This window comes from Diabrotica undecimpunctata, chromosome 6, assembly GCF_040954645.1.
Source record: "Diabrotica undecimpunctata isolate CICGRU chromosome 6, icDiaUnde3, whole genome shotgun sequence".
Taxonomy (NCBI): Eukaryota; Metazoa; Arthropoda; class Insecta; order Coleoptera; family Chrysomelidae; genus Diabrotica; species Diabrotica undecimpunctata.
This window is the reverse complement of record NC_092808.1, coordinates 49166042-49431404: the sequence shown is the minus strand read 5'-3', so window position 1 is coordinate 49431404 and position 265363 is coordinate 49166042. Positions and strand designations below refer to the sequence as shown.

Here is a 265363-nt window from a genome sequence, read left to right as displayed (position 1 = left end):
GACGAAGTACTTCGGCTATTCTGCACTTTGCGATAACCAACTGTCTTCTCTTCTCTGAACCGTCATCATTTTCCTGTACTCGTTTGAGCAAGCTATCTTCCATGATAAATGAGTCCCACTGGGCCCAATATGTCTTAACTACTAAGCATAGGTTTGATATTTCTTGCCAAGGTGGTCGACGGTTTTCCTCTTTCCATTTTTGAATTTTCTGTATAACTGGATCTCTCTCTTGCTCTTCCCCTATCTTAGTAGGCGTCCAGTCGTCGTTGACCATCGTTGTCTTTAGCACTGCTGCTTCCTTGGATTCCGTTGATTCCTCTGGATTCTTAAACTGCATCAACCACTTAATGGCGGCATGGTCGGTTCAGATTAAAAACTTCCTTCCATAGAGGTATTGATAGAAGTGCTCTACTGATTTCACTACTGCTAGAAGTTCTCTTCTCGTGACGCAATAATTCCGCTTAGGTTTTGAAAGAACTTTACTAAAATATCCAAGAACTCGTTCCTGTCCTCCTTGAATCTGAGATAGCACTCCTCCAATTCCCAGATTACTTGCATTTCTATCTAAGATGGACTCTCCTTCTGCCAGTGGATACCCTAAAATTGGTGCTGTGATTAAATGCTTTTTCAAGGTCTCAAAGGCATTTTGGCAGTCTGTATCCCAGCGATAATCTCTTGCTTCCTCAGTAAGTCGCGCTAATAGCTTAGCGATATCTGCAAACTTCTTAATAAACCTCCGGTAGTAAGTACATAGTCCAAGAAAACTTCTCACTTGATGTTTGTCAGTTGGTTCTGGCCATTCCTTAATGGAATCGATTTTTTCCTTATCTACGGCCACTCCTCCTTTACTGACGATATGACGCAGATAATTGACTTTACCTTGAAATAGCTGCCACTTCTTGGGGTTTAACATCAATTGGGCAGCTTTAAGTCGATTAAAAACGTTTTCTAAATTCTTCAAATGGTCTTCAAATGTCTCCCCCAAGACGATTATGTCATCTAGATAAACCAGGCATGTTTTCCAAGATAATCCTCTCAACACATTTTCCATAAGACTCTTAAATGTCGCAGGAGCGATACAGAGTCCAAATGGCATAACGTTGCATTGCCACAATCCAGATCCTGTGGTAAAGGCCGTCTTCTCTTTATCTACTTGGTCCATTTCTACCTGCCAGTATCTAGACTTCAAATCCAAAGTAGAAAACAATTTACTTCCAGCCAATGTGTCCAATGTGTCGTCGATCCGAGGCAAAGGAAAACTATCTTTCTTGGTAATGTTGTTCAGTAAACGGTAATCCACTCAGAACCTCGTCGTTCCGTCTTTCTTCTTAACCAGGACCACCGGAGAGACCCATGGGCTCGTAGAAGGTTCTATCACCCCGTCTTTCTTCATTTCCTGAACAATCGTTACAGTTTCCTTTCTTTTCGTCTGTGGTAATCGTCGAGCTGTTTGACGAATTGGCTTAGCACTGCCAGTATCAATTTTATGCTTAAAAACGGTAGTTCCTCCCGTCTTTCCTCCTCTCGGTACGAAAATATCATGATACTGCCGAAGAAATTCCCTTAATTTCCTTTTCTCCATCTGATTTAGAGACTGTCCAGCAACTGCAACCATTTGGAATTTGTCGTTGGAATTATCGGATGTTGTCGTCTGACGGATTATAGATGTCACAGGTACACAAGTTCCTACTTTTGACTCTTTCTTGATGGTCACTGGGTAGTCATTGACATTGATATGTCTCAGGTATTTCTTTAGCCGAAGTCACCAATTGATTTCCAATTATGATTCTTTGGCCAACCTCGTCGTCATGGTTCCAAGACTCCATCATAACAGGTGTCCCCTTTATCCACAATTCCCTGTAATCGCGCTACTATGATCTTTTCACTTCTCGCAGGTATGACTGTATCTTTCTTTAACGGCTGCTTGCACAGTGTTGTCATCATGTGGATGAAGAAATATCTCCTCGTTACCAACTTTGATTACCTTATTCTTAAAATCGAATTGGAATCCATGCATATGGATTTTCTGCTCCAATTGCTAATTCTACCTGGATCTCTCCATGAATGTTGGCATTTTCACCTGTAGCGGTCCGAAGTCTCAACCTCGTTGGTAACAGTTTCTTACGGCTGTTTATAACTGTTGGGCGTATAATAGTTCTGGTCGCTCCGGTATCCACCAACAACGTATGCCTTTTACCATTTATTTCTCCATCTACATATTCGGTATACTGCGAAAACCAGGTAAATGACAAATTTTAAAATATTAAGTTAAGTATACCAAACTTCTCAGCTTTTTACGCTCTACATACAGGTAAAACCCAATAAATGTTACGACCTACCATTCAGCAGATAATTTGTGCAATAAACAAATAAGTTACACCTAACCAACTTTTCATTTTCAAGTAAAACAATATATCGCTACTTACTTCCATAAAAGTAAAGTTCTGTTGCATGTAAAACAAAGTAAGCTAACATATATTATTATGCCGGACTAGTATATTTCTACTACTGCATACCAAATTCAGTAAAAAGGTGATAAGTGTCTTTAATACATTTTACGTATATAATTTATTAAAATTCCTTTTTCATATCGACTAGTATATTTCATTCTACCTGAAAACGGGTTGAGTTAAAATTTAGAAATGATACTAAGCTAAAACCATAAATGATCTTAATGGTGTTTATGATAAAATTTATCTGCTAATATCTGCTGTGCAGATTTATTTTAAGATTCAGCAAATACGTATAATATGGACAGATGTTTTAGAACATAATAGAAATTAGTTTATATAAAGTGTAGTCTGTCTGAATCTGTTCTGATTTTTTGTTAATAAAAATTATAAAACAAACAATGAATTCAAGGGCTAAACGAATTTTATCCATGGTGACCAAAAAATCTGAAAATGCTGTTAATGGTAAGTATTTATACAATTTTATTATAAAAGTTATAATAATAATACGGTGTTTCACAAAGTCGAATTGATTTTGTTGGCATTTTGCTTGTCGGGGGTAAATAACACAAATTTAAAATTTTTGTTTCTTACCTATTTGTAGGAATTTTGGAAATAAATTTGACCATTATATTCTTGTTACTTACATGTAAATATTTGTACTTAATAATTGCTTGTTTTTATAAATGAATTGAAGTTGTTATTAAATATATGATGACAATTTGGTTGGGCCTGTCGAAAATAAGCAATGTTTACTTTAATATTTAAAAATCATCAGTTTCGTTCGTCCACGTTATCAAATAAATCAACCTAACCATCTTTTGTTGATTGATCATGACTGCTTTAGTTCATGAAAAAATCGCCATAATGCACTGCCACATCTAATGTTGTAGAGTTGTAACTCCAAATCTAGATACTGTTAAATTTCTCGTAAGAGACGTTTTGTATTCACAAATACATAATCTTAACAATACCTAATCATACTCTCAATACATAAAAATCAATAGAGAAAAATAGTCATGGGTATTCACATGTTCATATTAGGGAAAAAGTTAAAAGAATATGCTAAAATTAAGCAGACTATTAAATAAAATTGCTTATCTTCTATATTTGTGACTAGGAAGAAAGTTTTGAAATACTTTTTTAATAGGTATTAATTAGTTACTTATTGTGCAATATCTTGTGTTTTTTAGATTCCTTTGAAACTGAAGAGAGCAGTTCAAGTCTTGATGATTCTCAGAACAATATAGTCTTAATGATGGAATCCATTTTTGATAGTGACTTTTCAGATGTAGACTCCACATATCAGCCAAGTGAAGAGAAGCTTCTCTCTTTAAGAAGTCTATAATAAATTACAAACAGCTGACCTTGATAGCCTAGATGATGAGAAAGAAAATACTGAAATAGGTGCAACCACGAACAATTTAGTGTCAACTGAAATAGCTAGTTGGATCTTAGGGAGAGCGCCCACCAAACTGGCATGGCAAGTGGCAAGTAGCAAGTAGCGCGTCTAGCATGTTAGTTAAAATGTAACCAATGCAAACGAATGATTCAGCGCATACAAAAATGACATGACAGTGGCGTTATGCAGCTTGCTACGCCACGTCGTTAAAAATAGAGCTTGTTCTACTTTTTGCCACGTGCTACTTGCATTTTGCATGTGTGTTGGTAAAAAGCTTAAATATGGAAGACAGTCCAAGTATTTAATGTCTCATTAATTGAGAAATTTTCAGGTATCTATGACAACACAAGTCCGGAATTTTTAATTCTTTAATACATTGTACTGACTTAATGGTCTTGGTTAAAGAACCTCAGAATCTGGTTCAATACAACATCTGTGCAGCTTTTCCGCGCTGGAGCAGATAAGATAAAGATTGCCATGATGATCGCCAACATTCGTAACGGATAGGCACATCAAGAAGAAGAAATACATTAAATCTACTATGCCCCTGCATCTCTTTCCAATAAGGGTGTACCCAAAACTGACGTTGCGGACGAGTTTTGTTCATACTGTTGACATTTAAAAGCGTTAGCATAACTTCATCCTCAGAAGGCGATATTTTGAATTTATCTAGCCTTTTTAATGTCATGCTACTTTGGTGTGCGCTACCTGCCACGCCAGTGCCATGTCCGTACTATGCCACTGCCATGTTACATGTCACGCCAGTTTGGTGAACGCCAGTTTGAAATCTTTGGGATAAACTTCATCGTAAGGTTAGAAGTCAAACAGGCCAGCCAGAAAGAAGAAGATGCTTCGTGAAACAGCATATTTTTATTTAAAATGTGTTCCTTTTTCTCCTAAATAGTATGCAAACGGTTATTGATGTTTTAGGGCATAATACCCGATATAAGACAATGTTGTTCAAGTTTACCCTTAATTTTTGTTATTTGTAATTCGTTTCGATGTTACACTATTTTCGTTTATAGTCTTCTAATTAAATAAATTATGCTAAAGAATCAAGCAGTCATGACCATTTAAAAAGATGTTGAGTATACAATATAAAACAGTGCATAAAACTTCTCATGAATTTTTATTTTTGGAAATTTAGAGGGTGGCCACTTTTTTGTCGGTCAGTGTAGTTTCAGAACCTTGATTTACATTTATATTTATACAGTAGTATACAGTATTTACAAAAAACTTAATGTCTTAATGTTATTGCAGTCTAGTAGCTCCTTCTACAGAAGCTTAATAAATTAAAAGTCTATTAAGATACTATAAGAGAAGGTAATTTCAAAACTATAGTGGATTTGCAAAAAATGCCAACTTACGCCAAAAATCAATTTCCGACTACATTTTCAGAATACAAAAATCAAAACTGATAGTTTCAAATCACCACACAGCTGTACACTAAAACGTGGTACTAATTGTGGATTTTATCACGACTTATTGAATTAAAAGTATGAACACTTCTTCTTAAAGTGCCTATCCGTTCCGGACGTTGGCGATCATCACGGCTATCTTCACTTTGCTTATTGCAGCGCGGAACAGTTCAGTGGTAGTCGTGTTATACCACTTTCGCAAATTTTGAAGCCAGGAAATGCGTCTTCTTCCCGGTCCTCTCTTACCATTTACTTTCCCTTGGAGAATCAGCTGGAGAAGGCCGTAACGTTCTTGATTTCTCATTGCATGACCTAGATATTCCAACTTTTTAGTTTTGACGGTCATGAGAATTTCACATTCTTTCCCTATTCTACGCAGGACCTCCACATTAGTAACTCTGTCAACCCAGGATATACGTAAGATGCGCCTATAACACCACATTTCAAAAGCTTCGAGCCGATTCATAGATGCAACAGTCAGTGTCCATGCTTCCATTCCGTAGAGCAGAACTGTGAATATGTAGCAGTTCAATAGACGGCATTTTGTTTTTAATGATATGTCTCGACTGTTGAAAATAGTTCTCATTCTAACGAATGCTGCTTTTGCTTTTATTATTCGCTGTTTAATTTCTGTTGAGTGGTCCCATTGGCTATTTAAATTGGTGCCTAGATATGTATATTGCTCGACTCTTTCGATATTCTGTTGGTTGATTGTAAGTTGAGCGTTTAGTATTGGTTTTTTACTAATTGTCATAAATTTGGTTTTCTTTATGTTAAGAGCTAGTCCGTATCTGTTGCTGACTTCTGTTATGCGATTTGTTAATATCTGTAAGTCATTCAGATTATCGGCAAAAACTATAGTGTCATCTGCATATCTAATGTTATTCAACCATTCACCGTTTATTAGTATTCCTTTCGCACAACCGTCTAAAGCTTCCTTAAATACCCATTCAGAATAAATATTGAACAACAATGGAGACAAAATACAGCCCTGTCGTACTCCACGTTCTATTGCAATTTTATCAGTTAACTGGTCTTCTATTTTGATTTTGGCCGTTTGATTGTAGTAAATGTTTCTGATAATTCTAAGATCTTTGTTGTCAATTCCAATTTCTTGCATTAGAGTCATTAATTTGTCATGTTTTACTCTGTCAAATGCCTTCTGGTAATCTATAAAGCATACGTATATATCACAATTCACATCCCTGCATCTCTGAAATAGCACCTGTACAGCAAAAAGGGCCTCCCGTGTTCCCAGAGCATCACAAAATCCGAATTGTGTTCTTGTTAGTTGTTCCTCACATTTTGTATATATTCTTTTGTGGATGACCTTTAGAAATGTTTTAAGTAAATGGCTCATAAGGCTTATAATTCTATAGTCTTCGCACTTTCTCGCATTGGGTTTTTTTGGAAGATTTATAAAAGTTGACACTAACCACTCTTGGGGAACCACGCCCGTATCATATATACTGTTAAATATATTTGTCAACCATTTTATGCCATCATAGTCCATAAGTTTTAAGAATTCTGAGTGAAAATTATCAGGACCTACTGCTTTATCATCTTTGGTGCTTTTGATGGCATATTTTACTTCTTCGACTGTAAATGGTGGTCCAGATTCGCAGTTGGTGTTTGTTGTAATACCAGTGTTACTTCGTATATCTTCAAAAGTTTTTTCCGCGTATTTGATCCAAATATCTCTTTTATGCTCTATTTCCAGTACTATGTTTCCCTGATTATCTGTCAGGAATCCAGTGTTCTTGTGTTTATATAAGCCTGCCGCTTCTTTAATCTTTTTATGGAGGTTAAATGAATCATGTTTTTGTTGTAATGACTCTATCTCTGTACACTTCGAGCTAAACCAATTTTCTTTTGCTATTTTAATAGCCCTTTTTATTTCGTTATTTATGTTGTTGTAGTAATTCTTATTATCTTTAGCGTTTCTTCTGTCTTCCATCATACATAGAATCTCCTCCGTCATCCATTCCTTTTTATTTGTTCTTTCAGGTTTTAACTATTTTTCTGTTATTTCTTGACTTACTTTGTGCAAATTTTCTAGTTCTACATCTGTGTTATCTGTTTCTGTACGGGCCCATGGTTTTTCTGTACGAGCCCACGTTTTTTCTTTTAGGCGTTTTTGTACCTTTTCCTTTACTGTTTTATTTTTCAGTTGGTTAATATCGTACTTCATAATTTTTGGTCTTTGAACTTTCTTTAAACTAAGTTTCATTTTGGCGATAAGTGGATTGTGGTCACAGCAGTGTATGAACACTGCTTATATAAATACTATAGAAGAATGTTTAATTGTTTTGGTTTGGGATTATTATATGGGACTTAACCACAATTGATGGTAATGAGAAATAAATTTTACATATTTATAATCCACAAGGAATATACGTTCCTGTATTTGGCTGTATACCATATATTAAAAAATTAATTAAAATCCTTTGTAAAAGGTATAAATTATAATATATACCTTTTACAACGGATTTTAATTAATTTTTTACATATTTATGTTTTGAGCTTTCTATTTTGATCGTTTTTACTTTTTTTAATTCATTCCTCGACTTTACTGTAAAAATTTTTGAATTTCTAATTACAATTTCTAGAAATTCCTAATTTTTCATTGGTTTGACTAGAAGTTTCATAAATTTTACGGGACATTTCCCTGATTATTTTCATAAGTACTCATCTGCTGACGGGAATCTGACTGTAGTTATGTTGTTTCCATTCTCGATTAGATACAACATAACAACCTCTTCACTATAAAATGTCTTAGCAACATCGTTGATCTGAGAGTCGCAAATTCTTAAAATAAGTCATAAATAGTCTGTACCAAAAACCAAAAAAAAAATATTTTCTCAAAAAAGACAAGGTTTTTTTAACTTGGCTAAAGTGCTAACCTGACCCAAGAACCTTCCTCCTTTTTCCGGGCTTAGGACCGGCAACAAGATCATTGAGGTAGTATGTCAATGATCCTGTAGGCGGAGTTAAAAAACCTGGACTTACAGAGATACAAAACTACTTCGCTAAAATTAAAATTTTTAACAAAAAAAAATAATGCCTTAAAAAATTAACTGAAAAATTACAAAGTTTTATAAACCTGACTATATGTTTAATTTATTAATAGAACTATTTAATTGGTATCACTTGAAAGATATCATTCATATCTATGTTTCATGGACCTTACAAAGGCATTTGACCAGGTCAAATTAAAGACGTTATCCACTTACTATATGCAAGGGATATACCTCTAGGAATAATCAAATCGATCGAAAATATCTACCAAAACAACACAATATAATTAAAAGTAGAAGAAGAACTAAACTACCCTATTGAAACTGGCAAATGGTGCAAGACAGGGACATTCGCTAAGTCCTCTATTAACTGTTTAATCTGATCATAAATGAAATAATAATAAAAGTAAGAACTAAAAAAGATAAAAATTGAGAGAAAAACATCTTAAAATAATCTGCTATGCAGTCGACGCAATAGTGAACCTGACCCAAAGAGGACAAAAAGGATGTTAGAAACAGCAGAGATAAAATCACAGAAAAATTGATGGTAATATACTATGCTACAGAGCTATAAGTACAGATATACGACGTAAAAGCAAAACCAAAACAACAAAATAAAAAAAAAGTAGAAGAAGAACTAACCGACCCTATTGAAACTGGCAAATAAAGTAAGACAGGGACATTCCCTAAGTCTATATTAATTGTTCAACCTAATTATAAATGAAATATAAACGACAGAACATTTAACATGTTAATTTCAAAAAAAAACAAAGTGCATGGTTACAACAGCAATGTAAATGTTAAGATGTAAATTGGAGCGGGAAGATCAAATAATAGAACAAGTGATGGACCTTTTCTCGAAAATGAAAAAGACACTACACAAAGAGCCTAGATAACTGATATTCCAAAAGAAATATTCAGTGAATTTATCAGTCTTAGGTTTCTACTGAAACATTTAGGCATCGAATGTCGCTGTGGACCGAGCGCCGGCGACTGGCATATCACTGAAAGTTTTTTCTAGAATACCATTTATTAGCTGTCTGTGAGCATTTATAGGGACATATTTTTAATTTAGGAAGAAGGACAAATTGAAACTTGTTTTGTTCAATATTATTAATGAGGAAGTAATAAGAAAATGCCAAAAATCAGGTGATACAAAATCAAAGAAGTATGTTTCAGAAACAAGCAACAATATTGTTATGCACTAGTTTCAACTCTACTTCCAGTAAACAACAAAATACTTTATCACAATAATCTCTAATACACCAACATAACATACCACAAAAATAAAAAATGACCAAGAAAGGACAGAATACCGAACGAACTTCTAAAGTACGGAGGACCAGATCTTCTGACCAAACAACTATAAAACTAATCTAAAAAATAATAGAACAAGACAGAAATCCTCAAGAATGGAGATCAAGAATCCGAATACCTCTCTTCAAAAAGGGAGAAAAATCGGACAAGGAATATTACAGAGGAATTAATTTATTAAACACAACAATAAAATTAAGAACTAAAGTGATGACAAATAAATTTAATGAAATTATAACACTAGCAGAAGAACAAGGTTTTAGGTCGGGAAGATCTTGCAACAACGCTCAATTTATAATAAGGCAAATGCAAGAAAAATCACTTGAATACAACAAATCGGAATATCAACGATTCATGGACCTTACAAAGGCATTTGACTAAGTCAACTTAAAAGACGTTATCCAGTTACTGTGTACAAGAGATATAACTCTAGGGATAATCGAAACAATCAAAAATATCTACCAAACAACACAATAAAAATAAAAGTAGAAGAAGAACTAAAGGACCCTAGTGAAACTGGCAAATGAAGTAAGACAGGGACATTCCCTAAGTCTATATTAATTGTTCAACCTGATTATAAATGAAATAATGAAAAAAGTAAGAATTAAAAAAATAACAAATTAGAGAAAAACATCTTAAAATCATCTGTTATGCAGATGACGCAATACTACTCTCTCAAATTGAACTTGATTTACAACGTATGCTGCACCAATTTAATATAACTGACAAAAAATTTAACATGCTAATGGCAAAGACACTACACAAAGAACGTAGATAACTGATATTCCAAAAGAAAGATTCAGTGAATTCATCAGTCTTAGGTTTCTACTGAAACATTTAGGCGTCGAATGTCGCTGTGGACCGAGCGCCGGCGACTGGCTTATCACTGAAGGTTTTTTCTAGAATACCATTTATTAGCTGTCTGTGAGCATCTATAGGGACAGATTTTTAATCTAGGAAGAAGGACAAATTGAAACTTGTTTTGTTCAATATTATTAATGAGGAAGTAATAAGAAAATGCCAAAAATCAGGTGATACAAAATCAAAGAAGTATGTTTCAGAAACAAGCAACAATATTGTTATGCACTAGTTTCAACTCTATTTCCAGTAAACCACAAAATACTTCATCACAATAATCTCTAATACACCAACATAACATACCACAAAAATAAAAAATGACCAAGAAAGGACAGAATACCGAAAGGACAGAATACCGAACGAACTCCTAAAGTACGGAGGACCAGATCTTCTGACCAAACAACTATAAAACTAATCTAAAAAATAATAGAACAAAACAGAATTCCTCAAGAATGGAGATCAAGAATCCGAATACCTCTCTTCAAAAAGGGAGAAAAATCGGACAAGGAAAATAACCGAGGAATTAATTTATTAAACACAACAATAAAATTAAGAACTAAAGTGATAACAAATAAATTGAATGAAATTATAACACTAGCAGAAGAACAACAAGGTTTTAGGTCGGGAAGATCATGCAACGACGATCAATTTATAATAAGGCAAATGCAAGAGAAATCAATTGAATACAACAAATCGGAATATCAACGATTCATTGACCTTACAAAGGCATTTGACTAGATCAACTTAAAAGACGTTATCTACTTACTGTGTGCAAGAGATATAACTCTAGTGATAATCAAAACAATCAAAAATATCTACCAAAACAACACAATAAAAATAAAAGTAGAAGAAGAACTAACCGACTTTCTTGAAACTGGCAAATGAAGTAAGACAGGGACATTTCCTAAGTCTATATTAATTGTTCGACCTAATTATAAATGAAATAATGAAAAAAGTAAGAACTAAAAAAGATAAAAAATGAGAGAAAAACATCTTAAAATCATCTGTTATGCAGATGACGCAATAGTACTCTCTCAAAGTGAAGTTGATTTACAACGTATGCTGCACCAATTTAATATAACTGACAGACAATTTAACATGGTAATGGAAAAGACACTACACAAAGAACGTAGATAACTGATATATCATATCACTGAAGGTTTTTTCTAAAATACTATTTATTAGCTGTCTGTTAGCATCTATAAGGACAGATTTTTAATCCAGGAAGAAGGACAAATTGAAACTTGTTTTGTTCAATATTATTAATGAGGAAATAATAAGAAAATGCCAAAAATCAGGTGATACAAAATCAAAGAAGTATGTTTTAGAAACAAGCAACAATATTGTTATGCACTAGTTCTAACTCTACTTCCAGTAAACCACAAAATACTTCATCACACTAATCTCTAATACACCAGTATAGCATACCACAAAAATAAAAAATGACCAAGAAAGGACAGAATACCGAACGAACTCCTAAAGTACGGAGGACCAGATCTTCTGACCAAACAACTATAAAACTAATCTAAAAAATAATAGAACAAGACAGAATTCCTCAAGAATGGAGATCAAGTATCCGAATACCTCTCTTCAAAAAGAAAGAAAAATCGGACAAGGAAAATTACAGAGGAATTAATTTATTAAACAAAACAATAAAATTAAGAACTAAAGTGATAACAAATAAATTGAATGAAATTATAACACTAGCAGAAGAACAACAAGGTTTTAGGTCGGGAAGATCATGCAACGACGCTCAATTTATAATAAGGCAAATGCAAGAGAAATCACTTAAATACAACAAATCGGAATATCAACGATTCATGGAGCTTACAAAGGCATTTGACTAGGTCAACTTAAAAGACGGTATCCACTTACTGTGTGCAAGAGATATAACTCTAGGAATAATCGAAACAATCAAAAATATCTACCAAACAACACAATAAAAATAAAAGTAGAAGAAGAACTAAAGGACCCTAGGGAAACTGGCAAATTAAGTAAGACAGGGACATTCCCTAAGTCTATATTAATTGTTCAACCTGATTATAAATGAAATAATGAAAAAAGTAGGAACTAAAAAAATAACAAATGAGAGAAAAACATCTTAAAATCATCTGTTATGCAGATGACGCAATACCACTCTCTCAAATTGAAGTTGATTTACAACGTATGCTGCACCAATTTAATATAACTGACAGAAAATTTAACATGTTAATGGAAAAGACACTATACAAAGAACGTAGATAACTGATATTCCAAAAAAAAGATTCAGTGAATTCATCAGTCTTAGGTTTCTACTGAAACATTTAGGCGTCGAATGTCGCTGTGGACCGAGCGCCGGCGACTGGCTTATCACTGAAGGTTTTTTCTAGAACACCATTTATTAGCTGTCTGTGAGCATCTGTAGGGACAGATTTTTAATCCAGGAAGAAGGACAAATTGAAACTTGTTTTGTTCAATATTATTAATGAGGAAGTAATAAGAAAATGCCAAAAATCAGGTGATACAAAATCAAAGAAGTATGTTTCAGAAACAAGCAACAATATTGTTATGCACTAGTTTCAACTCTACTTCCAGTAAACCACAAAATACTTTATCACAATAATCTCTAATACACCAACATTACATACTAGAAAAATAAAAAATGACCAAGAAAGGACAGAATACCGAACGAACTCCTAAAGTACGGAGGACCAGATCTTCTGACCAAACAACTATAAAACTAATCTAAAAAATAATAGAACAAGACAGAATTCCTCAAAAATGGAGATCAAGAATCCAAATACCTCTCTTCAAAAAGGGAGAAAAGTCGGACAAGGAAAATTACAAAGGAATTAATTTATTAAACACAACAATAAAATTAAGAACTAAAGTGATAACAAATAAATTGAATGAAATTATAACACTTGCAGAAGAACAACAAGATTTTAGGTCGGGAAGATCATGCAACGTCGCACAATTTATAATAAGGCAAATGCAAGAGAAATCACTTGAATACAACAAATCGGAATATCAACGATTCATTGACCTTACAAAGGCATTTGACTAGGTCAACTTAAAAGACGTTATCTACTTACTGTGTGCAAGAGATATAACTCTAGTGATAATCAAAACAATCAAAAATATCTACCAAACAACACAATAAAAATAAAAGTAGAAGAAGAACTAAAGGACCCTATTGAAACTGGCAAATGAAGTAAGACAGGGACATTCCCTAAGTCTATATTAATTGTTCAACCTGATTATAAATGAAATAATGAAAAAAGTAAGAATTAAAAAAATAACAAATGAGAGAAAAACATCTTAAAATCATCTGTTATGCAGATGACGCAATACTACTCTCTCAAATTGAAGCTGATTTACAACGTATGCTGCACCAATTTAATATAACTGACAGACAATTTAACATGTTAATGGAAAAGACACTACACAAAGAACGTAGATAACTGATATTCCAAAAGAAAGATTTAGTGAATTCATCAGTCTTAGGTTTCTACTGAAACATTTAGGCGTCGAATGTCGCTGTGGACCGAGCGCCGGCGACTGGCTTATCACTGAAGGTTTTTTCTAGAATACCATTTATTAGCTGTCTGTGAGCATCTATAGGGACAGATTTTTAATCTAGGAAGAAGGACAAATTGAAACTTGTTTTGTTCAATATTATTAATGAGGAAGTAATAAGAAAATGCCAAAAATCAGGTGATACAAAATCAAAGAAGTATGTTTCAGAAACAAGCAACAATATTGTTATGCACTAGTTTCAACTCTACTTCCAGTAAACCACAAAATACTTTATCACAATAATCTCTAATACACCAACATTACATACTACAAAAATAAAAAATGACCAAGAAAGGACAGAATACCGAACGAACTCCTAAAGTACGGAGGACCAGATCTTCTGACCAAACAACTGAAAAACTAATCTAAAAAATAATAGAACAAGACAGAATTCCTCAAGAATGGAGATCAAGAATCCAAATACCTCTCTTCAAAAAGGGAGAAAAATCGGACAAGGAAAATTACAGAGGAATTAATTTATTAAACACAACAATAAAATTAAGAACTAAAGTGATAACAAATAAATTGAATGAAATTATAACACTAGCAGAAGAACAACAAGATTTTAGGTCGGGAAGATCATGCAACGTCGCACAATTTATAATAAGGCAAATGCAAGAGAAATCACTTGAATACAACAAATCGGAATATCAACGATTCATTGACCTCACAAAGACATTTGACTAGGTCAACTTAAAAGACGTTATCTACTTACTGTGTGCAAGAGATATAACTCTAGTGATAATCAAAACAATCAAAAATATCTACCAAACAACACAATAAAACTAAAAGTAGAAGAAGAACTAAAGGACCCTATTGAAACTGGCAAATGAAGTAAGACAGGGACATTTTCTAAGTCTATATTAATTGTTCAACCTGATTATAAATGAAATATTGAAAAAAGTAAGAATTAAAAAAATAACAAATGAGAGAAAAACATCTTAAAATCATCTGTTATGCAGATGACGCAATACTACTCTCTCAAATTGAAGTTGATTTACAACGTATGCTGCACCAATTTAATATAACTGACACAAAAATTTAACATGTTAATGGAAAAGACACTACACAAAGAACGTAGATAACTGATATTCCAAAAGAAAGATTCAGTAAATTCATCAGTCTTAGGTTTCTTCTGAAACATTTAGGCGTCGAATGTCGCTGTGGACCGAGCGCCGGCGACTGGCTTATCACTGAAGGTTTTTTCTAGAATACCATTTATTAGCTGTCTGTGAGCATCTATAGGGAAAGATTTTTAATCTAGGAAGAAGGACAAATTGAAACTTGTTTTGTTCAATAAGATTAATGAGGAAAAAATTAGAAAATGCCAAAAATCAGGTGATACAAAATTAAAGAAGTATGTTTCAGAAACAATCAACAATATTGTTATGCACTAGTTTCAACTCTACTTCCAGTAAACCACAAAATACTTTATCACAATAATCTCTAATACACCAACATTACATACTACAAAAATAAAAAATCACCAAGAAAGGACAGAATACTGAACGAACTCCTAAAGTACGGAGGACCAGATCTTCTGATCAAACAACTATTAAAACTAATCCAAAAAATAATAGAACAAGACAGAATTCCTCAAGAATGGAGATCAAGAATCCGAACACCTCTCTTCAAAAAGGGAAAAAATCTGACAAGAAAAATTACAGACGAAATAATTTATTAAACACAACAATAAAATTAAGAACTAAAGTGATAACAAATAAATTGAATGAAATTATAACACTAGCAGAAGAACAACAAGCTTTTAGGTCGGGAAGATCATGCGACGACGCTCAATTGATAATAAGGCAAATGCAAGAGAAATCACTTAAATGCAACAAATCGGAATATCAACGATTCATGGAGCTAACAAAGGCATTTGACTAAGTCAACTTAAAAGACGGTATCCACTTACTGTGTGCAAGAGATATAACTCTAGGAATAATCGAAACAATCAAAAATATCTACCAAACAACACAATAAAAATAAAAGTAGAAGAAGAACTAAAGGACCCTAGTGAAACTGGCAAATGAAGTAAGACAGGGACATTCCCTAAGTCTATATTAATTGTTCAACCTGTTTATAAATGAAATAATGAAAAAAGTAAGAATTAAAAAAATAACAAATGAGAGAAAAACATCTTAAAATCATCTGTTATGCAGATGACGCAATACTACTCTCTCAAATTGAAGTTGATTTACAACGTATGCTGCACCAATTTAATATAACTGACAGAAAATTTAACATGTTAATGGAAAAGACACCACACAAAGAACGTAGATAACTGATATTCCAAAAGAAAGATTCAGTGAATTCATCAGTCTTAGGTTTCTACTGAAACATTTAGGCGTCGAATGTCGCTGTGGACCGAGCGCCGGCGACTGGCTTATCACTGAAGGTTTTTTCTAGAATACCATTTATTAGCTGTCTGTGAGCATCTATAGGGAAAGATTTTTAATCTAGGAAGAAGGACAAATTGAAACTTGTTTTGTTCAATATTATTGAGGAAAAAATTAGAAAATGCCAAAAATCAGGTGATACAAAATCAAAGAAGTATGTTTCAGAAACAATCAACAATATTGTTATGCACTAGTTTCAACTATACTTCCAGTAAACCACAAAAAACTTTATCACAATAATCTCTAATACACCAACATTACATACTACAAAAATAAAAAATGACCAAGAAAGGACAGAATACTGAACGAACTCCTAAAGTACGGAGGACCAGATCTTCTGACCAAACAACTATAAAACTAATCTAAAAAATAATAGAACAAGACAGAATTCCTCAAGAATGGAGATCAAGAATCCGAATACCTCTCTTCAAAAAGGGAGAAAAATCTGACAAGAAAAATTACAGACGAAATAATTCATTAAACACAACAATAAAATTAAGAACTGAAGTGATAACAAATAAATTAAATGAAATTATAACACTAGCAGAAGAACAACAAGGTTTTAGGTCGGGAAGATCATGCAACGACGCTCAATTTATAATAAGGCAAATGCAAGAGAAATCACTTGAATATAACAAATAGGAATATCAACGATTCATGGACCTTACAAAGGCATTTGACTAGGTCAACTTAAAAGACGTTATCCACTTACTGTGTGCAAGGGATATAACTCTAGTGATAATCGAAACAATCAAAAATATCTACCAAAACAACACAATAAAAATAAAAGTAGAAGAAGAACTAACCGACCCTATTGAAACTGGCAAATGAAGTAAGACAGGGACTTTCCCTAACTCTATATTAATTAAAAAATATAAGGTTGAATGCTCGAATAAATGAACTTTGATCAGATAAAAGGCATATATCGAGCACAGTTTAATTAAATCTTGCCCAAGTACTTTCGATCCCTAGATCATCTTCAGGGGCATCTGAAATAAGCCAAGAAACGTTTTTTTATAACCAAAGAAATTGAATAACTTCGATAAAAACTCGAAGTTTTATGGTTGAAAAAAGGTTTTTTATATGATTAACGTTTATAGACTTACTTCGTCAATTGTGGCCTATCCGGCAAGAATTATTTTTTTATCTTTCTTTATAAAAAGAAAGATTTTATGTTTATGACATCTTGTTCTTGCCGGATAGGCCACAATTGACGAAGTAAGTCTATAAACGTTAATCATATAAAAAACCTTTTTTCAACCATAAAACTTCGAGTTTTTATCGAAGTTATTCAATTTCTTTGGTTATAAAAAACGTTTCTTGGCTTATTTCAGATGCCCCTGAAGATGATCTAGGGATCGAAAGTACTTGGGCAAGATTTAATTAAACTGTGCTCGATATATGCCTTTTATCTGATCAAAGTTCTATATTAATTGTTCAACCTGATTATAAATGAAATAATGAAAAAAGTAAGAACTAAAAAAGATAACAAATGAGAGAAAAACATCTTAAAATCATCTGTTATGCAGATGACGCAATACTACTCTCTCAAAGTGAAGTTGATTTACAACGTATGCTGCACCAATTTAATATAACTGACAGACAATTTAACATGTTAATGGAAAAGACACTACACAAAGAACGTAGATAACTGATATTCCAAAAAAAAGATTCGGTGAATTCATCAGTCTTAGGTTTCTACTGAAACATTTAGGCGTCGAATGTCGCTGTGGACCGAGCGCCGGCGACTGGCTTATCACTGAAGGTTTTTTCTAGAATACCATTTATTAGCTGTCTGTGAGCATCTATAGGGAAAGATTTTTAATCTAGGAAGAAGGACAAATTGAAACTTGTTTTGTTCAATATTATTAATGAGGAAGTAATAAGAAAATGCCAAAAATCAGGTGATACAAAATCAAAGAAGTATTTTTCAGAAACAAGCAACAATATTGTTATGCACTAGTTTCAACTCTACTTCCAGTAAACCACAAAATACTTTATCACAATAATCTCTAATACACCAACATTACATACTACAAAAATAAAAAATGACCAAGAAAGGACAGAATACCGAACGAACTCCTAAAGTACGGAGGACCAGATCTTCTGACCAAACAACTATAAAACTAATCTAAAAAATAATAGAACAAGACAGAATTCCTCAAGAATGGAGGAAATTATAATACTAGCAGAAGAACAAGGTTTTAGGTCCGGAAGATCATGCAACGACGCTCAATTTATAATAAGGCAAATGCAAGAGAAATCACTTGAATATAACAAATAGGAATATCAACGATTCATGGACCTTACAAAGGCATTTGACTAGGTCAACTTAAAAGACTTTATCCACTTACTGTGTGCAAGGGATATAACTCTAGTGATAGTCGAAACAATCAAAAATATCTACCAAAACAACACAATAAAAATAAAAGTAGAAGAAGAACTAACCGACCCTATTGAAACTGGCAAATGAAGTAAGACAGGGACATTCCCTAACTCTATATTAATTGTTCAACCTGATTATAAATGAAATAATGAAAAAAGTAAGAACTAAAAAAGATAACAAATGAGAGAAAAACATCTTAAAATCATCTGTTATGCAGATGACGCAATACTACTCGCTCAAAGTGAAGTTGATTTACAACGTATGCTGCACCAATTTAATATAACTGACAGACAATTTAACATGTTAATGGAAAAGACACTACACAAAGAACGTAGATAACTGATATTCCAAAAGAAAGATTCAGTGAATTCATCAGTCTTAGGTTTCTACTGAAACATTTAGGCGTCGAATGTCGCTGTGGACCGAGCGCCGGCGACTGGCTTATCACTGAAGGTTTTTTCTAGAATACCATTTATTAGCTGTCTGTGAGCATCTATAGGGAAAGATTTTTAATCTAGGAAGAAGGACAAATTGAAACTTGTTTTGTTCAATATTATTAATGAGGAAAAAATAAGAAAATGCCAAAAACCAGGTGATACAAAATCAAAGAAGTATGTTTCAGAAACAAGCAACAATATTGTTATGCACTAGTTTCAACTCTACTTCCAGTAAACCACAAAATACTTTATCACAATAATCTCTAATACACCAACATTATATACTACAAAAATAAAAAATGACCAAGAAAGGACAGAATACTGAACGAACTCCTAAAGTACGGAGGACCAAATCTTCTGACCAAACAACTATAAAACTAATCTAAAAAATAATAGAAAAAGACAGAATTCCTCAAGAATGGAGATCAAGAATCCGAATACCTCTCTTCAAAAAGGGAGAAAAATCTGACAAGAAAAATTACAGACGAAATAATTTATTAAACACAACAATAAAATTAAGAACTGAAGTGATAAAAAATAAATTAAATGAAATTATAACACTAGCAGAAGAACAACAAGGTTTTAGGTCGGGAAGATCATGCGACGACGCTCAATTTATAATAAGGCAAATGCAAGAGAAATCACTTGAATATAACAAATAGGAATATCAACGATTCATGGACCTTACAAAGGCATTTGACTAGGTCAACTTAAAAGACGTTATCCACTTACTGTGTACAAGGGATATAACTCTAGTCATAATCGAAACAATCAAAAATATCTACCAAAACAACACAATAAAAATAAAAGTAGAAGAAGAACTAACCGACCCCCTATTGAAACTGGCAAATGAAGTAAGACAGGGACATTCCCTAACTCTATATTAATTGTTTAACCTGATTATAAATGAAATAATGAAAAAAGTAAGAACTAAAAAAGATAACAAATGAGAGAAAAACATCTTAAAATCATCTGTTATGCAGATGACGCAATACTACTCTCTCAAAGTGAAGTTGATTTACAACGTATGCTGCACCAATGTAATATAACTGACGGACAATTTAACATGTTAATGGAAAAGACACTACACAAAGAACGTAGATAACTGATATTCCAAAAGAAAGATTCAGTGAATTCATCAGTCTTAGGTTTCTACTGAAACATTTAGGCGTCGAATGTCGCTGTGGAGCGAGCGCCGGCGACTGGCTTATCACTGAAGGTTTTTTCTAGAATACCATTTATTAGCTGTCTGTGAGCATCTATAGGGACAGATTTTTAATCTAGGAAGAAGGACAAATTGAAACTTGTTTTGTTCAATATTATTAATGAGGAAGTAATAAGAAAATGCCAAAAATCAGGTGATACAAAATCAAAGAAGTATGTTTCAGAAACAAGCAACAATATTGTTATGCACTAGTTCTAACTCTACTTTCAGTAAACCACAAAATACTTCATCACAATAATCTCTAATACACCAACATAACATACCACAAAAATAAAAAATGACCAAGAAAGGACAGAATACCGAACGAACTCCTAAAGTACGGAGGACCAGATCTTCTGACCAAACAACTATTAAAACTAATCTAAAAAATAATAGAAAAAGACAGAATTCCTCAAGAATGGAGATCAAGAATCCGAATACCTCTCTTCAAAAAGGGAGAAAAATCTGACAAGAAAAATTACAGACGAAATAATTTATTAAACACAACAATAAAATTAAGAACTGAAGTGATAAAAAATAAATTAAATGAAATTATAACACTAGCAGAAGAACAACAAGGTTTTAGGTCGGGAAGATCATGCGACGACGCTCAATTTATAATAAGGCAAATGCAAGAGGAATCACTTGAATGCAACAAATCGGAATATCAACGATTCATGGAGCTAACAAAGGCATTTGACTAAGTCAACTTAAAAGATGGACTTACTGTGTGCAAGAGATATAACTCTAGGAATAATCGAAACAATCAAAAATATCTACCAAACAACACAATAAAAATAAAAGTAGAAGAAGAACTAAAGGACCCTAGTGAAACTGGCAAATGAAGTAAGACAGGGACATTCCCTAACTCTATATTAATTATTTAACCTGATTATAAATGAAATAATGAAAAAAGTAAGAATTAAAAAAATAACAAATGAGAGAAAAACATCTTAAAATCATCTGTTATGCAGATGACGCAATACTACTCTCTCAAATTGAAGTTGATTTACAACGTATGCTGCACCAATTTAATATAACTGACAGAAAATTTAACATGGTAATGGAAAAGACACCACACAAAGAACGTAGATAACTGATATTCCAAAAGAAAGATTCAGTGAATTCATCAGTCTTAGGTTTCTACTGAAACATTTAGGCGTCGAATGTCGCTGTGGACCGAGCGCCGGCGACTGGCTTATCACTGAAGGTTTTTTCTAGAATACCATTTATTAGCTGTCTGTGAGCATCTATAGGGAAAGATTTTTAATCTAGGAAGAAGGACAAATTGAAACTTGTTTTGTTCAATATTATTAATGAGGAAAAAATTAGAAAATGCTAAAAATCAGGTGATACAAAATCAAAGAAGTATGTTTCAGAAACAATCAACAATATTGTTATGCACTAGTTTCAACTATACTTCCAGTAAACCACAAAAAACTTTATCACAATAATCTCTAATACACCAACATTACATACTACAAAAATAAAAAATGACCAAGAAAGGACAGAATACTGAACGAACTCCTAAAGTACGGAGGACCAGATCTTCTGACCAAACAACTATAAAACTAATCTAAAAAATAATAGAACAAGACAGAATTCCTCAAGAATGGAGATCAAGAATCCGAATACCTCTCTTCAAAAAGGGAGAAAAATCTGACCAGAAAAATTACAGACGAAATAATTCATTAAACACAACAATAAAATTAAGAACTGAAGTGATAACAAATAAATTAAATGAAATTATAACACTAGCAGAAGAACAACAAGGTTTTAGGTCGGGAAGATCATGCAACGACGCTCAATTTATAATAAGGCAAATGCAAGAGAAATCACTTGAATATAACAAATAGGAATATCAACGATTCATGGACCTTACAAAGGCATTTGACTAGGTCAACTTAAAAGACGTTATCCACTTACTGTGTGCAAGGGATATAACTCTAGTGATAATCGAAACAATCAAAAATATCTACCAAAACAACACAATAAAAATAAAAGTAGAAGAAGAACTAACCGACCCTATTGAAACTGGCAAATGAAGTAAGACAGGGACTTTCCCTAACTCTATATTAATTGTTCAACCTGATTATAAATGAAATAATGAAAAAAGTAAGAACTAAAAAAGATAACAAATGAGAGAAAAACATCTTAACATCATCTGTTATGCAGATGACGCAATACTACTCTCTCAAAGTGAAGTTGATTTACAACGTATGCTGCACCAATTTAATATAACTGACAGACAATTTAACATGTTAATGGAAAAGACGCTACACAAAGAACGTAGATAACTGATATTCCAAAAGAAAGATTCAGTGAATTCATCAGTCTTAGGTTTCTACTGAAACATTTAGGCGTCGAATGTCGCTGTGGACCGAGCGCCGGCGACTGGCTTATCACTGAAGGTTTTTTCTAGAATACCATTTATTAGCTGTCTGTGAGCATCTATAGGGAAAGATTTTTAATCTAGGAAGAAGGACAAATTGAAACTTGTTTTGTTCAATATTATTAATGAGGAAGTAATAAGAAAATGCCAAAAATCAGGTGATACAAAATCAAAGAAGTATTTTTCAGAAACAAGCAACAATATTGTTATGCACTAGTTTCAACTCTACTTCCAGTAAACCACAAAATACTTTATCACAATAATCTCTAATACACCAACATTACATACTACAAAAATAAAAAATGACCAAGAAAGGACAGAATACCGAACGAACTCCTAAAGTACGGAGGACCAGATCTTCTGACCAAACAACTATAAAACTAATCTAAAAAATAATAGAACAAGACAGAATTCCTCAAGAATGGAGGAAATTATAATACTAGCAGAAGAACAACAAGGTTTTAGGTCCGGAAGATCATGCAACGACACTCAATTTATAATAAGGCAAATGCAAGAGAAATCACTTGAATATAACAAATAGGAATATCAGCGATTCATGGACCTTACAAAGGCATTTGACTAGGTCAACTTAAAAGACTTTATCCACTTACTGTGTGCAAGGGATATAACTCTAGTGATAGTCGAAACAATCAAAAATATCTACCAAAACAACACAATAAAAATAAAAGTAGAAGAAGAACTAACCGACCCTATTGAAACTGGCAAATGAAGTAAGACAGGGACATTCCCTAACTCTATATTAATTGTTCAACCTGATTATAAATGAAATAATGAAAAAAGTAAGAACTAAAAAAGATAACAAATGAGAGAAAAACATCTTAAAATCATCTGTTATGCAGATGACGCAATACTACTCTCTCAAAGTGAAGTTGATTTTCAACGTATGCTGCACCAATTTAATATAACTGACAGACAATTTAACATGTTAATGGAAAAGACGCTACACAAAGAACGTAGATAACTGATATTCCAAAAGAAAGATTCAGTGAATTCATCAGTCTTAGGTTTCTACTGAAACATTTAGGCGTCGAATGTCGCTGTGGACCGAGCGCCGGCGACTGGCTTATCACTGAAGGTTTTTTCTAGAATACCATTTATTAGCTGTCTGTGAGCATCTATAGGGAAAGATTTTTAATCTAGGAAGAAGGACAAATTGAAACTTGTTTTGTTCAATATTATTAATGAGGAAAAAATTAGAAAATGCCAAAAATCAGGTGATACAAAATCAAAGAAGTATGTTTCAGAAACAATCAACAATATTGTTATGCACTAGTTTCAACTATACTTCCAGTAAACCACAAAAAACTTTATCACAATAATATCTAATACACCAACATTACATACTACAAAAATAAAAAATGACCAAGAAAGGACAGAATACTGAACGAACTCCTAAAGTACGGAGGACCAGATCTTCTGACCAAACAACTATAAAACTAATCTAAAAAATAATAGAACAAGACAGAATTCCTCAAGAATGGAGATCAAGAATCCGAATACCTCTCTTCAAAAAGGGAGAAAAATCTGACAAGAAAAATTACAGACGAAATAATTCATTAAACACAACAATAAAATTAAGAACTGAAGTGATAACAAATAAATTAAATGAAATTATAACACTAGCAGAAGAACAACAAGGTTTTAGGTCGGGAAGATCATGCAACGACGCTCAATTTATAATAAGGCAAATGCAAGAGAAATCACTTGAATATAACAAATAGGAATATCAACGATTCATGGACCTTACAAAGGCATTTGACTAGGTCAACTTAAAAGACGTTATCCACTTACTGTGTGCAAGGGATATAACTCTAGTGATAATCGAAACAATCAAAAATATCTACCAAAACAACACAATAAAAATAAAAGTAGAAGAAGAACTAACCGACCCTATTGAAACTGGCAAATGAAGTAAGACAGGGACTTTCCCTAACTCTATATTAATTGTTCAACCTGATTATAAATGAAATAATAAATAAAATATAATATATAATAAATATAAATATAAATAAAATATAATATATAATAATAAATAAAAAAGTAAGAACTAAAAAAGATAACAAATGAGAGAAAAACATCTTAAAATCATCTGTTATGCAGATGACGCAATACTACTCTCTCAAAGTGAAGTTGATTTACAACGTATGCTGCACCAATTTAATATAACTGACAGACAATTTAACATGTTAATGGAAAAGACACTACACAAAGAACGTAGATAACTGATATTCCAAAAGAAAGATTCAGTGAATTCATCAGTCTTAGGTTTCTACTGAAACATTTAGGCGTCGAATGTCGCTGTGGACCGAGCGCCGGCGACTGGCTTATCACTGAAGGTTTTTTCTAGAATACCATTTATTAGCTGTCTGTGAGCATCTATAGGGAAAGATTTTTAATCTAGTAAGAAGGACAAATTGAAACTTGTTTTGTTCAATATTATTAATGAGGAAAAAATAAGAAAATGCCAAAAATCAGGTGATACAAAATCAAAGAAGTATGTTTCAGAAACAAGCAACAATATTGTTATGCACGAGTTTCAACTCTACTTCCAGTAAACCAAAAAATACTTTATCACAATAATCTCTAATACACCAACATTACATACTACAAAAATAAAAAATGACCAAGAAAGGAAAGAATACCGAACGAACTCCTAAAGTACGGAGGATCAGATTTTCTGACCAAACAACTATAAAACTAATCTAAAAAATAATAGAACAAGACAGAATTCCTCAAGAATGGAGATCAAGAATCCGAATACCTCTCTTCAAAAAGGGAGAAAAATCGGACAAGAAAAATTACAGACGAAATAATTTATTAAACACAACAATAAAATTAAGAACTGAAGTGATAACAAATAAATTAAATGAAATTATAACACTAGCAGAAGAACAACAAGCTTTTAGGTCGGGAAGATCATGCGACGACGCTCAATTTATAATAAGGCAAATGCAAGAGAAATCACTTGAATGCAATAAATCGGAATATCAACGATTCATGGAGCTAACAAAGGCATTTGACTAAGTCAACTTAAAAGACGGTATCCACTTACTGTGTGCAAGAGATATAACTCTAGGAATAATCGAAACAATCAAAAATATCTACCAAACAACACAATAAAAATAAAAGTAGAAGAAGAACTAAAGGACCCTAGTGAAACTGGCAAATGAAGTAAGACAGGGACATTCCCTAACTCTATATTAATTGTTTAACCTGATTATAAATGAAATAATGAAAAAAGTAAGAATTAAAAAAATAACAAATGAGAGAAAGACATCTTAAAATCATCTGTTATGCAGATGACGCAATACTACTCTCTCAAATTGAAGTTGATTTACAACGTATGCTGCACCAATTTAATATAACTGACAGAAAATTTAACATGTTAATGGAAAAGACACTACACAAAGAACGTAGATAACTGATATTCCAAAAGAAAGATTCAGTGAATTCATCAGTCTTAGGTTTCTACTGAAACATTTAGGCGTCGAATGTCTCTGTGGACCGAGCGCCGGCGACTGGCTTATCACTGAAGGTTTTTTCTAGAATACCATTTATTAGCTGTCTGTGAGCATCTATAGGGACAGATTTTTAATCTAGGAAGAAGGACAAATTGAAACTTGTTTTGTTCAATATTATTAATGAGGAAGTAATAAGAAAATGCCAAAAATCAGGTGATACAAAATAAAAGAAGTATGTTTCAGAAACAAGCAACAATATTGTTATGCACTAGTTCTAACTCTACTTTCAGTAAACCACAAAATACTTCATCACAATAATCTCTAATACACCAACATAACATACCACAAAAATAAAAAATGACCAAGAAAGGACAGAATACCGAACGAACTCCTAAAGTACGGAGGACCAGATCTTCTGACCAAACAACTATTAAAACTAATCCAAAAAATAATAGAACAAGACAGAATTCCTCAAGAATGGAGATCAAGTATTCGAATACCTCTCGAAAGAAAAATCGGACAAGGAAAATTACAGAGGAATTAATTTATTAAACACAACAATAAAATTAAGAACTAAAGTGATAACAAATAAATTGAATGAAATTATAACACTAGCAGAAGAACAACAAGCTTTTAGGTCGGGAAGATCATGCGACGACTCTCAATTTATAATAAGGCAAATGCAAGAGAAATCACTTGAATGCAACAAATCGGAATATCAACAATTCTTTTAGCTAACAAAGGCATTTGACTAAGTCAACTTAAAAGACGGTATCCACTTACTGTGTGCAAGAGATATAACTCTAGGAATAATCGAAACAATCAAAAATATCTACCAAACAACACAATAAAAATAAAAGTAGAAGAAGAACTAAAGGTCCCTAGTGAAACTGGCAAATGAAGTAAGACAGGGACATTCACTAAGTCTATATTAATTGTTTAACCTGATTATAAATGAAATAATAAAAAAAGTAAGAATTAAAAAAATAACAAATGAGAGAAAAACGTCTTAAAATCATCTGTTATGCAGATGACGCAATACTACTCTCTCAAATTGAAGTTGATTTACAAGGTATGTTGCACCAATTTAATATAACTGACAGACAATTTAACATGTTAATGGAAAAGACACTACACAAAGAACGTAGATAACTGATATTCCAAAAGAAAGATTCAGTGAATTCATCAGTCTTAGATTTCTACTGAAACATTTAGGCGTCGAATGTCGCTGTGGACCGAGCGCCGGCGACTGGCTTATCACTGAAGGTTTTTTCTAGAATACCATTTATTAGCTGTCTGTGAGCATCTATAGGGAAAGATTTTTAATCTAGGAAGAAGGACAAATTGAAACTTGTTTTGTTCAATATTATTAATAAGGAAGTAATAAGAAAATGCCAAAAATCAGGTGATACAAAATCAAAGAAGTATGTTTCAGAAACAAGCAACAATATTGTTATGCACTAGTTTCAACTCTACTTCCAGTAAACCACAAAATACTTTATCACAATAATCTCTAATACACCAACGTTACATACTACAAAAATAAAAAATGACCAAGAAAGGACAGAATACCGAACGAACACCTAAAGTACGGAGGACCAGATCTTCTGACCAAACAACTATAAAACTAATCTAAAAAATAATAGAACAAGACAGAATTCCTCAAGAATGGAGATCAAGAATCCGAATACCTCTCTTCAAAAAGGGAGAAAAATCGGACAAGAAAAATTACAGACGAAATAATTTATTAAACACAACAATAAAATTAAGAACTGAAGTGATAACAAATAAATTAAATGAAATTATAACACTAGCAGAAGAACAACAAGGTTTTAGGTCGGGAAGATCATGCAACGACGATCAATTTATAATAAGGCAAATGCAAGAGAAATCACTTGAATATAACAAATCGGAATATCAACGATTCATGGAGCTTACAAAGGCATTTGACTAGGTCAACTTAAAAGACGATGTCCACTTACTGTGTGCAAGAGATATAACTCTAGGGATAATCGAAACAATCAAAAATATCTACCAAACAACACAATAAAAATAAAAATAGAAGAAGAACTAACCGACCCTATTGAAACTGGCAAATGAAGTAAGACAGGGACATTCCCTAAGTCTATATTATTTGTTCAAGCTGAATATAAATGAAATAATGAAAAAATTAAGAACTAAAAAAGATAACAAATAAGAGAAAAACATCTTATATCATCTGTTATGCAGATGACGCCATACTACTCTCTCAAATTGAAGTTGAATTACAACGTATGCTGCACCAATTTAATATAAGTGACAGACAATTTAACATGTTAATGGAAAAGACACTACACAAAGAACGTAGATAACTGATATTCCAAAAGAAAGATTCAGTGAATTCATCAGTCTTAGGTTTCTACTGAAACATTTAGGCGTCGAATGTCTCTGTGGACCGAGCGCCGGCGACTGGCTTATCACTGAAGGTTTTTTTCTAGAATACCATTTATTAGCTGTCTGTGAGCATCTATAGAGACAGATTTTTAATCTAGGAAGAAGGACAAATTAGCTGTCTGTGAGCATCTATAGGGATAGATTTTTAATCTAGGAAGAAGGACAAATTGAAACTTGTTTTGTTCAATATTATTAATGAGGAAGTAATAAGAAAATGCCAAAAATCAGGTGATACAAAATCAAAGAAGTATGTTTCAGAAACAAGCAACAATATTGTTATGCACTAGTTTTAACTCTACTTCCAGTAAACCACAAAATACTTCATCACAATAATCTCTAATACACCAACATGACATACTACAAAAATAAAAAATGACCAAGAAAGGACAGAATACCGAACGAACTCCTAAAGTACGGAGGACCAGATCTGCTGACCAAACAACTATAAAACTAATCTAAAAAATAATAGAACAAGATAGAATTCCTCAAGAATGGAGATCAAGAATCAGAATACCTCTCTTCAAAAAGGGAGAAAAATCGGACAAGGAAAATTACAGAGGAATTAATTTATTAAACACAACAATAAAATTAAGAACTAAAGTGATAACAAATAAATTGAATGAAATTATAACACTAGCAGAAGAACAACAAGCTTTTAGGTCGGGAAGATCATGCGACGACGCTCAATTTATAATAAGGCAAATGCAAGAGAAATCACTTGAATGCAACAAATCGGAATATCAACGATTCATGGAGCTAACAAAGGCATTTGACTAAGTCAACTTAAAAGACGGTATCCACTTACTGTGTGCAAGAGATATAACTCTAGGAATAATCGAAACAATCAAAAATATCTACCAAACAACACAATAAAAATAAAAGTAGAAGAAGAACTAAAGGACCCTAGTGAAACTGGCAAATGAAGTAAGACAGGGACATTCCCTAACTCTATATTAATTGTTTAACCTGATTATAAATGAAATAATGAAAAAAGTAAGAATTAAAAAAATAACAAATGAGAGAAAAACATCTTAAAATCATCTGTTATGCAGATGACGCAATACTACTCTCTTAAATTAAAATTGATTTACAACGTATGCTGCACCAATTTAATATAACTGACAGAAAATTTAACATGTTAATGGAAAAGACACTACACAAAGAACGTAGATAACTGATATTCCAAAAGAAAGATTCAGTGAATTCATCAGTCTTAGGTTTCTACTGAAACATTTAGGCGTCGAATGTCTCTGTGGACCGAGCGCCGGCGACTGTCTTATCACTGAAGGTTTTTTCTAGAATACCATTTATTAGCTGTCTGTGAGCATCTATAGGGACAGATTTTTAATCTAGGAAGAAGGACAAATTGAAACTTGTTTTGTTCAATATTATTAATGAGGAAGTAATAAGAAAATGCCAAAAATCGGGTGATACAAAATCAAAGAAGTATGTTTCAGAAACAAGCAACAATATTGTAATGCACTAGTTTCAACTCTACTTCCAGTAAACCACAAAATACTTCATCACAATAATCTCTAATACACCAACATAACATACCACAAAAATAAAAAATGACCAAGAAAGGAGAGAATACCGAACGAAATCCTAAAGTACGGAGGACCAGATATTCTGACCAAACAACTATAAAACTAATCTAAAAAATAATAGAACAATACAGAATTCCTCAAGAATGGAGATCAAGAATCCGAATACCTCTCTTCAAAAAGGGAGAAAAATCGGACAAGGAAAATTACAGAGGAATTAATTTATTAAACACAACAATAAAATTAAGAACTAAAGTGATAACAAATAAATTGAATGAAATTATAACACTAGCAGAAGAACAACAAGCTTTTAGGTCGGGAAGATCATGCGACGACGCTCAATTTATAATAAGGCAAATGCAAGAGAAATCACTTGAATGCAACAAATCGGAATATCAACGATTCATGGAGCTAACAAAGGCATTTGACTAAGTCAACTTAAAAGACGGTATCCACTTACTGTGTGCAAGAGATATAACTCTAGGAATAATCGAAACAATCAAAAATATCTACCAAACAACACAATAAAAATAAAAGTAGAAGAAGAACTAAACGACCCTAGTGAAACTGGCAAATGAAGTAAGACAGGGACATTCCCTAACTCTATATTAATTGTTTAACCTGATTATAAATGAAATAATGAAAAAAGTAAGAATTAAAAAAATAACAAATGAGAGAAAAACATCTTAAAATCATCTGTTATGCAGATGACGCAATACTACTCTCTCAAATTGAAGTTGATCTACAACGTATGCTGCACCAATTTAATATAACTGACAGAAAATTTAACATGTTAATGGAAAAGACACCACACAAAGAACGTAGATAACTGATATTCCAAAAGAAAGATTCAGTGAATTCATCAGTCTTAGGTTTCTACTGAAACATTTAGGCGTCGAATGTCGCTGTGGACCGAGCGCCGGCGACTGGCTTATCACTGAAGGTTTTTTCTAGAATACCATTTATTAGCTGTCTGTGAGCATCTATAGGGAAAGATTTTTAATCTAGGAAGAAGAACAAATTGAAACTTGTTTTGTTCAATATTATTAATGAGGAAAAAATAAGAAAATGCCAAAAATCAGGTGATACAAAATCAAAGAAGTATGTTTCAGAAACAAGCAACAATATTGTTATGCACTAGTTTTAACTCTACTTCCAGTAAACCACAAAATACTTTATCACAATAATCTCTAATACACCAACATTATATACTACAAAAATAAAAAATGACCAAGAAAGGACAGAATACTGAACGAACTCCTAAAGTACGGAGGACCAAATCTTCTGACCAAACAACTATAAAACTAATCTAAAAAATAATAGAAAAAGACAGAATTCCTCAAGAATGGAGATTAAGAATCCGAATACCTCTCTTCAAAAAGGGAGAAAAATCTGACAAGAAAAATTACAGACGAAATAATTTATTAAACACAACAATAAAATTAAGAACTGAAGTGATAACAAATAAATTAAATGAAATTATAACACTAGCAGAAGAACAACAAGGTTTTAGGTCGGGAAGATCATGCAACGACGCTCAATTTATAATAAGGCAAATGCAAGAGAAATCACTTGAATATAACAAATAGGAATATCAACGATTCATGGACCTTACAAAGGCATTTGACTAGGTCAACTTAAAAGACGTTATCCACTTACTGTGTACAAGGGATATAACTCTAGTGATAATCGAAACAATCAAAAATATCTACCAAAACAACACAATAAAAATAAAAGTAGAAGAAGAACTAACCGACCCCCTATTGAAACTGGCAAATGAAGTAAGACAGGGACATTCCCTAACTCTATATTAATTGTTTAACCTGATTATAAATGAAATAATGAAAAAAGTAAGAACTAAAAAAGATAACAAATGAGAGAAAAACATCTTAAAATCATCTGTTATGCAGATGACGCAATACTACTCTCTCAAAGTGAAGTTGATTTACAACGTATGCTGCACCAATGTAATATAACTGACGGACAATTTAACATGTTAATGGAAAAGACACTACACAAAGAACGTAGATAACTGATATTCCAAAAGAAAGATTCAGTGAATTCATCAGTCTTAGGTTTCTACTGAAACATTTAGGCGTCGAATGTCGCTGTGGACCGAGCGCCGGCGGCTGGCTTATCACTGAAGGTTTTTTCTAGAATACCATTTATTAGCTGTCTGTGAGCATCTATAGGGACAGATTTTTAATCTAGGAAGAAGGACAAATTGAAACTTGTTTTGTTCAATATTATTAATGAGGAAGTAATAAGAAAATGCCAAAAATCAGGTGATACAAAATCAAAGAAGTATGTTTCAGAAACAAGCAACAATATTGTTATGCACTAGTTCTAACTCTACTTTCAGTAAACCACAAAATACTTCATCACAATAATCTCTAATACACCAACATAACATACCACAAAAATAAAAAATGACCAAGAAAGGACAGAATACCGAACGAACTCCTAAAGTACGGAGGACCAGATCTTCTGACCAAACAACTATTAAAACTAATCCAAAAAATAATAGAACAAGACAGAATTCCTCAAGAATGGAGATCAAGTATTCGAATACCTCTCTTCAAAAAGAAAGAAAAATCGGACAAGGAAAATTACAGAGGAATTAATTTATTAAACACAACAATAAAATTAAGAACTAAAGTGATAACAAATAAATTGAATGAAATTATAACACTTGCAGAAAAACAACAAGCTTTTAGGTCGGGAAGATCATGCGACGACGCTCAATTTATAATAAGGCAAATGCAAGAGGAATCACTTGAATGCAACAAATCGGAATATCAACGATTCATGGAGCTAACAAAGGCATTTGACTAAGTCAACTTAAAAGATGGACTTACTGTGTGCAAGAGATATAACTCTAGGAATAATCGAAACAATCAAAAATATCTACCAAACAACACAATAAAAATAAAAGTAGAAGAAGAACTAAAGGACCCTAGTGAAACTGGCAAATGAAGTAAGACAGGGACATTCCCTAACTCTATATTAATTATTTAACCTGATTATAAATGAAATAATGAAAAAAGTAAGAATTAAAAAAATAACAAATGAGAGAAAAACATCTTAAAATCATCTGTTATGCAGATGACGCAATACTACTCTCTCAAATTGAAGTTGATTTACAACGTATGCTGCACCAATTTAATATAACTGACAGAAAATTTAACATGTTAATGGAAAAGACACCACACAAAGAACGTAGATAACTGATATTCCAAAAGAAAGATTCAGTGAATTCATCAGTCTTAGGTTTCTACTGAAACATTTAGGCGTCGAATGTCGCTGTGGACCGAGCGCCGGCGACTGGCTTATCACTGAAGGTTTTTTCTAGAATACCATTTATTAGCTGTCTGTGAGCATCTATAGGGAAAGATTTTTAATCTAGGAAGAAGGACAAATTGAAACTTGTTTTGTTCAATATTATTAATGAGGAAAAAATTAGAAAATGCTAAAAATCAGGTGATACAAAATCAAAGAAGTATGTTTCAGAAACAATCAACAATATTGTTATGCACTAGTTTCAACTATACTTCCAGTAAACCACAAAAAACTTTATCACAATAATCTCTAATACACCAACATTACATACTACAAAAATAAAAAATGACCAAGAAAGGACAGAATACTGAACGAACTCCTAAAGTACGGAGGACCAGATCTTCTGACCAAACAACTATAAAACTAATCTAAAAAATAATAGAACAAGAGAGAATTCCTCAAGAATGGAGATCAAGAATCCGAATACCTCTCTTCAAAAAGGGAGAAAAATCTGACAAGAAAAATTACAGACGAAATAATTCATTAAACACAACAATAAAATTAAGAACTGAAGTGATAACAAATAAATTAAATGAAATTATAACACTAGCAGAAGAACAACAAGGTTTTAGGTCGGGAAGATCATGCAACGACGCTCAATTTATAATAAGGCAAATGCAAGAGAAATCACTTGAATATAACAAATAGGAATATCAACGATTCATGGACCTTACAAAGGCATTTGACTAGGTCAACTTAAAAGACGTTATCCACTTACTGTGTGCAAGAGATATAACTCTAGTGATAATCGAAACAATCAAAAATATCTACCAAAACAACACAATAAAAATAAAAGTAGAAGAAGAACTAACCGACCCTATTGAAACTGGCAAATGAAGTAAGACAGGGACTTTCCCTAACTCTATATTAATTGTTCAACCTGATTATAAATGAAATAATGAAAAAAGTAAGAACTAAAAAAGATAACAAATGAGAGAAAAACATCTTAAAATCATCTGTTATGCAGATGACGCAATACTACTCTCTCAAAGTGAAGTTGATTTACAACGTATGCTGCACCAATTTAATATAACTGACAGACAATTTAACATGTTAATGGAAAAGACACTACACAAAGAACGTAGATAACTGATATTCCAAAAGAAAGATTCAGTGAATTCATCAGTCTTAGGTTTCTACTGAAACATTTAGGCGTCGAATGTCGCTGTGGACCGAGCGCCGGCGACTGGCTTATCACTGAAGGTTTTTTCTAGAATACCATTTATTAGCTGTCTGTGAGCATCTATAGGGAAAGATTTTTAATCTAGGAAGAAGGACAAATTGAAACTTGTTTTGTTCAATATTATTAATGAGGAAGTAATAAGAAAATGCCAAAAATCAGGTGATACAGAATCAAAGAAGTATTTTTCAGAAACAAGCAACAATATTGTTATGCACTAGTTTCAACTCTACTTCCAGTAAACCACAAAATACTTTATCACAATAATCTCTAATACACCAACATTACATACTACAAAAATAAAAAATGACCAAGAAAGGACAGAATACCGAACGAACTCCTAAAGTACGGAGGACCAGATCTTCTGACCAAACAACTATAAAACTAATCTAAAAAATAATAGAACAAGACAGAATTCCTCAAGAATGGAGGAAATTATAATACTAGCAGAAGAACAACAAGGTTTTAGGTCCGGAAGATCATGCAACGACACTCAATTTATAATAAGGCAAATGCAAGAGAAATCACTTGAATATAACAAATAGGAATATCAGCGATTCATGGACCTTACAAAGGCATTTGACTAGGTTAACTTAAAAGACTTTATCCACTTACTGTGTGCAAGGGATATAACTCTAGTGATAGTCGAAACAATCAAAAATATCTACCAAAACAACACAATAAAAATAAAAGTAAAAGAAGAACTAACCGACCCTATTAAAACTGGCAAATGAAGTAAGACAGGGACATTCCCTAACTCTATATTAATTGTTCAACCTGATTATAAATGAAATAATGAAAAAAGTAAGAACTAAAAAAGATAACAAATGAGAGAAAAACATCTTAAAATCATCTGTTATGCAGATGACGCAATACTACTCTCTCAAAGTGAAGTTGATTTTCAACGTATGCTGCACCAATTTAATATAACTGACAGACAATTTAACATGTTAATGGAAAAGAAACTACACAAAGAACGTAGATAACTGATATTCCAAAAGAAAGATTCAGTGAATTCATCAGTCTTAGGTTTCTACTGAAACATTTAGGCGTCGAATGTCGCTGTGGACCGAGCGCCGGCGACTGGCTTATCACTGAAGGTTTTTTCTAGAATACCATTTATTAGCTGTCTGTGAGCATCTATAGGGAAAGATTTTTAATCTAGGAAGAAGGACAAATTGAAACTTGTTTTGTTCAATATTATTAATGAGGAAAAAATTAGAAAATGCCAAAAATCAGGTGATACAAAATCAAAGAAGTATGTTTCAGAAACAATCAACAATATTGTTATGCACTAGTTTCAACTATACTTCCAGTAAACCACAAAAAACTTTATCACAATAATCTCTAATACACCAACATTACATACTACAAAAATAAAAAATGACCAAGAAAGGACAGAATACTGAACGAACTCCTAAAGTACGGAGGACCAGATCTTCTGACCAAACAACTATAAAACTAATCTAAAAAATAATAGAACAAGACAGAATTCCTCAAGAATGGAGATCAAGAATCCGAATACCTCTCTTCAAAAAGGGAGAAAAATCTGACAAGAAAAATTACAGACGAAATAATTCATTAAACACAACAATAAAATTAAGAACTGAAGTGATAACAAATAAATTAAATGAAATTATAACACTAGCAGAAGAACAACAAGGTTTTAGGTCGGGAAGATCATGCAACGACGCTCAATTTATAATAAGGCAAATGCAAGAGAAATCACTTGAATATAACAAATAGGAATATCAACGATTCATGGACCTTACAAAGGCATTTGACTAGGTCAACTTAAAAGAGGTTATCCACTTACTGTGTGCAAGGGATATAACTCTAGTGATAATCGAAACAATCAAAAATATCTACCAAAACAACACAATAAAAATAAAAGTAGAAGAAGAACTAACCGACCCTATTGAAACTGGCAAATGAAGTAAGACAGGGACTTTCCCTAACTCTATATTAATTGTTCAACCTGATTATAAATGAAATAATGAAAATAGTAAGAACTAAAAAAGATAACAAATGAGAGAAAAACATCTTAAAATCATCTGTTATGCAGATGACGCAATACTACTCTCTCAAAGTGAAGTTGATTTACAACGTATGCTGCACCAATTTAATATAACTGACAGACAATTTAACATGTTAATGGAAAAGACACTACACAAAGAACGTAGATAACTGATATTCCAAAAGAAAGATTCAGTGAATTCATCAGTCTTAGGTTTCTACTGAAACATTTAGGCGTCGAATGTCGCTGTGGACCGAGCGCCGGCGACTGGCTTATCACTGAAGGTTTTTTCTAGAATACCATTTATTAGCTGTCTGTAAGCATCTATAGGGAAAGATTTTTAATCTAGGAAGAAGGACAAATTGAAACTTGTTTTGTTCAATATTATTAATGAGGAAAAAATAAGAAAATGCCAAAAATCAGGTGATACAAAATCAAAGAAGTATGTTTCAGAAACAAGCAACAATATTGTTATGCACGAGTTTCAACTCTACTTCCAGTAAACCAAAAAATACTTTATCACAATAATCTCTAATACACCAACATTACATACTACAAAAATAAAAAATGACCAAGAAAGGAAAGAATACCGAACGAACTCCTAAAGTACGGAGGATCAGATTTTCTGACCAAACAACTATAAAACTAATCTAAAAAATAATAGAACAAGACAGAATTCCTCAAGAATGGAGATCAAGAATCCGAATACCTCTCTTCAAAAAGGGAGAAAAATCGGACAAGAAAAATTACAGACGAAATAATTTATTAAACACAACAATAAAATTAAGAACTGAAGTGATAACAAATAAATTAAATGAAATTATAACACTAGCAGAAGAACAACAAGCTTTTAGGTCGGGAAGATCATGCGACGACGCTCAATTTATAATAAGGCAAATGCAAGAGAAATCACTTGAATGCAACAAATCGGAACATCAACGATTCATGGAGCTAACAAAGGCATTTGACTAAGTCAACTTAAAAGACGGTATCCACTTACTGTGTGCAAGAGATATAACTCTAGGAATAATCGAAACAATCAAAAATATCTACCAAACAACACAATAAAAATAAAAGTAGAAGAAGAACTAACCGACCCTATTGAAACTGGCAATTGAAGTAAGACAGGAACATTCCCTAACTCTATATTAATTGATCAACCTGATTATAAATGAAATAATGAAAAAAGTAAGAACTAAAAAAGATAACAAATGGGAGAAAAACATCTTAAAATCATCTGTTATGCAGATGACGCAATACTACTCTCTCAAAGTGAAGTTCATTTACAACGTATGCTGCACCAATTTAAAATAACTGACAGACAATTTAACATGTTAATGGAAAAGACACTACACAAAGAACGTAGATAACTGATATTCCAAAAGAAAGATTCAGTGAATTCATCAGTCTTAGATTTCTACTGAAACATTTAGGCGTCGAATGTCGCTGTGGACCGAGCGCCGGCGACTGGCTTATCACTGAAGGTTTTTTCTAGAATACCATTTATTAGCTGTCTGTGAGCATCTATAGGGAAAGATTTTTAATCTAGGAAGAAGGACAAATTGAAACTTGTTTTGTTCAATATTATTAATAAGGAAGTAATAAGAAAATGCCAAAAATCAGGTGATACAAAATCAAAGAAGTATGTTTCAGAAACAAGCAACAATATTGTTATGCACTAGTTTTAACTCTACTTCCAGTAAACCACAAAATACTTTATCACAATAATCTCTAATACACCAACATTACATACTACAAAAATAAAAAATGACCAAGAAAGGACAGAATACCGAACGAACTCCTAAAGTACGGAGGACCAGATCTTCTGACCAAACAACTATAAAACTAATCTAAAAAATAATAGAACAAGACAGAATTCCTCAAGAATGGAGATCAAGAATCCGAATACCTCTCTTCAAAAAGGGAGAAAAATCGGACAAGAAAAATTACAGACGAAATAATTTATTAAACACAACAATAAAATTAAGAACTGAAGTGATAACAAATAAATTAAATGAAATTATAACACTAGCAGAAGAACAACAAGGTTTTAGGTCGGGAAGATCATGCAACGACGATCAATTTATAATAAGGCAAATGCAAGAGAAATCACTTGAATATAACAAATCGGAATATCAACGATTCATGGAGCTTACAAAGGCATTTGACTAGGTCAACTTAAAAGACGATGTCCACTTACTGTGTGCAAGAGATATAACTCTAGGGATAATCGAAACAATCAAAAATATCTACCAAACAACACAATAAAAATAAAAATAGAAGAAGAACTAATCGACCCTATTGAAACTGGCAAATGAAGTAAGACAGGGACATTCCCTAAGTCTATATTATTTGTTCAAGCTGATTATAAATGAAATAATGAAAAAATTAAGAACTAAAAAAGATAACAAATAAGAGAAAAACATCTTATATCATCTGTTATGCAGATGACGCCATACTACTCTCTCAAATTGAAGTTGAATTACAACGTATGCTGCACCAATTTAATATAGGTGACAGACAATTTAACATGTTAATGGAAAAGACACTACACAAAGAACGTAGATAACTGATATTCCAAAAGAAAGATTCAGTGAATTCATCAGTCTTAGGTTTCTACTGAAACATTTAGGCGTCGAATGTCGCTGTGGACCGAGCGCCGGCGACTGGCTTATCACTGAAGGTTTTTTTCTAGAATACCATTTATTAGCTGTCTGTGAGCATCTATAGAGACAGATTTTTAATCTAGGAAGAAGGACAAATTAGCTGTCTGTGAGCATCTATAGGGATAGATTTTTAATCTAGGAAGAAGGACAAATTGAAACTTGTTTTGTTCAATATTATTAATGAGGAAGTAATAAGAAAATGCCAAAAATCAGGTGATACAAAATCAAAGAAGTATGTTTCAGAAACAAGCAACAATATTGTTATGCACTAGTTTTAACTCTACTTCCAGTAAACCACAAAATACTTCATCACAATAATCTCTAATACACCAACATAACATACTACAAAAATAAAAAATGACCAAGAAAGGACAGAATACCGAACGAACTCCTAAAGTACGGAGGACCAGATCTGCTGACCAAACAACTATAAAACTAATCTAAAAAATAATAGAACAAGATAGAATTCCTCAAGAATGGAGATCAAGAATCAGAATACCTCTCTTCAAAAAGGGAGAAAAATCGGACAAGGAAAATTACAGAGGAATTAATTTATTAAACACAACAATAAAATTAAGAACTAAAGTGATAACAAATAAATTGAATGAAATTATAACACTAGCAGAAGAACAACAAGCTTTTAGGTCGGGAAGATCATGCGACGACGCTCAATTTATAATAAGGCAAATGCAAGAGAAATCACTTGAATGCAACAAATCGGAATATCAACGATTCATGGAGCTACAAAGGCATTTGACTAAGTCAACTTAAAAGACGGTATCCACTTACTGTGTGCAAGAGATATAACTCTAGGAATAATCGAAACAATCAAAAATATCTACCAAACAACACAATAAAAATAAAAGTAGAAGAAGAACTAAAGGACCCTAGTGAAACTGGCAAATGAAGTAAGACAGGGACATTCCCTAACTCTATATTAATTGTTTAACCTGATTATAAATGAAATAATGAAAAAAGTAAGAATTAAAAAAATAACAAATGAGAGAAAAACATCTTAAAATCATCTGTTATGCAGATGACGCAATACTACTCTCTCAAATTGAAGTTGATTTACAAGGTATGCTGCACCAATTTAATATAACTGACAGAAAATTTAACATGTTAATGGAAAAGACACTACACAAAGAACGTAGATAACTGATATTCCAAAAGAAAGATTCAGTGAATTCATCAGTCTTAGGTTTCTACTGAAACATTTAGGCGTCGAATGTCTCTGTGGACCGAGCGCCGGCGACTGTCTTATCACTGAAGGTTTTTTCTAGAATACCATTTATTAGCTGTCTGTGAGCATCTATAGGGACAGATTTTTAATCTAGGAAGAAGGACAAATTGAAACTTGTTTTGTTCAATATTATTAATGAGGAAGTAATAAGAAAATGCCAAAAATCGGGTGATACAAAATCAAAGAAGTATGTTTCAGAAACAAGCAACAATATTGTAATGCACTAGTTTCAACTCTACTTCCAGTAAACCACAAAATACTTCATCACAATAATCTCTAATACACCAACATAACATACCACAAAAATAAAAAATGACCAAGAAAGGAGAGAATACCGAACGAAATCCTAAAGTACGGAGGACCAGATATTCTGACCAAACAACTATAAAACTAATCTAAAAAATAATAGAACAATACAGAATTCCTCAAGAATGGAGATCAAGAATCCGAATACCTCTCTTCAAAAAGGGAGAAAAATCGGACAAGGAAAATTACAGAGGAATTAATTTATTAAACACAACAATAAAATTAAGAACTAAAGTGATAACAAATAAATTGAATGAAATTATAACACTAGCAGAAGAACAACAAGCTTTTAGGTCGGGAAGATCATGCGACGACGCTCAATTTATAATAAGGCAAATGCAAGAGAAATCACTAGAATGCAACAAATCGGAATATCAACAATTCATGGAGCTAACAAAGGCATTTGACTAAGTCAACTTAAAAGACGTTATCCACTTACTGTGTGCAAGAGATATAACTCTAGGAATAATCGAAACAATCAAAAATATCTACCAAACAACACAATAAAAATAAAAGTAGAAGAAGAACTAAAGGACCCTAGTGAAACTGGCAAATAAAGTAAGACAGGGACATTCCCTAAGTCTATATTAATTGTTTAACCTGATTATAAATGAAATAATAAAAAAAGTAAGAATTAAAAAAATAACAAATGAGAGAAAAACATCTTAAAATCATCTGTTATGCAGATGACGCAATACTACTCTCTCAAATTGAAGTTGATTTACAAGGTATGCTGCACCAATTTAATATAACTGACAGAAAATTTAACATTTTAATGGAAAAGACACTACACAAAGAACGTAGATAACTGATATTCCAAAAGAAAGATTCAGTGAATTCATCAGTCTTAGGTTTCTACTGAAACATTTAGGCGTCGAATGTCGCTGTGGACCGAGCGCCGGCGACTGGCTTATCACTAAAGGTTTTTTCTAGAATACCATTTATTAGCTGTCTGTGAGCATCTATAGAGACAGATTTTTAATCTAGGAAGAAGGACAAACTGAAACTTGTTTTGTTCAATATTATTAATGAGGAAGTAATAAGAAAATGCCAAAAATCGGGTGATACAAAATCAAAGAAGTATGTTTCAGAAACAAGCAACAATATTGTTATGCACTAGTTTCAACTCTACTTCCAGTAAACCACAAAATACTTCATCACAATAATCTCTAATACACCAACATAACATACCACAAAAATAAAAAATGACCAAGAAAGGAGAGAATACCGAACGAACTCCTAAAGTACGGAGGACCAGATATTCTGACCAAACAACTATAAAACTAATCTAAAAAATAATAGAACAATACAGAATTCCTCAAGAATGGAGATCAAGAATCCGAATACCTCTCTTCAAAAAGGGAGAAAAATCGGACAAGGAAAATTACAGAGGAATTAATTTATTAAACACAACAATAAAATTAAGAACTAAAGTGATAACAAATAAATTGAATAAAATTGTAACACTAGCAGAAGAACAACAAGGTTTTAGCTCGGGAAGATCATGCAACGACGCTCAATTTATAATAAGGCAAATTCAAGAGAAATCACTTGAATACAACAAGTCGGAATATCAACGATTCATGGAGCTTACAAAGGCATTTGACTAGGTCAACTTAAAAGACGTTATCCACTTACGGTGTGCAAGAGATATAACTTTAGTGATAATCGAAACAATCAAAAATATCTACCTAAACAACACAATAAAAATAAAAGTAGAAGAAGAACTAACCGACCCTATTGAAACTGGCAAATGAAGCAAGACAGGGACATTCCCTAACTCTATATTAATTGTTCAACCTGATTATAAATGAAATAATGAAAAAAGTAAGAACTAAAAAAGATAACAAATGAGAGAAAAACATCTTATATCATCTGTTATGCAGATGATGCCATACTACTCTCTCAAATTGAAGTTGATTTACAAAGTATGCTGCACCAATTTAATATAACTGACAGACAATTTAACATTTTAATGGAAAAGACACTACACAAAGAACGTAGATAACTGATATTCCAAAAGAAAGATTCAGTGAATTCATCAGTCTTAGGTTTCTACTGAAACATTTAGGCGTCGAATGTCGCTGTGGACCGAGCGCCGGCGACTGGCTTATCACTAAAGGTTTTTTCTAGAATACCATTAAATTAGCTGTCTGTGAGCATCTATAGGGATAGATTTTTAATCTAGGAAGAAGGACAAATTGAAACTTGTTTTGTTCAATATTATTAATGAGGAAGTAATAAGAAAATGCCAAAAATCAGGTGATACAAAATCAAAGAAGTATGTTTCAGAAACAAGCAACAATATTGTTATGCACTAGTTTCAACTCTACTTCCAGTAAACCACAAAATACTTCATCACAATAATCTCTAATACACCAACATAACATACCACAAAAATAAAAAATGACCAAGAAAGGACAGAATACCGAACGAACTCCTAAAGTACGGAGGACCAGATCTTCTGACCAAACAACTATAAAACCAATCTAAAAAATAATAGAACAAGACAGAACTCCTCAAGAATGAAGATCAAGAATCCGAATACCTCTCTTCAAAAAGGGAGAAAAATCGGACAAGGAAAATTACAGAGGAATTAATTTATTAAACACAACAATAAAATTAAGAACTAAAGTGATAACAAATAAATTGAATGAAATTATAACACTAGCAGAAGAACAACAAGGTTTTAGGTCGGGAAGATCATGCAACGACGATCAATTTATAATAAGGCAAATGCAAGAGAAATTACTTGAATATAACAAATCGGAATATCAACGATTCATGGACCTTACAAAGGCATTTGACTAGGTCAACTTAAAAGACGTTATCCACTTACTGTGTGCAAGGGATATAACTCTAGTGATAATCGAAACAATCAAAAATATCTACCAAAACAACACAATAAAAATAAAAGTAGAAGAAGAACCAACCGACCCTATTGAAACTGGCAAATGAAGTAAGACAGGGACATTCCCTAACTCTATATTAATTGTTCAACCTGATTATAAATGAAATAATGAAAAAAGTAAGAACTAAAAAAGATAACAAATGAGAGAAAAACATCTTAAAATCATCTGTTATGCAGATGACGCAATACTACTCTCTCAAAGTGAAGTTGATTTACAACGTATGCTGCACCAATTTAATATAACTGACAGACAATTTAACATGTTAATGGAAAAGACACTACACAAAGAACGTAGATAACTGATATTCCAAAAGAAAGATTCAGTGAATTCATCAGTCTTAGGTTTCTACTGAAACATTTAGGCGTCGAATGTCGCTGTGGACCGAGCGCCGTCGACTGGCTTATCACTGAAGGTTTTTTCTAGAATACCATTTATTAGCTGTCTGTGAGCATCTATAGGGAAAGATTTTAAATCTAGGAAGAAGGACAAATTGAAACTTCTTTTGTTCAATATTATTAATGAGGAAATAATAAGAAAATGCCAAAAATCAGGTGATACAAAATCAAAGAAGTATGTTTTAGAAACAAGCAACAATACTGTTATGCACTAGTTTCAACTCTACTTCCAGTAAACCACAAAATACTTCATGACAATAATCTCTAATACACCAACATAACATACTACAAAAATAAAAAATGACCAAGAAAGGACAGAATACCGAACGAACTCCTAAAGTACGGAGGACCAGATCTGCTGACCAAACAACTATAAAACTAATCAAAAAAATAATAGAACAAGATAGAATTCCTCAAGAATGGAGATCAAGAATCAGAATACCTCTCTTCAAAAAGGGAGAAAAATCGGACAAGGAAAATTACAGAGGAATTAATTTATTAAACACAACAATAAAATTAAGAACTAAAGTGATATCAAATAAATTGAATGAAATTATAACACTAGCAGAAGAACAACAAGGTTTTAGGTCGGGATCATGCAACGACGATCAATTTATAATAAGGCAAATGCAAGAGAAATCACTTGAATATAACAAATTGGAATATCAACGATTCATGGACCTTACAAAGTCATTTGACTAGGTTAACTTAAAAGGCGTTATCCACTTACTGTGTGCAAGAGATATAACTCTAACAATAACAAAACAACACAATAAAAATAAAAGTAGAAGAAGAACTAACCGACCCTCTTAAAACTGGCAAATGAAGTAAGAGAGGGACATTCCCTAAGTCTATATTAATTGTTCAACCTGATTATAAATGAAATAATGCAAAAAGTAAGAACTAAAAAAGATAACAAATGAGAGAAAAACATCTTAATATCATCTGTTATGCAGATGACGCAATACCACTCTCTCAAAGTGAAGTTGATTTACAACGTATGCTGCACCAATTTAATATAACTGACAGACAATTTAACATGTTAATGGAAAAGACTCTACACAAAGAGCGTAGATAACTGATATTCCAAAAGAAAGATTCAGTGAATTCATCAGTCTTAGGTTTCTACTGAAACATTTAGGCGTCGAATGTCGCTGTGGACCGAGCGCCGGCGACTGGCTTATCACTGAAGGTTTTATCTAGAATACCATTTACCAGCTGTCTGTGAGCATCTATAGGGCCAGATTTTTAATTTAGGAAGAAGCACAAATTGACTCTTGTTTTATTCATAATTATTAATAACGAAATAATAAGAAAATGCCTAAAATAAGGTTATACAAAATCAGAGAAGTATGTTTTAGAAACAAGCAACAATATTGTTAAGCACTAGTTCTAACTCTACTTTAAGTAAACTACAAAATACTTCATTATAATAGTTTCTCATATACAAACAGAACAAAACACAAAAAATAAAAAATCACCAAGAGAGGATAGAATACCGAACGAACTCCTAAAGTACGGAGGACCAGATCTGACAAAACAACTATTAAAACTAATCCAAAACATAATAGAACAAGATAGAATTCCTTAAGAATGGAGATCAAGTATCCTAATACCTCTCTATAAAAATGAAGAAAAATCGGACGAAGAAAATTACAGAGGAATTAATTTATTAAACAAAAAATTAAAATTAAGAACTAAAGTGATAACAAATAAATTGAATGAAATTATAACGCTAGCAGAAGAACAACAAGGTTTTAGGTCGAGAAGATCATGCAACGACGCTAAATTTAGAATGCGGCAAGTGCAAGAGGAATCATTTGAATACATCAAACCGAAATATACATCAATAAGAAACCTATGTTTCGTGGACCTTACAAAGGCATTTGACCACGTCAAATTAAAGACGTTATCCACTTACTGTAGGCAAGAGATATACCCCTAGGAATAATCAAAACGATGAAAAATATCTACCAAAACAACAAAATGCGAATAAAAGTAGAAGAAGAACTAACCTACCCTATTGAAACTGGCAAATGGGGTAAGACAGGGACATTCCCTAAGTCCTCTATTAATTGTTTAATCCGATTATAAATGAAATAATAATAAAAGTAAGAACTAAAAAAGATAAAAAATGAGAGAAAAACATCGTAAAATAATCTGCTATGCAGTCGACGCAATAGTGAACCTGACCCAAAGAGGACAAAAAGGATGTTAGAAACAGCAGAGATGAAATCACATAGAAAAATTGATGGTAATATACTATGCTACAGAGCTATAAGTACAGATATACGACGTAAAAGCAAGGTGGAAAACATCACAAACTGGGTACGAAAGAGAAGAGTAGAATGAAACGGTCATATAACTCAAATGACAACAAATAGAGAAATAAAGACTGCAAGAGACGGTGCCAAAATAGAAAGACGATCAGTAGGAAGACCACGTAAACGATGGAATGACAACTTACTGGAGGTACTGAACAACAGATAGAGTCATGTCTATATATAAACAAGAAGAAGAAGAGAAGAGAACAAAACACAAAACCTTTTATTTTCCATGTATTATTTTCAACTTTATCTTGAGATAGAAGATTTTATTTTTCTCGAAAATGAAAAAGACGCTACATAAAGAGCCTAGATAACTGATATTCCAAAAGAAAGATTCAGTGAATTTATCAGTCTTAGGTTTCTACTGAAACATTTAGGCGTCGAATGTCGCTGTGGACCGAGCGCCGGCGACTGGCTTATCACTGAAGGTTTTTTCTAGAATACCATTTACCAGCTGTCTGTGAGCATCTATAGGACCAGATTTTTAATCTAGGAAGGAGGACAAATTGAAGCTTGTTTTATTCAATATTATTAATGACGAAATAAAAAGAAAGTGCCTTAAATAAGGTATAAATTTTCAATTATTAAACATAATAAAACACAAAACTTTTCCATGTATTATGTCCAACGTGACAACGTGATAATGCAACAAAAATAATACCAAAGATATACATAAAAGATTTAAGGTAAAAGTAGAGCTGAAAATTAACAAAGAAGAAAAGAAATTCAATAATATAGAAGACTCAGTTATATAGAGGAAATCATTTACACAAAATTTCTTGATCTTATTACTGAAACGTTTTGCTAGAATACCATTTACCAGCTGTGTGTGAGTATCTATAGGGGCAGAGTTTTAATCTAGGAAGAAAGAAAAATTAGAATTTGTGTTATAATTTCCAAAATAAGGTAATACAAAATCAGAGAGGTGTGTACTAATAATAAGCAACGAAAACTATATGCAATAACTCTTAAACCACTTCATCAAAACCAACAAGTACTTTAAGATAATAATTTCCAATAATCAAACATAATAGAAAAAAAATCTTTTAACTTCTCTATATTTATATATTCAACGTGATAACGTAATTAAAACACAACGAATGACACTAGAAATTATATATCAAAGATATAAGTTAAAAGTAGATCTGAGAAATAACGAACAAGGAAAGACATTCTAATATTACAAGCATTATATTCGATATATTTAAAATGATTTCTTTATCGTTTTTGTAATGTGTTAAATGTTGCTATGGACCGAGCACTGCTGACTGATTTTTATTCCAGAATAAGTACTATTTACCAAAGCCGTAAGTGAACATGTATGTATTTAGGGAGACATCTATATTTTAATTTGGCAAAGGAAGATAAGTTAAACCTTATTATAGGGAATATATTAACAGGAAATAATCCGTAAAAAGAAGGATATGCAATAGAAAGATGGACAATAATAGAAATTTGTTGTAAATACGTATTTCTGACTCATTGGTCGTCATCAGTACGGTGTAGCCAACTAATAATAGCTGAGACAAGGTAATAAAAAGGGTGAATGATTAAGTATATAGTTTTAAAAAATAAAAAAGATTTAATGGCAAAACTTGTTCAAAAAGTAATTATAAAATGTATTATAAAGATGCTAGGCAACCGCAAATACGTATTTAGTACGATTATGCAGGTTTTATGCAGTTGTTTTTCAGCTAGGTCTTCATTATTCATGTTCATTGGTCCTTTTTAACTAAACTGTGAAATAATTTTTTCCGTTGCTGTACAGGTTTTGCAAGTGCTGTACAAGTGTTGATTCCACAGTCAATAAGGACCCTTATCTTACAATCAATGGAACCTATCTATAAAGTTTTAAGATTAGAGGATATTGTTTGAAAAAAAAATTAGTAAAAATACGAGTGAGAACGAAGAAGAAGAAGACATGACGATACCAAAATCAATAGGGTTCTTTCGTACTCCAAACAGAACCTATATGATAAGTTTTAAAAAAGATTTAAAAATACGTCAGAGAATGAGGGAAAAGAAAAAGAAGACAAGTAGATCCCAAAATCAAAGCATCATTCTTACACCATGGAAAACTTATGTGCCAAGTTTTAGAATTCCAGAAGTTTGCTTTCGACAAAATTAATAGGCCTTAGAAAATTAAAAAGAGAAAAAAAACATGTTAAACCAAAATTAACAAAAAGACTTTAAGAAGAAATTGCCACCAAATTTGCTAGGGTTCCCATATGCTTATACCAATAGAAACGCACATACCAAGTTTTAAATACCTAGGATTTTAGTACAATACAAAAAACAATCTGAGAAGAAGAAGAAAATAAAACAGTTTATTTGTAATATATTATTTATACTACATTACAATAATTCAACTAACTTTCTTTTCAATATTTAGTTTAATACACAAACTGACCTATAAACTATAATAATATTAAAGTTTTTAAAAACTCACCTGAAAAAAATTTCTGGAAAAATCTCCACTGGAATTCCTTACCTGCCAGCGAATGGCCACTAACTGAGGGGCTCCTGGAAGGTGCGCTGTTTATATTCATGATTTACATGCTGGATTCGTACCGGTTGGTTCTGGTTCGGTATTGGATTTTTTTCTGTGAAAGATATGGTTAATGGAGGTGATTAGAATGGGCATAGGAGCGGGTATAGAAATAATTCATGAAGGTTTGGGGATGGGAATAAGAAATGATAAACGAAATAGTGTGATTGACTTAAAGGTGGCATGGGATTTGACTGTCATTAACGTTTTTTATCACGTTCTTTATGAAGACCGAAGACCAATATGTTACCTATAGTGGCGGGGGAGGAAAAGTGAAATAGATTTTCTGCTTTGTAGAGGAAGTCAGATAAAAGACGTTACCAACTGTAAAGACATAAGGGTGAGTGTGTAGCTAGTCAACAACGACTGTTGATAGTGAATGCGGAGATAAAGGTAAGGCGGACAGGAAAGCAAGTGGGATACCAGAAAGTAAAGTGGTGGAAGTTAAAAGATAAGAGTTGAGTCTTTAAGAGTAAAGTGCTGAAAGAGTTTGAGGAAAAAAGTGAATGACTGGTAAGAAGCCAAAGGTAAAGTCGTGGTACGATAGAAAGAGGAAGTACTAGATTAAATATCTGGTAAAGGGGCTCCTAGAGACAAATAAACTTGGTGGTAAACAGTGCAACAGAAGGTTATAGAGAAAGAAGAAGCTAGAAAGGGGTATGCCAGATCTAAAAGAAATGAAGATAAGGATATATATATATATATATATATATATATATATATATATATATATATATATATATATATATATATTGTTATGATATGTAAAATCGAGAAAAATATTGGTTTGTTTAAAAATATTTCAAAGTTCAAAAACATTAAAATAATTCAGATAAGTAGGATAATATCCAACAAACATTTCGGAGAAGGAAAGTTATTAAATCCTTGAATTACCTGTACCAAACAAAATGTAAGCTTTACATCAATCATTTCTTTGTTAAACTTGAGTGACCCGCATAAGTTTAAGTGAAACAAAAGACAAATTGAAACGGGTTTTTACAAATGCATTAGTGCAGTGATTAAAGACAATAGAAGATATTTTAGAAAGAGGTTTTTGTTAGTTTTAAGATTTATAGAAAAATATTATTTGTAAATAAGTTTTAGGAAATTTATAATTATAGGTAAAAATTTGTTTGTTATCGAAATGAAGAAATGGGGGAATTGTGACGAGTTGTGATTGGCGGAGATTGAAAAAGGTGGGATAAGTGTGTGGGAGAAAGTTTAGCGAGATTGAGGAGAGAGAAAAGATAGCGGGCAGTTGGTTTCCAAGTCTTTGAGAAGAACATTTTTTGTTCTCTGGCGATTCCGAAGAAGTAGCAAGCAGTAGTGTTGAATGTTAGTGAGTTTTTGTGGAGTTAGTGTATCTGACAGAAGCTATAGCAGCCAAATATTGTAAGTCATTTTTTTCTACTTATATTCCAAGAGTCACTGTTCAGGCCAACGAGAGATTCAGTTTATCGTAAAGAGAAGATATTCCAAGAGTCATTTTATCACTCGGGCCAACGAGAGATTCAGTTTATCGAGAGGAGAAAGGCTATTATAATTTGAATGATTTGTGCTTTTGAAGGAGATCATTAAGGACGATATACTTGCAACAATCTGTTGTAAGATTGCTGATTACATAGGGAGCAGTTGAGAGGAGATAATACAGTCAACAAGGAACAAGGATTTGGACCACTCATCATCAGAGAGAGATATTTTTGTTTTCTGCAGTTTTTTCTTTTATTGATAACACAATTTTTACACGTAATTTAGAAAGGATATAAATATTTGGATTAGGAGAGTTAGAATAGTTTGGGATTTTGAGATTTCAATTAATATTGTTTGTACCATTAATTTTTGATTGTTCACGTACGGAGAACAAAATTTTGAGAATCCTTATATGAGATTTGTTTATTGAAAACTTTTGAGTGTGAATTATTTCATTATTTTTATTTCAATATATAGTGTTAGATCATATGTGTTTTTTATTATTCCGGTATTCTCTGGACCTTACCTTTCACATGTAATAGCATAGATATTGAAGCACGAATTTAACCCTGAGATAAAAGAATTAAAAATTGTGATAGAGTCATAATCATATCATTTAAATAATTTTAATTAATCAAAAAAATTAATTAGCTAATTATAGCTTGGCGCACCAAGACTTTAAATATCACAATAATATATATATATATATATATATATATATATATATATATATATATATATATATATATATATATATCCTTATATCCTGTATTAGGAGTTTGAGACACCCGAGGGAATTGCTAAAACAAGGGACAAGTCATCAAAGGACTTAACCATTGAGGCAGATTAAGAGTGCAGATGGAAGAGTGTTAAGAACCGATGTTGAAATAAAGCAAATCCGGTATGAGATATATATATATATATATATATATATATATATATATATATATATATATATATATATATATATATATATATATATATATATATATATATATAGGTAGCAAAGCACGCTATAGCTACTACTAAGGACTATCTAGCTCTGCACAGCTGTAGTAGGAGTTTGACACACCCGAGGGAATTGCTAAAACAAGGGACAAGTCATCAAAGGACTTAACCCGTGAGGCAAATTAAGAGTGCAGATGGAAGAGTGTTAAGAACCGATGTTAAAATAAAGCAAATCCGGTATGAGTACTTTAGAAAGTTGCTTAATGAAGAACACCAGAGACGAGACGGAGGATGCGGTTTCCCAAATGTGGATATAATACCAGGAATAGCGAGACATGAAGTTGTTGAGAGGTTAAATAGGATGAAAAATGATAAGGCAGTGCGACCTGATGAAATACTTGTGGAGGTTTGAAAGGCTCTTATAGAGAAAGGGGTTAATATTTTGTAGCAAATGATGAGGGATATATGAAGAAGAAAGGATGCTCAATGCATGTAGAGAGGGAGTGATGTTATCATTGTATAAAGATAAAGGAAACATTTAAGACTGTAAGAACTATAGAGGGACAAAGTAAATGTCGCATACAATGAAAATCTGGAAGAACACTGTAAAGTGAAGATTAGGCAGAGAGACATCCATAGGAGAAAAACAGTTTGGGTCTGTGACAGGAAGGAGGACAACGGGTGCCTTGTTTGCTTTGAGAAAGTTGATAGAGAAATACGGCGAGAAGAAAAGAGAGCTATATTGGGTATTTATAGATCTTGGGAAGGAGTACAATACAGTTCTTAGACAAGAGCTATGGAGATGTATGGGAGAGGAATCGGTTCCCGAGAAGTACGTAAGTCTCGTGAACGAAATGTATGAAGGAGCATAAACCAAAGTAAGGACTTGTGCGAATTGACGACTGAAATTTTACCAGTCACGGTTGGTTTGCATCTCTACTAAGTCCTACCTGTTTAATCTTTTTATGGATGTACTAACAGAAAAAGTAGGGGAGAGAGCTCCTTGATCAATGCGCTTTGCTGATAATATCGTGTTAGTAGAGGAGAACAAAGAAATGGTAAAGGGGAAGTTGGGGTGTTAGACAAGGGTTATTGAAGAGGGAGAAGTACGGGCTAGTTGGTTTAACTGGAAGCGAATGAGCGAGGTACTTTGTGATATAAAAATCGGGGAAGATCTGAAAGGAAATGTATACAAGAGTGTGGTGGGACCTACGTTGGTCTTCGTATGAGGAAATTTGTCTAGGGTAGTGACTGTATGTGTGTGTTTCTATGTTGTGGGAGCACTTTTTCTGGCGGGAGATTTTGTGAATATGCCGAGTATGTGCCACAATAGTTTGAAACGAATGGTGCATCTGCCATTTATATGATTTGTGATTTTGTTTGCAGTTTGGAGAGATAGTGGCTCTTTGTTGGTATTCTGTGTTGTGACGTTCCCTTTGGCAGCATCTAGAACAATATTTTAAGCGCAGGGGGATGACGTTATTTGATCCAGGGATCTCACAACGTATAATGTTCGGTGTTTCAGTGCTTCTGAGAATTTTGGTTCTGAGTTCTCGAAGACTTGAACAAAGTGTATAGGGATGTTATTTTAGCGGACAATTATTCTGACAATTTAAATGTTAGGGAAGTGGTCTTATGATTGATGGTCTTCAATGTTCTTTTGTGAAAAATTTCTGTTAATGATTGGTTTAATTGGACTTTAGTTGTGACTTTTGTTGAGTGTTATTGAAATATATAGGGCCAATAGTGATTATCACGATATTGTTTCTTAGTTTTGTCTGGAATTCGTAGATATTTAGAGGTTTAGGTTTATGTGTTAAGGGCTGCTGTTTTGTCTAATGAATAGACTTTTAAGTGGGCTATGAAGAATTTCGTTTGATTTTAAAATATTGTTGAGAAATGTTTTGTTGGCAAATGTTTGGTGGGATGTGTTTTATAAGGTATTTGCTTGGGTTGTGGTGGGGATGGTTCGGATCGATTATTTGAGTTTATTGTTGTGTAGATTGAGTTGTATGTGTTTCGTTTTGTGTTTTTTGATTGTAAGGTTGGGGGTAAAGGTTCAATAGGTATTGTTTCTGTCGCAGGTTCATGTTGTGTGTAACTGTAATATTAATGTACTGTAATATGGGATATAAGATATAAGGGGTGATGTGTTGATTTTGGAATTGGTTGTAGGTGTGTTAGATTTGTTAAAGGAGAGTTGACTGTAAGTGACTTGAATTTTGATAGATGGGTAGATTTTGAGTTTTCAATAAATAATTGGTTGAATCTGTATTGATTGAGGAATTATTAAGGAATGCATGCGTCTAGATTTGTTTATGTGATGTTTTCTGAGAGTGGACGGCGGGGTGCGATGAGTGTTTTTTGATTGGATCTGTTTGTGATGGTTGGGTATTTGGCTCCGGGTAAACCTTTAAGTTTCTTCTGCAGAGGTTTGGCATTAATGGGGTTCGTTGTGTAAAGGTAGGCTATCTTATTCAACTTGTTCACGTAGACTGCAAATAAATTTTTTTCGTCTTCTAACATATCCGGAACGATTAGGATTAGTGGGGTTTGACTGCAGAATTTGGTTAGAGATGTGGTTTATCGTGTATTCTGTATCGTGTAAGTATGCTACATCGAGTGATATAATCGACTCTTAGTTCTAGTAATCGTAATAGTTCCGTATACTCACCGCTGCTTCCCCGAGTTCTTAAGTTTTTAAATCGGGCGTCCATATATATTAATGGACACTCGGAAAATCCGGAATGAGCGTAAGCATACCGATTGGTTATTCATCTCCTCTAACAGGAGATTAATACTCGACTATTAATAACTCGACTACTGTATTTGTATGAGTTCTAAGTTGAGCTTTTTGAGGGTTTTGTGACATAAAGTTGTTTGTGTATTGTGTAATTTGTTTAATGTCATATTTTAAAGAGCTGCGTGAGTTTAAGGTGTCTAAGAAAATTTGGCTTATTATAGGATGGAAAATAGAAGGCAGACGCGGCCAGGGTAGACGACAAATGACCTGGTTGCGCAACATCAAAGATTGGACAGTATAAGACTTTCAAAGTTTAATAAGGAAAGCCCAAAATAGGGAAGACTTTGCAGAGGTCATCGCCAACCTTCGCTAACAAGACGGCACCTAAAGAAGAAGAAGAAAATTTGTAGTTGTTTGTAATACTCTGTAATTTATATAGTGACTATGAATAATGAGTTTGAATATGTATTTTAATGTGTGTAGTGTCTTTGTTGTGTGTAGTTAGGAATTTGTGTGTTGTATGTCGTATCAATGTTTTGAGTGTCAGTTGATGTGTAACTTTTTTGAATGTCAGATCTAAAATAGTCCAGACCATAACCTGGAGGATGGTAATGGTTGTGTTGTGTGTTTGTGGTTGCGTGATATGTAGACGGAGATACCTCGAATTGTGAGGCATATTTTGGCTAGATGAAGTTTTTTATTGGCTATTGATGATGAAGATGGCTATTTTTAAGTAAAAACTTCTTTAGCAATGTTAAACACTTTTTTGATGAAAAACAAATCATTAAATACGCGACAGATTTTTGCGACCGTCATCAATACGTAAATTGTTCGCAAAGTGGCGCAGCTCGAGAACTGTTCTACGGATCGTGACATATAAGGTCTTGTCGGAAAGAGAAGAAGGTAACTAGTACAATTGAGGAAAAAACAAACGTATCCGCATTGCCAAACGGGCATTACGTTAGATCTCCTTTATTATTGGATATATTGCAGCGTGTGATACATTAAATGAAAGAGGAGGGGATAACGATTATATTAAGATAAAAACAAACAGAGCGACTACCAAAAAGGCACAGTATCTTGATTATTAATGAACGTATAATTACATACGAGATATAGGGCACTACGGATGAAAATAGATCTACTTAAAACCTACTAAACTCAAACATTTTTGATTTATTGACTTTAAGAAGGCCTCTGAGTGAAAACAAAATAAACAACTGATACAATTCTAACATGCGATATACAAATGAAAGGGGAGGGGATAATGATTATACGAAGATAGAACAACAAACAAAGCGACTACAAAAAGAGCACTAGACAGCATCCTTGATCTTAATGAGTGTAGAGTTACATACCAGATATCATAGGTAACTCTGAATAAAAATAAATTTACTATAAGACAAGTTTTGATTTATTGACTTAAAGAAGGCCTCTGGCTGAGTACAATATAAACAACTGATCGAATTGAATTTATTTCTAGATAATAAAATCTAATTTTAGTTCCAGCTAATCATTATATTACTTAATTAATTATACGCGAAGAACACGTAAAATTAAAACATACTGGCCCACAAGCCACCTTGTACTCCATAACCAAAGTTATTGGTCTTTAGATGGACGTAACGTAACTAGAAAAATTTTACATCGATAGATTCCGTGTTTTCGCATAAAACCGCGCCTAGCTAATCATAAAATGGATATCCTTCCCCAATATCGGGTGACTCCTTCTCGACCTTTTCTTAAAACCGGAGTTGAATATTGCGGTCCTTTATTAATTAGGGAGGTAAGAGGTAAATAAGAGGTTCCGCAATCATAGATAATTAAAAATACGTCGCCCTGTATGTATGTATGTCTACACGGGTCGTTCATTTAGAGTTAGCAAGCGACTTGACTACCGAAACCCTTTTATCCAGCTTCCGATGTTTTTGCGCTAGACGAGGAAAATGTGCAGAGTGTATTTTTGATAACGCTACCAATTTTGTGGGAATAAGTCGCGACCTGCACATCTATTGAATTGTAATAAATTAGAAATAAACAAAATACTACTTACATGCCGGTACAAGAATTTTTAGATAATGATTCGTGAGACATAGTTTAAACTATCCTGTATTGCTGATAATGGGTGATCTTCGGTTAATGTTGTAACTGTCTGACAATTAACGAGGAAGTTTCTTGAGGGGAAAGATGTTAACAAATGAAATAGGAGTAAGGTATATGTGATTGTTTGTTAAATGAAAGTGATGTTTTATATTATTTAAAATATTACAGTTATTTATATTTATTCAAGAGATATATTTTAGAAATGTGTGTTAGTTTATTGAAATTTTTTTACAGTCAGCGGACAGTTATATGACAATGAATGAAATTAGTTGTACTATTTTGTGGGTGTGCAATTTCTTTGACTTGTAATTATCAAATTTTTGATAAAAAGCATTTAATTTGTGTTTTGGCAGAAAATTGTGATGTCAAATGTTAAAATTATAAAACTAAAACAAAATTAGGGATAAACAGAACACAATTAAAAGGACAAAAAAGACATAAAATTTTTAAAAAGGGGGCTTATTCGCACTACATTACTTGGTAGGAGAGGAACTGATAAAATTGAGTTTTTTTGTTATTGTCTACTAGTATTTTAAGAGGTAAATTTGACAAGCTTATGTAGGTTAAAGTGTGACAGTTTTTCTTTTATTTCTTAGTGTTGTAACTAAAGTTAACTAGTTTTTGAAGCAAACAGACCATAGTAGTTAAACAATTAACTCAAAATGCAATTGTAAGCTAATATGTATAATATTGGTATACTTTTAACAATCACTAGATGAATTAAATTTAACTTTAAAATTTAAATGTGACAATCCAAATAATTGAAATAATTTTTATATAACAAATTTTGAAATTTTTTTTTAAAGTCAGAATTACAAAATAAACTTTAGATGAGTATTTGGTAACGAAAAATTAATCCAAAAATATGTAATAAATATACAAATTTTGAAAAAACTTATTGTCGGCGCGGATGAGCCATCTGTAATGGTATGTTTAAAATTTTCCCTTTTAGTTTTATTATATTAATGTGGAAACAAGAAAAATAGATAAAATTGTTTATAGAAACAAATTCCAGAAATTAATTGAGTTATTAATTAAATTAATAATGAGGTAGGCAACTCTGATATATGACAGTTGAGCGCCGGATATGAGCATGATTGCCGGTAACTGATGTGCTATTTAAACGGTGTAACAGTAAATTTTAGTCTTATTTTGAGTTTATAATGTACCAAGACAAGATGTAACGTCCACGTCGATATTGGCAAGTCTGTACAATAAATTTCTGCAACACTTTAACAAATTCAAATTTACAGTTACTTATAGCTATAAGTTTAGTATCTCTATTCGACAACGTCAATTGTATATGATTTAAGATTAACCCTCTATTGCCCGACTTTTTTGTAAACTTAAGAGAAAATGTTTTAATTTGTGTAATATGCTCAAATATGCATTTAGAACAACTAGTAATTTTTTTAGATTTTTTAAATTTTGTTTAGGGTGAGTTTTGGGACAGGCAACTGTGGGCAGCAAAAACTAACGAATTAAGTTTTGCCAACCAAAAACAATTATTTGTAGTTGTAAAACATAAAGCAACTTTACATTTATCGCAAATTACTTTAGGAGTATTACAGCATCCTGGTTTTTTGTATCTTCCCTTTTTTTCAGAAAATACTGGCCAGTGGGAGGTTTGGTCAAGCCTAACTTCCTTTGGTGGCACAATAGCAGTAGGTCCTCTCTTCCGTTTTTTTACATTTTCCTTCTCAATTTCACTGAGCCTGGAACGTCCTTTGTTTTTGATCTGGCCAGTTCTTGCTAACAGTACGCTATATAAGTGGTACTTAAACTGTAATAAAGGCAACTGGTTTTTCTTTTCAATTTTAAAGTAATAGCAGACACGACGATACAACAACCATCTGTTAACAACAGATAAATCCAGAAGGTGAAAATTTTTTAGATACCCCTTTTTAGATTTTATGTCTGTTCGGTAAAGAGTAATTAGTGAATTCGTAGGATCGACACCTCCCATAAATTTATTATAAAATTGCACTGCATTTGGACAGCATACATCAATTCTTGATTTTTGTTTCTTATACCACCTCTTTACTAACGAAGTAGGCTCAGAACCAACAAATGTACTAAGCAAATGAACCGGTTTATTATCGTACCACTTTAACGCTGTTAGTCTTATGCCATCTATTGTAGCGTGCTTTTCTTCTACAGTACCTTTGACCTATTTCTTTATATTCTTGTCATCAGAAAAATGGCAATTGGGCAATCTGTTTGGACGAACAGTTTCCAAACATTGCAGTCCACGTTTTTCCATTTCAATATGCAACTGAATGCTATTGAACCAGTTGTCAAAATATACTTTATAGCATTTGTTTGGTAACATTAGGTAAATAAAGAGGATGTTCGACAGTTCCTGTATATAATTCCCAGTTATAAATAATACCATTGCTATCACACAAAACAAATGCCTTGTATCCCCATTTTTTGGGTTTGGTCTTCATATATTGTTTTAAAGAATGTGCCCCTTTGAATGATATCATTTGTTTATCAATACACAATTTTTCACTCATTGGAATACTCTGAAAATTTTGAACTAGACCGTTGATGAATGGTTTAATTTTGTATAACTTATCATTATTGTTGATCATATTTTCTTTATTATTGAAATGAATTTTAGTTTTTATTTTTTCCCAGCGATTCCTAGATATAGTGTCAACTATTTGAGCAACACGTGTTTCCTTCTGCCAAAATGATCTTGTCCTTGGCAAGCCATATATTGACATCAGTAGAACAAATCCATTAAATTGGTTTAATTCTACTAGTGTCATATTCAATGGTTTATTTATATTCTTTAGCAGTGTATACAAATTACTTTGTTTTACTATGTTTTCCAGCATATTAGTAGATAATATCTTTTTAAAATAATATAGAGGCGATTCCGGTTCTAATAATTTGCATGTCGGTAAGTTACCTTTCCATTCTGGAATTGGAAATACTGTTCGGGGACCACTCTTCCACTGAATGTTTTTTCGATCATTTTTGAACTTTTGAACACATTTTGTTCAGTGTGTTTTCTGTTTTATCGGTATCATCCTCATCTTCATCTTGGTCTAAATCTCAATTGGTATCCTGGTCTTAATTTGCTTCGTACCCATAGTCTTCATTTTTCATTTTCCATTTCAATTGATCCTGCATCGATTGATATCTGAGTACCTATGGAAAATTCATTATCACTTTCTTCAAAGTCAGAGTCTTCGGATTCCTCGGATTTGTTGGGAACTTTAACAAACAATAACGGATAATTAGTAGAACGCTTCTGTATTCATCCTAAAAAAATAATTTAAAATGACATGGTCCAGTGTGAATTTAAAGCAACATACCTGTTTTTTATCACAGTACTGAAACAACATAATAAAATAATCAAATTTCAACGGCAATCAATATTTAAATGGTGATATAATGCCTATATGTATTTTTATATAAATTGTACACAATTTATAACAATAAATCAGGATCGAAAATACAAACTAATAATTCAGTCATGTGCATTTGACATACTGTTAAAAATTTCCATATAGGTTTCGTCATAGGTTCATAGATGTCACTAAGTGTATTAAAATTTATAACCAAATGTTGCCTGAAATCAACGAAGGGCATCTTAGAGTCGGAAACGGTTTTAAAAAAGTTTTCTGCATCAAAAACGCCTTTGTTGCCTTGAGTGCACACGGGGCTATAGAGGGTTGTTTTACTCAAGTCGGACAATACTCTACCTACTCAATAGCGTTTAGGTCGCATTGTTCATATTTTCAAGGGTTTTAATGACGTCGCAAGAGTAGCATCCATCAAGACCCAAGATGAAATCGTTAAGCGGAGCTTTACGAAAATTTGTCCACTACCATTTGAAAGCTGAAGGCCTTTGCTTTCAAGGCAGGGGGCATGTTTGCGCCGCAAACAATTATGTTAGACTTTTTGCTCAAACCGGCAACAGTGTGCGTTACTTCAGCGAACAGAGTGCGCGCCAAGAAGACGATATCCAGACATCAACAAGACAACAAGTAATGTACAAGTACAATTGTAAGCAGTTCGGTATAAAACAATAAATTTGTTCGTAAAAGTGTCCATCTACAAAAAGACCATACAGTTTAGTTTTAACAGCGTTTTGTTACAATTTTTAATAAAGCCAGTGTTACAGTCCACCTAGTTTTCATTTTGCCTATAATATAAAACGACAACATACTAAACTAAACAACTGATGTGCTATTTAAACGGTGTAATAGTAAATTTTAGTCTTATTTTGAGTTTATAATGTACCAAGACAAGTTTTAACGTCCACCTCGACATTGGTAAGTCTGTACAATAAATTTCTGCAACACTTTAACAAATTCAAATTTACAGTCACTTATAGTTATAAGTTTAGTATCTCTATTCGACAACGTGAATTGTATATGATTTAAGATTAAAATAAGTTGATTTAATTAGTAATACTAGTCTGAACGATTCTTCACTGTTGTGTTAGAATTTTAAACCACGTGTTGACTTATCTTAATCTTAAATCATATACAATTCACATTGTCGAATAGAGATACTAAACTTATAACTATAAGTGACTGTAAATTTGAATTTGTTAAAGTGTTGCAGAAATTTATTGTACAGACTTACCAATTTCGACGTGGACGTTACATCTTGTTGTGGTACATTATAAACTCAAAATAAGACTAAAATTTACTGTTACACCGTTTAAATAGCACATCAGTTACCGGGAATCATGACTATAACCTCATTATTAATTTAATTAATAACTCAATAACATTAATATTAATTTCTGGAATTTGTTGCTATAAACAATTTTATATATTTCTCTTTTTTCCACATTAATATAATAAAACTAAAATGGAAAATTTTAAACATACCATTACAGATGGCTCATCCACGCAGACAATTTTTTTGATTTTTTTTTCAAAATTTGTATATTTATTACTTATTTGGATTAATATTTCGTTACCTAAGTTTGTTTTGTAATTCCGACTTAAAAAAAAAATTCAAAATTTGTTACACAAACATTATTTCAATTATTTCGATTGTCACATTTAAATTTTAAAGTTAAATTTAATTCATCTAGTAATTGTTAAAAGTATGCCAATATTATACATATTAGCTTACAATTTCATTTTCATTTAATTGTTTAACTACTAAGGTCTGTTTGCTTCAAAAACTAGTTAACTTTAGTTACAACACAAAGAAATAAAAGAAGCACTGTCACACTTTAACCTACATTAGCTTGTCAAATTTACCTCTTAAAATACTAGTAGACAACAAAAGAACTCAAATTTACCAGTTGCTCTCCTACCAAGTAATGTAGTGCGAATAAACCCCCTTTTTAAATGGGGTTTATTGGGTCTGTTTTGTCTTTTCATGTCACGTACCAACTAAAGTGGGCTCGATGGCCAGACCCTTTGGGCACTCAGGTGACAAGGAGAACAAAAATTATTTTGCCAATTCGGCGGCTGAGTGACCGAGCAAACACAATCCGGGCGGGGAATCGCCGACTTAGGCCCGTATTTATAGTCGGTACTCAAGCTCGTGCTTGAGCACGTGCTCCGCCAAGTCGAACTTACGTCAAAGTTATGCTCAAGTATTTGTTGTGTTCTATAAACGATACTTCGGGTATTCTCGTACAAGATTAATCTCAAGCACGAAAAGTAGGGATTTTAAGTAAATTTGATTGATGACATCCAATAAAAAGAAGATTCTGTCAATTATTACCATTGTCACAAAACTTTATTTAAATATTTTTAGCTCCAAATTGAGCTTTATTGAAGAAGTGTCATGTTGTATATTAAATAAAAATTTATTTTTAATAAATTATTTAAAGGTATGTAATATATTATAAAAAATATGCATTCGAGGGAATAAATTTCAATTATGTGGATTTTTAGATGAGCGAAAATTGTACTAATGTATTAAACAAAAGGAAAGGTGTTTTTAATCCAGCTGTTAAAGGAAAATAATACTGTAGAGAATAAAAGGACATACGGTGCTTCCTTAATGAAAAAAGAAGGGTTGGGAGTACAATACAGCATATTATATAACTGCCAGCCTGAGGTAGATATATTGAGGACTTCAGAACAGCTACGAAAATTGTAAAACAAATTGAAATTTTATCGTAGAAAATGTAGAGAAACAACAGCATGCTGGCTACAGGTGATGGCCCTTTGAAAAAGCCAAAGCCTGATGTAGTGCTGGAGTTTGTGAAAGTTGCTGTTCTCAACATATATGTAAGCATCGACTGTCCTTTAGACAGCACAGAAGTATTCGGAAGAGGCAAATTTCCTATATATTCATACTTAGTATAATTGTAGGGCAAAAGGAGGCCCACCAGCTAGGAGAACATGTAAGTTTAATTACTGTAACATCAGAAGTATATGACTCCCTCCGTTGCTTGTCCATTTGTAAATAAAGAGTTGTTATGTATGATAATTTTGAGAAATCTTACCTGTACATTTTATAATAATTTCAAGTAATACTTGTAATATGACACCTGTTATTCCTATAGAATATGTCAATATTGTTCTGAAGCTATTTTCTTGTGGCATTTTAAATTAATTACTATTTAAATGGGAATAAGCCACAATTAAAGATTAAAATACGTTTATTGACGTTTCAATTTCCACTTCGGAAAACGTTCTCAAAATACAAACATTAGTAAATTAAACAAATTTTGTTTTTTGTTACTTAGTGAAAAATTCTTCTAATAATTTAATTTTATCTGACTCATCTATATTGACAATTCAGACATACATTATACATTTTAAAGTAGACGACTTTAAAATGATATTGCCAATATTGTTGTTGAGTTGCGTTCCTGGGACGACTTTACTTATAAGATAGTTCATTCGATTACATGAAATCATCTTTAACTTGTGAATATCCGTCAGAAATGGTAAGTAATCTTAAATCCACCTATAGCAATATGTAACAATAATAACAAACACTACTACTAATGGAGGAGTGGCTATAATAATTGCAAATAAAAAACATTCGCCAAAAATAGGTTTGAATTATTCCAAAGGTTAATAGTAATCTATAGTTATGGATTTTTAAAACAATCATTTATATATAAGTATTCTTATTTTGTACTTAATGTATGTATTATATTTAAAACTGTTAAAATTCTAAATGTAAATACTAGTTGTGGATATTTTTTTGATTTTGTTTTTAATGTATACTATGGTGGTTGTAAAGCGATTATTATATTATTTTATATTTAACAAGCCTCCATTTTTTAGTTATATACATTGTTACTTTCAAATTTGAAGGTTTATAAATATATTTTTAAATAAAAAATTTTAATATTTTAAATGTGTAATTGACTTTATATTTGATATGGAAAGGTTTTATGAAAGGAATAAACACTTATTTAAAAGGAGGGAGACAACTTGAACTCAATAAAGATATACTTGCTTAAGTTGTCTGAGTATATAGTACCTACCTATAACTCTCATTTATTTTAAATTAAAATTTAAAAAATACATTTTGACAAATAAAATAAAAAAGAATTACATTTAACATAATATAAGTATTCAATAATAGGTATATTCACATTCTCATGCATAACATTGTTGAATAAAAGTCTCCTAAAATTTAAACCTTGTTCCACATCATTAACATTTCTATTTACTGGTACATCAGTATTTTCGAGAAAATCATCATCACTATCATTATTTTCCTGTTAACATATATTGCAGAGTAATGCTGTAGTACTTATTATTGCAAGATATGTATTTAATTTGATTTGTAGGCCTCATTGCAGACAGGGAAACCATATTTTCCAGGTTCTAAATAGCCTTTTGGCAACATTTCTTACATGTGCACTATTATATCTATTTTGTTGATGATTACCTAAAGATATATATCTATCAAATAACCTATTTTTTTTAACCCATTATAAATAAATACCTTCCTTTAATACTGAAGTAAGTAGATAGTGCATATTCACTATTCATAATAATTCACCTATTAATAATTCTGGAATTTGTCTTGTTTCCATTTTAACTCTTATTCAATTCTGATCAAATATTAAGCTAATAATCGCAAAAAACAAAAAAATATTGTATTTGAAGCGAATTGGAAAAAAATATAAATATAAACAAACAAGTTAGGTTAGGATCCCGTGCTCAAGGCAGGTCGATCCGATGCTTGAGCACGAGCTGTCATTTTTGTGTACTCAAGCTCGATTTCGTGCTTGAGATGTTTATAAAACACAAAACCGACTCAAGGTCGACCTCAAGCATCGACCGATACTTGAGTAGGTACCGACTATAAATATGGGCATTAGGTCGGTGACTCGGTGTCCGGAGCACCCATTTTGGGACAAAAGTCCAACGTCATTCAAACGAAGAAACGCTCTTATAGGTACCCCTAAAATCAGATAGTATAACCACATAAAGTAAAACAGAGGATATCCCAAAAATTGTTGTGTGTATGTGTGTGATCATTTCTCTATAACCTATTAATAATTTGAGATTATTTAGTATTACCCGCGTAAAATAAATGTTTTACCACAAATACCTGTTTTCATTATTACTCACTGAATTTTTAACAATCTCTGTATTCCGTGTAATTTAAAAGATAATTTCCTTAGAAAAACGTTCGTTTCTTCTAAATTAGTCATGTATCTCTCAGACTAATACGATCCACCTGTAATGTTTAATCATCGGAATCATTAACTTTTTAGTTTTGACGAAGACTTGTACGTCATTAACAATTCGAGACTCGGTCGCCTATCGACAGACAACACAAAACAGTTAGTATCTTCGCTTCGGTTGGTGGATGTGGGTTGTTTGATAGTACTTAGTACCATTTACCCGTGTATAGTTTACGTATTTCTTTGCAATGGTAGTATCTAGTTCAATGGCTTTATTGTGGAAATCTTTATTATTAGTTACGTGTTTTTTGATAGTGGTTAAATCCCAAGGTTAGTAAACTGTTCTTAAAATTTTTAATTGCTTTAAAAAATTTTTTAATATGATTTTAATAGCGTTAATTTTCAAAATAATTGATATTTATGGAATAATTTATTTTTACACTGGTTTGTTGATTTTATTGCCTTTGTAAATAAATTTCTGGCGATTTCTGTACGACTTCTGACTCTTATTGTTGCCTTGCTGTATCTCAACTAGAAATTTTTACTTTTCTGTAAAAACTTTACTGTTTTTTTCCAGTGGGATACTAATTAATAAAAGTTTCAGTGGGATACTTCCAGCATAGTTTACCAAAATTTTTTACCAAAAAACACGTGATGAGTGTTTATAAGTATGAGCCAAAAATATTCTTTTAAAATAATATGTACCTATCTAACAATAATTTTTTACTCTCTTATAATATATAATCTCTAAGACAATACAAATAGTCTCTTTTTATACCGCTATTGCAGCTATTGGATCATAGCAGGGTAGTCTGCTATTTTTTGGGTTTAAGGAATACAAAGGAGGTAACAGAGTTAGTGCTACGATTCAAAGAATAGTACATTTAAGTCTTACGCTTTAACGGACAGAACTATTTTTTTTTGTAAAAAATATACTTTTGGGTAGTAAAAGTATTTCATTGTGCATCATTAACAAAACGAAAAAAGTTAAAAAAAAATTTCTTTGTCATAAGGGCTGGAAAGGGTGGTAGATATATCTACCAGTGTGCATTTTGACAAACAACTAATACTTACTGGGCAATGGTATATAGCGTCCTTTGGTGGGCAAGTGTGAACCAGGATTCAAAGTTGGGTTTGATGGAGGTCCAGACTTTTCTGTGAAAGTAAAAGTGCTAATCAAATTATCAGCTAGTTCACTGCAGAACTTTAACGCAGACATAGGATTAGCACTTGGGTTATTTTTTTTCAGTCTCCTTCTATAAAATATAGCTGTTTACTCTTAATATGCGTTTTTAAAGGTAGTAAAATACTTTTACCCACCAACGTCTTGATATCCATGCGATGGAGTAGTTAGCATGATATTGATTCAATAGATCTACTATTATCTGAGGACATGGTACTTTATCTCTATTTCCGGTTTTGTTTCTTATCAAAACCTGAGTTTTTTCTTAAAAATTATGTACATTGCTAACAATACTTACACATTTTACGCCTCTATATTTCCACTTATACACAGATATTTTATCAGAACTAACCGAATCTGACTGATTTTGGGAAAGCCCGTTATCAACACATAATATTTGTTTTGGACAATATTTCCTTGTTTGCCTTACAGTGCCACAAGTTTTCTTTTCCAGTAGTTTTTGCATCAGTGTTATTGTGGTGAAAAAATTATCAAAGTATACGCAATAACCAGATTTTGATATTTCGACGTTCTTCTAACATATCGGACGTTAATTGAGTGGCTTTTCCTCGATATATGTGCAAATTTAGAAGGTATCCCGTTTTAGCACAAGCCGATGTCCAAATTTTAAAACCTCTTTTTATTGGTTTCAATGGCATGTATTGTTTTAGTGATGTACGCCTTTGAAAGCACACATGCTTTCTGGGCATGAGTTTTTTTTATTTTCATAAAAAGTTGCGAATTCTTCTGTGTAGCGTAAAAGGTCGATTCTTTTGAAATTGTTTGACATATACTCTCACTAAAGAAAACTCTGAAGAAGTCTATTGGCTTACTCGAATTAATGTCAACATTGACGCTTGAAGAAGCTTGGACCACACAAAAATTGATTTGAATGAGCAGGAGTTTGTTCCTCTGTCTCGTCTTTATAGGAGGAGTTAAGGAATTTGTTGCATAAGATAATGTTAAAATGTTAACAGTTGTTCATCCTCGTCTTCTTTACCAGAAACGTTTTTTTTAGGAAATAATCTAGCCAACTTGTTGTGTTTGAAACCAAATCCATCATCTTAATCAAGGATCTCGATCCGAATCATCAAAATCTTTGTTTGTAGAAATATTTGTCTTTCTTATAAGAGTACATTGGCGCACGCTTTTCAAGTACTGTACTGAAGTACTGAAATATGTCGGTTGGTCGATACTAGCACTCGGGGATTGTGACGGAGGTTTGGAAATTGAGCTTGTCTCAGGGAAATAGTTGTCCGCGTCCTCATTGCCATCAAATTCGGAAAGACAATACTCTTCATCACGTCCGTTATATACTGGAGTTCAGCTTCTGTAAGCGGTCGGTTTTGAGACATCTAAAAGAACATCAATAATATACTGGAAAAATTGTAATGGCAAATAGACCTAATAAATAATTTAAATTCTTGTATAAGAACTTTGTCTAGCAAATAAATACTAAACTTTGCTTTAGTGTATCCGCAAAAAAATTAGTATTGTGCGTAAACTAGTATGTGAAAAAATAACCTTTCATTTGGTACAATCCTCAAAATGAATAAAAATATTTTTCTAGCGCTAATGTCAAACAACAAGATTTTTATAGAAATTTGTTGCCATAATATTGTTTAATAACTGGCATAGGTTTTAAAACTAAAAAATAAAATTTGTTTGTACGCCGGGATAAATAAAACAATGAATTTTTGGACTAAAATTCTTATAAAACATATTTATTAATGCAATAACTATTCCAGTGCTTTTATATAATTATCTTCTAGTTAAAAATAATGAAAAAAGTATACATGACACTTCTTTTCCAAGTATTTTATTTCAAATGGCACGTGTGCAAAAAATTTAAAAAAATTAAGGGATTTTTTACATAGACTGTTGCAGTAGGATACGCTGGTAGCTTATCATACCAGTTTTCGGTATTAATACGTAAAGTAGAATTTCACTATTTGGGAGAGTGATTCATCGTTTAAACGCTGAATATCCTCAAATTTAAATGTACACAGCGGTCCTCGAAAACTACCCGTTTTCTCAATTGCAATTTGCGTTTTCTCATAAGAAATTACACAATATATAAGTAGTATATTTATTTGTACTTCTCTATAGAAAAACTGACCAGGAGTTGTCGTACAGTGTAGCCAATTCTTGTTCACAAGTAGTAATTATGGTCATACAAAACCTGTGTTCTTCCACGCAGCGATTATTACCGTCATAAAAATACCAAAAAACATGATTTTTTCAATAGTAAAAATTAAGCACAAAATTGTAACTAAATAAATTTTATTTATATGTTGCGTTTCGTTACATATTTAAATTTATAAAAGAAATATCGATATTTTAAAACAATATTTTTCAATCGTTTGGCAACTTTGGAATTAGCGACGGAACTCCGTTTCAATTCCGACCCACATAAAGCCGTAAAACTAGTTTTTATCGAGCAAGTGCCCATCAACAATAGTTCATTTACATTGGTGTTTCTGAGGGTAGGGCATGTGTTGCATTTTGTGAATATATTTTATGCGATAAGTTTGTGTTATTGATAAAACGTGTTATTGATAATACGAGTGTTATAGTTTGTCGTTTTATAGTAAATTTTTAGTTATATTCTGTGATTATTTGGTTTGAGTTTTATTGGAGTTGGACGAATAACCGAGCTGTTCCAAGAGAAGACAGCAAAATTCTGATGTTGATTCCAAAAATGAAAATCCGCAAAAGAGACGGAAAATGTTAACGTCCGAAGAGAAGGTAATGATACCAAACGTTTATGAAGGAATTGTCTGCAGAAAAATTACATTAAATGTTAGCCAAGCGGTCGACATTTGTAGCAGTTTAACAAAAGTATCCGTTAGCTGTATTTCTTGTGTACTTAAAAATACATCGGAAAATAAAAAGCAAGAAAAAGGTAAAATTAGAGGTAGGAAAAGCATTGTTTTGGATGACGAGACAAGGAATATTATACGTCGAAAAATTCATTCATTTTATTTTCGGAGTGAAATTCCAACACTGAAAAATATTTCTCAAGAGCTCGAAAATGATGACTCTTTACCCAAGATATCTCGTAGAATCTTAATCAGGACCATGCGCGAAATGAACTTTTGATATGTAAAACTTAACAGAAAAAGTATGCTATTAGAAAAAAACAAAATTATTGTATGGAGAAGAAAATATTTAGAAGAAATATGCAAAATTCGTAGCACTGGACGCAAAATATGTTATTTGGATGAAACCTGGATTAACGAAGGTCATACAGTTGGAAAAGTTTGGCAAGATTTAAATGCCAAAAGTAAACGCGAAGCATTTATAGAAGGCTGATCTACAGGATTAGAAGCTCCATTAGGAAAGGGTTGGCGTTTAATCATCACCCATATAGGAAATGATACAGGGTTTCTTGATGATGGTTTTCTTCAATTTGAGTCGAAAAAAACAGGTGATTATGAAAGAAATTGAAAGGGAGGATTCAAGAATGGCTTACAGAAAAGGGGATTGCATACGAAGAATCAATGCTCAAAATTTAGCTACTTGAGATTGCACGGTTAAGGAAAAGTGAATATCTTAAATATGCTGTAGATGAAACTGCAAAAGATGATGGTGTCAAAGTTCTGCGTCTACCACCTTATCATTGCGAACTTAATCCCATTGAACTTATCTGGGCCTAAGTGAAAGGAGAAGTAGCACGCAATACCAAAACGTTCAAATTAAACGAAATTAAGAAACTTTTGATTCAAGCAATCCTCCATGTAACTCCAGAGAAATGGGATAAATGTATAGGCCACATAATTAAAGAAGAACATCGTATGTGGGAACTTGACACTCATATCGAAGTTTTACTAGAGGCAATTATATTATAATTATGAATCACTCTCTCAAATAGTGAAATTATACCATACGTGTATCGACTGGGCCTATAAGAATTGTTTTCATCGAAACTCAGATCACAAAATAAGCCGTAATAGCTTGTGGTTTATATAAATACCAGAGAGCGTTAAAGGGTAAATATGTTTTTTATATTTTTTATGTCAATATAGCTTACATAAAGTGTTTGACTATAAATCGTGAACACGGGTTATTGTTCAAACTTGCAAAATATAAATGTTTTAAAGTATTCCTTACTTTTTTACTTTTTACGCTCCAGCGCCGATCACCCTTTATTTTCAGTCTTCTTGAGGACCTTCTCCTTCTTAAGTGACGGGACATGACCAGTTATCATAATTTATTTATTATCCTATATAATATCTACATTGCGTTGTTTGTACGTCTACCTGCCTGTGTGAAGCGGAAAATTGTAACTTGAAGAAAACAGTTTGAGAACCTCTTTAATTTTAAGCGACTTTGGACCCCACAGGTCTTACTCACCGGAGTAGAACTCTTAAATATGAAATTAGTGGCATAAAATGTGGGTGTAGAATTGATATGGTCATAAGAGAATCTATGTTTGGTTTGAATATGCTGGCTCAAAGTTCCTTTCTTCCAGTCTATACACCTTAACAGATGTGTAGTGATTTTTAATGATCCTTTCTTCCTGGAATCGTATTACTCTTTTTATGCCGTCTCTCCATCTATACCTATTTTGGGTGATAAATACCACATTAACAAAGTTCGTGTTTAGTAGCCTCTCGACTGTATATATATCCATTACCCTTGACTTCTTCTTTCCTCCAGTTTTCCTTGGACTACTAGTCTGTCCATATTATCGGACAGGGTAAATGATCAAAAAATGTTTTTGTAATATGTTTGTGGAGGTGTACTTTACTCTCCTTATCTTGGTTTTATATTCTATCATCAGCAATTGGTGGTCACTATTACAAACTGATAAAGTTCCTGAATCAAGAAAAATAAATGGATGACAGATGGCACCTTGAAATTAATGGAACAACGTCGACTGATAAAATCTAATGAAACAAAATATAGACACATGCAGAGAATAAAAAACGAGATCAAATTAGCCAAAGAAAAATTGGATGAGAGAAAGGTGCGACGAAATGGAGGATGTAATATCTAAACACGACTTATTTAGTGTGCACAAAAAACTATGAAATGAGTAACATATTTAAAAAACGAGCTCCCTCTGTACTCGTTGACAATATTATTGTAAATGAGCAGGAAATAAGAAAAGAATAGCAGCTGTATATATTAGAATTGTTTGGAGATGACAGGAATAATATTGCCGAATTCTACCAAAACTGTTGTACCGACGGCCCAAAAATTATGAAATGCGAGGTAGAACACGATATAAATAATACTAAAATTAAAATAGCTTGTGGTCCAGATGATACACCAACTGAGTTGCTGAAACTAATAGTGAATGATTACATAAAAGTAGTAGAAAGACTTTTTAATTCGATATGTAACACCGGAGTGATTCCCACACATTGGCTCAAATCCATCTTGGTCGCAATACCTAAAAAACACAATGCGAGAAAATGCTCAGAATATCGATTAATTAGCCTAATGAACCACACTCTTAAATTTTTCCTAAAAATACTTCACAACAGAATTAGACGCAAATGCGAAGAAGACCTCGAACATACCCAATTTGGTTTTAAAAATGCTATGGGAACCAGAGAGGCACTTTTTGCGCTTAACATCCTATTACAAAAATGCCACGAACAAAGAAAAGATGTATTTGCATGTTTCTTGGACTTCGAAAAGGCATTCGATAAAGTACAGCAGGATATTCGTGTCATTAAAAATTTGTTTGTCAACATTAATCAAATAATGAACAACTAAAATACAATAAAATGATACTAAATAATAACAAATTAAGCAAGCAGCATTAATTATTGAGAGTGAGCTTGACAAAGTAAATATTAAATTGGGACGTTAGTGCCATTGGGTGTAACCAATCGGATGGAAACTGTACCATATAGTCAGGCAGTAATTAGTATATGGTATATTATAGAGGTACTTATTAGGTTAAAATTGAATTATACTTACAACAAACCAAAATTATTAATTACATATCAGATACAGGAAAGCTCTATAAGCTAACTTATTCCTGAGAACCACCTTCCCCTCATGGAATCCATTCACTTCAATCCCAGAATGTATAACTTTTTTATTACATGTATAATATTATGTCACTATGTAAGATGTTTTTTGTTTCATATGTTTCTTAATTGTTATAGCTGTTATCACAGGATATAAAAAAGTATATAGAATTAAAATTTTTGGACGGTTCATACAAATAAACACAAAATTTATTAAAATTTGAGCAGCCTTTTGCCCTATCTTATGTTGTCATTTTAGGGAGGTTATGTTATTAGTACTTCGGCCAAACAATATCGTGGTTGAGCAAAAAGTATCTAAGAATTCGCATCATACATACTAACAAGAAATAAATAAAATAACATATGTTAGATTACTTTATTAGATTCAAAATGAGCATTTACAAATTATCAAACAGTTTATAATATTTGCATAATAATAACCTTTCGCAGATCCAATATTAAAAATAGTAAAATTATACACTTTAAAATTCCTTTTATAATAAAACAATGATACCTGTGATTGGGATGTAGATAATACTTTATGCAAATCAATGCAGGCAGTTACAACTTTTGCTGTTTTCTTAGAAACTTCTATATCACGATTTTTGGCTTAACGTGCAACACATTAGTTTGCAATCTCTCTCTCTCTCACTCTCACTCTCTCTCTCTCTCTCTCTCTCTCTCTCCCTCTCTCTCTCTCTCTCTCTCTTCAATTCTGACCCTCAAAAGGAAATGCAGTGGTCATCGTGATGTTGTGTATTGTCCATCTCCAAAGTTCTCTGTCTCTGTTGATTTCTTTTAACTCATGCATATGTCTTTTGCATATGCATGTAATTAGATCGATCCATCTTGTTAAGATCTTCCTCGTGATCTTCGGCCTTCTACCTTTACTTAGATAATAAGTCTTTCCATGTTTTCTGTGTCTGCTCTCATAAAATGTCCAAAGTATTACAATTGTTGGAGACGAACTTTGCTGGATAGCCGTTTGCTGACTTTCAGCTTATTCAATATTGAAATATTTGTCGTATGGTCGGTCCACGGAAATCGTAACATTTTTCTAAATGAAGATTGACATTGACAGTGACATGAAGATTTCAATGGCGTCTATCTTTCTTCTTTCCGCATGTCGTATTGTTCAAGATTCACATCCGTATGTTTGCAATATGTAAAGCTATTCCTTTTCTATTTGGCCTTTCTCTGCTTTATTGTTATATAGAGTACAAGTCAGATACTGATTTTTTTCGGTGTAAAAAGCCGATATTAAACTCAGTATTGAATATGTGCTATGTGGTGGCTGGCTGATCGCATGGGTGATTCTCTAACATCCATTCATTATACAGTAAAAACAAATTGGGAAGCTTTTGGGAAACTTTTCTAGCGTAGTGGGATTCTTTTGCTGGAATAGAGTTTATATGCGCACGAATGGAATTTTTAATATTTTCATTTACAGCATTTGCTCTTTTCTTATGGCGACCACCCATATTTCCAGATATAAATTTCCTCCATCTTCGTGACTATCAATTTTTTTAAATAGCGTAGTTAACTACATAATATCTGTTATGTTAAAAGTGTCCAAAAATGTTTTTTACAAACTTAGAGTAGGTATTCTGCTAACTGCAAATTTTATTCATATGTTCATTTTCTTCTGGACTTTTTTACCTTTGTAACCTTTCTCTCTTGTCTGAGAAGATAATTACATAAATATTCGCTCTGTTTGTTATGATCAGCCATTTTCCAAAATAATTTCGATTCAGTTGTAATAATATATTATTGCCACAGTTTTTTTAAGACATTTATTTTCCAAACACTTAGATCCCTTTCTCCCTCCCCTCACAGATTTTTCTTCTTTGGATATCGTTTTTTCTTAACAGACGTATTTAATGATCAACTTGTAATTTTGGTGCATGTAGAGGTTTCCGCTGTCGATGTATCTTGAGTAATGCACTGTGAATATTTGGTACCTTATTTTTATCAGCAGAAGTTAGTTCGATCGTAAATGATTTAGGTATTATTATTTTTGTTTGAAGTTCTAAACTGAAAAGTATTTTCACGCGAGCTTTTAAGATTTAAGACATGCTATAACTATGCTTATAACTTATAGCTTATAGCTTATAAGCTTATAACTATGCTCAGCAGTTAATAATAAAGAATTTACTTCTTGTCTGTCACCTTCCTGATTAGAAGAGCCTGGTAAAATGACTAAAATGTTATTTATAGTAATATTGCACTATCTTGATTTCTTGTATCACAACTTACAATAAAGTAAAAACTTACTCAATAAATTTTTCGAGAAAAACATATACAATATTACAATGCTTTTATAAAAAATATTTATCGATACTAACATTATTATTGTTTAGATCATTATTATATAGAAATTTGCCCTTACAATGAGGTTATTTTGTTGTTATATTTACATAAGACAGGATAAAAGGTATTAGACCAAAATAAGGGTTATCCTTTATAGATGTTACTAAATTCATAGTTAAAAAACATTGTAAGTAGAGTTACAATGTTATTCACATTAGGTGTCGAAATGAAGACAGGCGAGTGGTGTGTTGTGTAGAAAGATTTCAATGAAACTGAAAGGGAAATTCGATAGATCTGCCATAAGATCAGCTATGATGTACTGAACTAAATGTTGAGCAGTCCATATGAAAGAGAAATGATCAGATGGATGAATAGAGTGATAAAAAAAGCATACAATTAAGAATGAAATCCAAATTAATAAGAAACGTTACCAGAGCGATTGTAAAGCTTACCTAAAATTCATAAAGACAATGTTCAGATTGTCAGTGGGATTTACTCTCTTACACAGGATGTCACAAAATATCTAATAACGTCACTAATTTCATAAATTGGGAACGACACGTTTTTACTGTTTACGCTGGTACCGGTTTTTCAGACATTAGAATACATTTGTTAGCAGGTTCTAGAAAACATCTCAAACCTTTTTACTTTTTTGTATCATAATCTTACGATAATATCTTTTTGTGAGACAGTGGATTTACAATTAACAAATATACAACCATTGTTGTGGTTCCGTGGTGGACATAAGATTTTTTTCATATCTGGAGCTAGTCGGAGGCTCTTATCTTAAAAATTTCTGAACTTTAATAAATTATCTAAACCCTAAGACGCTCTTTACTAGGGAAATATAGAACAATAAACATATTTTGTCCAGTCGTCAAAGAGATCTCTTTCTTCTTTTTATATAGACGTGACTCTTTCTATTTTTTAATGTGCCTCCAGTAGGTTTGTCGTTCCAACGTTTTCGTGGTCTTCTTACTGATCGTCTTCCTGTTGGGGAACTGCCTCTTGCCGTCTAACCCAGTTCTTGATGTTCTCCACCTTGCATCTACGTCGTATATCTGTACTTCTACCTCTGTCCCATAGTGTCTTACCATCAATTTTTCTAAGTGTTTTCATCTCTGCTGTTTCTAACATCCTTTTTGTCCTCTCTGTATCAAGTCTTGTTTCTGCCGCGTATGTCATTATTGGTCTGATGACTGTTTTGTAAATTCTGTCTTTCGTTTCTATCCCGATATTTTTATTTCTCCATATTGTTTCATTTAGGCAGCCTACGGCTCGGTTTGCTCTATTCACTTAATCTTCCATTTCAGTTTCGAGCTTTCCGTAGCTGGATTAAGTGATGCCTAGATATTTAAACTCCATCACTTGTTCTATTATTTGACCTTCCAGCTCCAATTTATATCTTAGTATATTTGTTGTTGTAACCTTGTATTTTGTCTTTTTTGGGGAAATTAACATATTAAATTTTTTGGCAGATATATCAAATTGGTGCAGCATATGTTGTAAATTATCTTCACTTTGAGAGAGTAGTATTGCGTCTTCTGCATAGCAGATTATTTTAGGTTATTTTTTTCCCATTTCGTCAGAGAGTTGACACTTAAAAATTACACGAACAAGCTGAATTTTGCAGAGAATATTATTTTGAAACCCCAAAAAGATGCAAAAAAGTTTATCACTTTTACCCCTGGGCTTTTCTCTAAAACCCCCCTTGCAGGGGGGTAAAAACGCAAAAAAATCAATTTAACACAAATTTCTACACCGTAGAAAAAAATGTTTCAAATAAAAAATGTAGCTGAAATAATTTTAAACAATAGTATATTACTTTATGAGGCGGAGAAGCATGACTTTTCTTGACGCGCCCGATATTTTTTGCCCGACTTGCCCGAGGGCAAGTCAAGAAAAGTCGCTTCTTTGCCGAATAAAGTATACTATTTTTTCTTCAAACGTACCACTTTTCAACCATAAATGGTACAATTCATACGCTATTTTTACTCGAAATTAACTGTGACAACTATCAAAGTCGTCTAGATGTTAGAAATTAAAATAATTAAGTCGTCGGTGGGATTTGTGTCTCCCTGGTTACAGTTGTTTGACAGTTGTTTGCAATTATTAAAGACAGCTTATTGTTGTTGCAACCGAAAGTGCAAATTTAGTGCGAAAATGGAAAACCTAAACGAAATTGAGTCCGCGGCTAATGATGCAGTAGCACGTTTGAGGCCCTCCAAGTCCGGAATAAAGTATCGGTTAGCGTACAAGCACTTCCTAGAGTGGTGCGATACAAGAGGAGTACGGCAAGTTACCGAAGACGTTTTACTGGCATATTTTAATATAATGAAAAATGAAAATAAATGGAAATCTTCTACAATATGGTCACGATACTCTATGATAAAATCCGAGTTGGTTATTAGAAAAAATGTGGATATAAGCAAATTTTTAAAGTTACGTGCCTTTCTGAAAAAAACAAGCGAAGGATATACTGCAAAGAAGTCTAAAGTTTTCACTAAAGACGAGTTTGATAAATTTTTGTTTGAAGCGCCAGATAAGTTGTATTTAGGATTAAAGGTAAAAAAAATTATATTGCAAAGCATGTAGTATACTCTACTAAATTATAAAAATATTTCAGATTGTTTTGTTAATTGGGGTTAACGGCGCCTGTCGATGCGACGAAATGGTAAAAATGAAGACTGTGGACATTGAGGATAAAGAAAATGTAATAATTATCAAAATCCCAGACAGTAAAACACGACAAATTAGATCTTTTACGATAATTGGTCAAAACTACATTAAACTGTATAAAAAGTATACATCACTGCGGCCTGAAAATTTCACAGAAAACCGATTTTTTATCAAGTACCAAAATGGAAAGTGTTATCGAAGCGTCATGGGAATACATTCGATCAGCGCAGTAGCCCAAAAAGTAGCTAGTTATTTAAATTTAAACGATGCAAGCGCATACACGGGTCACTCTTTATGACGAACTTCAGCAACACTTTTAATTGATGGAGGCGGAAATCTATAATGCCTCAAACGACATGGGGGCTGGAAATCAAGCACGGTTGCCGAAGGATATATAGAGGATTCAATAAGAAATAAGAACGATAATGTTCAAAAAATTTTAAACCCTCATGATTCGCCAACATCGGGAATGATTGCTGAAAGTTGTTCTTGACCATCAGTATCATCAACAATTACCAATGCGTATCAAGAGTCGGGAACATTTTTGCACGGTTTCAATTTTGAAAATGACTCATTAACTAATTGTACTTTTAATATTACTATAAATAAAAATGATGTTTAATTATTGTTAATGACATTTGTATTGTTGCTTTGTGACATGTTTCATATTGTTGCCATGACAACATTTTTCCCTCCGCCGTAAAGAAATGGAAAAAAAAACTGCTGCCGGCGGAGACATCAAACTTTGACAGGATCAAGTTAGATAAGTAATGTCATCATTATTTGACGTTTGAAGAGAAAAATGTTTATAAGCATTTGTTATGTAGAATGAACCGTTATTTTAACCTTAAAAAATGTTTTTAAGGTTGAAAGTTAAAAAAAAATATATAAATCAAAATACACATACCTTTCGCAAATTGCAAATATAAGCTTCAGTGGAAGTTGATGGCATCAACGTTACGTTTCTCATAATTTTTTGTTCTCTTTGCGATAGAAATTTATTTTGGTAAGGTAACATTTTCACAATTATTGATTGCCAATGGTAATCAGAAACCTAATAAAATAAATCTACAACATGGAACCAACTATCGGATGTTAGAGATAGCTGCAACAAGGAACCAAAGTTACTTGGTTCGAACTTGAAAACCTGTACCACCGAATTTATTATTCTGCAATAGGGTTCTATCGTCCACTAGATGGTGCTGAGATGCCAGAACATTTGGCTCGTTATTGCAGAACATGAATAATATTATTTACAGTCTATTCGAACCAAGAACTTCATTTTCGAAAAAATGTTAGTTGGTTCCTTGTTGCATAACGATGTCCAATTATCAATTAACTAAAATTAACTTACCCGTGTTTATTCGATGCAGAATTGATGTGTTAATTATTGGACTAGTCCAGTTGTCAACCAGTTGAACCCTAAAAATTATACGAATAAGCTGAATTTTGGCGAGAATATTAATTTTGGGACCCCAAAAAGATGCAAAACAGTTTACCGCTTTTACCCCCGGACTTCCCCCTAAGACGTCCCTAGTAGGGGGGTAAAAACACAAAAAAATCGATTTATCAAAAATATGTACGACACAGAGAAAAATATTTCAAATAAAAAATGTAGCTGAGATAATTTTAAACAAAAATGTTTATTAGCACTTTTTGTGTAGAATGAACCATTCTCTTAGAAACAGCGCTTGAAGCGACCATCGATTTTAAATGTCAGTTACGCGCCCGATTTGTATCAGCTAGACGGTAAAAATTCGATATCTTCTGATCCAAGTATCCTATCAACATTTTAAAGGTACAGAGTGCAGCTTTCGCATGCAGTTTTTGTATTTTGTCGAGAATAAACTTAGTTTTTATAAAGGTGTAAAATAAATTAACGTGACACGATTTTTGCCATTGTTTATAATTCTCGTGAGATTAGTAAAACTGATTACTTTAATTCTCCAGTTGTAGTTAAATTTCCATTTTTAGAGATCAAGTTTTAAATCCTATGACATGAAATTTTATTTTTGAGTTTTGGTAACAAATATGATGCATTTGAAATATGAATAAAAAACGCAGAATTTAATGTTTTATATTACAAACGATCACACGTCACGGGAAATGTATTTAAGAAGACGGTTTTGGGTGTAGTTTATTGCAGAAGTTTTGTTCTATTGAAAAACGTACTAGTTTAATTGTAAAAAAAAAGTTTTTTTAAATGTTTTAGATCATTTATTGTGTGAAAGTTTAAATCCAGCGTGCTTTAAGCATATTTCAAATGCCTCACATTTGTTGCCAAAACTCAAAACTAAAATTTCATGCTATAGGTTTTAAAGGATAAGCTCTAGTAATCTAAACTTCATAGTGGCCAGTCAATGATAGGGATAGATTGTATTGATCTTATAAGAATCATAAAAAATGGTAAAAATCGCGCCGTTTTTATTTAACACCTGTATAAAATTTGAGTTTATTTGTGGCAAAATACAAAAACTGCATACGAAAGCTGAACTCTTTACCTTTAGAAAGCATCTTGATTTTTGTCGATAGGTCACTTGAATCAAAAGATATCACATGACATGCAAAATCGACGGTCGCTTCAAGCGTTGTATCTAAGAAAACGGTTTATTCTACACAAAAAAAGCTTTTTGTTTAAAATTATCTCAGCTATACTTTTTATTTGAAAAATGTTTTTCTGCGGTGTACAGATTCTTGGTACATCGATTTTTTTGCGTTTTTACCCCTCTGCGAGGAGGGTTTTAGGGGGAAGCCCGGTGGTAAAAGTGGTAAACTTTTTTGCATCTTTTTGGGGTCCCAAAATTAATATTCTCGGCAAAACTCAGCTTGTTTGTATGATTTTTAGAGGTCAGTTTCATTTTCGTCTCTGACGACTGGAGTAATTGTATTTTTAGACGTTCTAGTGGAACGAAAATCGAACGGAAAACTCGGACATACACTATACGGATATATTGCCGATATTCGCTCCGTGCATTTGAACAAGCATCGCCCTCTATTGGTTATAATATCATCACCATAAGGTTTACATTGAAAACATTTATAAATCTGGAGTAATAAAATAAAAAATTCGTAATTAATCGTAAATATTGTCTGTCTATCAATTATTTATATGTATAAATAACGTTATAATAGTATTTATGTACTACAAATAGATTTGTTAACAGTTTAAAATTAATGTATCTTTACAAACACCTAAGTTGGATTTATACAGGGTGTTTCAAAAAGGTATGTCATAAATTAAATCATGCATTCCGGGGACAAAAATAAATTGATTGAATTTAACTTACCATTGTACAAAAGTGTACACAAAAAATGTTACAGCCCTTTGAAGTTACAAAATAAAAATTGTTCTTTTGCGTTATCTTCTAAACTACTTGACATTTTGTAATAAAAATGGACACGTTACTTTCTTGTTCTGAAAGCATTTTTCATACAAAAGAAACAACAAAATCTAAGCGCACAGAAAAATTTTAAGGGGGCAGTGTAGCCCTAAATCCCCCCAAACTTTTGAGTACGTTCAAATCAAATGAATTTTGTGGCAACATTAGTTTAACACATTATTTTTAAAACTTTTTTGCCTCTCACTTTTTTCAAAAAACAGTTTTTATTGAGTTACGGTCCTTTTCATTAACCTTTAAAAAATTACGTGCAACTAAATAAATGGCTTAAATGAATCAACAAGCACAAAAAATGTCTATAACCTGTATAAATATGATATTACAATAAATGTTCAAAATGACCCCCATTATCTTCAATACACTTTCGGTATTGTTTTAATAAGAAAAACGGAATGCGCTAAAAAATCATATTTTTCTAACGAAATTGATTTGCAGTTTCAATTATTCTAACCTTCAATTGTTGTTAGTTCTCTTTTGTTACAGAATACACTTTCTCTTTCATAAACCGCCAAATGCAAAAGTCCATGGTGTTAAGACCTGGACTTCTGGGTGGCCAAGAAATAGGTGCGTCACGACCCATTCCAGTCCACCGACCAGAATACTGCCTGAAAAGGTATTCCCGGTCTTTATTACTGTAATGCGGTGGAGCGCTATCTTGTAGAAACTACATATTTTGCCTTATTGCAATATTCACTTCTTCCAAATACTCTTGTAAATCGTTTGCCAAGAACTGCAAATAATTATCACCATTTAAATTGTTGAGAAGAAATACTGGGCCTATTAGAATGTTATCCACAGTTCCTGTCCAAACATTAACTTTGAAAGTCCTTTGGTGATGAGTCGTTTTTTTTTACGTGAGGATTTTCGTCGGTCCAAATGTTCTCGTTATGATGGCTTGTTATTCCATTTCTACTGAAGGTAGCCTCGTCGGTAAACAAAATATTTGTAATAAAATTAACATTTCGAGTGTTTTTTCGAGTGTTATCCATTAACAACCAATCGCAAAATCCAATCCTTTTAGAATAATCTTCAACCAATAACTCTTGAACCGTTGTTAAGTGATAGGGTTTAAGCAGCTGATCCTTCAAACGCCTCCAAACCCTTACTTGAGGAACATTTAGTTAAGCAGCTATTACCCTTGTAGTTGTTTCAGGGACTTCTTCAATGATTTCTAAAATGTCTTCATCAGTTGCATCCATTATTGGACGACCACTATTGCCAGCAACTTGCGGTTAGAATGTACCCGTTTCCCGTAAACGACGATCAATGGTCAGAAATAATCGTCTATCGGGTATATTTCGATTGGGGTATTTTACTGCATAACGCCTTGCGGCTGCTGCACTATTTCCTTGACATTCACCTACGATATTCCCGATAGTTTATTGAAATCATAATTTAATCTGATCCTACTTACCCAAAGTTAAATGCATATTTGCCATTTCCTGAAATGTGTAGTCCATTGTAATATCAAAATTTTTAATAGTAATCTTATTCACACAATAAATGATAGCTTCAAATTCTTGACTATTATTGATGGAACTGTTTGTAATTATTGTATCCATAGAAACTAATTATTGTAATTTTATGCCCAACTAGGAAAAAACTAGTTTTTCGAAAAAGTGATAAGAGGCAAAAAAGTTTTAAAACTAATGTGTTAGATTAATGATACCACAAAATTAATTTGATTTGAACGTTCTCAAAAGTTTGAGGGTATTTAGAGCTGCACACACTCCTTAAAATTTTTCTGTGCGCTTAGATTTTGTTGTTTCTAAGCTTTTCGCTAATCACGTTAGTTTCTTGTAGAACAAGAAAGTAACGTGTCCATTTTTATTACAAAATGTCAAGTAGTTTAGGAGATAATACATAAAAACAATTTTTAATTTGGAACTTCAAAGGGCTGTAACTTTTTTGTGTACATTTTTGTACTAAGGTAAGCTGGATTCAATCAATTTATTTTTGTCCCCGGAATGCGTAATTCAATTTATGACATACCTTTTTGAATTACAGAGTTTATTTGTACTAAAAACGATTTTCAGTAATTATTTCAATATTGATTTTTTGAGATCCAAATTTTAACCTCACTTTTACAATAACTGTAAATGCAATATATTTTTATATCGTTATAATATATTATTGTTTTACGGAAACGTTGTATAAAACTAATTAATACAGTGTAACAGTATATGGAATTTAATTTACAGTAATAAAGACATAAACGTTTTTTTCTATATAAATTGGACCTTGATGTTTTTATGATTTTGACTCGGAACTGGATAAGAAGTGCAACCACTTTTACTATTACTATAGCAGTTTGCGATGCAACAAAAAATATTACCTACTATCGTTTTGAACAATTATAATGTATAATTATAAGCTATAAAACCTTACATTCTGCTTGCCATTATACTAAATTCAGTACTGAATTTAATTTAATACAGTAAAACCTCGACATAACGGACTACTTGGGGGGAGGGGGTGTCCGTTAAAGCCGAAAGTCCGTTATATAAAAATATGGTTAAAATAAATCAAAATACTTTTTTTTGAAAATATATATGTACACTGTAATTAGATATATATAAAAAATATAACATACAAACAAAATTCTATTTAAGTAATTGTCTTCGGACATTCGTCGTGAAGTGACGTTGCTGTGGATATCGACGCGCTTGCTGTTGGTAATCCCGTTTTGAACAAGTTTCGTTTGCACTTTCCATGTTTGCTGTTTTTCTATGATCAACTCCCTAAAAACAGTTTAACTATTGGATGAATAATCAATAAATGTTGTTAGATCGTCGAGATGCGATCTTACCTCTGATAACTTCATTTTTAACAGTCTTGTTTTGTCGTCTTGTTTGCTATCTTTACTTCCGTCTTTATTTTTAAGGTTCATAATTTCATCTGCTACTTCACTTTCAGTCAGAATCATCTTCATCTACTTCTAGCGATTGTAAAACATCTTCCTCAGCTACATGATCTCTGGCATTATTATGTATTGCCCTACAGAAATTAAGTCCCAAAGAACTTTCAACCCTTCTAAATCTATGTCTGCATCTTGGCCATCAAACAAATTCTTCCAACCATTTTTTAATGTTTGCTCTTTCACCTCCTCCCATGCTGCAGCAAAATTAAAAATTGTTGATTTTAAATTGTAAGACCTTAAGTTTTGCAAGGTACGTTGCGCTCTTGTATCTTCTGCATTATCTCCATCGTACAATACAACCATTACTTCGTCTAAAAACTTTCTGCGATATATTCGTTTGGCTGCCAAAATTATTCCCTGATCCATGGGTTAAATAAGCGATGTTGTATTTTTTGGCAAAAACATACACCTGAAGTTTTCATCTTCTGAACGTAGAATATTTTCAGAGGGGTGAGCAGGAGCGTTGTCTAAAAGCAATAAACATTTCACCTCTTCTGACGGTATTCCCAATTTCTTCTCCTGAAATTTTCTCACTGAAGGTACAATTTCTTTGAAAAACCAATTTTTGAAAATATCTGAGGTGAACCATGTCTTCTCAGAGCTATAGTATGAAAGGGGCATATGATGCATTATGTCTTTTAAAACTCTTGGTTTGCGAGATTTGCCAACCACTACAGGTGTCAATCTATGCGATCCATCAGCGTTAGCACAAAGCAGTGCCAAGATCCTGTCCTTGCTGATTTTTCTTCCATAATCCGATTTTTCATATTTGGAGGCTTGTGCGCTTTCAGGCAAACTACGCCATAACAAACCAGTTTCGTCAACATTGTAAATCTGAGATTCTAAAAGCATTTCGTTACTTACTTGCTATATTTGCTACTAATTTTTACCTAAAAGGTTCTGTTTCTTCTAAAATTCTTTTATTCGTGATTCCGTGCCTTTTACGAAAGCGCCAAAGCCATCCATCACTTGTTCTGAATGGTATGTCCATATGATGTGCTAATTTAATTGCAGAAAATTTCAATTCGACTGCTCGGACCAGGATCCCAGTAGAACGTTGTTACCCATGCCATTTTAAGATTGCTTCTTCCAGTGAAGTTTCACGATCCAATTTCATTCGTTTTCCAAGATGGCTATGCTCTCCTACATCACACACGAATGCAAATTGATTTATTTTGTATTCGTTTTTTTTATGTCCGAAAGTTTGCTTTTTAATGTCATATTGATTACATATATGAGACCGCATGTGTAATATTAACAGTATGTTTTTATTTTTTTTTTACATTTAACCGGATTTTTTGTCCGTTATATCCGAAGTCCGTTAAATAGAGGTCAGTTATATCGAGGTTTTACTGTACTACAATTATTGTATCTACAAATTAGGTGCGCGCGCCGATTTAGTACTAAAAATTAGAGCATGTTCTATTTTCTTGTACTAAAAATGATGAAATATTAACTAAAAGTGGGGTTACTCTCAATTAGGTGATAACAATTTTTTAAAAAAATTAATATTTACTCGTAAAAAGTTTTTATATGCCAAAGGGTCTTCTAGTAACAATTCTTCACCAACATATTTAATATTCTGTTGCATAAATGCTTTTTTAAAAAGTATATTATTTTTTTCTTAAGTATCATTATTACAATTAAAGCTACTGCACATAATTGTAACTTCTTTTTCGCCATCATTATTTACCTGTGTGTTTTAATTACTCGAATCATAAAACAAACTTCATTGTTAGGTTATCAATGCAAAGTTGGTAGAGCTGTAACAAATATTTTCATCACAGCACTCGTGCTACGATAAAAAATCTTTTACAAATATCTGACGAAAATATTATATAACTATATTTTAACGAAAATATAACTATATTTTCATACGGAAGTCAGCTGATTTAAAAACTCAAGAATTTTAGACGAATTGGAAATAAACAGACGAATAAAAAATTCGCATTTAAACAGTGAATGATTATATTAGTCTAAATACGTATTATTTGACTCACAAAAAATTGACGAAAATATTTCTACGTAATTTTACGACTGACCTAAAAGAAAATGGAAAATTCGTATTTGGGAATTAATAGCAGTCAAACCTGGGTGGACTCGATTTAACATTGGATGAACGCAAATACACAATTTAACTGCAAAAAAATGTTTCAAAACAACAGACTCCATGAACTACATATACGGGGGGGGGGCAAAATAACAGACTTAATAAACTGCACATATAGGGGGAGACAAAAATACTAATAATATTGAAAACTTGACCTTTGATTAAGCTACACAAAATAAACAATTCTTGTTCTGACTACTAAATGAGACTGCTCTTAGTTAAAACTAAACAGCACCTCTGATCACGAGTATTACCTTGTGGTCATTCAGATACAAGAAAGGGAACACACAAAAAAATCTCTACTTCTTGTTCACAAGCTCCAACTAACCCGTGACATAAAAAACACCGTCCGAGATAGTTAATTAGGAACAAAGGGCAAAGAAGAAAACACAACTACACAACTACACAGCTGAGACAAAGGACAAAACACAACTACACAGCTGGGACAAAGGGCAAAACACAAATACACAGCTGAAATAAAAGTCACTCGAACAATACACACATTTACTCAAAATAACCGAACAAACAAAATTACAAAAACCGATTATTTTGTAAAGCATGTCAAATTAATTAAAAATAAATGCAAACAATAACGGTATCAATTTATTGTTACTGTTAATAACTTTAAAAATCAGTTCAATATCAAAACATCATTTAAAATTCATATTTAAATATTCAATCTCAAAATATTTGCTTTCATTTTCAAAATATATAAATCATAGTATATATACAAACATCTTTACAGCACATTAAGTCAAATACATACAACAATACATATTATGCTACTATAGAAAAAATACAAATGTTAATATAAAATACATAAACAAACTCTCTTTGTGAGACACTGGGGGACTATCCGAAAGAGGGGGTTTCATATAAATCACAGAAAAACTCGAGAATATTGGAAAAAAGATATGGCTTGGGGGAAAACTACTACAGCTGCAGAAATATTCAAAAGCCCCACTGGTTGGGCAACAAATTGTAACGAAGATACAATTTGTCGCAAATCTAAAACATGCCAGCTACGTTGTGCGCTAAATTGTAACGAATATTTTGCCTTCCACATAGGGTATTATTATAGGGGTTTGCAAATAAGGGAACAGAAATTATTGGGGCAAAGATAGGGCAAGCAAATAAATCGAAACTTATGCGAACGGCGCTCAGGGTTTATTTGGAGAGCTGGAGTCGTGGATAAGCGAATGAAACAGGGGGATTGGATTGAGGCAACTACAAAAATGAAACAAAGGGGTACTTACATAAATCTACTGGACAAATGGACAAACAAAACAACAAGAAGGACCTCTAGCTAGTTAAAATAAAAACGCCGCTTTGAGGTGTCAAATCATAACGACATTGTTTTGGGGGAAAAAATTTAAAAATTGTAACGAAAATAAATTAGACATTTATTGTTGTCTCACCACAAACAGTTACAAAAATAGACAATACAAAAATACTATATTAATAGTCACAAAAGTAAATACAAAAATAACAAAAAAAAAACACTTACTATGTCCTATCCATTTAACCTTCTTTAAAAACAAAACAAAACTAATGTCAAAAAAATAATAAAGCTAGCTGTCATATGTCAACATTAAATTTTAAAACAGAAAACAAATAAAATGACAGCAGTGGCCACACCCTAAAATTTACAATATTATTTATTACAATTTAAATTGTTATGAAAGCAAATTTTATTAAAAAAATGTCTGTCATTACTTTAAAATTTAAACACAAAAAAGTTACCTGAGTTTCACTAGATTACAATTGAGTTGTAAACTGGACTTCACTGGACTTGAAAATATCTGGGAGAACTGGACTGTGAATCTCTGACACACGAACAAAAAAACTGCATCTATAGTCTGGAACGACAACCAGGGACAAACAAAACGAGGATAGAAACAACGATTCTTCCAAACCTCACTTAAACTGCAACTGCACATTGAACTGCTACTATTAACTGCCACAAAACTACTTATTTTCCATAAAAAGGGACAAAAAACGAGAAAACATTTCAAATTTGACGTAACATTTGGATAAACGCTGGAAGCAGTTGTCCCTGACAACGCGTCCGCGAGAGTGAGTAAATTCTTAAAAATCATTCGTTTAACTTGGTATAAACAAAACACTTAAAACGGGAACGCAAAATATCCTTAAGCAGCTCTGATCAAAGAGTACCGAGGAAATACACATCTGAGAAACATAAACAAACTTTTAAAATATGTCCATAATCGACATCAGCGACGCAAAAGGGAATTGAAAAAATACTTCGTGTTTTAATACGTACGATAGGAAATGAAATACACTAAAAATATTTTTCTGTGTTTTAATACATATACGAGGGGATTTTATTATATATCAAGGAATTTTAAAATGCTATAGAGCGTATGCCTATATGCTAATTAAAATTACGATAGTTGCAAACAAAAACCTACATTTTTCATACTAATTTACCTTTCCACAACATTCCTAGTTCGTTATGAAGATTCGATATGAAGATTCTCTGCTTCTGTTCTAGCATCTTGTCTAGCTATATCATCAAATATAATTTCAAAGTGTAACCACACCGATAGAGTATAAAAAATAGTACAAACTTAATAAAGTCTCGAGCTTCAAATCTTTGTATGCCACTATTACTAAATGTTGTTTGATCATGTACAGAACCTAGCCATTTTGCAACAATATTTTTAATTTTTAAACTAGTCACTGCTTTTTTGGACATTTAACCATATAAACCATATATTTCTGCATTTGCACCTCCATAAGAATGCAAATAATTTCAGCTATACATCATAAAAATTATACAATGGCATAAAACACTTCTTCAACTTGGACCCTTTTCATCATTTGTTTGATATATTTTTCATTATTGAAGCGAAGCTGTTGTCTTTGACATATCCATAAAAATAGCTACTATTGATATTTGCATTTTTCCAGAAGCAAAAAGTATTAATGCTAAAAATAACTGTTGGACTGGTGTAACAGTTTCTCCCCTAAAAATATGGGCCGATTACAGTATTTTCTCTATTTACATTGGAACCAATGTAACTTAATGTTGGTTGGTTTGACTTTTTAATGATTTTTTTATCCACCAATGTTACTGTGATAACCAATTTTATTATATCTTAATGGTATTAGCAAGGTTCTGAAACTACTTTCTTGTAGCATATTTAAGTTAAATATTATGTGTTTATGGGATTAAGCCACAATGATTGTGATTAAAATCACATTTTTTAATTAACGAATATTTGACGTTTTGATTTCCACTCCGAAAATCGTTTTAAAAAAGGTTTTTGGTACAAATTATGTAAAAATGTGTATGTCATATTTCAGATTATAACCGGTAGGTTTTTTCCACCCCTAATTCATTTTTTTGATCAACAAACCGTGTAGTATTTTTTAATTTCTGGCTTGGTTCTAGATATTTAACTCTTTATTTTTACCAAAAAGATTATAATTTTACATTTAGAAGTAAAATATCATTATTGATTTGTTTTAATTATCACATATTCCACTAATAACCGTACGTGGTTGAGTGAATTATATGTTTCTAAATAAAAAAAATGATCACATATTTTTTTATTAAGAATTTAATTATTGATACTTCGATTGGAGATTTTCTCTCATCAACATTTTTTATTTTTATGCCATTCGTTCCTAACGTTTCATTATGGTTAATTTATGTTGAATCATTTTTGATATTTGCTTCTCTTCTAGGTAAGCAGTGTTTAAAATTAACGTTTGTACAAAACTATTTTCTAACTATCGTAGTTAAATTATCGTGGGCCTTTGTAAAATATCCAAAATTCAACGTTAAAGGTTACTTTACAACTTAAAGGTAATACCGTTACTCTAATACCACTGTGTTAGGGGCCATGACTTAGTAGGATGGTATTTTTCGTGTCTAATCGGCATGGTAACAGCATCAGTGATATGTTTCCCATTCTGACCCCCGGTTATACCGGTTCTTTAACGGGTTGAACTGGAGTTTGTGGATATTTTAAAAATAATGCACATGGGTAATTCGCCGGTGAACGACCACAGATCTTTGGCACTACAGTAATGCTAATTAATATTTGACATAGGTTCCTAGAATATAATAAAAATTTTCACAGTTATTGTGAAAAACAAAAGTAAATATTTACAAGAATTTGCAATAAGAAACGCTATTTAAATTAAGATTTATCCTAGCATGGCAATACATGCTGGGATACATACCTGACCTCAGCATGGCAACAGCACAATTTAATTTTCAAAAAAATGCTGAATAATTCTAAAAAAAAATGATCAAGCTATGCTAGATACCAATCGTTTGTGACAAATTCGGGTTTAATTCATCTTCAACTATCTCTATTGTTAGATTTTGCTGATTTTCGTTAGATGCATCATGAGTCCTGTTAAGTAACGACCTATCAGGATACTTAACATTGGGCTGATGTCTTGCAAAGCTTAAAAACTATAACACACTAGTTATATGAGCACAAGTACCCAGTTCTCGCACTGGATTGACATATACAGTAGTGCTAACAGTTCGGTAATATGGTGTCTCCATGATGAACTCCACGTTATATCGGGAAGTTCTGAGTTTTACGATTATCTACTCTAACACTAGCTGTTTCGTTTTGGTATATGTGTTTAATTATATTTATATACCGATCGTTAATTCGGCATTCTGTCAAGACTTCCAACATTTTTTGTTGATTTATGGTGTCAAAGCTCTTTTCATAATCTACAAATATTAAAGCTAGTGGTTTATTATATTCAATATATTTTTCTGTAAGATTTTTTATTACCAATAGGTCATCGTTTGTTTCATAGCTTTTTTAAAAAACTCGCCTGTTCTATAGGCTGATGAAATTCCAATTTATTTTATAATCTTTTAGTGATTATTTTTGTAAATAGTTTGTAAATATGAGAAAGTAGACAGGGCCTGTAGTTTCTATGTTCGAAAGCATCATTTTTGTACAAATTAGAAAATGATGGTCCCAAAATCGACAGAATATATGCATCAGGTGCTATATCTAATAATATAGTATCCTTCGGTTCATTAGGATTCGGATTGTATAAAATATTAGAGTAAGCCGTTATGTGTTACTGAATAAATTAATTCATTGGTATTACTTGGGACTCGAGGTTTTACACAACAAACCTTTGAATTAGTGTGATCTTCTAACGCGATCTAACAGTATACTAACATATTATCTGCTATTATACCTAAAACAAAACCATAAGAAAACTATCATTCAAACCTTTTATAATTCAACTTTTATAGAAACATCAATAAATCCCTTTTATTAATGTATCTGTGTTGACTGTTTTCAAAAATAGGATTACAATATGTAAATATTTCCTTGAATTGTTCTTTTATTACTGGAGCCAAACATTGAAAGTCTTTATTATTTAAATTATCAATATTAAGACCTTTTATTTCTTTAGTAGGGCAAATTCTAGGCTTTCCTAAAAGCGATCCTAATTCTGGACCTTCGATTTTATATGGCCGATTAATGAACGTAGACCATGTAATAAAACATCAAAAACTAGGCCATTTTAATGAAAATATATCTTTTTATAAATACCTTTACAGGGCCTTTTTATAAAGGCCCTTTAAAGGTTTACAAGACGTTCGCATTTGCTGAACATTATTAGTAGTAGCCTAAGGCAAGCCGGATCATCTTCCAGTAATAGTATTTAATTTCTAATAGACTTATTACAATTAATGCATAATGTTGAAGTTTCATTCAACTCTAACGGTGGAGGATTCAAAGATTTACATCTTGCAACAGTCATTTGGCGTCTAATATTATTTTTATCTCCGTTTTTGAGCTAATTGTCGAGAATTAAATTGTTTATCACCTACGTTATCTGTGAACCAGTTTAGCTTTTCAAATCCGATAAATATTCTTTGAAGTATATACTAACAACATGAATATTAGATTTTATTTTAAAAATAGCTGACAAACACCTTTTTAAAAATATTTTGAAACAATTTTGCACAATAAGTGATTGATGCTTGACAACAAACAAACTAATGCTCGTAGTACGTATTATAGAACACTCTCATTTAAACTGTCATAGAGACAACTGAAGTGTGGGAAGTCTCTTGAACAGTGTAAGTATAATATTTTTTTAAGAATCTACAAACAAGCAGGTGGAAAATGTAATAAAAACTACCAAAGAGTACTACGCATGCGCCATTGCAAAAAATGGTTTATTATGCTCTAATATGTCTTACGTGAGAACTAATAATAGCACCCCTCATTACAAATACGCGGTTTAAATGTTAAATTGGTATTATAGATCATAGATGTAGTGAATATTTTTTTCTAATTTTTCGTTTTTTTTTTATATTTATTTTTATTAAGAATTCAGGAATCTTGACAATTTCCTTGGGAATCTTTTTAAAATAAAAAGGTTTAGTTCTTATTATTTATTCCGATTTATTTTTTACACAATTTTGAATCTTTCATTGATTTAACCATATTGAGATTTGGGATGAAGTTAGTATAATCCCCTACTTTTCGCAAATCGTCTTTGGCGTGCATAATCAGAGAAACATTTTAATTTTCAAAGTTATTCCGGTCCTTGGTTTTAATTCTATTAGTATTCGAAAACATTCGTTTACGTTTAACATTGGATACTGAAAGAGACAGCATATTTGAAATATGTGCCTAATTTAGTATATTTGGGGCTTCCATCGGTATTAATCAGTTTAGATATTTTAATAAAATCTTTTCTACATCAGGTGATGAATTACTCCCAATTCCAGATACAAGTAAGATACTGTATTAGGCATTTCTGTATTAAGCTTCAATTCTCTGTATTCATTGTCTCTATCTTGTATTGAAGTTTCATTAAATAAGTTAGGAAATTTAAAAAGAGGGGAATAAAGACTAGAAAACTTTTCAAATATAGCTTTTTGTGGAACAAGGAAAGACAATTCTTAAAATAAATTATCTTGTACGGATAGCCTATTTTTTAATTGTTCTGATAATTAAGCTAAAAAAAGTTGAGAATTTGGTGTTTTGTTTTTTTCTAAATGTTTAGCTACATTTGCTCCTAACTACATTTTATTTTTAGGTAAGAATAACATTTCAGCTTTTGGAGTTAATTGGTAAAGTGTTAAGTGTAAATGTTTTTCATATAGCAACTTAAAATTGATTGATGAATGACCCTTATTTTTTTTCATTGTAAATTCAAAATGTTTTATACGACTTTACCTCTATAGTTTTAGGTAATTTGATCAGTTTGTTAATCATTATTTTATGATATTTTATAACTACATACAAAATATCACAAAATGACGTTTAACAAACGTCATTTTATATTTTTATAACTTTTTCTTGTAAAAATCGAGAAAACTGAATCAATTTGGTTTATTTTGGTTTTAAAATAATTATTTGAAGTCCTAGGAAGGTCTAATAGGTGATCAAATAGGATGAAATCATAAGAAAAATAGTAGAAGCAACGATTTTATTTTCCCATAACAACAGTTACATTTTACCCTTATACAAACTATTTTATAAGACTACCTTTACTACAGTGGTGGTTCATTCAAACATAAAGTGACGTTTAACAAACTAACTTCACGTCTATTTGCTTTTTTCGTTTCGCATAAACTCGAGAAAGTATTATGAAATTGTAAGAAAAACAGTAAAAGCAGTTTTATTTTCCTATACAAAAAGTTATAATATACTGATCTATACCATATACCATCAGATATCAACTTTGATTAGTTGTATATGAAGTGTTTTAAAAAAATGTATTTGTTTTATTTTTGACAAAATTATGTATGATTAGAATTAAAAATAATTTTAAAAATCTCAACATTTTTTATTTACAATAAAAAACGATTTTCAGCATGTTCTCCGCAATAAAGTTAAAAATAAAGTTTGTGCATTCATTCAATATATTTTAACAATTATAAATTTAAAAAAATAATTCTAAATAAACTTAAATTTTAAAATCTACTGAAAATGTTAAAAAATGTTAAAATCTAATTATTTTTATCGTAATATTGTAATATATTTTGATAAACAGAAAATTGTTAGATGGTGAGCGAACAGCACATTTAGTACTCAAGCTGCCATTAGATGTTCATAGCAAACCGAATTCAATATGTAACGTTTAAAAAAGAAGTGTAATGGTTGCAGTGATGCAAACGACTTCAGTTATTATCTGGGATAAATGTACTATGGCTCATAAAGATTCACTCGAAGCATTACATAGAAATATGCGAGATTTAAATGGCAACGATAAACTATTCAGTGGTGCTGTATTACTACTCTCTCGTGACTTCCGACAGACATTACCGGTTATTCCTCGTCTAACATTTGTGGATGTGATTAATGCATGTTTATCATAATAGTTTTTATGGCAAAATGTTGAAACAGTTGGATTGATCTTTAAGAGAAGAGTACAAGTGCAAAATGATGTATCAGTGCAATATTTTCCAAAAATTTGCTAAATATTGGAAATAATAAAATAAAACTGCATCCAAATACACAATACATTAAACTAGTAGATAATTTCTGTACTTTTGTTGAGACCAAATATGAATTAATTGCAAGTGTCTTCCCGGCTACAATTACTTAAATTATATTTGGCTCATTGAGCGCGCAATTTTGGCGGCGAAACACGTTGACGTTAACCAAATTAACTTTCAGACTTAACAGTTGTTACCAGGTGATCTGATATCTTTTAAATCAGTTGACTGTATTGTTAATGAAGACGAAGCCGTAAATTATCTAAAAGAATGTTTAAATTCTCTGGATATACCGGGGATGCAATTATTGATTTCATGATATTTACTTAACTCTGTTCAATAAATTAAACATAATATTGGTCGTATAATAACCAAGTCACACCAAAGCGTGAGCGTGTCAGCTAGTGATCATAAACCTATCTTTATTTCATCGACACTTTTCTCGAAAAATAATCTATTCTGAAATATTATTTAACAGTTGTTACTATAATGTATTTAAAGAATTTACTTATATGTATATGTTGATATTAGACACACAATCATTATAGGCGACTTCAATGCCAAATTAGGGAGAAAACTAGAAGAATCTGAAAATAAAATCGGCAACTTTGGATATGGAACACGAAACGAAAGAGGAGAAACATTGATGAACTATATGGAAACGAACGGTCTATATGCGATGAATACCTTTTTCAATAAAAAACCACAGAGAAAATGGACGTGGATCGCACCCAATGGTTCAACCAAATATGAGATGGATTACATCCTATCCAAAGAAAAGAACATAGTACAAGACGTTACAGTCGTAAACATGATTTCCGTAGGAAGTGATCACAGAATTGTTAGAGCCAAAATCAAAATTAACGCCACAACAGACAGACAAAAATTTAAACCATCTAAAAAAGAGGTAGATACAGAACTTCTTAAAGAACGCAAAGAGCAATACATAAACCAGCTAAAAAGAAATGACATATCACAGCTAAAGGGTTTGCAACTAGACGAATTAAACGATAAAATAACAACAGAACTACTAGGAGCAGGCCTGAAGATTGCTAATAAACAAAAGCGAAAAAAACAAAAAATTAGCACTAAATAACAAGATATGCTAAAAAAACGACGACAACTCCTGAATGATAACAAAAGAAATACAGAGGAGTTTACCTCTGTAAATATGTGAATAAAAATGTGAATAAAATCAACAGATTGGGAAAACAGAGGAATATGTATTAACGGAAAGTACCTAAATCACCTTAGATATGCGGATGATATACTCCTGATCTCCTCGGAACGACAAGAACTACAATTAATCCTGAATGAACTTCATGAAAAATCACTGCAAAAAGGCCTAAAAATTAACTTCAACAAAACAAAAGTAATGACAAACACGGAAGACCAAGAGGCAATAAAAATACAAACAGAAAAAATAGAACAGGTAAATGAGTATATCTATCTAGGACAAGCAATCAGAGCTAACAGAGAAAATCAAACAGCCGAAATATCGAGACGAGTAAAAATGGGATGGGCAGCGTTCGGCAAACTTTCCTACATTCTAAAAAATCAAACAATCCCTCTATACTTACGAAGCAAGGTATATAACTCCTGTATAATACCGGTGCTCACCTACGGAGCACAGATATGGACATTTACACAGGCCAATTTGGATAGGATAAGGAAGGCACAAAGAGCGATGTAAAAAGGAAAATACTTATTTTTTTATTAGACTATAAAATCTGAAATTTTAACATACGATCTCGTCATTACACGTCATTCTCTATTTATAGAATTGCTGTGTGTTGTAAACGTTAGGTATATTTGTTCGTTTTTAACTTGATTTGAAAGTTTCCTTGTGTTTATTTGTTTTATATTCCATATAAATTAAAATGAAATAAGCTAAACTAGTATTATGTGAATGCGTGTATATACTAGTGCATTTGTTTATTTGATGAAATTTTTAAAATTTTAAATGAAGATGGCACTAACTACTAAAGAGTTAATAGCTTTGTTAGAAGGAGACTCAGATTGTGAAAATGCTGACTCACTTAATGTGGGTTATTTGCCGCCGGATTACATGAACTTTTCGATGTAGAAGACATTGATGATAATATTATTTGTAAATAATCAATAAAATCGGATATTGCAGGTACATATGAAATACAAGAGATTGAGATTCTGATTATGATATTCCTCTGAACCACAGATAAAACGTCCAAAGAAAAACCAGTCAAAAATAGTAAATCCAAATTTGTCTCAAGTTATTATTATCAACAACAGATACTCCTTCGTACTCAGTAGTAATTCAACATCAGTCTGATTGATATTTAGTTAGACAATATAAAGACCATGAAGGCAAGTCATATATTGAAGTTTTTTCACACTTTTTTGATAAACAAGTAACTGAGAGCATTCTATATTTTACAAATATTTATGCATCGCAGAATAACCGTCACGATTTTGAAATGAATGACAGAGATTTAAAAAAATTATTGGCATATGTATACTATCTGGTTTACACTCTGCTTCAAGTTGATATATATTGAAATCGTAGGCTTCCACGGCCAGAGTCAGAATTATAGTTTATTCGTCTTCCGGGTTTGGACCGTGTCATTTGTGAGTGACCCAAAAGTGGGTTCATCTCGACGTTTCGCTACAATTGTATGTAGCTTCTTCAGGAGAACAAAAAAGAAAAAGAAACAAAAGAAAGGAAGATGGGTAGTTAGCAACGGTAACTCAGTTACTCAACGCAACCAGAGGCGAATACTAACTACCAAGATGGGCATTTGGTCACAGTAACTCAACTACTCAACGCAGCCAGCAATACATAAACCAGCTAAAAAGAAGTGACATATCACAGCTAAAGGGTTTGCAACTAGACGAATTAAACGATAAAATAACAACAGAACTACTAGGAGCAGGCCTGAAGATTGCTAATAAACAAAAGCGAAAAAAACAAAAAATTAGCACTAAATAACAAGATATGCTAAAAAAACGACGACAACTCCTGAATGATAACAAAAGAAATACAGAGGAGTTTACCGAACTGAACAAAACCATAAGAAAACAAACAGATAAAGGAAGATTTAAAGAAATGCCAAGAAGATCGCATTAAGAAAATCATGGAGAAGAACAAAAGTTTAAAAACAATGAAGACAAATATAGGAAAAAGAAAACTAATCATGCTTAAAGCTGAGAACAATGACGAAAGAGATCTAGGAGAAATAGTAAAATTCACAGAAAGATATTACACAGACCTATACAGTTCTAAAAATGACCCACCACTATCATCTAAACAGAATCTGTCGAGGGAAATACAAAATGTTGGCTCAAAGATATTACCAGAAATAACTGAAGATGAAATCGAAAAATCCATAAACGACATGAAAAGAAATAAAGCGGCCGGTGAGGACAAAATACTGGCGGAACTGCTAAAAGAAGGAGGAGACACGATAAAAAAAATGCTAAAAATACTGTTCAACAAATGTCTGTTTGAGGGTAAAATACCTAAACAATGGAGAAATGCCAACAAAATCTTACTACATAAGAAAGGAGACCGAACAGACCTAAACAACTACCGTCCTATTTCTCTTTTGTCACAACTATATAAAACCTTCACAAGAATAATAAACAACCGACTAACCTATGAACTTGATAACTACCAACCAGTGGAACAGGCCGGATTCAGGAAAGGATACAGCACAATCGACCATCTACATGCGCTTAAAATCTTAATTGAGAAAACCAATGAATACAACCTTCCGCTGTACTTAGCATTCGTAGATTATGAAAAGGCTTTCGACAGCATTGAACACTGGGCGGTGGAAGAAGCTCTGGTCAATAGTAGCATAGATTCAAGATACCGACAATTGATACATGATATTTACCAAAACGCAACCATGACCGTAATTCTGGACGACAAATTAATAACGGATAATATAAAAGTTAAACAAGGAGTCCGACAAGGCGATATAATTTCACCTAAACTGCTTACCTTGACCCTCGAAGATATAATAAAATCAACAGATTGGGAAAACAGAGGAATATGTATTAACGGAAAGTACCTAAATCACCTTAGATATGCGGATGATATACTCCTGATCTCGGAACGACAAGAACTAAAATTAATCCTGAATGAACTTCATGAAAAATCACTGCAAAAAGGCCTAAAAATTAACTTCAACAAAACAAAAGTAATGACAAACACGGAAGACCAAGAGGCAATAAAAATACAAACAGAAAAAATAGAACAGGTAAATGAGTATATCTATCTAGGACAAGCAATCAGAGCTAACAGAGAAAATCAAACAGCCGAAATATCGAGACGAGTAAAAATGGGATGGGCAGCGTTCGGCAAACTTTCCTACATTCTAAAAAATCAAACAATCCCTCTATACTTACGAAGCAAGGTATATAACTCCTGTATAATACCGGTGCTCACCTACGGAGCACAGATATGGACATTTACACAGGCCAATTTGGATAGGATAAGGAAGGCACAAAGAGCGATGGAGAGACAAATATTGGGTATATCACTTAAAAATAGAAAACGTAACCAGTAGATCAGAACCAGAACAAAGACAGTAGACGCGATAGAACAAGCAGCAATACTGAAATGGAAATGGGCTGGACACAATGAACGTCTCCAAGACGGACGATGGAACAATGCCATCGGAAAGTGGCGTCCATACAATGCAAAGAGATCAAGAGGCAGACCACAGATGAGGTGGAAAGATGACATCAGGAAACAAGTAGGTCCCACATGGCAGAGAACAGCTCAAGATAGGGAAAGATGGAGAGAACTGGGGGAGACCTACATCCAACAATGGAAGGATAGAGAATAGGTTCAAAAAAAAATATGTTTATATTTATGTTTCTGTCTAAAAAGTACTAGAATCTATCTTGAAGTTCCGTAGATGTAACGTAGTCTTTGTCTATTGCAAATGAGTACATAATCATTTAAGTAGAGAGACGAGAGGAAACGCATATTTCATTTTTAATTTCTTAAAAAAGTGAGTAAACACTCACAAATTACAGTGAATAAACACTCACAAATTACAGTGAGTAAAGTCTTTTGTAATTATAAATATGAATATTATACCTATAAAATTAACCTCACAGTAATATTCTCCATAATATTTTGTATTAAAAAATTAATTATATTAATTTTGAAGGTTCAAAAGGTATATAGGTTAATTAGTATATAATTTCTATATATTATGTTAATTTTTCCTACGATTATTTTAATTAGATATTTAACTTTGCCCGATTCCTGCAAAGAATGTCATATAAAATTATAATAGGTTAATAAATGTTAATAATAAATAATTATAAATAATTATAACTAATCGAACAAGATTTCAAGTCGCAAAAATACATTAATACCTGCAACATGCAACACCAAACTATACATGTATAGTTAGTAAACAATTCGTTATATATAGGTATTATGATTCTGTTTTGAAAACAGAGAACATAGATACATTGGGAACTTACTGATGTATCTAAGTACTTTTTTAGAAAATCTTTACCTGACAGTTTTGTTCGATATAATAATAGCAACATTAGTACAATAGTAAATCGTGTTAGAAGATATAAACTTATTGTGCAAAACATTTCATCGAATCTAGTTGTACCATAGCTTCTATGATGAATTTTTTTCGTGAATGTAATAACGTGATATTTTAGGTATTGTTGATGCAGCAAGTGTCACTGCCACGGTTTTCCATTTTGAAGCGTAGCTTATATATTAGCGTTGTATTACTTTTGTTCTCTACAATAAAATACTGAGGCGAGCGTCACGGAACTAGCGCCACAAGATGGCGTCGTCACGTGTAGCGTCAGAAAATAACTGATCTTCACATCAATTTACTACTCTAGATTAATTCGTTTGTAGTCATCATACATTTTTCCTCTAAGCAGGTTTAAATTAAAAACTGCACGAAAAGTAGTTAATAAAATACAGACATTAAATGAGAAGTAAAAAATTAAAAGAATATCTGTCACTAAAACATTCGATTCGTAACGATTGTCAAAAGTTGAAAGTCATAAATGTGATCCGATTAATAACAACATTGAATCATTTGCTTAATTTTTTTTTATTGGTACCCCATTTTGCTTATTTAAAATACGCCGTAGCGTGTTTAAATTCAATTTTCAAAACGGGCGTGTTTTAAAGTTACCATGGCAACATCAACAGTTTTAAATATTTATCTAACCTGACAGGAGTACATAACTTGTAACGTCAAATAAATAAAATATGAATAAAATATTACTAACCAATATTTCAAAAGCTTTATTCAAATATTTGGAAATCTTAATCTTTTAAATAAATTTGAAACAGTAATAACAATTAATCTGATGTGACAGATTGCAAATTAATTTTTGTTTTTCTCATTTCCAAATTTAACCATTTTATATTATTAGCTCTTATTTCAATTTTTTGTATACTAAAACAATTTTTAATTGAGGGCGATTAATTGGCAACATCGCACTTAACGAAGCACTTAACGATAAGTTAGCAACGAAATTATATTTCACTTATCAATTATACAGAGGCGTACCAAAAAAATTTACACATAAGTAATTACGTAAAAATTAAATCTAAGACCGATAAAATTATTAAATTATGATGTGTACTTTAACATGTATCTTATAGTTGTCTAACAAAATAAAGTAAAATTTTATTATTATTATAGAGTACCTAATACAGTGCTTCAAAAAACAGAAACCTTTTCAAAATACTTAGTTTTTCATTAGACTAAATCTGAAATTTTAACTTATGATCTTGTCGTTACACTTCATTCTCTATTTATAGAATTGCTGTCTGCTGTAAACGTTATACTTGTTTTTTTTTTAATTTGATTTAAATGGATTTAATTATTTATTTAAACACAAAAGTAATTACGTAAAAATTAAATCTAAGACCGATATAATTCTTAAATTATCATATGTCTTTTGGCAGGTATCTTATAGTTGTCTAACAAATTAAAGTAAAATTTTATTCTAATTATAGAGTATATAACACAGAACTTTAAAAAACAGAAATTTTGGAAAATACTTATTTTTTTATTAGACTATAAAATCTGAAATTTTAACATACGATCTCGTCATTACACGTCATTCTCTATTTATAGAATTGCTGTGTGTTGTAAACGTTAGGTATATTTGTTCGTTTTTAACTTGATTTGAAAGTTTCCTTGTGTTTATTTGTTTTATATTCCATATAAATTAAAATGAAATAAGCTAAACTAGTATTATGTGAATGCGTGTATATACTAGTGCATTTGTTTATTTGATGAAATTTTTAAAATTTTAAATGAAGATGGCACTAACTACTAAAGAGTTAATAGCTTTGTTAGAAGGAGACTCAGATTGTGAAAATGCTGACTCACTTAATGTGGGTTATTTGCCGCCGGATTACATGAACTTTTCGATGTAGAAGACATTGATGATAATATTATTTGTAAATAATCAATAAAATCGGATATTGCAGGTACATATGAAATACAAGAGATTGAGATTCTGATTATGATATTCCTCTGAACCACAGATAAAACGTCCAAAGAAAAACCAGTCAAAAATAGTAAATCCAAATTTGTCTCAAGTTATTATTATCAACAACAGATACTCCTTCGTACTCAGTAGTAATTCAACATCAGTCTGATTGATATTTAGTTAGACAATATAAAGACCATGAAGGCAAGTCATATATTGAAGTTTTTTCACACTTTTTTGATAAACAAGTAACTGAGAGCATTCTATATTTTACAAATATTTATGCATCGCAGAATAACCGTCACGATTTTGAAATGAATGACAGAGATTTAAAAAAATTATTGGCATATGTATACTATCTGGTTTACACTCTGCTTCAAGTTGATATATATTGAAATCGTAGGCTTCCACGGCCAGAGTCAGAATTATAGTTTATTCGTCTTCCGGGTTTGGACCGTGTCATTTGTGAGTGACCCAAAAGTGGGTTCATCTCGACGTTTCGCTACAATTGTATGTAGCTTCTTCAGGAGAACAAAAAAGAAAAAGAAACAAAAGAAAGGAAGATGGGTAGTTAGCAACGGTAACTCAGTTACTCAACGCAACCAGAGGCGAATACTAACTACCAAGATGGGCATTTGGTCACAGTAACTCAACTACTCAACGCAGCCAGAGGTGAAAACCAAATGCCAGGACAGGGATTCACGTCCAACAGCTCAGAACACTAACGCGTCGAGAGGCAGGGAGTGAATCCGACGATTACTCCGCTACCGCTCTATTTATAGTCGCGGTGACCTGTCGTGTCGGGATGTATCGGCACACTCCGTGGCGCGAACGTCGAGAAGCGCGCGCTGGCCAATCATGTGGCTGCATCGTGGTAGCGGGACCGGACGGCGGCTCTAGACTGAGATTCCAGATGGGAGACAAGTAGTATCCTTCCTCTCGATTGATATTATGTGGATTTTTTCGGATCTCTAGAGATTCGCGGATTTTCCTGGAATAAAAGAAGGGGCTCTTAGAAATAATATGGGTTTTTTCGAACAATATGGAATGACCGGTTTCTTGGCAGTGTTCTGCAACTGCAGAATGGGAGAAAAGACCTGATTGAATGCATCTTTGATGCTCTTGAATCCGAGTTTTGACGGAGCGACCAGTTTCGCCAATATACACTTGTCCACATGAACAAGGAATAGAATAGACACCACAGGAAGATAGGGGCGGTAATGGGTCCTTAGGAGAGGGTAGATATTGTGAGATTTTCTTGGGTGGTCGAAAAGTAGTCCTGATACCTTCTTTGCGAAGAATTTTGCCAATCCTATCAGTGACACTTCGAATATACGGAAGAAAAGCCACAGGAGTATTACCCGAAGATTCTGAATTTGTCGTCCTAGGGTGTAAAGGGGGATGTAGATGTCGGTGTGTAATATTTTGAATTGTGGACTTGGAGTAACCGTTGGCGACAAGGGTTTTTTTGCAGATGGCCAAGTTCTTCTCTAAGGTTGTCAGGTTCAGAAATCGAAATGGCCCGATGGATGAGAGAGTTGATCACAGAATTCTTTTGGGCAGGATGGTGGTGTAATGAAGCATATAGGTAACGATTCGTGTGAGTCTTTTTTCTATAAACAGAGTGACCCAATCGGCCATTGGGCTTGGAGGTGACTAACACATCGAGAAAGGGAAGGGACTAACTCAGTCTAGAGCCGCTTTTGGGTCACTCACAAATGACACGGTCCAAACCCGGAAGACGAATAAACTATAATTTTGATATATATTGGTTGAAGGATGAGGATAAAGAAGTACATATTATAAGAGAAAGCATGAGCTGACATAGATTTATATTTATAATTTATGATAGTGAAGAAACCGCTACATCAGTGTCAAACTTAGTACACATCAATCTAAATTTGCTTTAGATGAAACCAGATTCGTCAATATTGGCCACATTACAAAAAGAGACGATAGTGCAAGAATGTCAGATGTGCAAAAGTAATACTATTTATTTATGTAAAAGATGTAGAGTGCATCTACACCCCGAATGTTTTGAAAATTTTCACCTTAAAATTTAATTAACATTTAAGATACAATATGTTCTTTCATTAAAAATTGTACTATTTTTCCTTGAAAATGAGAAAAAAAATCTTTTTGGTTGTAAATTAGTCTTAATTGATGTGTTTTTAATCCAATCTAATAAATTAATTGTCAAATTTCTCTTTGTTTATTGTATCGCCCTAATGGGTTAATACTATAAAAAGAATAAACTTGCCCCAAATTTACTTTACTTACCTTAATACTATTTTAAAGTTAATAATAAAGTCTATTTAATAAATATATTCCCAAGAAATAGAACACACTACGCCTATGCACATATTGAATATGGAACAAATAAACTAAAATATCATATTTCTCTCATTCCCATTCTTTCTAAGAACGTAAAATATATATATATATATATATATATATATATATATATATATATATATATATATATATATATATTGTTATGATGTGTTGTTTGTTTGAATGATGAGCAATGAGTATTTTTAATAATATAGGGTTTTTATCGCGGTTCTCAAAGAATTAGCTTGTAAGTACTTTTTAAAATTATCTTTATTATAACTATTATGAAACACACATATATATCTAACCTAGCCAATGTAAATTGAAAATAAACTATCTTTAAATTGATATTCTTATAAAACTAATTAAATTCTATAGACAATCTAAAATTTGAACAAACTATCTTCAAAATTGAAATTGTTATGACACTAACTAAATTCTATTAACAAAATTTTGTACCTTTCTTTCACTGAATGCCTAAATGAACTGTTTTCCACTATATAGATTCTAATCACCACTGAATGTCTTCGTACTTCAGTTATCCTTGTTTTTTGTGAAATTACTTTTTCTAATTATCAGCTTCTACCAATTTAAGATATAGTTTTCTTCACCAGCATTTATACACCACCAGCAAACACCATTTATATTTATTCTTCTTTTCAATATACCAATATCCAATTATTATAAGTTGATTTATACTAATCTCCAATCATAATATAATTTTAATTCCTTCCAATGTCCATCCAATATTCTTCTAATATACTTTTATAATCTTCAATAATTATTTGTGTATAATTATAAATGTGCATTAAATATATGCATAATTTTTAATCTTCATTTAACTCACTATATTAAACAATTGGACTATCTCCAACTAACTTTCATATTTCTTACTAAACTTTTCTGACTGACTTCTTGAAAATTCTGAACAATTTACTTCACTATTCACTAACTAAATGTGTACTAACTTTCATAATGAACTGGCCTGACTTCTGACTAAAAACTTCCATCTTGAATCCAAATCACGGGTATTTATATCCTTTTGGATATTCCAGAACCATCTGGTAAGAGATCGTGTTCCAATTTTTTCCATTACTTTCATATAGATGTTCTCGAAAAAAATATCTGTTCGATCCACCGCCATAATCATTATTTCGAGAATGTTCGACTGTAAACAATGGTCACACTCTGCACTCTGGAGAATTCGTTAATGTTCCATTGATAATTTTGTTGACATTTAGGCTTTTCAGATCAGAATAAACATTCAAATTAGTAACTAACACTCTAATTTAATAAAATACACAATTCAAACAATATATTATTATAACCCCACTTATATTCGTAAAAATTCTTAATATGACACTTGGAGTATGTATAGTTGGTTGCCTAGTCACATGGCTCACTTAAATCTATTTACAACATTAAAATACAACTTTTTACACTTATTATATGCTAATTTATTAAAAATGCCCTCACATAAATATATTTTTATTAAATTCTCTAGTATATAACTTATTTAAAACAACCAAATATCTAATATTATGTAGTATATAACTTATAAATTATTTTCTATAAACCCTAATTGTCACAATATATATATATATATATATATATATATATATATATATATATATATATATATATATATATATATATATATATATATATATATATATATAGACTAGCGAAATGTTGACACGTTTACCGATGTTTGAAACTATTCAATGAGCTTGTCAAACTATACGCTCGTGAGTCGCACCAATTTATAAGAGAAAGCATGAGCTAGAGTTTACATTGTTACGGGGGCAAATTTTATGGAACTAACTTACTTTTTCACTTATTTTTATGGGCGAATCATACACAATAAAAATTACCCGGGTAAGAATTTACTTCTAAGATTTCGCATGGTTATCGTTAGCCCTTAGTTCAATTTTAGATTAGTCACCTTTAATTGAAAATTGTCGGACTATAGTAATAATACATGATTTCAAAGTAGACCAATAAAAAAAATAGCATAAAGTATTCGTGGATAACTGGTCTTTAAACACTTGCTCTATTTCAAGCACTCTGGCTGCGCCGTCTTGCTAAAAAAAACGCGCCTGTTTTAAAGACCTTAATATTCACTTATACTTTAATATAATAATATTTCTCGTTTAAAAATGATTTCACATAAATAGAATTATTATTTTTAAATATAGAATATAATTTATATAATAATTAAATTTACTATCAAATGATATTTATATTTCATAATTAATTTAATATTTGGTCAGAAGTAAAGAACGTATGCTTTGTTAGTATGTTAGTATGTTAGTATGTTGTAATAGGTAACGTTAGGAGCAAACAAAATAATTTATTGTTTTTTTTTGAAATATAAAAAGTAAATAAATAATAAAATTAATTTATTTAACTTTAAACATATTATTTTAATTTTAAAAATACACAAAACATAGTATGAAGTTTTGCGCTAGTCTAGAGTACCGCCTACTGTTCCATTTTTTTTAAATAATGATTAAGCGTTTTTGTTAAAATCAAATATGGCTGTTACCTTGCCGAAGTCAGGTATTTATTCTCAATGCATGAACGGGTGAGTTGTCTTATCGTCTTGTCATTGTGGTTGTTCCTAAGATTTCTGAAGGCGCTTCACTCATCATCATCACTGGCTCGACAACGCTTTTTGACTCTTGGTCTGTTCCTGGATTCTTCTCCATTCTGATCTGTTTCGTGCTTTTTTTCTCTAGTTTTTTATTTTTATGGTTGTTATATCATTTTCTATTTGTTCTAAGTATTTCAGCTTCGGTCTTCCTCTTGTTTTTTTTTCCTACTGGCATCTGTTTGAATATTTTGTTTGATATTTCGTCTTCTTCCATTCTTTCTACATGTCCTATCCAACGTAGCCGTCCTATTTTAATGAATGTTATAATATCCGGAACCTGGTATATTTTGTATGGTTCAGAGTTGTATCTTCTTCGCCATATTCTGTTTTCTTTTGTGCCCTTATATATGTCCCGCAAGATTTTTCTTTCGAAGGTGGCTAACAACGTTTTCTCTCTTTTAGTGAATGTCCAGGTTTCTGAGCCGTATGTGAGTACCGAAGAAGGCGCTTCAGTAGTTTTCTAAAAATAAGCCGGAACTGCAGCCAGAGTCGGCTTGAGCATAAACGATGCCGGGGTACAAGACTCATCCTTGCGTCCCTTTTGTCAGAAGATTATATAGGTTGTAGGTACGCTAAGATTAAAACTAATTATCTTTGCTTTCTTTATTTATATATTAAAAAAACATGATTTCAGTATTCAAAAAAATTCATTTTTGTAACACTATATGTCAAAGTCAACTTTTCTAGCTTTTAAGTTGGCATCAGTTTGTATTACTACGGTGATAACTATTTTTACTTGCTTTTCTATACTTATTAAAGCCAGGCTTGTTAATCTGTCTTGGCGCATTGTTTAGCGCAGATAAGTTTTGATCAATTTAATTTTAGAAGAAACTTTCTCCTTCAGCTCCTCTTACTGGATGTGTTAAATATATCCTTAGTCACGTAGAAAGATTTGGGAAAACAGAGAATAAATTAGTAGAATATTTATATATATATATATATATATATATATATATATATATATATATATATATATATATATATATATATATATTCAGTATATTTTCCAGGAAATAAACATTATAATTATGTTCGCTCTGCATTTTAAATCTTTCACTTAATTTTGCAATGACAATGTCCAATAAAGAATATTAAAAGTTAACTTTAAAATTTTGTTTTTGGTCTAAAAGAGGCGCATCACCAGTCTCGTAATTGAATTGTCTGAAAAGATCTTTAGGAATTGATACTGAGTCAAATAATATCTGCTCAACCGCAGTGTCAGTGCGGTTGTTGGCTAAATCTTTACTGACTTGATGAAGCATCTTGACAGCTTCCGAAATAATAATGTCGTTCGTTTGTAAAGTTTTGCTGAAAATATTAAACTTTGCAAAAATATTTTACCATGTCACGAGAGAGCAGATAAAGTTCTTTAAATTTGGCATCAATTAGCTTGCGATGTTCCTTGTGTCATTGTCGTACTTGTTGTCAAAAATTGAGTATAATGTATCGTAAATTTTTCCCATATTAAAACGAACTATTTTTAATGAGTAATTTCTACTCTCCCAGCCAATATATGAAAGCGGTTTTAATGTAAAGGTGGGTATCTCACTCATTATGAAATTCCACATTAATTTTTATGCGAAAAAAAACATAAATTTCTTGAACAATTGAAAAACAATTTGTTATTTCCAAGGAGCATTTAGCATCAGTTAGCACTAAATTAAGGCTGTTAGCCGCACAAGGAATATAAACGCACGAAGATTCATGTCTAAATTTTTATTTGAAAGCCAATATGTTTTGCTCTTGTATTTGCCCCATTATCATACTCTTGGTCTCGTTAATCATATAAATCAATATTCATTAGTTTCAAAAATTCTAACAAATAATTTGCTATTCTTTGTCCGGTAGTATCAGTAACCGGTAAAAATACCTAGAAAATGCTCTCTAACTTAGGTCAGTTTTGTTAACGAATTGAGATAAACGAGCCTAATAACAATAGTAAGTTGTTTTTTGTGTAAGACATCAGGTGTGCAATTTAAAATTTTAGAATAATTAGTTTATTTTTTAAAAGATCATGAATTTTGCACTTAATTTTTTCACCTATTGAAGGGGTCAGTGCAAAAAGTGGCTAAGTCACATTTTTATTATTCTGAGTTATAGGTGTTGAAAGTTTTAAATGGTTTTCACATCTTCTTCTTCTTGTGGTGCCTATCCGTTACGGATGTTGGCTACTAGCATGGCAATTCTAACTTTATTGACCGCAGCTCGAAATAGTCCTGAAGTGGTCAAGGAAAACCATTTTCGTAAGTTCTGGGGCCAATATATTCTTCTTCCTGGTCCCCTCTTTCCGTAGACCCTTCCCTGTAATATAAGAGGTTATATCTATGATCGTTTCGCATTATATGTCCAAGGTATTCTAGCTTACGTTGTTTCACTGTGGATGTAGTTTCACATGTTTTATCCATCCGACGTAGAACCTCAATGTTTGTTATTCGGTCCACACAGGAGATCCTTAGTATCCGTATATAACACCACATCTCAAACGCCTCGAGTTTTCCCATGGATGCCTCGGTTAGTGTCCATGATTCAACCCCATAGAGCAGCACTATAAATACGTAGCATCTCAATAAACGGATTTTCGTTTTTAAAGGTAGGTCGTGGCTCTTAAATATCTTGCTCATTCTGACAAATGCTGAACTGGCTTTTTCAATACTTTATTTTATCTCAACTGGGTGGTCCCATTGGTCGTTTATAATGGTTCCTAAATAGTAGTAACGGGGCAATTGGAGTATTTGTTGCTGATCTACCAGTAATTGACTAGATGGAATATGCTTCTTACTGATGACCATGTATAGTTTGTCCCAAACCCTTCTTTCAGTGCGTCATAGTTGATCGAATTCTCTCAAACACATTAAGCTAGAAGTGATAGAAAAAAACGCGAGTCTCTAATTATTATACATAAAACTTAGAAAATTATTTATCGTAAAGCTAATTCTACTTACGGATGTATATTTGGTTGGAGTTTAGAATACGCTAAATAGATATCCAATCAATGTTGCGCATACATATAATTTGACGCAGATTGTCTCGATCGTGACAGTACTTTCACAATGTCAACTGATAAAATAATAATTGTCATTCCAAGTTAGTATTATCAGACATTTTACAGTGAAAATTTAATTTTGTATTTATTTTCATAAAAATATTTTAAATATGCCGAGATATATCGAAAAAGAACAAAGACTAATATTAAATTTATTAAATTATTTTTAATTAGAAAAAGACAGATTACCATCCTGTAAATTTAACTAAAATGTCAAGCAATAATTCTCGACATTCTTAAAATCCTATATGACGTCAAAATTAGTGACGCACTGAAAGAAGGGTTTGGGACAGACTGTACTTTGTGTTCTTGATGTTAAAATCAAGCCCGTATTCTTGACTGATTCTCCACAATTGCGTTACTAGTGTCTGTAAACCTTCTAAACTGTCTGCAAAGAGGATGGTGTTGTCTGCATATCTGATGTTATTCAGGCGCTTACCATTTACGAGAATACCCTCTTCGATATGCTCTAAGGCCTGACTCATGACGTGTTCCGAATAGACGGTAAATAATAGGGGAAAGAATATGCAGCCCTGTCGTACTCCTCTCTTTATTGCAACTTCTTCTGTTAGTTGGTTTTCACCCGAATGGTTGCAGATTTTTTGTAGTAAATGTTCTTGATTACTCGAAGGTCTTTGTTATCCAGATCAGTTGCCTTTAGTATATCCATGAGATTATCGTGCTTGATTCTGTCGAAAGCTTTCTGGTAGTCGATAAAGCATACATAAATATCGTAGTTGACGTCTCTGCACCTTTGAAATAATACCTGAACCGCGAACAAGGCTTCTCTTGTACCTAACCCATACCTGAATCGAAATTGCGTTCGTGGGATCTGTGACTCGCATTTCTGATAAATTTTTCTGTGTATTATCTTTAAGACGGTCTTAAGAATGTGGTTCATAAGACTGATAATACGATGCTCTTCGCATTTTTTTACATTAGGTTTTTTAGGTATAGCAATAAATGTAGATTTTAACCAGTTCTCTGGGATTTTTCCCGAGTCATAGATTTTATTGAACGTTGTTGTAAGCCATTTTACTCCTTCGTCTCCCATGATTTTTAAAAATTCTGAATGAAAGTTGTCGGGCCCTGGTACTTTGCCTGCTTTGGTTGCTTTAATTGCGACTTTGACTTCGTCTTGAGTGATTGGTGGTCCTGTGTCGTATTCCATAATTATCTGGTTGTTATCTCTGTCGTCATCGAATGTCTTCTCAACGTATCTCTTCCATATATTCTTTGTTTGTTTAATGTCTATAACCGGGTCGCCATGATCATCAGTCATATGTCCTGATCTCTTGGGTTTGTACATTCCTGCTGCCTCTTTTACCTTCTTGTGGAGATTAAACGAGTCGTGTCTACTTTCCAATGATTCTATTTCTCTGCTTTGATCTTCCAACCATTTGTTTTTGGTTTCTCTAATAGTTTTTCTTATTTCTTTGTCAATTCGTTTATACTCCCACATGTCTCTGTTTTTAGCTCTTCTTCTACTCTCCATCATGTTTAGGATTTTATCAGTAATCCACTCTTTCTTTTTAACCGTTGTTGGGCGAAGATATTTATCTAGGATTGTCTGGTTAATTTGTTGTAGTTTTGCCATTTCGTTATCTGGTTCATTAGCTTTGTCTGTATTTTTTAATTCTTTTTCTATATAGGTTTGTATGTGGTGCCCGGTGTCTTCATTTTTTAATGGTCCTAAATCGTAAATCCTAGATTTTTAAAAATTAACACGTATGATTTTTTTATAAACAAAGTAAACCCTTAAGCTATATACTAAAGGAGATAACATACTTATAAATTGATTTATTTATGAAAAAAAATTTTTAAATATGGACTTTTTGTGAAAAAAAAAACGTATAAAAATTAAAAACTGGAATTATGACAAAAATATATTTCTGAAAATCTTAAGTATACATCAAATTTTACTCATATATATCAACATCACTTTCGATATGTTCCTCTTTATTCTTAATTCTTATTTCTACGTGTCTTAATCAGCTCAAAGTAAGTCTCAGGATTATCAATCACTTCCAGTTTTAGTCTTTTCTTTTCAATGGCGCCAAAGTCTCTATCCACTGGATTCATAGGGGGTCCTGGAATTGGATACCATATTTCAATATTTCTTTATAATTAATATAATTTTTTAAAAGTATTTCTTCTGCATAACTGGTCTAGGTAAGTAAAAAGAATTCGAGTTTTATTTTGGCTAAACGGGTTGTCACAAGAAATATTAACTTTGGGTGCAGCGAATCTATGTGTTTTTCAGTACAATCATTCAAGCAGGTCATAACCTCATTCGGCCCTTTCTGGGCAAAATTTTCCATGTAAGTATACATTGTTGATTATGTGTTTTTAGATTGTAAATTCCAAAAACGTACAACCATAACTGACTAATATATTGTGCCGTTTTTAAATAAAACGAGCGGTTCGAATTTATATAAATATATTTATTTATAAGTTTACAGTTCGGTTATCAACTAAACTCAAGTCATAACATCGTTACATATATATACCAAAGTTACTATGTTCTAGAACATTCCCACCTCTAATTCGCCTACGTGACGGGTTGTTCTCTCTCGCACTCGATATCGCTGGAAAGTTCTAGTCGCTTGCGAGATGCAGCCGTTACACGGGACACGCTGAATGCATGTTCGTAACAATACGTAATATTCATCTTGCGCGTTAGTTACAGGCAAACGCAGGTTCTTTTCATAATCAAAATATATAATCATTTTAGAAGAATTAGTTGATTTTTAAACTTCAGCTAGTTGTGTTTTAACTACTTCTGCTTTTCTAAGATGAATCTCCTTATCCATTTCAAGTGTTTTTAAGGTTTCCTCATTAGCTTCCAGTTCAGCTTGCCTTATACTAACTATGAATTTTGTACAGGTTTTGCATATATCCTTTCTTGAATATCCAAATGAAATGTTAAATGCTTCATTAAATACTTTGTGATTTGATAACAGTAATTAGTGATTGATAGATTAGGGTCCAGGTATTTTCTATTACGCCTACCAGATCTTGTATAATGCGGTTCTCGAGCTGGTAATTTAGCAATACATTTTCTGACCTTTTCAAGAGATTCTGGTGGTGTTCTGTTAGGCCTAGTGACATGACGGCCTCTATTGTCTGCTGGATGAGCTGCAGTTCTAACCTTTTTGCCTAGCCTAGATTTAAAAATCCCGTGTATATGTAAAAATGCTTTTTGACATAATGACACTTTTCCATTTATGAAATTATTATTAACCTTCTATAAGAAGACTGCACGATTTCCTGATTACCCTTTATTACGTACACGTGATCGGTTTTTCATAACTTTCTTAACACAACCTTGTAAATAAATGGTTTGTTGTGAATGGGTAGATAGACTACAGTACTTTTCAAAAATATTTTCTTGCTATTGTTCTGAAGCTATTTTCTTGTGGCATTTTAAATTAATTTATATTTAAATGGGAATAAGCCACAATTAAAGGTTAAAATACGTTTATTGACGTTTCAATTTCCACTTCGGAAATCGTTCTCAAAATACATTTATTTATTTATTTTTATGTATTTTGAGAACGATTTCCGAAGTGGAAATTGAAACGTCAATAAACGTATTTTAACCTTTAATTGTGGCTTATTCCCATTTAAATATAAATTATTTTCTTGCTGTAAATCACTTAGCTTAGTTGCAAACTTACACCTATAAACGCCAATTTCACGCCGTTTATTCTTTTCTGTAAAACGATTTTTCTCTTTTAAAGTTCTTTTCGATTTTTGTGGGTTTTTAAGCCCTTTCTTTCTTTTTGAAACAGAATACAAATTCTCGGAATCCTCTCCAACAGGAACAAAGTTATAGGTTACATTTTCTGGTTTTACCAAGTCTCCTTCATTCTTGCTGCTACGTGAATCACTAACTATCGCAGGTATACTATTGCGAGAAGTGCCTTCGTGAGGATCTAGACTCTTCACTTCGTAACTCGTATCTCTTCGTAACTACTTGATTCTAAAATAAAAAATGTACTTTACTAAACAAATAACCTTAAAATCACTATTTTTACTTATATATGCTTATTGTTTAATATTGTATTTCTGACGTATTGAAACTTCTTATTTATTTTTAATATAATATCATAAATAATATGGAAAATATTTTTACGCAAATCAGACATTTTTCTCTACGATACTTTCGTATAATTCCAAAAAATTGACAGATCAAAGTTACACGTGAATCTACTTCACCAATAAACTTGTAGGTTAGGAATCCTCGTGTCAGTAGCAATAAATTGTCAAGTCCATAGACTTGGACACTTTTTGACACTTAGCAACTTCTTGCACTGAAATTATGATTAAATAAAATTTAAAGATATGGGATTTTCCGAAGCATTTACAGGAAAAGGTGATTCTGAAGGAATTTCGGGCGAGGTTGATTCTAGGGAAGGCGTCGTAACATCGATGTCGGTGGCAGTTTTGCTGATTTCGAAAATACCCTCAGTGTTTGGGGCAAGAGTTTCTTCCAAATGCTAAGCTGATGTTGACACAGAACCTGAAAAAATAATCATTAAATGTGATGAAAATATCTTATCCAGTGTAGGACTGTTGTGTATTTTTATTACAAGGTACGAACCAGGTTGAAAAAAATATCTTAACAGGCCTAGTCAGCTTTTTTATCTTTCTCCAGTTTTCGTTTACTATATTCAGCATCCGACTTTTTTTTATTATCTACAAACTCGGATATCTACAACAAAGCATAAGAATAAATCAATTATAACTGCAAAAATATTATTTTTTACTGCAAATATAAATTTTATTATGATATATAAGTTACGATTAAATCAAATCTTTAAGTATATTATCAAAAGACTAAACTCCAAAATATATTTCATGCATTCCAAATTTTATACAACTTACGGAACAGAATTTGATATGAACAATTTTTAAACATAAATCCCTTCTATCTATTAAAATATACACAATTATTGTAAAGTTTATTTATTTTAAATTAAAAAATTAAAAGAATATTAACTACTTTTAACTTCTCAGTATTTTCTTTTATAGACGTTTACAAGTCACAGCGGGTGTCACAAACGTAACAAAGAAAATTACACTCTATTCAACTTCAAGCCACAGACGGTGTAAGTAAATGTACGCTGGGAACACGAAACAGGCTTTTTAAAAAATAACGACTAGTAATGCGGCGCTATTAGATATGTACATAGCTTCGCAAACGGCAATTGTACTTTTGTCAGCAGAATCGTTTCGTTTGCATATTGTAGGTGTAGTATGCATTAATGCCTTTGTAAAAAATACCGAAGGTTCACCTGATTATTTTTGTTATTTGTAGTTTTTTTAAGGACACAAGAAGCGCATGTTTGAGTCTAGCAAGTGTTTGGCTTGCCCCCTTGGACTTATCGCCCGTCTCTTGGTACCCCTGCGCCCCCGTGTTCAGCCGGCTCTGACTGCACCTATGCTAATATTGGATAATTGTGCAGCATCTGTGCCAACACAATAAAAATTCTTATGTCGCTCTAGCAGCACATTTTCTTCACTTTTCCGAAGACTTTTCAGCGGTTTTCTGAAGACTAAAATACGATACGACTTAATATGCATTAAGAAAATATGCGTCCTGTTTATTTAAAAATAAATATTTTTATTCACTTGACTGTGAATAAGTGTGCTTGATGTACACCGAGCACCTGAATCCAGTAACTTCAGAAGGCTGTAGCCCTGCCGCTTCAGGATAATAGTTTTTCAGACTTAGATCCCATTGACTATTTTAATCTACGTAGTGAGAACGCTATTTAGATTAAAGAAAGATGGTTTCTTTAATATAAGGTTAAATGTGACCGAAACCGGTTTCAATAAGGGTAGTTGCGAGGTCCTTTTCTTGTTTTAAATGTTGCAGCAATTGTAATGAACTAATAACGTTACTACATACATAATCTGTTCAGGTATAACATATTATTATAAGCAGCAGGCAAGTTGCTTAAAAAGGATTTCCAGTCAACAGAAAAATTCTGATTTTAAATTATTTCAGTTAAATTTCTTTAGGTGGTGTGGGGGAATTATTTCTTCTCGATGTTCAAGACTTTCTAGTTGCGTTTCTTTAAGTTCTTCTATTTTTTTCTCTTAATTATAATTTAGTGTCCACTGTCGCTCGAGAGTCCTTCTCATCACCTTAGCTTTTTCTTCTACGTAGTAAAAGATTCCGTTTTCTCCGTGTAGTAGGGGAATGGGTTTCCTGTCACTTCTTATTATTATTTGGAGCTTTCGTATTTCTTGTGTATTTTGGCCCCGTTATTCCATGTCTTTTACATTACAGTCCTACTTTTTTCTTCTATATTCCAATAGTGCCTTTGACTAGTCGATTTAATTGGCTTGCCTATTTTCCTAGTTTCTTGTTCTTCTTCGTTCTTCTGGCTTTCTTTTAGATTCTGTTCTTTTTCCTTATTATTTCTTTTAGTTCCTGATTGATATACCTTAATCTTTTCATTCCTCTTCTTCAGTAGTGCTATTTCGTAAAGCTTCTGTTAGGATGTTTTTGAACTATTGAAGGATATTTTTCTAGTTCTTGTAGTTCTTATGGATTGTCTATGGTTGTGTTGTTTCTAATTCGTATGCCTACTAAACTTAGAGGTTGTGATCTCCTGATCCTTCGTTTAAAGTTTGGATTTCTGTCTGTAGTTATAAGTTATTAGCTTTTACTATATCCGCATGGGTTGGACTATATCCACATCTTTTCCTGGAATATTAGTTGATTTGTTGGGCCTAATTGCCATGATATCTTCTCTGTTCACAAGATACTTATTTAGCAGTCTTTTTTCATACAAATATTGTGGCATCTGTTGCTGGAATTTAAATTGGCTTTATGATTTGGGTATATGATTGCATATTTATTCTGATATGTTGTGTTTTATTATTAGTTGTAATTTGTCTCTGGGTTTGCCACAGGCAAGTACTTTTGGGCATCTTTTATAAATTGCCGATATTCCCTATGCAATTTGCACATTTCGCTGGTTGTGCTGCTAGAATTTTACATAAATTGCTTATGTGCTCTTCTTCGCAGTTACGCACCTTGCCTCTTTGTAGCATGCATTTTAGGCGTGGTGGAATGTTTCTGAGATCTTCCATTTGGAGTCTCATGTATAATAAAATAGTAATTTTCTTTACCTTTGACACATCTTCTTTCCTAAAGTAAGTAGAATCCTTAGCAGATTCAAATTTTCTGCGTTTTTTAATTTCATATTTCTTATGTGGGTATTTATTAATTCGTGTTTTTTTGTTATTTTCTTTTTAGTGTCCTCGGATTGTGTATTAGAGAGTAGACTACCTTTACGTCTTCAGGTAATAGGAAGGCGATCCAATACATTTTTGTTATTTTATTATATTCTTCGAGGATGTAAGCGATTTTCCTGTAGTCTTCAAGGCTTTTAGCATATTATATTTTGTATTATAATTGTATTATAGTCTGTATATAGTATATAGTATTATAGTCTGTATCTATATTTAGTCTCTCTTCATTTTTTTTTTAATATTTTAGTATTGGTCTAAATTTGTTGTGTTTCTTAGAATTTCGGTTTCAATTACTAATTCTTCATTGTTATTGCTAATTTTTATTAATGGGGACGCGATAAAAGAAGAACAATAACGATATATATTTGTTAATACAGCCTAAGGCCGACACATTCTACAAAGCTATATAAATACTTTGTATCAAATGTAAAAAAATAGTAATAATAAATGTGTCTAGGATATTAAATTACGTTAAACATATAATTATAAAAAACCTGAAACTGTAAATTAAACTAGTATCATTATCTATAACCAACAAAGGCGGAAATTTCGGTGTATTCAAAATTCCCCATGACTGACTCATTGTTCAATCGCCTACACTTACCGAAAATAATTGTACACATTTAAAACTTTATTTATTGTTTTCAATTCTGGTATTATACGCAACGCTAAACCGCGTAAAATACCAATTCAGCTTATCCTATATGCGAAGAAACAGATCCAAATTACCACAGGCTTGACCTCCAGTGATAATAAAATACATAACAGCAAATTGTTAATAGGCGGATTTTTATCATCATTATAAAAAATATTTTTTCCTTGTGTTTTAATTTATAGAGACTGTATTGAAAAAAGTCTCCTCTTAAAATAGTCTATACATCTCGTCCGATGATCTCTCAGTTAACTCAAATAAGCTTTATTACCTATTATTATTAACTTTATTTGAACACATCTTTTTAAAACTTTTGGGTATGCGGGAATTCTTGATAAAACTTTTAGTTTACACTGCCATGTTCTATTCTTCACCTTCAAAAATTTTGTTTTGATGTATTTACTTCCTATTTTTTACAGTTTTTCTGATAAGTATATAGTGTGTGGTATTATTTTCTTAAATTATTTGTTACCAGTCTTTCAGAATCTTTTTAATTTTACGGTGACAGTAGATAATGATTTTTTACTAAGATTCATTGATAACATTTATGTTGTGTTTCGAACACAACTTAAATTATCTGTTGGTACCTGTTTGGCTCTCTGTATACTACTGTTTTAAATCTAGTTTCCTCTAGTGTGATTATGCTTTTTGGAACAAATGGCGAGTTGAATCTGAATTAAATTGAAGATAGTTTATTTTAGTCAATATCAACGATAAAGAAGAATGGATAAAATTCTCCACGAAAACCAAAAATAACAACTCAATACCGTTTCTGAATATTTTAACCTCACATGAGAAATAAAGTATACAGAAAACCTAACACACCAACATTCTCTTAAATCAAAAATACTTGCTCCAAAGAAAACTATTGTGTATAGCGCTCTTATTTTTCCGATCTACAAAAAGCAACAAAACGGTGTGCGAAAACTATTAGAAGTAGTCCATAAAATACTTGCAAAAATTATTAGGAAAGATGAATCAAATATGAAAACAAAGTTATCGGAAAATATTAGGTAAGGTTAAGACTAATATTAGGTAAGGGAAAACAACCAAAGATCAAATAAGTATTTTAAAATTAATTCTTAATAATCGCTGCTAACAAAACTTAGAATTATATACGTTAATTATTGATTTTAAACAGGGATACGACGCCATATACCGTAGAATGCTATATGAGGCCATATAAAAAAATACCAGAACAGCTAGTCTAGTGTGAAGGACGCTTAGAAATACAAGAAATATAGTAACAATGAAAAAAAGCTTTTCAAGGCAGTTAACAGTGAATCGAGTTTTAAAACAAGGGTATCCGCTATCAACGAATTTAGTCAACTTAGTAATAGAACAAATCGTAAGAAGATCAAATATGAGCCCAAAGAGGACTCTTTTCAAATTCAAGGAACAGTGCATAGCGTACGCCGATAATGTGATACTATCGAGAACTAACGGACTAACAATCAACTAATCAAAAACGCAATATACGAAATTGAAAGGAGACATCACAAATGATAGCAAATATATCAAACTGAAAGGAGCAGAGACTGTCTATAGTTTTAAAAAAGTAACAGAATTCAAAGACTTACGAGTAACCGTAACGAACACGGGAAAAGAATTCAAAAAGATAGACAAAAGAAAAATGAAGGAGAGCAGACAGGTAGGGTCACTAAATTCAATACTGGAAGTCAAACATGTGTCAAGAATAGCTAAACTGCAAATCTACTACACAATAATCAGACCCACGGTGATTTATGCCAGCGAAACGTGGATTTATGAATCAACAAGAAAAAAAGAAAGTAGAAATCTGGGGAAGAAAGGTGCTCAGAAAAAACTCGGTGCTCGGAGAAATACGGCGGGAGAGAAAATTTGGAGAAAATAAACAAATGTAGAATATGAAGATGTAAGGAAAAAAACCGATAATTAGGCAAAAATACAAACACAAAGGGCTAGAAGGCTTGATCACATTATACGAACAGCAGAGAACCGAAATGTTAAAACAATACTAAAGAAAAAAATGGGGAAAACAGAAGAGGACATCCAAAGAAGAAATGGTTGAAAGCAGTAAAGTAGGACTTGTCCAAAAGCAAGGGACCAGAAAAAATGGGTGTTTGCATAGTTTTCCGTAAAAAGGACAGTGCCTCAGTGTTGCATTCTGTTACCACTACTATGTAAAATTTATTCACAAACTAAAAACAGATATGTCATCGGAAATTTAAGATATGCAATGATATAGTGTATATACTGATATAGATGATGACTTTTAAAGACTAATAGATCCAGTAGTTGATGTATCGTATGCCGTCGTATGCAATAAAACTTAAGAGTGCAAAAAGTATATTCTTATTGATAGTAAAAATAACATGTCTGTAAAGTTAGCATATCCATCTTATAAGGCCAAATTCAGACGAACACTATAATTGATTGCTAATTTATTACAATAAGAAAAAATTTATGGCTATAGCCGTTTCCGAGAAACTAGTGGGTATACTAACTTTACGGTAAAGCTAGCATAGCCGTAGCTATATCTTGACAAGGAAAAGGGGTACAGGGCTCATTTTGGTAGCATATTTTATTGCTAATTAATTGTTGTTGATTGGTATATTAACCAATTTCCAAAAGCTACCTCATCATCCCCTAGCTCAAAACACCCCCCTGGAAAACGGAACTGTCGGCCAAAAAAGCAAACCGCAAGGAATTAATTGTTAATTAAGTGCCGAAGTTTTACGCCAAGAAACAATTTATTGCTGCACCGTTTCTGAGAAACAACGACTATGCTAAGTTTACGGCAAAGCTGGCATAGCCATAGCATATATCAGCAAAGAAAACAGGTACACGGCGCATCTCAGCGGCACATTTTATTACTAATTAATTGCTGTCGATTTGTATATTAACAAATCCCCAAAAACTACCCCATCATCACCTAGCTCAAAATACAACCCCGGAAAAACTTAGATGTCGGCCAAAAAGCGAACCGCTAGGAATTAATTGCTAATTTATTGCCGAACTTTCACGTCAAAAACAATTTTGACGTTTTGCTGCAACCGTTGCCAAGAAACAATGACTATGCTTACTTTATGGTAAAGCTAGCATAGCCATAGTTATATCTCGGCAAAATGAATAAGGCTGCAGAGCCCAACTTGACGACATATTTTATTGCTAATTAATTGCTATTGATTCGTGTATTGGCTAATCCACAAAAAACTACCCGATCATCCCCAAGAGCAAAAGTCATCCCTGGAAAAATCTAAATACGAGCCAAAAACGTTAAAACCAAAAAATTAACCGCTAGGAATTAATTGCTAATTTATTACTAAAGTTTTACGCCAAGAGACAATACATTGCTGTAGCCATTTCCGAAAAACAACGGCTCTGGGCAGCGAAAAGGGTAACAGGTTTTTGAAAAAGCCTGAAATATACCATAATTTATTATCTAAGTGGTCACATATCCACAGAAACTATAGTGAATCCTAAGTTTATACTAACTACTACGTATACTAACTTAATCACTAAAAATACGTCTTACCTCTACCGAGGTTGAGGCGCTACTGGTTATTATAAGATCAAGTAGGGTGGTTATGCTTAGGATCAGGAATAGTTTCACCCTCTGGAACTTTTTCTTCTTCTATAGCTCGTGGTCTGTATATTTATTTCTTCTGTAAGGTTAGTTTTAGGTAACGTTAAAAGTTATTTTATAATAGTACGTGATTTATTTACAACTCTCTTTCTCTACGTTCCGCTGCTGAATTTATGTGCTTTCTTTTGAGGTTATCCTTCACACATTGATACGTATTTTAACGCTAATATCTAAACACTCTCGTGTTTTATATGTAGTAAGCCAAATGTGGACAAACATTATATTATTATAAATAAATTTACCACTAAAGACACGAGGTTCTTTACAAATATCTGGTTAATATTTTGATATTAAACATAATGCCAACTCTAACTGCATAATAGAGAAGGAACTCATTGACATGTTAGGTTTATTCTTTATATGGTTACTTTTAAATCACAACGTAATTTAAATCACATCACATTTAACAAAGTTAATAACGATAATCTAGTAGTCAATAAATTATTCTTTTCCCTCAATAGTGCAAGTCTTTTTAAAACTTATTATTTAAAATATAATACTAAAGATCCTAATAATAATAGTTTATACATCGCAGTCTGATTCGAAAACAATCTTTATGTCAAAATCAGGTTGGTTCGAAGAAAAGGTAATGAGGGGAATAGACATTCTGGCAACCTCAGTTTGTCTCTGGTCTAATGCTCCCTTGTTGGGAACCAGAGTCAATAGTTTGTAATCACCCTTTGAACTCTTCCCTTTGGGTGCCCATAGTTTACTTATGTGAAATAACCACTATTGACGACGTGGCTCCAGTAGCAATTAATTATTGCCAATGTTGAATTCTATGACTATGTGCTGTAGTTCCTTCCCTTGAATGTTTATGCGACCATCGGGGATTTTTATTTGTTTCCGACTAGGTCGCTCAGCCATTTCAGTAGAGTAATGATAGGTGTCTTTAAATACCCAGCAACTACCGTTTCTACTAATTTGCTGGTTGTGAGTAGTGTGACGTTTCTCGTCTGGGCTATGCAACTTGGTGACAGTTTCAAGAAGATGACCCCATCGATGATCTGCTCCGTACTGGATCCGTCACAGATGATGGATAGATGAATAGTGTTGAGCGTTATAACTAACGGTAAATTAGGAATGCTCATCTTTTTCCATTGAGCATCTTACATTAAGTAATGAATCACAGGACAAGTGCTATTTTTAATTCGATTGTAGAGCTCATCTAATATACAGTAAGGTCTAGTATCAATGTTAATTATAGCGGCCGTTGAGCACGCCATTTAGATTTTCGATAATCGTATACATCTTTCTCTATCTTACATGGAAAGTTCGAAATAAAGGAGTGTATTATAATCTACGATTAGTAGATTCCTTGGGGCGGGCAACGAGAACATCACGGTCCCCACCATTTTCAGCGGAATAGCAGGAATCTTTATCATTTGGTATTTGTTTTGACTCTTTGCTATGAATTACCCCATAACTGTTATGTATTTGTCATCAGTGTTTCTACTCCTTATAGTAGAACCTGCGTTAGCCTTTCTATTGACTTCGCTATTAAAAAAAAACAATAATTGCCTATTTCTCTTGCTATTTTAATCCATCATGTAGATGCTGTATTGTCCTGCTGAAGCCGCAGGACTCTTGGCGGGTTGGAATTCAAGTTACCCCCTAGCACTTTACTTACATTCATGAAAAAAATCTACTTTAGGCACTGAATTCATTTGTTGTTCATGCGTTGCGAAATATGCAGTCACTGTGGCTTAATTCCTGTGGTGTCCCACCTGTGTCCATTGATTATTATTTCATCCTCGTTAAGCTTGCCATGCTCTTCTATTTCTGTGGGATTTCAACAGTGTCCATTAATTATTAATTCTTATATGTTGAGCTTGCCGTGCTCATCTGTTTCTTTAAAATTTACTTCTGTTATGACATATTCTCGTACTATTTCTTTCATGTTCATTTGCATTTCCGTAATTATTGTTCTTATATTCTATTCTTCCATAGAAATTGTATTTGTGTCCGTATGTTAAATTTCTTCTTCTACCTTCATACATTTTGTTCATATGGTGAGCTGTTGAGCTTTTACTCAATGCGTCAAATACAGCTCTTGTTTTAGTCATTGTACTATCCTCCTTTTATACCATGTGATGTGGTAGATAGTAACATCCTTTTCTATTATCTACATGTATCCTTGTCTTTCATAGTTTCCCATGAACGGTCTATAGTCCATCTCTAGTATTTCATCTTTTGTAAATGTTTTCTCTAATTTCATTAGTCTTGCGAATGCCTGTTTTCTCGTTTCTCCTTGTTTCTCTGTGTTGTCTTTAAATGGTATTTTTACTTCATATCTTTCTTCGTCATCTCTCTTGACTGTTTGCTTATGGTATTTTTCACATTCTTGTTTTTCAACGGAAATTTTCCTTTCGTGTTTTACTTCTTCCAGTTCCCAAATTTTTTTATGTGTGTCTATTTCCTGTCTGGATATCATACTGTACGCTCGTTGATTTCTTGTTTTTTCTTCTTGTGTAATTCCTGGCACTATCCATTCTAGTTTTATATTTTGCATAAGTAACCCGTTACTTATTCGGTGCATACCCTCCAACAATATTCTACTTTACTCTTTTACGCCTAGTAATACGTCTATTTTTCCAACTTTTTGGTATTGGGGGTCTGCTATTAAGGCGTGTCTTTCATTTAATGTCTCTAAACGTTTTTTTTTCCAATAGGTATTTGGTTATTTTCGGTAGAACCAATGCGTCCATTTCCATCTCAAAGTTACTCTGGAAGTATGCTTTAATTAGTAGATTTATGCTCTCGGTCGATGTTTTTTCTCCTCTCAAACTGGATTGCTTTCCTTTGTATTCCCAGCTTTGCCATTGCTTCTTTTATAATGAACGAGGATTGCGATCCTTGGTCTATTAATTCTCTCATTAATTAAGTGTCTCCTCTGTTATCCTTTATGCGCTTTATCGCAGTGGCAAGTAGGGCTTTCGTGTTTTGTTGAGTTTACACAGTTAACTGAGTTCTGTCCTCCTTGCTGTCTGTTGTCATTTATTATTTTCTTGGGTATATTCTCGTCTTTGGTCATTCAGCTCTCTTCCATGGCCCGAATAACCATTTTGTCCTCTGTTTTTATCAGGGTATTGTCCGCTTCTTCTGTTGTTAAGATCTCTTCCATAACCCGTAGTCTCTTTCGTTTCTTTCAGTGATATTTTCTTTCCTTCTTTTATTTGGGTTTCTTCTGTTACTCAAAAAACTAGTTCAAAATGTAACATTGTGTTACAGTAACAGTGTGTGTTCTTCACTACACTGTCTGCATCTACGTTGGGTGTAACATTGTTTTTCCTTTGTCACCTTATGTCTGTCACTTTTACTGAGATCCAAAACTCCCTGCATTGTGTAACTATGTGCTCTCCGTTGTACATTATGCAATGTATTTTTGCTTTATGTAATCTTTCTCCTTGATTTCTTTGATTATTTTCTGATTCCAACAATTATAACATCCGAAATCATCTCTGTTGGAAGGCTTGTGTTGATTTGTATGCTTTTATGTATGCTGTACCATTTTGTTATGTTTATCCAGGCTATTAGTGGGCTCCAGGATTCCGTACAAATGACTGGTCCTTCGATTGCTTCTAGACACTCATGAAATATGTCAAGAAGTGTTTTTAGTGCTCTAGCCGACGTATTTTCTAATTCTTGAGCTTGTAGCATTATGATAATTAGCTTGAAAGCTATCATTCTCGGATTGTCGTATCTTTCCTTTAAAATTGTCTATGCTACTTCGTAATTTGCATCTGTTATATGTAAGTATTGTACCATATTATTGGCTTTTTCTTTTAATTGTGTTTTAGGGTATTGCATCTTTTCTACGTTTGTTATCTGGTTATTTTTATGTACTACAGCAATTATTTAGCAATAAAATATGTCGCCAAGATGGGTCCTGTACCCCTTTTCCTTGCCGAAATATAGCTATGAATATGCTAGCTTTACCATAAAGTTACCATAATTATTGTTTCTCGAAAACGCTTGCAGCAATAAATTGTTTCTTGGCATAAAACTTCTGCAATAAATTAGCAATTATTTCCTTGTGGTTCGCTTTTTCGCCGATATCTCGGTTTTCTAAAGGTGTGTTTTGAACTAGGAGATGATGAAGTAGCCTTTGGGAATTGGTTAATATACCAATCAAAAGCAAATAAATAGCAATAAAATATGCCGCCAAGATGGGTCCTGTGCCCCTTTTCCTTGCCGAGATATAGCTAGGGCTATGCTAGCTTCACCGTAAAGTCACTGTTTCTTGGAAACGACTACAGCAATAAATTTTTTTCGTAATAATTTAATTAGGAATAAATTATAGTGTTGGTCTGAATTCAGCCATATAAAATGGATATGCTAACTTTACAGACATAAAAATAACAGCAATAGAAATCAATACTACGTTAGTGATAGGACACTATTAGAATAGAGCAGCCTAGAAAGAAATTCAATTAAGAGTAAAGAGGATGTAAGTCTATACAAGTTAATATCCGAAAGGAAATTAATTTCTGCGCAGCCGTGTGGTTTAATACTATTGTATGATGCTTACACATAATGTCCAGAAAATCGTATATGTGACATGTGAGACATAATGCAATAGTACTAAAGAGTAAGAAAAAATCACTAAAAATTTTAACCAGGAAACATTAATTTTGGCTTGCTATAAGAAACACCAAAAAACTTTTCCTATGAAAACTAAAATCCTCTAACAAGGAATTATAATAGAAACTGCAAGTTAATTTTTCCACCGATTAAAAAGATTTGATCAAACTTAATCGGCAATAAATTTTATGCAATTTTATGTAAATTTTATGTAAGTAATAAAGCCTAATTGAATTGAAATTACAATTAACCTAAAATTGTGTGAATAATATTTACTTGTTTACTTGTTTCCCTTTTTGAATAATTTACGCATGCATTGTTTGTTTAAATATTTTTTATTCAAAGAAATGTTTTGATTGGAGATACTTATAAAAGTAATTACCGATTGTGATCTGCATATTTAATACACTAAACGTTTTATAGATATTTAATGAATTGTAAAATTAGTTTTGATTATGCGACACAAAGTTAACCATATTACTTTAGTAAATGAGCGTTTTGAGTGTAATTTTCCTCGTCATAACAGATTTGCTCGAAAATTTGGATTAAGGTTTCTCATACCCCTTTCCTTTAATTTTAGACTTAAGCCCATAGGTAAAGGCCACCCTTTCTCGGAGTGAAAAGCATACGTTCAAAATAAGTCCGAAAATGGATAAATTCACTAACTCTAAGCAAGTTTTATTATATCGTTTTTGGACTAAGTCAATACTTTTTGAGTTCATTGCGAGTAAAAATGTTCATTTTTCAAAATAAAAACAAGGTTTTTAGATGGTTTTTCAGAAATCACCCAAAAAGTAAGTATTAATCGAAAAAAATATTCTTAGCAAAAATGTACCTTATAAAAAAACAAAAAAATGGAGTAAGTACTTGAAGTCTGTACACCCAGCAGAAGCAAAGTTGTAGCTCATGAAAAGTAGGTTCTTATTTGTCAAATTCCAAATCAAATATTTCAACGTGAAATAACCAAAAAAATGAAGCACGTTTCCGGAAAAACTGTTTGAAATTGTTTAAAAAAAGTAGAATTTTTTTTTTGTTTCTATCATCAAAACTAAGCAAGTTACGCTCAAAATAAAGATGGTCCCTTTTTTTTGGTAAAAACGTCGTCAAAATCATTCCCTAATTAACACTCCGATTGAAATTTATCGTTACCGCTTTACAATGTATTTACACCGAACGGCAAAAAAACTGGCCATTCTATAAATTTTCGAAAATAAAAATTTATTGAAATTTTATGCACTATTTCATATTGCGTCTCAATTTAAATATTAATTGCGATCATGTATGTTTTTGACAGTTTTGACGTTTAAGTTGTTGTTTTCTGTAGTCGCTGTTTATCTTCTTAGTTGAAAACATTTAATGAAACAAATTAAAATATATAGACGGTTGCGTTTGGATTTTATTCGAGTATCTTACCATTCGCTTCTTTTGTTTTCTGGGTCTACCCGTCATCCGAGAAACTCATAAGAAAACTGAAACCAAACCAAAACGCACCGGCTAGTATAGCAATTACAGGAAAATAATTATTTTAAGGAAACTAATTAATTAAAGCCATTAGTAATAATTGTAAAAAATTGTACAAGTATATTAGATCTTCGTTGACAACAAAAGTTTCTATACCTTTACTGGAAAATGATAATGGGGATATATCCCAAAGTAACTATGAGAATGCCGAAGTTCTCGCCAGTACTATCTCTAAGGTTTTCTCTGTCGAACCCACTAATCATCAGTTGCCTAATATTACTTCGTCACGAGTTTCTTCTTAACTTGAAAATATAATCATTACTCCTAAAAAAGTTAAACATCATCTTCAAAGCCTAAAAAATAATTCGTCTCCTGGTCTCGACTTAATATCTTCTTTATTTTTGAAGAAATGTTCTGATGCTTTAGCTTACCCACTATATGTGATTATGTCCTTATCATTCACGACACATATTTTGCCTCCTATATGGAAAACCGCATGTGTAACACCGATTTAAAAAAAAAGGAAACAAATTGAATCCTAATAACTATCGTCCTATCAGCTCAACACCTCTAATATCTAAGATAATGGAATCTATTATTGCCGAGACAATTTCTGATTTTCTGCAAAATGAACTGGTTATACCAGAACAGCAGCATGGTTTTGTCAAAGGACGTTCTAAAATGACAAATCTTCTCTGGTGTGTCAATGAATGGTCAAAAGCATTAGACAGAAAATCCCAGGTAGACATTGTTTACCTCGATTTTGCTAAAGCTTTTGATCAAGTTCCAAAGCGAAGACTATTACATAAATTGGGACACCTTGGTATCCGTGGTCAATTACTGAGATGGATCGACGCGTATTTAACAGATAGAAAGTTTTGTGTTAGAGTTGGGGACTCTTTCTCAGTTGAGAGAAGGTTTTAAGTGGGGTACCGCAAGGATCAGTTTTGGGCCCACTTTTATTCATAGCATACTCAAATGATCTACAATTTCACATTAAATGCAGCAAAGCTTTCTATGCAGATGACACGAACCTATTTTCCGATCCCTCCGTAAATTTCCAGTTACTACAAGATGACCTTGATTGCATATCGGAATGGTGCTCTACTTGGATGCTGCCTCTTAATGTGGACAAATGTGTAGTTCTTCACATGGGTAAAAATAATCCGTGTCTTTCTTACTCTATTAATGGGCGCGTGTTAAGAACAGTGAAATCACATAATGATCTAGGTGTTATAATTAATAACAATCTAAGTTGGTCGGAACATATTTTGCATATTTCTAAAAAAGCTAACAGTAAATTATATCTACTAAATAAAATGTTTGCGAAAGCGTCATTTATGAGCTAAGTTCATCTGTATAAACTGTACATTCTTCCAGTTCTGGATTATTGCGGAACTGTTTGGTGTCCGGTATTAGTGCGCAATCGTAATATTCTCGAAAACGTACAGCGGCAGTGCACTAGGATGTCTTTTGGTCGCTCAAGAAGATATACAGGTATACAGAAAGACTGAATATGGCCAATCTCACTATATTTGAACAACGTCGACTTCGAGGAGATTTAATTATTAGGTTTCGGATGGTAAAATACAACTTTGGAAATGTGAGGGATATGTTTATACTAGACAATGACAATCTTCTTCGTGGCCACAAACTTAAGTTTAAAAAGGAAACTTTTTTAACAACAACTAGACAATTTTTTCTCTGTAATCGAGTGTTCTTGATATGGAATAGCCTTCCGTCTGAGATCACAGATCTGTCCATCTGTCAATATTTTCAAAAATAAACTGGATGACCATCTGCCCCATAGGTGAACATTTAATTTGTACTAAACACTTGCTATTACCTATCTTTTTGTATATTTATTTAGTTAGTTAGTGCTTAATGTGTAACTATTGTAATGTATCCATTTAATAGCATACTATATAACATTGTATTCACGTGGGCATATGGGTTTTGCGACCCCTGCTCAAATTTATTGTAAAATAAATAAATAAAAATAAATAATTTAAAATCCGTAAACTAATTTTCGAAACCAAATTCAAAATTTTGCTTTAATCTGTGCCTTCTAAGAATTGCAAGGCAAAACAGACGTTGATAAAAATGTTACTAGAGACATGGGGAATCTAAAAATTGCATTTCACAACATATCTCCTCAACTAATCAAAATTCTTAGCGAATTGGTTTCTAGTACTCGTACAGAGTATATCGGAATAAAAAGGAAAAGACAGTTAAGATTTGATTTCACGTACAGGGCGCCTGTGCATCCAACTAGAAACCAATTCGCTAAGAATTTTGCTTAGTTGAGGAGATATGTTGTGGAATACAATTTTTATATTCCCCATGTCTCTAATAACATCTTTATCAACGTCTGTTTTGCCTTGCAATTCTTAGAAGGCACAGATTAAAGCAAAATTTTGAATTTGGTTTCGAAAATTAGTTTACGGATTTTAATATTAGATGTCGCTATTTGCGTCTATAGGAAGCCATGTTAGAATTGCTTCCTAAGACAGAAAAGATTTATTTTCACGTTCAGAGCGACTGTGAAAGCCGTTCTGAAGAGGCCTATTAGGCCGAAATGCGTATACGCAGATGCACAGGCGCCTTGTATGTGAAATCAAATCTTAACTGTCTTTTCCTTTTTATAAATAATTTAATTAAACAGTAATTTAGCTTTCTAAAGGCTTGAAGCTAGCGAGCACGTCACATAATTAATCGTCAGAAATCGATAAATATTCTACAACCGGACATATAGTCCGCACGTTAACTCTGAAAGGTTGATGCTGGTTGCCATTCATTCATATGAATAAAATATAATTTGAATCAATTACCTGCCTTAACTTGCACGATTTTTTCTAGTAGGGGTAGCTTTCACCCCCAAAAGATAAAAGCGACCAACAGCACAAGTCCAAAAGTGAAGTGGAGGGAAACAAGAAGAACCTACATCATGTACACATTTTGATACAATTCAGTGGTGACACGAAAAATTACAGGGTGTCGTCGTATTTCATATTCATTTACTGGACTATATAATTAAGGTTTGAAACCTATTATGTTAGATGTTTATATAAGTACTCAATTAAAATTTAAAATCTTTATTGTATACTAGTAATCTTTATTAACCCATAATGTTTTTTTATATAATTGTCATTTGATTAGAGGCTAATTTAAAAAAAAAACATACATATCAAATTGTATACATATATTAGGTACGGAGAAATATAAATAATGGATGAGATCATTTGCTTAACGTTTAAAATATAAAATTATTTATTGATATCTAATAGATCTAGATTTTAATATTTGGAGACACAAAAATAAATGGAATACCCAGAAACAAAATCGAGTACAGTAAAAGTAATTGGTGTAAAATGGTTCTATACTCGGTTTTCCGATACCTAATCGACACTGTCCTCTTTCTATCAGCACTATCGTTATATCTTTGACCTTGCGCCTCTCACATACAACCTTATATAGATATTATTGAAATATTAACAGACTTTTTGCTAGTTTGGTTTCCCCTCGTATAGTTACGAACAATAGACTATTGTAATACAATGAACACTAAAGATATAATGTCTTTCGTAGCAATTGCTCATCTCTTGGGTAGTTATACACCCACGCGTCGCGTTATACTCTAACAAACAATTTTTTAAACAGCCTTTGTTCAGACTGGTTCTTATCTGCCAAACGACACAGTGTGTCATTTACGGGGAGCTCCCGCTACTCCATCGCCAATACTTTCGTTTCTTTTGCCTGTCGATGAAGACGTCGCTGTTTGCGCTTTCCAATGCCTGCTACCAATTCCATGGGGTAACGTACAACTTATACACATTATTGAACACATGATCCGTTACCAAATCACATCGTTGCTATGATATTTCAAGTACGTCTATTTGTGTAGAACTGTATCTCACCTTGTGCCACCAACTTGAACACTTTAACATTAGCTTATTTACTACAAGAACATTTTTTAACGCTGATTATACCTATTTCATGCGATTTTTTTATTAATAATTGTATAAGTTATTTGTATGCGAAATCTCATTATTGGCTGACAAAATATTGATTTTATTGACATATCTATCCATATATTATTTATATACTATTATGTTATTGGATTTTTTAACGTTGTATACATAAACTTTGCCTGTTTTGGTATCATATATGCTTCCTTTTTAACGTGTTTTGACCGTGTTATATTTACTCTGACCTCTTTGACTGGGCCAGTCACATAGCCAGATACGATAATAAAAGGAATGAAGACCAAGGAGGACAACGAGAAGCACGAAAAGAACTCAAAAACGATGGGCAGACGATATAAGAGCAGTGGCAGGCAAATAATGGATTAAACTGGCGCAGGATAGGGAAAGATGAAATCAAGACATCTGCATTCAAGAGTTGATGGAAAATGGTCGACATGGATATTATAAATGTAATTTTATAAAATACAATCAGAAAAGAAGCCTACTTGAAAAATAGTCCAGGCCAAGTACAAGCAAAAAGATTACTATAACCTTCTTTTCGCTATGCAAAAATACTCTTTGACATTTGTACACTTGGTCTCTAAGCAAGATCAACCAGGAAATATAATAAGGAATTACATTAATTCCATAATGGTGAACAAGAGATTCTGTAATCAGATCATGGTAAATTTAGGTTTAGATTTAAAAAGGTTACAAAAAAGAATAGTAACAAAAAATGTGATATGAAAAGACTAAAAGATAAGCAAACAAAAGAGACAATCGCACGGATTTTTTCAGAAAAGCTAATTAACATGGAGCAAACATATTATGATCCAAAAGAATCGCAGAAGAATATAATGTAAAACCTTTAACACGATCAGAGAAGAACATCTAATAGAAAATAAAGAGAAGACGAAAAGTTAGATAAATCACAATATACTGCAACTCGTGGAAGAAAGAAGAAAATCAAAGAATAACAAAAAAATGTACAAAAATATTCACAGACAAATAAGAACCGAAATGCGAAAGGCCAAAGAAACTTAATTAAAAGCACAGTGTGAAATAATAGAGTTGTTGGAACAGAAACACGATATCAAGCCACATGAGCTTTCATATTTAATGAGCCACATTTTAAAGGAGTTATTTCTAAAAATCATACATCAAAGGATATATAGACTATGCGAAGAAAAAATCAGCCGTCCAAAATTTGGATTTCGGAACGCAGTGGGTACAAGAGAGGCTCTCTTTAGCAAACAAGTGCTATTTCAACGATGTAGAGATGTAAATTGCGATATTTATGCATGCTTCATTGATTACCATAAATCGTTCGATACTGTAAACACGACAAGCTGATGGAAATATTAACAAATATTGGAATAAATACCAGTGATCTAAGAAATAAGAAAATAAAAGAGTAATATTTTACACTGTGGTCTAATATTTAGATACTTAAGATAAGATACTGTAGGTAATAATTTTTGAAAATTCTTCTCTGTCTTTAAAAGTCATTACATGACCAATATATGCAATTTTCTGATTTTTTATTTTTTTTTTATGATTTGTTCCAGCTCACGTTATGTGCACATTTGTTGCAGAACTTTCAAAATGATGATAGATAACATTTGTCCATATATCCACATTGTAAAACTTTTACTCTGTTTAGATTGCTAATCAGATAAGTTGACTGTAAAGTTAAATAACATTTTATGTGTACACTAAAGGTTTCTAAACCGATTTTTAAGTGGGCTTTTGCAGATATTTTTTATAGTTCCCTCTATTTCTTGAGATTTTCTTTGACATGCATTTGAATAGTACCTGGTCACTGTATTCTCATATTTCTTTCCTGAGGTTTTCTAATTGTTTAAGTATGTCAAGTTGCACTTTTTCTTATAGACTAGCAATATTTTACATCTACGTGTTTCTTTTTATTTTTGTCCTGTATGTACCTTAAATCTCGACTTTTAACGTTCACCGTTTGATCCTTTGTGATCCTCTTCGATATTTCGGTTTCATTTCCCTTTTTACCATGATGTTCTAGACAAGGAACTTCTATTGTTGGCTTAAGGTCTCAACTATTACTTTTTAGTTCTCATAAATGAATCTAAATTAATCTATCATAAAGTTATAGCCTGTTTGAATCTTAAGTAGGTAATAATGACTTTGTCTTTCTCACTTCTGGCAGAATATTTTATTAACTTCCATATCTAGTCCTACTACTAGTTCAAACATAGTATATCTGACATCATTTCTAGTTCCAAACTCTAGTATATTTCGCTTTATATCCCCTTTTGGATTGATCTACACTGACATTGGGAGAGACTGTGAACTTTCCTACCAAGAGAAATATCCCCTGATCAAACTGAATTAACCAAAGGTAAAGGCACTAGAGAACACCTTCTGAACACAAGGCAAATAATAGAAAAAATATAAAACAATACTGACATACAGATGTGAATCTTTAAACCCACGACAAGCCGAAAGAAAAAAGATAGACGCCTTTGAAATGTTCTGTTGGAGAAGAATGATATTAATTTCTTGGATCGACCACAGGGCACATAACTTAATTCTAAATAAACTAAAGATCAGTAAACGACTCTCCAGTAAAACCCATCTCCAACAATTAAAATACCTTTGACATGTTATGATAGCAGACACAGAAAGCATGAAAAGATTTATTATCCATGGAAATGTAGAAGGCCGAAGATTACGAGGATCGATCAAATAACAAGAATCTTTAAAAGACCTATGTATGAGTTAAAAGAAATGACAGAGATATTTGGAAACGGACAATATACGACATCACGATGGGAGTGGGAGTTGGCGGGGGTACTGACGAAACAGAGACACCGACATTAAAATCAACTCATCAACAATTGGTTTTTCTATTATTCTTATCCATTCTGACTTTAAGTGCAAACAACATCCAGCTCTCTATTATCAAGTAAAAACTTCAGACTTTATCCCAATACTCGTTCTAATACCGCGTTCTTTTTATTTTTATATCAGTGATTATGCCAATTCAATTATCATATTACTTTTTACTATATTTTTATATGTTACAATTTTAGTATAATTATTTCTTTTTTTTTTGTTCAAAAATAATTTTGTCATTTTTACTTGGTTGAAAATTAAGACAATACTGTTTTAAAAATATTAAAAATATTTTATTGGTTTATATTACATATTTCATGAATATAACTTATTATAAACAAAAATAAACCGCACATTACAGGGAATGCGTCATATTGTGGTACGGGTAATTACTTTTAAATTAGTAGCTACTGCAGCAAAACTGTAATATTTATTAATGTGTATTATTATTAATTAATATATATTAATTAATTTCTTTTAAATTTGTAGCTACTGTAGCAAAACGGGAATATATATATTAATTTAAAAAATTGAAAGATACGCAAATCAAAGAGAATAATGGACAGTCAAATTGATTCGAACGAGTACATACCGCTCTGTGAATCAGTGTAAAAATTCGTTGTTTATCACAGTAAATACCAGTTTACCAAGTATTTTACCATCAAAAAGTGATTAGTAATTATTTTGTAGAGTTTTTAACATCAAGAGCTACAATATCATTCAGTAAGAAATTGTTTATTAATACTTTTCTAATCAAAACATTCAGCTATGTTGTCATTTTTTGGCATATTTGACGTAAGTCAGTCCTATTAAGGACTGGCTTGGCGAAGTTTTAGACAGGCAACCAGTAATACAGATATAGACCTATCTCTCTAACCTGTTCATTATGTAAACTGTTTGAGAAAATGATTAATTCAAGATTTACATGGCTTCTCGAAAAATATGTAATAATTGACGCAGCGCAATCTGGTTTCAGACGTCACCGTTCATCTCTTGATAATTTAGTGCTATTACAAATACAAATAGCTTCCGCTATTTCAAACAAACAAGATCTAATCGCTACTGTCTTTGATATAGAAGGAGCTTTCGATACTATCTCTCGCCAAGCCATTCTTGAAAAGCTTTATCAATACAAGACAACAGGAAATATTTACTCCTTCATAAAAAACTTTTTACAACAAAGAACGTTCAAAGTAAAAACAAATGGGGAAATATCGGCGACATTCGGGCAAAATAATGGAGTCCCACAAGGCTCAGTACTTAGTTCAACACTGTTTATTCTTGCAATAAATGATATTTGTTCCAGTATTTGTTCACCAGTCAAGCACTTAATATATGCAGATGACCTTATTTTATATTGTCAAGGAAAAAGTACAATTGCCACATGCAACGTGCTACAAAACGCTGTAAATCAACTTAGCGAATGGTCCAAAAAAACCGGATTTCTTTCAACGACTAAATCAAAATTAATACGGTTTAGCAGAAGACCCTGCAGCCAAAATCCAATTATCGCCCTTAATGAAACTCCATTGCAACTAGTTACTCACCACAAAATACACAAGTTACTCACCACAAAATACTTGGTTTAACGTTTGACAGTGGGCTAACTTGGAAACAGCATATTAGTGTATTAAAGGGCAATGTAATGAAGAGACTCAGTATAATCGAGGCACTATCAAATTACACATGGGATGCGAACGAAACCATCTTACTTAATATATATATATATATATATATATATATATATATATATATATATATATATATATATATATATATATATAGAGCATTAATTCGCTCAAAACTGGACTACGGCAGCTTCATATACATATCTGCATCAAAATCTGACTTAAAGCTACTGAACTCTTTGCATAACACTTATATTCGTCTTTGCTTAGGCGCTTTGAAATCTAGTCCCATAGATAGCCTTTACTGCGAGGCTAATCTCTTCATTCGACGAGAGTATATTTTTTAATCTTACTTTGCTTCCGTATCCGCAAACCCATCCAATCCAGTTTACCATTTAATTACTTCAACATCTTCTCCGGAGACCCCGCAGAGGATCCAATCAATAATAGACATCCAATAGACCAATAGTGGAATAGACCAATTCCACATTCAATCACTTCTCTATTAGAATACAGTTAACATGAAACCTCAAGCCTTCTTATAATTCAACACTTCAAATAAATGATAAGCAAGAACCAATTCCAAAAAATTCTGTATACAGATGCCTCCAAAAGCGAAGCAGGCGTTGGATGTGCCGTTGCCACATATGATGAAATAATAAAATCATGTTTTTTACCGAATTTATGCAGCGTATACACTAGAGAACGTTATGCGATACTAGAAGCTTTTAAAAAACTAAAAACTGATGATAAAAACCAACCAATATGCACAGACTCCCTGTCGTCACTACAATTGATAAAAAGTCTATACTCTCAGCATCCCTTAGTTCAAGAAATCCATAGAATTTATGTAACGATATTATGTTGTGTAACGATAAGACTACCAAAGAGAATTGAAGTACTATTGTAAAAATAATACCTCAATCAACCATGGGAGCTTATCATCTATACCTTGCCTAGCTCAGTATCTCAAGAATGAGTTTGTCTTGTCTTAAACTAGGGATTGAACCTGAGTTCTCAGCTGATAGCAAATAAGACAAATTTTAACCAAACATATTTACTTAAAACAATAAAAAAACAATAATTAACCCTGCCAAAGCTTAACAGAATAAGTGCTACTTATTGCTTCGATGGGCTGCTTGTGTGTTCTAGCTGTTAGGTCCTCCAATTAAGTTGTGGCTTCTGGAGAGCTGCAGTCACATGTGGCTGTATGTCCTGATTAGTTGTTAAAATTCAATATGGCCAATCAATTTGATCTGGTCAACAAATCCAAATAACCCAAAAAAGTTTTGATATGCCAATAAAGTTTTGATATGCCAATAAAGTTTTGATATGCCAATAAAGTTTTGATATTTCCAATAAAGCCAATAAACTAAAATATAAAATACAACTTGCATTAGAAACACATCAAAAAGAAAGGTTTAACTTCCTTGCGATCTTACAAAATTACACTTAAACAAATAGCGTATGGCAAGGATAAAATGAAATATGATTGCTACTACTTAGTTAAATTCTGTTAAAGAGTCCTAATGCATATATCAGAAAAAAAATATTGGAAATGCGGTCAGAATTATACAATAAATATCACAATGAAAGTACTTACCCCAAGAGAATTTGTAGACCATAAAAATGAGTCTTATAATAATTTTTGCCTTCTTTTATAAATTTTAAAAAGAGGCAAAAAATAATCCCACCACAGAAAAGTTGTTTTGACAGAAAGTGAAAAGTGGGAGACTAAATGAAGTTAGCACAGATGTCATAGGATGTGGCTATAGATATCATGAAACTAGCTTGTCTGTCAACACGGAACAGAATAGTCTGCCGGACAAAAAGTGAGAGGTCGAATATTTATTCTACGGGAGAGAAAGAGAGAGAAAATAAAGACAGAGGAAGAAGAGAAAAACAGAGGGCGTCAACTATTTTGTAAATAAAAAATAGTAAAAATTAAACTGAAGATAAAGAAATTAATAAATTAATAAAGAAATTAAAATGAAATAATTATTTAAATATAAATTAATAGAGATGTGACGTTTATAACGTTACACAGTGCACTCGCTTTTTAAGGTGTAAATGTCACGATTATCTGGCTACCATCCCATATAGGCATCCCCGGTAATAAAAAAGCAGACAGCCAAGCAAGCTTCTTGTGTAAACAGTCAATCCTCAAAAGCCCAACATATTCAAATCCATACTGACCTAAAGCAAATTTTCAAGCAACAACAGTTTCATACCTGGCAAACCCACTGGAACACAATCAAGAGTGCATTACATGAGATCCGGCAGACTGTTGAAAAATTTGAACTTCAAACTATCTCTAGAAACGAAAAAGCTGTCATCCGAAGATTAAGAAAAGGACATACCCGATCCACACATGAATACTTAATGAAGTCTGAGTCGAAGCCCAATTGCCAAATCTGCTCAAGTGTATTAACTGTGAAACACATCCTGATCGAGTGGCCCCGGTACGCAAAACACAAAGTGCAACATAAACTTAAGTCTAATATCAAAGACGTTTTAAGCTCACCCGATCAAGTCTTTAACCTAATTGGTTTCTTGAAAGACATTCAGTTGTTCAACAAAATATGACCCCTTGTTTTCCATGTACTTTACCTACATTAAATTATTTAGTCATATGTTCTAAGCTTATAGATTAACTGTAGCAATTAGTTACATGTGCTTATTGTAATTATTGTACACAATATTGTTTGTGTCAATGGTTATTGCAACCGAGACACATTAATTTAAATACAAAAAAAAGGGAATAATATAAAAATTGTCGAAGATTTTATTAGAAGAGCTAGTTTTTTATCTGATCTCTTTTTCTTTTTAAAGATAAAAGATGAAAAATTAGATAGATTCGTATGTTTTGATTTACGGACAAATTTATGGTAATCATCAAAAACAATATTAAAGGGATACAACTTCCCTTAATCACATCCATTTAAAATATACAATTAATATTTTGTTAAACATTTTCTGTGATAGATATTTTCCGTCTTACATAGAAATACTTCCAAAACATTACCAATAAACAAGAAAATGTTGCAGAAAAGAAAAATAAAATTTAAATTAGAGTTCAGGATAAAATGAATATCCTAGTTAAAAAAAGTCAAGATCCAATTTGCACTTCCTCTTCTTCTTTTAGTAGCCTGTCCGATTATCGAACGTTTACGATTATATTGCCAATAATAACTTTGTTTACAACAGCTCGAAATAGGAGGATGTCTCATGATACCACTCTCGGATATTTCAGAGCGAAGATGTTCTTCTTCGGCTTGAGCCTCGTATTTATGCGATCTTACCCTGTATTACGAAATGTCTGTTTACATGGCCAGAATATTGCAACTTTTAAATTTTTATTATTTTCGTTATTTCTGTGCTCTTTTTCATTCGGTGTAAAACTAATTCATTTCTTGTTCGATCATTCCAACTTATCAGTAATATTCTTCGGTATATCCACATCTGAAATTGCTCAATTTTTTTATTAGTGTCTCTCACAGACCACTAATAACGTGTCTCTCTAAGATCCAGCTGTCCATGAGAAAAAGCAATGTGGAGTATATTTATATGGCAGCATATTAATTTGATTTAAGGTTTAAGGAAATATCTCTATTAATGAGAGATATTATATAATAAGATATATATAAATATATATAAATTTTCTTTTGTTTACAAGGCGGCTCTGGATTTTTCAATGCGTATTCTTATTTCTTTGTACTAAGGATTTGAAGAATTCTTAGAAGAAACGACCAATAATATTATCATTGCAGCATGATACTATAACAAACTATATGCTCACCTGGCGTTCTAATTTTAATCTAATTTGCGCATGACGTCATAGCGAGACAAAGCCAGGGGACTTGTGTGGATCTTATTTTAATGATGCATCATGTGGCAACGTTGTTCCATTATGTAATGAACAACTTCGAAACTTAAACTGTTAACGGTAAGTATACCTCGATGCCATATCGTGCACTAAGAAGTCATAACTAGTTACTTTCTGTGAAAACGTGGTTTGAAAAATAATAAGTAATTTGTAAAATTAATTAAAAAATATATGAATCTTCGATTTGATTGTGTGTATTACAAACAAAATAGATATTGCTACAAAACATAAATTAAATATAAAAGGCCGGTAAAATGTAAAGAATTTGAAACATAAGTAAAAGCAGGTCATACTTCAGACTTTATGAATATTATTTAGACATTTATTTTACAATCTTCGTGATTTTTCTCTTGCGGATATTGTAATAATTATCTTTAATATTTTTATTTAGAATTAGTATTAAATACATTTTACATATAAAAAAAGTAATTTTACATCTTCGCTAACATTTACATATTTTGCAGCTTGTATTAGGTTTTTTAATATTTTTTAGTTATTTTTAATTTGTTGTCATTATAACTACGAAAAATATGTTCCAGTTCACTACATTTAGTTACAAATTCCAGTGTTGGTTTGAGTAAACCACCCTCGGAAACGTGGTTTACCCAAGTAAACTATTTATCGTTAGCGTCCGGAATATATCCAAGTATCTCTTTTTTTTTGTAACTTAAATGCAATGAAACCGGCTAAATTTTCCAATCCCTAATGACTGTCAATTAAATCTTCAGGGTTAATTTTTGTATCACCACTAGGAAGGTTTAGCGACGAAAAGATCTCTTCAGTGACAATTTCATACTAATTAATTATATTATTAGCAGTAATATTCCACTATAGTTTTTCTTTTAAACAAGAGTCAGCTTCTGTAAAATGTTTTGATCGTATTCTCGCGGTTTCTACATTAAATTTGTCTCGCTGAAAACACTTGAAGACCCATACTTTACGCATTTGTTTGCTTCTAGGAAACAAAAAAACGACACTTCGAAAAAGATTTACTTTTTTATTACAATTGTTTAAACAACCCACCACTGTACAATACATTATGGCAACCAAATAATTAGTCTTCTTTATAAAGTAGCTACAGGTAGTCGAGAGGAAGTTACGTACGATAAATAAATTATAGTTTATTTTTATGAACGAGAGAGTAATTAGCATAATTTTAACTGGTAGCTCCGACCACTCCATGGGCGTGCTCAAGATTAATTAAAAAATTACTTTGAATTATTGTAAAAAATAAATGAGTTATGTCAGTGTTATAAAGTGTTATGTTTATGTAAACAAAAGTGACCTCTTTTATCACACACTATATTAGAACTAACTGGCCTACATTAAAAAGGGTTTTAAAAAATTCACATTTTTTTTAATTTTTAAAAATTACAAAAGAGAAAAAGAGTTTTTAAAACCGTCTAAGGTATGTTAAATAGATGAATAAAAATATTAATATAAAACTTACAGCTACTTGCTACAAATCCAAATCAGATTCAGAAGATGAACTTTCAGAACCAAGATTTATAATAACTGGCTCGATCATTTTATCAGTAATATTGTCCAGCTTCCACATTTTTTCCTCTTCTTTAATAGTGTGATTCTTCTTCTTCTTCTTCTTCTTTTCCCAGTTTTCAGGTTTTACATTATTTACGGCCTCCAAAAACAACTGTTTAACATCATGAATTTTAAAAGTGGTATTTTTTCTTGAGACTTTACTCTTTATCTGTGCCCATACCAGTTCAATCGGGTTTAATTCACAATGATATGGTGGGGATCTAAGTACTGTCATTCCACGATTTTTGGCAATTTCATCAATTTCGTATTTTTTAAATTTTTCTTTATGAAGGGCACACAACGAATAAAGTTCCTTTCTTATAGATCCGGGATGGTACGTAATATTTTTTGAACTCAGCCAATTCTGCAAGTCTTTTTTTAACCACTTGGTTGTGGGCAGTCCTTCTATAAGTCTGGAGTGATAACTTGCATTATCCATTACTATTACACAGTTCTTAGGAAGAAGATCTATCATTTGTTCGAACCATTCTTGAAAGACATCAGCGGTTATGTCTTCATGGTAGTCACCGGTACGAGTTGATTTAAAAGTTAATAAACCACCTCCAACAAAACCGTCTGAACTGCCAATGTGTACTATTATCAGCCTGCGTCCCTTTCCTGATGGTGGGTTTAAACCAGTAGATAAGTTATTTACAAAAGCGTGCCTTTGACTTGTAACAGTTTCATCCTGCCAAAATTTATTTGGTGTATGACCCTCGTTGATCCATGTTTCATCAAGATAAAATATTTTTCTTTTTTGGTTTCTCATTTCCTTTATGGTTCTTAGAAAATGTCTTCTCCATATGACAATATCGCTTCTTTCTAATAAAATAGACTTTCTGGGATTCTTTTTCCAGCGGAAGCCTATTTCTTTTAAAAGTTTCCATAACGTACTTCGACTCATTTCTGGGTAATCCTTATCATCTCGAACTGAGACAAGAACTTTATCCAATATTGGAAATTCTTGTCTAAAGAAGAATTCATGCACTTTCCGTCGAAGTCCTTCTTTAAAATGATATTCTATTTGAAATTTTGGTTTCCCTGGAGCATTACGTGGCATTTGAAAACTACCACATTTCTCTTCTTTAATAACTCTGTAAATCGTAGATTTCCCAACACCAAGTGTACTGCTAACTAACTCAACGGTCTCATCAACACTTTCACATAAACGTTTGTCTGTAAATGATTTAAAACAATTAAATATTAATGTTTTTTCATTAACTGTTAGAGGACCAATTTTTCGGCGTTTACACGGCACTTCCAAATTTTCCATAACACTAGTATACACAATAAACTGCACCTTGCAACTGAAGTACCTACTTTTAGTGACTGCTAAGAATTTTGAATACGCCACTTGGACCTTCCTATATACAAAATGGAAAAACCCACTATCACATTTTCTGTGGAATAAGTTTAGAAGGTAATTATCTAGTCAATTACTGTCGTAGATTCCTGGAATTAAAGAATTAAATGTTTGATTGTTGAAACCCTTACTTCGTGGAATGCACTCATTTCAGATAAAATAAAACGTTTTATTTTATCTAAAGAATTAAACTTTATTTTGCAAATAGGCAAAGAATTAAACTTTATTTTGCAAATAGATAAAATAAAACGTTTTATTTTATCTAAAGAATTAAACTTTATTTTGCAAATAGGTAGGTACTTCCAGGTACTACTACAAATTCATTAGTACCTGTTAACCTCCATCACTCCGACACTGGCAACCTTATTTAGGGATTAGTAACCCTCACAACTATTGTATTCTATTCTGCTCCAACCTTTATACCTGGTGGTCATACTCAATTTAAAATTGTTTTCCTATATACTTCTGTAAACTTGTTGACAAATATCTGTTTTTCATTGAGTCACCCGTATTAACAGTTTAGGGATTTGCAAACATAATTTATTGTTTTATTACTCTCTCATACATAAAAATACACTATAGGTGATATTAACACAGTAAACTGAATGTTTTCACCACAAAATTTATATAACAATATAATATACAAAGTCTTTACTACATTAATGAATAAATAAAAATATCATTCATTAAGTTTTGAAGCACACAGAATAGCAACAGATAGAGCATTTACCTTAGCATCATTAAAGTTGTCTCGGGCTTACGTCACAGGTGTGCGAAAGAGATGCAAGAACATGCGCGTTGACTTATCTTGTTAGTTATAGTATCATGTCATTGCAGCACTTTTTATCAACATTTATCATGAATAAGAACCAGAAAAATAATTATTTTTACATTGCTAGCTCTCTTTATATTAAAATATCTTGTATTTTACCTAATAAGTGGTCACACCAAGAAATGCGCTAAAAACTCAACATTATGATTTTTGAATATTTGAAATGAGTCATTTATTTAAATAAATTGTTAAGATGTAAATACATAATAAAAATGCATAAATATTTTACTACTTATATGACACTGGCATTCTCGATAAATTTTACAAAACGAATATTTTTATTTATTTAACAATTTGTCATTAATTACTAATATAAAAAATATATTAATATGAAAATGAAACTACACCAAAATCCCCTTTTCAGAACTTCATACATGAGAAATATTTCTTAGTAACTTACGCACATCATTCGTCAAGAAAATATTTTTTAGTTGTAGGTTACAAAGGTTGACAAACGTTATACTAAAAGAAACCTCTTAAATTTATTATATTTATATTTATAAAGCTCAACGGGCTTTGAAGGGCTAAGACTGAAAAGTTTATTTTTCTAATACAAATACTATTTACATTTATTTATACATTTAAAATTTCTTTGTCTTTTTATACCATTTTCGGCATTCTTGTCTTTCCCATTCTTTCAATATGTCCTAAATATATTATTCTCTATGCTTACAGTAGTTATTTTTGGTTTATTATATAGTTCTTCAAGTTCTTTATTATTCCTTCTTCTCCATTGACTATCTATTTTGACACCTTTATATATTGCTCTTTGTATTTTTCTCTCCCATCTTTCTAAAAGATCTATTTCGGATTTTTTAAGCACCCATGTTTCACATGCATATGTAGCTGTAGACCTGATAACCGTTTTGTGGATACTGATTTTTGTTTTTCTTGAGACATATTTGAATTTCATTAATGATGATAATGCTCCATACTTTTGCTTTCCTTTTGCTATTCTTGCTTTTATCTCCCCTTCCTCATGCCCCTTTTTCTAATGCCCCAAAATTGTTTGATTTATGACCCTTCCATGCTATTTCGTTTATTGTGTTTTCCATGTTTATCTTTACCATCCTGACGATTTAACTTGGTAGTCCCAACTTTTTCATTAGTTCGTACATCCGTTGTCTCTTGATCCTATTGTAGGCTTGCTTAAAGCCGACAAACAGGACATATACTGCTATTTTATATTCGTAGCACGTAGTCCGTAGTTCTTTTATCGCAAATATTTGGTCTGTCGTTGATCTATTGGTTCTAAATTCTGCCTGATATTCACCCAATATCTTTTCCGTGTATTGATTTAGCTTTTTCATTATGATTTGTTTCAAGATTTTGTAAACGACTTTTAGCAATGCGATGCCTCTATAGTTTTTACATCTCATTTTGTCAAATTTTCTATGAATTAGGCATCCTTGCTATGGCCCACTCTCTTAGCATATTTTCTGTTTACCATATAATTTTTATTAGATTATCTATATCTTTATCCAACCTTTTCTGTCCTGCTTTTATCATTTCTGCCGAATTTTCTTAACTTTATACAAAGCGGTTTTGGCTTTTTCAATGCGTATTCTTATTTCTTTGCACTAAGAACTCTTTAAAGAAACTACCTGTTCAATTATTACAAAGTCCATTAATTTGTAATATCACATTAATCTTAATTTCCTGACAACTATGGCCTAATATTTTATTGACGAAATGCTAGCAATCATTTCCTCGGTTCAAATTATATTTGTCAGCTTTCAAAAGTCAAAGGTTTCTGTTCCATGCAGAGGGCAATACACTTATTTGATGAATCGTAGTATTTTTGTGAGATTATAAATATAGCTTTGGGACTAGTTTGGGACGTAGTCTATTATAAATTTTACCTCAACAACAACTATAGTGTAATAATTCAGTAGCTGTCAATAAAACTATATTTAACTCCATGACTTTAACATTTTATTTTATCATCGTCGATCGAGAAGAATCGGTTACAGGGAATTTAGAAACAATTCTAACTGTTAATTACATTTGAATTTATCCAAGACCAATAACATTATCATTGCAGCAATGTTTAACAACATTCATCATGAATAATAACAAAAAAAAACACATTATTTTCACACTGCTAGCTCTCTTTCTATTCAAATATCTAGTATTTTACCTAGTAAGTGGTTACAGCAGGAAATGCGCTAAAACTTAACAGTCTGATTTTTGCATATTTGAAATGACTTATTTATTTAAATCAATTGTTAAGATGTAATTATATAATAAAAATACATAAATATTTTACTACTTATACGACAATGACATTCTCGATGAATTATGTAAAACGAATATTTTTATTTTTTTATAATTTATCATTAATTACTAATGTAAAAAATATATTAATATGAAAATGAAACTAAACCAAAATTCCTTTTTCAGAACTCCATAGATAAGAAATATTTCTTAGTAATGAACGCACATCATTAGTCAAAAAAATATTTCTTAGTTTTAGGTTACAAAAGTTGACAAACGTTATACTAAAGAAATCCTCTTGTATTTATTAATTTATATTTAAAAAAGCTCAACAAGCCTTGAAGGAATAGGGCTGAAAAGTTTATTTTTCTATTACAAATACTATTCATATTTATTTATATAAAATACATCTAAAATTTCTTATAGTCTTTCCGTACATTTCTTTATCACTTGCTTGCATTGATTTCTATCCAATGCTTTTTCTTTCCAATTCTGAATATTACTTTTTTGTAAGTCGTCATAGACGCTGTACTTCCATCTCTTTCTTTCTACCTTTTTTTGTATTGGCTTTCGTGATAGTACCATTTTCTTTTCCATCTTTTCAATATGTCCAATATATCTTATTCTCTATGCTTTGATTACCGTCGGTATTTTTGGTTTATTATATATTTCTTTGAGTTCTTTATTATTCCTTCTTCTCCATTGCCCATCTATTTTGACACCTCTATATATTGCTTCTTATATTTTCCTCTCCCAACTTTCTAAAAGATCTATTTCTGATTTTTTAAGCACCAATATTTCGCATGCATATGTAGGCCTGATAACTGTTTTGTAGATTCTAATTTTTGTTTTTCTTGAGACATATTTGTATTTCATTAATGATCGTAATGCTCCGTACTTTTTCTTTCCTTTTGCTATTCTTGCTTTTATCTACCCTTCCTTATGCCCCTTTTCATCTATCTTTACACCCAGGTAAGTATATTCTGAAGCTCTTTTGATGATGCATGTATTTTCTCCTTCTATCTCCAATATGAAATTGTCTTCTTTTTCTTTATATATTTCTCCCATTATTAGGTATTTCAGCTTTTTCTTGTCTATTAGAAGCCCAGGGGTTTTTGTCTCTTTTATTATATTGTTCATTAATCTTTTTAGTTTTTTCTTATTTGTTATTATTAGTGTTAGATAGACTGCAAACGCTATTCAGTAATGGCCATTTTTAAAGATTGTTGTCTGCATATTTATTTTGCTTTTTCTGGTTATTCCTTTCAGTATCATATTAAAAAGAATCGTTGATAATTTGTCTCCTTGTCGTAATCCTTCTTTGTTTAAAAATTGTTTGATTAATGAGTCTTCCATGCTATTTAGTTTGTTGTGTTATCCATAGTTATTTTTACCATCCTGACGATTTACTTGGTAGACCCAACTCTTTCATTAGTTTCTATAATATATATAGTTCTTTTATATTATACATCTGATGTTTTTTTACACTATCGTAGGCTTGCTGAAAGTTGACGAACGGGACATATACTGCTATTTTATATTCCTAGCACGTAGTCCGTATTCCTTTTATCGCAATAGGTTGACCTATTGGTTCTAAATCCTGCCTAGTATTCACCCAATATCTTTTTCGTGTATTGATTTAGCTTTTTTCTTATGATTTGTGTCAATATTTTGTAAAGTACTATTAGCAATGCGATGCCTCTATAGTTTTCATTTCTAATTTTGTTACGTTTTTTGTCTATTGGGCATATCCTTGATATAGCCTACTCTCTTGTTATTTTTTCGGTTTCCCATATGCTTTTTATGAGATTATATATCTCTTTATACAGCCTTTTCTCTCCTACTGGTATGATTTCTGCGGAATTTTGTTTAGTTTATACAAGGCGGCTCTAAGGTTTTCAATGCGTATTCTTATTTCTTACACTAAGGACTCTTTAAAGAAACGACGGTTGAGTTTACCGAAAGTACACGCTGATTAAAGCCGCAAATGTCAAACATGGAACAAAAAATTTCGGTTTAGCAGTGTTGGCATGTTTTTATAATGTATATACTGTACGCTTTAAATATAAAGAGATAAAGCTTTAGAAAAGTACACTTTGAATTATTTTATGAATTCTGCAATTTTTAATTTATATAAAACAAGAATGAGTAAATATTTGTTTATCTGAAGTCTAATTGCAGTTAGTTATTAGAATTTTTTTTTGGCAATTGCCCTTTAATAGATTAGAGCAGAGTTTCCCAAACTTATCTAAACCGCAACCCCTTTTTGCTAAAAAATTTGTTCGCGACCCCCCAATTTCCCCCCACTTATTTATTCAATATTATTTGACAGAAATAGCGTGCCTAATTTACAATTATCTGATGGTTTCTCAAATTTAATTTTACTTTACTGTTTAAATTTAAATCAAAAACAATTATTTTATTTTAATACAATTATTTTAATGATTGCGATCTGTCCCACTAGTAATTAGTAGTAGGTACTTCTGCCAGAATAGCATTTACAATAAAAATAAATAATAAGAAGTCGACTGCACATTATATACCGCGACATATTAGCTTGTGTCTACATTGCAAAACTCTTCCATGATAATCGCGAAAGCGCTCGCTACTAGATGGCACTCTGGAACGTTCTCGTAGCCTCGTTTTGGCTTTCTATAAGCGGCGATGCGCAACGAAACCTCAGTTCGAATCCAAACAGCCTATGGTGGCGAACGCGGTGTTGAATAATGAGTAAATATTTTACGACTTACGTATTCCCGTTTACGTATTTACGTCTACGATATATTATAAATTATGGATAAGTTTTTAAAAATAAGTGCAGAACCATCTACGTCTGAAAGTGGCAGTAGCAGCAATAAAAAAAACAGATTCTACATTGATGAATATCTTAAATATGGTTTTACCGTTATTTCCAATAAACCACAATGTGTTATTTGTGGACAAGTCTTGTCAAAAGAAAGCATGAGGCCATCAAAGTTACTTCGACATTTAAATAGCAAACATCCAGATAAAAAAGACAAGCCCGTAGAATTCTTTGAAAGAAAGCTGAACGTCCTTCACAAACAGCAAGACAGTTTTCCCTTGGCAACCACTACGCTAAAAAGCATTATTAGCAAGTTATAAAGTTGCTTATCGTGTTGCCAAAACTAGTAATCCGCACACAATTGCTGAAAATCTGATTTTTCCAGCAGCTGTTGAAATGGTACATATAATGTGTGGGGAAAGAGAGGCTGCAAAATTAAATACAATACCTCTGTCAAATAATACTATCCAAAGAAGAATTAGTGATATGGCAGAAGATATTCAAGCGCAAGTTGTGGAAAATCTTAATAAATGCACGTACTTCTCTCTTCAAATGGACGAATCCACAGATATATCTAACTGTGCCCAATTCATTACGTTTGTAAGATATGATACAAATAATGGCATTCAAGAAGATATTTTATTTTGTTCCCCATTGGAGACCAATACCATCGGAAAATGTTTACTCGACACTTTTGTGAAACGTACAAGTAAATATGATATTGACTGGGGTAAATGTATTGCTATATGCACAGATGGCGCTAAAGCTATGACAGGACATAAATCTGGTCTTGTCGTCAAATTACAAGAAATAATGCCTAATGCCAAATGGAGACATTGTTTTTTACATCGAGAAGCTCTTGCGTCCAAAGCTTTACCTCCTGAAATGGATTGTGTTATGAAAACCATCATTAAAGTTGTAAATTCCATTATAGGAAAAGCTTTGCAGACCCGTATTTTTAGAAAAATTTGCGAAGACATGGGTGCTTTATTTGAAAATCTTCTCTATCACACCGAAGTAAGGTGGCTTTCAAGGGGCAACGTCTTAAAAAGAGTATTTCACTTAATAGCAGAGCTTTTATTGTATTTGAAAGATGAGAAGTCCCCATATGAAAATCAATTTTCCGATCCTATTTGGCTTCTGAAACTAGGTTTCCTTGCTGATATTTTCGAGCAATTAAATATTTTGAACAGTAATTTACAAGGTCGCGACAATAATATAATTACAGCCACAGATAAAATTAAGGCGTTTCTAAGAAAAATCGATTTATGGTCGACCTCACTTGGCAAAAAACAACTCGATTCATTCCAGTGCCTTCAGGAAATTATGGAAAATGTATCCAATTACAGTGCTACAAATTTTGAACAAGTTTTTGCTGACATGCATGTTACTTTGCTCACTTTAAAACAACAGCTCTGTGATTATTTCCCCGAAGAAATTCAAAACAGTTACGACAGTTGCAGATGGATACTAAATCCGTTTTTAGCCGATTTCTTTCAGTATGTTGAAATACCAATAAACATGAAAGAAAAACCTATTGAAATATCAAGTGATGGAATGTTGAAGCTCCAATTTTTTTCCCAAAACTCGGACCACTTTTGGACCGAAAAGATACAGGAATACCCCCAGTTGGCGAGTGAAGCTGTAAAATGTTTGGTTCCATCTGTAACATCATATTTGTGTGAGTTAAGTTTCTCGTCTATGACTGCCATTAAAACAAGAGTTAGAGATCGTCTCGTACTTGAAAATGATATAATTGTGTGTGTCTCAAATACACAGCCTAGATTTGAAAGATTAGTTTCACAGAAACAGGCGCATAGCTCTCATTAAGATTATAATATTTGACTTTGTTTTACTCTTTTATTTTTACGGACTTTAATATTTAGTTTTATATTTCGTCTGATAATTAATTGTTAATTTCTATTTACGGTGTTGTTAAAATAAAAATACATGATATAACAAAGTGGTGCTTTTGTCTTATTTTGGAAATGTTTGACGACCCCCTAGTACCTCAAGGCGACCCCCACTTTGGGAAACACTGGATTAGAGGATAGATTTTTTAATCGTCAAATCAGCAGTTGTCAGATTGCAACATATGTTTGCAATTAATCTCGAAAGAGACAAATATTTACTCGTTATTGTTTAATATAAATTAAAAATTACAGAATTCATAAAATAGTATAATCAAAATGTACTTTTGAAAAACGTTCTCTCTTTATATTTGAAGGATACAACATATGTATTATAAACCAAACTATTTTATTTCATGGTTGACATTTGCGGCTATATTCAGCTTGTACTTTCGGTAAACCAACCGAAATGACTATAATTACATTATCGTTAAAGCAATGTTAAATAGCCTTAATCATAAATAAGAACGAGATTAACACATCATTTTTGCACTGCTACAAGTAGCTCTCTTTCTATTTAAATATCCTGTAGTTATCTATTTTACCTAATAAGTGGTTACACCCATAAATGCGCTAAAACTCAACATTGTGATTTTTGCATATTTGAAATGACTTATTTATTTAAATCAATTGTTAAGATGTAATTATATAAGAAAAATGCATAAATATTTTACTACTTATACGACAATGACATTCGCGATAAATTATATAAAACAATTTTTTACAATTTATCAGTAATTACTAATATAAAAAATATATTAATATAAAAATGAAACTAAACAAAAATCCCCTTTTCATAACTCCACAAAAATAAGAAATATTTCTTAGTAACGTACGCACATCATTCGTTAGAAAAATATTTCTTAGTTGTAGGTTACAAAGGTTGACAAACGTTATACTTCTTCTTCTTCTACTTCTTCTACGGCACTACAGCCCAAAATGAGCCTTGGCCTCCTTTATTTTTTGCCTCCACCCTTGTCTGTCTGTGGCTGCTCTTCTCCATACACGGACTCCTAAAAGTGCTTGTGCGTCGCTGCTTACTGTGTCTTCCCAGCGCTTTCTTGGCTTTCCAACTGGTCTCTTTCCCTGCATTCTGGCGTTCAGTGCTCGTTTTGGTAGCCTATCCTCTCCCATTCGTATCACATGTCCGGCCCATTGCAATCTTTGTATTCTAATGAAGTCTGACAGGGGTGTTTCCTTATACAGTTGATAGAGCTCGTTGTTATATCGAATTCTGAAGATTCCGTTTTCCCTCACAGGTCCTAGTATTCTCCTCAGTACTTTTCTTTCGAATGTGTCGAGTTTGTTTTTGGATGTTTCTTTCAGGACCCATGCTTCGCTGCCATAACATGCTATTGGCCGAATTAAAGTTTTATAGATTCTCATCTTTGTATTTCGGTGGACACTTTTAGACCGAAATATATGGGAGAGGGCAAAATAAGCTTTGTTTGCCTGCGTTATCCTTTTTCGATTTCTCCATCCTCTGCTCCATCGGCATATATTTCTACTCCCAGGTATGTAAACTTTCCAACCGTTTCAATGTCATCTTCATGCATAATGTTTTGTGGGATTATATTTCTTCTCGTCTGTACCATTATTTTTGTTTTTTCTGTGTTAATTTCCAGACCTAGCCTTTTCGTTTGTGTTTTTAACTCTGCGTATGCTTCCTGTGCTCCTGTTGATGTTCTACTCATAATATTAATATCATCGGCGTAGGCAGCCAGTTGAACCGTTTTATTGGTCAGTAGGTTTTCTCGTCCAGTTTGCATTTGCCTAACCGCATACTCCAGTGCCAGGTTAAACAATGTTGGTGCCAGCCCATCTCCCTGTTTTAGTCCCTGCGAGATTTTGAAAAAGTCTGTCCGGTTGTTTTGTATTCGTACACATGCCTGAGTTTCATCCATTGTGGCTTTAATGAGTCTAATCAGCTTATGTGGTATTGCTAATTCTGCCAATATATAGTATAGTCTGTCCCTTTTGACTGAATCGTATGCCTGTTTGAAGTCTACAAACACGTTGTGAACATCAATGTCGTGTTCCCACGATTTGCTCTTATACTTACTATATACGTTATACTTACTATACTTAAAATCATTTTCATAAAGAATTATTATCTTATCTCAATTATAATAAATTCTTCTATAAAGAGTATGATGCTCTGATGCTTACCTCGCTATGCTCCTTAATATGATTTCCGGCAATTTACTGACACACTCATCAACATGTTTAACAATTTAGCTGTTCAAATTGTAACAAAATATTGAAAACTTATTTTTTAAGAACAAAACCTCTCTCCCTGCATAAGAATAAATCAATATGCTCATATCATATCAAACAAACTGGTTGTCTCCTTAAATGTTGTTTTATGTAATATCCTGCTGTTAAGGCCACTGTTGAATATAGACTTCCATTAAACTGCTTCACTGTGCTTCATCTTAAGCTGTTCTATCCAATGTCCTACTGGTATTTTTATATAGTCGGTTCAGGGTGTTGCCGATTTAACTCTTCTTTTGTCTTCGCTGGACCTTCAATTTATTATTCTTGACCTGTCCCATTAAGTCGATATTAAGAGGTCTTACCTTCATAGTGACTTGTCGCAAGATAATATCTCAATGAATTCTCACGTGAATTTCTTTGGTGTCAAAATTTGATGTAGAAAAATAATTCTACGTCTTTTTCATACTGTATTACCTTTTTAAATAACCTGTTTCTTTAAATAAAAAAGAAAAGTATGTCGTTCCTAAATTTTACATCTTCTCAGTGCGCCGTCTCCTTTCGAAGATTGGCGATTCAAATGACAATTGTATCTTTGGAAACTGCTGAAAAGGTATGCCGTTCCTAAACTTTATATATTCTTATTGCGTCGTCTTCTTTTGGAGATTGGTAGGACGTTGGATAACACTGTGATCCAGGTACAAGATGTGTCGTTTTCTGATGAGTGAATCTTTACATTAAATGTACGGTCATACTAATCGCGAAAATTGCTGATATTGATCCAGAGAAAATTCGTACTAGGTAACGTCTTAAAATCAATTTCCGGCAGTACTTAACCGTATATTTTCAAATTGGTAGATGACGAGGCGAGGATTGATGAAATGGCCAATAGAATCTTCCGATCTAACGTTATTAGATTTCTTCTGATAATGTTAGGACAAAAGTCTTCTTCTGGATGTGCCTATCAGTAATGAATGTGGTGATCATTATGGCAATCTTTATCTTGCCTGCTGGACAGATGTTGTGTTAAACCAGGTTCTAGGGTTCTTTAACCAGAATGTTCTTCTTCCTGACCCTCGCCTTCCAAATATTTTTCGCTGCAGGTGACTTGTAGGAGGGCATATCTAGTATCATTTCGTTTAATATATCCGAAGTACTGTAGCTTTCGAGGTGCGATGGTGTTCAGTTCCTCTTGGTTGTTCCTCATTCTTCTGGAGACGTCTTCTTCTGTAATTCAGTCAGTCCACGGGATCTTGTGTATGCTCCAGTATAGCCAAATTTTAAACGCTTTCAATCTCTTGCACATGTCTTCGTTCAAGGTTCACGATTCAACACCATAAAACAGAACAGAGAAGACGTAGCATCGCAAAGTTCTTACTTTTTTATCAAGAGAGACATTGTGGCTTTTAAAGTGGGTCCTTATCCAGCTGAAGGTAAATATAGTTTTTCCGATGCTTGGTCTTATCTCCTAATTGTTAGTACATTGTTATAAAATATTTTTAAAACGGATTACCACCTCTTTTAAAATTTACGGCCGCACAAAATTGGTTGAGCATTTACTCGACTAGGATTTGCACTAATCAGAAGTAAATTCATTGTAAATGTGCTCTTTTTTGGCTTTAAGTTCGTGTAATATTCGTGGTGGTAAAAGACATTCATATTGTGTACTGTTTTCAAACCAGCTGTGTCTGGTTCTGGCCGTATGAAAAGCTGCTTTGTCTTGCTGAGAAATATAATTCCCGCCAGCATTTAATTTCACAATACTTGGTACTAGGTTATTTTGAGTTATTTGTTTATATTTTGCATCCTTTGCAGCCATAATCATCGTCAACCTGTACGCGTCTACTGCTGACCATAGGCCTCTCTCAGCTCTTTTCATCTATCTCTGTCTTGTGCGACTTGCTAAGACGCATCAGGTCGTCAGTCCATCTAGTTGGTGGGCGTCCTTGGTCCGTATCATTTCTTGCCTTGGTCTCTACTCTAAAATACGTTTTGTCCATCGGTTATCTGATAATCTTGCGACGTGTCATGCCCAATTTACTTTTAACGACGCGATTTTTTCAATAGCGTCTATTGTTTTTGTTCTACCACGTATTTCTTCGTTTGGGATTCGCTCTCTCAGAGAGACCCAACATCTAGCGCTCCATATCCATCTGAGTTACGCGTATCTTATTAACTACCTTTTTTGTGAGTGTTAATGTTTCCGTTTCATAAATGAGTACAGGTAACACACATTGGTCAAAGATTTTCCTTTTGAGGCATATGGGTAGGTCCGATTTAAATACATAGTTTAATTTACCAAAGGCTGCCCAGCCTAATCCTATGCGACTTGGGAGCTCACATGTCTGTTTATCTCTGCCCAAAAGAATTTCATGTCCTAGGTACTTAAACGATGTAATCTACACAATATCTCTTCCATCAACAGCAATATTTAGATTTAGCACCAGGTTAGTCATTATTTGCGTCTTGTTCATGTTAATCTTTAGTCCGACCTTCAAGGAAGCGTAATATAATTTTTCAAACATTATTATTGCATCATTTATAAGATCGGCTATAAGGACGATGTCATCTGCAAATCTCAAATGACTGAGCTTCTCTCCATTTATGTTATCCTTTACGGTACCCTCAATAAATTTTGAAAAAAATCTAGCTTTGAAACTGTCATACAATCCCAAATCATCACTCATTTATGAAATTTTACGGTCCGTTTCAGTCTTTGTGAAAAGCTTCATCTTTAGTGCTAATAACCTGTTTGAGGTTATCATCAACACATTTGGAGAAAATGTTGGCGTTTGAGATGGAATTATGTATAATTCTTTAATTCAATCTTCTACTAACTTACACCGCCTTTATTCTCTAAGGTTGTTAAGTGAACTGTATTATTTTGTGTGTCTATGTTGTACGTAATACGATGATTGAGAAGCTACACATAGAATCTCTAAAAAAAGGACTGAAAATGAATTTCAGCAAAACTAAACTAATATCAAACAAAGATGACAAACCTATGATAAACATCAAAGGGACAGAGATAGAACACGTAGATGAATATACATATCTGGGTCAAAATGTCAAGGTAAGCAAAGAAAATCAGACTACGGAAATAAGCAGACGTGTAAAAATGGGATGGGCAGCATTCGGAAGACTCTCATACGTACTTAAAAATAAAAATATACCTCAAAGACTGCAAACCAATTATTTAATTCCTGTATCCTATCTGTATTTACATATGGAGCTCAAACCTGGACATTTACTAAAATAAACATGGAGAAGATCAGAAAAACTCAGAGAGCTATGGAACGACAGATGCTGGGAATCTTACTCAAAGACCATAAAACCAATGAAAATATTCGTAATTGAACAAAAGTAAAAGATGCTGTCGAACTGGCAGCTAAACTGAAATGGCAATGGGCTGGACATAACGAACATCTTACGGATGGCCGATGGAATAAAGAAATCGGGAATTGGCAGCCATATGAAACCAAAAGACCACGAGGAAGACCGTAAATGCGATGGAGCGACGATATTAAAAGAACTGCAGGGCCAATGTGGAAACGTCTTACAAACAACAGAGATGAATGGCGAGAATTAGGAGAAGCCTATATTCAGCAATCCGAATAGAAAAAAGGGCTTACAAAAAATGTTGTACGTAAAGAATACGAGTAACTTGCTACAAACTTTTATTCCTCTACGTACTATAGGTAACAGAAACAGGTACAACATGTGGTAATATACATTGTTACACAAGGTTATTGGTTTCGCAATCGCTGTAACAAAATTCGTCTTCTTGCTAAACACTTGAGAGAGAGAGAGAGAGACACACTCTGAGAATCACAAATACCAAAATCACACATTTCGGTATTAAAACACCATGTTTTTACCGCGAGAGTTTCTAACAGACTTCTTTGTATTTGGAAAAACAACTAAGAAACAATTAATTTTATTGTGTTTTAATTTTTGCTAAAATTTTTTTTTTAATTTAATTACTAGTGACTAGGTGCTTGAACCAATATTGTCAGTACTGTTTTGAATACATTATGTACAACATTTTAAAATATTTTTAACTTTAAATCTGTAAGTAAATCATTGTTTATTTTCACCTGATATTTATATACATTTTAACCATATTTCAGTTGTCTCCTGATGAAGCTGACAAAAAACCAGCGAATCAGTTTTTTTTAAATAACAGACCGCATACCCAACACACCAATCCAATAAATTGTTATATATATATATATATATATATATATATATATAACAATTTATTATATATATATATATAATATATATATATATATATATATATATATATATATATATATATATATATATATATATATATATATATATAGATAACTTTCGGGAAAACGTCAGGTAACGGACTTTCTAAAGATGGTATAAGCCAGTTTGGTGAAGAACTTTATTGTAAAGCTGAAATTGTTCAGTAATAGGCTATAACCTTCATCAGCACCTAAATGGAAAACTTATTTACTACAAGTGGTGGAAGTTAGCATCTAAAACTTACATTGAAAATCTTCAGTTACTCCTTGTAGTGAACATTGTCATAAAATATGTTAAAAATCATTAAAATTTTAAATAAAACATTACATGATAAAACGGTGTTTTTACAAATACAACACAAAAACATTTAAAAAACAACATACACTACTTCATGTCAAAGGCGCCTCAAAGGGAAAAAGTAGAATAGAAGAATTGTTCTTCTCTTTTGTTGAAAACCTTAGCTTAGAGATATTGATAGAAAAGCTATTTTCTGTCAATAATTTGATGTCATATGTAACAAGGTTATACATATTTATATTTACACCTGAGGTTATTTATTCGATCATCCGTGGATGATGGAGAACTAAGTCTATCATCTTCAAAAAGTCTCTGAATGTATTCTTTCCAATTTGTCTTCTGTACCTATAATTATCTCCAAAGGTGTCGGATCTTTCCTGAAGTAGTTCAATTTCTAGGCATTTGGTTGACATCCAGTTTTCTTTAGCTTCTCTGCATTTTTTTCTAATGCTTTTATTGACTCGTTTGTATTCTATTTTGTTTGTTTTATGTTTTCAGCTTACGTCCATGAGGTGCATAATCTCTTGCGCTATCCATTCTTGTTTTCTGTTGTGTGAACCCGATGTCGTCTTCTTGTATCGTTGTTATTTTCGTTTTTAGAGCAGTCCATGTTACTTCAACGTCTGTCTGTACCAAGTGGCGTTTCTATTTCTTTCTCAACTTTAATATTTATTTCATTTTTCTTTTCAGGGTTCTTTAGTTTACGCAATCTCAGTTGCGTATTATTTTTTCTTTACAAAATTGAGACAGTTACCCGTATGTGCGCCAATGATGCGCACCGATGTTTTAGGGCAATAAACAAATCTTCAATTTGTAAGAAAAAATTTAACAATTTTTTTCACTCAGAATCATCACCTAAAGTTTGTCGCACTTACTTACTAACACTTTGTATAATATGTGAAATTAAATAATTTAATTAGGTACTTACTTAACAAAATCTTAATTAGTTATGGCTTATGTTTTGTTTGCGTAGCTGAAAAATTTGTGTTTATTATTATTCCTACTATTTTCAGCCTGACACTACTTATTAGAAACTTTTATTGGTTTTTTTTTATGTTTTCTAAGGTTTTTTTGGTTTAAGAATGAATGTACATTCATTTCAATTGCAAAACATTCTCGAAATAATTTCTAAAATACTGTACTTATATTTTACGAAAGTGATTTTTTCTTTTATTACATTGTAACTTTTGGCTTTCAATTTTATTGTATTTAGTACATTTTTTTTATTTTTTGTTTCTATTTGAATTTATTTCGTTGTGCCTGCAAATAGACTTTAATGTATTTTATCTGCTATGTCTTCTAAATTTGTTATGATTTGATTATTTGTACTAACTACATTACGTTTCGTTTATTAAATCAATTATCATGCTGTCAGTAAGTATAGCATATGATTACTATTATTAACATTTTAACTTTGAAGGTTTTATTGGGTACAGTCCGTATGCAAAACCAAATTATTTCCAAAATAGATGGGGGAGGGCAACTCAAATCAATCCACTTTTGCTACCAGATTTTAACGGTAAGTCATGATTTAGAAATTTTAAAACTTTTCGGGTTTTATGGATACAAAGACGTTAAAATCATAATAGATTATGTACTCGAATGATTCACTTACATTGCAAAACCCAATTTGTGTTTCTACTTAAACAAATGTATAATTGAGAGTAACAAATTGTCTATGCGCAAAAAAATCAATACAGTGGTACCTCGACATACGAGTGTAATTCTTGCCGTAATCTTGCTCGTATATCAAATTGCTTATATGTCAAAGCAATTTTCCCCATTGAAATTAACTGAAATGTCATTAATCAGTTTCAGTCCCCAAAAAACACGTTAGTTGTTCTTGTTAAGTGTTTTTAAATAAGAAAAATGTTTTTAAAAGAAGAAACATTTATTAATAAGTAACAAAAATGACATACATATTCTATAAAAACATACGAAAAAGTGAAGTGCTTACGGAAGCGCTTAATTTTCGTCAGTTGTCTTCGCGTTTTTCGTCAGATTATGCTCATTTTCATCTACAGATCGTTTAAAAAAAGGATGTTTAGGCAAGTTTCGTTGTACAATGCCGATGCACGACCAGTTGTAACTTTTTCGGGGTGATTTTTATCCCCGAACTGCAACTTTCTCCCACATTCCCAGAATCTCCTTTATATCTCTTGTAGAGACAACGTCTTCCAATTCTGGCTTCTCCTCAAAACTAACTTTTCGTTGAACCACCGTATGCTGCTGCGAATGTAGTTCGTCTAACTCATTCAGTTCTTTAGATCTCTTTTATCCACCTCCAAACCCAGGATTTTCCAAGAGAAACAATCTCATCTACCACTGACACTTCGGGTTCTAGTCCTTCGCAGGCCCTTTCATCTACAGCCTCAGGCCACAGCTTCTTCCATGCAGAGGTTAAGGTCCTTGTTGTCACACCTTGCCAGGCCTGTTCAATAATGCTTAGGCATATTACTATGTTAAAGTGGTCCTTTCAGAACTCTCGAAGGGTAAGGTTTGTATTCTCCGTCACCTCAAAGCAGCGCCAAACAATGTGCGGTATACAACTTCTTATAATTAGAAATCACTTGCTGATCCATGGGCTGTAAGATAGGAGTGGTGTTGGCTGGTAGGTAGAGAATCTTTATAAACATGAACTCTTGGGGTAAATCATTTTCGAGATTTGGTAGGTTAGAAGGGGCATTATCGGAGATAAGAATGATTTGCATGGGTAGGTTGTTTTGCTGTAGATATTTTTCAACAGAAGGGGCAAACACCAGGTTTATTCACTCCACAAAGAATTTCCTGGTGATCCACGCCTTTGGATTTGCCTTCCACATAACTGGCAGGTTACACTAGATGGTAGTAAATGGTACACTAGAAGAGGTTTGATTTTACACTCGTATTTCCTTAAAGTAGTAGAGTAAATCTATCTTTCATAGGTTTGTGACCTGGCATCGTCTTCTCCTATGCCGTTATCTAAGTCCTATTAGGCATCTTTTTCCAGAAAAGCCCTGTCTCATCACAGTTCAAGACTTGCTGAGGGATATATTCTTTGGCTTCTACCAGTTCGGAAAATATTTGCCGGTTCTTTTTTAAAGTTGTCAAACCAGCCCCCACTGGCTTTAAACGAGTCTTTCGATTCATCATTTGTGGAAGTGTGTGGGATTTGCTTCAGCAAATCTTCGTAAATCGCTTGTGCCTTCTCACATGTGATGCTTTGTGTTAAGGTTCCTCCTTGAAGTTGCTTCTCTGTCACCCTCACCATTAGTAGTTTCTCCATCTTTTCATGGAGAGAAATGCGGAGCTTATAAATTATTGTAACGCCCTTAGCTGGCATTTTACCATTTATCACCTCCTTCCGTTTAAGTACTTCCAGTTACTCGTACACCTTGCTAATGTTTTTCACTGATTTCACGTTTTAGTTCAATAGACATCATCTTCTTCTTCGAACCCATGGTTGTAAAAATAAATGTAATATTGTGATGTAAAAAAAGCACAAAATGCGAACACAACTTATCAAAAATACTTTGAAAATAAGAAAAACCAAGCAGACACACTGAAGTCTATAGAAAAAATTTACACAGTGTAAATTACACTGACATCGAGAGTGCAAAATGGTTAGTATTAGAATCCGAATTTTTGTCAGATTTAACTTCCAATGACCATTTGATTTGTCGGTCCAAATAATAGTCACGTACAGACCCGTAAAATCATCTTTATGGCGAGGCCGTAAGGATCTATTACCAGTAAAACTACCTTTTATTTACAAAGCAAACTAGACGTAGTCGAATAACAGGTATGAATTTGAATAAAAATTGATTCCTCATATCTTAAATCTTGCTCTCATCTCAAAGCAAAATATCCCTCGCTCCGCGACTCGTATCTTAAAACACTCGTATATAAAAGCGCTAGTATATCGAGGTACCACTACAAAATACAACAATTAAGCAAGGTATAAGTATATTTAGATCAGTGGCGGCTGGTGTGGTAAAATTTTTGGTAGGCCAAGCCAGCAAATTACATATAGCTATGTGTAATCAGTGACGGATCCAGAGGGAGGGGTCACGGGGTCATGACCCCCCCCCCCTAACTAATTTTTTAATGATTTCTTTGTTCATTTTAACTTCTGCGTTGTATCTAATTTTTGCGATTTTTGATTTTCTAGCAAATCCCGAACAGAAAACGCCCTCTTCTGTACATCCTTAAAGGACAGAAAATTACTTAAATGTTCCTTGCAACTGGAATGTTTTTTAAGGAGGCAGACATATTTTTTAAATCAAAGTATCCTTCACAATTCCATACACATTTCTTATTAGAAAATAATAAACACGGCCAACAATATAGTCTGTTTTTCGTAATACTTCCAGACAACCATTTGTAGACATCATACCAAGAGAAATTAAAAGTACGCACATTTTTCCCATTTTTTTGGTCAATGCGCAATGTTAGGGTAGGCCTTTCATTCATAATAATTTTTTTTTCTATCAATTTCAGTCATTTTTATGTATCAGTTATAAAACAATCTCACAATATATAAGTTGCATACAATCAGGCGATATAGAAATCACACAAATCTGATTTTTTTTCTTCGAATATTACGAATTTTTTTAAATTTATTTGGGCAACCGTGCACTTGTTTGCAATTGTGTTGTTTGTTTAAAAATATGTTACAATTATATATTATGTTGCATATTTTTTTATCATAATTTAAAAGAAAATTTATATTACAATTTGATAATTAAGTGACAACGATGGTCGCCGTAGGCCCGATCGTCTGGTGCCTAAACAGCAAGCATAAACACGACAATAATAATCGCTGACCAACAAGCTGCATAACTTCAAACGCTTTTTGTATGGGGATCTTACGTGAGCTGGGTCGGCCAGTTCCGATCGGGCCTATTAATGATATTTAAAATGTCTTAATACGATTCGATGCTTTCTGTGGTAATATAATAATGTAGTTGTTTTAACTGAAGCTAATGTATTGAGTGATACATGCATTAACATAATTTTTGAATATATGTTTTTCAATTTTGAAGCTCTTAAAATTATTGGGTAGGCCCGGCCTATTCTGCCTACCCCCAAAAGCCGCCACTGATTTAGATGATTAAGTACATGTATGACAATATTAAATTAATACTGTAGGATTAATCAACCATGAGTAATAAATTACTTAAACGACGAAGTGTTCAAGTAAGTAACAATATTTCTCCTAGTTTAGCGTTTCTCAACCTTTCAGTATTCAGTACCCAATTTTCAATTACAATTATATTATATTTTATAATTATATTATAAAAATTAAAATAGGACCTATTTGAAAACTTTGACCCAACCTATCCGCAAAATATAGAACTTATAGAATTACAGATCTTCAAAATTACCGAGAATAGGTGAATTTATTGAAACTTGGCAATACAGCTCCGCTACATCCCTTATAGCTAACCTAGGATCCACCGGCCATGTAGAATACTAGCCAAATGTTTCTCATCTGCTTTCTCTCATTTACGACGGATATCAAACTTTTCCGCGACTTACCAAAGTTACGAGAAGTTTTGGCCATAGTTTCGATTTGTTTGGAATTATATGGCAGATCTGCTGGTCAGCATAATAAGCTTGTATAAATTCTGCGATTATTATAGATTGGTTAGTATTATTAAAATTGTTTGATATTTAAGATTTTATTAATGGGGTAAATATAGAGTGTCAGAAATGCGCACTGATGGTGCCGTACTAAGTCTGGAAGATTTCACTTGTTAAGCCTCGTCAATTTATTTGGACTCATTATATGATCCATAAAAAGGTTCTGGATTTCAAATTAATGAGTCCTGGTCTCAACATTGTAATAACGACATAGTAAATTGTATACTGGAAAGGCAAATGGACCTGATGAAGTTCAATACTGAATTGCTAAAGCTCTTGAATAATGACTCAATAGGTGTAATATTGCACTTATTTAACACAAAAAACAAAACTGGTATTATACCTTATATCTCTGTTGCAGAAGAATTTCCTCATATTTATGAAAGTGGCCCTGGCAATTTCGATACGTCTTTTTATTTCATTGTTTTGGTGTGTGGTATAATACCAGTTTTATATACTGTGTTAAATAAGTGCAATATTATACCTATTGAGTCATCATTCAAGAGCTTTAGCAATTTAGTAGAAACCTCATCAGATTCATTTGCCTTTCCAGTTTTGGAATTTCTAAGTGCTCTCTACTTAAGATTTTACGATTTCAGGTTACGTTTCACCATTTACCTGAACAATGTTATTTCTGTTGTCCTCAAACAATTCTCTTATGTATTCACTCCATCTATTAATTTTCTCTGTTAAATCTATAATAATATTTCCGTCTTTGTTCTTAAGCAAACTTATTTGATGTCTTCTTTGAGTTCCTGTAATTTCTTTTACTTTTTTATGTACATTAAATGTGTCATATTTTCTTTCATAGTTTTCGATTTCTACACATTGTTCTTCAATCCATAATTATTTGCCTTTCTTTATTCTTTGCTTTATGTTCTGATCAACCTCTCCGTATTTTCGTGCATTATTCTTCGTTTTACGTCTTTCATCTATTAGTTTTAGTATGTCTGGTGTCATCCATACCTTGTGTTTCTTTGCAGATCTGGTTAGGTGTTTTGTTTCCCGTAGTTCTTAGTAGTGTTTATATACTTAAGTTTTTCATCTATGTTGTCTGTTCTGTTGATTTGACTTTCTGCTATTCTGAGGCTGGTGTTTCTTCTTGCACTGTTTGTCGTAGGTGTTCAATTTTTAGCTGGATTAAGTCTAACGCTGGGATAATGGTTTTTCTTATTTTCTTTGGTCTAGCTTCTATCACAGATACTACTGGATTATGATCCGAACCCCTTTCATTTCTGTTACCTAAGCCATATTCACCGACATTTTTTCCAACTTTACTTTGACTTACCTTGGCGTTCAGATCGCCCATTACTATGTTAATGTGTTTTCTCTTTGTTGTTCTCATCACCTCGTTTAAAGAATTATAGAATTGTTCTATTTACTCTTCGTCTTTGTCTGCTGTAGGAGCGTACACTTGTATGATGTTTATTATGTTCTTCTTATCTTCCAATTGTATTAACATCACACGCTCTGAGAATGGAGTAAAGTTTACTACATCATCTTTCCAATTTTTTCCGATGATGACTCCAACTTTGCATCGATGGGTTGTGATGTCACTTCTGGCATAATAAAACATTCTATGATTATTTGTGGGACATTTTCCATTTCCTGACCATTCTGTATCACTCATGCCTAATATGTCTATACTCAAACGATCCATTTCCAACACAGCGTTATCTAATTTTTTCTGAAAAGAATAAGCTCCTTACATTCCATGTAACAATTTTTTTGGTTGTCTTTTTCTTATTTTTATTTTTTCTTTCTGTGACCTCCGTACAATAATAAAGTATATTTTCTAAGCCTCTTCATACATTTGCAAATACCTCCGGTGTCAATCATCGGTATTCTGTCACAATTCTTTGTCGCAACTCTGCAAAATCTGCAGGCGATGTGACGTATATTTTTGATTTTAGATATCCCCACAAAAAAAATCCAAAAGCGAAAGATCCGGAGATCTGGCCGGCCACTCTATTGGATCCCTTTTACCAATCCAACGCCCTGGAAAACTTTGATTTAAAAATTGTTTTACGCGTATATCACATATGTGGGAGTGCCCCGTCCTATTGGAAAGTCAGTTCATCCTCTAAAAGATTATTATCAGATTCCAATGTGTCAATGATGAGCGGATCAATAACGTCTCCTAACAAATTTAACTAAGTTGTTCTGTTCAGATTTCCTTTAAGAAATAATGGTCCAATAACGTGATTCCCTAAATTGCCAACCCATACGTTTAATTTCTGAGGTGTTTGGGTATGTATCACCATAAATAAATATGGATTACTGTTACTTCAATAACGACAATTATTTCTGATTACTTCACCATTTAACATAAAAGTACACTCGTCGGAAAAACACGTACTGTACAATCGATGTTGGTTGGTATTTATGATTTCACTAAATTCTTCACAAAATTGCCGACGATCAGGATCATCTTCATTAATTAATAAAGTAATCGTATTTTATAAGGGTAAATTTATCGGATTTTATAATTCGATAAACACTAGATGCTGATACGTGAGATAGTTGTCTGATAGACTGTCGATTATTCAATTGTAAATTGTAAATGACCCAGTACCGCCACTTCAACTGCTTCATTTTGCATTCGACAGTCTACTTCGTGCTTTGCGTTGTTAACGTCACCTGTAGCTTCAAACTTATCAGTTAAATGTTTAACGTATTGCTGACTTACGTTCTAATCTGGGTGGTCTGTATTAAAGATACTTGCCGTAGCATTAGCGCACTGATTATTTCCATAGTGTAATAGCTTAACTAATTATATTCTTTCTTCACTATAATATCCCATTTTTATAAGTCTTTACTATAATCTCTCTGATTAATCAGTCGTTGACAAATCTCAAATCAAAGGTAACTTGATAAACACTAAAGAAAATAATTATATCAAAAAGTGATATTTTTACCAAAACAGGACAAATATCTTCAACACAGTGGCGTGTTGATATCGATTTGCAGGTTGATTGAATTATTGTATTGGAGGTCAATAAGAACATTTAATTGGGTAATTGGAACAGAGACTCATATAATTATTCTGATAATTTCACTACGGAACACAAATGGAAACGATGATATCTGAATCAGAAAATACACATTGCAGTATAAATTGACAGATATAATAGAAAAAGTGTCAAAAATAAAATAGAGTTACAGGGAATTTAGGGAGCGGATGAATATGGGGTCAAAAATTAAAAAAAAATTTGACCTGCAGGCGGTACTACAGACTAGCGCGAAGCTTCATATTATGTTTTCTGTGTTTTTAAAATTTCAATTGTATTATTTAAATAATAAATAGGTAATTTTACCATTTATTTATTATAAACGAATTCAACACATTCAAGGTCTGAGTCTCAATCTGCCTACTCCCCTCAATTGTGACGTACCAGTATCTTATACGTGTGTCTTATAGCAATCTGCCTACTCGTCAGTGTCGAGTGTGACGAACCGATCTTACCTTGTGGATGATCACCATATGGGATGTAAGAGGCTTGTCAAAATATGGCCACTTATACACTCCCACGTTGCCTTACAGAAGGCCTTCGACCATTATATTCGAAGTACCCTCTGCGTATCTTCCATCTTAGGTATTTCTTACAAAGGAAATAAATGAATCTCGGTTTAGGAGGTGGGCAAATCCCAGCCACAGAGTCTAAAGTGTTTGGGAGCCGAGACTAGACTGATCCAAGAGCTGAAAAATGTCGCATATTTATAAGTATATTAATATTTATATGGCATTTTCAGATCTCTCGGCCAATAGAAAAATATAAAGATGTTCAAAGGCGGGGCGATGCGCATCAGGGTGCGTATTAGTCCACGACTAAGGCACCAGGATGACAGGATCTGCTTTTATACAGTCAACATGCGCGGAAACGGTATGCGCGAAAATGGTCTAAGCGAGGGGTCGCTGAAGCAGCGGTCGCCATGTTGCCGGCAGTCTGTTGACGTTATCGCACGTGTTTAAACTGTTAGGGCATTTTTGAATTTCGATTGTTTCACGGATAATTCTCGATTTTAAGGAGCGGAAAGGCGCGATGTTTTTCTTTTTCGAAATCTATTTTGTGACCTGTCTGAATATGATGTTGCCCTAGGGATAAAGTAGTATTGGAATATTGTACACATATAGGATGTTCGTAAATACGGTTGTGGGTTCGTCGGTTTGTCTGGATTTGGTCTTTTACGGATCTGACGAGATTGAACAACTTGAAGTGAGTAGCGAAGATGACTGATGTATAGAGGATTAAGAGTTTTACTGAACTTGTCAGTGATACCTTTATTAAAAGGTAGAACGAATTTTGGTTGCTTAAGCAGCATGGTTTCTTTTATGAATGAAATGAGGTTTAGATATTTTTGAATGCTCCTATTGATTTGGGTTTTGTGGTAGCCATTTTGTAAGTGTATTTCGCTTATTGAATTGATTTCGGATGATCTGTGATTGTCATCGCTAAGTCTTGTGGAACGGGAAACAAGAGTGTTGAGTGTAACTCAATTCAGTTGTCAAGTAGAAGTAGAGTCTTATAAAAATCTTGAATTAACAGTTAAAAAAATTAGGGTCAGATAAGGTTAAGATAAAAAATATCCAATCACTAAGTTGGAACAAACAATACACTTTCACAAAATTTCATTGGAATCGGCTGTGGTTTGGAATATTAGCGAAAACAAAAAAATTGCAGATTTTCTGTAGGATTTTTCCTCTAACATCGAGCTTTTATCCCTTTCTCTCTCTCTCTCTCTCAGTCTATGTATATATATATATATATATATATATATATATATATATATATATATATATATATATATATATATATATATCTATACAGAGAAAGAGAGAGAGAAATAGAGTGAGAGAGATTAATAATTTATTTATTTTATAGATCTTTGGAAATAGAGACCATCGTTGTAAAATTAAAATTTAATATTTGTCACAGTTAAACATTGTTTAACTGTGTCAAAGATGAGGAAATAGAATTTCTCGGTATGATAGTTTTTACAACGTGGGGGAATTCCTATGTGGACGTAATGTGTTTATTATATTCTTTCGGTTTTTATTTCTTTCAAGACTCGCTTACATTCAATTAGTCAATTATATATAAAATATTTGTTTTACATAATTTGTTTACTTCATAAGATTAGTAATAATAAATAATTTGAATAAAAATAAATACTACATATTATGAGAAACGGCTAATTTTTAGAGAGGCAATACAATATGTGAAATATTTTAGTTAAATCGTTTACCAAATAACGGTTTAATCATGTCATTGTAAATATACTATTGGTAGAATAGTGTTAGATAGTAATATAATAGTAAATTCATAAAAAATATGAGACCAAATTATCCGAAATACGTAAAAACACGAACTAAGAATACGATCATTCAATATTATTTATATGTAAACAGTTATGGATCAACTCCATAGGGGTCACTGTCTCAGTACAATGTTTTGAAGGTTCTTTACAAAATTACTTATTACAAAAAAGGTATACGAGAGATAGCTGATAAGAACTCCGTAAGGACGTACAGCTAATTTTCCTTTTTGTTTTAATGGTTGAAATAAAAATTGTAGATCTTAAAAATTTCTTTAATTTTTGAGTTTTGAAATCGAAATACATAAACAATTGACTGAGATAATTATAAAAACTACTAATTACTTGAAAATACTAATTCTTCGTGCCACCTTTATAGCATAAAAGGTAAAAAAAGTTAAAAGAGAAAAATGCCAAATGAATAGTTGTTATAAATCATTAAATTTAAGATGGACAAAGAAAACACCGAATTTGAAAAATTGTAAATGAATTTAGACACATATACAGGATGAGTTCCAACTATTATATGTTATTCACTTAAGAAATCACGGCTATTAAAAAACAATAAACAATTAAATGTTTTTCAAACATCTTTTTCTCTATTAAAAACTTATGTCTTAGATCTGAGTACATATACATTAAGGCATATTTGAAACTATTCAGTGATCGAGTATCAATATTGAAATTTTCCACAAAGTCACCAGAAAGAACTTTAGCCACATTTGCTAAAAAGAAACATCTTCATTTTTCTGTAATATGTTTTTCAATTTTTCTTTCATTTTTTCCCCGACAGTGCTACTAACACGATTAATAGATATTTAAAAGCTATTAATTTAACTCTAAGTTCTACCTTATTACATTCATTTTTCCAAATTCTGCTAAAGACAACCTATGTGATTGCAACTTTAAAATATCATCTAATTCTCAGGCATAATTGCTCTGAGTACATGTTAGTTGTTGAGGTGGTAGTTTATTTTTCATCAACTTTTTTGAATTATGAAGAGCTTGACAATTTTTATCAGTCAACTCAGTAATTAATTGTTTTAGATCAGTAAAATGGCTACAATAAAAAAATCTGCTTCCAACTAGATCCCCCATCTTGTTATTACTGGTTTAGGGAGAATAGGAACATTTTAAAGATTTATCTAGTAATACTGAATTCTTAATTTCTTCAGACGAATTAATTCTTTAGAGTAAAAAAAGTCCAATATTTTTCTATATTTTAATTTTTAAGATCTGGATACATGAAAAAAACGTAAAAAAATTTGTTATTAAATTTGACATTATAAAAGTCGAGAACAAAAACGTACACATTATATTGCCTATCTGCAGCTGATCTATTTATGAAACAATTCCATGCATTCTGGACAGAAGCTTTCCTGACACTGCTTGCATCTTTATCTCGTTCTGCGTTTGCAATTTCTGTTATGACATCGTGGTGGATTTTTGTAGTCCGTTTTTATTAAATAGTGTCCCACTCCGTTCAAGCGAACTTCAGAAGAACCTTTGGTTCACGTCTTTTTTTTGGAGCATAATTGTCGGATAAGGGTCTTTCTCTTTTTCTTGCATTTTCATTTACTTCAATTGAAGTCAAAGCAATAGATGCTTTGAATTTCAATAGAGATATTTTTGATGACATGGTTTCTCTGAACAACGACCAAGTATTTATAATTGCAACATTCATGAAATGAAAAACAATGACAAACAGCCTCACAACTGTATTACCATGATACCTAATTCTGATCTATTTTGATTTTTTGAGGACTGTTACATCTCAAATTTTGATACATAGATATTTGCCAAAGCTCGTACCCATACTTTAAATCCCCATTTTTTGGGTTTAGATTTAATATATTGCTTATTTCTACTTCTTCCTTTAAATGGAATTATCATTTCATTGATAGCTATATATTTAGTTGGTGTTGCAGCATCAGCAAATGTTCTACTCAGTAAATCGTGAAAAGGTCGTACTTTTATAAATGCGTTATCATTATTGTTCATCATTATTGTTAAAGTGTTAATATATTTTTATCTCTTCATACCTATTTAGAAACATAGTGTTAGCAATTTGATAAAAAATCGGACCTGGAACGAATGACCAATACATCCGATAGGCACGGTATTTTGTGTATATCATCATGATGTTGATAGCAAAAAATTGTTTCATTTCAGCAATCATCATCAGCCCCTCACAATCCACTGCTGGACGTAGGCCTCCCCTGTTTGTCTCCAAAGTGTTCTATCTTGTGCTTGCTGTATCCAGTTTTTTGTTGTCTTTTGTAAGTCGTCTTGCCATTGTATTGGTGGTCTTGCTCTGTTACGTTTATCGGCTCTTGTTTATCGTTGATCGTTTATCGTTTTCAACAATGCTAATTGAAAATAAATGTTTTCCAGATTTAACCGCGTAATGAATGGTTTCTGTAGTAATTAGCTCGAAAATTTCGCCAGGAAATAGTTTCTCAAAACAGGAATATGGCTTATCTCCATTTATATTGACATAATGGTTACTTCGAAAAATTGGTGAATTGTTTATGGGGGCATTATTCTTTATACCAGGTTTCGGAACTCTATGTTGGTACAAGAGACTCAGATGGCAATGTTGGACCGGTTGCTCTCTTCTTACTGTATTTTTGTTGTCTGCATCTCAAAACCAGGGGAATATAATCACTCACTATCAGTATTAGGCTACGATTTGATTCGGAAAGTTCTTCCATGGTATCTCTGTTATTTTGCAATTCCAATAAGGAATCCAATTCTTCTTCTGATTGGCCTGATTTCTGATTTTCTAAAATGAAATGAAAATAAAAATAAAATTTAGCAATTTAACATTTTTGCACCACATACACAAATGTTTACGGTTATTTTCACGTAATTTACTTAACACACCAAAATAATATTTTTAATTTTATTGTACGATATTATGTATTAAATATTTATTCAGTAATCACCAATTTTGGTCGCACAAAATTATGTTAAAAAAAAATACAGTGCCTGGATTTCTTCTTATAACCTCAAAACACTGTCAAGGAGAGTCATCAATAAAAAAATATGACGAGATACAAAAGTCAATCGATTCTGATCTCTATTTCGCTGTAACTTGAGAGTGGGATTGAAGGCGTCCACAACTGTTACCAGTACGCAAATGAGAACTAAGTTTAAAGTATTATTATAATATTTTAAACGAAACATACATAAATGTGTTTATGTCCCCGAAGAGTTTAAAGAAATATATGATGCAGCAACGGACAAAAACAGCAAGAATTTTCACAATAAATGGGATCTGGTAGAAAGAACTTTGCTAATTCTTCTTGTACGAATCTTGTATTTGTTAAAGCATTCGTTGTTTTATGTGGTCGCAGGTAATTAAGTGTACTTTTCATTTTTACTACTTTGATTTTTCTAGTCACCGTAGAATAAGAAGCTTTATATTGTTCCCTCTTAACGTTGTCTGGCTAGCAATATTTCTGAAGAAATATTTTAAAATTTTCATTTAACAGTTTTGACAATGGGATATTGGATGCTTCCAATGCACGACAAGGATTTTTAGTTCCGAAACAATTTGTTTTAAAATTTGTGAAAATGCGATTTTTATTTAATACTAAAAAAATGTCAAATTTCTTAGTAGTAGGAAAATTTAGGATATATAAATTTTTATTTTTTTGGTCAAATTTAAAGCAAAATTAAAATTTACCACAAAATTTGTTCTTTAAATTATATTTTTGAAGTAAACTCTAGATCATTATCTAAATATAATTTTGTGTACGGTTTAATCCAAATAGAAACACTGTTTACTTTCGGCATGATAAAAATTAAGCAGTTAAGCACAAAATAATAAATGAAAAGACTGATATGTTTTTTGTACACAATTATGACAAATAACAGAATGGAAAAGAAAAGTATTTTTGAAGTGTGTAAAAATTTTATTTCCTGGATGGGCGTTTTCGGCTTACAAAGCCATCCTCAGAGCTATGCTACAATAGAATACTAGTATAACTAACTAATCTAAGTGTTTCAATTGTCAGCTTACGTCAAGTTTTAACAAGTTCCACCACTCAAGAGAGATCCCATTTGATGAAAAATTCACAATTTTTCCATTTTTTTCTTGTCGTAGAAGTTAAACAGTTATAAAAACTTCTTTGAAACAAAACACATAGAAGAGAACATTGGACTTCATAAAAAACGCATTAAAAAGTTTTTTCAAGGTACGAGTGTATGAACCCGACTATTTGGTTGGAGTTCAAGAGGCAGACAGAATGAGTGGAATCGAGGCCGACCTTTTAAATGATTCCTAAAAGAAGGGGACAATTGACATGTGTCATAAATAGGAGAATAAAATTATTTAAATTATTAAAAATTTAATAAATTGAAATTCAAAATAAAATGAGAAATTTGTCAAAGATTTTTTAAAATTAAGTTATATAAATCTTGGTTTCCATAGCGTCATAATTATTGACATGTTGAAAATTGACTGAAGGTAAAGGTAGGATCAATTGACAAGTTATCCCTGAAACAGCAATTCAAATCAGCTTTATATCTAAAGATGATTTGAATTGCTGTTTCAGGAATAACTTGTCCATTGACAATAGTATAACTTTGAGTGTCGACATAAAAATGCGCATACTTAGATGTTACATATTTAGTATCCTCTATACGCTATAGAGGCAACCACTCTGACTAAAGCGATCATGAGAAAAGTGGAAGTTTTCGAGATGTGACTTTACAGAAGAATCCTGAGAATATCATACGCAGAGAGAGTCACGAATGAAGAATTCTTGAATTACGCATATTCAGCTTCTCGTTGGTGGTCTTTGGTTGGCATCTATACTACAATATTAGTGCGCCATATGTAATCATAGGTCTATCTAGCCATACGCTATTTTGACGACACGGGTCTCCTCCATTCTGCTTATGTGGTTATTCCTTTCGTTTTTTCTATTTTGTGTCCATTTGTTTAGACACTGTATGTTACATTTTCTTTTAATGTCTTCACTTCTCTTTCGATCTCTCAGCGTATTTTCTGTAATTCTTCTCAGTACTCTCATTTCTGCCGTTTCCAGTAGCCTTTGCGTTGTGGCTGTGTCGGGTCTTGTTTCTGAGGCATATGTCATTATTGGTCCTACACTAGCTTTATAAATTCTTGACTTTATCTCAGTGTCAATGTGTCTATTTCGCCATATAGTGTTATTAAGACATCCTGTCAGTCTATAGCTGGACAGTGTAATTCCAAGGTATTTTTTTTCCATTACTTGTTCAATACTGATGCCATTAATTTCTATTTTATATATGATTGGTTCTTTGTTGATTACTATTGTTTTAGTTTTATGAGATGAGATTGTCATATTAAATTATTTTGCTCTTATGTTAAATTTGTGGACCAGTCTTTGAAAACTATCCTCATCTTGGGCTGCCAATATTGTGTCGTCTGCGTAACAGATTATTTTGATTTCGTTTTTTCCCATTCTGTATCCTCTTCCTTTGTTAACGGTTTTAATGATTTCATCCATGATTAAATTGAAGAGCGTGGGGCTTTTTGAATCTCCCTGTCTTATTCCGCTGACTATTTCTATATGTTCTGTAAGTTGTCCATCTATTCTGACTTCCATTTTGTTGTTTTGGTAGATGTTATCGATAGTTTTTGTAATATTTAGGGCAACTTTTCTATTATACAGAAGATGGATTACATCTTACTTAGAGTCTTACTCTATCAAACGCTTTCTTTAGGTCAATCAGACCCAGAAATGCTGGTCTATTATACTCTAGTAATTTCTCAGTAATTTGTTTTATAACGAATATTGCATCTGTACACGATCTGCTAAACTTATCCTCTGATTTATTAGCACTTGTAAAATTTTAGTTGTAAGTTTTAGCGTAGTATTTAATCTGTTTTTACCTCTGTAGTTTTCTAGCTGTTTTTTATCTCTTTTTTTTTAATAGTAGAATTAGTTCGCTCGTTCTCTATTTTTCCGGTATTTTATTGTGTTTTATAATTTTATTAATTAATGTTGTTAATTGTTCTGTCATTGCTGCTCCACAATATTTCAGTACTTCGTTTGCTTTTCCGGCTTTACTTATCTGCTGCTTTTCTGTTCTTCAGGTTTTCAAGTATTTTCCGAACTTCCTGTATATTTATATTAAGTTCTTCATTTGTGGTAATTTCTGGTGTTTCCGGTTCTAGCGTCGTTTGTTCTTCCCCTGCATATGGCTCTTTTAGTTAGTCAATCCACGTATTCTTTTGTATGTGTTTTGGTTCTATTAGTTCCTTTACCTCCGTTCTTTGACCTGTTATGAAGCGCCATATTTACTTTTGCAGTCCGTAAAAATCATATTTCATTTCTTTCGAAAACGTTTCCAGTGATTATTTTTTATTTTTTTTTACAAGTGCATGTGTTTTGTTTCTAATTGTCTTGTAATTATGATATGCCTCTTGTGTTTTGGTTGGTATGCATTTCAGGTAAGCTTTTTTCTTTACATTTTCCTTCATTTCTGTACAAAACCATGGAGTTCTTCGCCTTGGGAACGATTTATTTTTATTTATATTTCTTTCACCAAGAACTTCCTTGGCCAGGCTAAGATATTAGACTTAATTTTTGCCCTGCTTTCTTCGACTCCATCACTTTCAGTGATATATGTATTTCTGCTTTTTTCGGTTATTCTTTTTTGGAATAGGTGTCTTGTGGAGCCATCCTGTAAGCTTTCGACTTTTATCTTTGTGGTGTATTCTGGTGTTTTGTTATCACAGATATGTATTTTCATTCGGATTTTGCACAATACCAAATTATGATCGCTTCCTATTTCTGCTGATGTTAGTGCTCTTACATCCAAGATTTGAGAGGGCTGTAACTCTCTATTCAACAGAATTAGGTCTATCATAGAGCTTTGTCCTCTACTGGTTTCAAAAGTGTAGTATCAGTACAACAACAACAAAAATATGTAAATAATTACAATACGTTAGTGAATAAATCTGAACTGTTTAATTGTTCGTTTTAACGGTATTATTTTCATATCTACCAAGAAATCAGAAATAATACTTGTAAGTAATAAAACATCAACTAAAAAACTATTGTTAAAAACTTAATATAATATAATAAAAAACTTCATAATCATTTTTAAAAAAAAGTTAAACACAATAGTGGAAATATTTATGGAGGTTAATGAATCGAATTTATATTTTATATTTTCCATAAAAAAATGTAAGGAAAAATTTTAATATTCAAATGATCTTCTTTAATCGAAAAGAGTTTTCCACAAACCAATTATTTTTTATTATAGATACTAATAGGGGGGTATATACAGTTTTTATCTATACCTAGAGTAATAAACGAAACAAATAATAGCTACTAATTTTAATAGTAAAAAATGTAATACAACATTGTATAATACAATAAATTATATTCTGATAAAAAGTTATCAATTTACTCTTGCCTGGATAATATCGGAATATGTCTCGAGTGTAGATCCTTGCTGTGAAAATGTTTGCAGCAATCGGTTGTGGATGATCAGTTAGGATCGGAAGCCGGGTTAACGAAGTTAATTTTTCCTTAATGGTATATTTATCGACAGAAGCAGTGATTTGTTGATATATTTCCTTTGCACGGTAAATATTATTATGTAGTAGATGTAGGACTTGGTTTTCGGACGTATTATATTATAGTGCAGCATATATTTTAAGTTAATATTCAGATGTTACCATTTTGGTGTTTAGTCTGGTAAAAGGGCTTGATAAATGGTTCTAGACTGGTTATTATAGCTAGCATGACCTCCATGAATGTAGTGGGGTAGTGGACATCGCTCCTGTAATGATTCAGCATGCTTGTCGTTGAAAATTATTCAGCTTCTCTTTGGTGGTGTTTGGTTTACATTTACACCACCACTTTAGTGCGTCATACGTAATCATGGGTCTGACTTTTAATCTAGACAGTGTTGTAAGATGTAATGCATGAAGAAATTAAAAGAAACAGTAATTCAGAATACAAACAATGGTAAGAATGGTAAGAATGCAGAACGTCAGATTTAAGCTTTTGATTACACCATTACCGCTATTAGGAATATTTCTAAATTTAACAAAATCCGTACAACTTTAGGAAACATATGTAAATAATTGCAATACGTTAGTGAATAAATCTGAATTGTTTAATTGTTCGTCTTAACGATATTATTTTCATAGCTACTTACTAAGAAATAAGTTAGAAATAATTATCAGTAATAAAACATCGATGTGAAAACTATTGTTAAAAATTTATTATAATATATAAAAAACTTCATCCTCATTTTTAATAAAAAGTTCAAAATAATAGTGGAAATGTTTATGGAGGTTAATAAATCAAATTTATTTTATATTTTCCATAAAAAAATATAATGAAAAATTTTAATATTCAAATGATCTATTATCAGAAAGAGTTTTCCACAAATCAATTATTTTTTATTATAGGTATTAGTAGGGGGTATATACATTTTTTATCTATACCTAGAGTAATATAATAAGGTGAAATAAATAATAGTAAGTATATAAGGTGAAATAAATAATAGTAATAGTTGATAGTAAGCAATGTAATATAAAATTGTATACTACAATAAATTATATTCTGAAAGTTATCAATTTACTCTTGTCTGGATAATACGGAAATATATCTCGAGAGTAGATCCTTGCTTTAGGTGTAAGACATCTGTTTGTCAATTTTCATTGCCAAAGTTACTAAATTCAAATATTTGTCTACTGCGCTTTTTACACTATATAAAGCAGGAATTTAAAATTTGCATTTCACAACTTGCCATTCACCACGACAAATATCCTTCGCGAATTTGTTTCTAATACTCCGAAAATTAGTAAATAAACAAAGCAGAAAGACTTTTGAAATTTGATTTGAACACAGAGCCCCTGCCATCCGCTTATACGTATTTCGACCTTTTTAGATCTAATCAGAGCAACATATGCCGAAGCTCTGGATTGAAAACAAATCTTCCCCGTCTTAAAAGGAGACAGCTGAGAGACTGAGCTAGAGGGTGCCTAACAATTGGGACCCAAAGAAAGTTGTTGGTTTTATTGTTACACATTGGCTCCCAACTTTCAGAGTTGTTATACTTTATACTTTCTGATGGGTTGTTCGAAGGTTACACCTTATAAGTTATAGTCACAATAGAGAAGAGTAATCCATGTATTGGTAGACATGGACATCCCACAGGGTAGATATTTTATTTAATATCATTGTTGTCTCCACTGTTTAGAGTCCAGGAATGCTACATTGGACAAACGAGTCAATGGCGATAGCAAAGGGCATCACAACACAAAAGTGGCCGCTTCAAAAGAAACTTGTTATTGAACATTGTTCAAAAATGAATTAATCCTTTGAATACCAACTTTGATCGAAATTCTGTGTGTACTACACGTGTAAACGTGTTTTCATTTGTCAATTAATAAGACTCATTTAAAAACGAAGTGATAATTTTAGTTGGGTCATTTCCAGGAAGTAGTATTAAAAATAAGATAGCAAAAACATGTTTCATCCAAGTGACTAAATGATTTAAAATGCATAATTTAAATTTAAACTTAGACTACTGTTTGGGAAAGTATGTACTATTTCTTTTCATATTTTTACTATTAATATTTCTGTTACGGTACTGTAATGTGATCTAAATTCAATGCTATGTATCCTAACGACTTTGGTAAATATATTGCTTCCTGTAAAACCTGGTCGTCTCATCTATTATGTTTAAGTGCGGAGAATTTGACTTCCTTTGTATTCTGTGTCACAAATATGCACACAAGTGTACGGTTTCGTATTACGGTCTCAATTACAATACAATAGGGTGATTTATTGATGTACCCTCTTCTATCCAACGGCCAAAAGATTCTTTTCTGACCTGCAACTCAGACACTTCATCTCAAGACAGCGAACGAAACGCACCAAGTTTGTTGGCTCTCGTGCCAGAGAGCCGCGTCGGCCGGCGCCCCGACGGTACCAACGAGATTTCCTTGGCTACGATTCCAGTATTTCAAAGGGTAAGTCTATATTCTTTGTACAGACATCAATAATGAGTAAGACCAGTTAATTTCCTAATTTATTGACAGTTATGTTTGCTATTTTTCGCTAATTGATTTACAAACAGATTATTTCAATTTTTCGTTATTATTATTTATCGAATATCATTTAACCAGCGACCTCATTAAGTTTTATACAAAACATTTGGCCACTTCGACCGGATGATAAATAATTTTTTTGACTTTGATTCAATTAATTTCATTGTTTCAATTAATTCATTTTAATTGTTTTTTTTTCTTTTCAATTTAACTTTAAATCGGTCCTTCGGCATTCTTTTTAAATTTAATTTACATAATTAAATTGGATCATATTTACACAGCAATTTTTAAATTTATTTCTATTTTTATAATTCATAATTTCAGTAGGTAAAATACTTTTATATATATTTTGTTTAATACCATATATTAATTATACATATATATTACATTTACATATTTACATTTACATTTTTATATTGTTTTGTGTTGATTTTTATGAATTATTTTGTTCTACTGGTACAATACTTTCCAACTCATTCTGTACGTCTTGTTTGTTAACTTAAACACATTTCTTTCGATTTTCTTTGTTACTATACCTTTCGTTACTTACCTTTTTATCGATGTTCTTACTTGTTTGCAATTGATTTTGTTTAAAACCGTTCACTTCTTTAAATCTAGATATTCTCTTCGTGTTGATTTGTTAATTTATGTTTGCATTGTCTTCTCTTTCGTGCTTGTATCTTACAATGCTCAACAAAATGAACAAATCCAACTTTTCGCGCCATACTCGGCATTCTCTAGATTTAAGGAGGCCTATGAAACGCATTCAAGTATCAAAACCACACGCCTTCATTATTATTCGTAGCCAGGCTAGATTTTCATAAATCTCACAACCTTGTTTCGATTGAATTTATTGTCTTCTTCTACTCGCTTTCGATTATCGCTGTCTTATTTCAATATTTCGATCAAATCTCCGTTACTTGTGGTTTCGTTAGTGCCACAAAGCACTCTAAGGTAACTAATCAAGGTGTTAAATGTGTCTTGTGTTCTGGTTCTTATCAGTCATATAAATGTTTGTATTTTTTGTGACTAAACGGCTTCAAGAACTTTCTCGTTGGTTAATCCACATCATTCTTGTGTACGTGGCCTGATTCCACCTCATTCGAAACGACGAATTGTACGGTTTGCGAATCACGGTCTCACGTTTTGCTTCGTTTGTTAACCAACGCTCAAATTCATCTTGTTCCTTTAGACAATCTTTTCTTCAAATACCAACATTTCTAATTTGCTCCACAAACACATTTAATGTCCTCGTCTATTTCGTGCTTTGTGTTCTGGTTCTCACTATTCATGTAAATGTTTGTATTTTTTGGGACTAAACGGCTTCAAGAACTTTTCTCGTTGGTTAATCCATATAATCCTTGTGTACATGGCCTGATTCCACCTCATTCGAAACGACGAATTGCACGGTTTGCGAATCACGGTCTCACGTTTTGCTTCGTTTGTTAACCAACGCTCAAATTCATCTTGTTCCTTTAGACAATCTTTTCTTCAAATACCAACATTTCTAATTTGCTTCACAAACACATTTAATGTCCTCGTCTATTTCGTGCTTTGTGTTCTGGTTCTCACTATTCATGTAAATGTTTGTATTTTTTGGGACTAAACGGCTTCAAGAACTTTTCTCGTTGGTTAATCCACATAATCCTTGTGTACATGGCCAGATTCCACCTCATTCGAAACGACGAATTACACGGTTTGCGAATCACGGTCTCACGTTTTGCTTCGTTTGTTAACCAACGCTCAAATTCATCTTGTTCCTTTAGACAATCACTTCTTCAAATACTAACATTTCTATTTTGCTACACAACCACATTTAATGTCCTCGTCTGTTTCTTTCCACATAGTTGATACAGATCAAATATGTTTTCGCATCTTTCTTATAATTCGTATCCTGCTAGATACAGGCTCCACAGCCAATTTTATTTCCGTGATCTACCAAATCACGCATTTTTGTAATCAGATCTTATAGACATACTCATAGGTGTTGAATTGGTTTTTCGTTTCGTATGGCGAACCAAATCATTCTGTGGTCTTAGAAATCATTTTCAATTATGTTCTATAAGGGCGAGTTTCTACGACTTATTCTATATTTTATTTCACCTCTTTCGTTACTTCTATGTATACAAACATAGATATTTTCTACAAAGGTTTTGGGAAGTCGAAAAGAGTAGGCACCTGTTAGTTTTGTCCCAACACGACGAAGCTCGTGAAGGATATTTCTAAGTTGTTGATTTTTCGAAAATTAACAGGCCGATTTTCTGTTATTCCACCGTTTTTACAACCCAATCCTCTTTATTTTTCTTTTTCTCTTGTTTATATTCGCTACTTATTCTTTATTCTTATGCCTATCTTCATTTTGTATGCTAGAGAATCGCATTAGGAAACTTCCGAATCTCAAAGAGACATATGTTGCATTCGTGGAAGATTTTGTTACTTCTCAACATATGATGCCGGTTTCTGAATCCGATTTTAAATCGATTATTTCTTATATCTCTCACACAGTTTTCAAAAAACAAATTTTTATTTCGCTTCTTTTACCCAAAATTCGTACTAGCTTCGACGCCAATCTATATGACGCTCGAGGTGTGTCGCTAATCGACGCTTTTGATACTGGTCCTAAAAGGGCATCTCGTTCTTTACTTAATTTTCGATATCTTCGTTGCTCTTTTATTTGCGATATAAAGCAAACGTATCGACAAATTAAAGTAAATAAGGAATTTTGGAACTAAAAAAGGGGTTCTCTGGAGATCGGACTTTTTTAAACCTCTCCAAGAGTTTTTACTACGTATCGTTACTAACGGTACTTCTTCGTTTTCTTTCGCTCATAAACTCTACAAGAGTAACGCTTAGTTTTTAATGCTCGATGGTTTTCCGCTAGGCAGTGGGCCAGCAGCCATCTCGACGGACCTACGTCAGAATCACGCTACAAGTGATTCTCTTTGATACTACTCACCTTCTGCAGTAAGCACTCGCTTAGCTTTTAAAGCTCGATGGTTTTACGCTAGACAAATCGACAACGTCAGCAACCATCTTTAATTATTTTCAGGCTTTGGCTTACGCATTTTGACATGTTGTTCGTTGACAAAGAGGAACCTTTCATTTTTACGGTACTGGGCCTAAAATGGAATCCTACGACTGATTTCTTTTCTCATTCTTCTTGTCCCTTTGACAAACCGTTCACAAAGCGGGCCATTCGTTTGTAAATCAGTCGTATTTTTGTTGCTATCCTCTTGTTTTTATTCATTTTCCATGTCTTTTTGCAAGTCAAAAGTCTTCTAAAACCTTTGTACAGATACATCTGACCTCTGTACTTGTATGTGTTACATTTCTGGTGTTATTTCTATACAGGAACATCTATCGCGAGATCGGAGCTCTTGGCAGCTATACTGCTGACGGATCTAGTCACTTTTGTCAACGAGTCTAGTCCAATTTTCATGCTCGCTCTGTCTCGACAAGATTGGAACTCCTGGCAGCCATATTGCTGGCTGATCTAGTCACTTTTGTCAAAGGGTTGTTCGTCCGACCTTCCGATATTTCGATTCCGATATCGACGATTGCGCTCTCTTGAGCTAATTTTTCTACCCCAAATTGGCAATCGTATTAAACACATACAAGAACTGATACCACACTCTACTCGGCATCAAATGCCTTCTCATCAACACCTCTCTGATTGTGTTAGTCGTGTTTTCCACTGGCACAATTATTTCAATTTTCACCAAACTGGCATTTTCCTACCGTGGAGCTCGTCGAAATATCATTACGCCGAGATTTCGACGCTATTCTTCTTCTTGTCTTTTCGCACCCCACGGAATTCTTATAGGAAAATGGGCCAACGGTATTGTGTATGACACAGTCTTTCTAGTTTAGTCGGTCGAAAAATTCTACTGATTCGACGCTATTCTTTTCTAATTGAGGGCATTGTACGCGTTGTTAATCTGAGCACAGGGTCAGCTGACATCCAACAATGTTCTGTGGTCAAAATATGACCGCCGCTTATTTGTCAATTCATATTTTATTCTTACTTAGTTCTTTATTAATATATCGATCTTTCATGTCTATTCTTTATACTTATACTTTCAGCTGTTCTTAAAAACATTCGTTTTTGGCGCGGGAGAATGTTTGGGAAAGTATGTACTATTTCTTTTCATATTTTTACTATTAATATTTCTGTTACGGTACTGTAATGTGATCTAAATTCAATGCTATGTATCCTAACGACTTTGGTAAACATATTGCTTCCTGTAAAACCTGGTCGTCTCATCTATTATGTTTAAGTGCGGAGAATTTGACTTCCTTTGTATTCTGTCACAAATATGCACACAAGTGTACGGTTTCGTATTACGGTCTCAATTACAATACAATAGGGTGATTTATTGATGTACCCTCTTCTACCCAACGGCCAAAAGATTCTTTTCTGACCTGCAACTCAGACACTTCATCTCAAGACAGCGAACGAAACGCACCAAGTTTGTTGGCTCTCGTGCCACAGAGCCGCGTCGGCCGGCGCCCCGACGGTACCAACGAGATTTCCTTGGCTACGATTCCAGTATTTCAAAGGGTAAGTCTATATTCTTTGTACAGACATCAATAATGAGTAAGACCAGTTAATTTCCTAATTTATTGACAGTTATATTTGCTATTTTTCGCTAATTGATTTACAAACAGATTATTTCATTTTTTCGTTATTATTATTTATCGAATATCATTTAACCAGCGACCTCATTAAGTTTTATACAAAACAACTACTCCAATTTTGCATATCCTTTATCTTGTTATAGGAAGTACAATTTTGCACCTTGATTGAGACAACTTGGAGAGAGATTTAACTAAGAAACAGCCGAAATATTCACTTATATCATGGATTAACAAAATGTTAAACACTAAAGTACTCTAAAAGAAAACTCTAAAACTCAATTAAGAAAAAGCAATAATGTGCACTGTAGACGTAGATAATTAGAATATTTGGGTTACATGAGAAAGAAAACAAAAATTTATATTAGTGAAATGCATTCAGTGTAAGAGACATATCGCCAGAACACAAATGTTCCGGTTTAAGAACTTAAAAACCAATCATATATTTTATATCATACTAGTTTATTATTGTGTTTTTATTGCTTAGTTACCAACTACGTAGTAGTATACTTTATGGCTCGCACAGTTTCACTAATGTGTTCTACATGGTTTTCTGTCATCCAGTGCTGTAATTTTTCATATTCATTGTCGTAGGCATCTCTCGACTTATATGGTAGTAACTTTTGCATTGCTTTTTTCGCTTTTTTTAAAATTTGGTTAGGGATCTCAAAAATATCTTGCATTTGCACGGTTTTAGTTTGGCACGTTTGAGAGCATTTCCATAGCGTAGCAACATTGTAACATTGTTTTATATAATTAAAATATTATTTATTTTTATTCCTTTTACCCCCGTGATGATACGCTTATGTTCGGTTTACCGTCTTCAAATTTTATTGAATGCCCGGAATTTCCCTGCGTCCAAAAGGTTTTTAATCCTTTCTGTCTTAATCCGGAGTATGAAAGAAACTAATGCCTTTCGGTGAAGGCGGGTCTTTTATGATAGATTTGTAAATATTCGAAGGCTCGTATAGTAATTTTTCTGTAAAGACCCAATCTCGGGATTTCATATTTTATCACGTGCCAAATTACCTCGAACTTCCCGATAGCCGTTATAACCTCATCTTCTTAGAAATACATACAACTGGCCTATGATTTTTGAGTGGAAGATACCCTCACCTTTTCTTGGGTAGCTTGGTAAAATTTTAGAGAAACCAAGTTACTTCTCGGTGGGCACTCGTAGAGAAAACGACTTATCGGTGGGCATCCGTCGAGTTAAGACGCTTAGTTCACATTATCGTATCTGCTACCTTACCGTCTCTGTGCATTTTCTTTATAAGTGTGTTTCTTCATCTTATACTATATTAGATTAAATATAGTCATAAATTCAGTGTTTAATACAAGTACAGTATTAACTTCAGTGAATTAAAGCAGCCGTCGCCAGGAATTACTGTAAGTGACATAATTTTAATATCTCCACCTATCTGGGCAAGTAACATGGTATAGCATCATATCATCTTCCATTATCTGGACGTATCCAACGATCATACATGTCATCAAATGTAGTTGAGAGTAGCTACTGAATTTTGCAGTCAATTAAAGAACATTCTATAGTTTTTTTTTTGTTACGAACCAAATAATCGACTTAACCAAGTGCGGTTTGGTTAAATTTTTATGTTTTCACTTCAGTAACTTTTTTGGATTTTTGTAAATTTAGATTTTATTAATTTTTGTTATCTTTGGTGTTTATTATAATTTTTTATTCAATTTTTTGCTGAAATATCTCGAGATCCGCCAAAACTTTATTTTGTGCATGATTGTGTTATACTTATATCTTTGTAAAGGTATTTTCAAATTATATTTCTGCTATTTTTTTATATGTATACCTACCACCATTTCATAGTTGTTGGTGTATTTTTATTACTTGTGTTGCATTCAGCAGCGTCATAATTTTGTTGTTGTTTAATATATTGCTATTGTTTTATGTATGTATTTTATTTGTCGACTCCTAACAAAGTTCCCTGATATATTTGCTTTTTACCTTTAAATATAACTATACCTTTGACCAGTAGAAAGATCAGGCTTATTAAGTTTCGTAGGTAAGTAAGTGTAATACCTTATATATTTATTTTTTGTTTATGTAGAGTGTTGACCAAATTTATTCAATAATTAACTGTGATATATTTTCTTGGGTTTGACCTCTGAACCTAAATATCTTTCCTTATCTCTTTTCTTTTCTAAGGTTTCTTAATTTTCTCCTTAAACCCCAAAAAATTAAGTGGCGCCCTGTTCCCTATCTTATCGTATCTTTGGTAATTTTACCCATCTATCTTTTTGTTCATTTCTGTATCTTTTCCAATATCTCTTATCGTATATTCACTTATTTCGTCCGTTGGACCCATTCCTGGTTCCAAAAGCTAGTTTCGAACCCACGACTCGCTCTCCACCAACCATCTGGCTGCCGTCCGCAGTGTCTCCATTGGTGACCTTTCTAGCACCATCAAAAAAAGGTTTCCGAGGTTACAACATAACACGGACGATAGAATGTCTACTATGGTTTGTTTTTTAACCAGGAGGAGTAAACTAAAAAGACAGACTCACACCCAAGACAGTTACTAGAAAAGTCACCAAATACATCTTCTTTTTTGGTTAATTATCTCGGCCTTGCGGTCAATCAGTATTCAGTATTGGACAACCTCACACGTCGATTCTAACCTAACTTTGTTTTTTTATGTTTGAATAATAATTGTTTTCAATTTAAATTCACTTTCAATATATATTACAATTATAATAAAAAAAATGTTGGATAGTTATGACGAAAATGAAGAATTTTTAGAGATTATTCATCACATTGTAGAAGAAATATCGGGTGATCCAGTTTTAGAGATCTCTTGAGTCTATGGTATTTAATTATAATTTAGAGAATATTTTGATCGTGAGAGTCAATAATTTTACATTTGCAATTACAGTGTTTTAATTTGCAAATAGATCTTATATACAACAGAGCTATGAAACGGCTTGGTTTCATCAAGAGACATAAGAGATTTTTGTAGGATTGCATCTCTAAAAACTTACACTTTTATCTGCCCTCAAGTTTCAAAATTCATCTCTATTTTGTTTTCCATTTACTCAAGCATGTATCAAACATTTAGAGAGAGTTCAGAGATTTCTGAAATAGGTACTGTTCTTTTAAACTGCGTAGACTATATTCTTATTTTGGTGTGATCAATTTCTTGAGTCCAGATTTTTTCTTACCAGAAGAGTTAACTTTGACTTTGATCATTATTTTTAAGCATAATAATCCAGTCTCCTAAATTGCTTCAGCCAATTTGTTTTACATATTTCTTCCGGTTCACTGCTTTATAATTCACTTTTTCATGTTCCCCAACACAGAATAAATTATGGTTGAAATATAGGTGTGGTCCTACTTCTCATGCGTGCTAATCAGTTACCTCATTAAATAGATTTGTTTAACTTATGTATTAATATCTGCAGATTCTATTTGAAGCACTAAAATGCAAAATGATACTTTGTATACATAAGTGTGTACTTGCAATTTCTTTAATGCTGGATTCTTGTTTAATTTTGACAGTGAGTTTATCCCATTTGTTATCAATAAATAAAATTTACTAAAAAAATACTGGATTTCTGTGAGATAATCAACAAAGTCAATCCATTATGTTACATTCCAGCATAATTTTGCAGTTTTCTTGTGATTATCTACAACCATGAAGAACAAAACCAACTGTATCAATGCAGCATAAAAGTACGAATACCAAAAGCAAAGTTTACACGCTATGACAATGATGCGAGTAACTAAAGCACAACAGTAATTTACTAAAGTTCTTGATTATGATGAAAACAAATTGAAATTGCTTCCCAACAAGTATCCACCAAGGTTAAAAGATAGTTACCGTTTTTCTTATGATAATAAGATATCAATAACATACATTAAATTTATAAAACATCTAGAAAAATATCACATTAAATACTATTCGCATATCATCAAGTCCAAGTTATTACAAACAACTTAAAGAGTAACAAATCGATTGAGATATTAGAGAAAAATAATATTCAGTGCATATTATATATTCGGGATGTATGTAAAAATAAAAATTTTATAATTTTATTAGTATTCCAAAATATCCTCTCCATTTATGTCTTGGTGAGGTTCATGAACAACTACACCATTTTGAATTTCTGAATTTCTTCATTTAGTTTTTCGGCAAAAACTGAATCTATTTCAGATATTTGACGATAAAACTTTTGTTTTTGGTCAGCAGTCCAATGTATAAACCAGTCTTTGAATAATTTCACCTAAAAAATAACTATGGTAAGACATTCATCTTATAAACAATAAATCAATCAGTCTCTAAACAGTAAGATAAACAATCTATAGTTATGCTATGCAATATTTGCTGCAATGAATCTGCTTATATGTAAAGTAAAAAAGAATCATTTTTTCCTTTTCTTCCCTTTCCAAGTTCTTATATCTTTTGAACCAAAATACTTGACAACATTCCAGTAGAGTATACAATTATAAACTTAAATTTTTTTTTAATAACTTACTTTATCAGATCATTACTTAGTATTGCTCATCATCAAACATACCAATTATAATATCTTTAAATGAGAACAGTGAAATGTTACGACATGATACTTAAAATGAAAATATTTGTACACTGGTATGTTTTCAAAAACATGTTACACAAAGACTGTTGTACTTATTTCTATAAATAGGAAAAATATTTTGATCAAACAAGAAGGGTGCTATTACAATCATTTCTCATATAGCTCATAAATTTTAATTACAAAAAGTATTTAGTAGTAACAATAATATACCCGATTATAAAAATGAAACTTCTAAAATGTTTTAGATAATTTTACTATATAATTGTGGCTAACCCATATTTACTTACTTAAAATTGATTTGCTTCAAGAATTTATATAATAATTAACGACACATATTTTGGAAGATCGGGGCTGTTGTTTTTATTTTCATTTTCACTTAAAATTTTATTTAAAATGGGTATTTTATTCTTGAAAAAGAAGCTGTGTACTATCTGTCGTACAGATGTTTTAACTCTCTCATTATATGTTGCAAGGATAGAAGGTCGATCCCCAATATTTTTAGGACATCTTACTGTTGCAGTTTGCTTATATTCCTTAATTGTTCTATAAATAGTTGAATCCGCAACACCTAAAATTAGCACATTACTTTAAAAGTCTTGATTTTAACAATAACTATTCTGCAAAACTAGCCTGTTGCCTGATTTATTTTTGCTACCATGACTGTTATTTTTATTCCAGGATGATCAATTTTTATTTGTTTGTACATGTTTAATGCATTGTTTTTCATTTGATGATAAATGACCGAAATCTATTCTGCGCTTTTTAGGTGGAGAAGGATAATTACCACTAGTACTTGGCATTGAATCCATATTGTTATCTTAATAACACTAATACGCCGCTAAATAGTTCTGAAAAGAACTGTTTTTTTATATACATGCAAACGAAAAATCTAAATTAAAGGAATAACGCAGAAAATACAAAAAATCGTCGATATAAATTTTGAATTTTAAAATTTCATAAATGTCAGTAGTGTCAAAGTGTCATAATTTAGTGGAGTAAACTTGCCTGCGGTTGGACCAATTACAAACAAGCATTACGGCGCTGTAAATTTGAATTACTCCTCCTGGTTAAAAAACAAACCACAGTAAATTTATATTGTCAAAATGAAATCGAACTTTCGGATTTTTTAGTACATATTTATTTGTAGATGCAATAACGAACTTCTTCTTCTTCACGTGCTATCTGCTCTAAAAAGGTTGGCAACCATCATGACAATACGCACTTTCGATACCGCTGCTCTAAAGAGGTCAGCAGAAGTGCAGTTAAACCAAGCCCTCAAATTGTTTAACCAGGAGATGCGTCTTCTTCCGCGACTCCTTCTACCCTGTATTCTTCTTTGCATTATTAATTGCAACAAGTTATAACGCTCGCCCCTCATGAAATGTCCCAGATATTGCAGTTTCCTGACTTTAATTGTATTTAAAACCTCTTCATCTTTTTCCATTCTTCTCAACACCTTGACATTCGTGACTCTATCCACCCAACTTATTCTTAATATCCTTCTGTAGGCCCATAACTCGAAGGCTTCTTATTTGTCCGAAACATCTTTCTTTAATGTCCAAACCTCCAAATCATAAAATAATACGGAGTACACGTAGCATCCCAGAAGTCTTATCTTTAAAGAAATTGAAATGTCCCTGCTGCAGAGTACTTTTTTCAGTTTGTTGAAGATATTCTTGCCTGTAGTATTCTTACCTTAATCTCTTCTGTGTACTCATTATTTTCGTTATTTATTGTACCCAGATATTTATATTTTTTAGCCTTTTTAATTTATTCTCCATGTATTGTTATGTAATAACGAACTAGCATGACATAAAAGTTTGTAGGCACCGCGGGTATTAATAGATGTATATGCCCTCGGACGACTTACAAACCTTCGGGCCAGAGGCCCTCGGGTTTGTAACATCGTCGTCCTCTGAGCATAAACATATATTTAATACTCTTGGTACATAAATAACTATTCCATACTTATTGTAATGTAAACATAGCAAGGAAATAAAGAAGAAAAAAAATAAGGAGTATTTAGCCTAGAAAAGAGTAATAATTATTTAAATAATTATTATATATTCCAAATTGAATAAAGAACAAATAATTCGAGATAGTTAATGTATACATTTCACATTAAACAAAGAATGAAAACTCGACCCAGTTTAAGTGTATTACACGAGTCTCAGATATCAGGTCGCCACGGTTGTTTAAGAGAAAAAAAAAGGACTGAAGGCGTATTCATTAGCTAGGGCCTTAATACGTGAAGGTAACTAAGATCTATATACTAACCCAAGGAATATATAATAATACGAATTGTCCACCCTTTAATTTCTTGCTTTGTCTTTCGTCTCCCTTCGAGCCTGATCGAATCATTATTGGTTATAACTGATATCTTGTTATCTTAGTTGTAGTATACAGTCTATTTAATACATTGTAAACTCGAAATTTGGTTTTATTGTTCTTCCCGACCGTTACAGATAGAGACTAGAAGAGTACACATTTTTCGCTTATGCAGTTCTCCGACTTCTAAAGCAAGCCCATAGACTCGACTCTTTACAGGACCTGAGACCTAGAAGTCCTTAATCCCCTTTTTCCAAAATCTCCCTACCCTCCGTAAGCCGCGAGGGCGAAACCAGTCAGCTCAGACTGACTACTCAGACCAGTAAGCCTTGCCCCGCTCGCAGGGATAAGTATCCCCTAAGAATTGTAGACGCATCCAAGGATTTTTAGACAGGCGTCTTTTACAATGATGACAGCTGCATTTATTAGAATGATGACAGTAGGGATCCCGCGAATATTATAATCGGTTCTCCAATTATTTACAGTGGATCCCCCCCCCCATTTGTTACAGTATTTTCCTCATCTACTTAGCGCAGAACTATACAAAACAGATGACGAGATAGCTTGTCATGAATAGTATTGAATAGAATAAATTTTAATAACTGCTTAAATCTGAAAGTGAAAATATAAATTAATATCTGTTCATTGAAAACGGATACTTAGTTGATCTAAAGTGGACATTGGCCGAATTTCACCAATTATATAATTATTATATATTTATATTTGTTGGGAATACCGAACAATTATTAATACGAGTTTTAAAAAAGCGTTGCCTGTGATTTCTCTTTTATTAAATATTTTATGTTACAGTTTATAGCCCCAAGACTTTCTTATGTCACAAACTGTATACGTCAGACAAGAGCAAATACTGTAATTATTACTATGATCATGTTTGACTGATTACGTTGTTATTTCTAAAATATTTCCTTAATTATATTTATATTTATATTAATTATATTTAATTGGTTTGTATCCAATTTTTTAATTCATTGTTTCTGATCTCTGAAATGAAATTATTAAAATATTAAACAATTAAATAAACAATAAAGTACAGTTAAATATAAAGTAAAATAATTATATGCTTAAATTTTACCATCTTCTTCTTCTAATGGCGCTACAACCCTTTGTGGGTCTTGGCCTGCTTCACAACGTTCTTCCATTCTGTGCTGTCGGATACTTTCCTTCGCCACAGACTGATGTTTATAGTTTTAAGATCTTCCTCTACATGGTCTATCCACCTTTAACGAGACCTTCCTCTTGTACTATTTCCTTGGAGTTTGGATCTCTGAATTACTTTTACAGCACGATAATCTGGCATTCTAAGTAGCCAGGCCTGTTATGTCTTTGTGACTTTACAAACATAACGATATCTGCGCTGTGCGTTAATTAATTCAGCTCATAGTATATTTTTATTCTCCACAAACCATCCCTACAATAGGTTGGTCTAAATATATTTCATAATATCTGCGCTCGAATATTCTCAATTGATTTTCATCAGTGGTTGAAACGGTTCACGTTTCACATCCACATATGACCACTGGTCTAATTACTCTTTTGTGGATAAGCTTAGACTTAATAACTTACTTTTTATTAAGTCTTTGTATTCAATCATGCAAAGCAATTATTACCGCTAAAAAAATGTGGAGGCATATTCGTAGGTATGGTTATTTTCCTTTAGATTCTCATGTCGGTTTGACCTTGTGCACTCCATATATTTGGTTTTCCGTTTATTTATCTTTAGACCAAATGCAGCGGCTTCCTGTTTCAAATCTATAGCTTTTTCATAATCTTTAACACCCTTCTATCGCGGCTTATTATGACAAACAGAATCAGCATGTGCGCATATTTGAGTAGATCTTGTATTAATTCACCCGTTTATATCTAGTTTTTTAATAATAACCTCCAAAGTTAGATTAAAAATATTTTTGGTAAGGCATCATCTTGCCTAACTCCATTTTCAATATGAATGCCTCTGTCGTTTTGATCATGACTTTTGAATCCTCCAAAATCATTTGTATAAGTTTATTCAAGTTTTTCGGTATTCCTAACACGGACAGTTGTTTTAACATTTTTTGTCTATCTACTCCATGAAACGCCTGTTTGAAATCATTACATAAGCTGTAAATTGGTATGTTATAGTCAGCACATTTTTTATGTATATCTCTTTACATATGTATTTGGTCTATAGTTGACCTCTTTGGTCTGAAACCACATTGATACTCACCAATTATTTCTTCCGAAAATGATTCAAGGCGGCTGTATATGATTCCTGATAATACCTTGTAAGTGACATTTAACACTGTTATTGTTCTGAAGCTATTTTCTTGTGGCATTTTAAAGTAATTACTATTTAAATGGTTGCCACAATGGTTTTAAATGCCACAATTAAAGGTTTAATTGCGTTTATTGACGTTTCAATTTCCACTTCGGAAATCGTTTTTTTTTTGGAAAACGATTTCCAAAGTGGAAATTGAAACGTCAATAAACCTAATTTAACCTTTAATTGTGGCCTATTCCTATTTAAATAGTAATTAATTTAACACTGTTATTTACCTATAATTTTTGCAGTCTCCCCCTTTATACATAGGAAATATGATTACAACTTTCCAATCATCTGGGATGATTTCTAGTGTCCATATGCGGCAAATTATATATTTCATAGCACATGTCTACCATTCTTTATCAGTTTTACAGTTATTACATCTGTGCCAGGCGCTTTGGTATTTGTCAGATGTTTGATAACGTATATAGTTTCTTTCAATGTTGGTTCCTCAACTAGTTGTTCTGCTGTGTGATGAATTATTTCTCCTTATTGGCCTTGTTCTTTGTTTGGGTTTAAGAGCTCTTGAAAATGCTCCTTTCACCTTTTTATTAGTTCCTCTTTCCCGCTGATAGTTGCCCCGTTTTGTTCTTGTACACTGTTGCTCTTGTCATGTGTCTTTGAGTGTATCGCTTGGTTTCCTTGTAAAATCTCCTAATCTCTATCTATTTAGCACTTCTCTCTCCTTCTTTCTATATATATACTCTCCTTGTATCGCTTCTTAGTTCTTCATAAACCCTTCTATTTAATTGGGAATTTCTTTGTAGACATTCTTGGACAAACCATTCCCCGTTTCTTTTGCTTGGGATTTTGTTCAATGTTTCCCTTGCTTTATTGGTAATTTTTACATATATCTGTTCCATTTTTTTTTTGTTTGGCATCCTTCTCTTTTCTTACCATTGATACTCTTTGTTTTAGCTTCGATATGACTAAAAAATGATCCGAATAGCAATTTGCGCCTATATAAGATCTAACATCTGTAACGGAGGTCGTCCATTGCTTAGATATATGATTAATTTGATTAAATTTATTAGTAACAGGTATCATTAAGGTTCCTTTATGAATATTTTTGTGGGAGAAATACGTACTAACTACTCTGAGTTCATTTGTCATTGTTTGCATTGTTGCTAGTAATATCATGTAAACTACGCTTACCAACGGATTCTGCATATATTGGCGTTTATACCACCCAGGAATATAACTGCATTTTTCCTTTGCACGTTTTTAGATTCTACTTGTAGTTGGTTGTAGAATTGATCGATTACTAGTTCATCTGCTGCTTCTGTTGAAGCGTTGGAACTGGAGTAAAACCCAATGTTGGCCTTAGGCGCTTATAGCTTACCGTAAAACTCCAGAGTATTTTTCTCTTTCTGCTCCACAATAGTATAAACTGTAGTTTTTTTCATTTATGCATACATGCCGTTTAAATCTGTTTTCTCGGACAGTGGCTGTGATTACTTCGTTTTTCTTTAGTTCCTGGATAATATTTTGCATTTTGCCTGCCTTCGGCATGGTTTGGACATTCCAAATTCCCAATCCCAATTCCATCATTGCATAGTTTAAGGTGAACAGGTTATCGGCCTATTGCACACAAGTACATTGCCAAGGCTGCTGGTTATAGCTTCTGAACCCTCCGGTTATAGGAACGAGGCATTTCCTCCAGGCCAATGGTGTTATATTGTGTGTTAGATTATGGTTCTACCGCCCATGTTCGGTCAGGTGTTGGGTAATAGGATTAAGGTTTTAGGGCAGTAGAAGTGCTGCTCCATTCAGTCGTCTTTTACAACAAACAGGAGAACTGTGGCGATATTATTCTTTGCTGGACCGTACCCCACACGTTATATTTTACCTCCTTACTATAAATATAGCAGTACTAATTTATTGTTAGTATTATTTAAAATGCAAAAACAATATGAAAGTAAATTTGATACAGTTTCCCTAATTAAACGTCTCCATCAGTGTCTATCTTGGTTCACATCAATATTAATCCCCTTCATATTCAAATCTTTTCCAAGCAGCTTTCACCAGATCTTCTTTGGCTTTCATTTTTTACTCATAGGCACTCTTACAGCATAAATATCTCAAACCATTATTAGCTTACTTGGGTAAGAGATGTAGTGCTTTTAAATCCTCCCCCTTTTTAAATTTATTGTCTGTTTCATCCCCCCCTTTTTTAAGTGTTTTCTGTGTGTTTTCTGTGTGTCTTAAAGTGTCCTCAATTTTAATTTTTTAACTTTAAATAGTGGACTTTACAACCATTTGCCACATATTACAAAAGAACTTTATCAAAGAAATTTGATAATTACAAGTTGATAGAATTGCACACCCACACAATTTGTACATCTATTCTCATTCATTGTCTCACAACTGTCACCTTCAAAAATAAAAATCTCAATAAATAACACACATTTCATAAATATATCTCTAGAATAAATATAAATTACTTTTAAATAACTTAATGGTATAGAACATTACTTTCATCAAACAAACAATTACATTACACCTATCTAACTTCCCCGTTTACTGTCAAACAATTACAATAGCAGACCATCTTCTTTCACTTCTTTCAACCATCAATTAATAGAGTACCGGCATCATTTATTTAAGTTTGTATCGAGACCTGAAGATGCTTTGCATATTGTAGAAAGCGAAACCGGTCGTCTGGATAGTTAAATTAAATTGATTGTGAGTAAGTAAATTTATTATTTCTTTTACCTTTTAAATATTTAATTTTCAATTAAATTTGTTTACACAACTAGAAGTATTTATGTATTTTATTGAATACAAAATATATTTTACCACTGTTCTTCTTCTTCTTTATGTGCATTATCCTTTAAGAATATTGGCGATCATCACTTCCCATTTTACTCTGTCTGCAGCAGTTCTGAAGCGTTATATTGTTGTTTTTCCACTGCTTTAAATTTTTCAACCAGGACGTGCGTCGTTTCCCCGGTGCACTTTTTCCTTTCACTTTCCCTTATATAACCAATCACATCATCTCATATTTTTCATTACTTAGTATATGACCTAAGTAGCTCATTTTTTTTCCTTCAGAGTTGAGTCCTTAACTGCCCAGACTTCAACTCCATATAAAAGGGTAGAGAATACGTACCATCTCAAAACTCTAGTTCTAATTTCTATTTCCAGTTTTCCATTGTATAATACTGCTTTTATCTTATTGAAAGTACCTTTGGCTATCTCAATGTGTTCTTTTTATTTTAAGGCTGTGGTCCCATTGTTCGTTTGGCTCACATCCCAAGAACTGTATCTGGGTGCTTTCTCTAAAGCTTTTCCTTTAACGTAGATTGTTTTATCTTCAATCTTGTTCTTACTGACAATCATGATTTTTGTTTTTTTTTTGTGTTGTGTGATATTCCATACCTCTTGCAGTACTGCGTAGTGCGATCAACCAAAATTTGCAGCTCTTCTCGGCTGCATATCTGAGATGATTCACTACTTGGTGTTCCGGTAATTGATATTCCTTCATTGATCTCTTTAAACATCTCTTCTGAGCATATATTAATAAGTAGAGGGGATGATGTACATCCTTGTCATATTCCTTGTCTTATTACTGTTTATATAAAACAGAAAAAATGTTTATCGCCAACCCTCAGTGATTCATTATTGTACTTAAAGTAACACTTTATTATACTGAAAGAAGAAGAACTTTATCTGCCGCAAATAATAATCAAATTGACTGAAATTGAATGTCAGTGGCCGATGGCAGTAATCGATTATTTATTTGAATGAACTTAAATATTATTATAATTATTAAAAATATTGTACAAAAACAACGTTATTTGTCTAAAATTAAAATTTCTTTAAATGTTAAAAGGTTTTTATGGTTGGCGATAAAAATTTTTATTCACCACGTCAACAAACACTCTTTATCGACCTCCTCTGGTATTCGCCTCGCTCGCTTCGCGCGTAATATCAAACTCGTTCGATAAAGAGTTACTTTGCTAACTTTATTTAATTTTTATTTATTTGTCAAATAAAAATTATTTTTCGCTTAAATTAAATGTTCAATTTGCCACTCACCTGTCTCTTGACAGTAATTGAACCGACAACGATAATATTCTTGAACATTGTATATAAATTCAGGAGTTATGTCATGAATTTCAAATCTAATCATATTTTTTAAATATTGTGGGTGATCGACGTAAACTTTTGATTTTAAGTAATACGATAGAAAAAAATATGTGATTTAGAATGTGTGATCTTGGAGTACTCTCCATTGTTCATTGTCTACCAATCGATCTTATAGGAAATCATCTGTTTAAAAAATCCCGAGCAGGAAGTGCAAAGTGTGGAGGTACACCGTCTTGGCGAAACCATATGGTTTTATTTGGCAAATTATGATCATTTTCATTTGGAAAAATGTCTGTAAGGGCTGGTATAAGTTCAGAAACAAATACCAAGTTTATTATAAATGTTTTTAAACTAAAAAATCAGCCCTTTTTAAAATTATTTTTTTAATATAAATTTTATTAAAATGTTAAAATTTATTTAAAACTGAAGCCTTAAAAATGGATTGCAATCAGCTAAATACTTCTAAAGTTACTGTTTGGGTAAGTACAGTTGTTTAAATTATCGCTCTCCGATATAAACAAATTGAATAACTTACAAACTATTTATTCGATCTAACTTTACCGTAACATGTATTGATGGAAACTTTGCCGTAATCTCTAATAATTGTTTGGGGAAAGTTTATTGAATTTCTTTTCTCTGAGAGTACAGTACCAAATATTTTAGGACCATGGAACTGTTAAAATATATTCCTTCGATATAACTTAGCAGGCCTCAAGGCGTTGATTCAGTATGTGTTTGGTTTTAATAAGTTGTACTTAAGAGATAGAGAAGAGAACAAAGAGTAATTGATTAATATAGCATATCTATTATTAAGAGAATATTTTACACCAAAACAATTACGAAATTAAAGAGTTTGTTTTACAAAATTGTTCATTTGAATTACAATAATAACTGCGTTCATTTGACTTAAGAGCAACTGCTACTGCGATTACTTTTTTGGCTTGTCACAATTTACGCACGATTTTATCTAAGGGTTCGACATAGTGTCGCCAGTACTAGGTACTGCTTTTATAAAACAACCAGCTTATATGGCACTTTAAGACGAATATTTTTTGTAGTATTTAGTGTTAAGTCTGTCACATAAGATTCAAACCAATATTTATGAAAATAAACATCAACCAATGTTAATATAACTTGTTGTATTTACAACATAATCTAAATTTAAATACAGTTACTGATTTTGTAACTTTCAATAATAATTAATTCATTTAATCAGTATTCCATTCTTTATTTTACTATTAACTTGCATTAACATTTTTCTTGTTGTTTGAAATGTTCTAAATGTTTGGCATTATTTACCTTAGGTAGTTGTTGCTCTGGAAACCTCAGAGTGTTCATACATTATTGCCCTTTTCTTACTTATATATATATATATATATATATATATATATATATATATATATATATATATATATATATATATATATATATATATATATATATATATATATATATATATATATATATATATATAATATAATGTCACAGGTATTTAGATGTTGAAAAAGTTCTAGTTTACCTGCATACTGTCTAAATGTAGATTTTTAATTATTTTATTTATTTTTTTCAGACTGGGTTGTTGATGACGATGGTTGTCGGACTCCTACTGGTGGTACTGGTAACTGTATACCCGTAAGACAATGTAGATCGATGATCAACGTTTTGCGAACTGTAAAAAGACCATTGTCACCAAGCGTTAGTAAGCAATTAAATGCATATTACTGTAGGTAAGTAAATTTTGTTCGTGATTTAAAAATGTGTCAAGAGCTTTTATTATATAAATATTATTATTAATAATTATAATAATAATAATAATAATAGAGTTTATTTATAACAAAAAATTCGTTACAATATAAATTTACATATTTTATACAATAAATAAACCCAGTTTCTCACAGAAGTTGTTCGTCACATGGACTACAACTTGTACGTGAGGGTTGAATTTTTTTTAACATATTCGCACAAATTACATTTATAAATTTTTTAAAGTAGTAACATACAAACTGTTGACAAATAACAATTAGTAAAACATAATATTTAAAAATTTACCATTTATTTGAAATTAAAGCTCATTAATAGCTGTTTATGACTTCATGCAATTTATATCTGTTACCATGGATCCATTGTTTTAATTTTTTTTTTATTTTTTATAGTTATATATTATTTTGATGGTAGATGGTAAGCGATTAAACATTTTTGGTCCCAAAAATCAATGCAACGTTGGCCAATGGTTTTTCCTTTTTTTTTGGTACTAATATCGTTAAGTTTCTATTTCTAGTTTGATATGTATGGTGGGTACAATTCAGAAATGATTTCTCTCTGTGTAAATATATTAATGATTTGTAGGAGTACAACTGGTTTAAATCCATAAAATGACTGTCTGTAAACAATTGGTCCACTGAAGATCTTATACCCCTTCTATATATTATTCTTATTATCCAATGTTGTATAACGTTTAGATTTTTAAGGTGAACATTGTACGCTCCACCCCATCCAATAATTCCATAGGTTTATTGTGATTGTACCAGAGAATAGTATAAAATCTTTAAGTGGTGAACATCTAAGAAGTCGCGAAGATATTTGAATTTTGGGAGTAAACCTCTTATTTTTTGGACTACATACTTTATATGATGATCCCATTTTAGGTGTCTGTCTATTACAATACCAACGTACTTAATATTTTCTGCTTCTGGAATTGTTGTATCGTTGTCAATTTCAAGTTGGTTGAAATTTGGTAACCCAGTGGTGTATGACGAAAATGGCAAGTATTTAGTTTTTTCAATATTTAATGTTAACTGGTTATGTTGAAACCATTTTTTTATTTTTACAAAGTCCATTTCGACATTTTCCTTTAACCTTTTCCAATTATTATTGCTATAAAAAATAGCTGTATCGTCAGTAAAACTTATGATCTGGCCTGAAGTCTGCAATGTAAGTAATGTATTTATATAAATAGTAAATAAAAGCGGTCCCAACACCGTTCCTTGCGGGACTCCGTAAGTCACAGTTCTGGTCATGCTGATTTTACCATCTACAGTTACCTTTTGCTGTCTGTCAGTTGTTAAGTAGCTCTCTAACAATTTGAAGGCCACACCTCTGATGCCGTAGTTTTTAAGTTTATGTAACAGTATTTTGTGGTTTACAGTATCAAATGCTTTAGAGAGATCTACAAATATACATAAAGAAGCTTTTTTATTATCTAAAGCATTGTAAATATTTTTTACCAATTTACCAATTGCATCTTCTGTAGACCTTCCCTCTCTAAAGCCATATTGACTTTCAGATAATATATTATGTTTCTTTAAAAAATTATTTAGACGAGATTTTATAATTTTTTCGATTACTTTACTGAGATTCAAAGTCAAGCTTATTGGTCTATAGTTTCCAAGTTCACTGCGATCTCCACCTTTAAAAAGCGGTTTAATGATACCTGTTTTTAATACATTGGGAAATATACCTAATCTGAAACAGTTATTGATTATATAGGTCAATCGTTTAGCAATTTGTTCTGCAACTTCTTTTAACAATTCTGATCTGAGGGTATTTATACCTGGCGATATTTTATTTTTTAGTGTATGTATAGTTTTAATGACTTTATCTTCATTCGTTGGAAATAAATATATGCTATTTTTTACATACTCAATCTCTTCAACATAATTGAGGGGTGTATCAATTCTCTCAGCATATTTTTTTCCCAAATGACTGAAATAGTTATTAAATAGATCTTCAGTTTGTCCATGATCTGTTATTAAATTATCATCTGTCTTTATCTGCTCAATTGCTGTTTTAACTACTGTTCCACCATACAATTCTTTGACACATGTCCAAAGAGCCTTTGAAGTGCCAGTATTTTTATCAATTAAGTCATTAAAATATTTCTTTTTTGCTTTTGTTAATAATCTGTTCAGATAATTTTTGGATAATTTATATTCGTTAATGATATTTTTATGTCACTGGGGTGTTTCTTAGATTTTTTATACAAATTATTTTTTTCCTCAATAGCTTTTAATAATTCTAAATTGATCTAAGGTTTTTTATTTTTTGATTTTTTCGAATTTGTACTTTCTTAGTTGTTATGTCAATATTTCGTTGTAGTGTATTGATAAACTCCTCAGTTGTATTATTTATGTTTGTGGAATTATAAACAGAGATCCAGTTTTCGTCTTTTAAATTTAGCTTTAATTGTATATAATCTGTATATTTTTTGAACATTGTGTTCTTTTGTTTACTTGTGGGACTAACTGAAGAGTTGAAATTTTCTAATACTAATGCAATGGGACTATGATCAGTTATTTCGTAGTTAAAAATGTAAGAACTAAGTTTATGTTTACTTTTTTGTGAATTTTCAATAAAGAAATGATCAAGGCACGTTTTACTGTGACGTCTTGTGATTTGGTTTATATATGATACATATCCATGCATGTTAAGTAAGTTTTTATACTCCGATACATAGTCATCATCAACTAATAAGTCGATATTAATATCTCCTGCAAAAATATTAATGTCCGACTTCTTTGTATGGCGCAAATAATTGTTAAGGCATGAATTAAATACCTTTGGGCATGAGCTTGGTGATCTGTATGTAGAAACGATTTTAATATTTTCATTTTTTCCGTAGATGTTTAATTCGATTGCTGTCATTTCAGAGATCTTATTAATGTTGTATTTATAGTTTAGATTGTTTTTTACATATACAATAACACCATCATTTCTGTTAAAGTTACCTCTACTATATATGAGTTCGTATTCCTGTATCTGAAATATATTGCAATTAAGGAGCTGTAAAGTTTCCGTTAAAATATTAATTTCAAAATTAGATGTAAAATGATTTAAAAAAACGATAAATTCGTCAAAGTTTTTTTGGACGCTTCGTATATTCATATGCAGTATTTTTATTTATAATGGTAAATTACTATTATTAATAATATGATTGAATTCTACTATTGTAGTGATTGTTTGAGCTTCAATTTCATTGTTATTATAAACACGTATAAATGGATCCATAATCAAACTTTAATAAACAGGCATATTAGTATTAAATACACCTACACACACACACACACACGCAGTGATCAACCCTGCCCCTAGGAACATGTGTATACCAATGTAAGAATGGGATCCACATGTCCGAAGATCAAACCGGTCACACCTCGCTAGTCGAAGTAGTACCTATCTGACCCCCAGGCTTTTCCACCACCCCTCCTCATCGTGTGACTTACGTGAGGAGGCTTATGATCTGAAATTTACTTAAGATGCCCTGGGTAATAGGACATCCTCGGTTTTTAGTGAATGTGGTTATGCCACCTAACTGTAGGGGTAGCCACATCTAGGCTTTTCTCCCTATTTACTTTACTGACTCAATTGATTTTACTCTAGCTTTACGTCGGAACTTGAGTCCCTAAAAAAAGAAAAAAGAGCGTGTGTTCCGACCAAAGAGCCATCAGCCTGAGCTGATGACTCTATGTCCGGAAAAGAGTGTGTGCTCGGTCACTCAGCCGCCGATTTGGCAAAATAAATTTTGTTCTCCTCGCCGGCTGAGCACCCGAGAGGGGTCCGGCCACCAAGCCCATGCATGCCGCACATGACCTCAGTGCTCGGATTTCGCGAGTAGATCTTTCATTTCGATCTGCCTTAAGGGCCTAGTCCGCGGAGCGGTATATAGAATTCTATATTTGCTATATATGGTAAATTTACGTTAAACGGTTTAATGAAAAGTATGAATGTATCAATATGAATTTACGTTATTTAATCAGAAAACACATTTTTTTTTTTTTTTTGTGGACTTCCTTGTCGCGTCGGGACTATAAAATGCCTGGGCAACAATTCTTTCCTTTTTTCCCTAATCCTATTTGTGTGCGTGTATTGGGGTGTGCATTCCCAAGTGTATAATGCTCTCACACACCCCGGTGTATATTGGACTTATAATTACCTAAAAACCTAAAAAAGAAAAGCGTACCCTCTCGCCAGAGTTTTTTTTTTGGTGTGTTTTTTGATTGACTGCATTTCTTTGTTCGTTCTTCTTGCAACCATCTCATTCTTTATTTATTCGTTCGGGTTCTCCCTATATCGAGCTATCTGTTGTTTTGGTCTTCTGTGTACCGTCCTTGTGTTTTCATTGTAGTTAGTCAGCTCTCTTAACATTCTGCTGGGGTGGTTTCTTAGTCCGTTAAAAATTTCATATGCTCTCTCGTCTAGCGTGCGTAGGATTCTTGTTTGTCCTGAGTCTCTATATACATATCTCAAGGGTACGTACCTTGGTATCTTAAGGGCATCTCTGACTATTTGATTTTGAGTAGTCTGTATCTTTTTCCTGTTTGTTTTACAGGTGTGTCCCCACGCAGCGGATGCATATGTTAGGACTGGCAGGATAATACTATTCGCAACCCTGATTTTGGTTTTAAATCGTAGTTTACTTTTCCTTCCAATAAGTGTTGAGAGCTGACTTTTCAACGCTTTGGCTTTGCGTATTTGCTGATTGATGTGCTCAGTGAACGTTAGCTTCTTATCTAGATGTACCCCTAGGTATTTAGCCTGGTTGGTCCAGTCTACTGGGGTGTTTTCGATTGTAATTTCGCGATTTGGTACACTTCTTCTGTGACTCAACATTACAGCCTGTGTTTTATCTGGATTTAGGGCTATTTTCCATTTTATGCACCATCTTTGGAATCTGTTTAGTGCTCTTTGCAGATGATTAGCTGCATGATCCGGGTTTCTCCAGCTAACAGCTATTGCTGTGTCGTCAGCGTAAAGACTCAACAGAGAGCCTGGCTCTTTTGGCGTGTCGGCCGTATAGATGGTGTACAGGTACGGCGACAGCACCGCTCCCTGAGGCACACCCGCCTCCAGGGTCCCGACTTCGGATAGGGTTGCCCCTATTCGAACTCTGAACCTTCTGTTGGCAAGATATGACGCAAGGAGGCATGTCATCGCCTCACTGTAACCAAATTCATTCATTTTATAGATGAGTCCATGGTGCCAGACTCTGTCGAAGGCTTTGCTGACGTCCAGAAAAGCTGTAGCTGTGTACATTTTTTCATTAAATCCTTTGGTGATGAATTCTGTAAGTCGTAGTACCTGTAATTCACAGGAGTGTTCGCTTCTGAACCCGAATTGAGCCTCTGGTATGGTTCCTAGCATTTGTGATTCTTCATTGAGTCTTTTTAGTATAACTCTTTCCGCTATCTTGCTTATAGATGATAATAAGCTGATAGGTCTGTAATTTTGCGGAAATGTGCCGTTTTTACCAGGTTTTGCAATCATTATTACGTGTGCCTCTTTCCACCTATCTGGGAAATATCGTAGTTTTAGCATGTTGTTTATTATGTTAGTGATATATACAATAGCTTTTGTTGGTAGATTTTTCAGCGCCCTATTTGTGATGTTGTCGGGTCCTGGGGCTTTTTTGGCATTTGTCATTTTTATAATATCCTTTATTTCTTCGGGAGATGTATGTGTAATACCTATTCTGCCCTTTTTCCTTCTAAGTCTTCTCGCTGTTCTTTCTACCTCTTCTTCAAAGTCTATGTCATCGTCGGGGTCTTCGTTGTTTCTACACGCCCTTTCTAGTTCGTCCTTCATGACTTCGGCTTTGTCGATTTCCGTATGGACAATCCCGTTTACTCCGTGTAGGGGAGGTATGGGTTTCTTGTCCTTTCGAAGGATTTTAGATAACTTCCAGAAGGCGGATTTGTTAGGATTTAGCTCATCGATATAGGAGTCCCAGCTTTCATTTCTATGATTTTGAAGTTGTTTTTTCACTTCCCTGTCTAGCTCATTTGCAATCCTTTTGTCTTCTACCATTCTTGTGCGGTAGGCTCTTCTTCTTTTCCGGTTTTTCTCTTTGATTAGGTTTTGAAGTTCTATACTTATATCCCTGAATCTTCCTTTTTGTCTTGTGATTGTTTCGGTTTTGGAGCTGGCATCGATAGCATTGTTTATTGCTTGTTCTAGTTTTATTACACTGTCTTCTAGTTCTGTAATATTATTAACTGTTGGGATGTTACCGATGTTCTCGCTCACAATTCTTCTAAAGTTTGGCCAACTTGTTTTCTTTCTGTTGTGGGGCTGCAAATAGTTCAATTCTGTTGCGCCCAGGGTCAGGACGATTAGGTTATGTGTCGAATCGCCTTCATTTAGAGAGTGTATCTCGTATTGTTGACCCACGTTGTGTAGGATTGCAATGTCGAGATACGTAGGGAGTTCTCCGTGGAAACATGTCGGTTCTGTTGGTCCGATGACATATGTGTTCGGTCTGTTCTCGAGATGGTTGCAGAGATATCTTCCGTTTCGGTTGGTCGTCCTGTCAAACTAATTGGGAGATCTAGCATTTAGGTCTCCAATAATTATAGTTGGCTCTTCTGAGTTCAGTATTAGGCTCAAATCTTCGTTGAAAATCGGATCATGTGGTCTAACGTAAGCTGACACTATTTTTAGTGTTTCGTTGTTGGCCTTAAGTCGAATAATTGTGGCTTCCATTGTCACCAGTCCGTCTGGTGTTGGGATGTGCTCGTGTTCGAGTCCCCTTTTGACTAATATAGCTGTTCCTCCTGATAATGCTCTATGATCCGTTCTATAGATATCGTAGCCTGGAAATTTTGTTTTTTTCCTTTCCACTAGTTTGGTTTCTTGAAGGGCTACGATATCGAGCTCTAATCTGTTTATTATTTCATCCAGAGGGTTGATCTTTTTGAATATTCCGCCGGAATTCCATGACCCAATGCGTAGATCTTCGTTTTGGTTTGCTAACATTTTCGGACGGCTTCTCCAAATGCAGTCATCATTTTTGTTGCTTTGTCCATCATGGACATCATTTCCATCATTTTGTTATTATACTCTGTATGGAAGTTTGCGATGAGGGTAGCTGCGTCCTGTACCGACACTTCTTGTGGTTGTGCTGGAGATTCTGAGGTGGTTTCAGCGGATTTTTTCGCTGCCTGTGCGTAGCTGACTCCTTTGTTGATTGGAGCGCTGTTTATGGGTCTTCCTACCGGTCTTGTTGGGGCAGGTGTTTTCTTTTTGGGGGCCTTAGAGCATCCTCTATAATTTGCTGTGTGCGCTTCACCACAGTTTGCACATTTGGGGTCGGTTTCCCGGCTTTTCTCACAGTCGTTACTGATGTGGTTTTCTCCGCATTTTACACATCTGGATCCGTAATGGCAAGCCTTTGAGCTTTGATAGAACCCTTGACAGTTATAACACTGTAGGGTGTCTTTTGTGATTTTGAATTCATCCTCCACATAGATGCGCATGTAGCATATATCAGATATTTTTTTAATTTTTGCAACGTCTTCCTCTTTGAGGGTGACGATGAAATGTGGCAGTACTTTTTTATCAGCTTTTTTGGAGATCATATTGATCACCCTTGTTGCTTCTATTCCTTTATTGTATAGTTCGTCTTTAATTGCTACTGTGCTAGTAGTAGCAGATAGCCCTTTTATAATGACTCTTTTTAGTTTATCGCTATCTATGGGATATGCGATGAATTCTACTTTTGGACTGTGTTCTTCTAGGATGTGTACCATTCCTAGGTAATCTTTTCTGGTTTTTGTGTTAATAACAATCGATCTGCCTGATCGTGCAAACTTATTGACTGATATTATGCCTTGGTTGGCTGCTCTCTGCAGGATTTTTTTGTGTTCTCCTACAGTTTTTAGGATTATCGCCGGTGGTTTCGGCTCTTTTACTATAGGCTCCTCGCTTGTTTGCGGTGAGTCTTTTGGTACGTCGTTTTCTTTTTCAACTTGGCTATTTTTGCTCAAGTTATTTTTGGCAGTTTTCTTTTTCTGGCTTCTTTCATGAGCCTCTTTCGCAGCCTTGTTAAATTCGATTTCTTTCCGCTGATTTATTATCTGCGTCTGCTTTTCGGCGACGCTTATTTTTGTTTTCACACTACTGTCTGATTTCTCAGTAGTGGTGCCTGTCTTTTTTCCTTTTTTGTTTTGGACTTGTGTCCAACCTGCAGGTTCTTTGGTTGTTATGATTCTTTCCGGCTCTTTAGGCTTGCCTTTGCTACCGGATGGCTTTACGGGGGGAGGTGAACCGATTCCTAGTTCCACTAGCTTTACAACGTCATTATCGAGGGAGGCTTTCCACGGGTCGATTTCCATTATTGACTCTTCTTTCTCCTTGGCTGCTGTTAATGCCATTATATGTTGTACAAGTTTTTGTATCTCCTTGTCCTTTTCTTTGTTTTCGTTTCTCAGCTCAGTCATCTGAGCGAGAAGGTCTTGGATTTGTTTATTTGCCTTTTCCTCGCGGATACGGCTTTCTTCTTTAAGGGATTTGATCTGTTCCGTCAGTACATTGACCGACCTTAAAAGCTCATTGGCCTTTTCCCTTTCCGCCATTTCTCTGGCCTTTTTCTTTACTTCTTCGTCTTCCGAAGAGTCTTCTTTGGGCCTTAGCCTTTTCATTTTCTTGCCGATTTCGGGCTCGGCTTCATTTTTGGAGACGTTGTCCACGGCGGGTTGTGTCTCTACTACGGTTGGGGGTGGGGCTTCGCGCGATTCTGCAGCTGGGCTCGGCTCTTCGTCGATGGCGTCCATCGTATTGATATCGTCATCGGTGTCGATTTCGCTTTTTTCTTCCTCCGACTCGGGCAGATAGGAGTCATCGTCAGATATTACGATTTCTATGTCGTCGATCGCGGGATTAGTCGATTTAATAAATTTATTATATAGCTCGATCGAGCTGTCAACAGAGGGGTTTGATGATTCGGCTAAATCATTCTCTTCTTCTTCTTGTGTTGTCACCTGCGTGACAACACTTTCTGGGAGGGGAATATCACTCATATTGCCGTAAGGCAGTGAACAAATAGTTCATAAGATATAAGAAAATTCTACTTAGACGACTCTGTTTTTTTTCCACCGACTGACCGCTGTCAGTACGGCTTACTGGGTGCCGTCCCAGGTACCTCGCGGTAGTTCACTCCCTGTATTCACAGTGAGGGATCCTCTTCCTGTTTCTCACACCTCAGGAGCAGGGGCCGTTTCTGTCCGACCTTGTCAAATGTCAAGGCCTTACAGTGTCATCCCTGACGACACACTGAGGTGATCCCGAATTCTTCGCAAACGCGAAGCTATTATAGCCTCCGCGAGGAGCCTATAAAAACAGCTCCTCGACGGTTTAACTAGTAACAACCTCGTATCCGCTTTTCGCTAATATGTAGGACAAGTGCCTATGCCACACTCGGTGTCTTACCCACCGGGAGCTGAAAAGCTCCGTTGACAATAGGTCAGTCGCCCCCACCTAAGCACGCTTCTCTCTCACGTCCGTACTGTTCGGCTGCTCGAGTCGAACTGTAGTTTAAATACACCTATTTATTAGATGAACGTAACCTAGAAAACTGTCTTGACTTTTGGTTCTCAGTAGACTTATTTTTCACTTCTTTTTTTATATTCTTCTTTGTGTTGTTACTCTTAATCGAATTTGATTTACAGCATTTATTTAAAAAAAAACAAGCAATGACTTACAGTTTTTAGTTTTTCTTTTTCACAATATTACACTGTCTTTTAAACTGTAATAACACAACTAATTTTCGAGAACTAATTAGCACCGTGATACATGCTGTCTATCATTGCAGTCTATGCAATCTATTATTATATAAATAACCGATACTTACCGAACGATTGGCGCAGTATACTGACAATATAATGGCATCCTACCAAAGAGGCTTTCTAAAAACAGATCTACCATTGATCAACTATTATTCATCAGACAAATATTAAAAAAAAAAACAAACGACGGAGTACAACATAGATTGCCGCTACATCTTCGTAGATTTTAAGGCAGCGTAGTATATGGTAATGTTGACAGACCCCAATTATATTTGGCTATGATCGAATTTTGAATACCAAAAGGATTGAACTAAAATGACAATGTGGAAAGTTGAATGTAAAGTTCAAGTACAAGGAGATCTTTCAGAACCATTTACAATTATCAAAGGAACCTGCAAGCAAAGACATATTAAATGGTTATTATAACTGACAAGGCTCCTACCACAAGGAAACCGCAACTAGACATGGAAAATTATATGGAAAAAGGTATCTACTGGCAGAGTGCCTTATACACACATAAAAACAGAAAAATACAACAACCCGGCTACCATTATGCACGTACGATGACCTCTATATCACAATGGAGACCATCAGAAAGTAAAGAGAATATCTATGTTCAATCTAGAACTCGCTTGTTTTCTCTGTTTCGCATTGAGTATGTAATAAAAACAAGTCAAATATATGACCAAGTGACAGAAAAAACAAAGAATGTATTATATACATTTACTTATATATAATAACATAATATATACATTTACTTACTTTCTAAATTATTAAGACTATATAAGACATATAAAATTAAAATATGCCATACAACGAAAGATAGAACGACAATTATTTAAAGTTAAAAATAATGATGGCTTATACAAGCGACATAGTATTTAAAACAATAAGAACGAACACATTATAACTGTAAAACAAATATACGAAACCAATAAAAGGAATAAATTATGTTGCATCAAATGATACCGCTTATTGTCTTCACCCCAATGGAATGATAGCACCACCTGCTATCGAAAATGACATCTTCTACGACATATAGGAACCACAAAAGTATTGATGATATCGGAGCAGCCTCCACCGTTACAGGATATAACGACAGTCTGTTACTGACTGGCGGAGTAGCTTCTACCCGTACCCCTCACTTAGATACGACTGTCTTGTTCGGCCGATGATTACTAAAGCGATCGGTAATTTTAAATTTTAACGAAAGATACTTATTTCTCTATAGCTCTTTGTTAAGATACAATGTATGAATAAAAGGTCTTCTGTTTGCAAAACACACACACACACACACGCAGTGATCAACCCTGCCCCTAGGAACATGTGTATACCAATGTAAGAATGGGATCCACATGTCCGAAGATCAAACCGGTCACACCTCGCTAGTCGAAGTGGTACCTATCTGACCCCCAGGCTTTTCCACCACCCCTCCTCATCGTGTGACTTACGTGAGGAGGCTTATGATCTGAAATTTACTTAAGATGCCCTGGGTAATAGGACATCCTCGGTTTTTAGTGAATGTGGTTATGCCACCTAACTGTAGGGGTAGCCACATCTAGGCTTTTCTCCCTATTTACTTTACTGACTCAATTGATTTTACTCTAGCTTTACGTCGGGACTTGAGTCCCTAAAAAAAGAAAAAAGAGCGTGTGTTCCGACCATAGAGCCATCAGCCTGAGGTGATGACTCTATGTCCGGAAAAGAGTGTGTGCTCGGTCACTCAGCCGCCGATTTGGCAAAATAAATTTTGTTCTCCTCGCCGGCTGAGCACCCGAGAGGGGTCCGGCCACCAAGCCCATGCATGCCGCACATGACCTCAGTGCTCGGATTTCGCGAGTAGATCTTTCATTTCGATCTGCCTTAAGGGCCTAGTCCGCGGAGCGGTATATAGAAGGCCTGGCGGGCCCCTTCTATATTTGCTATATAAGGTAAATTTACGTTAAACGGTTTTCTGTTTGCAAAAGTGTATTAACAACCGTTTATTGTTCGATAGCGTCTGTGTTTTTGTACGCTAATTCTTGGCTAACTATACAGAGAGAATAAAAACTAGCAAAAGGTCTCTTAATATTTTAACAATGTTTAAATAGAATTGCGAAACTGCAACAGCCATGTCTAAGTCCAGTGTATGCCTTTTAGCCTCTTTAACCCTTCCTAAGCAATATTCTAAACTTATTTAATGTGTTTCCAAATATAATTTACTAGGGTTACTTTAATATTACTTGATATACCTTCTTCTTCTTCTTCTTCTACTTTAATATTACTTGATATACCTATAATCTCTTATTTTAAAATTGATGTGGCAATGGCCTGAACAAGGCATCTTACCTGACGCATGCCATTTTTGAACAGTTCAAGCCACGTTAGCGGTGGCCAATGTTATACCAATCATCTTTTTTTGTTGAGTAGTTACGAAAGTTGATTTGTTTTCTACATTTGGCATATATAAAACATATTCCATAACAAACTATAGCAATAACTGACGTCTTTCATTGATGTTTGTGGTACCTCAGGTCGGTTAGTCCGCATTAATATAACAGTTGATGATCAATTGCATTCCACTTATTTTGCATTCTCTTACTAGCTGTTATATATTTCTTGGTGGTGGTTGATAAAAAGCATCATATTATGAAAGGTATATTGATTAAAAAATTATCTCCTTTATTCTTTCTTTCTGTATGATTTTTATATTTACCTTCGTTAATTATCTAGAACAGAAATTCTCCACCAGTAGTATTTTCATGTAATTTTCTTAATATGCAGGTCTTTGGGATTTTAGCAGATCGGCCATATTTAAGGACTCTACCAATACCTCCTATTTTACTCTAGCAAACCAGGGTCACACATGTATGAATCACATTTACAGTGAACCTTCTTATGGTAGCAGTTAGTTTTGCGAAAGCTACCTCACTATGTTCGAGGTTCACCTTTGGGACTCTGATTAGGCCCACCAAGGTCTCTGATTATCGTAAAGGATATTTTTTCAAGTATGTGACACGTCTTGAAATAAACATATTCCAATGCTTTGTAAGAGACCCCGTGGGTTGGGAAGGCTAGAATTTGTCCATTCTCTCTGATCTTCCAATTCTTTAAATCACAGTTTTTTGTCTTAAGGTCTTGATTTTGTTTCACTATGATATGTTATTGGGATCGACTGCAGGTAACTCTGGTCCTTTCCAGATACCCTTAATATTCCTTACTAGATCAAAAGTCCATTTCTTGGTATATTCGTTTGTAAGTTTACCCGCATAGTCTCTGCACTAAACTTTATTTTATGGAAGTGTCGAAACTGATTTCGACTTTCGATAGGGGCCTAATTCCACCGCTAGTTTTAATTTAGGTTTGATTGAGTCGGATATAGTCATGAGATCAGGGGAGTCTGATCTAGATCATCGGAATTGTGTCTTTTTACTTCTGTATATTATTTGTTATGGGTTATGTTATTTTCCCGAGGTTTCTTTTTGCCTTTGTGTGTTGCCGCTTTGGTTGTGTGTGAGTTTTCTTTGATCCACGTCCCATCATCTACTTCTGCTTCTTTTCTGATCTTGCTCTACTTAGTTCTAGGCGTTTTTAAATAATTGGTTTAGAGTCTGTTCCTATGGGGAATAATATCTTAATATCTGAGTCTTATAATAAAAGTCTTAATATCTGAGTCCGCGACTGGAGTCCTCCCTCTGAATATTTCCGTTACGTTTTTATTTATACGTTCAGAAGTCATTTATTTTAAGCCCCTTCTTAGCCATTATTTTATATTCTTGTCTCGTTATTTATTTTGCTTCCATAAGTTGGGACAAAATATTTCCATAGCTTATAACAGTATATTCATATTTTATTACCACTCACGATATTTCATACACAATTTAAGCTTTTCTCGGTGAATCATTTGAGCTTGGTTCAACACCAATGAACACGTAAGTAAATAAGTTTTACCTTCTTATGGGCAGCAGCGAAATCCAACTAACTACTGCACAGGATGCTGTCTTGCAAAGAAAGTCGTTGTAATTCCGAAGAAGAATTCCTTAAGACAAAATTTTTCAACGATGTATTTCTGAATATATTAGATGCATTGCCCCCTTATTATTGTTTGTATAAAACTTAATGAGGTCGCTGGTTAAATGATAATAGATAAATAATTATAATGATAAAAATGCAGTATTTTGTTTGTAGTTTTTGAACCGTACACTTGTTTCTATATTGGCGACACAAAAGAAGTCAAATTCTTCGTACTTAAAACGCAATAGATGAGACAACCAGTTTTTACAGAAAGCAATATATTTTACCAAAGTCGTTAGAATACAGGATTGAATTAGGTCACATTATAGTACACGTTAAAAGAAAAATAATAATAATAAAAATATGAAAAGAAATAGTATATACTTTCCCAAACATTCTCCCGCGCCAAAAACGAATGTTTTTAAGAACAGCTGAAAGGCTAAATGTAAAGAATAGACATGAAAGATCGATATACTTATAAAGAACAAAGTAATAATAAAATATGAATTGACAAATAAGCGGCAGTTATATTTTGACCACAGAACATTGTTGGATGTCGTCTGACCCTGTGCTCAGATTAACAACGCGTACAATGTCATCAATTAGAAAAGAATAGCGTCGAATCAGTAGAATTTTTCGACCGACTAAACTAGAAAGACTGTGTCATACACAATACCGTTGGCCCCTTTTCCTATAAAAATTCCGTGGGGTGCAAAAAGACAAGAAGAAGAATAGCGTCGAAATCTCGGCGTGGTGTCCCATTTCAAGTCTTCAATGACAGCCGGGAAGTAATGATATTTCGACGACCTCCACGGTAGGAAAATGCCAGTTTGGTGAAAATTGAAATAATTGTGCCAGTGGAAAACACGACTAACACAATTAGAGAGGTGTTGATTAGAAGGCATTTGATGCCGAGTAGAGTGTGGTATCAGTTCTTGTATGTGTTTAATACGATTGCCAATTTGGGGTAGAAAAATTAGCTCAAGAGAGCGCAATCGTCGATATCGGAATCGAAATATCGGAAGATCGGACGAACAACCCTTTGACAAAAGTGACTAGATCAACCAGCATTATGGCTGTCAGGAGTTCCAATCTTGTCGAGACAGAGCGAGCATGAAAATTGGACTAGACTCGTTGACAAAAGTGACTAGATCCGTCAGCAGTATAGCTGCCAAGAGCTCCGATCTCGCGATAGATGTTCCTGTATAGAAATAACACCAGAAATGTAACACATACAAGTACAGAGGTCAGATGTATCTGTTCAGATGTTTCATCATCCCAGGATACATTGAAGTACCACAACGGTTTTAGAAGACGTTTGACTAGCAAAAAAAAACATGGAAAATGAATAAAAACAAGAGGATAGCAACAAAAAATACGACTGATTTACAAACGAATAGTCCGCTTTGTGCACGGTTTGTCAAAGGGACAAGAAGAATGAGAAAAGAAATCAGTCGTAGGATTCCATTTTAGGCCCAGTACCGTAAAAATGAAAGGTTCCTCTTTGTCAACGAACAACATGTCAAAATGCGTAAGCCAAAGTCTGAAAATAATTAAAGATGGTTGCTGACGTTTTCGATTTGTCTAGCGAAAAACCATCGAGCTTTAAAAGCTAAGCGAGTGCTCACTGCAGAAGGTGAGTAGATCAAAGAGAATCACAGCGTGATTCTGACGTAAGTGCGTCGAGATGGCTGCTGGCCCACTGCCTAGCGGAAAACCATCGAGCATTAAAAACTAAGCGTTACTCTTGCAGAGTTTATAAGCGAAAGAAAACGAAGAAGTACCGTTAGTAACGATACGTAGTAAAAACTCTTGGAGAGGTTTAAAATGTCCGATCTCCAGAGAACCCCTTTTATAGTTCCAAAATTCCTCATTTACTTTAATTTGTCGATACGTTTGCTTTATATCGCAAATAAAACAACAACAAAGATATCAAAAATTAAGTAAAAAACAAGATGCCCTTTTAGGACAAGTATCAAAAGCATCGATTAGCGACACACCTCGAACGTCATATAGATTGGCGTCGAAGCTAATACGAATTTTGGATAAAAGAAGCGAAACAAAAATTTGTTTTTTGAAAACTGTGTGAGAGTTATAAGAAATAATCGATTTAAAATCGGATTCAGAACCAACATCATATGTTGAGAAGTAACAAAATCTTCCATGAATGCAACATATGTCTCTTTGAGATTCGGAAGTTTCCTGAAGCGATTCTCTAGAATACAAAATGAAGATATGCATAAAAATAAAGAATAAGTAGCGAATATAAACAAGAGAAAAAGATAAATAAAGAGGATTGGGTTGTAAAAACAGTGGAATAACAGAAAATAGACTTGTTAGTTTTCAAAAAATCAACAACTGAGAAATATCCTTCACGAGCTTCGTCGTGTTGGGACAAAACTAACAGGTGCCTACTGTTTTCGACTTCCCAAAACCTTTGTAGAAAAGATCTATGTTTGTATACATAGAAGTAACGAAAGATGTGAAATAAAATATAGAATAAGTCGTAGAGACTCGCTCTTATAGAACATAATTGAAAATGATTTCTAAGACCACAGGATGATTTGGTTCGCCAAGAATTTTGACCAAAATTTACGAAACGAAAAACCGATTCAACCCCTATGAGTATGTCTATAAGATCTGATTACTAAAATACGTGATTTGGTTGATCACAAAAATAAAATTGGCTGTGGAGCCTGTATCTAACAGGATACGAATTATAAGAAAGATGCGAAAACATATTTGATCTGAATCAACTATGTGGAAAGAAATAGACGAGGACATTAAATGTGGTTGTGTAGCAAAATAGAAATGTTAGTATTTGAAGAAGTGATTGTCTAAAGGAACAAGATGAATTTGAGCGTTGGTTAACAAACGAAGCAAAACGTGAGACCGTGATTCGCAAACCGTGCGATTCGTCGTTTCGAATGAGGTGGAATCAGGCCATGTACACAAGAATTATGTGGATTAACCAACGAGAAAAGTTCTTGAAGCCGTTTAGTCCCAAAAAATACAAACATTTACATGAATAGTGAGAACCAGAACACAAAGCACGAAATAGACGAGGACATTAAATGTGTTTGTGATGCAAATTAGAAATGTTGGTATTTGAAGAAGTGATTGTCTAAAGGAACAAGATAAATTCGAGCGTTGGTTAACAAACGAAGCAAAACGCGAGACCGTGATTCGCCAACCGTGCAATTCGTCGTTTTGAATGAGGTGGAATCAGGCCACGTACACAAGAATGATGTGGATTAACCAACGAGAAAAGTTCTTGAAGCCGTTTAGTCACAAAAAATACAAACATTTATATGACTCATAAGAACCAGAACACAAGACACATTTAACACCTGGATTAGTTACCTTAGAGTGCTTTGTGGCACTAACGAAACCACAAGTAACGGAGATTTGATCGAAATATTGAAATAAGACAGCGATAATCGAAAGCGAGTAGAAGAAGACAATAAATTCAATCGAAACAAGGTTGTGAGATTTATGAAAATCTAGCCTGGCTACGAATAATAATGAAGGCGTGTGGTTTTGATACTTGAATGCGTTTCATAGGCCTCCTTGAATCTAGAGAATGCCGAGTATGGCGCGAAAAGTTGGATTTGTACATTTTGTTGAGCATTGTAAGATACAAGCACGAAAGAGAAGACAATGCAAACATAAATTAACAAATCAACACGAAGAGAATATCTAGATTTAAAGAAGCGAACGGTTTTAAACAAAATCAATTGCAAACAAGTAAGAATATCGATAAAAAGGAAAGTAACGAAAGGTATAGTAACAAAGAAAATCAAAAGAAATGTGTTTAAGTTAACAACCAATTAATTAAAATGAATTAATTGAAACACAATGAAATTAATTGAATCAAAGTCAAAAAAATTATTTATCATCCGGTCGAAGTGGCCAAATGTTTGTATAAAACTTAATGAGGTCGCTGGTTAAATGATAATAGATAAATAATTATAAAGATAAAAATGCAGTATTTTGTTTGTAAATCAATTAGCGAAAAATAGCAAATATAACTGTCAATAAATTAGGAAATTAACTGGTCTTACTCATTATTGATGTTTGTACAAAGAATATAGACTTACCCTTTGAAATATTGGAATCGTAGCCAAGGAAATCTCCTTGGGGCACGGACGACGGTCGATGGCGAAAACCTATCACACGAGGTCCGTTTAGTTCGATGTCTTGAGATGAAGTGTCTTGAGTTGAGACTTAAGACGGTCAGAAAAGAACCTCCTAACCGTTGCGTGTGGTCTGTATACCAAGAGGGTACACCAATAAATCACTCTATTGTGTTGCGATAATTGTTCTGGTAATACGAACCGTACACTTGTTTCTATATTGGCGACACAAAAGAAGTCAAATTCTTCGTACTTAAAACGCAATAGATGAGACAACCAGTTTTTACAGGAAGCAATATATTTCACCAAAGTCGTTAGAATACAGGATTGAATTAGGTCACATTATAGTACACGTTAAAAGAAAAATAATAATAATAAAAATATGAAAAGAAATAGTATATACTTTCCCAAACAATTATTAATTTAAATTAATTTTCTCCCTCATTTTTAGTCTCATGAATACTAAAATTCGTTGGGTAATATGCATTTATATTTCACTGAGCGTTTCCCTCAAAAACTGTATATATTATAATTATTAAATTTTTATTATAAACTTTATGGTACACCTCATCTTACTGGTTACTTTACAAAAGTACCTTATTTAATTTCAGTTTAATGAATACTGAAATCCATTGAGCAATTTTTTATTTTTCCAGAAATATTCTCTGTAGTAATTTATTAAGGGTAAATTAATAATTTCAGTGTGATGAATATACAATTCATTGCGTAATTTTTTTTTTATTTTCCTTAGATTAACATCTGAAAATTAATTTGTTATACTTACCTTTTTTAAATATAACAAATTTGAAAAAAAAACAACAGAAGTTAAAATAATTTACAATTGTATTTAGGTATATAAAAATATATATACCTAAAAATTTATATACCTAAATACAATTGTGAAGTGTTTTAACTTCTGTATGTTTTTTTTAAACGATGGTATACAGCCAACTACTGGGATTTTCCCATTAATTTTTATAACAAATTTTAGTTATACTCCAAATTTTTTTATGAATAATAATAAATATATAATCATTAATTGAATTATTTCAATTGCAATTCAATTGAATTACGGATACTATAATTCATTTAATTTCCCTGAGTAATACTCTTAATTTAATAAAACTCAAAAAAAGTAGTTGGCGCCCTCTGTCTTTCTTTTCTTTCTCTTTCTGTCCCGTAGAATAAATATTCGCCCTCCTTCTTTCTGTTCTGTAGACTAAACATTTTGTTCTATGTTGACAGAAGTGCTAATTCCATCATAGGCATACGTCCTATGTCATCTGTGCAAACTTCATTTAGTCTCCCTATCTCTACTTTCTGTCAATCAACTTTTCCAACGTAGTAGGAATATAATATTTTGCCTGTTTTTGAAATTTCTAAAAGAAGGTAACAATTATTATAACATTCATTTTTATGGTCTGCAACATTCTCTTGAATTTGTCGACCATATTCACGGTTTATTGGCTGTATTAATTGGCCGTATCATTTTACTGGCCGTATCATGAAAATTTATCGAATCTATTGGAGGACCTAACTACTTAATTGGGAGGCCACACACACACACACACATGGAATAACTGCAGCTCTCATGAGGACCTAACCGTCTAATTGGAAGGCAACACAAGCAGTCCATTGATGCCATCGTTCCCTTAAATATCACCCTCACTATATTCATTGTAAAGCATTGGCAGGGTTGATTGTTTCCTATTTTTAATAAATATGATTAGTTAAAAATTGTTTTATTTGCTATCATCTAAGGGTTCATGGTTTGATTTCTAGTTTAAGACAAGACGAACTCACACTTAAGATAATGAGCTAGGCAACGCAGAGGCGATAAGCCCCCATTGTTGATTGAGGTATTATTTTTATAATAGTATTTCAATTCTCTTTGGTAGTCTTATCGTTACAATGTATATCCTTACTAATGGTTTACTATTATTACAGCTTTGCAAACAACATAGCTAATGTTTGCTGTCCGCAAGAGCCTATCATAATCCAAGATGATTCGAATTCAGAAGTGCAACAACCCCCTCCAGATGTATCGAATCATAGAAACTTAAATTTACTACCAACTGACTGTGGTTACATAGATCCAAACGATAGGATTAGAAATGGACAAGACGCTGATTTAAATGAATTCCCTTGGATGGCTTTACTCAGTTACAGAACAAGTAAGGTGCAGTTCTTTATATTTTTCTTTCTTTTTGGTTCGTATTTAACAATATAAAAATGCATTTCTCACCAGTTGTTTTATCAATGACTATACAAGTAAAAATGTGTAAATAAAAATATTGAGTAAAACAAATTTTTGAATAGTTCCTTTTATTTTGATTCTTTTGTTCCTTTTATTATTTCATCTGATCAACTCTACCGAAATAATGATTTTTCTTTCCGTACATGTAAAATGTTTGCTTCCGTCTTTAATTTTGTTTCATTTGTTACTCAAGTATCATATATTTTTTAACTCAACCATTGTTTTTATGTCCGGGTCCTAATGGAGGTCATTCTTATCCATCTCACCTAGTAAGTACTACGTGCGTCAACAATTTAAATTTCTGAAATTTCTGTGCTTAATTGCATCATATTGGACGTTAGAACAGCTCATTATCATTATTATCAGACAGTTTTATGTCCACTGCTGCACATATTCCTTCTCTCTTTGTATTTAAGTGCATGGTCTTGTGCAGTATGGATCCAATTTTTCGTCATCTGCCGTAGATCATCTTGCCATTGTATAGGTGGTCTCGCCATGTTTCGTAGGTTTTTTTGTCTTTATTTATTGTTACTCCCATCATTGAACACTCCATTCTTCTTTGTGTTATTGTTAGTTTTGAGGAATTGTTTTTTTGATACAAATAGTATTTCCGCACAACTTACTAGTGGAACACTTTCCGCTTCAGATTATTCAGTATGTTATCATTTTAAAATACGTTTTAAAGAGCTCCATATATATATATATATATATATATATATATATATATATATATATATATATATATATATATATATATATATATATATATATATATATATATATATATATATATATATATATCCCATCCACGTACTTCTTCTTCTTCTTCTTCGTCTAGCCATTCACGTCCACATCTGAACATAAGCCTCTTCAAGTCTTCCTTTCCATTGTTTTTTATTGTACGCTACTTGTAGCCAATTTTTCCCGGCAGTCCTTTTCAGATCATCTGTCCATCTCATAGGAGGTCTGCCTCTGGGTCTTTTGTGTTGGTATGGTCTCCAGGTTAAAATTGATCTGTGCCATTTATTTAGATCGCTCCTAGCTACATGTCCAGCGTATTCCCATTTCAACTTTAATGATTTTTGCACCACATCGGTGACTTTGGTTTTCTGTCTTATCCATGTGTTTGTTTTCTTGTCCTTAAGTGATATACCTAGCATTGCTCTTTCCATCGTGTGTTGAGTGACTCTAAGTATATTCATATTCTTTTTTGTGATTGTCCATGTTTGTGCCGCATAAGTTAATATCGGAATAATGCATGCATCAAAAACTTTAGATACGTACTATTCTTTTTACACGTACTATTCTTCTTGATATCTTACGTATTTGGTTGTACTTGAATATTCCAATTTTATGTCAAGGTAAATGAAGTATTACTGACTGAATGACTATGACTGAAAATAATGAAGTATCTTTAATATTCTTTGGAAGTCAATTAATCCACTGCATTAAAGCTGTACCAATTTCATTGCTGCCTCTTCTACCATTCACCTCAGACCACGCATGCAATATGCTTCATTTGGACCGTGACTCGTAAACAGTGAAATTTAAAGGCAAAGTTTACGACAGTAATATAACAGAGACTCTTCCCAGACGGTATTTGAAGAACACTCTGTAAGTCAAGCGTTGCAGACATAAATGTGGGGTCATTTTCAGATCTGATCTTATCTTCTTCTTTAGCAATTGTGGCCTGCCTTTTTCTTTCTAAGTGGGCGTTGTTATTTTGTTTTAATTCAGGTGTTACAGCATCTGTTCGTTTTGCATCCCTAAGTTTATTACAGAGGGTGCATTGACCCTTTTTTGGCACGAAAAATGATAAATTGTAACGCAAAAAATTTTTCTGTACTTTGAATGACTCACCGTAACTCGATTATTCTCGTTACAATGGACGGTATACAAGGAAAACATTTTTCTAATAGACAATTTTTCATCTAAGTAGCATCTCTGTGAGTATTTTTCCTACAATAATGAGACTCTATTGTAGGAAACATCTTAATGTGTTGTTTCACAGAAGCCACATCTTCTGGTTTATATGAGGTGATTTTTTACCTCGTCTATCTTCTGCCGTAAAAACACCATCGTTAGAACCCTTAAATGCTTTATTAATAGGACCGTTACTAATATTAAGAGTTTTTTGAATTCTGACAGACTCGATATTTCTTGTCATTGCTTATAAGAAAGTATGCTCTGCTGCACTTTCTCTTTTTATTAATTGAAACATTCGCCGGTTCTTTTGTTTGAACTATTTTTAAAATGAAATCTTTCTGTCTTTTATAATTAGAAAGAGACCAGTACTTTTTACAAATGCTGATCCTATCCACTTCCGAAAAATTTTGACAACATTTAAATTTACAAGATTGGCAGTTTGCTGGTTGTGGAATCTTTGCTGGCTTTGTACCTTTTTTTGTTTTATAGGGCAAACAGTTAAACTTATTTTTCTTCTCAATATTTTTTGACCATTTAGAGGGATCAGATTTTCTACATCGAGAAGAAACTTTTTTTAGATGTGTATTCTCATCATAATTCCCAACAGAATTATTTATGTCGCTTGTTTCTTTTATATTAGTTAATTCTTCATACTGCATAGACTCATTACTACTTTCTGAGACATCAGTTTGAATCCAGTCCTTATCTTTAACGGAGTCGTCTTCTGATTCATCCTACAAATAAGTATTTACTACTTATTGTTTTTGAAACTAAATTAACAGCTGAAATGATATTTCAAATAATAGATTTCACCAACAAGTCAGTGAAAACATTAATAACCCAGTAAATGAACATGTAATACGACGATACCGTGTAATAATAAGCTATATTTTTGCTAAGAATATTTTTTTCGATAATATGCTTACTTTTTGATTTACTTGCGAAAAACGGCCTGAAAACGAGTTTTTTTTTTTATTGAAAAATAAACATTTTCACTCACAAATAACTCGAAAAATGATTGACAGTTAAAAAACTCTATACAGCAAAAGTTACTTAGAATTAGTCAATTTTTCCACGACTATTTTAAAAGTATATTTTTCACCCCCGAGAATGGGTGACTTTCGCCCTCCAAGTAAAAGCAACCAACGGCACACGTCCAATAATGAAATAGAGCGTAAGAGAAAACATAATCCAAATTTTCACGCAAATCCTTCATGACGCTGAAAATTACGCTCTTCTACATCTCGGCGACAATTGATCCAGTAAAATCTGTCTCGAACTCTGGCCAGTGTTCTTTTGACTCCAAAATGTCCCCCAGAAAGGCTGCTATGAAGTTCTTGCAACACACTTTTAATGTGTGATTTCGGTAGTACCACTTTTTGAACTATACGTACTCCATCGGGACTTTCCCACTTCCGATATAATAGACCATTGGAAAGATACAGAGATTCGCATTGATCCCAGTACGCTTTTATAGTTCCACTTTATTTGGTTATTTCCTGCCAAATAGGTCTTACTCCATTTTTAAGCCATTCTCGTATGACTTTTACGTCATTATCTTTCTTTTGACTTTTTAAGGTTTTCCAGGAAAGTCTGATCACTATCTTCTTCCTGTGTAACTGTGGTTACCTGGAGACTTACTTCTTCGGTTATGTTCTCTTTATCTTCAAGTCTTTTACAGTACTGGCATTGTCGTTTCAAACAGGGTCTCCTAGAAAGAATATCGGCATTGTTATGGAGACGCCCTTTTCTATGTACTACGTCGAAGTTGTACTGTTGGAGTCTCTCTATCCACCGAGCCACTTGTCCCTCTGACTTTTTAAAATTCATTAGCTACTGTAAAGCGCTATTTTACTAAAATATGCAATAACTTTTTCTTCACCTTCCCGTTCTTGTGATAATACTGCGCCAATACCATGCTGATACAATCCAACAGAAATTTGCCATCTTCTCGTGGATATGCTAGAATTGGTGCTGTTGTAAGTCGTTTTTTTAAATCTATGACAGCATTTTGACAATCCGGTGTCCAGTCAAATTCAATGTTGTTTTCGATGTCATCTTGAATGTTCTCGAACTACTTTTTCTGTTTCGTCAATGGACTTTTCCTATGTGGGATAAATCTTTCGTAACAATATTAATAATAATTAGCGCGTCGAGGCTTTTAGGCCGATGGCTTGATTGACCATTATTTTTCATCCCTTCTTGTCCATTGCTTTTATCCTCCAATTTGTGACGTTAAGTCTTTTTAGATCATCTACTACATCCTTCTTCCACCTTGCTCTGAGTATAAATATTCTCTGACGTACCCCTATTGTACTTAATAGTAGCATTTTTGGTATTCTACCCCCTGGCATGCTCTGTATATGTCCTAGCCATCTTATTAGTTGGGTTCTTGTTACTCCAATTATGCTGGGCTCCCCATGTAACTGTCTCATATCTTCATTTGTCCTTCTGATTCAAACGCCGTTCTCCATTTTTCATCCCAATATTTTCGTGAGTAATTTTCGTTTCCATATCTGCACCATTTCTTGTTGTTTGTTACCTCTTGATATTTATTACTTAGTAACCTATTAAATGCTTAAGCATACTTGTTCGCTTTTATTAGTCTATTTTGGATTATAATAATTATTCCTAGATATTCAATTCTCGCAACTTCCTCAAACTATATGTATTATTAGTTGTTTCTACTATTAATTAGTTTCTTTTTACATATTCTTGACCTGTACAGTCCATGTATATATTTTGTTTTTATGCCATTTATATATGTAACACTACCGTGCTACAATAATATATACAAGGCCTGAATCGCTCACTGTCGGAAGAGAATTGGGCGGGGTTTTCATAAAAATATAGAAACTATATCGTATTTTAAATCCAAGCACAATTAGATAATATGAAATTATTATTTATTATTGGACGCCACCCCTGGTTTATCCTCGAGGGGAAGAGCAAAAAAAAAATTAAGATTTATTGAAAGTTTACAAGAAAACTATTCTTTATTATTTCTTAGTAATGAACAAAAAGTAGTAATGAACAAAAAGAAAACATTAAAAGTTACGTCATCCCAAAGGGATTCCAAAATATTATTTTATGTTAACATTATCATAAACAAAAAATCTTTGTATCGTATTAAATTAAGAATTGGTTATAAAGAAAATGAATGTATATATATATATATATTAACCCCAAATTTCGAAATTTGTTTACATTGAAAATAATATAGTTATTTATCAACTAGGAACAATGAAGAAAATAAACCTTTAAATTAAATTAGAACACTTCACTATATTTTCATTTTTTTTTGAGTTCATAATCATTTCTGTTGTCTTGAAAGTAGGTATAATAAAAATTGGTACAACCTTAATCTGCTCTGTTTCTCTTCTTATTTAATCAGTCACCAAATTGATTCAGCTACATACTATATCAAATCACCACCATCCTAGATAAGAGGGGTTAGGGATTCCAAAAAAAGATACTGCTACTGGGCCATGATCTGGAATAACTCCATAGCAATACTATCTTGCGACGAGTATTAGAAATATAATAGCAGCATTAGAGCCTCTCCAATAAGGGTCTAAAAAAATAATATATCTATCTGAAATATGGACAAGAAAAGGATTTATTAACTCACCTCTGAATTGAGACCCACTTTGGAAACACGTCTTAACGGTTGGACGGTCTTAACAGAAAAGAGCGAAGCGCTGTCATGGCGCCTGAATCTGGAAATTGGGCGTGAGTGACAAGTTGAAAAATATGCTCATCTACCGGATATATTTGGGAATTACAGAAGAATCCTTGAGTCGGCTACAGGTAGGTACTTGACAGATAGATGGGGCTATTAGTTTTATTAAAAAAAAAATATAATCGAAATATATAATGAGTTTCTTTTAAATCTTTTGAAACGGTTACACAGCCCTCCCCACGATTTCAACTGGGTACCAGCGTGGAATCGGACTAGGCATGGTGGCACACCATACTAACCTTTTCAAAAGTGGGAATAGATATACGGAGAGGTAAGACAAACAGAATGGACAAATGTAGCTACAATCTGGACTCACAGAATCCTTCTTTCACAACTCACGTGGGAACAACTCAAAGATTTCAGAACAAAGCGAAACAGAACGCATAGAAATGACTCAACTATAAAAATGTAAACAAAAAAAATTGCATTCTCACTCTCAAAATGCATAGGGTATTTCACCTATAACCAATATCATGAACAAAGCGGAATAAAACAAAACATATCTACAAATCATTATTTGAGACCAAATGCTCGCATTTAATCGAAATAATATAATTAAGATATTACCATTCGAAATTTCATAAGTAATATAAAGCAAAACATACTAGTGTTGTCACCAAGATACAAAACAGATAATTTACTGCGTAGTCGTTATGAGACCTAACACAATAAAACACAAAAAAAATAATGTTATCGTTTGTTCGGAAGCGTAGAGTCTTTCATCTATGACTTAATCCACGAATAACATAAGAATAATAATACAATCGTATCATTAACGCAATAAGATACAAAATACAAATGTGTCATCGTTTGTTCGGAAGCATAGAGTCTTTCATCTATGACTTAATCCACGAATAACATAAGGTAATAACGCAGCGCGTCATTATAGACACATTTAGAAATACACAAATAAAAGGAAAGAGTTACTAATAGTTCAAAATTGGGTACATTAAAGTTCTACAAAGACAAGCCTTAATAAGTTTACTGGGAGAGGCAGACATCAGAATTTCTGTAAGACACATCTATATTTAGAAACAAAAAAAGGCTGATGTTTAGTTATTAGTATGACAACTAGAATTTGTGATAACTAACGTGTATCATCCGCCTATAATAGGGACAACATCGGTAGGTCAACTTCGGGTAGGGTTAACTTCGGGTAGGGTCTAAATAATTCTAGATTACATAACTAAACAGGTATTGGAGAACTAAAAAAAGTTTCCTGACGCGGGAGGCTGTTATTCTAGATTTATTACTGAAATACAATTATGAATGGCTTATCATTCCGACGAGTCAACTAGCGGGAATCCGCTTACTTCATCCCTAGCCTTCCTCAGTGTCTGGCCATTCAGAATATAGGATGTTAGACAGCAATAATCTTTTCAAACATTATTTTGGGGGGTTTCAAATAGAGAGTCGAAATTCGAAGGTCTTCACACTAAGAGTAAAACTTAGGCAAAATGAACAGATACTATAATGAACTATCATTGGTAACTAGACAGAGGAATCTTGATATCTTTGGTATAGATACCAAAAAAATTACTTGGATTTATAAATCCGTAAAATAAGATAAATTGAATTTTGTATCCACTTGAAGACAACTAAAGGTATGTACAATTTATTGTAATATAAACTACCATAAGCATAAAAATATCACATTCTACCAAGGCATTCTAAAAATAAAATGAGATTAAATTTTGCAAACACCCTTAAAATCAATATAGGTTCTTGGTCGGGGTAGCACAAACTCAAGATCTCGATCAATACAAACTAGAGAGAGAATAATACCGAAGTAGAATAAGATAAGATAAAAATAAAATTTATGTCGAAAAGAAATACGACATATATACATATATATATAGACATATTGAACACAATAAATGATCAATATTATAATAATAAAAAGTAAAACAGTTCAACGAACTGGGGTGCGAGCCAAACTGAGGTTGCTCTGGAGATCGACGTGCGGAGTCTCCTACACTACTTCCAGAGGCTCGTCTCTTTGCGACAACATTTGAGATACACAAAATTATTAATTGGAATAGGGATAAGTCCACTAATCCACTTGACTATAGCAGGATGCTCCCTGACTAATAGTCAACACCACCGACATAAAACAAGGGTTGTCGAGACAGCTCAAAAAAAAATTGAAACGTGTCAACTTCCTGAAGGGAAAGAAGCACTAAGGGACATATTTGCCGAAGCAAAGTGGTATTCAATGTACTAAGTACTAGGGTATCAGTGCTGTACTGACCCCACGCCAAAAAAAATTTGGAAAGGAAACGAATCCTCTCCAGGATAAAGTTCGCGTTAGCGCAACTCTTCCTGTACACGGGCCACGGAGGGGTTGAATAGTCGCTGGAGAAGGTAGCAAAGATTAAGTACGCAAAGGCGTAAAGGGAATCAACTAAAAAATTAAAAATTAAGAATGGACTAAACATTTTAGAAGAAAGGTATTAAAAATTTAAGAAAACCGATTTATTCGGTTTCAGACAAATCTGAATTATCCGACGAAACACTGACTTAGATAAGTTTTAGGTCTGAATAAAACAAAAAAATAAACAAAAATCACGACATATTTACATGCAAAATTAAACTGGATGCTCGATTTGATGAATCGATATCAGGTACAGTTCGTTGGCTATTAGGCACAACGACTAATGGCAGATTTCTATAAACATGGTTCTAGCCTAACCAACAGTGTGGAACAGACCAGTGTTGAAGTTTCTGAAAGCGAAAAGAAGGATGCTTCCAGCTCAACAAAGGCGGGTGGCCTACTAAGTAGCTTTAGCAAGTTTCGCTATGGTTATCCACTAGGTAGACAACCTAAATAGCATCAAACAATAATAAAGTTGACTATGACAGTCAAGCAATGAATGAATTTCCAACCACTGGTTGAAAATTAAACTAACGCAAAAGAAGAAAGACAGGATGGCCAATAGTTCCATAAGAATATCCTCTGTGATTGATCACAGCAGAAAATTTCCAAGCAAGAAGAAGACTCTCAGAAGGACAAAAGAAGAAAATAAATCCAAACCGTTAATACACAATCTTGGAGAAGCAGAAAGAAAATGGGTATATGGCATACAAGCCACAATCGGTACAGAAACAGTTCAGTTTAAAACTGTTGTTTCCAAAAGAAACAAAAAAAAATAGTAAGAGTCTTCCACGAAACAAAAACTTACGATAAGACTTAAAAGGAACGGAAGAATCATTACAGTCTTCAAAAGGAATAGAAAAATATTACAGTCCATCGTCAATAATAAAAAAATCGTGATGTTAGATATAACACACCACAACAATAAAAAAGTTGAACAGTAAAACATTTTTGACACCTAATTGAATCCAATATGGTCGTCATACAAATCACAAAGAAATGTTTACCATTCTTTAGCAGAACTCTAACAGAGTCAAAATAATATAAACTTTTAATTCTCAGTGGGTCATTTACGGTAGCACCAGAACTATTTCAATTGTTAAACCAACGTGGTCTTAACGTCGACATAAAGATAAAAGATAAATTCACAATAGGCGGCAGCGAGTTGTTTCACCTCTGTATATACAAAGAGTCACAATAGACAACAGCAAACTACTTCAACCTCACTTGTACCATATCGTGAACACAAGATAATAAATGAAAGCTTTTGAGCCTTAGCCAAAAGTCTCAAAGCAAAAGATATATGTGGTCTAATAAACTATTAGAAGACCGCAAAAATGTCAACGACATAAAAAAAAAGAAAGCTGCTTGACATACCAGTAGTCTGACATCACACAAATAACTCAAGATACAATAATACAGGTCACGTGCCTGTACGTCCTACAGGACATCTCGAGAAAAAAAGGTAAAACCACAAATAACAATAAGTTCCAGTACCAAAAACATACTTCTACTACATCTGACCACACAAAGACATAAAATTAACATAACAGAAGGAGAATAACAATATTTCCGCTCTATATTCTCAACAAAGACGCCTTAGGCAGAGAGAAACGAAGTCATATCATTACTTCCTTATACATGCAAAACAAAAGAACCATGGACTGTAAAATATAGAAAGCATTTTCCTTTTCAGGAAATAAAATTTTCTTTTCAAAGTACGAAAAAGTTAAACTATGAAAAAATAAATTTTTAAAATAAACGAAAGACAAATTAAAAAGAAAATTTAACAGATAACAGACTAAAAAAACATATTAAAAACATCCTATTATCAAAGAACTCAACTTCAAATCCTCGAAAAAAGAATATTTCGCGTAAGTATTCTACACGAATCCAGATAACATATTTTAGAATTAGGTAGGTCGGGACAGCCTGTATATAGATATAGTTCCCGGCTGTTTGCCGCAAATAAAAACCATGAATCAAGGTTAAGAAATAAAATTCACTTAATTGATTTTTCAAATAACGAATGCTAAGAGCCATTTCGTTTATTTAAAATAAACACATTGAGGAATATAATTATTATGGTTCTATCAACAAATAAGACTGAACTGCAAAGAAAGCCATCGTTTAGATACGAATTAATTTATGGACATAAACAAAATTTCTCTAACATGGAATGTTTATTCTAGACGAGTCTGGGAATACACCGCATTAAGAATACCGACAAAAAGAAATTCGAATGTAAACAGTAAATTATTACATCATTCCAAATACGTTTTAAGTATTTCACAAAATTAAAAATACGACGAGAATATTTCTACGTAATTTTACGAAGATTAAAAACGAATAATTATAAATACTTTGCAAAAAATTCTAAAATAGTAGCAGTGTTGATTTAATGAAAAATTGGATAAAACAAATACACAATTTAACCAAAAAAAATGGTTCAAAACATACAGACTTAATTAACCACATATACAGGGGGGTACAAAACAACTAATAATATTGAAAAAAAACTGAAGATACACTCTCCACGATTGGCGCGCCATTTTGTAACACTACCGTGCTACAATAATATATACAAGGCCTGAATCGCTCACTGTCGGAAGAGAATTGGGCGGGGTTTTCATAAAAATATAGAAACTATATCGTATTTTAAATCCAAGCACAATTAGATAATATGAAATTATTATTTATTATTGGACGCCACCCCTGGTTTATCCTCGAGGGGAAGAGCAAAAAAAAAATTAAGATTTATTGAAAGTTTACAAGAAAACTATTCTTTATTATTTCTTAGTAATGAACAAAAAGTAGTAATGAACAAAAAGAAAACATTAAAAGTTACGTCATCCCAAAGGGATTCCAAAATATTATTTTATGTTAACATTATCATAAACAAAAAATCTTTGTATCGTATTAAATTAAGAATTGGTTATAAAGAAAATGAATGTATATATATATATATATATTAACCCCAAATTTCGAAATTTGTTTACATTGAAAATAATATAGTTATTTATCAACTAGGAACAATGAAGAAAATAAACCTTTAAATTAAATTAGAACACTTCACTATATTTTCATTTTTTTTTGAGTTCATAATCATTTCTGTTGTCTTGAAAGTAGGTATAATAAAAATTGGTACAACCTTAATCTGCTCTGTTTCTCTTCTTATTTAATCAGTCACCAAATTGATTCAGCTACATACTATATCAAATCACCACCATCCTAGATAAGAGGGGTTAGGGATTCCAAAAAAAGATACTGCTACTGGGCCATGATCTGGAATAACTCCATAGCAATACTATCTTGCGACGAGTATTAGAAATATAATAGCAGCATTAGAGCCTCTCCAATAAGGGTCTAAAAAAATAATATATCTATCTGAAATATGGACAAGAAAAGGATTTATTAACTCACCTCTGAATTGAGACCCACTTTGGAAACACGTCTTAACGGTTGGACGGTCTTAACAGAAAAGAGCGAAGCGCTGTCATGGCGCCTGAATCTGGAAATTGGGCGTGAGTGACAAGTTGAAAAATATGCTCATCTACCGGATATATTTGGGAATTACAGAAGAATCCTTGAGTCGGCTACAGGTAGGTACTTGACAGATAGATGGGGCTATTAGTTTTATTAAAAAAAAAATATAATCGAAATATATAATGAGTTTCTTTTAAATCTTTTGAAACGGTTACATATATAGACCTTTTTTATAGCTGTTTCTTCTAATTCTTTAGTTTACCTCATCACTTCCTATTTTCTTGTTGCTACTATTATTATATTATCAGCGAATGGTAGGCATACATACTTTTATATAAAACTAGCGGACCCGACAAACTCCGTTCTGTCAAATAGATTTGGAATGTGGCAGTTTATTTCTTTAATTCTCATAGCATAGTCATAGCAAAAGCAAGCCGCACTGGAAACTGTAGTCGTTTAAATTCAAATGGTACATCAGTCGGAATCATTGGGATGCGTGGTATCAAAACGTCTTCTCCTTTATACTTTCCTTTCAGTATAGTTGCTTCTCTCACGTTGTTCAATAATTTTTTTATCGCTAACCGTGTGCCGTTGCAAAGACGCGTTTGGTTGATATTTCTCAACATTATAACTACCGATCCAACCTTTAGAAGATTTGAAGATTGTAAGGTGACAATCCTGGTAAATCACTACTACTACTACTACTAAGGATTTCCATAGTTTTCACTGTCTTCCTTCACTCAACCGTTTTCTCCAATTTTCCCTATCATTCCAGTCTCCATCTCGCAGGGTTCTTTTCTCCATAGCCTCGTCGATTTCATCTCTGAATGACCTTCGGGGTCTTCCTCTCTTTCTTCTTCCAATCGGGCTCTATTCTGTGATTTTGTTTATCCAGCGTCCTCTGTCCGCTCTTCTGACGTGGCCGTACCAGGATAGTCTCTTCTTCTCTATATAGTCGATTATGTCTGATTATATCTGATATGTCTGGTAAATCAAGTAAGTTTAAAAATTCAGGCGGATAGTTGATGACATCATCTTGGTTAGTAACCGAATCAACTGATTTATATATCCTCAATTCGCCTGTAATTTGTTCTTGAATTTTGAAATATAATTCATTTACATCTATGTTTTTTGCCGCCAATATAGCCCATTCGCAAAACCTATCATGGTTTCTGTAATTTTGAGCAACATCTGGAAGCGCCTTTTGAATAAGTTCATCTTTTAATCGAGTAACTGACAAAAACTTTGGGGAAAGTTAATGCAACCAGTCAAGTTGTCCATAGGAAATTTGCCATTATCAATGTCAATGAGTTGTTTAGAGAATATGTCTCTAGATTGGTCATTTTGCAACTCGACACGCATATTCTTGCTTAAGTGCAATACCTTGACATGTTTCCACAAAGTGAAGGACTTTAAACATGCATTGAGTTCATCAGCTGGCGTTGATCGTGGAATCACTGGCAATGTTTGACGAAAATCTCCTGCTAATAAAATCATTGCACGACCAAATGGATTATGATTACTCCGTAGATCTTGTATGGCTCTATTTAAAGCGTCCAAAGATTTTTTATGTGCCATCGTGCATTCATCCCAAACAATCAATTCACATTGCTACAAAACCTTTGCCATTGCAGAGTTCTTCGAAATGTTGCAGGTTGGAGTTTCGTTGCTTTGCATGTTTAATGGAAATTTTGAGTGCTGAATGGGCTATTCGACCACTTTTAAGCAAAGTTGCTGCGATCGCCGACAAAACGAGTGCAAGTGCAATTTGATTTTGTGAGCGAATTGTTGCTAATATCAATGAAACCAAAAAAGTTTTTCCTGTACCAGCAAGTGTATCAAATACATACTTCTGTTGTTCATTCAATAGTGGAAGATTTGTTTAAATTCATTCTTGTTGAGATCATACAGTTTTTCTCGGTGCAACTCTTGGTTAAAAGCATTATGCATTGGACGATTAGGCGCGGCCAGGCCTAATTGAAATAATAGTTTGTTTGCCATCATCAAGCTCATGTCCTCAATTGAAATCAATGCTTCATTGTAAATTTTTTCGTTTATTTGTATATTTGCATTTCCCCTTCTAATCCGTATTTGATACAAAATATCATACTATCTGTGAGACATATTATCTTTGTACTTGATCCACAAATCATTTGGGTTTAATGGGAAGCATGTAGATATGATTATAGAAAACAATGTTCGTATTTGATGAACTTGTGATGATATTATAGCATCATTGAGAGTTTCATCCCAATGAGCGTCATTTTCTAGCAATTGCAAACGTTGACAGGCTTCTCTGTATGATCAACACAAATCACCATTAACAGTTCGTAAATGTTGGAATGATGTTGGGCCACGTACATTGACTAGTAGCAGTCGTAAATAAAAACATTCATCATTGCTTGGATGTACTGAATAAATTCGACCAATCGCATCGGTAGAATATACATCTGGGTATCCTGGAACGGGTTTTCCATGTTTCCGTCGTATAAATCTCCTTGAGAATTGATTCCAAGTATAATATTTTGTCATTTCAGAATATAACAATGTTTGAGCAAAAGCAACGTTTTGGCATATCTCAAAAAAACTGGTTAATGTAGTAGATGGTGGCTGAACAGCTCTTTGTACTGCGTTCTGTGCTGTAAAATATACTCTTTGTCCATTTTCTAAAAGTACAGCTAAATGAACAATAGTAGGGTGTCTCTCATGAATAGTATAATAGGAATTTAGTTAGAAAATATTTGTATGGGAAAAAAAGGGCTGTTTTAGGATTTTCCCGGGATTTATTCTTCTCAGATGCTATTTGGTCGTTTCCTGTATTTTTTTTATTTTTTAGGCTCTCTATAATCATCCATTTCAATAAGTAGGTACATGGTCGATCTGGTTGATTACTTTTCTATTTGAAGATTTTCATGTGCCTTTATATAGTATCTTAGCATTGAAACATCATCTCTTAACAATGAGATTATTTTCTTTGGCAGAGTTTATTAGCAAGTGGCCATTATTGTTTGTTCTCTGGTGCAAACTGTATTTACCTATCGTGAATGTATAGATTTCTTCCCTGTCAATTTTGGCGTTTATCTCTCCTATTGCCATTTTTAGATCGTATTTAGATATCTTCCCATAGGCTTTATTCAAATCATCGTACAATTCTTTTTCATTTCTGCACTCTTTTCCTCTGATGGTGCGTCTATGTTCACTAGTAAATATTTTTAGAATTTACCTCTTATTCTTAGAATACATAACCTTTCTAAAATTGCTTTAAACCAAACAATGAACTCCTTTAATTTTTTGCTTATTAGAAAGCCTGTTACCCCACAATTAAAGAAAGTATAGTTTTATATTTCAAGTCAAATTTGCCCTAGTTACTTAGTTTCCTGTAAAGCTATATCAAATTTATATTTATTTCCTTCCGTAGCCAAGTTTTTAGCTTTCCTTCCTCAAAGACCCTCTAATATTCGTTCCTATTTGTATATACATTTTTCCTTTAATATACTGATTTTTTTTGCTGCACTATGCTTTTTTCGTTTTTCTTTTCTATGCCTTGTCATTACAGTCGACTTGTCACTTTCTATTTTATTTGCTATGTTTTTAAACTATCTTTGCTAATTTTTTTCAGTTTGTCTTTTTCCGATTTCATTTCCTTATTTCATTGTCAATAAATATCTTTTGAAATCCAATATTAACATGCTTTCCTTTTGTTCTTTCGTTCTTTTGCATAGTTCCTGATTTTTGCTTGCATATATCCTTCTAATTTAATCATATTAATATTAATACAGATCTTTTTTTTATTATCTTCAATTGCTTTTTATTGTTCATTACTGCTATTTTTTATTCTCTAATACTTAACTCAACCAAACATGTTTTCTCTTCTTTTTTTTTGCTTGATTTACTTGTTATAGCTCCTATTTCTTTCCTGAGAAAGTTCTTTATTGTCTCCAGCAATTATTGCTACACATTACTTTTTATTGCGAGTCCTTGTACTACTATATTTTTTACTCGTCTTTTACGTTCTATTTTTTTTTTCTTTCATCAAAGCGAGCTCTTTTTTCAGTTCTTCATTTCTTTCATTGCTTGTTCATTGACTTTCTTCGGATATTTTATTTTTTTATATTCTTTTTGTTCTTCTTTAATCTCCTTAATCTCCTGGCTTATATTTTTTATATCTGAACTGTTGAGGTAGTTCTTCCTTTATCTCCTTTATGTGATTCTTTGGTTGTTTTATCAGCTTTCATATTCTCTCTTTTTTAAATTCTTTTTGGTTTATTTAAATATATTTATTTCTGATTCACCTATTATAGTAGCTTTTCTACCTTCTACCTTCATCTGTCATCAAATCCTCCGAATCCATTTTCTTGTACCGCGATAAGAACCACTGCCCAGGTCGTCCCTTCAGAAAAAAGTCGGTTTGAGACCCCATATAACCTTTGCGCAAAAAAATGGAAATAGCGAACATCTTGTTTTCAAGGATACCAAACAACACATTTCTACGGATAGACAAAAATATTCGATCTGCAGAGTTTACTACTAAAGATATTATTCAAGCAGCAGAAAGTATAAAGAATGGTATAGCCCCAGATCCAGATAAAGTAACGCCAGAGGCAATAAAACTCATAGTAAAAGTGAAACTAGAATTGATACGTAGAGTATTTAACAAAGTTTTGAATATTCGAGAATTCCCAGATGAACTCAAGAAGTTGCGAGACTCATATTATTACCAAAACCCGAAAAGAACCCGAACGAAACCAACTCACACAAACCACTATGCTTACTAGATTGCATAGGAAAATTCTATAAGGGTCTTATAAAGAAAAGCCTTAAAGAAGAACTTGAAATACTGGGAATAATTTTAGATAGATAGTACGGTTTTAGAAAAGCCAGATCAGCTATAGATGCAGTGAAGAAGATCTCTGAGGCTGTAAAAAGAACGAAAAAAAGATGAGCCATTCTCGTTATAAACGATGTAAAGAATGCCTTTAATTCTGCAAATTTGCATCACATACTAACGAAGCTCGAGGTAGCAGGAGTGTCAGACTGCATAATAAATATCATCAAGAGTGCCGCAAGGGTCCGCTTTGGGACCTATTCTACTTCACAACGGGGTATTAGAAATAGACTATGGCCAAGACCTGGCATATGCAGACGACCTTGCAATTCTAATAGAGACTAAAATAAATGGGATATTGAAAATAAGTTGACAAGTTGTTACATAAAAGTCCACAGGTGAATGATAGAGGCACCTAGGGTGGGCAAGAAGCAAGACAGTTATAGTAGTACTAAAGAGACCAAGGCAAAAAACAAATCTGAGTTTTGATTTAAACTGTACTATTATAGAGTCGAATAACTGTGCTAAATATTTGGGCACACACCTTCATTCAGGTTTGAGATACACGAAATACCTAATAAATGTGGTTTAGAAGACTGTGGTATAAAAGAAAAATATATCTCAAGGTGGTACAGTCCACCCTCCTATATGGAACACCTATATGGTTTGACGTGTTAATATTTAACAAATATAAAGAAATATTAACACAAAATCCAAAGAATACTTATCCTCAAGGTAATAAGTGCATATAGGACTACATAGATGATAGGCCTACAGGTGATTGCAGGTACGCTCCCGATTCACCTTCTAGAGAAAGAACGTAAGATCTTATACGACAATGACAACGGCCACCTAATACGGGTTAAACATAGAGTAAGAGAACAAATGCTAAATGAATAGCAACAATAATGAAAGGCGCATACAGAAAAAAGCACAATGGGCAAGACACTAATTCAAAATTTGAAAGAATAGTATAATTATAAAGAAGTTGTAGATCTAACAGAACAAATTAGTTCTTTATGCAATTCCTGACCGAACACGGCTCATTTAGGTCTTATACATATCGCGTAAGGAAAACTAAAGACGATTTATATATGTAATGTGGAGTGCGCGACGACGCAGAGCATTGCTTATTTAATTGGAACGTGTTTTACGATAAACAACAAAATATAATAACAAGACTAGGAGAGACAACACCAGAGAATATAATGACTGTGACATACAAAACGCAAAGAACTTTAAAGTAATAGTAGACCTAATAACAGAAATAATAAAAAAAAAGAGAGAATGAACGAAACAAGATGGGAGACGAGAGAGTGATATAAGACTGCAAAACTTTCATTCATTATTATTATGGATATATAAAATGAGACAAAAAATGAGTTAACAGCGGGGCAGCCGAAGTAACGTTTGCTAAGAACACGTACCGGGTGCTGCGATTGGAAATGAGGGGGTTTTAGTGGGTAGGCAATCGCGTTCTCACGTTCGATTCACTCGGCTTTATGGGCATCTGGATTGGGCGAGATTGAATCCCACACACCAGAGGGGAGAGTAGTACCCAGGTTTATTGGGGTGCTGCGGTCTGCCCTGACGGTCTTATGAAGATTTACTCCTCTCCCTCTATGAAGATCAACCTTTTTGAGGCTTAGTTATTGTTAGTACTATTCGTTATCTAATTTAAAGTCTACTAAAGCTAAATCTAAGTTAAATATAATTTAAACACCCTTAAAGTTATTTTGGAACCCTTTTGGGACACGTACGTCCACCTCTATGTTTACAATTTGGTATGTATTGTTTACTTATTTTTTTTGTCCTAAACGAAAATTCAATAAGCTTGCAGGGATGGGAACATTAGCAGGTATAGGCCTCTAACAGGACCGCATTTAGTCTCTTTTCGTTCAGCCAGAAGTATTATCTTGTAAAATACGAAATTTATATTTTAATTTTGCAAAAACGTAAGACAAAGAACCATTTATACAGGACGAAAAAAAACCAATAAACTATTTTTTTATCTCAAAAACGCCCAACAAATTGTATATACAGGGTGTTTTCAACAAATATAAATTTTATTTATAATTTTTTTATAGTTGCTTGTACGATTCCAAAGAGTTTAAATATGGCAAAACGGTTAGTTTTTTGGAATAAAAATACAAAGTGATTTAGTATTCGTTTGAGTTCGGCGTAAATATATGGCAGAAATCGAGGTCTCGTCATATTATCGACATATCGATATTATTCTGATGAACTGGATAATATGTCACTATCCTCAACGTTTATAACAAGTGGTTCAAAATGTGTTTCAATTATATTTTCCATCCGCCACATTTCCTTTTCTACTTTTTGTTGAACATGTTTTCATGTTTCTGGTGTAATTGATGAAATTGAATTAAAAAATAAATTTATGGCATCTGAAAATTTTAAGGTGGTGGTTTTTCCTGCACTATCAATTTGAATATTTGCCCAGATGAGTTCTATAAGTTTTTGTTATTTCATCAAGTACGTATTTATTATAAAATTTTTTATGTTTTTGTACGATTGAAAGAAGCTGTACTTTAAGCATATGTTGATCACATTTTATATTTTTGGAACGAAATCAATTCTGGATATTGCTTTTTTTAGATGCACTTGTTGGTATTTTCTCTATTTTACGAGAATTGTACGATGCGTTGTCAAGAAGAATGATAGATTTGTCTTCTAATGTTGGTAACACATTGGAAATTTTCACCAATTTTCAAAAGATTCACTTGTCTCGGGATCTGGATATGACCATCTCTTCATGTTAATCACCAGACTTATTCGACTTGAATGAGCTTTAAATTCTATAAGAGAAACACTCACTCATAATTGTTTAAAGGTGCTGGCATAATTTTAATATGAAAATAAGTTATATGTAAATTTATCAATTAATATAAATACTGTGTGTGTATGCAATCAAATTACGGTACCTGTGATGTTGATGTAATACTTCTTCTTCTTCCTCAGTGCACTGGGTTGACTCGGGAACAGAATCTTCTCAAAAGGTCACGTGGTCAGGTTACACAAAAATACTGAAGTGTTTGTCGCGCTGATTTATACAAGACTATGACTAAAACTAAGAGTTAAGTGCGTAGCGGGTCGTAGCCCTGCTCCCTGCTCCCTCAAGACTTTAAGGGGCGGACTGTACAGGTCCCTATTAATTCACGATTGACAAGACATACACACACGTTAATTAAAGAATTAAATATAAAAATAAAATAATAAAATTATTAATAAAAAAACTAAGAATATATGTGGAGGGACGTAACACGACTCAAATGCCCAGAGGGCATATGAGACAAACCCATTCTCGTTGTAAACGTGACAAATAATAAGTCTTTTTTCCCTTTCCTTTTTCCCAAACCTTTTCCCAAAAATGTAAAGTATTTATAAGTTTTGAAATTTAAAATATATAGAATGTAATAAAGTACTTCTGTAAATCCCGCTGTAAATCCATCCAAAAAGCGCGCTTTTTTTCATGGGTTAATATTGAAAATTAATTTTTTTTATATTCTATAAAATTTGGTTTTCCTTAAATTTGGCAAATCAAGATCATCGTTCACCTCCTTTAACACCCCATCCACGGTTGGTATTTCACTTTTCATAAAAAAATTTCCTTAATCACCGTAAATACACTTCGATCACAAAACCACTAACCTTTGATTTTCTATTGTTTCATATTTAAATACATTTCAAATTATTTCTTTCACTACAGCGCTAAGAATACTTCTTGTAGTTCGTTTTCGAGAAGGACTCCATGTAGTTTCATCTAACGTATCAGCAGAATCAATGGACGACATTTTCGCTTTTAACAACAGTAATTACTTATACAGTTTAAAGTCGTTATACAGATAAAAATAAATACTTAAGTAGTTTTCAGATGCACAACAAATAATTATTACTAGGTCAATATTAACAGCATAAATAATAGTTTTTGAATATTCTCGCACAATCGTTACTTACATAATCGTTTAAATTATTCATTAATTTAATTAATATGTTTAGTTTTCATTAACTATGTATTCAGTGATTACATTAATTTACATATTATACTATGCATAATAACAAATATTCGATAAAACAGAAAAATTAATAAAGTGATCTTAATAATATACTATTACTGTCGGACCGAGTAGATAAATTTTGAACATCTTTAACAGTTAAAACAAAATTTTATCGTTGTTTACACGCCCTGCATTTCTTATTGAAATTTAGTATAGTATTTGCTTAATTCGTCTGTAGAGATGATTAATTAATATACAGTGTATCCGTAAAGAATGGAATAAATTCGATATTTCCTAAATGAAAAGCCTTTTTAAAAAAATCTAAAACACGTCGATTTTTAAATTTAATGTTATAAATTTTACAATAAAATGTCATTATACAAGGTGATACACATTACAGTGATGACGTCATCGGCTCTTTTTTTAAATGTAACACCCTGTATTTTAGGACATTTTTAGATCGATAAAAATAAGCTGATTTCAAGAAAGTATTATACTTGGGTCTAATGGATATAATTTGGAATATATGCGCTTAGAAAAGAAATTATTTATTATCAATTGCAAAAAAGTAGCCTACTTCTAATTTTTGGTAAACTGTAATTATTTTTAGTAACGTTCAATAACAATTAAGTAGTACAATAATTGTATTAATTCATGAATGTTCTGTATTATTGCTTAGAATTAATTTTAAGTAGAAATGAATTTGAGTGTAAAGCAAAGAATTGAAATACTCATGATGATTGGGTATGAAGATAAATCGCGAACTTAGATGGAAGTGTGTAATTTATTTAATAATAAATATCCAGAAATACTCAGTCAACAGTAAGTAAGATTGAAAAGAAATTTCGAGAAACTGGTACGGTTGAAAATGCACGCAAATTAGGTCGTCCCTCTGTAAATTATGCAACATTATGCTTTTGAAGAAGATGCGCACACTTCTGTTCGTAAGGTTAGTAGTGATCTCGATGTTTGCATAACAACGCTACACAAAGTACGTAAAAGCAAGTAATGTAACTAAAATGCAGTACAGGAATTAAATGAGGTTGATCCAGATAAAAGAATACAATTTTGCGAAATAATGATGGATAACAGCCACTGAAACCCTCTATTGGTTCAAAATATTATTTTTTTCTAATCAGGCTACATTCAAACAGTACACAAAGTACGTAAAAGCAAGTAAGGTAAGTAAAATGCAGTACAGGAATTAAACGAGGATGATCCAGATAAAAGAATACAATTTTACGAAATAATGATGGATAACACCCACTGAAACCCTCTCTTGGTTCAAAATATTATTTTTTCTAATGAGGCTACATTCAAATTAAATCTCGAGGTCAACCGTCAGACTTGTAGATACTGGGCAAAAGAACATCCAATTTTTAAGTGGGTATCGCGTACCTACTTTAGTTAGGTAATTTATTCCCCAGTATAATTAATCTTGGAGGTTTTGATAAAAGTTTATGGTTTCAACAGAATGGTGCGCCAATTGTTGCGCAACATTATGCTTTAGATGTTCGAAGGTACCTTAACGAAATTTTTCCTAACAGGTGGATTGGAAGACGTGGACATATTGAATGGTCAGCGAGATCGCTAGACCTCAATCCTTTGGATTATTTTATGTGAAGTCATTTAAAGAATGTTGTTTATAAAACGAAACTTGCAAATATTGGAGACTTAAAAACAAGAATTCGTAAAGAAAAAAACAATATTTCATAAGAAAGCATAAACAAGGTTCTACTAGAATTTGTACAATGTTTGGGTTACTGTCAAATATAACAAGGGTTACAATTCAAACATTTAAGATTAAGTCATGTATTAATTACACGGCCCGATTAATTTTACGTTCAGTACCTGAAATTAAAAATAATATCACACAAATTACGGTAGTTGGTAGAAATAAAATTAAGGTAGAACTCAATAATTTTGCTAGTGCTAATAAATTAATTGAATCTGAAAATTTAAAAAGCAAACAGTACGAGGCATATATTCCAACGTTTTTTACACAAAGGAAATGAGTTATAAAATCTGTAGATAAAGAGATAGAAGAGGATGATTTGTTATCATTAATTCAACCTAGGTTTGGAATGAGGTTTGAAGTCTTACATGTAAAAAGAATAATGCGGAAAGTGGTACAAGAAAATGGATCTACCATCTATGTAAAAACTGGAACTATAATAGTAACGTTTAAAGGTCAGTCTATACCTACAACCGTAGTAATAGAAAAAAATGATATACGAGGTTGAAAATTACACACCCAGAATGTTACAATGTTTAAAGTGCTTGAGATTTGGGCATATACGTGCTCAATGTAGGGGAAAAGATAGGTGTGAAAGATGCGGTTAGGAACATAATAAATCAAATTGTTCTAATCCGAACAATTTATTTTGTGTATTGTGCAAAGGAAAACTTAGCCCTACTGACAAGAGAGCAAATTGTACGGAAAGAGAAAAACAGGAGTATATTAAAAAGATTATGAATACTGAAAATATAACATATTACGAAGCTAATAATAAATATAGACAATATTATTCAACAGTAAGTAAAGAACAAGAAAGTACTTCCGATATATATACAATCTATAAACGAAAACGATCAAGTAGTATTAATTCTAGTAACGTAGACAGAGAAATAATGGAAGCGCAGAGAAAAATCTTGGAAACACCAAAACTTAAAAGTCAGCCTTGTTATAATTTTAACAACCCTATTTATCATAATTATTCACAGATACAAAACGATAATCAAAGTAATATAGGAGAAATTATAGTAAACTTTATTTCGACAAGTTTAAATCAGATTAATCACAATTTAGATGAAAAAACGTTGGAATTACTGAAAAACAACATTTCACAATTATTATTAAATCGTGATGGCTAACATATCATTTCTTCAATGGAATGCGCGGTCAATTAAAACAAATAAGGGTTATTTAGAAAAAATTTTGTATGACAATAAAATAGATATAGGACTTATATCAGAAACATGGTTAAAAAAAGTAACTTTATTAACTTTACGAGTTATAATCTCTTTAGGAACGATAGGGATGATGGATATGGTGGTGTGGGACATACTATTGAAAAAAAAAATTTTTATAATAGTCCTACTTTTCATCCAGTCAATGACGTAATGTGTAATAGCATATCAATTAAAATTCAAACCGGTAAAAAGATTAACATTTATTGTATTTATGTAAAACCAAATCTCAAAATTACGGTAAATGAATGGAAAAATTTTTTTAATAGTATGGAGAAGCCTTTTATAATTGGTGGTGATTTTAATAGCCACAATTATGTGTGGGGTTTAGTATTGTAGACACTAAAGGAAAAAATCTGTTATAGGCTATTGAGGACTGTAATCTCGTACCTACATTTAAATAATGACAAAGAAACTTTGCTGCGTAGACCTAGTAGTATTAATAAATCGGCAATAGACCTTACAATATGCCCAGCAAATATTAGTCATTGTTTCGATTCGGATGTTGTGGACAATACTTTGGGATCCAATCATTTTGCTATTATTATAAAGTCAAATATTGATGTTAATAAAGCTGAATGTGTAAATACAAAATTCCAATGGAATATAAATAAAGCGGACTGGTCTCTTTTCTCTTCTATCACTGATAATTTCATGGAACTCGATAATAATTTAAGTTACCAACAATTTTTAAATAAATTAAACAATATTGTAGAATATGTATACCGAAGAAAAAAACAGGGGCTAGTCCACGATTTAGGAAAACTTGGTGGAATGACAATTGTAAAACGGTTATTCAATTCTTTGCGCAAGTTTAAGTTGCAGTCCAATATACAAAATTATATAAATTATAATAAATGTGTAGCAGAATCTAAAAAAGTTATATTAGAAAGTAAGCGTAATGCATGGAAAAATTTTTGTGAAACTTTAAACAAAAATACAGCAATAAAAAATATGTGGAATCAAGTCAAACGTTTAAAAAACATCTTTAAACCACAAATAAATCCAGTGACCGAAGGAGAATGGGTTGAGGAGTTTTTGAGAAAATTATGTCCCGATAATATATTTTCAAAAATTAATATAATGGAAAGGAAAAACTCTAATCATCCACTTTCAGTGCCATTTAGTTTATACGAATTAGAAATAAGTCTTAAGAACAAGAAAAACACTTCTCCGGAAATAGATAATATACATTATATTATGTTGGCAAATTTACATCAAAAAGAAAAAGAAACGCTATTAAAAATTTTTAATTAAATATGGCAATCAGAAGATATTCCAGATAGTTGGAGAGAGTACCGGGTGATTCCCATACTTAAACCAAATCGAAATTCTGATTCGGCAGAATCTTATAGAGGTATTTCATTAAGCTCCTGCATAACAAAAACACTGGAAAGAATGATAAAACTTAGACTCGAAAGATGGTTAGAAAAAAATAATAAAATATCACAAACACAATTTGAATTTCGAAAAAATCATTTTACTGTGGAAGCATTGATCCACTTGGTAACAGACATAAATTTAGCGTTTACGTCAAATTCTTCAGTAACAGCTCTTTTATTAGATGTTGAATCAGCATACGATAACGTTAATTTAAGTATACTATATAACAAAATGACACAAATAGGTCTTCCCGAATGTTTCTGTCAAAAAATAATAAAATTAAAAGACTGTAGAAAAATTTATATATCGGTAAATGGTAACACAATTGGTCCAAGGTTAACGATGGATGGTTTACCTCAAGGAAGAATATTAAGCCCGTTGTTGGAGAAATATTTAATTTATACTGCTGATCTAGTAAAAAATTTAAACACCACAAGAATTTTACAATTTGCCGATGATATAGTCATTTATCAAGAACACATTAAAATAGAAAATGCAGTCAAATCCATTGAAGAAGAAGTCAAACATATTAAAACATGGAGTAAATTACATGGACTAAATATATCTGATTCCAAAACTAAATTATGTATTTTTACAAGAAAACGAAAAGATATACCCAACTACATCTTAATAAACAATGTCTCCTATCCAGTGCAAAGTTATGTTAAATATTTGGGTATTACTCTTGATAGACAGCTTCTGTGGAAAGAACATATAGACAACAGTTAAAAAAACAGAAAGGGGAACAAATCTTCTTCGATTCGTGTCACACTTACGATGGGGAGCAGATCCAAATATTTCTTTGTTATTATTTAAAAATAATATAAGATGTATTATCGACTATGGATCAATATTATACAGTGACGCATCACAGTGTCATTTAAAAAAAATAGAAAAAATTGTTAATAAATGCCTTAGATTGTGTATAGGAGCCCTAAGAACTACACCCATTAGTAACCTACAAGTCGAATGCTGTGAAATGTCAATGGATATAAGACGAAAAAAACTTGGCATCAGACTTTTAGTTAGATTGTACGAGAAAAAGTCAAGTTTAATATTAAAAATACACCAGATATTCCTAGCAGACTTAACAGAAAAATAGTGGATAAAAAAGAAAACTCTAAATATAGTAGATTTCTATTCAAAAATGACAATATATGATAAACAACTATGACTTAAACCCAAATTACAATATTGACTTTAATACTCTGGAACAAGTTCAGGTATACTTCTTAAGGGACTACAGAAATTTACCTTTATCTTTAAGAAAATTAATGTTTATATCTGACAGTGCACAATTGTTCAAAGGTTATCATATGCTATATACAGATGCATCCAAAAGTATCGAAGGTGTGGGATGTGCATACTGGGATAATAATAATAAAAACAGTAAAATGTTTAAACTCAATTCCATCATGAGTATATACACAGCTGAATTAATAGCTATAGTGGAAACACTAAAATATTTATCTAATATAAATCATTCAAAGTTTATAATTTATAGTGACAGCAAAAGTTCTTTAAGTAAAATTGGTGCCATAAATCCTTAATTAAAAGTAAATTACATTGAATTATATATAATAAATAAAATTAAAAAACTTCAGCAACAAGGCAAAACTGTTAAGTTTTGTCTTGTTTAAGAATAACTGGAAATGAAATAGTAGATGAATTGGCAAAAAACGCGGTGACACAAGGAGTATTAACTCATTATCTTTGTACGTCTAGAGATATAGAATCAGACATATTCAAAGAGCTTAAAAAAGAATGGAAAGAAAGGTATATTAATGAAAATATAAATACAGGAAACCATTACAAAGCAATCAGAAACTATATTACGGATAAATCTTGGTTTTCTAAAATGGAGTCGACAAAGGATATGACAAGAACTATATGCAGAATGAGATTTAACCACTGTCTTACACCATCATATATGTTTAAAATGAACCTAGCTGATAGTCCACAATGTACTTGTGGTCAGATAGGTAACCTACAACATAAAATTTTTGACTGTTCTCTTATATCTAATAAGATTAATAATTTTTTTAATTCGCTGTATTCTTTGACCGATGTCCATCATCCCATTAATTTAAATTATTTATTAACATTAGAAAACAATGAGTTTTTATATAGATTATTGTATAAAAATGTTTTAGATATTAAACTCAAATTGTAATTGTAAATATTATAGAGTAAATATTTCTTTGTAATTTGTTAGAATATAAAAAAAAACTAAAAAAAATGATAAAAAAAGAAAATTAAAAAATAAATAAAAAAAAATTAAACAAAAAAAATATAAGAAATAACTAATAATTAAAAGAAAAATTAAAAGAAAAAGAAAAAAATGAGGAACTTGGACAGTCCACAGTAAAGTAGCTATTGAATTAAGTAGATAGCTGCAGAATAGTTTGCTGTGGAACTCTGAGGACCTCATCACCTATCTTATATATAAATGACTAAAAAGCACCTAATAGAAAAAAAAACTAGAAACAAATTACCAAAAAAGACTATGTATTAGAGATTAATACTACTAGTAATAGATTTAGGATAAGATTGTATAAGAAACAATGACTAATGAAAAAATGAGTAAAAATTGTAAGATTGGCTAATGGATTTAGTGTCCGCAGTCATATAAACCCAAACAAACAACAACAACAATTACTGGATTACTTTCAAGTTATTTATTATAATTTATTTATAATTCCTTAATATTATAAATTAATAAAAATTAATTTTCTAAGCGCATATCTTTCAAATTATATCCGTTAGACCCCCAGTATTATACTTTTTTAGAATCAGCTCATTTTGTGTGTATCACCTTGTATAATGAAATTTTACTGTAAAATGTAGAACATTAAATTTAAAAATCGACGTGTTTTAGATTTTTTTAAAAAGGCTTTTTATTTAGTAAATATCGAATTTATTCCATACTTTACGGACACACTGTATATTTTATACTTGCAGTCGTTAAAATCTATATTTATCTTTTCACTGATTGCTATGCATTTTATCACAATCAATAACTACTTATTTGCGTTTAAATCACTCGTAATTAGCCAAAAATTGAGGTACTATACGGAGCGATTTTTAATCACCTTTTCACTTCGACTATAAATGAGATAGACTCTTTGATGCTTGTAAATATTTGCATAAAAAACTAATAATTATAAGTGATAAGTTATTAATTTTTGTTATTTTTTACAGGGAGGGGTCCAGATTTTAAGTGCGGTGGAACTATCATTAATAATAGATATATACTTACAGCTGCTCATTGTATTTCAAATTTGGATACACCGCTGTAAGTAATTCTAGTTACTATTTTACTAGTATTATTAATGATGATAAAGGAAAGTAACTGTGTTTAATTTGTACAAAAATATTAGCTTCGGACAGTTTAAAATCAAATAAATTAAAGAGACAACTCTAAACCAAACATCCAGAACTTAAGAACAAGACTATGAAGTTTTTCCAAAGAAAATTAAATGGATATGAAAAACAAAAAATTATTTTTATGAAAATTTCATCTATACCAGAAAAAGCATTGTGAGCTTCCTATAAAGTGCCATGCGAAATAAAAAAATGTGAAATAAAACGCACTTAATTGTCAATGTCCGCTGCAATAGATATTGTTTGGGATATCTGTAGCTAAACAGGTGCGTCAGATTCCTGAAGACGTCAAGAATCTCTGATATGTCATCAGAATTTTGAACATTAAATTACAAATTTTAGGACAAGTAAATTTGTAATTTAAGTTGACGAGGCAACAAATGTTATTAGGCTATGTTCGATTCGCTGATGATAAAAATAATGAGTTCATAGAAGATTACGTAAATAAAAATACGTTTTTTTCAAACAAAAAAAGTTAGCTTGTTAAAATTTTATTGGTCTGTGTACTGATACAGCAAGATCATTGTATATAAATAAAGGTTTATAATAATTAGTAAAAATTAGACAAGCTAAGCATCGACAAATTTACATGCTGAATTGCAAATTCTTTTTGAGATATTAAAACATCGATTTTATTAAAAAAAGTTTTTTTTAAATTAAATTATTTTCGATTTTGTGTGAAGAAATGGGATCAGATCATAAAGAACTTCTATAATATTTCTGACAAGTTACTTGTTTATCATGCGTACAATACCTACCGCATTTTTAAGTAAAAGTTGAAATCGGAATATTTTTACGAAATAATAACCATTCAGAGTATAAAACTTTTTTCTAATACAGATTTCTTAATAAAATTAGAATATTTGACAGACATTTTCAAAAAATTAAATATTTTGAATTTATCGTTGCAGTTATCGTTGTCGTAGCTATTATCGTTGTCGTTGCAGTTATCGTAAAATTTGACGTGTTTTTTTAATAACTTATTATTAAATGATTATTATTTATATTTTACCGCACATAAATTATATTTAATATCAATTTTAAAATAGTAAGTAATAAGTATTATTGTACAATCTTCGTGATTTATTATAAATTATACGCTGGTTCAATTGAAACTCAACTTTGGTCGAGTTAACCTTGAAAACAATTGTAATCACTTAACTGACATTTTACAATGTCATTTTACGTCATACCAATCAGTTCCTATCATTTTGTATTTGACTGCGATTTTAAGTATTGTGCCTTAAAAGTGGGGTTTGTTGTTAACAATCCATCCAATTGTAATCAGCGTGTGGTAAAAAAACCTTTTTTTCAACCATGAAGGACCCTTACTCTTAGAGTTTACATCACATAGAGTTCATGTTAATGCAAACCTGTTTAGTGACATTTTGAACAAGCTCCATCACGCAACAAGGCGAATACGTCCATGGAAGCTCTCACGTAGTGTCATTTTTCTGCACGACAAAACTCGGCCTCAGTTTACCAAAATAGTAAAAGGAAATCTACAATGAAAGAAATATATAATATACAATCATACATTCTATAGTCTCTTATTGTCTTGCGATTCTTACATCTTTGGGCTACTGAAAATGGCGTTAAAAGGTAATCGTTTTCAGTCAAACGAAAAGTACAAAATACCGTAAAAGAATTGTCAATAATGAAAGGGGGGCGGCAGAGGAAGATTTTTATGAGGTGTGTGTTATGATCAAAGTTTGAAAACGACTTCTGTACACAATAAGCCCGAATGAAACTACGAACATCTCATAGAAACCAATATACAGGGTGTAACAAACAGGTAGGTCATAAATTAAATCACATATTTTGGGACAAAAAATTGTTCGATGGAACCTAAATTACCTTTGTACAAATATGCACATAAAAAAGTTACAGCCCTTTGAAGTTACAAAATGAAAATCGGTTTTTTACAATGTATCGAAAACTTTTAGAGATTTTATATTGAAAATGGACATGTGGCTTTCTTATAACAGCAACGTCTTAAAAAAAATAACAATGCAATTTGTGCGACCAATAAAAATTGTTGACACCCAAATGTTTGTGTACGTTCCAACTAATTATTATTGTAGCCTCATTAGTTAAACACAATGTTTAACTAATGCTAATGCACCCCCTAATTAGCACCCCAAATAAAACTAATCGTTATTGCTTTGTAACTTACTTTATTTACGTATATTTTATATGGTCTGAACTTTTCTGAACACTTTGTCATTTTTGTTTTTCTGTAAGATATAAATCGGTTAAGATATTGCTGTTCAAAGCTTGCATACACTCGTGATTAGTAACTTGTTCAAGCCTTTTCAACTATTTGTGACTAGACCGACCTATTTCGCCGCCGTTTCCAATTCGAGAAAATATTGCTCAACATCTCGCTTGCTACGCCATATTATATCAATGTCATCAGCGTATGCCAAAATTTGTATCGATCTCTTGTAAATAGTACCGCCGTGTCTAATTCGTGTGTCTCAGACTGCCTTTCTAAGACAATGTTAAATAGTAGGCAAGTCAGGGCATCCCCTTTTCTGAGTCCATCCTTTATCTCAAAGGATCAAGAATTTTCTCCCTGTATCCTAACGCTGGCTTTTAAGCTAGATATTATCATTCTCGTTAATCGGATAAGTTTTTCTGGTATACCAAACTCACGCATTTATTGGTAAAGTACTGTTCTCCTGACACTGTCGTATGCTGCCTTGAGGTCCACCCCTGGTTTCGGGCCTGCACGTACCCAATATTTACAATCACTGCTTTTTGTCAACGATATTTTTGTAATTAAATCTTCTTCATCCAAATAGATAACCATTTATAGATAAATGACGGTTGTTGAAATGTTTCAATATTACGCGCGAGTACCTTCTTTCATCAACTGGCAAGATAGACTAATGTAAAATCGGAAAACAGTAGGAAGCGAAACTGAATATGTTCGGAAGGCTGCATGACACTTTTGTCCAAGCCTGGATACGTATTTTTTATCGAAAATATATTTTCGACTATCGAAATATCAAGATCAACTGGGTTTGGCGAACAAGGCTTACACTTTACAGAACTCTATGAACGTCAAATGGCAACAGATCAAATAGAATAAAAATCATCAGAAATACAGATTTTAACACATGCCTTGAATTATATACTCCATTAGTCTTGTTATAATTTTTTTAAAACGTATGGATTAAACTTAAAGAACTCGTTTGTATTCAAATGAATATTTACCGTCAAGGATTCACCGTTTTGTGTTATATTATCTTGAACGTTGTTTTTATCCAGTTTCCTCTATTTTTTCTAAGAATACATATATTGTTTAATATCATTTACGGATCTTAAAGACTAATATGATATTTTTTTATTAGGTTGGGTGTACGAGTGGGAGAATATAATATTAGGACTAGACGTGACTGTGTTATAGGCAAAGACGGATCTGAAAAATGTATTAAAGATCCTGTTCAAGATTTGGCCATAGAAGAAATTATTCCTCATCCCGAATTTAATGCTACCATAATTTCAAACGATATTGGACTTATAAGGGTGGCAAAAATGAATCTAGATGTTGGTGAGTACTATACTAACTAACTATTATTAATTATACGTAAAATATGAAGAAAAGTTTACAATATATTTATACTGTTCATAGGTTCTTTGTGTGAACTAAAATTAATTAAAGTGATAACTACTCGTTTTTACAATTTATACTAATAAAAATTGGTGTGCTACTTAGTTAATACATATCAGATTAAAGCTATAACGGGATAAGATGGTAAAATCTGCACTCGGCTGGATTTTTAATTTGGGGTGGGTACTTGAAAGTACATATTTAGAAACCCCTTTAGTCAACTTTTTAGCTTCCTAGGTGGCCACTGGAGTCCCCTATACTTTGCTTTCAAAAATCTGAAAAATTCACGAAAATACATTTTAATGACCAAAAAAGCTCCGGAAAATCCTCAAAATTTTAAAAAACCCATTTTTTGATATTTTTCCCATGTTTTAAGCACGTACTTCATATAAGTGTGGCAAATACCGATTTTTGTTTCTCTTCCCCCTTTATTCGAGTGGTCATTATCATTTAAATATTTTCATATTTAAAAACACAATTTTTGATTAATATTAAGCTGAGAATTTTTTTTTCATTTTTTGCTATTTTGTATAACGGACTCCGGGCATAAAAGTAAATGAACTCTTATAACTATTTCGTGTCGCTTATTTTATGACCAACTACTCTGCATATTACTAGAGAGAAAAATAATAGAACGCCAGTATAGAAGCTTTATAAGGATTTAAATATTAAAAATATTTAAATACTTAAGAGTAACTCTACCCGTAAAAACGCTCAACGCAGTAGAGTAGCAAGTAGAGTGCATAGTACGTGGTAGAGTAGAGTGACTAGCAACATGTGGCAAAGTAACTCTACTCTACTACCACCGCCACCGCCAAAATATCCACTCGCCTGCGCACTCTACCCATGAAACGCGGTCAATTCTGGTAGAGTAGAGTAGGTTGGAGAGTGCATAGGGACGCTGTCATTCCGTCTGGAGTTGTGTTTTGTGTAAATAGTGAAAATGAAGTTCACCTAAGATGAACTTTATTTCACTTTCACTTTAAAACTTGTAGAGATGTATTGCGAATACCAGTGTTTATGGAATTTAGGAAGTGTACACTACAGAAATAAAAGTATTAGGCAAGCTGCGAAGGATGAAATCGTCGAAAGAATGGCAAAAGAGGGCTTTGGAGTAAACGAGATCAAGCAAAAAATTAAGAATATAAGGTGCACTTATAATCAAGAGTGTGTAAAAATACAAAAATCAAAAAAATGGGATTCAGGTTCAGCCGATGTATACGTTCCGAACGTGAAATGGTTAACTCCTATGGAAGCAATCATGAAAGGTGCAAAAAGAAACAAGAAAACTGAAGGCTCACGGGCAAGTTACAGGTTTTTATTACTTGTTAATAAAAAATACAATAAGAAATAAAAAATATATTCTTATCAAGATAAAAGAGCTGAGACCCCGTGTGTATTCCTTCTTTTAAGCCACTCTCTCATCCACTCTTTTCTTTGTTACAAAGCGACCTCAGTTACAAATACATTTGCAACAGTAGCTAAACAATTTTGAATCAATTTTCTTTTTCTTGAATTCATTTTGTACTAAACAAACACCTACTCCACAGTATACTCTCATAAATACTATACTTGTAACTCTCCTCGTGTGAACGGTATCAAGCCATTTTTGGTAGAGTAGCGAGTAGAGTCGACTGTACTCGCTACTCTACCCTCCTCACAACTCTACTCGTGTAAACAAGTCTTTATATTCAAAGGGGACCCGTGGATCTTCTTACTAGAAATTTCTGCCGGCAGGTATATGATCTGAAAAATACTTGAATAAAACAGGATATTTACAGTTTAGATATTATGAGTCATTATTTATGGTAACATTGGCCCCCTCTTAAAAGATGGTTCCTTCTGGAACCTTGTCGGGAGTGGAACTGCAACGGTATGCTGGTATCGGCAACTGGACTCTCTTTTAACACCTGGACTTCGGTGTCTTTAAAGATCTTCTCCACCCTATTTCGGATAACTCTCCAATCTAATTGGCGGCACTCCAACTTTGGCATGGCTAACTTTTGCACGTCGGACTCTAGTACGTGCTCTTTCAATTGAAGTAAGGCTTCCCATGCATCACGGTACGTAGGTTGGTCACGTTTAGTGTCTTTTGTTACCAGGTAGAAAAGGTAACGTGATGCATCTGCAACTTGGGAGAACAACCTTTTCGCTTGTTGGGATTATAGAGCCAGACTTTGTCGTTCTTCTTAAAGCACCCCTTTTCGGCTTGTTTACCGTACCGTTTCTTCATTCGGTCGCTAGCGATCTAAAGATGAGAACGGGCCAGCTCGTGTGCATCATCCATTCTTCTTCGTAATTCAATCACATAATCTTCACCTGCTACATCTTTTCCAGATCAACAACCAAACTCTAGATCACAAGGTAGTCGCATCTCGCGTCCGAATAGGACTCTGGCTGGTGCCTGGCCTGTTGATTCGTTAACATCAGATCTGTAGGCCATTGTGAAGAACGGAAGATATTGATCCCAGTCTCGCTGATGATCAGACACCATCTTTGTCAAATACTTGCCCACTGTCCAATTCATCCGTTCTACCATACCATCCGATTGCGGATGATACGCTGTAGTTCTTGTTTTCTTCATGCCTAGTCTATCACATTTTTTTTTAATAGATCGCTTTGGAAGTTCCTTCCTTAGTCACTATGGATCTCCAAAGGCACTCCAAATCGGCTGATATAGTCTTGGATCAACTTATCTGCAACGGTAGCGGCCTTCGGGTCTGAAAGTGCGTAAATCTTGACCCACTTAGTGAAGTAATCTATTACTACCACGTACTACCAAATGTACTTGCTTCCATTTTCACTTTCTGGAAATGGCCCAGCGAAGTCCAAAGCTATTCTTTCAAACAGGCTTCAAACATTATATTGTCATATAGGAGCTCTCTTTTTTTCGATAAGGCCCGTTACTCGTAGCACAAATAGTACATTTCTTACACCAGTCTTTTACGTCGTCGGAACTGTTCATCCAATAAAACCGTTATCGAATTCGCTGAATGGTTTTCTTTACACCAAAATGCCTACCTGATAGACTGTCGTGTAACTGACGAAGTACTTCGGCTATTCTGCTTTTTGGGATCACCAAATGTTTTCTCTTCTCTGAACTGTCATCATTTTCCAGTATTCGTTTGAGCAAGCTATCTTCCATAATAAATGAGTCCCACTGGGTCCAATACGTCTTAACTACTGAGTATAGGTTTAATATTTCTTGCCAAGGTGGTCGACGGTTTTCCTCTTTCCATTTTCGAATTTTCTGTATAACTGGATCTCTCTCTTTGTTCTTCCCTTATCTTGGCGTCCAATCGTCGCTGACCATCGTTGTTCTTAGCACTACTGCTTCCTTGAATTCCGTTTTGTTGCAGTGGGAATACTCTGCGGGCATGGTCTTCTGGAAAGAAAATCAGCGTTTCTGTGGCTAACTCCAGCCCGGTGCTCAATCTTGAAATCGTATTTTTGGAGTCGTTAGATCCATCTGGCTATCTGACCCTCTGGATTCTTAAACTGCATCAACCACTTAAGGGCGGCATGGTCGGTTCGGATTAAAAACTTGCTTCCGTAGAGGTATTGATAAAAGTGCTCTACTGATTTCACTACTGCTAGAAGTTCTCTTCTCGTGACGCAATAATTCCGCTCAGGTTTTGAAAGAACTTTACTAAAATATTCAAGGACTCGTTCCTGTCCTAATTGAATCTGAGATAGCACTCCTAAAATTCCCACATTACTTGCGTCTGTATCTAAGATGAACTCTCCTTCTGGCAGTGGATATCCTAAAATTGGTGCTGTGATTAAATGCTTTTTCAAGGTCTCAAAGGCATTTTGGCAGTCTATATCCCAGTGGTAATCTCTTGCTTCCTCCGTAAGTCGCGTTAATGGCTTAGCGACATCTGCAAACTTCTTAATAAACCTCCGGTAGTAAGTACATAGTCCAAGAAAAGTTCTCACTTAGTATTTGTCCGTTGGTACTGGCCATTCCTTAATGAAATCGATTTTTCCCTTATACACGGCCACTCGTTCTTTACCGACTATGTGACCCAGATAATTGAATTTACCTTGAAATAGCTGGCACTTCTTGGGGTTTAACATCAATTGGGCAGCTTTAAGTCGATTGAAAACGTTTTCTAAATTCTTCAGATCGTCTTCAAATGTCTCCCCCAAGACGATTATAGCATCTAGATAAACCAGGCATGTTTTCCAAGATAGTCCCCTCAACACATTTTCCATAAGCCTTTCAAATGTCGCAGGAGCATTACAGAGTCCAAATGGCATAACGTTGAATTGCCACATTTCAGAAACTGTGGTGAAGGCTGTCTTCTGTATAGTAGAAAACAATTTACTTCCAGCCAATGGGTCCAATGTATCGTCGATTCGAGGCAGAGGATAACTATCTTTCTTGGTAACGTTGTTCAGCAAACGGTAATCCACACAGAAACTCGTAGTTCCGTCTTTCTTCTTAACCAGGACCACCGAAGAGACCCATGGGCTCGAAGAAGATTCTATCACCATGTCTTTTTTAATTTCCTGAAGAATCGTTTCAGCCTCCTCTCTTTTCACCTGTGGTAATCGTCGAGCTGTTTGACGAATTGGCTCAGCATTACCAGTATCAATTTTATGCTTAACAACGGTAGTTCTCGCCGTCTTTCCTTTTTTCGGTACGAAAATATCACGATACTGCCGAAGAAATTCCCTTAATTTCCTTTTCTTCATCTGATTTAGAGACTGTCCCGCAACTGCAACCATTTGCTCTTATTTGTCATTAGAATTATCAGATGTTGTCGCCTCACGGATTATGGAGGTCACAGGTACTTAAGTTCCTACTTTTGTCTCTTTCTTGATGGTCACTGGGTAGTCATTGACATTGATAAGTCTCACAGGAATTTCTTTAGCCGCAGTCACCACGGCCAACCTCGTCTTCATTACCTTTCTCTTTTAACCTTTCTGTTTTAACTTTTCTCTTTTAACTCTTTTAACCTGTAGCGGTCCGAAATCGAAACCTCGTTGGTAACAGTTTCTTACGGCTGTTTATAACTGTCAGGCGTATAATGGTTCTGGTCGCTCCGGTATCCACCAACAACGTATGCCTTTTACCATTTATTTCTCCATCTATATATATACTATCTTCACGACATTTCAAAGAAGCTATTAGTATAAGAGAGTATTTGGAAAAGTTCTAGGTCGAAGCTGCCCCCCTAAGGCCGACCCGTTCTAGGTTTCTTGATTTGCGTCGTATCTAGGGTGCTTACATGAACTTCGTACGTGTCCTATTTCGCCACAAATCCAGCATCTTATGGTCTTCGTTTTTCTTGCATGTCATACTTTTATCATATTATCGAGCTAGTCAAGTTTATCTTCATCACCTTCCTTGTTTACAGTCCTAACTTTACTGTACCCGCCAGAGGCCTGCGTAACTGACTCGTATTCGAGGGCGGCGGATAAGACATCAACCAGCGTCTTGTGACGAACTAATCGCAGTGTTCTCTGCATTTCATGATCTCGAAGACCATCAATAAATGTTTGAACGGCCAATTTTTCCATCATGTCTTCAGGAGCTGTTGGATAAGCATATCGTACTAATCTGGCAATATTTACCTCATATTTATATTATTTAAATTTAATGGGAACTTACTTATATTTTTACTTTTAAATATCTGTCACTGTCACATTGGTATGTATTTATATAAAAAAAATAAAAAAAACTTATTTTAAAGTTAAATTGTAGCTTATTCTTAATAAAAATAGTAAACTCTCTAATTATGTAACTAAACATCGATTTGAAACGTTGAAGTGCCATCTCTAATACAATTTTGTAATGTATTTTGGCAATGTACTTATTTAATAGTAATCTCTCCTTATACCTCTAGTGTACTTTGGAAGTATAGACGAGGAGTCTGCTATTTCTTGGAGCGGTTAGTTTAAACGGCAGAATATCTGAGTATCACGCAGAACTCAAGGCTCGATCCACAGCAATCCAAAAGCATTGAGTTGACTTGGCCTAAATAAAATTAGTACTTTTACACCAGTCTATCTGAAAAAAAAAAATCATTGATTTCACTTAAAAATCTGATACAGAGATATTTGAATATTTGAAGATACAAATTATATGACTCAACCTTTTCTATATTATTATTGTCCAGTGTAATCTAACCAAGAAATACTCACGACGGACTTGTATATACAACGTAAAAAGACTATTTATCAGTTTTGCCTATTTAAGTAAAAAATGTGAAATCATTCTTTGTTGGTGACGAATTTATCGTTTCCGATAGAGAATGAATAATTAGTTAGTTTGAAATATATCTTTGTTGGAAAGAGTTCTCGCTTTTAATTTAGTTTAACCCTTTGTTTCCTGAAAACTTTTACAATCAAAAATTGAGCTAAAAATTAAATAATCTTACTCTATTGGGTTCCTAAAAGACAAAAAAGTGAAAAATATTATTTTTTTTTATTTATTTTTTTTTAATAGGCTATGGTTTCGACATGATACCACTAGGAAACTAGAGATTTTTCTCAAATAAAAAAAAATCTGATAACTAAATAATAATAATATGAAAGATAGGTTACTAAAATAATAACTAAATAATAATATAAAACGTAGGTTACTTTTTATGAAACAATGAAAAACAGTTCTTTTTTTCGGAAAGGCACAATCCAACCTTACATGTCGCACACTCCCACCTGGTTCTGTGAGGATCCTTACTAGTGCTACAAAAATCACATCGTCTAGATGTCCCGTGTTGTGGCAATTGCAAACATTGGTCAAAGCGTTTCTCATAAGGCACAATTTTTTTGAAATGTTTCGCTATGACTGTAGGAGAAGCAACCCTACTTCTTGACGGTTTACTACCACTGGCGCCGATTAACCCTGAAGCTTATAACTTAAAAAATTTCAGGTTTGGAACCGTGCATTTCGCTTTTTGTTTGAAGAGAATAAAAGAATTCACGACACATATATCTACGAAATGCCACAAAATCCGGTGCCACCATTTTTTTGATTTGCGGTCAATCTCATACACAGATTTCAGCATATCTGTTTTGTCAACATTGCCCATATGCTGGTTATATTCTTTGACCATCGTTGGACAGGCCACGACTTGTGAATTTTCATCTTTTTGTTTGCGGGAAACAGTTGTTTCTTCTGAAGGGTTTTGATGATTCCCAAAAAAATGGACTATTTTTCGGTCTCTCCACTTTACAAACACCAGTCCGTCGTTGCCGACTCTCCAGTCTGATTGTCCCCGGATTTGTAGTTCTTTGTCAGATGCTCTTTTGGAATATCTTTTCGGTTAGTCCTGACGGTACCGCACGCGTAAATACATTCTGCTTGAAGTTTTTTTGTAAGGGCACAGAGTTGAAAAATTATCAAAGAAAACGTGATACCCTTTTGCCACCAAATCTCGAGTCAAGTCTAATATAACTCTTTGGCCCAAATCTTTTTCAGGTTGATCATTAGTTTTTCCAACATATATCTGAAATTGGCAAACGTATCCATTCTCGTCAGATCGAACCCAAACTTTATAACCCCTCTTGATTAGTTTTAGAGGCATAAATTGCTTTAGACAACTGCGACCCTTGAAACGAATCATAGATTCATCTATCGATTGATGTTTTGAAGGGCCATATGAAGAACGAAACGTTTCAGATAAAGTATCCAATAAAGGACGAATTTTATACAACTTGTCATAATTTGGCGAGTTGCGATCAGGCATCACCGAATTATCTGCTAAATGCACGTTTCCTAGATGCCAAGCAAACTGATCTCTAGACATAGCTGAGCTAATGTAGTGATCTCGTAGTTCCTCTCCAGATGACCAGTAATCGACATAACTGGGCAACCTTTTGATTCCCATCAACATATTGATTGCAATGAAAATTTTAATTTCTTTGGCAGAAGTTGGTGTGAATGAAGAGTCTCCACCACGTTTCTGAAGAGCGTAGAGGTTTGTTTCGAATACAATTTTGTCAATTAGATTTCCGGGAAATAAGTGTAAAAAAAATCTACTGGCCTCTCCATATCATCTGGAATTTTAGGACCGGTTTCTTCAGTAAACTGCTTCATGTTAGTAACGCAAGATGCCGCTGACTTGGTCCAGGTTCTTCTTTGTTCTATATCCCTCAAAATAGCAGGTGGAACATCGTCCTCGTCGTCCGAGAAGGCTTCATCACCAAGAATATTCTCTGAATTGTCGCCTCTTGAAGGTTGGTCTGGATGATCTTCAAATAATATTGGCATATTCGCAATGTCAAGCAAATCGTCTTCCTCACTACTCGATTCATCTGACTCGCTATCTGAAAGAATATTCTCTAATAATGTGAATAGATCACCCGACGACATATTGTTTAGCTGTCTGAATGAATATATTTTTTTTTCTGAAATAAAAAATAAGTACTTAGGTACATATCTAGTTTCCTAGTGGTTTCAGGATGAAACCGGCATTTTATATCATCAATATACTGATTGTAAATTGAAAACTTTTAGTAATAGGAAGTATTAATCATAGATACAAATGTTTCTAATATTGTATATAAAAAATAAAGTTACCTGCCATAGCGAAATAATATAAAAAACACGAAAATCGCTTATACCACTAGCACAGTTCAAAACACGGGTTATTACCAACTAATAATTGAATTAACGAGAATGTAAATGGCGATGCGCGATACATTTTACAGTAGGAGGAGCCTTATACGTCATATAACGTGAGCGGTTTCAGGAAAATACCACTGAGAACGTAGCAAAAAATTTATTTGTATGTGGTTTCACAGTGAAACCACTAGAAAACAAAGGGTTATAGTAAGTTTCCCAAACTTGCGTTTTACAACTTACTCTAATTTTTATTCTTGTCGATGACTCGGTGTAATTATTTACTGGTGTGTTGTGTCAAAATCTAAGTAAGCGTCAGAAATAGTATAGAAACGTTAAGACTCGTACCGTACAATTAGGCCAGGGAAATGAGCAAAAAAGTACTCTGTTTTTGACACTCGTCCGGCCAGGCAAACGACAGTTGTTATGAGTAGTATGGACCCCTGTAACAAAAACCTATATGTTTCCTGCAGTCCATTTTTTGGACGTAATTAGTTATTAACAAATTAAGGTCAAAAAACGGAAAAATTTTGCTTTTTTCGTCTATCGGCAAAAAGTGAAGCATTTTAAACAAATTTTACAAGAGAAAAGACTTTTAAGTCATATAAAAACCTTCAAAATGGCGTTTACTAAATGTTTCTATCCTTATTTGTTGCTTAGGAAATTTCAAAATAGGTCAAAAATTTCGGTTTTTTATAAATGTTATTAACTTTTTTGAAAATAAATTTATAACATTTATATTTCATAAAATGATGTGTCTATGAGTGCTTAAAATATTGTTACAATTTCAAAGTGATCGGTCAAATAGTTTAAGAGTTATTTTATTTGTTTATCCCAAATTAATTTTTTTTGCAACAATATAAGTCAGAAAATTATATAGTTTTAGTAATTGTAATGATAGTTTCTTGAAGAAGAAGACTTTCTATTCGTTCTATTATTAACATTAAAAAAAAAATTAAGAAAATTAATTTTAAATATTGCAAAATAATTTTGCAAAAACATGTCGATTTTTTGCTTATAAACAATTAGAATAACTTTTTAGCCATTGCCTGTAAGAACATTATTTTTTTATATTTAAAAAGCCTAAATTTTTTTACAAATTTAAAAGAAAAAAAAATTGTCCTAAAATAATTTGAGGCAAAGTTAGCCTCTTTTTTATTTAATTCATATCAGCTTTGTTTATAACAATTAAGAAATCTCAGTAGATCTGTTATAGTAAGAATTACAAAAAAAAGTTGTTGACAAAAATTGTAGGCAGATTTAAACTGCACATTTTAAAATTAGTTACAATCTTACAGGGTGTTCCATAAGATGATGGCAGACCAAACTTATGTTTTTTTAAATGGAACACCCTGTATTTTATTTTAAATTTGAAATTCGTTAAATCAAATATAGGGTAAGTCAAAATGCAAGTACATTATTTTCTTGGTAATTTTCAATAGAACACCCTGTATTTTATATCACTATCAAAAAGTACTAATATCGTACTTCAAATTTTATAAAGTAGTCCCTATACCTAAAGTTATCAGTTTTCTAGATATTTTTATTTTTCTATTAAAGTATTAATTTGGTAGATATTTTAACGTTATATAATATAACTTAATATATAATTTTCTGACTTATATTGTTGTAAAAAAAATTAATTTGGGATAAACAAATAAAATAACTTTTAAACTATTTGACTGATCACTTTGAAATTTTAACCATATTTTAAGCACTACAAGGCACAGCATTCCATGAAATATAAATTTCATAAGTTTATTTTCAAAAAAGTTATTAACATTTATAAAAAACCGAAATTTTTTACTTATTTTGTAACTTTCCAAGCAACAAATAAGGATAAAAACATTTAGAAAACGCCATTTTAAAGGTTTTTATATGACTTATAAGTTTCTTCTCTTCGAAAATTTGTCTAAAATGCTTCACTTTTTGCTGATGGACGAAAAAAGCAAAAATTTTCCGTTTTTTGACTTTAATTTGTTAATAACTAATTAAGTCCAAAAAATCGACTGCAGGAAACATATAGGCTTTTGTTACAGAGGACCATACTACTCAAAACAACTGTCGTTTGCCTGGCCGGACGAGTGTCATGAAAAATGCTTATTTCCCTGGGCTAAATATTGTAACCTTGATTTCTTCGATGTTGAAGTTAATTTTTTTCTTGTTTTAGAAAACGCTAGACCAGTATGTTTGCCGCTTGGTGAATATCGAACTGATGAGTTTACTAGAGTAACAGTTACTGGATGGGGAGTTACAGATACACAAACAGGTTGGTTTTAAAATAATTTATTATTAGACCAAGTAAGTTAGTAAAGAATAAGAATTTTTTTGTCATACCTGCATAGACGGGTTTGACCACAAATCACCTACCTGTATTATTAGTGGGTCTGTGGGTTTGACAGTTAAAATGTGTAGTATGAAATAGGACAAAAAGACTCTCATCTTAAGGTTTATTAATTTTTTAGCGGAAATTTTTTTAAATAAACAATCAAAACGACAAACTTATTAGTTTACTCAAATCTTAAAAACTTGCGTATTTAGAGATTTCACGTCAACAGATAACTTTTTCAGAAAAAAAGATACTAGCTAAAAAAATTTAGTTAAAAAGTTTTTAACTTAACTTTTAGCAAACAAAATTATTGGAAATTGTTTAAACAGGATTGTTGTAAACAAAGATAGCCCAGCCTGGTTAAAAAAAAGGTCGAAAAATGTTTCGCAGATATCTGAAGCTTTTAAGACATAGGTGGGGTTACTAGATGACGAATATTGTTCTGAAGCTATTTTCTTGTGGCATTTTAAATTAATTTATATTTAAATGGGAATAAGCCACAATTAAAGTTTAAAATACGTTTATTGACGTTTCAATTTCCACTTCGGAAATCGTTCTCAAAATACAAACATTAGTAAATTAAACAAATTTTGTTTTTTGTTACTTAGTGAAAAATTCTTCTAATAATTTAATTTTATCTGACTCATCTATATTGACAATTCAGACATACCTTATACATTTTAAAGTAGACGAAATTTTATTAAAGCAAGTTGGCTTAAATAGTAATATTTTAAAATGCATAATCTACGGTTTCTGTTTGTACAATTACTTAAGGGCCACCCAGTATATAGCGGTCGCGGAACTCTGTCTGGCACTAAATTAACAATTTAAAAACAATAGGTTGCTATTAAATTATTATTAAAAGCTCTTAGAGATCTTATAAAATGGAGGTTTAACTTGAAGATTGCTAAACTTAAAATATTAATTTTTCATCGAGCTATCGAGCCTTGAAAATAGCTATTTCTTCGCTTTTTGTTTTTAACTCAACGATGCATATAAGAAAAAAGTTACTAATAGCATTTATTGTTCAGAATTAGCCAATTAACCTAAAAAAACTTGTTAACGTCAAAGAAAGTAGTTTTACAATATGTTTAATATTTTTTAAATACTAAAAAACTGATTTGTTCAAATTTAATAATAGTTTTCTCGAGCTTTGAAGAAGCTGCATTAAACATCAGTCTAAAAATACATGAAGACAAAACAAAATACATGGTCGTCTCAAAACAAGAACGACAGCGAATAAGGCAAAACATTACTATAAATGATCACAACTTCGAAGTGGTTAAAGAATTTAAATATCTAGGAGCAGCAATCACAAATGACAACAAATTAGAGCGAGAAGTTGAAACGAGAATAATAACAGGAAACAGATCTTTTTTTGCAATGCAACATCTAATAAAGTCAAAACTTCTTTCACGAGGTACAAAAATCCGGATATATAAGACCATAATACGACCAGCAGTCGCGTATGGAAGCGAAACATGGACGCTAACAAAAAGAAAAATAAATAAATTGCTGGTGTGGGAACGTAAAATTCTTCGAATGATATATGGCCCTTGCAGAAACAGCGTGACAAACGAATGGAGGGGCAGATACAATAACGAGCTAGAGTCTATATTCGGAAAAGAAAATCTAGTCAGATATATAAAGGCCAAAAGACTCAGATGGGCAGGGCATGTGATACGCAGTAACGACGACAATCGCCTTATAAACAATGTGTTCTGGGATAGGCCAGAGGGAAGAAGGCCTGTAGGGCGGTCTAGAAAAAGGTGGAAAGATTCAGTCAAAGACGATCTAGAGAAAATGGGAGTGCAACAATGGGAATTACTGGCACAGGACCGACAAACAGAGAAGGCAATAGTAAACGCGACAAAGACTCACGAAGAGTTTTAGTGCCATTGATGATGATGATGATGATGAAAAACGATTTAACCGATCTGGTCCATGTTTTGCACACAATTTAAAAAGGATAACACCAGGTACACTTTAGGTGCAGGTACATTTAAACAAATTTTGATAAATAATTAAAAATTAATTAACAAGATTTTAATTTAGTCTAACTCATTTTGTGTATTTTTTTAAGTTGATTGTTGACGTCAAATTTTCGTCAAAGTGGCCAAGTTTTTAAGTTACGAGCAAAAGAATGAGTTGGACGTTTTGATTGTTTATTTAAGAATAGTTCTACTAAAAAATTTATAAGTCCCTAGATGAGAGTCTTTCTGTACCTGATATGTCAAACTCTTTTATACAATTGTGTCGAGTAAAAATCTAACTTAATTGGGCTATATACAATATTACAGCTTCATAGTTAGTTTTTTGTTTAATTTTGTGATCGCATTTGTTATACATTAGTTAGAAAAGTCTTAGACTTATTGTGATTAATAAAAATGCTTTTTGTTTGTAACCTAGAGTTAAAACAAGGTAAAAGTTTTTAACGTAATTGCTCTATTTACTTTTTAGGAGCTACAAGTGATATACTTCAAAAAGTTGATTTACCAGTAGTAGATTTGGATCATTGTCAAAATGTATACAAAAATCAAAGTCGAGCTCGCATCACCTACAAGCAAGTTTGTGCTGGAGGTAAAAACAATCAAGATTCTTGTCCCGGTGATAGTGGAGGACCACTTCATGTTGCCAGATTGATTGATCATTCCGCTCGTTACATCCAACATGGTGTTGTATCTTTTGGACCCCGTGAATGTGGCTTAGAAGGTTATCCAGGAGTTTACACACGGGTGGCTTATTATATGGACTGGATATTGGATAATATTAGACCTTAGGATTATATAATTTTATTCACTTCTTTTAGATAAGAATGGATATTTGGTTGTAAATGACATGCTAAATAATGTACCATTTTATTATCAGAATTCAAATTTCTAACGCTAAAAAGCAAATTAAATGTGATATATTTTATTAGAGTTATTAAAAACATTGAATTTGTATAAATGATCTGTTTCATGTTTTTATTTTAATTTTAGACTAAGGACAAATATATGTAGTGGTTTATAAGTATATTATCAGCTGGTTTGTTACAAAATACTTAAAACAATCGTAGTTTTTATCTTTCTTAAGTTATTTGTGTTTAATACTTTTTTTTTTAATAATTTTAAATAATTTTTTACTTTAAAATATAATGTTTTTGGATAGTATTTTTGAAACAGAATAAAACAAAGAAACCAAATATAAGCTCTTTATTTAAGCATTTCCTATCTTTAAATTGAAATAAAACAAATTATGTAAAATACAATCAAATGTTTTTATTGGTGTGAAAGTCTTTTCGAAATATCCAATTTTTTGTGATTCTTTCGTATAAATCATGTTGACTTTGACCGATGGCATGAGTTATGTTGGTTTTGAGTGTCGTTATGATTGCGACTTAAGAAACTCCCACACGGAAGAGTCTAACGGGGTCCAATCGGACGGTCTCGATGGCCAGGTCACATCACCTCCACGTGAGACGCGGCAAAAGTTGCGAATCCAATTCAGGCCAAAAGATATGGGTAATTATGGACCTACAGCACTCGTTGTTGACGGTGATGGCCTGACCAATGTCTTTCTCAAACAAATATAACCGGATGACACCTTCAGCTCAAAATCCACACCTAATAGTAAATTTTTCGTGATGGCTTCCTTCTTGGATCTCATCTGGATTGGTATCATTCAAAATTCGACAATCATGTTTGTTGACGATGAAGATGATTTTTTAATAAATATTAGGCTGTTTCCAATTATTTTAGAATTATTCAGCGGACATACGTCGTTGCCTATAGTCGTTTACCTTCAGTTGCTGGGTTATATGAATTTTGTACGAGTTGGGGCCTAAGTTACTGTACAACATTCGTCAAGATGTGGTCTGTGAAAGGCTGAAATCCTGTGAGCGACTTAAAATCGACTGCCTCGAATTGTCTTGCATACTCTTACTGACAACAGCCACGTTTTCAGAAGATCTAGCGTTTCGTCGACGTAAGGAAATTATTCTGTCTCCTGCCATTGTTCATAATGTAGCATCTAGAATAATTATTTTTAACCGTTTGACCTTTTGTCTAATGTGTGTTACTTGCATGACAATGTTTGTGACATCCTTGGATCTGCTAGATAGCCTATTTTTTGACGAAATAACCTTAAAGATGCTTTGAAAGCGAAAGTACTTGGCAAGATTTAATAGAGAGCTTTGCTCTATATCTGCTTTTTATTTGTAAAACTCAAATATTAGAGCATTCAACCATATCTTATCTTTTTTAATTGACCTAATTCGCAAAGGCTTAAGGTGTTGCCACATTGTCACATTCTGAGTTAATAATTTTTTTTTATTATTCACGATATATTAACATATCAATTATTTTCACGATATTTTTCAGAAAATCGGTTTCACGGTTTCACGGTTAGTGAAGCTTTTCGATTAATCTGTTAGCCGTGTTTAGTCGCGAATATATATTTTTTGGGCGAAGTTACTTTTTGCTAATTTAAAGACAGTAGGATCTTGAGGAACCGTTATTGAACAAGACTTCAGTTTTATCGTCTTTCGACAATTTTTACCGTTAATTTATTGCCGTTATCTATACCAGTAACGAGTTATTGCTCTTACTGGTTTTCAAAAAGGCAGGCTTTTGTGCAAGATTTAACTATATTACTGCAATCTATTCGCAGTAGTCCAGTCAACATCTGTTTCACAACTAAATTTTTTTGGTAATAATAATAATTTTCCTTATCTCTTTCTGCACTCCCATTGACTCCCATTTGCAACCAATTAATA

At 32.7% G+C, this 265363-nt stretch overlaps 1 protein-coding gene across 2 annotated transcripts; it reads left to right on the top strand.

Moving 5' to 3' along the window:
• Nucleotides 1–65211: 65211 nt before the first annotated feature.
• On the top strand, nucleotides 65212–263785 carry LOC140443430 (phenoloxidase-activating factor 3-like). 2 transcript variants are annotated; one of them, XM_072534683.1, is made up of 8 exons: nucleotides 65212–65414; nucleotides 158495–158593; nucleotides 197605–197761; nucleotides 217666–217892; nucleotides 245902–245995; nucleotides 249444–249643; nucleotides 260449–260547; nucleotides 263068–263785. In XM_072534683.1, the coding sequence occupies exons 1-8, from the start codon at nucleotides 65333–65335 to the stop codon at nucleotides 263385–263387; spliced, it is 1278 nt and encodes a 425-aa protein (XP_072390784.1). In that variant the 5' UTR covers nucleotides 65212–65332; the 3' UTR covers nucleotides 263388–263785. The 2 variants fall into 2 exon arrangements, with proteins under 2 accessions (XP_072390784.1, XP_072390785.1); XM_072534684.1 differs by lacking the exon at nucleotides 158495–158593 and having other exon boundaries at nucleotides 65214–65414.
• Nucleotides 263786–265363: the final 1578 nt, after the last annotated feature.

Excerpts from the sequence above, each read along its gene's own strand:
- LOC140443430 (XM_072534683.1), top strand. The coding sequence starts at position 65,333 with ATGGTAGTATCTAGTTCAATGGCTTTATTGTGGAAATCTTTATTATTA. Across the intron at positions 158,594-197,604 it reads TTTGCTACCAGATTTTAACG|ACTGGGTTGTTGATGACGAT; the intron begins GTAAGTCATGAT and ends TATTTTTTTCAG. Across the intron at positions 245,996-249,443 it reads TCAAATTTGGATACACCGCT|GTTGGGTGTACGAGTGGGAG; the intron begins GTAAGTAATTCT and ends TTTTTTTATTAG.